At 39.1% G+C, this 288,358-nt stretch overlaps 3 protein-coding genes across 4 annotated transcripts; 1 reads left to right on the top strand and 2 right to left on the bottom strand.

Moving 5' to 3' along the window:
- Positions 1–550: 550 nt before the first annotated feature.
- On the bottom strand, positions 551–149,498 carry LOC139730528 (uncharacterized). 2 transcript variants are annotated; one of them, XM_071641379.1, is made up of 12 exons: positions 149,320–149,498; positions 113,631–114,113; positions 111,409–111,595; positions 77,649–77,873; positions 51,928–52,047; positions 40,021–40,167; positions 35,772–36,923; positions 34,738–35,076; positions 22,286–22,480; positions 14,772–14,887; positions 10,898–11,000; positions 551–9,426 (listed from the first exon to the last, which is right to left on the bottom strand). In XM_071641379.1, exons 2-12 carry the CDS (start codon positions 113,840–113,842, stop codon positions 9,277–9,279), a joined length of 2,946 nt encoding a protein of 981 aa, XP_071497480.1. In that variant the 5' UTR covers positions 113,843–114,113; positions 149,320–149,498; the 3' UTR covers positions 551–9,276. The 2 variants fall into 2 exon arrangements, with proteins under 2 accessions (XP_071497480.1, XP_071497481.1); XM_071641380.1 differs by lacking the exon at positions 22,286–22,480.
- LOC139730544 (uncharacterized) lies at positions 134,038–135,003 on the bottom strand. The gene has a single exon (XM_071641399.1). It carries the CDS (start codon positions 135,001–135,003, stop codon positions 134,038–134,040), a length of 966 nt encoding a protein of 321 aa, XP_071497500.1.
- A 69,446-nt stretch (positions 149,499–218,944) lies between the features above and the next one.
- LOC139730546 (xanthine dehydrogenase/oxidase-like) lies at positions 218,945–279,861 on the top strand. Its single transcript, XM_071641400.1, has 33 exons — positions 218,945–218,989; positions 219,868–219,878; positions 220,349–220,392; positions 221,819–221,915; positions 223,631–223,739; positions 225,843–226,031; positions 228,285–228,359; positions 232,852–232,993; positions 235,431–235,601; positions 237,766–237,842; positions 239,051–239,147; positions 240,207–240,310; positions 240,925–241,094; positions 241,389–241,540; positions 242,498–242,517; positions 243,742–243,840; positions 244,982–245,099; positions 255,490–255,541; positions 255,892–256,015; positions 256,828–256,950; positions 259,315–259,536; positions 259,874–260,004; positions 261,007–261,181; positions 264,783–264,974; positions 266,563–266,711; positions 269,201–269,285; positions 269,793–269,888; positions 273,936–274,064; positions 275,147–275,221; positions 277,404–277,456; positions 277,594–277,774; positions 279,183–279,374; positions 279,694–279,861. The coding sequence occupies exons 1-33, from the start codon at positions 218,945–218,947 to the stop codon at positions 279,859–279,861; spliced, it is 3,867 nt and encodes a 1,288-aa protein (XP_071497501.1).
- The last annotated feature ends 8,497 nt before the right edge of the window (positions 279,862–288,358 follow it).

A 288,358-nucleotide genomic window follows, 5' to 3' on the forward strand; every position in this document is an offset into this window, starting at 1 on the left:
TTCCTCAAGACATATTAATCAATTTTCTTGCAAAAAAATAGCACAATGAAAACTAATTTCTTTTGTTTTTTCACTGTTTTGTTAATTTCTTAGGTATTTTTTTTCAACCTTTTGTGTTTAATTTTTTTGGCCAAAATTTGTTGCAGACACTTTTTCAAGCTTATCTTCATTTGAATTAAACAATTTCAATGATTAAAAGTTGAAATATTCTAATTCATATCACTTTAACAAAAAACAAAACAAAACAAAACACAAATTGCATTGGATTTGCACACAATATCACAAATTTGAGCTATTTTCAGGCTGACATGCATATAATGCAAAACATTACTTAACTTCAGAATGGTGTACCTGAACATCGCAAATTTGGTCTCACAATATGCGGGAGATTTCAAAGAAAAAAGTCATGAAATGGCGCGGCAAAATCTTTGCGTGTAGCGGAATCATTGTGTGAAATGTCGGTGGGGGGGGTCGTCGATTTGACCCCCCAGTTAAGATAGGGTTAATTTGATCTTATTGAGATCAGTAATACAATATTTGGATTGGTATGTCAAACTACATGTGATGGAATGATTAAGAAACAGTTCTCCCACTTTAAATATATACAACTTACTGATAATTGGTGATGTAGGGATGCCATAAAGAATTATATCACTTGTACAGGTTAAAGGGTGTTTACAGTTCTGGTCGAGGTGAGGATTTAGCTTTTAACGTTTTGCGAGATACTCAGAAACCACTCCATGAGATGTCAAATAGCATGCAATTCTAAGGGGTATCAAAAGTTTATTTGATGAAAATCGGTTTTGAAATGGCCGAGATATCCAGGAACAAGGTAAAACGAAGAGATCCTAATAAAAGGCGTGGCCTGTCGCCTTCTATTATCATCACTTTTTGGGCTATCTCAGCCATTTGAAAACCAATTTTCATCAAATAAACGTTGAATCCTTCTTAAAATTACATGCTCTTTCATATTTCATAAGAGGTTTCTCATTATCTCACTTAGGAATGTTCAAAACATGAATCCCCACCTCAACCAGTACTGTATAGTCCCTTTAAGAAAAAGCAAGGAAATTTCCTATCAAAACTGTTACCATCATGATGCCAAGATTCTTTTCTTTCTTTTTAATATGAATCAAGGTCTTTCAACATAAACAGAATTACTGACCATTTGGTGTCAAGTGTCTTTGTCCAGGTCTAGTTCTGTGACGTATTTTGTAGATCCTTACAAATCTCAATATTTTACACTTAACATTTATTCATCATGCACCTTACTTAAAGAATGCATTTTTTTTCATGGTCTTCTTTTTCTACTGCAATGTATGCTTTTCATTTATTACTGAAACTCTTGTTTACAATCTATTATAATCATTAACATTTTTTCCCCCAGATCTTGCGATTGCTACGGACTGTTAAACAGGTTTGCACAGTAATTAGTAAAACTGGGCATTTCAGGATGATATGGTGTCCTCTAAAACAAAATTCCTATGATTACTGTCTCTAAATGTAAAGCAGACAATATTCACAATAAGTGTAGCAATTGCATACATTAATTAATGCGGAAAATAATGAAAGGAAAAACTAATAATTTTCAATTCGAAGTGATATTTCGTACAAAATAATTTTGGCAACTAAAGTGAAAAAATGCTCCGGACCACTTTTTACTTGCACTTGTGTCAATTTGTTTTGCCTACATATAGTGGTTCAATATTCTCTACAGTGTTGTGTTTAACATGGACTCTTTTGGTGGGGAAAATATCTCAATTTACAGCTTGAAAATGGACATGAATTCATAAACTTTATAATAAATTTTGTCTCTTTGTTCATTTTTACAATTTCATCCTAGACATAAATTTGTACATATTATATTTTCTCTCAAGGAAGTCATCAATTTTGATATTACATTTGAACATAGCACCTTAAAAAAAAAATCATTTTTGAGAATATACAGGGATTTTTACAACCTATACAGCCTTTGTAAAAAAAAAAATGTACACCACTTTGGTAAGACTCAAGATCACTTCCATGGCTAACGTCCAACAACATATCTTTGTTCCCTGTTTACACACCATACAGAGCACTGCTAGACGTTAATAATAAGGAGCTTTAGATTTGACGCAAAAGCATTAGATGACAATTGCATTGACCGTTCTTCTCACTCCCTGTGTCATGTTGCAAAGCAGCTTCAGATTATGCGAGGGCGCAGCTTATACAAAGTAAAATGGCACCCCCATATGATCATTGCATCAAGTAGCTCTATGAGTCGTGAATTGAGCAGATGCAAAAATGGCCCAAATCCGACTGTGCAAACCCAGACACGAGGTTGATTTTTATAAGCAAATGTGCAATGTGTAAAAACATTTTTTCCCTCTGAACATCTGTGTCGCGAAAATCTAAAGCTCCCTATTGCCATCTCCCATTTTCTTTGTCTGCTCACTTTATATAATACTTCTGGATTGTGCATCCTTCTTGCTTTACATATGGACAAATTTACACTCTCCTTTTCCATAACCCACACATTTCAAAGTCCCTACAGTATTTGTTCTGCTATTGCCACAAAAGATGGGAAAAATTATATATATTGCACAAAGGAAGTACATACAAACCTTTGCTGAATGGAAAAAAAACCCAATATATAAGTTGTCTATGACAACAAACACAAGCTTTTCTTGTATTATATTCACAATGAATGGAGATAACATCAAATTGAAATGATTTATTTCTCTACTTGGCATAATATTCATCTCAGAAAACCTGGCAGGAAAGGGCACACACACTTTTGTTTGATTAGTTTTAGGATTGAATATTTCAGTTTGTTGGTCATCACTTGTTAAAATAGTTTGAGAACACCAGATATTTCATATTCTTATAATTCAGATCCAAATCTCAAAAAGCACACTTCACTCCTCTCTCATGCAGCTAAACATCCGCAGATCTGAAGCTATATCAAACATTATGCTCACATCGACTACAACATGAGAATGGATAATATGAAAAACAAAAAACAAAAACAAAAACAGACACCTGCAATATATTGTCGCTGGGGCGACAAGATCTTTTATCTACAAAATGTCAAATGTTCAGGAGAGCAAAAAAACATGGCAGCCAAAGCACATCAAATAGGATAGACTTTCCTTTGACATGCCATGGTGGCTTCATTTTGGGGATAAGACAGCTAGGATTTGGACAGGACATCACCTAACTGATTATCTGACCATTAATCACAAAAAGTCATTTTCACCCAAATTTCAGACACAAGATCTTGTCACCCCAGCGACGATATGCAACTTGCATGTTCTTTGTTTGACATGTAAATACATGAGCTATTCATTACACACAGTTTTCGACTTTCTAAATGAAGTGTCTTTTGAAAATAAGTCCTTCCACAAACCATAAATTCAAACTGACACTATACAATATCGGGATCTAAAGGGTTGCAAAAAAAACCCAACAACACCAGTTTGCACTTTATAAGTTCCTGTAAAAGGAGGATTGCTTAGTGTATGTTCCTAAATAATCTTGGTTGTCAGAGGCTTGTAATTTGCCTTGCATCAGTGAATTTATATACTGAGTGATAAGGATAGTGGCTGCTACTTCGATATCTGTCATATTTTCATTATATAGTCAAACCTGCTTTCGCAATCACCTGTCCACAGCAGCCACATGCAGTATATGGCCACTAAAATCGCCTGAAAGTGCCTAGCAACCATCTGTTCAACACAGCCGGTGGCCACCAATTTTGTATTCCACTGTACAAAGCAGCAATGGACCCATACAGAGCTGCAGCACAGGCTGATAATTCAGCATGTTTTTCTTCTATGCAGCTGTGCTGGTCATGCATGGTGGACAGTTCAATGATCACCACTGCTGCACTCACCCACCATTCAGGCAAAGTAATGCACTTGCGAAAAGCTTGTTTTGCTGTATGCAGCTAATGTGCAAATCAATAAGATCATTTTTCAGTGTATGAAACATGTGCATGATTATACACATAGGTGTAAATATAAGTACAGATGTGCTCATACATCGAAACAATGATAATACATGAATGTATATGATGAATGTGATACACACAAATTATTGGGTACCTGTATATGACAGATACTCTTCATCTCCCTTGAGTGGCCACTAAAGACAGGTTTGACTGTAGTTATCTACACTTTTAGTCTGTAATTTCTACAACTATAGCAGGGGGGGATCCAGGAATTCCGTGAAGAGGGGGCGCGTTTACAAAATTAAAGGGGGGGCGCACGCACCCTCCCCCATTTTTTTCTTTTTATTTCTTTTGTTTCAACAAAAAATAAAGAGGGGGGGGGGGGCGTGCGCCGGTTGCAGTCCTCCCTGGATCCGCCACTGTATAGTGCATACTACCAAGCATTACAATGTAGCTTCTACACTCCATAGGAACACAACATTGTTCAACTAGTAAGGGATAGGTAGAGGTCTGCATGTCACTAACAGGAACATGTGTAGGAGTCTCCTCCGGAGGCAATACAAAACAACTGTACCATTATTCATGCAGCCTGCCAGTTTGTACTGGATTTTAAATTCTTTTCTTCTGCCACACTGATAATTCCTACTGAAGATATATGTATACTTTGTTTGTATGCTTTAGAGTAAACAATGGAGATAATTCTTGCAATACCCTAAATTGAAGTCATTAGAGATGCAAAACTAGACATAAATCACCATCAAGCATAATGCCTTCATTAGATTATTCAAATTTCAACCAGATTTTTTTTTTTTTTTGCATTTTAACACTAATGTATATGATACTTCAACTTACTGACCACAAATTCTGACATGACTTGTCACTCTATTATACAATGATTGAAAGACAGCAGTGCATATGAACTACATCCTACAATATTAGAACATTGTGACAGACATAAAGGCCACATTTCCACTCAAAATTGTATATATGTAGATTACACGTTCCTTCTAGCAGTTCTGAGGTGCAGGGAATACACCACCAAGACTGTTCTGAAAAACACATTGCACTCAACTCTATATGTTCTAGCCAATCAAATTTTCATTATTTACATTCTAATTTACAGTTTTCAATTACGTACAATATTTTGAAGTTGCTGAGTTGCTGACATACAACAGCTGGTGTGCACACTAAGTGCTGTTTATAAGGGTTCTGACACATATGAAAATAAGCAAGATGTGTGACTGTTAAGATAATGTTCACCTTAATTTAGACATCAAACATAAACTATGACAGCAGTAATGATGATAGAGATATGGCAAGAATTTTGAAAAAATGGTCACTTTCTTAGAAAAGTAGCATCAAAACTGTAGAAATATGGCAGCATAAGCCATATCAACTTAACAGGTTTGTGACATGCTACTGACAAGAAATATCAAAGGTACCTATGGTGTAGACCCCGAGAAATCCTCAAAGATCAATTTATAAATTATGATAATAGGACAGAAATTGAAAGACACTCAATGAATGTTCTGTACATGAATAAAGTCATTCTGTGCATGCATAACATAGTACGCACAGTGCGCGTATAGGTAGTGAACATATGCAGCTAATATAAAACTAGAGTAAGGGAACTGTCTCTAGTGTAATGTCAGTTTCAAGACTGGATATGGTGTCTTCCAGCAAAATTTCCACATGTCCAAATAGGGACAATGAAAAAAGCTTCAGGAAATTTTGTATACCTCTGTCTTGGAAGGTTGCCAGAGCCACTGATCTATGATACTTTGCTGACTTGTAGCAGGTGGATATGTATGCTCACAGGTATAAGGTTTCTTACCATATGCAATTTGCTCATTTCACAGTTTTCTTCGGACATATATTTGAATAATTGGTTCCTTTGTAATGACACTAACTGTAAGATAAGTCACTGCCATAAGATGTGTGAACTGTTCACAGTTTTGCTTACAAAAACTTGCGTGGTATATTGTGACATTACAGTCAGTGTCTATTCTCATGTTACAGACTTTTTTCATTGACACTTATATTTCAGATACCATACCCAGATTGAGTTACAGTGACTTATTGAAATAACTTTTACAGTAATTTTTACCTTCATTTACTGTATGTACTAGCTATTTAATCTGTCTTCTACTTGGGACTTTGTTATCAATGTTTTAGATCATCACATATGCGGCAAGGCAAGTACGAGTAAAGCAGTTGGAAAATTACAATGCAGATAATAGGTCTCTTAAAGTAAGCGCTATCATCTTCTTTTTTAATTCAGGAAGCCATGAAATCGTGATAAAGAGTAAAGTCAAATCCAATATATATTTGATTGTATACCAGTATCTACAGTTTTAAACTTCTCTATTTCAGTCAAATTTCAGTGGGAATATGAAACAGTCGTAGTGATTCTGTTAAGGTCAATAGTCAAGCATAAAATTGGTAAAGCCCTGTAACAGGCAAGCCCAATCAGTCATCAGTCATATGTCATCCTAGGTACAAGAGGAGTTTTGGTAGTCTGCAGAAGGTAGTAAGCAACAAGTTATGTGAGCACTTGATCAGTAAGATTTTGATTCAGTGGCATCATAGACCTTTGCCAGTAACTAAGGTTGAGAGCAAAATTTTCTTCTCTTTTAATGGCAATGAGTAATTGCCAACTGGCCTTTGACTGGTTTAAGAATTCCTTTAGCAGTATGGCTTCAGAAGGACTATAAACATCCCCCAAAAGCTGCTGTTCCCTTTATACACCAGGACTTTACAGGTTGGGAACATCAATTTCCGCACTGTCTTGTTTCCCAACTAGGATAACCAGGACAGCGCCAAGAGCTGCTGCTCTCTTTACACACTGGGACTATACAGGTCGGTAAAAACAGTTTCAGCACTTGTTTCTGGTCTAGGATGGGACAACCATGTGATCCCCGAGCTAACTCCTTGCACAGTAAACTATATTCTAAAAGCTCATTTGCAATATAATAAACATACAGTAACCATTCTTGATAACTCTAGTGTCCTATGATTGACTTGTAGAAATGTTCATTCTTTCAATGAGCCTATGGGCCTGGAATTATTTACTCTCCCAGACTGCAACTGCACTGACAACTGGTGAGTTTTAGTGGGCTGTTATGCCTCCATTAGTTTGATGCACATACCAGTAGGGTCTGGAGTACCATCATTCCAGAAGCCAATTTTTCACTCTTGTACCCACTTTTCAATGTATGATAAAAAGTCTGGCACCTCCTACTTACATACTCTTGGCAAATGACTTCACTGCAACAACCCTTCAAGTCTAGTTTACGCTAAAATCTGCTAGGGAGAAACCTTCATTAAGGTTCAAAGGTAATATGAATTTCACAATGCATCAGCTGCTAACAATCAAGAAGTAGCCATCCATTCACTATGCATCAGCTGCTAACAATCAAAAAGTACCCATCCATTCACTAAACTATGCAATAAAGATATTACCCCTGGGCACCATACTTGGATGAAATGAATTTACATAGAGCTATGATATGTTCGCTGTGGCTGCTCAGGGAGCAATATGCTTATAAGCATCCACAGGATCAACAGCTTTCAGACCCCTCTGAAAGACTGTGCAGTGAGGATACTGCGCCTTGTCTTCGGACAGAGCACTTGTGCAAGGGGAATTGAACCAGGAACCTAATGATTGATATTTGGTGGGCTTATCCTGAGAGCCACATCAGCTCTAGCTAATAATCTAGCTGAAAATAAAACAGAAGCTAATAGTCCTCAAAAAGTCAATTGCCATCATGGATGTAATAATCAAGCACTGGTCATTGACAGTCCTTGGAATCATCCCTGCAAAGCAAGCAAACAGATATACCACATATCAATGTCTGATAACTATATCTCTTGTAAACAGGGGAATACAGTTGGCAGTTGTCATTGGTTGCAGTTGTTCTTAGTCCCAAAGAAGTCAAATATCAAATTCTAAATGATTCATGACTGAGGCTAATACCCCATCTCACTAGATGACCATCTGCTATGATCCTAAAATAATTGACAAAGCATGATAAATCGTGCCTTCTCCATCATATTTTGAGCGTTTCTGAAGTGTCCAGGCTCGCCATCATCATCGTCACCAAAAAATTTTGAACATGTCCAAACGTCCATAGCAAGAGCACAGAGGTTTCAAAGCACATCACAATTGCCAACATCAAAAGCAGCAATTTTGTAGCCTCAATGTGGTAGCAATTCCTAAAGTGTGAATTGAGTGCATTGAAAGCAGCTCCCATTGCCTGTGTTTTTAGACCCGTTTTTGAGACGATACAACTACACTGCTTCAGCTTACAACACGATTGCCTTGCATTCAGCAAGCTTCAAACTGCTTCTGCCACAACACTACATTCTTAGGTTGTCATTGCACATGCTTCCATCCTGCTTCAGGCGTTCATGCTGAGCTAGTGCTGAGGTAGTGCTGATTTGATGTCGATTGTGCAATGATCATCTGTGATGCCATAAATGACCATGGCGACAGTGGAGATTTACCACGTGCTCAGCAGATTACAAGAAGCCAGCCTTGCTTTTCATTTCTGGGCTCCACTATTCTCAAAATCTCAACATTCCTGTTTCTATCCTCACCATCCCTTCCATGGTAGCTATGATCGCCTTCCTAGTGAGATGAGGGCCTTAAGGCAAATATGGACAGGAAATAGTTACCCATAACTTGTCAAACTTTTGCTGAAAGTATATTACAAAAAAAAGGCACTTTTTCTTTCAACACTGAACTGAATCTTTATGAAACATACAATCTGTTCTCTTTGCTCTTGGTATTGGAAAGAAGCAGAGTTGAAGAAAAAGAGGCAAAAGTAAAAATGGCAGGAATGATTTCGTGTTACCATGACATTCTTGGCTTTTTCTGGAATGAAATCACACACAAAATGATCTGCAGTATAATGATTTGCAATTAAGTCACATCTAGGCTGAAGAATATTTTGTCTGATTCACTGTCCAAACCTTATATTACAAGTAAGAATGTCACATAAAATTTCACGCACACATGGCTCAAATTATCACAAACTTTATTGCACAGATATTCATTTTTCTCTTGAAAACATGATTGAAGTGGGTAACACATTAAAACTACTAATTGTTTCATTTATGGTCACCTACAAAAAAAAAAAAAAGTACTGGTAAATTGTCTAAAGAAATTGCATTTTGTGTAATTGTGATTTGGGAAAGAAGGGCACCAATACGTTCATCAGCTGAGAATGCTTAAGACCACACATAGAAATAGCATGATTACACATCTTGGACTGTCTACTCAAGTTTTTAGGATAAATATGACGGGGAAAGTCTTGCTCTGAAGGTATCATTCAGCATCTCGATCAGTTCCATGGTCCAAAATGGTCCCCAGAGTGTGGCGGTAGGTTGCTGCTCCCAGATGCCACAGACTTGGAGGTACTCCCAGATGCCATATTGGATGTGGTGAAGGATAAGTCCTTAACACAACCCTCCTCTAGGTCCTGCATGGTGATCTATTTAGGATTTGGAAACATGATTATGGCTAATGACAAGAAATAAGAAATAATTACAATAAACATGTTATTTCAACTGAACAAACAAAGTCACCACTGCAGCATTCCAGATTCGTCTACTGATTTGATGTTATTGTTGTTGCTGTATTCAAGGGGTAAAATCAAGACCATCTGAAATTAGAATTCTACAACTCTATCTCATTTGTAAAAGGAAAATAAATACATTCTGTATGAGAATCAGAAGATGAACTCTGAAATTCCAATATGCCAGATGCAAAAGCAGAGAGTAAATGATACATTCAATAACATAGAACCATGTTTTCCAGTAAGTGATGACTGAAGTTAAAATAGATACAAAATCTAACATTCAGATTTAAGTATATTTTTGCTTGAGCGGCAGCAGCACAGAGGAAAGTTAGCTTCAAGGGTTTCCCCATTAACCTCCCACTGACAGTGAGGGAGATAGATCACAAAGTTCTGCTGGGAGTTACTCACTGCAGTGGCTTATGTGTGCATATGCTTTTCAATGCAGCACTGTAATGTACACTGCAGAGGTACAGGTGTGGGATCCATAGAGCTCTATGCATGGATACTATGATTGTGGGCCTGTGTATGTTGCATGTATGCACTGTGTGTTACTGGAATATAGTGCAGGGATCTTTTGTCAATTTGTCCTTTTTATGTTCTTCCCCAAGCAAAGAAAGTAGATGAATATATGTCAGAAAAAACTTAAGGTTTTGCATGTTATATTAACTGGAATTGTATTCATATTATTTAGACTGTTTGTAGTTGCCTGTCAAATTCTATCATTTGTTTTAAGTAGCATATAATACGACATTTATTTGTACTGCATGTTAATAAGTGAATAAAATTTCTTTGTGAAAACAAAAATATTAGCATTTTAACCTGACCTCTGACCTTTGACCCCATGACCCAATATTCCCGAGACTAACATTGTCAGGCAGTACATGCATATGTAGGTCCTACTATGTTTCATGAAGATACCCTGAGCCATTTCCAAGATATGGAGAAAAAAGTAAATTTTTCATCTGACTTTGAACCTTTGACCCTATGGCCCAAAGCTCTACCTAGAGAATTGTTATCTGGCAATGTGCCTGTATGCATCAACTTTAAAAAAAAAAAACCCAAACCTTCAGGCATTGCATGGATGTGGGGCATATAGTGAAACTTTGAGAATTTGACCTTGATCTTTAACCTTGAGTGTATGTGCACCCAAAAGTTGATAGGCACAACTTCATCCACTCATACATTATATATGCCAAGTTTCATTAGGATACCTCAAATGGTTTTTAAATTATGCTGTCCACAAATATGATTATGGATGGATGGAAGGTGGATGGACAATGGGGTTGGAGAGAGATTCTACTGTGCTTTACAAAATTTCAGATTGCCATTGGTTGTCCTAGAGAGATGTCCAGAGTACAAACAGTGTACCAAACAGTGTACCCACCTGCCCAGGTAGTGCAGCCTTCTTTTCACCCGACACACAAGTTTCTAGCATCTGGTGGTCTACCAGGTCAGTGTTCTGTCTGTCTCCCAGGCCAGTGTTCTGTCTGTACACAAACACATACCATAATAAGGTTTGGCAGGAAAAGATGTGACAAACTGTGAGAATTTGCAGTATCTACGACTGCACTACAGTACATATCATTAAGGTGAAGTTGGTGTTAATGAATAGAGTAAGATCAGAAGAACACAATGGTACAGGTTTCATTAAAATTGGACCCAAAGGAAAAAAAAGTTATGGAATTTTAAAATTTCCAATATTTTCTCAAATTGAATGGGGTAATTATCTCATTAATCCTGTCTTGGAATGCACACAAATCTTCATTAATTTCCCCTTTTGACATGAAATCTGTGAATATGAAACATTTCTTTCCTAGGAAAGTATTGTGAAAGGAAGAATATGGATGCCGTATTCACCACATAATTGGGCACATAATCGAGAACATCGGTCAAATGACATACGCCTCCTAGAAACATTTCCAGTGCACACTATTTTCACTGGATAATCGGGCACAGACCTTCCATAAGAAAACTGGACATATATATTTTTTAAAGTGATCTCATCTTTATTTTTTTCATATTTTACACAAAAAAAGCTACCAAAACCAACACAACTTTACAAAGATTACCTTTCAGTTGCTGTTTACATATTTATAAGTGTAGTTACAGAGCAAGTCTTTGACAAGTCAGTTCAGTGATACCCATCTTTGAATAGTAAAATCACTAACTCAAGCTATTTTATACTTTGTGATGCTTCACTGTGTGCACGGGGCAGGCTAGCTCGAATGTTTGATTAAACATTGACAACACAAGTAGTCCTACAGCTGCACTCAATCATACGCAAATGTACTAGTTGGCCAGAGCTCAGTAACATGTCATGAAAGCTACAATCAAATACAAGTCAGGAAAATCGAAAGCTGACCAGATTTCATTATGAATTGCATTAATTTCCCTTCGACATGAACGAATGTTCCTCTCATGTTCCCACAGTGATTTAGGGTAATCATTGCTCATGGACATGGATTTATATGGCACATTGTACATGCCCAAGAAAGAAATACGTTGGTAAGCCATGCAAGAAAAACTTAAGAAGGTCCCTTAAAAAGAAAAAAAAAATGAATTTTTCATTGCACGTCTTTTGCATTCAAATGAAAGTGACAGAGGAACACAGTTCCAATGATTGCTCTATGGTAATGTGAGATTGTAAGGGGAAGGAGTAATGTACAGTACAGTACTCTCCGCATAATCGGGTAGGCTCGAGCAGAGCGTTTCTTACCCGATTAAGCTGAGTACCCGATTAACAGAAGAACATGTCTCATTCACAATTGACACACACAATATGTTTGTATAATGTACACTGCACCAAACACCTACACTGTATTCTTAACACGCGTGCTTGCTCGGCACATTATATACATACATTGTACCTTATACTTGCTCAGTCACGAGCAATAATTTACACTCTTTTTATGGACAAATATGTCTTCAGAAAACTTTGTCGTTTGACTATGGACTCCACAAAGACTCCTCGCTAACACGCAGACGTTTTCCGAAACGAATACGAATACGTCTCTTTGCGTGCATTAGTCACATAGAACGTCGGGTTACCGGGTGACTGGGGAAAGGCAAAAGTATGGAGCTGGTGCATGGCCTGATTTTCGTTGCAAACTTCTCGTATTGTGAGTGTTGTTGCGGAGCAAGGGAGGAGCGCAGGTGTGTTCAACTCCTGTCTGTCTATATGCAATTGTGAGTGCCAGCTACATGTGTAATGTTCGTTTACATGTGGCAAATCGGTACTGGTACGTGTGTTTTCATGTTTAATCACTCCCCAAATGATCGGTCTTCTTTGCAAATTGAGCAGAGAATACACTAGCCGTGGAAATTTTTGACATTCATGATTTCTTAAAGTGTTATATCTGCGATAAAATGTGGGTAGAAATTAGATTAGAAGAAAATCATTTACCCATTTATGCGGAGAGGCAACCCGATTATCAGGTAATTTTAATGTGCATTGGAACTGATTTTGACATTACTACCCAATTAAAAGGAGTACCCGTTTAAGCGATACCCGATTAAGCGGAGAGTACTGTACTAGTGGGGGTAGTTCACATAATGTACATTCATGTATGAGCACTTGTGTAGTATGTACCGTATGTCCCCCCCCCAACAAAAAAAAAAAAAAAAAATACAACGGTACCTTCCACAATGATAAGTTTGAAAATAGTGAATCAATCCAAATACAATTTCACAGTATGAAACTGTAACTTATTACCCACATCTTACAGAAAACCCCATCCAATTGCTTCAGTGGTCAAAGAAAAATGGAGATCTTTGTAGAGCATGTCAGGAATGCCTTCCCTCCAAGTTCTGTCCATTGTGTTTACACATTAATATGCAGTTCCGAGAGCATCCAATTGCTAAACTTGGAAGAACAGACCCATGACACACTTTACAACAATACACATTTCTCTATGACTACTTAACCAAATTGAGTGGGGTTTTCTGCCAAATATAGTTAAGATGTTATGTTTCTAGACCTTGAAATAGCATTCAGACAGTTAAATCATAATGAAAGTTATCAATGGAAAAATCCGATCACATTTTTTTTTTTGGACGTACTGTATTATCATTGCATGAGTGTATGGTGCATGCACATTGTCAAATCGGGCACCTAACTTAAAAAAGAAACCATTTTTTTTTTTGTTAGGTAACTCCCAGCCTATCATGATTATGCTGTGAGTACTGTATAATGTACACCAATAAATTGAGATATTGGATGGATTTCCTGATATTTCGTCTGTACAAGTTGTAATATTATTGTATACTACTCTTATGAGATTTGTTATAATGATTCAGTGGCTTTATGGCCATTCTCTGCTGGTCAGGTTTAAAGGACAAGTTCACCTTCATAGACATGTGGGTTGAGTGAATGCAGCAATATTAGTAGAACACATCAGTGCAGATGAGAGTTTGAGCAAAATCGGACAATCCGTTCAAAAGTTATGAATTTTTGAAGTTTCTGCTCAGTCACAGCTAAATGAAAAGACTACTATAGCTTGTGATGTCACATGAGTACAACGATATAAAGAAAGAATAAAGAAAATTCAACATATTTCCATTTTTCTCACATAACAAAAGAACACTCGACTTCTCTCTTTCAGAAGGCAGGGGGAATAATATTACCCTTAACATATGTCAGTAGCAAGTCGAAGAAATGTGCACTTTATTCAAAAAGTCAAGTTTTGTGAAATTCTCTTTTTATTTTCCTTATATAGTTGTACGCATGTGACATCATACACTGTAGTAGTCTTCTCTTCCAGCAGTGACTGCGCAGATACTTAAAATATTCGCAACTTTTGAACGAATTGTCCAATTTTCCTCAAACTTTCACTGATGTGTTCCACTAATATTGCTGCATTCTCTCAATCCTTATGTATATGAAGGTGGACTTGTCCTTTCATGAGCACAGCTTCTGTGGAAGCATCACATTTGTGGAAACAGATCACCTTTGACATATACCAACAATGTGACTTTTTAAGACATGATCATATACCGTATATGCCATATATTTAGCGAGTTTAATTTTTCATTTGCGTCCGTGGGTACAGTACTGAATGAGGAAATATGTGTGCATGTCACATTTATGTAGGGATTCAAAGGAAATATTTTCATTTGTTTTTAAATTCAAGGATAGCGCCTGACTTGCAAAATTCACAAAAGTAAAAACCTCACGAAATATTGGGTGTTTACGTCACAGTATGAATGAACAGAAATGCCTATCCTGTCAATTTTTTATTTGTTTGCTTTGTTGTTTTTACCTTGAGTGGCCTGCATTTCCTTGCGAGGAAGGCTTGATTTTCCTTTCTTTTTTTCCTTTCCCTCCACCTTGGTCTTCCTCAATTTGCACCACAAAGTCACCAGAATAATAGCTTCCCTGCAATATAGAACACACATGATGGTAATGATGCTGCATAACCAGGGCACTTACAAGTACTACAAGACTGAGGATATGTTTACTACCCCAAAAATCAGCATGCTTGGCAGCCAGGCAGCAATTTTTACAGCAATTTTTAGGCAATTTCACCTGGGCATTGCTCGGATTGCTGCTGAAGTTTTACCAGCATGGGGTCAAAATTCTAGCAGTGCCTGCCCGCTTTTCATTCACCACGGAAGATAAACTTGATGCCCAGGTGGTGTCTGCCTGGGTACTGACCTAATCCAGCCATCTCAGTTGAGTGATTTAGGTAAAGAATCAAATCTGCTATTAATTGGCTGTTGAGTGGTTGCTGTCTGGGGGCTAGGCCAGGGGATTGGTCAATAACTGGTTGGGAGTTCAAAACAGACCATCATCTGGGTGGCATCTGCTTCACTTGAACTTCTACTTGAACTCAAGCTACTGTAAAAGTGGATATTTTCGCATTACTAATTTTTTGCGCTTGGCAGGGTAAGAAGAGTTTCGCGTGTTTTTAATTCCATGGAATCAAGACATCCCACACAGGAACATATGGCACGCAAAAATATTTGCGTGCTTCTATTTTCGCGCTAGCTTCTGGTTGCGTGAAATGCGTGAAAATTTCAACACCGCGAAAATTTCCACTTTTACAGTATGCCAGAGCCAGTGGTATAATGTATAACTGAAACCAATAGCAAGAACTTCAGCCCAAGGCTAAGCCTAAGGCCTAAAGTCTCTATGTGGCCACCTCAACAGCAAACTATTGGGATAGGCTTTCTTGAAAAGAGAGTGGAGTCAGATATGAGTAAAGACAGTGTGCTAAAATTGTTCTTCTTGAGACTATAAATTCATGCCACTTTTACACTACTTAGGGTGGGATTTCACGGAGCACGCGAACGATTTGCGAAGGACGCGAATGACAAAATCCAACATTCGGAAAAGTTTTTCTCCGAATGTTTTCCGACAATGAAGCCGAAAACTATTCTTGCGCAATTTGTGCGAAGTTCCCACGACGTATGTGCGACTGTCGTGTGTATCATTGCTAAAGTACAGCATGTTACGTACACGAAGAACACGCGACGGAAATGCGAACAACGAAACATTTTCAATAATCATGGGAGAAAATGTAGCAAGGAGAGGTGGAAGCAAGAAAAAAATCAACTCAAAAAGCTTTCTTGAGTTGATTTTTTTTTCCTGTATTTCTCCTTTCTTTTTCTCTCATCTCTCTATCGTGTGTTTGCCTACATTTTTTCCCCCTAGGACGTATCTCCACTAGTAAAGCATTTGTTCCTTTTTTTTTGCAGTTCCTCCAACACATAATCTCTATAGTTCAAATGAAATTTACATACTTAAAGGGAAGGTAAACCCAAAGAACAATGTGGAGTGAGTGAAAGCAGCAACATTAGTAGAACACATCAGTGAAAGTTTGAGGAAAATCGGACAATCGATGCAAAAGTTATGAATTTTTAAAGTTTTGGTGTTGGAACCGCTGGATGAGGAGACTACTAGAGGATATGACGTATGAGTGGACAACAATACAAAGAAAATATAAAGGAAATTCAACAAAAATTCACTTTTCTAGAATTATGAAAGAGCAATGGATCAACCGCTTTCAGAGAGCAGGAAGAATAATTGCTACCCTTAACATATGTCAATATCAAGTTGATGGAATTTGTAATTTTCATGAAAAATGGATTTTTGCAGAATTTTCTTTATATTTTCTTGGTATTGTTGTCCACTCATACGTGATAACCTCTAGTAGTCTCCTCATCCAGCAGTTCCAACATCAAAACTTTAAAAATTCATAACTTTTGCATCGATTGTCCGATTTTCCTCAAACTTTCACTGATGTGTTCTACTAATGCTGCTGCTTTCACTCAATCCACATTGCTCTTGGGGTTTACCTTCCCTTTAAGATTGATTTTAAGTGTATTCTGCGATTTTTTTTTGTATATCAAATATTCTTTCTCTTTGCTCGTCTTTAATTTCTTACGTTACTATAGTTGTTAATATTTAATTGTTTGATGTTTAGATGTATACTACGACTTTTATTTGTAGAAAACGTACAGGGCATACATCCCTCAAACGTGCGCTAAACGTTCGCGAGAATGTCTCAAAAGGTACGCGAACAGTTCGCGATTACGTCGTAAAATGATCGGAAAAACTTCGCAGATTTCGCGTAACATACGCGAGACATTCTCCGAAGTTTCGGAGTCTGTTTGGGGTTTCACGAACATTTTGCGAACATCGCGCGTGTCTTGCGAAGGTCTTGCGCATATGACGAAGCTTTAACGACACTTTCGAGAACAATTCACGAGCAAATCCCGACTAAGTGTGCGGAAAAGGTTCGCAAAAAATTTCAAACTTTTTTGAAATTATCGCCGAAGTAAAAACGACATTCGCGAACAATTGACGACGCTTCCGAACCCTCACGTTTGTTTGGCGATCTTTTGCAGACTAAAATGCGAATGCTGGATTTTGCCATTCGCGTCATTCGCAAATCGTTCGCGTGCTCCGTGAAATCCCACCCTAACTAGTGTTCTTTGTGCATGTTGTGTAATATGCCTGTATGACCCACAGCAATCATCAAGCTGGAAGGAGAAAAGGTTGATTTTTTTGCTTATTTTCTTTTTTAAATCAGAATTCATTCATTTAGAGTAATCAAATACTAATTTCTCCATGGGAGACTCCCCCAAATACCCCGTATTGGTCAAATTGTATAGCTTTGTTGACTTGTGGATTTCATTAATTGCTTGAATTATAGGAATGCAGGTTATGTGCAGTTTTCTCTAGTCTAGTACACTGTCGAGTTCAAAGTTGGTTGCGGCCAGATAGCAAGGCCACATGTGCCACTGCTTGTGCTGCAGCTGTGCTTTCCTAGCTGGATTGAATCACTAGCAGACGCTGAGCCTGACCTTGACTCTGTGTTTTCATGTCAGTACAAATTATATGTGAAAGTGCTGGAATAAAGGAAATTACATCTCAGCTGATTAACAAAATAGTACAAAAGTTAGAAAAGGTTGCATAAAAATGAAAATTGATCTGGAGTGAACACTTGAAGCAGATGATCAGGTATCAATTAAAAAACAACAACTCTGGATCCATTTCCATCCATTAGGTCTTTAATACTATTAAAGGGAACAACTGTGGAATAGCAATGCCAACTTTCATCTTTGACTTATAGAAGTATATAAACAATAGCATGAGTATCATGGCTTGCTACACAATCAGAGAGTGGAATTGATTTCCCTTTTTTGTTCCATCATAATAGCTTACAAAAGCTTAAGGCACATGAGACACAACAGAAGATATATAATGTACGGTACATTGTACCAAATTAAATCCCCAATGTATCAGTGTCAATGCACTGATGAATAGCATGTGGAGTTCTTAAGGCTGTCAGTGAATACAGATAACAATTTTGACACAATGGCAATACAGAAAATGTGAACACAAGATGCTCTGCAAAATGTGGTAAAATGAAAATGGATGATAAGCTAATGATCTGAAACATTGCATTTTGCCAGCAATGCTCGGCATGATACACAGTGGCATACAAGAAGAGACCATGTATTAAGTAATTGCATATTCTTCGATCACTGAATCACTTCAAATAATCTGCATTATGTTTAAGATAAATTTAGACATATGTAGCAAACATTATTAGAGGTGATTAGAAAATTAGAAAATATGATAGAAAATGATTAAAGCACAAAAACAACAGAGGCTAGAATAAAATGACAAAGTAGAAAGAAAAAAATTATAATGCCATTTTATGTATGTCCACTGCAAATCAATTCATATTATATTCTTAGGATAAATAAGCCTGCTTTCATTGTGTACATCTAGGATCTAAAAGCTGAATAACAATACAGGCAAGTGAACACAGCGGGCACAAACAGAGAATGCACACAACATTAGCTACAGCAACAATGATGATTATATGTACTACCATTCTATGTACATGTTTATTCCCTTATGCTGCGTTTACACCATGTTCCCGGCAACCACAGCAGTCACGTTTCCGGCCACCGTGGACAAAACTGGATGGACATGAAACACACGGTGAGATGGGATAGGCAAATGTGACAGGTCGTGATTGTTGTGGATGCCGTGCCAATTTTTTAAACTGTCAAAAAAATCTGACACTGCAGTCCCAGAGCTAATGAGGAATCTTGTATGCTGTGATAAAACGGGGTGAATGCAATGAAACACAACAGGACGTAATAGGCCGTAACAAAACTTCCAGGAGGTCCGTAGCGGGATGTGGTGGAAAATATTGATAGTCTTGCATTACCAGACACCTTGAGATCACAGCTTCTGATAGCTATATGTGACCCGCTACAACAAAAGGATCCTAAAGTCGCTGACGGCTGAGCCGAGAAAATCGAGATTGAAGTCACATCATCAAAATTGGTCAAAACAATCAGATTTCTATTTTTGGCATAATTTTGTAGACTAATGTTTTGTCTATCATCTGTCCAAATTTCAAAGCTAAATGATCAAAGGAAAGGCAAGAAATCAGCGTTTTTCTGGGCCATGATTTTCTGACTTTCAACGTAAGAGAGACGTGTCCGAAGATTTGGATTTAGCGCCGCAGCTAGACTCCGCCTCTAGCAACGAGGGAATGATCTTATTGGTCAGTGCGTGGCATCCTGATTACTGATTGGTCATGCGTAGACCGCTGGTGTTAAGCTTGAATGAACATCGCGGAGGTCTCTAGGAGCATGCCTTCGATTGTCAAGTGGTGAAAACTGTCTCGCCTCTACTTGATCATGATAGCGTCGGAAGGAAAACTTTGAAGGCGTTTTTTCTCGAAACTCTGATTTTCTCAACCACTTAACATGCGCTAATAAAATCATCGGTATCTCCGCAACCGAGTACTTTTATGAGTTGTGCTATATATGAAATTACAGTTAGAAGAGTAAGGGAATAATGTCATGTCATTTTCAGAAAATTGTCCTCCCCGACTTTCGGATCCTTTTGTTGTAGCGGGTCACATATGTTCACCAGGGCGAGGATTGGAATGAACAAGACTAGAATGCGAAGGAGGGAAAACAGGAGAATGTCTCATCTACCCACGGTGAACTACATTTTGGGCAAATGGGGCTGCCGTAGCCACCAGGAACATGGTGTAAACACAGGTTAGCATTTACATCAACTTGTGGAAGACTAGTCTTGAGTATACTCACGCAGGTGTCTATGGGAAATGCGTGCTGTAGCAAAATCAGCCCATTCTCAATGGGTTAAGAGTTTACGTTTCACTATGGAGAACACACAACTTGTACATTGATAAATTATTGGTACATTTGCCAAAGCATTTGTCACAACAGCTACTATAATATCCCATTGACATGCTTTACATTGTATTAATCTTGAAAATGATAAAAAAAAAACAACAACCCCACAAAACAAAACTTATTGGAGGTGTGATGCACTGCCCTCCTTTAGTATCAGAGTCCATAAATATCATTCTGACTGTCAGACAATATTTGCATAGACAAGATGAAATGTATTAATGTACACTGACCCCAAATATCCCTACAGTGCATTCCCATTATAACAAAGTCTTTGGGACCGGCACTTTTCTTTCGTTATATTGAAATTTCGTTAAAAACTGAATGAGTACAGAAATATGATGAAAATATGCAAACCATGTGTACATTCTATGTTGTTTATTGAATACTCATCATACGTTGAAAAGCAATATTATATGCAATGTAATCTCATTAGTTCTGTTTAAATCTTGTATCAAAGAAAGAGAATAAGTTGTTTGTATACATGTATATACTTTCATGCTTAGTTTGAAAACACATATGAAAAGTGATGGTTTAGGATTTGGCTACAGTTCGTTACTTTGAAGATTTGTTGCTATTCCTAAGATTCACTATTCCAAAGGTTTGTTAATCTGAAAAATGAAATAAGATTCATTCATCTGAAATTCAAATAAGGTTCATTATTCCATAAGTTTTGTTGATCCAAAAATAAAATAAGGTTTGTTATTATGAAGGTTCCATGATACAAATTTCATTATTCCAAAAATTCATAATTCAGAAAGTGATATAAGGTTTGTTCATCTGAAAATGAAATAAGGTTTGTTATTCTGAAGGTTTGTGAACCTGAAAATGAAAAAAGCTCATTATCCCAAAGATTTAATAAGGTTTGTAATTCTGAAGGTTTGTTAGTATATTCACTTTCTTAAGTTTTCACTTTTGGATTGACAGACCTATTTCATCTTAATATGATTAACAAACCTACGGAAAAGAATGATTCCTATCATTTCTGTAGATACCTTCCTAATAATGCACCTTATTTCAGTTTTGGATTGATGAACCTTAGGAATAGTGAACCTTCAGAATAACCTCTCAAATGTTCTTAATAACGAACCCTATTTCGGTTTTGGATTGATGAACCTTAGGAATAATTAACCTTCCAGAAACGGCTCAAATGTTTGTGAACCCTATTTTCAGTTTTGGATTATCGAACATCTAGGCATATGGAATTTGTGTGTTTCTGAATAACAAACATTCAGAATAACAATTAACTTTATTTCATTCTGGATTTACATATAATACTGTGACAGAGTTTCTTCTCGGAAACTGTGTGTGACAAAGGAAGTGAACGCCGAGCGATTTCTAATAAAAAAAAAATGTAAAATGTGAAATATTCGCCCAAGCAGAGATGCTCTGTACATGTTTACTATGCTTTGCAATTTTGAAAGTGATCCTCATTTTCTAATAACAGAGCACATTTCTTTTGTTTACATTTGTCAGCGGCACTCAGAAATGACTTCGTTATAATAAAAATTTGGCTAGAGCCAAGTTTGCTTTCTAAAAAAGGCAAATTTTCCAACATAGAATTCAATGATAATTTTGGGACTTAAGAATTTTTACTATGTTGCACATTTTGTTATAACTAGGTTTTTAATGTAATGGGAGTGAGGGTATAATGCTCAGCTGATGACATACATTACGCAAACTACAAAACATTGGAATGAAAATCAGAATTCCTTCGACAGATACACACAATATAAAGTAACACAACAGGGCACAGAGAGAGAATATGATAGAGTACACATTAACAGGATAGATAAAGCACATGCAGACATGACATCCATTTCCTTCTCGAAGCAAGTAGAGGCATTACACAAATAAGAACATGTAAACACGCGTACAAAGAAACAAACAACAAACATGGTGAACATAAAAATTCTGGCATTACTTAATGTAGGTTGACAGTGGATATATGTGTGAATGACTGGTTATTACTATTCAATCATGAAAACAAATCCAGTCAACCTTATCAGATACTGGAACTATTAATGTGCTGTTTTGGTGATAATTTGGATAGATGTATGCAAGGATTGATTGGCAATCTCACTTTCTTGCTCCGCTGAAGCCGGTCTATTTGCTGATCTTTCCTGAGCAGCACTTTGTCTAAACGGTCAATCTCTGCCTCTAACAGATCCACTTGCAGCCGTGTGTCACCAAGCTCCCTCTCTAGAGCTGCAGCATGACCCTCCAGCTGACCAATGCGTTCCAAGTCCTCCTGATGCGCTTTGCAGTCACTGGTCAGCTTGTTGAGGAAGGGAGTGGTTGTTTGTGGCAAGGTGTAAAGTGTTCGTAAAGAAGTACTATGCAAGCTTCTTAGCAGGCACTGGCTTTTTGAACTATTTTCTTTTCTACATCTCAGGAAATAGCCGCATAATGTTCTTTTATAGTATACATACAGAAAAGCATATTTTCAATTAAATATGGGGACATTTAATGTATTTCAGTACCCTCTCAAAAATACAAAATTGAGTGCTGAAACATATTCTGCATTACTGTAAAGCCTTCTTCTCAATGGAAGCCCTGTTCTAGATCATATTTTTCAGAGAACCAATCAAGATGATTGAGATACTTCCAGTCAGCATAGGGCCTACATATTGCAAAGCAGCAAAAAGCTAGTGATATGAAGTACGGAAATGAGCATCTGACAGTATTATTCCTGTGACAAAAGAACAGCATAGCTATGAATTTTGATATTTCCATAATAAATCCTTCAGACTTATACCACAGCCAAGAAATGGTCACAAGACCATGCAGTTCTTGCCTGTTACAAAGAGAGGTTACAAAGAAAGTTCGGTGGAAAGAGAAAGTCAAATAGTCTGAAAAAAAAAGAAAAAGAATGATGATTACACACTTTGTCTTGATCCTTCTGTAGTAACCAGTTTTCTACCTGGGGGAATAGTACTTTATATCATGACAGTAACTATCAGTGACAGTGGTATTTATCAAGTACTAAAGTCAGTGAGTAATGCATCTTGATAGCATAGGACTGCTGGCCTACATCTGTGTAAATAATCATTAAAAGAGAAAACTTGACAGAAGAATCTCCGGAATGAATTTGAAGAGGACTGCTACTTATCTACAAGCATCCTTGTCTTGTCATTAAGTTTAAATACAAGTACTCCAGATGTTAAAGCCCAGCACATGAGGGAAGTTGCATATTGCAGCTGCAAAAGCACACGTTGCTGGAAAATCTGTCATTCCACTTCAAACATGTGTCAAGCAGATCTAGCCAATATTATTGCCTAGGTAAAACCCCTCCACTGAACATATCATACAAATGTATATCTATGTAACAAAAACCTTCACTGTATATGCTCACTCGGAGAAACAAGCATAAGTATATACAAATGAACCAATCAAATACACAAATGAAAAACCAGAGTGCAACTTTTGGAATTATTCTTTGACTTTAACATACATGTGACTTGCTAACAAAATACTAAGCTAAAGTAAAACCATATACACTTGTGATAAATGTATGACACAGTGATTTGAGTTAAAATATGATAATTATGACTTCGTCATAAAACAAGTCACTATCTTTTTAAAAACATGAAAACATAGAGTAATAAAACTGAGGGTATTTTCAAGAAAGAAATACCTCATGTTAGCAACATGTCACTCCCTGGTTTTCAATTTTTATTGTAACAAACTTTCTCTGTTGTGTGTCTAATCTTTTAAATGCCTGGCCATATCTACACTTCAATGCCAATTTCTAAAAGCTGTTATTTATCTCGTTGCCAGCTTTCTGATTGTCTTCGTGACAGGATCTAATGAGTAAAATGAGATAAGTTATATTTGATACACTATTGAGAACTAGAAATGTCGCTATGGCAACTGGTATGCCTCCGTCATAATGCATGGCTCTCCCAATACATCTACAGCATGTCTTGACAATATGATATGAAAGTTTCACATAATTGGCAAAAAAAAAAAATCATAATGGCATGCTTGTCAGTTGTCACATATGTGTTCAGTTTTTACTTTCTTTGATCTAGATTTCATTTGGATGGATGGCTAAATTGTTTAAAGGTACTGTGTACCATTAGGAGCAGTGATTTTAAAAATGTTTGAGATATCACATTTGATGCATATGGATTGGGTAATTCCATTAAAAAGGGTCCCACTAGTTAAATGCCCTTCTATTTGCTTCATATTGTCATTGCTTAAAAATTACATACCCTAAATCAATTTCACTTCTGAATACTCTTATTCAGGTATCTTCCTTTTCAAAGTAAAATATAGAAATTGCTTCTTCAAAGTTCCACATGAATTTTGACAAAAAGTACAGAATCACAACGTTTTTGGGCAAAATTAAGTGACATTTTACTGTAACACCAGTTAGACAGATTTACAGCTTGTTTGTGGATTAAACTCTATTTTAAGGGGTCAAAAATGATAAAAGACGAGCAAATTTTGAACACTATAAATATATTTCATGCATCAATTGATACACATTTGCGCATGTAAATCCCAAGAAAGACGTTTCACGCTTAAGTTTTGGTGTCCCCATAATTGCTCACACGAGAAACCTTAATTCATGAGTGTGGAATCCATATCAAGGACCAGTGTTGAACTGTTTGTTGTTATTTTGGTAGCAATCACATAGTTTAAAAGATTTCAAGAGAAAATTGGGGTAAAATGAATGAATTTGAAAAAAAGACCAAATTATAATTTTCACACACGTGGCTTTGGTGTCCCCCTAAATATTACGTCGGGGCACTGTGATAGCTAATTTTTTGTGTCTTATCACGACAATAATTGCTCCTCGTTGGCATATTTTACAATGTAGCTGTGGTTTCTTTGTAACAGGTATAAAAAATTGACCACTCTATTAATTTGAAAAAAAAATGCAAAAATAATATTTGGTGTCCCCCTTACACGAGAAACATTGAAGAATCTTTTTCCGCGCCAAAAATAGGGGTTGTGTAATTTTTTCAATAGTATAGTTTATTTCTTACTTCAAAATAATCACTTCTATTGAAACAAACATAAAACTAGTTTGAAATATGTGGTAAGATGCCAAAATGGATGGTTCACCGTGTAAGGGGGACACTAATGGTGTCCCTTTTACATGGTGAACCAGTTTTTCCCCATACACTGCAATTTGGTATGCTGACTTCCTTCAATTTCAGTTTAGAATGTTAATTTTCAGTCAGTTTTCAAGGAACTTACTCAATATGAATGTTTTTTAAAGTTATGTTGAACAAAAATCTGATTTTCTGATTTTATTGGCAAAATAGGCATGTCACAAAGTGGGTCCCTATTTTATGGAATTACCCATATGTGTACGTCAGCTGTATCACAAAACATCCTACCATATAAAAAATTTTGTAATAAGGCCTAAAACATAAGGAGGTATCACCATTTTCCCTACTAAACCATAACTGAAGATGGTTTAGTCTAGAAACATTTTTATTATAACTATTGTTGACATTTTGTATATCAAACAATAACACTGATTATACTCATCTGATTCAAATTGTTACATTGGTTGTTTCTATCCCTAGCTCACATTTTAGAACTATTCTAAAGCACTAAAGCTTGATTTTTGTTACATCTGCAAAGGGTAAATAATGCCTTTAACAGAGCAGGTATTCAGGGATTTGAGCATTTGACCTTTGATCCTTGCCCTTTGACCATATGGCCTTCAATTCTTCAAATAATTATCAACTGGTAACTTCCATTTTCATAGCAATACTTTGAGCTTTAAAAAAAAAAAAATGGGAAAAATTGTGACATTTAAACATTTTCCCGTGACCTAAGACGCCATGGCCAAAATATTTCCCTACAGAATCATTGTGCAATAATGCATGTATATACCTAATTTACTATTTCTATGCATTGAGTAATCTCTGAGATACGGAGAAAAAGTACAAATTCAGCATTACATAGTAGAATTGTAGTATTTTAGCCTGACCTTTGAGCCTTGACCTTTGACCCAATGACCCCAAATTTCCTGAGAGAGTCACTGTCAGGCAGTATATGCATATGTACTTATTTCATGACAATATCTTGAGCCATTTCCAAGATATGGGCAAAAAAGGTGCAACTTTATCATTTTTCCTTGACCTTTGAACCCATGACCCAATAATGTCCAGGGAGAATCACTGTAAGGCAGTACATGCATATGTACTAAGTTCCATGAAAATAACTTGAGCAATTTTCAAGATAAAGAGAAAACAGAAGAATCAGTAGTGATTCTTGTATCTACGAGATACAACAGGCCGCCTGTCTCTCAAAAGTATGCTATTCTTCCGGCTACGCCGAGAAACCCGAGAGCATATAAGCACAGAGAAACCAAAACAAAAACAGTCACTTACCGCGCGCACCCTCCGTGCGCCCGCCGCGCACGCAGGTGGCGTGCGGGAGACCGCCATTGAATCATCCTCTTTAGTAGCGCAGAAGCGGGCCCTCCGACAGGAGCCACAGCCCGGTGCGAAGCGAGGCGAGGGGACGGTGGGCGGGCGCCTGAGACAGGCGGCCAGTTGTAACTCGTAGATAAGAGAATCACTACTGATTCTTCTGATCTACATTCAATACAACTGGCCGCTTGTCTCTCAAAAGTATGCTAGACCGGCACAGATGTGGGTGGCCGGCTGTCGAGGCCCGGAGGGAGGGTGTTTAGGTTTTTGGGGTCCCTGTGAAGGCTCCACGTTGAAAGGAGACTTCGGAGGCGGGTATGTCCTTCAGATAGAAAGAGGTGAAGGTGTTAGAGGAGGACCAGTATGCTGTAGACTGGATCTCAAGGGGGACGCCGTCGAAGAGCACCCAGGAGGCACTAATGCCGCGAGTGTCGTGGGCGCACGGCGAGGCATTTGAGATAAGAGCCGCCGGGCCTGTGGCTTTGAATGCCGCCACGATCCACGTGGAGATGGTATCACGTGAGGCGGGCGTGAAGGCTCTTTAGAAATTACGAAGAGCTGCTCGCCCTGCCGCTTAGGTTTCGTACGCGCTAGGTAGCATTTTAGCGCGCGAACTGGGCACCATACTTTGTCCTCGGGGACCGAAGGCAGGTCTGCGAGAGGACGAAGGAGGATCTCAACTGGCCCCGAAGAAGCTGATTGGTTTTTGGCTATGAAGTCGGCGCGTGGGATGAGGCGAACGGCACTCCTTTCCCAACAGATGTGGCCAGGCGCAGTGGAAAGGGCGTGGATCGTGGATCTTCTCTGTCCTGAGGCTATGGCTAACAGGACGACAGACTTAATGGTGAGGTCTCTGAGAGATGCCTCAGCGAAGGGCTTGAAGGGTCTTTTTGAGAGCGCTTTGAGAACCTTCGGCAGGCTCCGCGAGGAAGGAGTCTGTGCGAAGGGGGCCGTTGGAGGAAAATTGCCTTGGAGAGGCGCGTCAGCGAGGCAGAGTTAGTGACGGACGAGCCATCGGCAAAACCGGCATATATGGCCGCTATGGCCGTTCTATAACCTCTGATCGTGGCTAGCGCTAAGCCTTTATCAAAGAGATGGATCAGGAAGTCCGCGATTTTTTCTAAGGGGTGGAGCGGGGCTGGATCCTGCGCTCCTGACACCAATCAAAGAAACCTGCAAGACAGGAGTTGTAGGTTTGGGTGGTAGATTGTCTATGTGAAACTGCTACCAGGGAGGCGGCGCTCTCAGAGAGGCCGGCCGCCGTCCTGGCGTCCCTGAATAAGGGCCAAGCAGTCTGGCGCAGATGGTGGAGGCAGAGGTGTAGGGCTCCTGAGATGGGCTGGGAGAGGAAGTCTGGCCGGAGCAGTAGTGGGATCAGAAGTCCCACTACCAGGCTCCTCAGCTGTGGGTACCAAACCCTCTACGGCCACATCAGTGCGATGAGCACCAGTGTCGCCTGATCCTCCCGGATCTCCTGGAGGACGCGGGGTAGGAGAGGGATAGGGGGAACGCGTACATGCACAGGAGCCTCCAACTCAGCGAGACCGCATCGAGTGCCGTGGCTGCCGGGTCCTGCACTCATGAGCAGTACCGCGGGAGCCAGGTGTTGGGGGCTGACGTGGAAAGATCTATGTCGAACGGCCCTAGACTCTGACTGAGCGAGTGGGCTACATCTCTGTGGGGAGTCCACTCGGAGGGGCGATGTTGCCCCCGTGATAAGAAATCGGCAATGAGATTTTTGTCGCCGGGGCTGTATGAGGCAATCGGCGAGACTGCCTTGGCCCGGCGCCACGTCCAGAGCTGAGCAGCTAGGGTGTGCAGCTGCAAGGACGTGTGTTCTCCTGGCCTTTGAGGTACGCGGCAATAGTGATGTTGTCCATACGGATGAGGGGCGGAGCGCGAGTAGTACCGCCCGCCTTTCCAGCAGGTTGATATGTTGATGAGTGACATGGGGGGGGGGGGCCCACGTGCCATGGGCAGGCTGCCCATGGTGGTGAGCACCCCAGCCCTGCAGGGAGGCATCAGTCGTCACTGTGTAAGACGGGGAAGCCGTGCGGAAGGGCTTGCCCTGTGAGAGGGAGGCAGCCACACTCCACAATCAAAGCAGGGTACAGGCGTGTGGGGAGCCGGGGATGGGCTTGGGCAGGGGGTCGCGGTGCATAGTGTAAAGCTCCAACAGGTGGAACTGCAGGGGGCGCATGCGCAGGCTGCAGTCAGGTAGTAAGTCTATGAGGCTGGCTAGAAGCCCCAGAAAGCGAAGCCAAACCAGGCTGGGGCGCTGTTCCTGGTGCTGAGCAAGCGAGCGGTGCTCACGAAGGTGCCAATACGCTGAGGGGTCGGTCAGGGCAGACCCTGCGGGGTATCAATCACTGCGCCGAGGGAGTGGGGTGTTGCGTGGGAGTAAGTTTGGATTTCTCACGGTCACGAGCCAGCCAAGGCGCTGTACGATCTCACGAAGGAGCCACAGCTGATGATTGAGAAGCTGTGGTGACGCAGCCACTAGCAACAATCGTTGAGATAGTAATACACGTGAAGGCCGTGTTGACGAAGAAAGCCCACTATGGCGGTAGCTAAGCGCGTGAAGAGCTGCGGGGAGGACCTGAGCCCGAATGGGAGGGCTTCGTATCGATATGCATTGCCCTCTGTCTTGCGGCTGAGGGTACGTGGAGGTACGCGTCCTGCGAGTCGATCGATACCGACCAGTCTCGGGGGGAGAAGGGGTAGGAACGACACGATGGTTTCCATTCCAAAGGATGGAACGGACACGAAAGATTGATGCATTTGAGGTTGGGAATCATGCGAAAAACGCCCAAGCGCTTGAGCACAAGAAGGATGGGGAGGGGCGTGGGTGGTCTGGGATCTCCTCGACCGCCCCCTTCCCCCTTCGCAAGCAGGGATGCTATCTCACTGGCGAGGACCTGGCATTCTGCCAGCTTCGGCGGGGGGGGGGCAGAGGGCCCCTACAGGAAGATCATGTGTGAGGTCTACGGAGTAACCACTCCGTACAAGTGACAACACGCCAGGCGGGGGCGAAGGCTAGTAAGTTACTGCCCACGCGTCCCACCTGTCACAAACTCGGGCTTGGCTTTCCAAGAGCCGGACGCTGCTTGGCGGGGTTGCAGGAACCGGTGCGAGATGAGCCACGTCCGCGGCACCGCTGCCCGGTGGTCGCGTCAACCCTCGGGGCTGGGGCAGGGGCCACCGGCAGGGGGAGGGTGCTCGGGTGGGGCTGGGCACGAGAGGCGCCACGACCGCGGTGAGAGAAGCGGCGCAGGTGCGAGTTGAGCTCTCTCGCCTTTTGCCGGACAGCTTTTCCTCATGAAGCCGAGGCACGCATTGGCCGGAGAACAGGTGTGGCCCCTCGAAGGGGGCTCCCCATGTTAGCTGAGCGCTGAGGCGCTTGGAGAAGCCGAGCGCACGCAGTGTTAGGTCACGGCGACGGCACGGGGTGTACAGTGCCGCTCGCGTAGACTGCTGCCACAGAGGCTCAGAGAGGGGTGATAAGCAGGGAAGGCCAAGAGGGAGCGGTCCTCAGGTGGTGACCGCTAGCGGGACGGCCCGCACCGAGCGGTTGGCCAAGTCTCCCGTATAGGCTGCTAGGCGCATGATGGATCTGGTGAGGAGCGCCGTAGGGTGCCGATCCTACAGTGAAAAATGGCAAAAGGTCTCCTCTGTCGGCGATCATTATAGCCAGCCAGGCAGGGAAAGAGCACTGCCACATGACTTGCTCAGATGTGACAGCGGGAAGGGGGCATTCAGCCATCCTGATGGTCTGAGTCAGACGGTGAGCCAGTCTGAGTCAGAGGCGAGGCGGACGCGAGAACTGATGGTACAGGAGTGGGCTCCAGGTGAGCACACGCGAAGGCAACTGAGCCGGGAGGGTCCACGACTGCTGGCCTCAGCGGTACAACTCATGCGGCGAGCCCGGGCTCCGGGGAGTCCCGGGGGCCGCTGATCAACTCGTGTCTCACTGCGCGGAGTTGCGCGCGTGCATTGTTGCAGCGGCGCTGCGTTTTTCACTGTAAAGGAAAACGTGTGTAAATCAGTGAAATACTTACCACCGTGTAAGGGGGAAGGCAGGATCAACCATACTTACCACCTGTAAGTGGTGAAAGATAGCAGTACAAGTATAGGCATAAAGCATCAGCAATTAGGGAGAAACATTTAGTATGAATCCCTACTGTCTTTACTGTTATCTTTAATATTTCATGGCTTAAGTGGCTTGCCATAGCCGCCCAAGAAGGAGGGGCAGGGAGTGCAACGTGTGCGCTACCTAGCTCGCTGGGTGGGGGGCTCCGGCTCGGAGCCCTCCGTAGGTTCTGGTAGGGTAGATTCACCCGTGGGTGGATGTGACCAACCCAGCGGGGGACCCAAGCTTGAGCGGGAGCACTTGGGGGCTGGTGGGGCGGGGCAAGGAGCGCGGCGTCTGCGCTTCCTAGCCCACTGGAAGGGAAGCTCCAGTTCGGAGCCCTCTGTTGATTCTGGGAGGGTGGGTTCACCCGTGGGGGGATGCGGCCAACCCAGCGAGGGACCAGGGCCGACGGAGCGGCAGGCCCGTGCACCCAAGCGCTCGAAGACTGGGCGGCGCTGGCGAACGGGGAGGGGGCACCGCCGGTGTGCGGTCGGACACTGCACGGCGCGGCGCAGACGTGAAGTAGGAGGGGGAGTCCTACGTCTTGAGACGAATGTGTGGAGGGTAACCAGGTTCAAGACTCGTCGGGGTCGGTATCTGACGCCGAGAGCTGCTTGGGTGGGGCGGGAGGGGGGAGCGGGTTGGGTCGCGATGGGACCAGCGAGCCCGATGGCTCCACGGGGCTGGGAGGCGGCGGGGCTGATCATTTTTGGCAGGTAGCCAGGCCTCCCTATCCTCCTGCGCAGTAGGCGTCCACCTCCGCATGTTTCGCACGGCGCTGCGCGGTTGCAGGATCGCGCGCGCGAGTCGCCCTCGGAAAGAGGACGGCAATAGGTGTCGCTTAGCGAGGCATCATGGTAGTGACTGTAGGGGAGGACAACGGGAAGGAACGTGATAAAAAAGGTGAGTCAAGACAACAAATGCAGTATAGGTGTATGCATATAAATATATACATATATACTGTACTTAGGTAACGGAAGACCTGGTTTACAGATGGGATAGAGTTTCGTTCCCCGAAGGCCTACAACATTTGTTTAAACATTTTGAGATAAACAAGAGACATCGCAGAAAACTAGAAGAGTTTACTCCCCATAAAGTACAATCTTAAGCCATAAGTAAGGATGGGGCTCGGTACGGGGGGAACCCCAGGCCCCCCCAGCCTAGGGCAAGGTAAGGTTGGAGGGCCCTGTTACGGGAGGAAGAGTTCAAGGAGCCCGACAAGTGAGTTCAAGGATCCAAGAGACAAGAAAATAAATTTTTCTACGTCCAACCGAAGTAAAGACAAGCGGGAGGATGGTAGAATACGCCCACGCGGCGAGCAATACGGCTCGAATGGAAAAGTACCAAGGCCCATCCACGCTGTACCGTGGTACGGCATTGACACATGTACAAACAAAACGGCGGCAAGAAATTTAAGCAATTTTCGTAAGAAATAACAGCCGCCGGGAGGGCTGAGAGCGTGACTAAACCTTTACTTAAGATAAACGCTCGTAGCCTAAGGTGTCCTGCCCGGAGGAGAAGCCAGGGCGGAGGCCGTGGTCTCTCTGTACCAAATGGAAATTTACCGCCGTGATTTATATCTAAGCAGGTAAATTACGAGTCTGCTGAATAACCGTAGGTTATTTTGAGCTACCGAGAGGAAAAAAGGGTGGGTCTGACCTTAGTGTCGCAAGTCGAACCAACCGGTCGGGTGAGCTTGTCAGAACACACGAGGTAGCAAAGGAGGAGAGCGATGTAGCAGACGTGTGCACTCTGCGGGTCGCGAGCGGTAAAAAAAAGATGATTCAATGGCGGTCTCTCGCACACCGCCTCCGTGTGCGGCGGGCGCATGGAGGGTGCGCGCGGTGACTGTTTTTGTTTTGGTTTCTCTGTGCTTATATGCCCTCGGGTTTCTCGGCATAGCCGGAAGAATAGCATACTTTTGAGAGACAGGTGGCCAGTTGTATTGAATGTAGATAAGTGAAATTTTAGCCTTTTCACTTGACCTTTGACCTAATGGCCCAAAACTTTTCCTAGAGAACCTTTATTGGGTAATAGTGGTATACACTAACTTTTAAGAAAATACCTCCAGATATTGTACAGATATGAAGAAAATAATGAAATTTTGAGAATTTGACCTTGACCTTTGACGTTGAGCATGTGCACCCAAAAGTTGATATGCACAACTTCATCCACTCATTCATATTTATGCTAAGTTTCATTACGATACCTCAAACGGTTTTTAAGTTATGCTGTCCACAAAATCAGTTACAGATGGACGGAAGGATGGACGGACAGACAGACAACCTGAAAACCTAATGCCTCTGGTGACACTTCATGACGGAGGCATAATAAGGAATATTAAAAACTATCAAAACCAAGAGACACAACATTGGTGACTTCATCAGGCTTTCATGATGATGGATCACAGATGGTCGGCCTATGTTCCCCAAAATATTACAATCGGATTTCGCATTGATAACTTTCAAACAATTAAACAATCTTAATGCTATTTCAGGGTATGAAAGTATACCTACATCTTGCAGAAAACCCCATTCAATTTGGTTAACTGGTCACAGAGAAATGTGGATCATTGTAAAGAGTGTCACAGGTCCGTTTCTTCCAAGTTTAGCACTTGGATACTCTTGGCATCCATAACACAATGGACTAAACTTGGAGGGAAGGGATTCTTGACATGCTTGACAAGGATCCCCATTTCTCTGGGACCACTCAAACAAATTAGATGGGGTTTCTGTAAGATGTCAGTTATAAGTTATAGTTTCATACCTTGAAATCGCATTTTGATTGATTCACTATTTTTAAAGTTATCATTGCAGAAGTCCCATTGCATTTTTTTTTTTGACATATGGTATATGCATGGTCATTACATACTGGCCAAAATTAGTCAATACATTAGTTCACAGTTCTCCTTGAATTCATACTCTTTCATATTGTAAAGCTGTCAGAGAACACACATGAACTCTGTTTCGAATATTTAGCTCATTGCACAATGAAAGAGAATGACATTATATTCAGTATTAAAGGACAAGTCCACCTTCATATACATAAGGATTGAGAGAATGCAGCAATATTAATAGAACACATCAGTGAAAGTTTGAGGAAAATTGGACAATCCGTTCAAAAGTTATTAATATTTTAAGTAACTGCGCAGTCACTGCTGGAAGAGAAGACTACTACAGTGTATGATGTCACATGCGTACAACTATATAAAGAAAATAAAAAGAGAATTTCACAAAACTTTACTTTTTGAATAAGGTGCACGTTTCTTCGACTTGCTACAGACGTATGTTAAGGGTAATATTATTCCCCCTGCCTTCTGAAAGACAGAAGTCGAGAGTTCTTTTGTTAAGCGAGAGAAATGGAAATATGTTGAATTTTCTTTATTCTTTCTTTATATCGTTGTACTCATGTGACATCACAAGCTATAGTAGTCTTTTCATCCAGCCGTGACTGAGCAGAAACTTCAAAAATTCATAACTCTTTAACGGATTGTCCGATTTTGCTCAAACTCTCACTGATGTGTTCTACTAATATTGCTGCATTCACTCAACCCACATGTCTATGAAGGTGAACTTGTCCTTTAAGTCCAATTCCTACATGTTTGTGTGATTTTATACCTAAATTGATGTTTGTGCATATATTGCAGCATTCCATTCCTGGAATAAAGAAAGAAATAATAATAAAAAATCTAAACAAAACCATTGAAGAGCTATTAAATTCTGTTTGGTCTGCCTACCTGTAGCAGGTGATGGCTGACACAGGTCTAAAACCCACAAACATCAATAAAGAAAGGTATCATAACACTTAATGATATATCACAGTCAAATGAAATATATCTCAGGGCAAAACACAAACATCAGGTATCTGATTTTGGTGACCTCTGAGATTTTTTTTTTCAGAAACTATCGTGTTACAAACCATGTTTCATATTGTCAACTGGTTTGAGTAGGTGTTTGCGAGTTGCTGGAATACCTTTTATTAGCAAAATTGCATAGGGCTTACCATTAGGGGGGAACCATTCACCACAATGTTCAGCATGCTCCTCAGAATGCTCAACTGTGACTTGACCTTCTCCCCTATCATCTCTGGTCTCCTGCCATCATCACAGCTCCCTACCACAGAGTCATCATCATCATCGTCAACATCAATATTGATGCTGACAATGTTATCACTGTCAATCCCTTCTTGGATACCCAGGGGCTGGGTGGCATTAGAGAGGGAGTGTAGAACAGAAGAGGCCTGCATGATGCCCAGGTCAGTGAGTGGGAGCCGAACTAGGGAGTGCAGCTCAAGGATGATATGAGCCAGATCAACATGGACTCTGTGAAGCACATCCTCTATCTACATTAAAGAGAAAAGCAAAAAATAATGTGTTTCATGTTTAGGAGAAAATTATTCCCCCAAGGAGGATTATTGTCACTAAAGGCATTGAAATACAGCCCCCCCCCCCCCCCCCCCCCCAACAGAAAAAATGAACAAAAACAAATATATTATGAAATCTTTACAACTTTTTGAATGACAGAGAGTAATATCTGGTCATCAATAATCATCTTAAATGAGCCATATAGATCTTATTTTTTTCTGTATCATTTTAGCAGATTTCTAGAAGTCTTGGATGTCACAACCCCACCAATGCCCATATTATCTTTACGTTTGGGGAGTGAGCAGGCATGTACGTTTTTTGTTCTTTTGTTTCTTTGCGACAACATCAAAGGGATTTGACAATTACTAACTTATGTTATAGGCATATGTATAGGCATACATATCATTACATCTTTATACAAAAATGAGGAGAAATGTGACTATCACTTGCATATTCTTTTATATGGCTGGCAGCGAAAAGCATGATTCTTTTTTGATGGATTTAAGTCAAACCCTTTGATACTGAGGTTACTAGTATGTAATTGAACAAAAGGATCATTGCAGTACAACCAAAGTTCTACACTATAGTGGAGTAGTTTGATCCCATCAAAAACATCCAGAATCACATTTATATAATTCATCAGTTTACATGAGTGAGTGAAGAGTTGCCAAACCTGTCTGTGCTTCATTCTGAGTTCCATCATTTGGGGGCTTCTGTTTGGTGAGGCTGTCGGTGTCTCCTGATTGATGACATCCTCGTCATCTTCATCATTATGAATGTCTCTTCCTCCTTGACTTAATCTTCCTTTGTGCCTTCCAGCTCTCTTACTGCCAATATCAATAATGTCTTCACCATTTCCTCCATCATGTAACTGCTCCCAGTGTGTATTGGCAAGTTCATCTGCTAGGCTAAGTCCATGGGTGGGGGTAGAATTTGCCATTGTAATCCCACTCATCATCATGTCATCTTCCTCATCCTCTTTATCGGCAGCTGCCTGGATCTGTCCATCAAAATCTTGCTGATCTTCCATGAGGTCTGCTGGGGTCATGAAAACCAGAGTGTTTGATGAGTCCACTTTAATTGCTGGCACGGAGGCAGATGCCATGAACAATTCATCAGCAAGACTCATGACGTTAGGTTGTTTGAGTGGAGGAACACAATGTGCTTGAGGAAACTCTTCTGTCAAACTTGGGGGTTGACTTCGTTCAGCCTGAAACTCATCAGCAAGGCTAATGCTTTTCTGCTGAAGACCAGCAATTCCATCAGTCATTTCTGCTTGCTCACCTACTAAATTCTCATGAACTGGATGTTCTACCTCAAAACTAACCTCATTCTCCTGAACTCCAGAATGAGGGCTATCTGATGGCTCTCCACCAAGGTCCGCAAACTCCTCTGCTAGACTCCTTTGATGTTTGAACATGGAATGTATGTCACTGCCATGGCTCATCTGCTTCTGTTGCTGTGAAGCTTGCTCTCCACCTAGATCTGCAAACTTGTCAGCCAAGCTCAAGCTCTTACTAAGTCGAGGACTCTTTTCAGATGCTTCCATTGCTCCTAGAGACTCAGCAAGCTCATCTGCCAAGCTCATCTGTCTGTGAATGGTGTGGCTGCTGCCAGAGGGCTTAGTTACCCCTGTACTCAAGTTCCCCTGGCCTCCATCCAGGTCTTCATCAGAGCTCTCATAGCCAGTGAGATCAGCAGGCTCTAGCTCATCAAACAGGGAACTGGTGTGGGTGTTGGCCCTTGAGCGTGCCATGCCTAGTTCCTGCATAGTCTCCTCATGTAGGCGAGTCAGGTCCCTCAGTTCTGTCTCACGAAATTGCAACTGAATTAATAAAGCAATGCGAGTGGAAACAGTTGTTCATATACCATAGCTAGTCATTTTTATCACTAATTTACATTTCCAATACTGGTATTGACTTTTATTCATCACTGATCGAATCAATTGCTCAGGAATAGATAATCTGCATTCCTGTTTTTAACAACTAGAAAATTGGGTCATCATATAAAAATAGCTTGCCTTAAGTGGGTATATTCATTCATTCATTTATTCATTCATTCATTCATTCATTCATTCATTCATTCATTCATTCATTCATTCATTCATCTTTTCCATCTCCAACAAAACTTGCAAATACAATTTTTAAAAACATAAGATGTAAGTACATACATGTATATATGTCAACATTACATAAGGAATGATAAATGAAATTTTTGGATATACCATTGATAAGGAGAAAAAATATTGAAATAAGAGCATGGGTAACCAACATATTTCAGTGTTCCAGAAAATCAAGGTCTGTCATGGCATGATATGCAATCATGTGGGAAGGGATGAGACAAAACACGAAGAATCAGCAATGTGATGCATAGGGCCCTTTTGTACGACAGAGTTATATGTCTCAGGATTTTGTAAGCTGAATATTGACTGGAATAGAAAAATAAAACAAACTGTGACTTTGCTCTTATCTTCATAATATGCTCTTCATAAAATTTCATATATGGGTGATCTGTGAAAGCTCAAGGATCACGTTCTGTTTCTGTATGAATTCTTTATTTCTTTATTTCTTTATCTTTCTTTCTTTCTTTCTGTACAGATCTTGTGCAGAGCGTATCTCTAACAGCTCAAGCTTTTAGCTCTTGAAACTTGCAGCACTTAATATGTATCATGAGATCAAGAAACTGTTGATTTTTTTTTCTTAGTGAACGCTCAACTGTTACATCATTATGACAAATTTTCTAAAATCACATTATTGCCAGTAACTCTATTTCTAAACATTATTTTATTGCAAAAATTGGCAGATGCATATTTCATGATATGATTTATATTTTCAAATTAAAAAATAGAGCTGGCACGCACATATGTGTGTATATGCACATGCCAAATTTTCAAAATGCTCCAATCAAGCTAGAAATCATTTAAATTTGTATATGTTTCAGACCATTTTGAGCATCTTAAAATTTTGCACACATGCATCATTTGCGAGTATTTGCGCGTCCGTCAGGGAAAAATAATATATATATATATACATATATATATATATATTTTTTTTTTTGCATGGAATCTTTCTCTTGTTTCATGGATAGTATTTCCACCAAATTTCAAATCTATCTGACTTGATATGACATCATACGGGCCTGTTAAAGTTGAAATCTTGTTAGCGCATCAATGGTAATACATGTGTTAAAAAAGTGCATCTTCAATCCATCATAGCTGGTTAGGATGGACGATGACCCCTGCATATTTTGTACATATTCTGAAAGCTGATGAGGGCTAGATGTCAGCTTATGGGTCTTTGAGTCTTACAAACAAAAATAAAGTTACTAAAATTCCTGCATGAAATGAAAAATATGAAATTCCATAATGACGTCATCAGATTTCAAATTTATTTGATTGTTGATCTCGCTTATCCTTGATCAATTTGTACCAAAATTCAGTATTTTGTAGCTTATCAAATTCTCAATTGAAATTATTCTAGGGACTTACAATTATTCGATTTGATGAAGTCATCATGGTAAAAAAATTGGATTGAAGTTACCCTTGTAAAATTGTTGTTTTTTATCTTTATTGGAAATTTACATGACTTTATTCAATGAGCTCACTTATACTTGATTGAGTTTCTCCCCGATTTTGATATGTTGTAGCTGGCACTTTGGGCTACCATCACATGGCCATTGTTTGTTAATAGGGGGTTGCAATCATTTCTGAGAATGTGATTGAATTTGAAACTCAGGCTTCAAGCTACAGAGATTTTGTGCAATACTCATTCTATATGAGCACAACCTGAAGCTTATCATCCGCAAGATGCCAAGTTCGAATATCTGTTGTCTGATAAACATACAGAAACTGCATGGCCAATTGCCCCTGATCACAAATTAAACGGATCACCTAATTTGTCAGTTATGACAAATTTCTAAGTCTAGTTTGTTTTCACTGCAACCCATCCCCTCCTCATGTCAAGTTCATGCTGGCAATGGCATGTGGTGTCCATATGATTGTGCATCACAAAACCAACAAACAGTTGTGTGCCCTGATTTTGCGTCAGGACTCAAAATAGTTGAAATGGGTGAAAACCTAGTTAATCTTTAGTTTTCCATATTATTTGAAAGAGTTGTTTTTTTTTCTCTATAAAATTGTAATGTTTGGGTTTATTAATGAACGGGAAATGTATTTTTAGTAGTTTTTACTGATTTTTTTTTTAAAGACTAGTGTGACTAGGTGTGTTTTAGAGGCCCCTTTACATTTCATTAAATAATCCCTTACACATCATTCGCTTTCAACTTTGACAATTTTTGAAAGGATAGTCCTACTGCATTTACAGTTGGTATTTGTCATGAATAAAATGTGCTTAATGAATGTGTAAAATTTCAGGTTAACAGCATCTTCACTTCGTGAAAAGACAGGTTGGGTTTTCACATACAAATGAATGGGTATCGCGCACCAGCAGACCATGCATACACTTAGCGTGTACTGTTACTCTTGAAATAATTTGGGAGGGATATATTACATATACCAGACCATTATTTGAGGCATCGGATAAACTATGTGCCTTCGGTGACTTAAGTAGCACTATTTTCTTCGGGGCTGCATCCCTCAGAAAATAGTACTACTGAAGTCACCTCATGCATATAGTTTCAACCAGAACCTCTCAGGCCTGGTCAGGCCTTATATTTGTATACTATCTGTGCATCTGCTGATGGGACTTTCAATTGTAAGTACTACCCAGATTTTTCAGTAGACATGGTGTCTTAGATTTGTTTTAACCACAGAAAAAATTAATGTGGAATTACCAAAAAAAAAAAAAAGATTTGCCTTGAACCTGCATGAAGGTGCTGACTTCTGTCTAGAAAGAGGCACAAATGACACTGGCATTACAGATATCTTGGCCAGCATGCTAAAGTTCTCTGATTTAAAAACTCACCCTTTGTTCCAGTTCCATTACTTGCTTTTCCAGCATCATGTTTCTCTCCTTGGCTTCTTCAAGACTGCATACTGCTGTCTCTTGTTCATGCTCCAGGATAAAGAGTCTGCCTTCCAGCTTCTCCTTTTCAGCTCTTATGCTAACAACCTGCCAAGGAAGAGCAAGATTATTGGAGTAAATCTTACAGCCATTCTCCTTTCGAACTGAAGAAACCTAAAAATAAAATATAATCAAGGTTCATAACCAATCTGAGAACATACATTCAAACCTGCCTAAGTGGCCACCTGCCATATACAGCAACTGAAAATCCCTGAGAGAAAAGCCATAATCAAAAACCCTGAGCATAGTGGCCACCTATCTAACACAGCCAGGGGCCACCTTTTTTTATATCCTGCAGTGTATATGAAGCTGCATACAGCAGCCGCAAACCCATACGGAGTTGCAACTGCTTTGCAGCTGTGACAATCATGCATAGTAATTGCAAAATGAGTTCATAAGGATGGGCGATGAATAAAGATAAAGAGTTCTCTAAACACATCCAATTGTCTTTTACCTATGACAGTTTCGATGATGGGCTGTCATCTTTCTAAAACTAGAACTACCACTCACTGTGATTAATATACCCCCACCCACAACTAAGGGAATTAGCTCAAACAGGATTAATTTTTTTTTTACTTTTTAATGGAAAAAAAATTGTTACCATGGCAATGCACTGGTCAACAGTGAATAAATGTATTGCTAGCTGTTAGTCACATGTCCCACATCTCAAGTCAAATGCTCAAAAACTGAGTGAGCAAGATAAATAAACTGACGATTTCTATGATTTTCATTAAAAAAATTGTGTTACCATGGTAACACAATGTTGGACATTAAGAAAAAATGAAGTTTGCACAACTATATATCATAGCCGTCACATGTGCCAAATTTCAAGCCAAATGCTAAAAGGCTGATGGGCTTCGTTGAATTCACAATATTAGTGTATCATTTCCATTCAAAATATGTTACCATGGCAATACATTTTAACACTGACAAAAGATGATTTTTGCACATCTAGATAATGTAGAGGTAACATGTGCCAAATCTGAAGCCAAAATGCTCTAAAACTGAGAGTTAGGAGAATCAAAATGTTTGTATGATTTTCATTCAAAATACACTGTTACCGTGGCAACACATTGTTCAACAATGATGAAATATGAAGTTTGCATATCTCTGTACTATGGCGGTCACATGTGCCAAATTTCAAGCCGAATGCTTAAAGACTAAGGGAGTTACCTGAATCCACAATATTTGTATATAATTTTCATTCAAAATATGCTGTTACCATGGAAATGTATTAATCCACAATTTAACAAAAGATTAAGCTTGCACATCTACATACCAAAGTGGTGAGGTGTGCCAAATTTCAAGCTAAATGCTCAAAGACTGAGGGAGTTAGCTGAATCCACAATATTTTTGTATGCTTTTTAGTTAAAAAAAAACTGTTACCATGGCAACGCATTGTTCAACACTGACAAAAGATTAAGTTCGCACATCTATATGCTATGGTGGTCATATGTGCCAAATTTCAAGCTAAATGCTCAAAGACTGAGGGAGTTAACTGAATCCACAATATTTTTGTATGATTTTCATTCAAAATATGCTGTTACCATGGCAACACATTGATCAACAATGACGAAAGATTAAGCATGCACATCTACATACTATAGTGGTCACATGTGCCAAATTTCAGGCTAAATGCTCAACGACTGAGGGAGTTACCTGAATCCACAATATTTTTTTAATGCTTTTCAATGAAAAGATGTTGTTACCATGGCAACGCATTGTTCACCACTGACGAAAGATTAAGTTTGCACATCTATATACTATAGTGGTCACATGTGCAAAATTTCAAGCCAAATGCTCAAAGACTGAGGGAGTTAGCTGAATCCACAATATTTTTGTATACTTTTAAGTGAAAAAATGCTGTTACCATGGCAATGCATTGTTTGACACTGACAAAAGATTAAGTCTGCACATCTATACGCTATAGTGGTCACATGTGCCAAATTTCAAGCTAAATGCTCAAAGACTGAGGGAGTTAACTGAATCCACAATATTTTTGTATGATTTTCATTCAAAATATGCCATTACCATGGCAATGCATTGATCAACAATTAACGAAAGAGTAAGTATGCACATCTACGTACCACAGTGGTCATGTGTGCTAAATTTCACAGCTAAATCCTCAAAGACTGAGGGAGTTAGCTGAATCCACAATATTTTTGTATGCTTTTTAGTAAAAAAAAAAGCTGTTACCATGGCAATGCATTGTTCAACACTGACGAAAGATTAAGTCTGCACATCTTTATACTATAGTGGTCATGTGTGCCAAATTTCAAGCCAAATGCTCAAGACTGAGGGAGTTAACTGAATCCACAATATTTTGAATGATTTTCATTCAAAATATGTTGTTACCATGGCAACTCATTGATCAACAATAACGAAAGAGTAAGTATGCACATCTACGTACCATAGTGGTCACATGTGCCAATTTTCAAGCTAAATGCTTAAAAGCTGAAGGAGTTAGGTTAATCCACACATTTTTGTATGATTGGTTAAAAAAAAACTGCTGTTGCCATGGCAACAGATTTATTAACACACACATCAAGGTGTCTTGCACAACTACACATTACATTGATCGCATATCTCAAATTCAATCTGAATTGCTACAAAACTGAGAGAGTAGTTCGATTTTGTAAGATTTTTATGAAAATCTTCCGTTGCCATGGCAATGCATTATGAAATACTAATGAAAAAAGGTGTCTTGCACATCTGCCTGTGAGTGGTCACACATGCCAAATTTGGAGTTAATTGCTCAAAAAATGAGAAAGTAGTTTGATCCACAAGTTTTTACAAAAATTTGCCATTGCCATGGCAACGCATTATGCAATATTAACGAAAAAAGGGTCTTGCACATCTATCTTTGATAGCGGTCACACATGCCAAATCTGGGATCAATTGCTCAAAAAATGAGAGAGTAGTTCGATCCACAACATTTTGTAGGATTTTTACAAAATTTGCTGTTGCCATGGCAATGCATGAGATACTAACAAATGAGGTATCTTGCACATTTTCCTTTGACAGCAGTCACACATGCCAAATCTGGGGCTAATTGCTCAAAAAATGAGAGAGTAGTTCAATCCACAATTTTTATGAAAATCTGCCGTTGCCATGGCAACGCATTATTTGATACTGACGAAAAAGGTATCTTGCACATTTACCTTTGATAGCAGTCACACATGCCAAATTTGGGGTCAATTGCTCAAAAAATGAGAGAGTAGTTCGATCCACAAGATTTTTTGCAACGGACCGACCGTTGACCGCCCGACCGACCGCCCGGCCACCCGCCATCCCACCCGGCCACCCGCCATCCAAGTGATTCCTATATACCCCCTTACACACTATGTGTGGGTGGGGGTATAACAATGGCTAGTCAGTATACAAATGACGTACAGGTCTGAGTGCGTCAGTCAGAATTGTGTGCATAAGGTAACTATGGAAGGCTTAACCCACGAGGCAAAGCCGAGTGGGTTTAGGCTAAATCTGTACCATGATAGTTCATACCGCATGCACACTATATTCCGACTGACGCACGAAAAGACATGTGCGTCATCTGTTTTATAGAATGGGTAATTTTCTTGCCAAAAACCCATTTTTCTATCGTGTTACTCGATGACAAATTTACTGGATGCATTTCCTTTTGGCTCGTCATAGACGAGAGCCCGAAAACCATGCATCAGTTTTTACTGGACGCACGGTCTCTCTTCAGAACCATGCATCAGTAAAAACTGATACATGGTTGTTTTAGCCAATAGGCGTCTCGTACTGAGTGCGCGAACGCTTGCTTAATGCGCGAACCTTTGTTACAAGTGCGCGTACTCTTGCTACAAGTACGCGATAACATGTTTACCACTGTGACTCAGCGTGCGGCCAGTATAAATAAACACATAGTTCTCGACCAATGAGATCGCAGGATTCTCGCTACCCATTCTATAACAACTGATGTTTTGGGGCCAATTGGCAATCACAGCAATTGGCAAGTACAACAATTGGATGTGTTTAGAGAACTCTTTATCTACATATGCATAGTAATGGATTTGTGAATAGCTTGCTTGTTGTATGCATGCTTGTTAGCAATAATGTGATCAATAAGAGCATAGCACAAAGCTTGAACAAGTGCATTATACACACACACACAGACACACATGCTCATGTAAAGTACTTAAAGATGCATACAATGATAATCCATGAACATGTATATCATACACATGAAATGTTGGAAAACCGTCTACAGTAACCACTTCTATATGAAAGGCTTTCTTGAACCCACAAATGTGGAAATTTCCCACAAATGTAAAAAAAATTTCAACCACAAATGTAAAAACAAACAGCGGCCACTAATGTCAAAACATGCAATAAATGTACTAAGTAAACGCTAATTTAGTGTACACCAACCACAAATGTGGAAAAGTACATACAGTTGTAGACCCCACTCTATGTTGTTTATTGTGGCTTGGCCTACTTCCCATTCCGTGTAACACACAGTGTGTGAAACTCCTACTTATGGTGTAACTTTAAACAAGAGACCCGGGGGTCTCGCACTCACTGAGTATCGTAAGTTCACCTTCCATGCATTCTTGCAGACTCTTACCCGAGAACATTGGAAACTTGGGGTGGGGGGGGGGGGCTGTGGAGCCGGGAAATGTGCAAACGCCGGGAAATGTGCAAACGCCTGGAAATGTGCAAACGTCTCGCCGGGAAATGTGCAAACGCCGGGAAATGTGCAAACGTCTTGCCGGGAAATGTGCAAATCTCTAAATTTCATCAACGGGAAATGTGCAAACGTGACGCCGGGAAATGTGCAAATGTTCAATTTTGCCGGGAAATGTGCAAAACGTCGCCGGGAAATGTGCAAACCATTCATTTCACCTATATTATGTAGAGATGGAAGAGAAACTCTCAATCAAAGCTGCGCACGAACCATTATCATCTTTACCACCTGTCTTAGCGACCATCTGTCTTTTTATGCCTCCGCCACGAAGTGGTGCCGGAGGCATTACGTTTTCGGGTTGTCCGTCCGTCCGTACGTACGTCCGTCCACTTTCGTTTACGCGATAACTTGAGTAATATTGACTGGAATTTTACCAAACTTGGTCCAAGTATAAAGTATGATAGGGTAATTATTCGATAAGATTTTGGATGAAATCGGCCTAAGGTCAGAGGTCAAAGGTCAAGGTCAAATCATGAAATTGTATCCGTTTACGCGATAACTCAAGACTGGATCGAGCAAATTTCACCAAACTTTGTCGGAGGATGATGTATGATGGGGCAATTACTTGATAAGTTTTCTAGTGAAATCGGACAGAGGTCAAAGGTCAAAGATCAAGGTCAAATCCTAAAATGTATCTGTTTACGTGATAACTCAAAACTGGATGAAGCAGCTTTCACCAAACTTGGTCCAAGGATGATGTATGATGGGACAATTAGTTGAGTTGATTTTAGTGACATTGGCAAGAGGTCAAAGGTCAAAAGGTCAAGGTCAAATGATAAAAATGTTGCTATTTCCCCCATATCTATGCAATGCCCAAAGGTATTCAAATCTTTTCTTGAAACTTAGTGTAGACATGTACTACTGCGTAAAGATTCTCCAAAGAGAGTTTCAAGTCATAAGGTCAAAGGTCAAAAGGTCAAATGTTAGGTGAAAATGTTGCAATATCATTTTCTTCGCAAATGGTTCAATGTATCTTTATGGAACTTGGTGCATACGCATGTACTGACTGGCAGGGATTATCTAGGGAATTTAGGGGTCGTATGTCAATAGTCAGGGGGTCAAAGGTCAAGGCCAACTCTTCAAAATTTTACTATTTCCCTAATATACTAGTATATGCAATGCTTGCATTATTAGTTTTAAAACGTAAGTATACGTGCATTACCTAATGGAGATTCTCCAGGAAATTTCCAGCCAGAAGGTCAAAGGTCAAAGGTTAAGGGTCAAGGGCTAGGTTTCAATGCCTCCCCCCCCCAAAAAAAAAAGAAATATTTTGTACTGTAATTACATTCTTTTTTCATACCTTGGAAATTACTCAATGCATAAACTTATAAAAGGGTCCGTCAGAAGTCAAGTAAAAATTCTCAATTCCCTAAATATGTGTACCTGCACTCTTAGACAATTATAGCAAACCCAGTTCAAGGAAAGTGAACATTCAATATATTTCTGACAAACCTGTCATTTCATTATTTTGCCAGTTATGTGAAACTGTCATCACACATTGTGAAGACATTGTACTATACACCTATTGGGAGAATCATGCATTATGGCGGAGGCATCAGTCGCCATAGTGACATTTCTAGTTTTTTATTACATTTTCACCATATTTGGCAGATAACATCTTAATGGTGACATGATCGTAATTTGTCAAAATGAGCCCCCCCCCCCCCCCCCCCCACACACACATACCAGTCCTAAGGAGGGGGACGGGGGAGGAGTTGAAGCCTCAGAGTCACTATACCATGTATAAACGCTTGATTTTTTTCTTCATCTGTCGAACCGAAAAAGAACGAGCTAAGTTAGTGCTATGAAGACATTAATGACTAAAATTTCATGTTTGATTATGGCGGACCCAGGGGTGCCCTGATCGGGGGTGAGGGGGAGGAGGGGGATTTTCCACATTTTCAGCATTTCTCGAAAAATCTAGGACGGATTTTCACCCAACTTGTGAAATACAGTCATATTTATTGTAATATAATCTTGATTTGTTAAAATGCGCCCCCATCGCCGAAGGGGGGGGGGGGGGATTAAAGCTTCACTTTTAACATCCCAAAAATCTGGATTTTTTTTTTAAATCTTCTGCTGTCAAACCGAAAAAGATAAAGCTAAGTTAGTGCTATGAAGACATTAACGTGATTAATGAATGAAATTTCATGTTTGATTATGGCGGATCAAGGGGTGTCCAGATCGGGAGGGGGGGGGGGGGGGGTGATGGGTGGCGGGAGATATTCCAAATTTTTAGCATATTCTTGAAATATCTATGAGGGATTTTCCCCAAACTTGACAGATAGCAAGATTATGGTAATAATTATGATCTTAATTTGTTCAAATGTTCCCCCCCCCCACCACCGCCGAAGGGGGGGGGGGGGGGGGGACTGCGGGGGGTTGAAGCTTCAACGTCCCTAAACTCTGGAATTTAATCTTCTTCTGTCAAACCGATAAAGATAGAGCTAAGTTCGTGCTATGAAGACACAGCGTTAATGAATGAAATTTCATGTTTGGTTATGGCGCGGATCAAGGGGTCTCCAGATCGAGGGGGTGAGGGCAAAGAGAGGAACTTTTTCCACATTTTCAGCATCTTCTTGAAAAATCTACGACAGATTTTCACCAAAATTGGCAGATTGCCTCTTTACGGTGATATACACTTAATTTGTTAAAATGAACCCCCTCCCATACACACACACACACACACACACACACTGCTTAATTTTCTTCTTCTGTCAAACCGGAAAAGAGAGCTTATTAGTGCTATGAAGACATTAATGGCTGAAATTTTATTTCACGTTTGATTGTGGCGGATCGAGGGGTGTCTTTATCGGGGGGGGGGGGGGTTGAGGGGGAGGAGGGGGATTTTCGCATATTCTGCATCCTCTTGAGAAATCTTTGACGGATATCCACCGAACGTGGGAGGTAGCATCTCTAGGGTAATAGAATCCCACTTTGTTCGAAGGGGCAACAAGTCCAAGTTGTTCCCATTCCCCAAAGCTAGGGATAAGACCACGGTAGCCCCCACGTCATTTAGTAAGCAGAAGTGAAATTTCATCAAAGTATAGATCTACCTTCTAAAAATGTGATAAGATTGTGTTCTATTACTCTTGGTTGTATAGAAAATTTCTTTAAAAAGTATTTATTCCGGGTTTTTTTTTTCATATGTATAGGGTTTTCAATAAAATTCTGAATTCCACCCGAACGACCCCACCCCCCTCGTGTTGGTCCCTTTCAAGTTCAAGGGGCGGAGATGAGGTGGGGGGGGGGGGGCTCCATCTCCTCCCACTTTAGGGGTTGGGGCAGTGCTCATTTAGACAAATTGAGGTCATATCACCAGATAGATACGCTACGCTACGTTTCAAGCTGGCAAATATCTATTATATAAGGGTTTCAAGAAGAAGCTGAATATGTGACAAATCCGCCTCCGCCGCACTTAACATTAATATTCATGAATTCACTTACCATAACAGGCACCAGCACTCTATTAGCTCCATCATTTTTGTATAGGTTTTTTTTAAATTTTTTTAAAGCTGATATATGATTTTATTATCCGAGGGATGCGTCTTGAGTTTTCAGGAAAAAGACAAAAATTAAGCCTCCTTCCTACCCACTCACCTTTTTGGGCATCCCTTCATCTGTCATTGTAAACTTGAGCCTACATCATGCATTAACTGTTTACAGTACTATCACCATAAAGATGCTATGGCCAAGTTTGGTGAAAATTCGTCATAGATTTTTCAAGAAGATGGAGAAAATGTTGAAAATCTCCCTCCTCCCCCTCCCCCTCACCCTCACCTACCCCCGATCAGAGCACGCCTAGACCCGCCGTAATCAAACATGAGATTTCGGTCATTAATGTCTTTACAGCACTAACGGTTCGACAGAAGTAAAAAAAAAAAAAAATCAAGAGAATAGGGACTCTGAGGGTTCACCCCCCCTCCTCGTCGGCAGGGGGAGGGGGAGGGAGATTCAATTTAAAAAATTAAGATCGAATCACCATAAATATACTATCTGCCAAGTTTGGTAAAAATCCGTCATATATTTTACAAGACTATGCAGAAAATGTGGAAAATCCCCCTCACACCCCTTATCAGCGCACTCCTGGACCCGTCATAATCAAACCTGAAATTTTAGTAACTGTATATAGTGTCTTCATATAACGTAGTTCCATATTCTTCAGTTCAACAGAAGAAGATTACAGATTCCAGAGTTTAGGGACCTAAAACTTCAACTCCTCCTCCCCCCCCCCCCTTGGCGGTGGGAGGGGGTGGAGCTCATTTTACCATATAAGACCATATCATCGTAAAGATGGTATCTGCCAAGTTTGGTGAAAATCCTTCTTGGGATTTATCAAGAAGATGCAGTAAATGTGGACAATCCCCCTCCTCTCCGTCACTTCCCCTCCCCCACCCCCAATCAGGGCACCCCTGGATCTGCCATAATCAAACATGAAATTTCAGTCATACAAGGCACTAACTTAGCTATATCTTTTTTTTTTTTTGTTCGACAGAAAAAAATATTTTTTTTTTAAAAAATCCAGAGTTTAGGGACTCTGAGGCTTCAACTCCCCCCCCCCCTTTTCGGCCGGGGGTGGGGGAAGGGAGGATTGGGGGCTAATTTCAATTCATAAAGATCATATCACCGTAATGAGGCTATCTGACAAGTTTCGTGAAAATCTGTCCTAGACTTTTCAAGAAGATACTGACAATGTAGAAAATCCCTCTCCTCCCCTCACCCCCTCCCCCGCGATCCGGACACCCCTGGATCCGTCATAATCAAACATGCAATTTCAGTCATTAATGTCTTCATAGCACTGGTTGAGGGATCCCGAGGCTTCAATTTGAAGACTCCTCCCCACTTATGGCCCCGTGTCCTGCATCCCTGGATCTGCCATTAAACGTGAACTCCTGTCATCAATATCTTTAACCCTAAAAGGGCGGGGGGGGGGGGAATTCGCCCCCCCCCCTCGACTTTTCGCGCTATAAATCTGTAACGCGAAAAGGCCTCGTCGCGGGGCTTCTTGACTTTCTTCGTTCAAGTCTCGCGCAACCAAATTTGCAACGTCCGCGCATACTTTTGCGAAGCCACGCCCATTTTTGTAACGGAATGTCGCCCCAAAGCGGTACATTTCCTATGGAAAACAATGTTCTGTCATGAAAGTCATAAAAACCTGATTATTTTTACAATTAATCACTTTCATTTATTAATTTTGTGCTAATTATGGTAGAAGAGTGGTCAGTGACAATTTCCAATGAAAAAACAAAGAAAAAACAATAGTTTGAAAACAAAGAAATACATAAGAAATTCTGAAAACAATAAAATACATAAGAATTGAAATGAGTTTTGGAAGTTTTTGTGATGTACTATTGTTGAATATGCAAAAACAGATTTACAGATCAAAAATTAGACTCAATGCTTTTGATTAGGCTAAAATATCATCTTGAGCTTAATTTGCATAATTAATCAATCAAAAATAGAAATTGATTGTTTCAAAAAATCTTATGACACAATCTTGTAGATTATGACGTGGGTCTCACGCATGCGAAATTTCATCGCCATCGCACCACCAATGGCCGAGATGTCATGGGGGGGGGGGGGGGGCGCGGAATCCACCCCCCCCCCCCCCCCCCCCCCCCCCCCCCCCGGTCTGAGCATAGCCAAAAAAGCCCGGCCCCTTTAGGGTTAAAGAACCATCCTAGCTCATTCTTATTTGGTTTATTATAATACAAGAAGAATTTCGATAATACCGTAGTTCTGGGACTTAATTGAGCCCCCCTCCCCTTTTCCGGGGGTGGGGGGGGGGGGGGGGGTGTGGCTACTATACAAACAAATTGAGATCCCATTGCCAAAATCGTGCTACCTGCCATTTTTTTTTTGAAAATCTGTCTAGGATTTCATTAAGAAAATCTAAATGGTGGAAGTTCATGGGCAGTCTTGATATGGAGTTTATCTACTATCTTTATGAACAATATCGCTAAAGTAAATGATTTGCACATTTCCCGGCGACGTTTTGCACATTTCCCGGCAAAATTGAACTTTTGCACATTTCCCGGCGTCATGTTTGCACATTTCCCGTTGATGAAATTTGCACATTTCCCGGCGAGATGTTTGCACATTTCCCGGCGTTTGCACATTTCCTGGCAAGACGTTTGCACATTTCCCGGCGTTTGCACATTTCCCGGCGAGACGTTTGCACAATTCCCGGCGTTTGCACATTTCCCGGCGTTTGCACATTTCCCGGCTCCACAGGGGCACCTTTGAGAGCTGGGGGCATGGTGTCCATTTACATATTCCATCACACTGGTAAAAATACCTGCCAAGTACACTGTACTTAGAAAGTTGGACAATGCAGTTTGGAAAAAAAGAAAGACATAACGCTCTATCACTTCTGACTCTAGAGAAGAATATTATTGAATATTCCTTAATTTAGGAGGTGTGAGCCCCCTGGGGCCCCCAAGGGGAGGATGGTGCCATTCGAACACATTGAGATCCCATCCCCCTAGGAATGCTACTTTTATTCAAGAAAAAGATGAAAATGTACAATTTAAGCCCTCCCCCTCCCCCATTTGGATCCCAGAAACACATTCTGTCCATGATTAATGCTTGAAAGTGAAGAGGGTGTACAGGGTTTTTAAGAAATGAAAAGGGGACTCTACAAGACACACCTAATCACACTATTCTACAAAAAAGTGTTTGAGAAAAACTGCTAAAAACACAATTTCCTGTTTGTTTTATCATCCCAAACTTTAGCATAATGTAGAAGAAGACTTGCTCTTTCAGAAAATATGAAAAACTCAAGACTGGCTAGGTTGATCCATTTCACCTATTTTCAGTCCTCACACAAAATCAGGGAGTGTGACTTTTTGTTTGTTTCTTGATGCACAGTCACATATTCATTTCATTTTGATTGTGCACTATGAAAAGGATAAAAATGCATGCATACATCTGTAAATCCCTTCCTAAACTGTTCAAAACAAATGCCAGTATTTCATTCAAAATTTTACATTGAAATACAGCTTGTTATTTAATGAAATGTGAAACTTTTTCTTCACCTTTACCAACTGAGTTGCATAAACCAGTAAACTGGTCTATCATTCTATTTGTCAACCTACCTCTGCTCTGAGTTGCTCAGATTTGCCCAGGCTGGACTGGTGATGGAATAGTGACAAACTCTCATTCTGCTCCTCAATCAGCCGCAAACGATCATGAATTAAGTCTCGCTCTTGCCTTGCCTAAAAGAGTAAAATACAAGAAGAAGAAGAAAAAATGTAAGCACAAATAACACCAGCCTGAAGAATTTCACTCTTAATTCTTATCATCACTGAACAAATCATAACTGCTCTCAGTAAGGTCATTCAGTTCAAAAGTATTGAGGGGATTTCTTGACTAGGCTTTTCAGGATTATACAGAATTACCTACTGAAAATACACTGCTCAACAATTTGCCGCAATGGAAACCAGAACTATCCCTTAATGTGATTAATACCCCCACCTAAAATTGAAAAAGATAGCAAAACCAACAATAATTCTATATGTTTTTTATTGGAAAAATGTTGTTACCATGGCAATGCATTGTTCAACATTGAATAAAGATGTGTTTTGATCATTCAAGAATTATGGTAGTCACATGTGCCATATCTGAATTCAAATGCTCAAAAACTGAGTGAGTTAGATAGATAAACTGGTAATTTCTATGTTTTTCAATGATAAAATGCTGTTGCCATGGCAACATAATGTTAGACTTTAACAAAAGATGAGTTTGCACAATTACCTATTCTAGCAGTCACACGTGCCAAATTTCACACCAATTGCTCAAAATTGAGGGAGTTAGCTGAATCCACAATATTTTTGTAAGATTTTCATTCAAAATGCACTGTTACCATGGCAACACTTCTTCAACAATAAGGAGAGATAAAGTATGCACATCCGCATACTATTCTGGTCATATGCCCAAAATTTTAAGTGAAACAATTAAAAATTGAGGGAGTTAGCTGGATTCACAATATTTTTGTATGATTTTCATTCAAATATGCTGTTACCATGGAAAAACATATTGTTCAACAATGACAGAAGATGAATTCACACATCTACATAATATTAAAAGCGATCACATGTGTCAAATTTCAAGCTAAATGCTCAAAGACTGAGGGAGTTACTGTAAAATGAGGAATGTTCGCGTGCATTTTCATTTCACAAAGTTTGCGAGAGCCAAGATTCGTGAAATTAAAATGCACGCGAAAGTTCTTGTCTACCCTATCATGCATTGAATGTTTGAGGCAACTCGCGAAAATTTCATGCCACGAAAAAGGCCGTCGGCTCCAATTCAAGAAAATTTCACGCCGCGAAAACATCATGTTTTACAGCAGCTAAAGTCACAGTATTTTGTATGATTTTCATTCAAAATATGATGTTACCATGGCAATGCATTGTTCGACAAAGACAATGAAAGATGGAGTTTGCATATCTACATCCTAAAGCGGTCTCATGTACCAAATTACAAGCTAAATGCTCAAAGACTGAAGGAGTTAGCTGAATCCACAGTATTTTTGTATGATTTTCATTTAAAATATGCTGTAACCATGGGAACACATTGTTCAACAATGAAAAAAAGATGAAGTTTGCACATCTACATCCTTAAAGCCCCACTCACACCTTTGCGGTTTCAGCTGCGTATAGCTGCGTTAGGTGAATGCAGCCTTAAGCAGCCTAACACAGCACTCCGCAGCAAAATATTCTGTAGCAGTCACATTGTTGCGTTGTAGCTCGTATATATTCTTTTACAAAATGATTGCCTACGGTTGCCTTAGCTTGCTTTACACTTCGCTCCAGCTCGCTTTTGCTCGTAACAGTACGATTCGATACGAAGATTGCTCGCCTCGTTCGCCACTCGTTCATTGCTTGCTAGCATCTCGCACTAGCTCTCTAGCAGCTCGCATTAACTCGTTTCTCCTCGTTTCACTGCTCATCCACTCGCTTTAACTAGACTGTTGCTCGTTCCGGCTCGTTCCGCTGCGTATCAGTTCGCCCTGCTGCGTACAAGCTCATAGAGAGTTGCACTGGTATATAAGTTTTTGACATTTTACAGTTAGTGGGGGGCACAAAGGACTTTTTGGTCCAACTTCTTCCAAAAGCACCAAATTTGGTACACGTGTTGCCCAAACCATACTTTTTCGATTTTTGATGGGCGCCAAGAAGGGAGCCCTCAGGGACGGCCATATTGGCCAAATCCAATATGGCCGCCATCTGAAATTCAAAAATCACTTGCATTGTTTAACAAGGCAAACATTTCACAATCATTTTCAAAATCAGTATTAGAGGTTTTCTGGGTCAATGAAATCGATTCTGATGTTGTTTTCATGGTCTGAAGTCAACTTTTCCTAATAGGGTCACCCTAAATGTCGCTTGGGGTCAAGACATTATTTTCATAACAGGTTATTTCAAAATGGCTTGCCTATGGTCACTATAGCAGGAATGACAACCTTGCTAATATACCTGCAGTTGTTGACGACTGAACAGAGCATATTACTAGTTAAAAAAAAAAAATTACTTTTCTGTGATACATATGTGTGGTAATACAATTTGAGAAAAACAGGATTTTCCACAAAACCTACAATAACAGCGGGAAACTCAGTTAAACGTGCTTTTTTATATGTTTGGATCTGATGTTGCAGAAAGCACACAATCATTACAAAAGCTTCATGATTTGATAAGCATGTTGTGTTTCTTATGTCAACTAAGTGAATTTTAATTAAATCTAACTAGATTTTGTATTCACAGATATATACGCAGTCATAGCGAGCTAAAGCGAGCAGCATCGAACAGGAACGAGGAGGAACGAGAGGGAGCGAGTGACGGACGAGCTAGATTCGCAATGTAGTGAGCTACATCCACAATGTAGTGAGCTACATCCGCAACGGTACTTGCTAATGCGAGCAGAGTACTAGGAATAGCGTGTGGTGATGCGAGCTAAAGCGAGGTGATGCGAACTAAAGCGAGGTTATGCGAGGTGAAGCGAGCAGGTATCGCAACCATACGCAGTGAAACGCAGTTCAAAGTAAAGCTGCATTGGCCTGCGTTAAGCAGCTCATTGTCACTCTTCCTTGCTCGTCCTTGCTTGCATTAGCTGGTGGCACCTTGTCTTAGGTCGTATGGATTTTGATCTTGTGTTCAGTTGCGGATGTTTGAAAAAATTTCAATCTAGCGAGCTAGAACGCAAAGCCTCTGCGTTAGTCTGCGTATTGACCTCGTATTAGCTTGTTTCATTGCGTAGTACTACGTTAGGCTGCGTTAGGCTGCGTTAGACTGCGTTCGGGCATTGCTGAATGCAAGCTCGAAACGCAAAGGTGTGAGCTAGGCTTAAGCGATGACATGTGCCAAAATTACAAGCCAAATGCTCAAAGGCTGAGGGAATTAGCTGAATCAACAATATGTTTGCATGATTTTTGTTCAAATTGTGCTATTGGCATGGCAACACATTGTTCAACAATGACAATAGATGAAGTTGCACATCTACATACTGTACTGGTTACGTGAGCAAAATTTCAAGCCAAATGCTCAAAAGACTGAGGGAGTTAGCTGAATCCACGGTATTTTTGTATGATTTTTATTCAAAATATGCTGTTACCATGGCAATGCACTGTTCAACAATGACAAAAGATGAAGTTTGCACATCTATGTACTGTACTGGTTACATGTGCATTTGTATAAAAAACTGCTGTTGCCATGGCAACTGATTTCTTAACACTTGTGAAAAAAGGTGTCTTGCCTAACTACATATTACATTCATCTCTTGTGCCCAATTTCAGCCCAACTGCTTTAAAACTGAACTACTTTTACATTATAATCATCATGTATAGGCAGGGCTCGACACTAATGGTGGCCCGGTGGCCCGGGGCCACCAAAAACGCACGTCGGGCCACCAAAATATCAGAAATTAAGATTTGGGTGGCCCGATTGGGCCACCAAAAAAAGTCAGATGTTTGCCTTTAATTTTGGAAATGAAGGGCGGTAACAATTGGCTCCGTAAGATGCTAAGATAAATGTCAATGTTTGCTTTTTATTTTAGAAATGAATAACGGTAATATTCGACTCCGTATGATACTAAAATAAATGCCGGATGTTTGCTTTTACGTTCGAAAGTAAAAAGCAATAACATTCAGCTTCGGAAGAATAGGATGCTAAAATAAACGTCGAATGATCCCTTTGACGTTCGGAAATGAATAACAATAATATTCAACTCCGTACGATGATTAAATAAAATAATGTTGGATGTTTGCTCTTACTTTTGAAAGTAAATAGCAATAACACTCGGCTTCAGAAGATGGCAAAATAAATGTCAGATTGTTGCTTTTACGTTTGGAAGTGAATACCAGTAACACTCTGCTCCATATGATGCTAAAATAAATGTCGGATATTTGCTTTTACATTTCGAAATGAATAGCAGTAACATTCAGCTGCGTTTGATGGTAAAATAAATGTCTGATGTCTGCCTTGACGTTTAAAAATGAAAAACAGTAACATTCAGCTCCGTATGATGCTAGAATAATTGTCAGATGATTCATTTCACTTTCGGAAGTGGACAGCAGTAACATTCGGCTCTGTACAATGATAAAATAAATGCCGGATGTTTGCTTTTAAATTTGGAAATGAATAACAGATTGTTGCTTTTATATTTGGAAATTATTAACGGTTTCAATCGGTTCAGTTAGATGCTGAAATGAAAAGGGCATGTTTGCTTTCACTTTCGGAAATGAATAGGGATAACATTCAGCTCCGTAAGATGCTAAAATAATTGTCGGTTGTTTTCTTTTACATTTAAAAATGATTAATGGCAACAATCGGCTCCGTAAGGTGCTAAAATACTAGTAAGTGCTGGATGATTGCTTTTACAATCAGAAATGAATAACAGAAACTTTCGGCTCTTTACAATGCTAAAACATTTTTAATGTCCGATGTTTACAAATGTCTGTAAATGCTCCCACTTTCTCATTTCAAACGGAAGTTTTTGACCACGAAAATAGCATAAAATTTCAATATAATCTATAAGCCCATTTGCTAAATCTTAGAACTCAGAATAAGGGTAAGATGAATGAATTTTCTATTCACTAATGTTAAACATGGGTACCTGTATTACTTCAGTAATGCTTAATATTTATGTTTCTATGTTTAGTAGGACCGATTTAGTTTTTTCATGTTTTTCTTGATTTTTTTTTTGGGCCACCAGATATTACTTTCGGGCCACCAAAAAATACAAATTCATGATTTTGGTGGCCTGATTGGGTCACCAAAAATAAAAGTTAGTGTCGAGCCCTGATAGGGGATAGGAAGATGCCTGTTGATTAATTCAAATCATATTTGAGTGATAGACAACAAGTGACACAATTCAAAGGAGCCAAGTCCCATCCATCAACTATCAAATTGAATGTGCCACAAGGATCAATTCTTGGTCCCCTTTTATTTTCAATTTATGTTAACAGTCTACCTGAGTGTAATCAAGAAGGCATCATAGATATGTATGCCGACGATATGACCCTCACTGTCGGTGCTAATGATGCTACAATTTTTGATGAAAAATTAACAGTTGCATTAAACAATGTGTATTAAAGAAAGTTGTTTTGTCCTTAACACCGACAAAACTTGTGTCATGATTATCAGTTCCAGTGCTAATCTCAGGAAATATCAAAACTTTCAGGATCTCATTGAATGGTAGTTTGATTAACTTGTTCCTTCTGCAATTCTACGATAGTCTCTAATGCCCCCAAAATGAGATTGTTTTTGTAGGTTGACAGAGTAGGGACAGGTTGGTAATCCACCAGTGCGGAATCAGTAAAGCGGTACATGTACCCCTTTCCACGGTAAACTACATGTGCCATCAAACAATAGCAATATTGATCGGGCGCGAGGTATGAATGGAGCGTGTGCTGATGGGCTAGAAAACTCTTTTTTATACACAAAAGATGCACCTGAATGGGGTCAGTGAAAGCAAATTTCTATTGAGCTCAGCCTTGATTGCTATGCACATCTTCACACGAGTTTAATAGCAAAATAAGCACACACTACATTGAAATAAGGCAAATAGTAGTGTGATACACACAGTTTTCATACAGAAAGAAAGCCGACATTGATAGAAGAAACTCTAATCTTTCTAGCAAAGCCACTTTTCTGGGCAGCATAACACATATAAAAATAATTTTGGCCATGAATGCAGCCACTCTTGTCTACATTTTGGGAACCTTGTATACCAGGTTCCCATATAGATATCAGTTGATGCCATGGGAACCTGGTATACCAGGTTCTCGTAGGGAACAAGTTTATAAAAAAGTTCAGTTCATCAAATTTTGTTTTGATAGAGTTTTGATAGATGAAGGACTGAAATGGTCATAACAAATTGAAAATGTATGTAACCTTACCCAGAAAAGTGTTTGTGAAGTGTCTAGTCTAGTGTTACCACGATTTGAATACTGTTCTGTTGTCAAATAGATTTCAATCCCATACAACTTGGCTGTAAAAAATTTGAAAGAGGGCCACACGAATAATATTGAGCAAAATCTATGACACACCATCAGCTGATTTGTTCAAAAGTCTTTCATGGATCATGCTAAATAGTAGATCATCTCCCACTCTCATCTGCTCATAGATTTCTACAGAATCTACCTCCTTTTTGTGTTCTGTATAATCATAATGCAAGAAACTACAGTATAAATGACAGATATAATAAAGGATGTTCCCATGATTACAAAGTAAATAGTTATGGCTGTTGTGGGTATCATGTACATACATGCCATCATAGCAGCCAAGTGAAGTCCCTGATTAGGATAGAGAGCAATAAGCTTTCTAAAAGACACACTGTTCCTTTTAACACTTCAAAAATGGCATAACACTTGTTTTTGAGATTATTTTTTTACATTTTTAAAACTTTTTAGAGGTAACCATAAGAGTTATGACTGTATTTCAGTCCAGATAAAATATAGATTATACAGCTGTAGATTATTAGATGGATTCCATGGCAGGAATATGATTTCCGAAACATGGAACAGGTTCCAACATTTTGACTGATTTTCTGCAAGCTCTTGATGCCAGCCATTTTGTGCTGGTGGTTGTACAGGTACATTATACATTTTTTTTTCTGTAAAAGAAAATACATTCACACAATGATTTTACTCAATCAATACTTCATATGTAATTTCCAATCTGAAAGCTGTAAATATTTTTGGCATTTTTGTCTGAATCAAAAAGTGGTTCTACGGTTTTTGCCTGTTGTGACTCAGTGAATAACACGTTGGACTCTCCATCGTGAGGTCTCTGGTTAACTCTTAACGTGCCATGGTCGCCAAACGGCGACCTTAGTCCTGACATGCCATGGTCGCCGATCGGCGACTAAGAAGAGCAAGAAAAGCATTGATCATTTAAGTTCTTGTGGTACCGTAATGTGTTACACCAAGCAACTGCCAATGATATGTACTGGTAGCTGATTAGCATAGCCATCGTTTCCACTAAAAATATGAGCACGCTTACGTTGGAAAATTTTGAGTAAATACAGGATTTTTCAGCTAGATGTATTTTTTTCGCGTCGGGAAAATCCGCAGCGGGCGCACCCTCTGCGAGATGTGTATGGATCAAAAGTCTCATAAGTAAACCACGCGTGTGTATGCTATTGAATCTGCGTGTATTGTCTATGCGGTTCCACTTGCATTGTTCCACTTGGATACTGTCCTGCGGGAAGCTGCTTTGATTTTGTCCCTCAAAGAGAGTCAGCTTTCGTTCGTCGGTCAAGTCTTTCATCCTTTTGTTTTGGTGAACGTCACTAATTGTGCCCACGCTAGCATAGGAATTGCGTGTGGGCAAAGGCCTGCCGATTTCAATAGAGTACGCCCGCCCGCAGTCCGCTTAGACAAAAGGAGGATTAGCAGGTTCTTCCTTGTCAGGTGGACAAAAGACACTATTCCAGGGCCCGGGACAATTACTTTAGTTTCTAATACAGGATATGGGACTAAAGGAGTCAGATTTTGGAATGAATTACTGAGGCAGAAAGAGAAATTGCCAAGACAAAATAAACTGCTAGTATCTTTGGAATCATACAATTCTAGAAGGCAATTTTGTTATCATTTGAAAGAGGAGATGTTGCTCTAAAACTTTCTCACAGAGTCAAGGGAGCGTTCCATTGAAGAAAAAACACAACTCTTTTTTTCCATACTACACAAAAATTTCTAATAATTTTTTTGATGTATCAATTATTTCTGCAATATTTCAGGTTCAGATAGGTATTGTGGCAAACTGACTGCATGACACGAAAGAACAAACATTTCTTGATATATCTTGTGTAGAACTCAATTCAAAACAGTCAATAGTTTCAGAGATATGGCGGTTTTAAATTTCGTTGTCAGTCCAGTTTCGAAACGTTCTGGCATTAGGTAAAAACCTCTGGCACGTTAGGGGTTTTGGGTCTGGCACATTAAGAGTTAAAGGGGATGGCTAGTAACTGATCAGTGGGAATCAGTGGGAATGCTGGGGGATGATTGTTCCAATCCTTGTTGGATTCCTTTAAGGAGGTTCCTCAGTTGAATTCGTGCGCATCCTAGCTGCACAGGTTTCAGTGACGTAACAAAGAGCGTAGAAGCGCATACACGAGTAATGAGCTGAGCTAGCTGAGCTGAGCAGCTGCTAGTAGATCGAGCTAGAGTGTGGTACGTACGGATGATACCCGACAGCTCCCCACCGCGGCCGCACTGGGCGGCCTCGCTCGGCTCGCGTGCCGACTGTACGCGTTACAATCTGTACATACTATGCAAAGTTCAGCAGTCCGAGCCGCATATACATGGTCATGGTAGCACAACACTGATCGACGGAATCAGGAAGCTTGGAAGTGGAACTGAGCTGTTTCCATTTTCAATCCATAGATCTGTTTTGTGACATGCAGTTTATTATCTGTTCATTAACATGGTCAAATCGAGTGCTATGGTACCTAGGGCCTATAGGCCCTAGTCGGGGACTACTAGTCTACTAGACTAGGTGTTGAAAAAGAACAACAACAACAACAACAACAACAAAACAAACATATGACACATATTTCATCTTTAGGTCTAACAACTAAGACAATCTGAATATCTCTGTTAAAATCTAAATTAGATCTAAACTTGTCATTACTACTACAAAATATTGTTGTTTTTTTAATTTTTGGTTACAAAATACAAGGTCACGAAAGTATTACCAAATATGTATTTATCACTTTCACCATTCAGATATCAATTTTTGATTACCAAATCTGGTGTAACAAAAGGAGAATCAAAAAAAAGTTTTTTTTTCGGGAGGGGGGGGGGGGTACTCAAGGTACATATCCATAGTTCACAACACGCACTTTACCAACCACTGCAACAACCAACACATGCAATTTACAATCAACGTCATTATATTAAGATTTGTTTTTCCTTTGGAGGACCGTCAGACTAATGCCAAAACTCCCATTTCCTGATATTTATTCTTCTTCCTCCATTATAACTTTCTGCACATGGTTACAGCAAGTGGGTAAAACAAACAAACAAACAAGCATGTCAATGTGGAGTTTTCCACGCTTGCGTCCACATGATATAGGCCTATGGCTGTGTAAAGGAAATAACAACAAAAACGCACATGGACCTTCCTTTCTGAATATTTTTCCACCATATCACTGCAATTGTGACACATTTTTTATTTTTTGCTTTTGAAAAAAAAAGAAAGAAAAGAAAATGGGGTTTTGAGTGAACTGCATAAGATTCATGCATCCTAGCAAGGTACAAATGTATATCCCTGCATTCGTTCCTGACCAGATTTGGGGGTCCTACGATGATTTCTGTCGCAAGGAGGCTCTGCTAGCACAAAAGCGAGCACATGAACCCCCCATTTTTACAATTGTTCTGCATTAAGTAACCCTTCTTCTACAATTTGATAAAGTTTCGTAAAAATGACATGGGTTTTGAATGTACAGCATGACATTCATGAACCCCACCTATATAATCAGGGCACCCACATTAGGTTTATAACCAGATTTGGGGGTCCTAGGATGATTTCTATCATATGGGGGTGCTACCAGCACACAAATTAGCACATGAACCCCCACTTTTTATTGTTTTTCTGGAATAAGTAAGCCTTCTTCTACAATTTGGTCAAGTTTCGTGAAAATGACATGGGTTTTGAATGTACAGTGTGAGATTTATGAATGCACCCTGCCAGGGCATCCTTGCACAGGTTCCTGACCAGATTTTGGGGACTTACGATGATATATGTCGCATGGGGGTGCTGCTAGCACAAAAACTAGCACATGAACCCTCACTTTTTGTATTTCTGGAATTAGTAAGCCTTCTTCTACAATTTGGTCAAGTTTCGTGAAAATGACATGGGTTTTGAAAGAATTATGGGGATTTAAGTTTGTCATTGCAGATTTTGTTGCCAATCATGGTCTTGATCCTGTAACACTATCATTTTGGTACAGGACGGCAGATTAGTCATATTCTTCAAAGTCCCGTGGAAGAAAAACAAGCACATGAACCTATGGTTTTATTTACATATTTGGGCTTCGGATGGGTCAAAGTTACGGTATGGAAAGTTTGAAGAAAGTGACATGGACTTCACTTTAACTGAGGAACGTCCTTAAGAGTACATTATATATCTATTGTTGTGTGAAAATTGTTTGCTTCAGAACGGTCTCATATTCAAGTAATGTGCACTTTAATGCCCCGTCACTGTACAGGCATGCTAACCTGCTGGAAACATTAAACTACACATTACTTGAATATGAGACCATTCTGACGCAAATAATTTTCACACAACAATAGATATATAATGTACTCTTAAATGAATCCCACAAGGATTGGAACAATCATCCTCCAGCATATTCCCACTGATTCCCACTGATCAGTTAACAGCCATCCCCTTTAAGTCCAGTGGTGGCAGCTGGTGTGCTCCTCGCCAAGGCAATGTAATACAGTGCACTTCTGCTGTAACGAACATGGTTATAACAAAATTCCGGTTACAACGAAATAGAATTTCAGGCCGCAAGATTATTGGCTTTATGTTCTTTATTGTTTACTTGTTCGGTTACAACAAATTTCGATATAACAAAAGAAAACTGCCGGTCCCGAGGACTTCGTTATAAAGGGAATCCACTGTACCCTCATTGCCAAACCCTTTAGAAAGGACTTTGAGCTGTTGATCCCTGGTAGCCTGTTCATTTACCAGCATTTAAACATTTCTTAGTGGACAAGTAAAATAAGTCCAGGCACAAACACAAGTGAGTGTGATATCACAGGAGTAAACTCACTAACATTCTCACCCTTCAGTTGGGAGTATTGCATTTCTCTTTTCAAAGAGTTTAGTCTGAATATATTTCTGAGAGAAAATATGTTTAAAAAAGAGATATTTGCTGAAGATTCTTCCTTTTACGTGAGAATGGAACAGAAAAGCAGCCTACTGCAAGTCTGTTTTTCAATGACGGTTTGCCCATTTTCTCACGCAAATCATGCAACAAGGCTGCAGACATTCTAGCAAGGGTGAACTTTACTCATGCAGTAATAAATTCACTCATTTTCTATCTCTCCCGATATGACACACGCTCACACACACACACAACACATATACTCTTTCTCTCTTACTCTAGCTCAAATCCTCTCTCTGAAAGCTCAAATACTGATGAACTCAACTTTGCCCAGTCAAAACACACTATGTACACAAAACATTGGTTGAGAGTCTGCAGTGCATACAACATGCGGCTCAAGGACTCACTCTGCCAGTCAATTTAGTTGACACTGGCACTCACTCGACAGAGATCCTGTGTAATTTCGTATGCCAGATCTTCTGATACTAAACAAAGCAGTGGTACATACAGTAAAGGACTGTATGCTGGCTAACCATGCTTAAGCCCCTGTTCCACTATGCCGTTCTCGCTACGATTTGACAATTTTCTCTGATCGGGAAGGATCGCGTAAAACCTGAGCCGATCTGAACACAGTACGATGTTAGAACGCTCTAAGTACGCTGCACTTACGACTACCACAGGCTTGCTACATTCTTACTACGATGATCAGAAATGAGGCATTACAATCTCTGCCGCTGCAGCTACGCTTTAGAACGATGTAGCTACGCTGTCAGTGCGATGTTGCCGATGTTATCCGATCGATGCACGCTGTATCTACGCTCTGAACGATCTATACGATCTTATCACGCTGTCACCCCGTTCAGAGAGCTGAAAAGTGCCCGATGTACCCCGATGTATGCCGATTCGACTGTCGATCTGCAGTCAGTCAACTTATTAGCATGCAGAACCGAAGAAATATACTGTGGACCTCAAAGAGGCTCCTCAACTCACGGTTCTTTTGCAGCAATGCATTGTTATAAACAAAGACGTGCTGATTTTTCCAAGGCTTTTTCTTGATGTCCTTGCTTTTAGGCCTATAGTCCGTCTTCCTCCAGTAGTAGATGATTTCATATTCTTCAAAATTCTGCTATGTCCTCTTCCTCCTCTTTAAGCATCTCTCTTTCTTCGCCTTTAGGGTAGCTGCTTTGCTGCTTTCTTCTCTTCTTTTTCTTCATCTCTTCTCCTTCTTCGGAAATTTGAGCTCCTTCTTCTTCATGTTCTGCCCTGACAGGTGTAGCGACAATGCCCTCCTCCTCCCCACTAGTTCTGCCTCTCGATCTCCTTGATCATCTTCTGGCAGACATTTTTGTGTAAGTTTTCTTCCCGTTCTTGTGCCGATGTTACTATGCTCAGAAAGACCTTGTTACACTCATCCCGCTGTGTTTACGCTGTCACTACGCTCTCCCCGCTGCGTTTACGCTGTCACTACGCTCTCCCCGCTTGCCGTACGATCTAAAATAGGTCAATTCTGATCGGGGAGATCGGGAAGAAATTTTGAACAGGTTCAAAATTTCTGCCCAAGCGATCTGAAAAAATGCCCGCTCCAACCCCGACCTCCACACGCTGCTGCTACGATGCTTCCGATCCCCGTACGCTTTTGAAGCTCTCTCCCGATCTGCTAGATCGCGACAGATCGGGGTCCAGATCGTGATAGTGAAACAGGGGCTTTACAAAGAGCACTAGTGCAATTAGTTCCATGTTATACTCAATCTTTATATACATGTAGATCTACCTTTGCACAGGAATTCAAAACATATATATCACCAGGTGGCTAGATCTTAGTTGATTACGAGTGACAACAACATCACCAATAACATTTTGGGCTACAATCTTTATTAGTAAATAGCAGACACACTTCCATGAGGTTAGCTGAGTATAATCTTTGCATAAAAGAATGTTACATCCCACGTTCAGCCAGCAAACCTACAATTTTTGCAGGATATATTCATTAGGTATAACACCACATTGAGTACACATTACTATTGGGACAACAATGTAGAATTTGCAGTAGTGATAGACAGAAAAGTATCACAGACGTTCATCTATTTAGGACTTTGATATTTTGATTGTTCTCTGTAATTAGATATGTGTTCACAGACTTCTTATATTTTTATGGTACATACCCAAGACATGTCAGATTCAGAACACAACCAGATAATAGATGTCATGTACCTTTAAAAAGTCACATCATTGGTTTGAATAATATAAATCATTGTGAAAATATCATTTTTAACATATCATGACATTTTACGTCCTTGTCAGATACAAAATATCAATCAGAAGTATACCAACCCATACATTTCGTGAAAGGAAATTTAGCAGGCTATCATAAGCACCGAAAGAAAATGGTTTCTGAGATCATCCCGGAGCATTCCGAGGGAATGAGTGTCATAAGGTGTAAAAATTAACATTTGTACATCATTCAAAATTCTCATCCATATGTAATCCTTGGTACTGAGACATGGTGAAATGTATTATATGTGTACAGTACGGTACACAACATGAGTGCTGCATTCACATTTACAATTGAACGCTTTGATAATTTTGTGATTGCTGCAATGAGTGGATGCACACACAAAATGGGAGTTAACAGAATTCATTTGGGAATGAACTCCATAAGTGCCAGGTATACATTCAATTTCATTAAATTATGGAAGAAATTGATGAACGATGAAGAGCATACATGTGTACATGGAATATCTCCTAGATGCTCTTCTATGTCACAAAGTCAATTTTCAGTACAGGGCTCACCCGTTAATCGGGAACCGCTTTCACGGGAACCCCGCTTAAGTGCAACAAAACTTGATGTGACAAATTTTTCACTTGTTATTCTTAATCAGAACCATGAACCGCTTTATCGGGACAAATTTGGCTGAAACACTTCCATTGTTCATCATTAATGTCCAACTAGAAATGTCGCTATAGTGACTGGTATGCCTCCCCCATAATGCATGGTTCTCCACAATAGGTCTATAGTACAGTGGACTCCAGTTATAACAAAGTCCTCAGGACCAGCAGTTTCCTTTTGTCATATCAAAATTTTGTTGTAACCAAACAAATAAACAAGTATAATACATAGAGTGGATAATGTTGCAGCCTGAATTTTTACTTTGTTGTAACCGGAATATCATTACAACTGTGTTCGTTATGACGGGAGTGCACTGTACAATGTCTGGACAATGTGTGATAACAGTTTCACATAATTGGTAAAATATCAAAATGACAGGTTTGTCACAAATGTGTTAAATGTTCACTTTCCTTGAACTAGGTTTAATTGGATGAATGGCTACATTGTCTAAGAGTGCAGGTATTTGGGAATTTGAGGATTTTTGCTCGACTTTTGACCCTTTTATAAGTTTAAGGAAGAAGTGAAATTGAGCACTTTAACTAGACCTTTGACCTTTTGACCTTTTCGCAACAAACTTCCAAGAAAATCTGTATTGGGTAATACATGCATTTAATATACTAAGTTTCAAGAAAAATCCTGCAGACATGGCATAGATAAGAGGGAAATAGTGACATTTGAGGAGTTGTCCTTGACCTTGGACCCCTATATTTCCTAGATGATCACTGCCAGTCAGTACATGCATATGTACTAAGTTCCATGAAGATACCTTGAACCATTTGTGAGATATGGAGAAAAAAGTAAAATTTTAACATTTTCACTTGACCTTTGACCTTTGATCTCACGACCCAAAACTCTCTCTGGAGAATCTCTATTTGGTAGTTCATGTATACACTGAATTTCAAGAAAATACCTTTAGGCATTGCATAGATATAGGGGAAATAGTGAAACTTTGAGCATTTGACCTTGACTTTTTTGACCTTTGACCTTGAGCATGTGCACCCAAGAGTTGATAGGCACAACTTCGCCCACTCATACATATACATGCCAAGTTCCATAAGGATACCTCAAAGGTTTTTTCAGTTACGCTGTCCACAAAATTGATTACGGACGGAAGGACGGACGCATGGACAGACGGACAACCCGAAAACATAATGCCTCCGGTGACCTTCGTGGCGAAGGCATCAAAATAATAAGTAAATCCTAAGAAATAATTGCAGGGATTTCATTTCTTTACCAGAAGGATTATTTCCCAACCAGTTCCTGATAGATTGTGCTTACTGCAATCTAAACACTTGCAGTTAGGCAGTGAGGTGCACAGAGACTCCAACTCTCCCGTTTTCGACGGGGGATCTCCCGCCGAAAGCCCATTTTTGCAAAATCTCCCGTTCTCCCGCTTGAGATTTAATTTCTCCCGCCCTGGCTCTGTGTCTCCCGCTTGAAATGATTTCTTACTTAATATCATTGTATGTTGAAAAATAAGCCTTAGATAGCACGAGAGAGCATCTAGAACCCTAGAGCTTCCAGGGTCCTTTAAGCGGGCCCTGGACCCCGGCCGCAAGGAACTTCGCGCACATCAAATTGGAGTCTCCCGTTTGCTAGGGGTTTCAGGCGGGAGAATCTCCCAATCAGAAGGTGCTAGGGGTTGGAGTCTCTGGGTGCAGCGCAGAGGCGGTCATCTTATTGAGCGTCGTCAGCTCCTACTCATGCACTTACACTGTTCCACTCCCTTCTGTGCGAAACGGCGATTCACCTTCCCTGCGTGCAGCCCATATTCTCCCTGTTTGTGTGTAGTATGCATGCAGTGTGTGTATTGGTGTGTGGCAGCTTAACGAGGAGGCATGAATATGAGAAAAATGTGTTTGTACGATCATCGCAATTAGTATCATTGTGTGCATGTTGTTAACAAGTTGTAACAGCATGTGGAAGTTAGCATAGCTGCCTATTTCTATGCATTAATAGGGTAGGCATCGTGACTTTTTGTACCTTGATCTCTAAATCTATATCTCTAAATATTTTGTGGATCAAATAGTGAAGGTTTGTTTCAATGATGCATTTGCCAAAATTATGAGACTACTGTGTGTCTTCTTATCACCGTTTTGTGCCTGCAATGTGCGTGTCATAGCGTGCATGTAGCTTGTTGCTGTGGTTATTGTTATCGGTGGATTTGATAAGTGAAACTGTCCATGCTTTAGTTTAGGCCTAATGCCCACATGCTGGGCTTCATGTTGTGTGGTTTGCACGGGCTAATATCAGCCACCTCTTAAACGGGAGAAAAACTTGTCTCCCGACACCTCATGATTATACGGCAATGAACACATGGTAATCATATCTCTTTTTTTTTTCTCTATCTGTCACACACACAGAGAACAACATTCACATACATGCAGTGCAGAGGGAAAGATAGCACATAGTAAAGGTGACTCTCTTGATATGTTCAAACTGCACAACCAGCAGAATATATCTGGGATTATTTTGAAAATACAATGTGTAACTTTTTTGGTGAGGGGAATTATACTTCTGTGACTATTTCTCTGGATTGAGTGATCACTTTGCCACATTAATGGGAAACAAAGATAGTGTGTCTGCTAAACTATGTCTAAAAAAAGCAGGCTATGTTTCTGAGTAAGTGGCAAAAATATCAAATTATCTTTATTACACTGAATTCTGTTGCACTAAAGCTGTGCTCCTGCTAAAGTACTGTATACGCCATATATTTAGTGAGTCTAATTTTTCGCAAAACAGGATTTCCCGATGATTTCACGAGTGGTTTAATTCACGAATGTGGAGTACAGTACTAAACACAGAAATGTATGCGTGCTCGTCACATTCATGACAGGATCAGAGTCAATATCTTTGTGTGTCTGACCCACGAACTTTGCAAAAATAAAAACATAAACCTATGACCTCCCTATTGAATCATATGACAGAAAAAGAAGTGCTGTAAAGGAAAGAATGATGCAGTGAACAATTCAAGACATTTGCCACCTCATTTTCAGTGTGCAGGTCTGTTTGTTTTGTTGATATCCAAGCAATCAGTTTTCTTCATTTCAATCATTGTTGACCCTCACTAGGGCCATTTCATTTCATTTCATTTCTTTATTTGTCCAAATTATGTATAAAAACATGGCATGGAAAATTGGTTTTGTCACACATTCATAAACACATATTGACAACAAATAAACAACAAATTACATTACATATAAAACATCAAATGAATACTCAAAAAAATTGCAGGGAACTGAACATACATCAAAACACAAACTATCATCATGTGGTGAAAGAGGGGAGAAATAAATATAATATATACATACACAGAAAACTATGGAAGAGTCAACTGCTGCAAAAGGTATATATAACCACAAATTCTAAAACACCTCACTTTATACAGACTACCCAAACATCATAATCCATAAATTATAACACATATTGCACATAATTCCTTGTACATCCCCCCCTACACACAGCTAAAATCTGCTTCCTTTCACTGATGCCCTGACACACCTGATGAGCACAATCAAAACAACTATTGCACATTAACATACCCCCCCCAAAAAAAAAAAAAGAAGAAGAAAAAAACATCCGTACATACATTTACGTATATGAATTAAATGTCTCAAATGTGATCTGTGAAAGATCACGGGATATTTCCAATATAAAAAAAAGAAAGAAAGATAAATTTCTATTGATACTACATTTCAGATACCATAAAAACACATTTTTTTTTAAAGCTTAACCAGAGAGGTACAAAATAAACTCATCGGGTGATTTCATAACAAAATATATGTACGAAGCAAGAACTGAAAAACAAAACAAAATGATATTTGACAATATGACAATGATGATGCACAATGCAGCTCAAAACAAACAAATGGTGCAGAAATGAAGTGATAGTTGTGAAAAATCACATCAAAGTAATGACTCACACCAACTATTCATTAACCCATCAAAGACTACTCCCAAGTATGCTTGGGCAGGTGTCTATGGGAAATGTGTGTCACAGTAAAATGAGTTTGTCCTAAACAGGTCAAAAAGGAACTCCATTCATATCCGTGTGGACAACACCAGTCTATACACCAATACATTTTTCAATACTTTATTCCAAACCATGAACAAATGCAATTTTGCCCTCCCTCCCTGTAAAGATAAAGATGGGCTTACATATTTTTCACAGGAGATATCAAGAGGTATTTTGGAGCTCGCTTCTTTACTGCTACAATGATTTTATCACATCAGTAAGTATAATGCCCTGCCAAATTCAGTATTGTTTTTAGAATTCAACAACATTTAAAATAGCTGATGGAAATAATTCTGAAACACATAGAAATGTTTGACTTTGCAATTTATCAACTGCACGGATTGTGTGTAGTCTGTTCATATCTTATAAAGATAGCAATAGTACTGAACACATGAAGTTCCATATCTATATAGTGAACTTAGAATGACATGTCAACGTGACAAAATATACCACTATCTACCGCGTCAGGGCACATTACCACCAACGGCAATTACCACCACTGCCCCTCCCCTCTCCCCCCTTAAATACTGGTTACTGATAAGGTTAGAGTAAAGATTAAAGATTAGGGATAGGGTTAGGTTTAGGGTTAGAGTTTGGGTTAGGGTTAGGACTAGGATCAGGATTAGGGTTAGGGTCAGGAGAAGGGTCTGGGGTAATTGCCCAGGGGGTAATTGCCCTAGACCCCTCTATCTACAGCTGCCTACATCAGTGAAGCTTGTATTTAAAGATATGAAGACACCATGTAGCAATGGAAAAATTGTTGTTTTTGTTTGGTGCTTGTAGGCATCACAGACAGTTAGTTGCTGGCATTCCAGAATGCGTTCAGATTACCTTCTAATCTCAGTGGCAAGCATTTGAGAATGCGCGCATTGTTTCCCCATTGTGGCCGTTGTTTGGGAATGCTCAGCTTAACTGGTCCTAGAGATAAGACCAGTACTGTAAAAAGTGGAATTTTTGCGAGACTAATTTTTCGCGCTTGGCCGGGTAAGAAGAGTTTCGCATGTTTTTAATTCCGTGGAATCAAGACATCAACTACTGGAACATATGGCACGCAAAAATATTTGCATGCTTTTATTTTCGCGCTAGCTTCTGGTTGCGCGAAATGCGCGAAAATTTCCACTTTTACAGTATTCTGGAATGAATCTGAAAATGCTTCAACAATGCGGACAACCATGTCTAATCCCTCTATTGTCTGTCCAAACCTAACAGTATCAAAAAGGATTGATTTACCAGGGTTCACAACCTTTGTCTTCTAGAATGCTTCCCATCAGCCCCACGATTTCACCAAGGACGTACATGTGCTACTAACAGCTGGTCTTGTACCTCCTTTGCTCTCAAACTCCCTTAATAGAGGATTTTATAATCCCCATTCTCGGAATGCAACGGAATGCTTCCATTCACAAGACTGAGGAGATTAAAGGTAGGGTATTCTCAATGCAGGCAGAATGCGTGCTTCTGGGAATGAAGTAGAGAATGCATGCATGCAAGATGCATTCTGGATTGCCAGCGACTGTCTGTTGCGTCTTAGTATTCTTTTATCGCTGCTAAGAAAGTGGTAAGACTTCTTTTGTATGAATGAACTCATGGGTAAATTAATCAGTTGGTTTGCAACCTTGCATCACAAAACCAAAAAAAGTCACCAGACTTGGATTTTTAGTCAAGGGCAGACTCTGAAAGAGCAGACTCTAAGCTTTAAAACGATGTATAACTCAATTCAAATGGACTCACTTTAACCTTTCTAAATATTGGAAAGAAAGCACACACTCTGGAAAAGTGTAAACTGAGAAAAGAGGCTCTGAAGAACTGGGTCTATTCAAGTGCTTTTCTTTACCAAGCCGTGTGAGCTGTGTGATGAATGGGACAAAAAACAGAACATAAACCACTGGAGCAACAACAATGAAGGGATTATCAGATTAGGCTAAAATTATTCATGCTCTATCAACACATTCTGCCCATAATTAATGCCAACTTTCAAAGCAGAAGCATTATCTTTTCAAAAGTTATTAGAGTTGAAAATGAAGAGTGTGCAAAGGATCTTCAAGAAATTAAAAAGGAACTCTAAGACATCATATCACACCACTCTACAAAAAAGGGTTATAGAAAAACTGCTGAAAACACACTGTCGACAATTCATTTTATGATCCAAAACTTAGGATTGATGTCGAAGAAGAATAGCTCTTTCAGAAAATATGAAAAACTAAAGATTGATTTGGTTAACCCATTTCAACTTTTTTGAGTCCTCACATAAAACCAAGGCGTGCAACTTTTTGTTGGTTTTGTAATGCACGGTCACATATGATGACACTAGGCACTACGAAACATTACTGTGTAAATGCATGTGGGATTAAAAGCAGTAATTTTTTTTTCAAATTTCTTAGGTACTCATATATCTAATGTGTTGGTATCAGCAGGTGACTTCATAACTTTGTTAGTCAGTTCTGAGATCAACACTGCTTCAAAGGTCAGTGGTGAAAAGTGATGCTTCTTTATAATGTACTCCAATTTTTCATTTCATGTAATATAGTATAACCAGGTCACATCAACCAAAAACTAAATTAAAACATTTGACAGCTCAATGAAGCTTTTGTACTCTGAGTCTATAGCACAATAAATGAACCATAATTTGATGGAATATGGGCAGCAAGTTTTTTTTTTTTGTTTCAAGAATTGAGATCACATAGTCTGGGTGCAGCCTATAGATAACATGAGCCAAAATCTGACAGTCAGACTGCAGCCCATGCGATGAGGCAAATCTGATGGGTTTATTCAGAACCTCATTTGCACAATCGGTGCTATTGAGACTGACAGGATTTTGTGAGACTTTGTGAGAGTTTTTGTAGAGATCACATCAACAGCATTCGTAGCTTTCACAATGCATTGTGTGACTCAGGATGGCTGCCGAAGTGACAGAACTGACCGTGCTCATCGATTTGATACAAGTATCTTATTTCCCTACTTTCTCTGTCATTTTAGAAGAACATTTTAGTGTCAAAATATATGATTATAAAAGCAAGAGATAATTAAGCAGAGGGGGAAGATCTGGGGTATGAGTTTATTTCATTTCGTCTGCCCTCTGAATAAATGAAATTTGGAAGATCTCAACTGCGGAAAAGGGAACCAGTGAGGTTCAAACCTGTCATGTACTGCTTTCCAGGCAGTGACACTACCACCAGGGCTATCCCTGATTGCTGGCAGTGGCATGATGAATCTGGAACAAATACCCGTGCTTCGAAATTCTGACATTACAACAGGATTTTCGCATTGCTAACTTTAAAAATGATTGAATAATCTGAATGCTTTTTCAGGGTATGAACTATAACCTCTTAACTAAATCTTGCAGAAAATTCCATTCAATTTGGTAAAGTGGTCGCAGAGAAATGTGGATCGTTGTAAAGCATGTCATGGGTTTGTTCTCCCAAGTTTAGCACTTGGATGCTCATGGCAATTGGTAAGGTGTGAGCACAATGGACAAAACTAGGAGGGAAGGGATTCCTGACATGCTCTACACAGATCCAAATTTCTCTGTTACCAATGAAGCAAATTAGATGGGGTTTTCTGTTAGATGTGGGTGATAAGTTATAGTTTCACACCTTGAAATTGCATTTTTATCGATTCACCTATTTTAAAGGTATTATTCCAGAAAATCTTATTGTAATTTTTTTTTGGACATATGGTACAAGTAAGTTGACTTGTACTGCTGCTGCAACAGTTTGATGCATGATCAAACAGTATTAGTACACCATACTATTAATGTGAACATTATGCATACTTTAATAGTAGTGCACATTCAGTATTTTTGCCTCCACCAAGGAGGTTATGTTTTTGTTGGAATTTGTTTGTTTGTTTGTCTGTTTGCAAAATAACTCAAAAGGTGTTGAACGGATTCAGCTGAAACTTACAGGAAAGGTCCATAATCACACAAGGAACAGATAATTTAATTTTGGTAGGGATTTGGGACTTTTTAATGAATTTTGGAAGGATTTGATAATATTTTGGCAAATAGGGTCAATGAACTTGGGAGTTCAACCTGTGTGTACTTGAGGTTTGCATGCTCTGCTTGAGGTGCCGCGCAGCATGCAGGAAGCTGATGAGGTACTATTAAACACAAGGCTTCTTTTTAGACATTGTAAGTGGGATTCACACTTTATAAATCTTGATATTTAGATCGCAGTCATTACTATTTTGTATGTGTGAATGCGGCTATAAGAAATTGGGCAATTTTCAGCATGACTGCATGGGTGGAAATAGGCTGCTTGGCAGAGGTCTGTGCTCTCCGAGTGCTTTTCTAGCTGTTTATGTGTTGCTTGAAGGTATTGTTGTCTGTTTTGAATCAACCAGCACCATGTGTTAAACAATCCCTGCATTAATAGTACATTTAGTATACCAGGTACTCATAATCCTTCATGGGTGGCAATTTGCAAAAGTTTCATGTCTTGAAAAAGACAGACTGCTCCAGTTCCTGAAAGTTTCATGCAAGAATGCTTCTGGTTTTATAGTATCTCACTGAGAGTTCTGTGTGACCTGATTGATGTGACAACCTCTTGATATGGTTACCAGCTTTATGATTAATTGTCTCCTATGAAGTGCATAGCATAAACAACACAAAGACAGCACAATGAGATGGCAAGCAGACTCCTGTAACTCGTAACAGATCAGAGCAAACTGATCATGTACCAATTCACAAGAGAAATGAAAATGAGCGTCAAAATCCATGTAAAGTATGAAGACGTTGTATGCAAAAATTTTGAATTGAATAGCTGATCTCAGTATTAAGAGTAAATACTATTTCAGTCAATTTTGCAACCAACAATTCCCATTCAAATGAATGAAATTCTCATCTCACATTGTTTGTATAGATAGGCTTTCCAGGTCAAATATCCACATGTATAGTCCATGTCATGTATATCATTAATAACATAACTACTTCATCAGACACCATATTGGCTGCGTGAATTAGGGTCAAAAGCCATAAAACGTTAATCCAGTATCTTATACAAGCTTTATAGCTCCCATATTTTGCATGCATATAGACCATGTTGCAAGAATCATTTCATAAAATGATGGCTTTTGCTCAGATGCAATCTTGGCTGTGCAAAGTAGATCTAAAGGTCAAATATACTTCATTCTGTATCTTCATTAGTATATGCAAAGCCCCTTCTACAACAAACCCATAGAAACAGAACTCACTGAATTATTTACAAATGACCAAAATAGTTCACGAGGAAAATGGGTATGTGATTGTTTCATCAAACATTCAAACAGATGAAAATTCAGAAATAACTGCACTTCATGAATCACTACAGTGCTCACTGCTTAAATTGGGAAGGGTCGGGAGACAAGTTTTTCTCCTGTTTAAGCAGTGCTCCCGCATAAGCGGTGGCCGGTATTGGCCCGGGCAAACCAAACGACATGAAACCCAGTATGTGGGCATTAACCATGCACAGTCATCAAACCCGCCGATAACCACAGCAACAAATACATGCGCAGTACGACACGCAGACACAAAACGGCGATAAGAAAAGACACAGCAATGTTATCATTTTGGCAAATGCATCAATGGATTCTGTTTTCTTTGGTCTGTGTCCCTAGCCCTCCCCTGACTGTTCTTGTTGTGTGTAGTCCTTATATGTGATTGCTGTCCCTGCCTGTTTGTCATTTTGCCTCGGGCGAAGATTCTGCTTGGATCAAAAGCTCAAGCCCCTTTTGACTCCGATGCACATTACGACGACACTGATTGCGAAGATCATAGGAACACATTTTTCTCATATTAACCCGTTGAGGACGGTTTGATTTTGCTACAACACGCATTTCCCGTAGACAGCTGCCCGGGTATACTCGGGACTCGTCCTCAACGGGTTAATACCACCTGTTACACTGTCACACACAAACACACACACTATATGCATGCATACTAAGCTGTATGCATAAACAGGGAGAGTATGGGCCGCACGCAGGGAAGATGACTCTCAGTATCACACTGAAGGGGTGGTACAGTGTGAGTGCATGAGTAGAAGATGACAACGCAAGATAGAATGACGCTCAATAAGACCGCCTCTGTGCTACATCTCACTGTCTAATGGCAAATGTTTAGACCGCAGTTGGCATAGTTTATCGGGAACTGGTTGGAAAATAATCCTTCTGGTAAGGAAATGAAATCCCTGCAATTATTTCCAAGGATTGGTTTATCATTTTTAGACATTAATACACGAACAATGGAAGTATTTCAGCCAGATTTGTCCCGATAAAGCGGTTCACGGTTCCAATTAAGTGGTGGAAAAAGCATGTGAAGAATTTGTTACATCAAGTTTTGTTGCACTTAAGCGGGTTCCCGCAAAAGCAGTTCCCGATTAACTGGTGAGCACTGTATTATGCATGAAGTTGGCATAAGCTTCCACTCAGCTACAACACACGAACACTTCAGCCATGTACAAAACCTTTCCCCTCCTCCCTTTCCTCCAGCTGCACTTCATTACACATGAGGAACCACCATCTCATCTTGCTGCTTGAAATGCAACAGCTATTTGCTGCGGCAAGGTTACCAACTCATGCAGAGAATCACATCCCCTCCACAGAGTAAAGTCAAGGTTAACAAATCATGCACCAGAGAGTCCCATAGAAATGACTGTCACATCTACTTCCCTATTCGTCATTTGGATGGCCTTGTAATATGTCCTGGCCATGCAAGGATGAAAGGAAACACTATGTAAACAGGCTACCCTATTTCTCTGCATTTGCAATTTGCAATTTTTCCCACTCTCCTGTTTGTACTCTCTGGCATGATAAATGCTCTACACATATTTGCTCACCTACACATTTCAAAGCCTATGAATGATATTCTGAGTATGTATAACAAAGTTTCAAGAAAATGTAAGATATCTTTTTAATAGTAGGGTGTATACTTCTGCTAAGTAACTCATGTAATGTCATATCAATTCTAAATCATGCCAACTGTGAAACATTTGATAACCCTCTAAAGAATTTGACTATGTAAAAAACAATCAAATAAATATTTGAAACTGGTATTATAAATGGTTTCTTATGCTGTCTGAGCCTTGATATGACTGTAAAAAGAAAAATCAGTCTGCATGTCATGCCACTGTTTTTTTTTTCTCTCTTTTTTAATTTTCCATATAATTGTTACTTATCGCCTCTTTTTGTGAGACTGAGAAATACAAGTAAGGCTTTGCAACCATTCTCATGGTGTTTCCCTGTTACTGTATAGAGGTATGTGGAGTTCACATCATACCTTTGAGAAATATTGTTTGTAACATTGAGCCTTTTCTCATCCTGTAAACATTTCATTTTTTTTTTTTTTTTTTTTGGTCGGGGTAGGTTTTGTTGAGATGTAAGAATTAAATAAGTGTCTACATAATGTACAAAATACAGGGGAGGGAGAAGACAGTGAAAGAGAAAGAGGGCGTGAGAGAAATTAAAAGAAAAAGACAAAAATAGGAGTCTGTGTGGCCATGCACATTCATGAGACATACTGTACGTTGTATCTACAGGCAGATATATTGTCCTGAGAAATGGGGAGGGGGCACATGGATGTGCCTTATTTATTTAGAGTTGAAGATTTGTCATCTTACCTCAAGCAGCTGTGCAGTTAACCTCTGGTTTTGGTCCTTCTGCTCCATCAGCTCACCAATGATTCCCTGTTTGTTGCTTTTGGCAACTTTCAGGACAGTGTTTTGATTGGATAGCTCCTTCCTCAATGACTCCACCTCCATCTTGAGATCATAGGCAATATTTTCCTTTTCCACCTGGGCTGTCTCCAATTTCATACGCAGTTCATGTCGCTCCTGTTCAAGGGCCTGAGAAAACATTTAGCAAACAGCAGAGAGGAAAAGAAAAATCATTAATAACTCCAAAATAGAAGAAATAACAAGTGTAAATCATATGAAAGAAGAAAGCAATGTTGCATAAACCTTTATGCTACACATGGCAGACTACAAGATTGTACTTAATTTTACTCAATGTCTCTCTTGTATTTCATCATATTAACAACTACATTTTAAGTAGCCTTGTATAAGTTTGACTCAACTTCAAGTTCAGTTCATTTATTTCACATTTGATTAAAAAAAAAAAATATATATATATACATATATATACACAGAAAAAAAGGCACTGAAGATATCACTGACAAGATACAGAGGTAAAAGCTTAGACAGGCTAATACAAAATTTGAGAACAAAAACAAAAGCCAATGGCCTATCAATGGCTTACTGTATACGCTATATATTTCGCGGGGGTTTTATTTTCGCGAATTTCGCGAGTCGGGAGCTATTCGCGAAATTAACAACACGCGAAAATATTACCTTCCAAAATGAATCCCTTGCCTTGATGATACGAACATTTCAGTACTACAGCTGTAGTATACCATGTCACGGCTTACCGAACAGACCATACTGGCTACGCTTGTTTACGCACGTCCACGTCTACTTACGAATACTGTAGAGAGCCAATCCATTATCGCAAGGGGACCACTCGTCAGAAATCTAGGGGACCACTTGTCAGAAATCTAGCGCGATGGACTTAACCACTTCAAAAATGTTGAATTCTAACTTACTAGTTCACAGAGTTTGGCAAGTCTTTTTCATGCAGTGTATAACTAGTATCATTCTTATTTGCTAGTAAGTTAAAAATTCACACTTTCTTTGCCACTTCATATTTTCTCTGGTCCCCCAATCGCGAATTTAACCACTCGCGAAAATGTGTGACAGCGGCAATTCGCGAAAATTTATGTACGCGAAAATTATAGCGTATACAGTATCCCAAGAAATTTCACAAAATAGAGCAAATCTGCAGATAAATATGATAACAGAGGGTATGAATGAGTAAGTTTTACTTAAAATTTATCTTTAAATTGTGATAAAGAGGGGGCATTTTCTTAAGTCTTCCTTAAGACCATTCCATATACAATTTTGGACAAAAATATCTGATTGTGATACAAGAAAATTCATCATTAAAACTAGTGATATGAATGAAACTTAACTGCCTTGTGGAATAAGGAACAAAAGGTCTAACATTCACCAAGCAACTTTGGCAACAAATCATATATATATGAAAACATAAAATTTGCAGTTTGCAATTTGTGTATATCCTGAATTTTGAACTGGTTAACTTTCTGAAAGTATGGAGCTGTATGTGATATGGAGGTAATCCAGTTATACTGTGTATTACTTTTTTTGTATCAACACAAGCCTATTGAAATAGATTAAAGGGCTGATACTCCATATGATGTTACAATTACATTGTATGTGAAGTGAAGCAAGATCATAACTTGATATGATATGTAAAGAAACTTAAGTTGCTCAATGCTCAAGGTAAAACCTTTCTGAGTCTATTTATGGCTCCAATAACTTTTGAAACTTGTGTTTATTTAAGGACGTTCCTCAGTTGAGTTTGTGCGCATCCTAGCTGCGTAGGTTGGCAGTGATGTAACAAAGAGCGTAGAAGCTCACGCACGAGAGATGAGCTGAGCTAGCTGAGCTGAGCAGCTGCTAGCAGATCGAGCTAGAGTGTGGTACATGGTACGTACGGATACCCGACAGCTCCCCGCACTGGGCGGCCTCGCTCGGCTCGCGTGCCGACTGTACGCGTTACAATCTGTACGTACTACGCAAAGTTCAGCGGTACGAGCCGCATAATATAGGTTTACCTACATTGTCATGGTAGCACAACACTGATCGACAGAATCGGGAAGCTTGGAAGTGGAACTGAGCTGTTTCCATTTTCAATCCATCGATCTGTTTTGTGACGTGCAGTTCATCATCTGTTCATCAACATGGTCAAGTGGAGTGCTAAGGTATCTAGGGCCTCTACCTAGTCGGGGACTACTATACAAATAGTCTACTAGACTAGGTGTTCAAAACAACAACAACAACAACAACAAAACAAACATATACGACACACATTTCATCTTTAGGTCTAACAACTCAAACAACCTGAGTATCTCCGTTAAAATCTAAATTACAGGTACATCTAAACTTGTCATTACTAATACAAAATATTGGTTTTGGGGTTTTTTTGGTTACAAAATACAAGGTTACGAAAGTATTATCAAACAAACATTTATCACTTTCACCATTCAGATATTAATTTTTGATTACCAAATCTGGTGTAACAAAAGGGGAATCAAAGAATTTTTTTTTTTTTTTTTTTTTTGGGGGGGGGGTACTCAAGGTACATCTCCATAGTTTACAACACTCACTTTACCAACCACTGCAACAACCAACACATGCAATCTACAATCAACGTCATTATATTAAGATTTGTTTTTCCTTTGGAGGACCGTCAGACTAATGCTAAAACTCCCATTTCCTTATATTTATTCGCCTTCCTCCATTATTACTTTCTGCACATGGTTACAGCAAGTGGATAAAACAAACAAACAAACAAGCATGTCAACGTGGAGTTTTCCACACTTGCGTCCACATATTATTATGGCTGTGTAAGGGAAATAATAACAAAACGCACAAGGACATTCCTTTTTGAATATTTTTTCACCATATCACTGCAATTGTGACACGTTTTCTGTTTAAAAAAAGAAAGAAAAGAAAGTGGGGTTTTGACTGAACAGCATGTGGAGATTCATGCATTCTAGCAGGGTATATCCCTGCATTGGTTCCTGGCCAGACATAGGGATCTTACGATGATTTCTGTTGCAAGGAGGCTCTGCTAGCACTACAAACGAGCACATGAACCCCCCCCCCCCCATCTGTACAATTGTTCTGCATTAAGTAACCCTTCTTCTACATTTGATAAACTTTCGTAAAAATGACATGGGTTTTGAATGTACAGCATGACATTCATGAACCCCACCTAATCAGGGCACCCACAATAGGTTTATAACCAGATTTTGGGGTCCTAGGATGATTTCTATCATATGGGGGTGCTGCCAGCACAAAAACTAGCACGTGAACCCCTACTTTTTATTGTTTTTCTGGAATAAGTAAGCCTTCGTCTACAATTTGGTCAAGTTTCGTGAAAATGACATGGATTTTGAATGTACAGCATAAGTTTTATGAACCCAGCCTGGCACGACATCCCTGCATAGGTTCCTGACCAGATTTTGGGGACTTACGATGATATATGTCACATGGGGGCGCTGCTAGCACAAAAACGAGCACATGAACCCCCATTTGTTATTGTTTTTCTGGAATAAATAAGGCTTCTTCTACAATTTGGTCAAGTTTCGTAAAAATGACATGGGTTTTGAATATACAGCATAAGTTTTATGAACCCACCTTGTCAGGGCATCCCTGCATAGGTTCCTGACCAGATTTTGAGGAGTTACGATGATATATGTCACATGGGGGCGCTGCTGGCACAAAAACGAGCACATGAACCCCACTTTTTATTGTTTTTTCTGGAATTAGTAAGGCTTCTTCTACAATTTGGTCAAGTTTCGTGAAAATGACATGGGTTTTGAATATACAACATAAGTTTTATGAACTTTGTCCTTTATCTCACCCCTAACAGAAAACGTAAATGAGAAGAATTTGAGAGATTTTGGTGTTTTCTGCCGCGTGAGGGTGCTGTTTGCTAAAGAATGAGAGTGTAAACCCTAACTTTGAAACCCTTTCCTCGTTTTGGGTACCTTTTTCTGCAATTCTTGCAAATTTGGGGAAAATAACGTGGATTTTGAAAGAATTATGGGGATTTAAGTTTGTCATTGCAGATTTTGTTGCCAGTCATGGTCTTGATCCTGTAACGTTATATCATTTTGGTAAAGGACGGCAGATTAGTCATATTCTTCAAAGTCCCGTAGAAGAAAAACAAGCACATGAACCTATGGTTTTATTTACATATTTGGGCTTCGGATGGGTCAGAGTTACTGTATGGAAAGTTTGAAGAAAATGACATGGACTTCACTTTAACTGAGGAACGTCCTTAAGATATCACTTATATGATCTTTCCAATTCAGCTTGTCATCCAAAACAACTCCTATGGGAGTCCAAAGAGATAGAGAAAGAAAAGAATACAACCCCTTTTAGATAGAAATCTCAGGGTAAAAGTCAAATCACTAGAATCATATAATAAATACAGACTTCGTGATCAGATGCAATCTTGGCTATGTACATTGGGGTCAAAGGTACACACGCTTTATTTTTGTATGTTAAAATGTTCTTGTGAATGTCTCATAAAAATCCTTGTGCTGTCTCCTCCATATTTTGGACACATGTATATGTGGCCATATGATGTGAATCATTAGAAAACAAGAGACCCGGGGGTTCTCACGCTCACCTGAGCATCGCAAGTTCACCTTCCATGCATTCTTGCAGATTTTTACCTGAGAACATTGGAAACTTGGGGGGTGGGGCAGCTTTGAGAACTGGAGGCATGGTGTCCATTTGCATATCCCATCACACTGGTAAAAATATCTGCCAAGTATACTGTACTTTATGGAATGGTGGACAATGCAGTTTGAAAAAAACCCCCAGAGACTTAAAGCTCCATCACTTCTGATTCTAGAGAAGAATATTATTGATTATTATCCATACAGAGGATTTTTAGAGCCCAAATACAAGTGTTATTTTGTCGACGCACCTCATCACCTCCAGCCCACTTATAAAGTTTGTTGAACTCGACCAATATTTTTTGCCGAGGCGACCAATATTTAAAACATTGGACGGCAAGAGGGGGATTCCCCAAAGTTTTTATAAACTGCACCGTGATTGGCTGAGATAAATACGAGATGACCTGAAATATGAAGTAAAAATGTCTCTGATTGGTCAATCACGAATTAACTAAAATATCGTTTCTTCTAAAATTCTGTGTTTATACAAACAGATTTCATATATCAATTAGTTGAAATTGTTTTGCATACTATTTTTCAAAATATCACTTTCATACCAGGAAATTAAATTTAGGTTTAATGAAAACAAGTTGCATTTTTTTGTGAAGGCGACGATTGATCAATTCAGCGCTACTGCTAGATAGCCCACGCGCGATATACAAATACATGTAGCCGGCCGCCGCCGCCGCTATGCATTTGCATGCATGTTACGTTATGTGTTACTAAGTACAGTAGGACTGCAGTACTAGTAATTCGATCTTTCACGATCTACGGTAGATGTGACGTGAATTGTGTCTCAGATCTCGGATACAAGAAAATCTAATTCTGGTCTAAATTAGCTAGATCTTGGCCTAACAGTAACATGACGGCTACCATGGATACATAGATCACTGTTTTATCAGGGAATGAAGTAGATTAACTTGCACTGAAGAGTGTACCATAACCCATGTCAGGATCAAATACAGTAGGAGACCATACAGCACTCGGAGACAGAAAGGGTAAGTGAAAACATTCTTTGCTAAAATCCTCTGTAGGATAATAATGATAATATTGGATGTCCTATTTTCGATTAATACAAGCAAATATTGGACTCGTCTTCGACTCGTCCAATATTTGTGCGTAGCTCGTCCAATATTTCGACTCGTCCAATATTTGTGCGTAGCTCGTCCAATATTTCGACTCGTCCAATATTTGTGCGTAGCTCGTCCAATATTTCCTTGTATTAATCTCAAGGCCATCCAATATTATATAAACATTCCTTAATTTAGGAGGTTTGGGCCCCCTGGGGCCCTATTGGCCCAAAAAGAAAGCATGGTGCCCATTCAAACACTTTGAGATCCTATCCCCCTAGGAATGCTACTTGCCAAGTTTGGTGAAAATCAATTGTGTTGTTTTCAGCAAGAACATGAAAATGTACAATTTAGGTCTGCATTTGGATCCCCCCCCCCCTCCCTGACTCGGGGGGGGGGGGGGGGGAGCCCTGGATCTGCAATGAACAAACTTGGAACAACAGTCATCAATGTACAAACTCATAGTAACTTTGCTTTATCACTTCTGGTTCTAGAGAAGAAGAATTGTAAATACTCCTTAAAGTTGGGGGGGGGGGGGTGGAGGGGGGATTGGGCCCTCTTTAGGGGCCCCAAAGGGAAGCATGGTGCCCTGTTGAACAAATTGAGATCTTAACCCCCAGGCATGGTACCTGCCAAGTTTGGCGAATATTCATCAAGGGGTTTTCAAGAAGAAAATGAACATGTACAATTTAAGTCCCCATTGGGACCCACCCAACACCACTCCCCCTGGGTCCCAAGCGGTGAGGGGACACCCCCGATTCTGCCATGAACAAACTTGAAACTAAAGTCATCAATATACTGACTCACTGTATTAACTTAGCTCAATCACTTTTGGTTCTAGAGAAATTCTTTAAAGATTCCTTACCAGAGGGACTGGGTCCCCCTCGCCCCCCCCCCCCCCCCCCCCCCCCCCCCCCCCCGCCCATGTGGAGCATGGTGCCCATTTGATGAAACTGAAATTCTATCCCCCTAGGGATGCTACCTGTCGAGTTTGGTGAAAATTCATTATGGGGTTTTCAAGAAAAATGAAAATCTACAATTTAAGCCCCATTAGGACCCCTCCCTACCCCTTCGCCTGGGTCCCAACGGGGGCACCCTTGATTCATCATGGGGTTTTCAAGAAGATGAAAATTACAATTAAAGCTCCGATGAGGACCCCTCCCACTCCCTCCCCTGAGTCCCAATGGGGGCATCCCTGATTCCGCAATGAACAAACTTGAAACTACAGTCATCAATGTACTAACTCATAGTATTAATTTAGCTCTATCACTTCTGGTTCTAGAGAAGAAGATTTTTTAAGATTCCTTAATTTTGGGGGTTTGGGCCCCCGTGGGTCCTACTGGTGGGACATGGTGCCCATTTGAACAAATTGAGATCCTATCCCCCTTGGGATGCTACCTGCCAAGTTTGGTGAAAATCAGTCATGGGATTCTCAAGAAGAAGATGAAAATGTAAAAAGTTTACGCACGACGGACGACGCACGACAGATGAAAAGCCATCGCAATAGCTCACTTGAGCCTTTGGCTCAGGTGAGCTAAAAAACAATGTCGTCTTGATCACACACTATCTTGGCTGTGCAAATCGGAGTCAAATGTCATAAATACATTATTCTGTATTATGGTTAGTCCAAGCCCTATCAGCCCCATATTTTGCACACATATAGAGCATGTTGCATGAATTATTTCATTGCATAACAACTTCTTCTTTGGACACCATCTTGTGAGCATGAATTTGGATTCTAGATCAAAAATACTTTATTCTGTATCTTGGTTAATACAGACCCTTCGCTCCCAATATATTGCACACAGACCGAAAATGTTTCATTCTATGAGTTAATGACTTTTTGATCAGACGCTAGCTTGGATGTGCAGATTAGGTTCAAAGGTCAAATAAACTGCAACTTGATTACTACAAACCCCAATTTAATGTTGCACTCTATAGATTCTGTAATGTGGATTATTTTAATGAATAACAACTTCTTGATCAGACATCATCTTGGCTTTATACATAAATTAGGGTCAAATGTGAAAAATACTTTCTTTACCTTGGTTAATGCATTGTCTATTGCTCGCAATCCTTCAACTTTACTTGTGGTATATCACCTAATATCCCGTGATGAGATCAAATCTGGTTAAACTTGTATATACCACACAATCATTCTGTAGGGAAAGATTTGGGCCATGGGGTCGATAGTCAAAAGAAAATGCTAAAATTTCAGTATTCTGTTGATATTTTGAAAATGACTCAGTTTTGTCATGAAAATTGGTGTATGTAAACAGATATTACTTGCAAATCATATGAAACCATTGCCTTACACTGGTAAGATGTTCTGTTCACCTATTAGAACAGTGTAAAATAGCAGAGGCATAGCAGTCATCATAGCAATGTTTCTACCTTTTTTTTTGTTTTCTGAATGTATTAATTGGAAAACAGTTTTTCTCATCAAAGGGGAGATGCTACATGTATAACATTATTGTGTGACTAAGCAAAGCCTAATTTTTTTCTTTTTTCTCTCTCATTTGAATTAAATATTTGATACCAACAAATTGACAGCACAGCCGTAGGTAAGCTGTAGGCTAAGAAATAGACACACACACAAAGATATAAATCTTCACATGGAAATTAAGCAAGAACAATAGAAGAGTAGGCTTTACCTGGGAAAATTGGAGGGGATGATAGGGCCCTCATTCAAACTGAAATTTACCAGTGGGACATGGATTTACAGTGTATGTTTCAAATGCTCTGTGACAATCTCAAAGGACAAAACAATATTACGTGTACCTGCAAATGTTGACTTGGTAACAGAATTGTTAAATAATGTACAAATAATTTATGAAGGATGCCATTAGCTCTGGATATGTCCTTTGCTCATTTCTAGGTGTAAACAGCTCTAGGTTATTAGCTCTAGATATGTCCTTTGCTCATTTCTAGGTGTAAACAGCTCTAGGTTAAAGTACACCACAATGCTGATCTACACTCTGCATTCTGCAAATGTATGATGGTACAAAGTACAGTCTCAGTCTGCATGCATCCCCTAGGTAGATCATTCCTACAAATTGTTGACATAGGGCTTTCCCCACCTCTTCCTGATGCAAATCATTACAAGTGAAACATTGTGTTGACATTCAAATATTTTGTCAGGCAGATGTCCATCAGCACTCAGATGTAATCACTTCAATAACAATTGCATTCATGCACTCATGCATTATAATAAGGTATGAATGAGGTTTCAGTCATTATTCAAAATTTTTCAAATCACCTGCTGCTAATAAATCATTGCATGATTACACCCTCTAATTGGAAGAAGAGAAAATAACTTGAATCCCTCCTCTTATTCTACATAAAACCCTCTTTGCTACATTGCAAGTATCCAGAAAAACACATGCACACACATAATACAGTCAACCTTGCCTAAGTGGAATCTATCGGGACCGACAAAAACACTTCAACTTAAGCAAAATTTGACTTCTGCGGAAGTAAATTTTTTTTGACTTACATTTTCTGATGAATTTTCATCATGCAATGTCTTTTTATATTTACATTGACCATAATATAACAGCAAACGGTAGCAATATGTTGTTTATAGTGTTTTTGCTTTGCTCGAGTTTGTACAATAATCGTGAAGCTAACATATTGGACTGTGATAATGGAATGCATTGCATGTATTTTTTTTTTTTTTACACGGTCACAACCATCATGGTAAGAGTATTTATCTCCATTCTTCAGTCTTGACAACTCCTGATCATCATCATCAATAATACAAGTACGATTATCAAAAAGTGCAGAGGACACAAAAAGTAAACATGAATCTTGTGCTGGTTTTGAGTTGGTTTTATACACAGTAACTCATATTGACAGAGTCAAGATCTTGTGTTCATATCTTGTGGCTTCACCGCCTGATGAATCACTGAACACTGGCAGTAAACACACACCAATATCATATGCACTATCACATTATGTGTTCCCGCCTAAGGATACACAACTTATGCCTAGGTGTGGGTCTGGTCGCATACAATCCCCTGGTCTGATGCACAATAATTGCATAAAGAATAAAAGCCCAACCCATGTGTGTGACCATCAGCCAACCAAGCTAGAGTTCATGACGGCGTGGGCATGTTGGCAGAAAGCATGTGCTCACATTTTTTCACAGCAGATTTGTATTAGACCTGCTGGGAACGGGGTGAAGTGTAAAGTATATGTATACATGTTATGCACTCACAAACTGATCACTGTACAAGCTGTTATTTTTGTGAGGGTTTGATTTTTTGCGGATTTCGTAAATTACAGTTGGATCGCAAATTTAACAACATGGGAAAATGTTGCCATGCGCTAGGCTAATAGTGCATTTATGGTAGTGTCGGTGTCAATTTGCAAAAACAACATCTCGCGAAAATGTCTGTGACCTCCTCTTTCACGAAAATATCTGTACCGGTACGCGAAAATAAGAGGTTATACAGTAATTACAGGTTGCGTCAGTGCCATACTAGCCTTTTGCCAAGGCCTCGTGGCTGAGGAATGAGACTAACTCGCCATACCAAGCACTGCAAGAAATGGGTGAACGTGAGATCAAGTGGGGCAGCCACGAGGCCTTTTCAAACCTGGATTTTTTCTGCCGCTTTGCGACCATGAATTATTCATGCATTCATGAGTCTATCTGCAGTTGGTATGCTAATTGTCACAAATGTACATTCTGCTAGATATATGATGTACGTGGTTGTTAGTGGAGAAGTTTCTATAGCTATACAGTGCATGCATGTGAAAGGCAAGAGCTCACCCAATACAGAAAGTTCCAGGAAGTGCCTACATATTTGGCTGAGTGATGAAATACATACACTGTCCTTGTAGCCCAATCTAATTGGTAGCGGTAGTTATTTTCAGGTATGATGTTATGCACATAACTAGACAGGAAGTCAGGGTATCTGGAAGGCTCTTGAAGTCACAAGTATGTAGCCCCATGTTGGAGAGAACTACAGAACCTTCCAGAAAGGGTGAACGTGACTACAGTCAACCTCGCATACCTCGAATCAGTTGGGACTGAAGAAAGTGGTTTGACGTATGCGAACTTCGAGGTCCGCGTATGTCGAATTTTCTTCTAATTATCCGACGTTTATCGATGTTCAACATGGTATCTGTTATAGTGCCTACCGATTGTTTGCATGCTTGTCAATTGGAATTGAATCGACTTTAATTATTTATGAATGAATTGAATGAAAATCGATGTTCTTCTTTCAACACTGTTTTCTGGTGGACAATTAAATCACCTATCACCATAAAAACAAAAAGAAAATACCAGTACATAATCGAGTGCAGGACGGGGTTGCAGAACATGCGTGCTGAATGTACATTGCGTGTGGATGACTGTGGTGTGTCTACAGAATACTGTGTATGCATTTGCGTAATACTCGTACACGTCATGTAGACAAACCCGTCAAAACACAAACTAAATGTACCAAGCACACAGTTACACAAGAATCACATTCTTAGCTTTGCAAACTATTAATATTTCGCACAACTATGGGCGTACATGTAGCTCACCAAGAACATCTAGAGCTACAGGGAGCGACGGCAATGTCGCACCACTAGGCACCGGTCTTCCGTGTGTCTACCAGCAGCACTCTCAGTCAGCCGATTGATACCGTTAATCATTTCCAAATGTAAAAACAACAATCTGTTATTTATTTTAGCATCGTACGGAGCAGAATATTACTGTTATTCATTTCCAAATTTAAAAGCAAACATCCAACATTTATTTTACTATCATACGGAGCCGAATGTTACTGCTGTCCACTTCCAAAAGTGAAATGAATCATCTGACAATTATTTTAGCATCGTACGGAGCCGAATGTTACTGTTTTTCATTTTTGAACGTCAAGGCAGACATCAGACATTTATATTACCATTAAACGTAGCTGAATGTTACTGTTATTTACTTTCGAAATATAATAGCAAATATCCGACATTCATTTTGGCATCGTATGGAGCAGAATGTTACTACTATTCACTTCAAAACGTAAAAGCAATCATCTCACATTTATTATGGCATCTCCCAGAGCCGAATGTTATTACTATTTACTTTCGAAAGTAAAAGCAAACATCCGACATTTATTTAATCATCATACAGAGTTGAATATTATTGTTATTCACTTCCGAACGTCAAAGGGATCATTCGACATTTATTCTAGCATCTTCCAGAGCTGAATGTTATTGCTATTTACTTTCGAACGTAAAAGCAAACATTAGGCATTTATCTTATCATCGTACGGAGTTGAATATTATTGTTATTCATTTCCGAACATCAAAGCAAACATTCGACATATATTTTAGCATCTTCCGAAGCTGAATGTTATTGCTATTTACTTTACAACATAAAAGCAAACATCAGACATTTATTTTATCATCATACGGAGTTGAATATTATTGTTATTCATTTCCGAACGTCAAAGGGATCATTCGACATTTATTTTAGCATCTTCCTGAGCTGAATATTATTGCTATTTACTTTCGAACATAAAAGCAAACATCTGGCATTTATTTTTATCATCATATGGAGCTGAATATTATTGTTATTCATTTCCGAACGTCAAAGCAAACATTTGACATTTATTTTAGCATCTTCTGGAGCTGAATGTTATTGCTATATACTTTCGAACTTAAAAGCAAACATTAGACATTTATTTTATCATCTACGGAGTTGAATATTATTGTTATTCATTTCCGAACATCAAAGCAAACACCAAACATTAATCTTACCATGGAATGCAGCTGAATGTTACTGTTATTCATTTCGAAATTTAAAAGCAAACATCCGACAGTTATTTTAGCATCGTATGGAGCAGAATATTACTGCTATTCACTTCCGAACATAAAAGCAATCACCTGACATTTATTCTAGCATCTTCCGGAGCCGAATGTTATTGCTATTTACTTTCGAAAGTAAAAGTAAACATCCGACATTTATTTAATCATAGTACGGAGTTGAATATTATTGTTATTCATTTCCGAACATCAAAGGGATCATTCGACATTTACTTTAGCATCTTCCGCAGCTAAAAGTTATTGCTATTTACTTTCGAACGTACAAGCAAACATCCGGCATTTATTTAATCATCGTACGGAGTTGAATATCATTATTATTCATTTCCGAACGTCAAAGCAAACATTCGACATTTATTTCAGCATTTTCCGGAGCCGAATGTTATCCTTATTCATTTCCGAACGCAAAATCAAATATCTGACATTAATTTAAGCACCGTATGGAGCTGAATCTTACCGTTATTCATTTCCACAAGTATAAGCAAACATCCAACATTTATTTTAGTATCATACGGAGTCGAATATCACCGTTATTCATTTCCAAAATTAAAAGCAAACATCTGACATTTATTTTAGCATCTTACGGAGCCGATTGTTACCGCTGTTCATCTCCAAAAGTAAAGTCAAACATCCGACTTCTTTTGGTGGCCCGACGTGCGTTTTTGGTGGCCCCGGACCACCGGGCCACTGTTAGTGTCGAGCCCTGAATAAGTGCAGCACACGAAGGATGGGCTACTTGGTTGCCAAAAAACAGTAGTGAGTAATATTGCAAGATCAGATTCGGTTTACGGCTTCTGAGTATAGTGCTATAACTGTAATCATAAACATTTACCGAAGAGGATTGTTCGCATAAAAAAAAAGAGAAACAATCTTAGGGGGCCTATACGATTGTGCTAGAAAAGAAAAAAAAATTAAATTACCGAAAACTCAAATAAGATTCAAGTCAAGACAGGGGTAAAGTAAATGATGATTTTTTTTTGGTCTGAAAATCGTACAGCATATCATTCGATTTCATCTAAATTTGTCAGAATAAACTGTTGTTAAATCATATCTATACTATTCTTGATTATGCTAGGCCTATACTTCCAGATCATATACCACACTGTTTTCATAATCGCATTGCTGAAAAAAAAAAAAAGTATTCAGTGCTTGCATTCTTGGGGGGGGGGGAGAATAAATGAAACAAACTTCGTGAAAGGAAAAAAGTTTAAAAAGCACTACGCAGGAGATTGATGTTTGGACAGTGGACAGTGATTAATGCCAAAGATATAACTGTCAACACCTAAGCAGGTGTGCCACGACGGTTAAGAAATCTACGCGCACGGCATGACTATCACGATCGCCAATCAGAACACAGTGGTTAAGAAAAGAAGATGATGGGGCAGAGCGTAGTGCTATCGTAAGCACTCCCATGGCACGGGTGCTACTGTATGTGCATACCGTGTACATGTGTAGGTAGGTGTTTGGGATTTTTCTTGTCAGCTGTGTACCGGGTATTTCTTTGGGCGCACGATCGTTCTGGTCTCAGAATATTTACAATCGAGTGTGAAAAGATTTGTGACATGTCTTCGCTGTCCACACGCGCTTAATCGGAAATGCTGAGTGATGTTTGCAATTTCGATTTGAGTAACATGCTTGGAAAAACAAGTTAATTTAGATCGGGACATTAGATTTCCCTTCGAGGTAACCGAACTTCGAGTTAGTTTTTTCGAGCTAGGCGAGTTTTAATACACAGAAACTCCATAGGAACAATCGGGACTTTCATTGTGCCCTCGAGGTAAGCGAGGTTGACTGTATGTAAGTAATAGAAAGATAAGAAACTCATGTCAGGTTCCAAAAGGCCTCCTGGCTGCACCACTCGATCTTGCGTTTCACTAGTTCCCTCGCAGTTAGTCTCTTTCTCAAGCCTCAGCCAGGAGGCCTTGTCAAAAGGCTAGTGCCATACCTGATTGTGAGTTTTTTTGTTTTTTTGTTTTTTACCAACCCCCGCTGCACCCACAGGAAAAAAACAAACTCCAATTTGTGCCATGGAGATAACATGTATTCACACAAATCTGGGCTTGAAATTATCTTTAACATAGCCAAAATTTGACTTGTAAATTTTGACTTCTGAAAGATTATCTTAAGGAAATAAATAAAAAGAAAATTGGGACTTTCTAGGGCTTTGACTTAGCCGAGTTTTCGACTTGTTCCAGGTTGACATAAGCGAGGTTGACTGACATGCAACACCATCAAATTTAGACCTCATCTTCTATGAGCAATATTCTCGTTCTACTTTAATATTGAGGGTACTATCGTGGCCTTGCACAAGACTTTGTTCTTCATACTGTAGTCCTATCCAACTTCTGAAATGCAGACATTGTCATTATATAGATGAACCACCAGCACAACGCACTTGATCACTTGCCCAGAGCCAAATTCACTGTGCGCGGGTCCTTCAAATAACACTTTCGTATGCATTACAGTAATCGGTCATCTACTTTTTCACATTGTATGGAATAAGCAAATTCATCCTATTGATTGCGTGAAAAATATGATTATTTGTTCAATCATTTGGTATCATTTGTCATTTGTTACGTGAAAATGTTTTCCCATGGGAGAACATTACAAAAATGTTCTGCCCATCATCGAACATAACCAATGTGCCTCCATCACGTGACTGTGTTTAGCCAATCACTGACAGTATTTGACTAACCCATTTAATATAATACAATGTACATTGTATTTGTATTGCTTTTTTTAATGTGATGTGAAATGCAACTGATTAAACTATACTTGGGCACAATCATGCAAGACTAATGGAAATGAGGATACCGATTTATGCTAACATACATCTCTGACAGTGATTTAAGAAAAGAAATATATCTATACATGCATACACATGTATATGGTGTTTTGAGCGGGCATCCTTGTAGCACCCAAACTACCCTCTTTGGTAGGTATGGGGATGTATGTGGATGTCTGTGTCTACATACTACTGTAAACCAAAGATTATAGAAGTGCACACAGTGCTGTGAATGCTTGGCTTTTTTAATACATGTACAATGTGTATTATGCAAGTGGTGAGCCTTGTGCATCACATTGCAAACAGCCTGGCCATTACAGATAACTTTTTTTTTTTTTCAGTCTGTAGGCTCTACCCAGGTTCTAGAATGTAGTGTGTGAATTCTATCTCAGCTGTATAGCAGCCTGTAGCAGCCACTGAAATTATTGATCTGCAACGTATTGTTCAATCTGAAAGTGCAATATCATTTAGTTTTACTCAGTGTATGAAACATCGACTACAGGTAAACACACTTGCATGTTAGGCCTATACATGGCTTCCACAGTGTGAGAGGTGGCCATCACTCCCACTGCGTTATCCAAATCCCGTGATCTCTGTGCAAACATCCATGGCAGTGCCTGATCACAATGTGTGTTCTTGTTAGTGCGATGCTCTCAACCACATTGGATTTAATTCTGATATTGTTTAGTACATAAAACATATATAGACCGCTTTAATCCTGGGCATTGTTGATTATATTATTGTCTCTCAGGATCTCAGCTCTATACTATGACCCTTGGTGGTACAAGCTGCTTGGTCATAGCATGGAGTTAAGATCCCTCACAGAAATAATATCCACAATGAACAAGATGAAAGCAACCTGAATCTGTTTTAGCAAAAAAAAAAAATAATAATAAAAACAAAAACAAAAACAAAAAAAGAAAAGAAAAATAAACAAAAACACAAAAAAACAGTCAATATCTTTATGATATTGGTGGTATTCTATGTGTACCTTTCTTTTGTTAAACTTAGATATAAAAAGCATCAACAAACACAAAATTAATTGCAGATACTTTCAACCCACTACAATCTTTCCCTAATAGATCAGATTCAAGACTCTCCTTTAAGCCCCGGTCACACAGCACTCCATGTCTAAATCACGCACAAAAAGTTATGAAAATCTGGTGGACGTGGTCGTAAGTGGCAATTTTTTGGTCAATTTTGGTTTGGCAGTGCTTTGTACGGGGTATGACCGTTGGCGGCTGTTCCACTGCTGAAACACTGCCTGAGCACAGCTAACGACGTCCAGCGACGTGTATGTACGCCAAAAAATCCATTTGTCAGTGATAAGCCGCTAAACACACACTATTTCCTGTGATACCAACGCGTACCACGCGTCAGATGACTGTGCTCTGCCCGTGACAGACCGCTAAACTTTCACGTCTTACTGCGTCTCCCCAAGTTTTAATCACTGCCGGAACAAGGATTATCACGTGTGTTTCACGTGTGTTGCACGTCTTTACCACCGTGGTTGTCCGCGTAATAAAATTTTGAGCAGTTCAAAACTTTTTACCACATCTGACGCCATTCCGATTTTTCTCCACGTCCTGCCACGTCTATAAATCGACCGTAGCTCATCTTAAACTCGACATCAATGCGAACAACATCGTCTGCTTCACGGGAGACCACTTTTTGACGTGTTTTGGCCGTGATTAAGCCTTAAAGCGCTGTGTGACCGGGCTTTTAGTACATGTTGGTATTAACCTGCCTTGTGCAACATATTGGTGCAAAAAAAAAAATTATCAACAACATCCTTTACAAAAAAGATGGAGGCATTGAGCTTTATGTGTCTGATGCTTCACATCTGTTGTTTGAGGTAAGCTGGATATAATACTGCTATTAAAAATAAAGTCATTATATGTATGTGAATATCAGTTTCACCACAAAAACATGATTGCTGCCATAGTCTACTGACCTCGAAAATACTTCTCCTGAAGATTTTGAAGCTGTAGACTTGTAAGAAAGCCCTTTTTGTATTCCCTTTAGACTGGGAGACTTTAAATTGACCTACTATCAAAGACATGTTGATAATGACTCCATGAAGAAATTCTTGAGACAAGTTTATCAGTCTCTTTCTTTTCATTCATCTTTAAAGGTCTAGGGAAATCACACAATATAAAGGCCTTTGTAAACATTCAAATAACTAATATGTATGTAATCAACCCTAATATTCCTTTAGAAATCTCAGGTTTGAGCAGAAATGAAAAACACTATGCAGTTTTAAGAATTTTATGCTTGCAAAGCCCCGCCTCAAAGAAGGAGACTAAATTATGGGTGTGGCTTTTGACATATTGTGATGTCATGTCAGGAATTCTTAGCCATTCAGCTGTGCAGTAAAGTCCTAAATATCATTAAAAAATTATGATTTTTCACAACAGATGTTGAAATGACAATAATCGGCATTGGATGACTGATTTTGCATCAGCTTTCATGTGAATAAAAACAAAACTTTAAACTTCTTATTTTGGTTTGAGCAGATTACTAGTACATGATTTTGAGTGTTTCAGAGGGCATTTTTATTAGAAAAAGGAAGTCACAAGCACACAATTTGTGTAGTAGACTCAGCGCAGTCATTTCTTGAGTTTGGCAGGCAAGTCGGGCCAATCTCGCGATGCATTGTGAGCGAAGAGCAAAAAATCAAAACTGGTTTAAAAGTCCACGGTATTGCTTTATCTCCAACTACGTACCCAGGTATGAGGCCAGTTCACTGATGAATCACTAGCCACTCAAAGCTCACACACTCACTCACTACACTCTTATATGTACACTGTTGATCTAGCTATGAGCTGTATTTGCATGTGTGAGGATCATTAGTTTGTTCTTCGACCAGTGTTGTGTTTAGACTGCTGTGATTTCTAAATTGTAATATCATCACCTCTGAATTTCAGTTGTGAGTTCGTGCATATGAAGCCTTACTAATATCCCCTTTCATATCAGACGCTGAACAGTGGATGAAATCTGGAGGTCTTCCACTGTTCACCCTAGACCACTGTTGGTATGAAAGGTAGCCCAAAAAAGACACCAGGGTGAACGGTGGAGGAACAGTGGACGAACAGTGGATGCGATGCATGCTAGACCGTCTAGCACGAACAGTGGATGAACACTGGATGACATTCCGGTATGAAAGTTCTCCGCATGAACACTGGACATTGAGTGGAACCGAAAATCCTAAAATGTCAATTTTGCTGCTTTATTTGACCTTTTTTTTTTAAACAGCCGGCATAATTCCAAATCCTTATCTAATTCTATCAACAAAGTAATAATATTGATCAGTTTAAAATGATATCACATTTGAACCGGTTGAGGACGGGCTGATTTTGCTACAACACACATTTCCCATAGACACTCGCCCAAGTATACTCGCCGACTCGCCTCAACAGGTTTATAATCTTGGGTGATAACTGTCATTACCGAGGGTTTGTAGTAGTGATTACCAGTACACAAAATTCCTATACCAGAAATTTTGAAATCGTAACAAGATATGGGACAGACAGATAGATGTCGCTCTGTCTGGCTGTACATGTATGTCCATCCATCTGTGTCTCTGTCCATGGATAGAGACAAAGATGGATGGACGTACAGCCAGACAGAGGGACAACGTACCCCACTTTATGCCTCTGGCACGTCCAAGGTTGAAGTGTAAAGTCTCTCAATATGCATGTCAGCAGGCAAGCCAGGGTGCATGCGAGTGTTTTTCCTTTACTACTTGTAAAAGTGGAAATTTTTCGCACATTACGCACAACCAGAAACTAGCGCGAGAATAAACGTACGTGAATATTTTTGCTTTCCATGTTCCAGAAGTTGATGTCTTGATTACTGCAGAATTAAAAACACGCAAAACTCCTTTACCTGGCTGAGCACGAAAAATTAGTCTTGCCAAAATATCCACTTTCACAGTATTTATTTCAAATATTTTTTAATTACATTTTTTTTTTGGGTAATATAAAGAACAAACTGCATTGAATATTCTGAACTAAATGGCATTTGGAATGAACCAATATCATGTCCAGTCTTAATTCATACAAAATGTACATCATGGAGTTAAAGTTCACAACTTCATACTGTATATAAACTGTACTCATCTCCACCAAGCATCTTATTTTCACCCAATACTTAATTGTCATTATGAACTTTTCCTGCAAGTTTCAAACATCCAAATCCGTCCACAACTTTTTGAGTGATTTTGCACACAGACAAATAAATAAACGCCAATGAAAACATAACCTCCTTCCTTGGCGGAGGTAACTATAGTTCGTTTATTCACCTGCATTTACTTAAGTACAGCAGTGCATAACAACAGAACAACAGAAAAGGAGCATCTATACTGTCAGTTTATGTGACAATACATCTGTCAGTTCTGAATGTGATCATACCAATTTCAGAAAGTCCTGTTACTTTTCAGTGCCACATCTTAAATCTTGCTTAGATAATCTTAAAGAACACTTATAACAACCAAGTCTTTTTGGCTCCAGACATTTCAAGGAAAGGAACTTCGATTCTCATGACAAATGCCACCCTCAATTGCATATTAATTGACACAGCCTGTTCACAATTGTTTGTTGAAGGGTATAATGTGATGTCAAATTAGTGTTTTTCCTAAACATGTATTAAAACTGAATAAGATCCAAAAAAAAGGGGGGGGGGGCATTCTGAAATTGCAATACACAACACCCTACTGTGATGTCTGCCACTCCCACCATTAATCACCATTTATACACACTGCCTCGACAAAAGCATTTCCAGGGAGAACCTTGTGACAAATTGCACAACGCGCAGGTGTATATTGTATGTGTATGTGTATGTGTGTGTGTGTGTGTGTGTGTATGTGTGATGTGTGTATGCCAACACATGTATGCAGCCATGCCTTCCTGGGAACACAAGCGCTGTTGCAATGTAGTTGGCATTGGAGCATGGCTGCATACATAAAAAACTCACAATTCTGACAAGTTGATGAGCATATTTGTCTATCAATCATGCTGAACACTTTCAAAGAAAGATCTATTCATTATGTCTGACACAATGAGAAATTGTGTCGCAAGGTTATAGTTTCATATTGCTTCAGTATGTTTGCCAGTGACATGAAATATGTTAATCATCTGCAGATATTTGCCTGCATCTAACATTATGACCACTCATCTTAATAGGTAAGGAGACACAAGAAAAAGTCTATAGGAAGGTCCAGAAGAAAACAAACTTATATTCTATTTGAATGACAAATTGGTCTTTTTTTTTCTTTTTTTTTTTGCATAGTGACGAAGGTATATGCTGAAGAATGCTACAATGTATTTTAAGAAGACTAACTGATGTCTGATGCTCTGTAAAATGTCATATAAAACATTACTGGTATGCTACTTTATACCCCGGGAAGAACTGATGTGAAGAGTGATTACCTGAAGGAAAAATAACCTTAGAAAAATATTGCCCACTTTGTCTCTATTACATCTAGAGCTTGAAAGAAAACCAAAACCCAAATGTGGATTGAGTTATAGCAGCAATATTAGCTGAACACATCAGTGAAAATTTAAAGAAAATTGGACGATCTGTTCAAAAGTTATCAATTTTCAAAGTTTCGGTGATGTCATCACTGGAAAAGGAGAGTACTACACTTCATGATGCTGTTATTGACAACAACATCTATAAAGAAAGGAGAATTCTACAGAATTTCATTTTTCATAAAAAGTAAACAAAAAGTAAACATTCCATCGACTTGCTATTGACATATATGTTGAGGGTAATATCATTCCACCTGCTATAAAGTCTATAGTGCTCTTTTATTGTGCTAGAAAAGTGAAAATATGTTGAATTTTCTCTGCATTTTCTTTTTATCGTTGTCCACAACAACGTCATGAAGTCTATTACAGATACAAATGTCTACTAATATTGCTGCATTCACTCAATTACACTTTGATATATTTGGACTTTGGTTACCCTTAAATGATGTACATGCCAAGCGAACAGTTATTTCACAGTCACGCTATTATTGTCTTTGCAAATATCACAAGAGCTTTCAGAGACCCCGTTTACACCAACCGAAAGGCCGGCCTCGGGCCGGCCCGAGGCTGGCCTTTCGGTTGATGTAAACGCACAAAAGTCGAAATGCGGTACCAAATGGGGTACCAAATTGCGGTACCAAATCGCGGCCCGAGACTACCTCGAGGAGGTAGTCTCGGGCCGGCCTTGGGCCGGCCTTTATTTGGTGTAAACGCAAGCGGACCCTAATGCACGTCCTGTAGAAATCTTGCTGACGTCACGCACCGGTTTGGTTTCATCAAAGATCGTACACTATGTACGATCTTTGGTTTCATTTTGCGTTCACTTCCCTTGTGTCATTTTGTGCAGCTGGGACCGGTGACCTGCGTATAGAAAACCGGCTGCTGTCTCAATTTTTTTTTAATAGATGAAATATTTCCTTCTTGACAGGTCAGAATATATCTTTATATATGATTTGTTTACCCTTATTTTTACAATTAAAATTCTGCAATCAAACGTCGGAGTAATGTTGTCTATATTAACAGAATACAGTAACCCTTTCGTTTACAACGGTCACGTCCCAGTCCCTTAGAGCGCTACAAACGACGAAAAGGAAACATGCGGGAGGGGATTTCTCTCAGAGGCCGCTGCTCGACAAGGCACTGTAAATGCATGAAAATGGGAGTCCGAGGAGCCCGTCACTGTAAACGGGGTCAGAGTGACACAGGGACCACCATTCATTAAATTCACATTTCTCATGTGTGTGAATCTATCATGCACTTCAAACAGGACTGCCCTCACAACAGTACAGGCAAATCAGAAAATGTCATGAAAACTGAAAATGAAGAAGCATACAAAGTCCAAGACTATTCTCATGAAGACAAGCAGGTGCTTATGACAGAAGCAGCTCATGCAGCCGTGTTGGATAGTGCTTGCACAAAAACTGTCACAGGACGTGCATGGAAAGAGTCATACCTGGCTTCACTGTCCTCAGACGAGAAGATGCATGTGAAAATTCAAGCCAGCGATACTAAGTTCAAGTTTGGAGGAGAAAGTACAGTCAGATCAGATGAACGGATGGAGTGTCCATGGACCATGGCTGGTCAGAATACAACAATTGTGACTGATGTGATAGGAAGTGACATTCCACTGCTGCTCAGTAAGCCGGATATGAAACGGTTGGGATTCATTCTGAACATGGCTGATGACACCCTAGAAGTCAATGGAAAGAAGCTAGACCTTGATACCACTTCATCTGGCCACTACTACTTACCACTGAGAGATTGTGAGATGCACATTGAAAGGGTGAACATGGTTCTAGAAAAGACAACCCAGGAAGAAAAGAAAAAGATGATCACCAAACTTCACTGCCAGTTTGCTCACCCCACGGCAAAAAGCTTGAAAGCTATCATGAAGGATGCTCTAGATGATGACTATGCCACCCTCATTGAGGAGGTCAGCAACAAATGTGAGGTGTGTAAGAAGTACAAGAAAACACCACCTCGCCCTGCAGTGAGCCTGCCTCTGGCTAGACAGTTCAATGATGTGGTAGCCATGGATCTGAAGCAGTTTGGCGAAGTGTACTTCTTGCATTTCACTGACCTGTTCACTAGATTCAGTAAGAGCAAAGTGATCAGAAGAAAAACACCCAAGGTGATTGTAGAGAGCATCACAACTGAGTGGATTGCAGCCGGATTCGGGCCACCCAAGAAATTCCTGGTTGACAATGGAGGAGAGTTCAACAATGCCGAATACAGAGAGTTGGCAGAACAATTCAATATCGAAGTTTGCACCACAGCAGCATACTCGCCATGGTCAAATGGTATTTGTGAGAGAAACCACTATGTTGTGGATGTGTGTGTGCAGAAGATGATGGAAGATGACCCTCAGATGAACCTGGAAGTGGCCCTTGCATGGGCTGTCAATGCCAAAATCTGCATGCAAAATCAGAGTGGATTTAGCCCAATCCAGCTAGTTTTGGGAACAAATCCAAACCTTCCTTCAGTCTTGACCAGTTGCCCACCAGCACTAGAAGATGTTGAAGTCAGTGAAGCTGTGGCAAAACATCTGAATGCCCTCCATGCTGCCATTAGAGCGTACGCAAGGTCTGAAGCTTCGGAGCGGATTCGCAGAGCCCTACGTCACAACATCAGAGTTCCAGAAGTCCCGTTTCAACCTGGTGAACGTGTCTACTACAAACGCGATGATAGGAACAGGTGGCGAGGTCCGGGAAAAGTGATAGGACAGGATGGCAAGATTGTCTTCATCAGACATGGCAGTCAACTAGTCAGAGTGGCATCCTGTAAAGTGATCAAAAGCAATCACGACACTGCCTCTTCAGATGACATGATAGACAACAGAAGCAAAGATGACACTCAAATCAAACAAACTGGAAGTGGCAAACTGACTGTCCTGGCAGAAATGGATGATAGCGAATCTGTGGAAGAAAATCACAATAAAGATGATGTCAATGTGTTTGTGCCAAATGAAGGTAGCGACAATAATAGCGCCCAACAACAAGATGGAATTGAAGAACAGGTTGATCGAATGAGAAATGAGGAGAATACACAAGTGCTGATACCCAAAGTGAACGCAAACATAAAGTATCGCCATCCAGGCACAACAGAATGGACAGAGGCAAAAATCCTGAGTAGAGGAGGTAAAGCTACTGGAAGAAACAAATATTATGTCAACGTAGAGACCAATACAGATAAGCACAGATACGGCATTCACCTTGATAAGTTGAATTTGAAACGATGCCCGATGAAGAAGGAGAGCAACCAACAGACACTGATCAAAGAGGACAAGCTGAAGAGGCCAATGTCGTCTTCATACCTCCTAATCATCACAATGAACCTGAAGTCATAGAGGCCAAACAGAAGGAACTTCAAAATTGGAATGATTTTGAAGTGTACCATGAAGTTGAGGATCTTGGTCAGCAGACGTTGTCCACAAGATGGGTGATTTCTGAGAAAACAATGCCTGATGGAAAGAAAGGAGTAAAGGCTAGGTTGGTAGTCAGAGGATTTGAGGAACAAGACAAAGTCCCTTCTGACTCACCAACTGCTTCAAAATCCGCACTCAGACTAGCCATGGCAATAGCGGCAAGCAAAGGATGGAAGTGTGAGAGCATAGACATCAAGGCGGCCTTTCTACAAGGCAGAAGAATAGACAGAGATATCTATGTCACACCCCCCACAGAAGTACGTCAAGAAGGAGTCCTGTGGAAACTCAACAAGACAGCATATGGCTTGGAAGATGCATCTCGCAACTGGTATCTCAGTGTCAGAGAAGAATTAGTGAAGCTTGAATGCAAACAGTAAGAGCTGGATAAAGCTCTTTTCAGATGGTACAGTTCTGGGAAGATGGAAGGCATTTTCTTGATGCATGTAGATGACTTCCTATGTGCTGGAACTGATGACTTCAACAGGAGAGTCATCGATCCTCCTGTTCAGAAATACAAGGTTGGAAAGTGACAGATTGACAATTTCCAGTATGTTGGGCTGGAGATCTCTCAAGACGACAATGGCATCAGAGTACAGCAACAAGCATACGAGGCAGAAATGGAAGAGATACCCATCACGTTCAAGAGAAAAACTGAAAAAACCTCCACTCTGAACAAAAGTGAGATGCACAATTTGAGGACGACGGCAGGTCAGCTCAACTGGATGGCAACACAAACTAGACCAGACTTGAGCTTTGATGCTCTGGAACTAAATATGACTAGAAACCACTCGACTGTAGACCAGCTGCTGAGAGCAAATAAAGCTGTGCGACATGCCAAATGTCAGGGAGAAGGGATACTTTTCCCACCACTAGGTCCTTTTGGAGGATGGAAACTTGCTGTGTACTGTGATGCATCCTGGGGCAACCTTTGTGACGGAGTGTCAAGTGCTCAGGGTCATGTGATCTTCCTCCATGGACAAGATGAGAAAAGTTGTCCTGTGAGTTGGATGTCAACCAAAATAAAGAGGAAAGTGTCAAGCACTCTAGCAGCAGAAGCATTGTCCATGCAGCATGCCCTTGATGATGCAGTCTACCTTGGAAGTCTGATAACCGAGATCTACAATGACAGCTATGCAGAGAACGTGGTTCCCATCACTGTATATACGGACAATAAGTCTCTGCATCAAAACATACATTCCACGAAGCAAGTGTATGAGAAGCGTCTGAGAATCAACGTGGCTGAAATCCAGAGGATGTTGTTGTCTGGAGAAATCCGTGCCATCGAGTGGTTGCCGAGCAAGCTGCAGCTGGCGGACTGTCTGACCAAAAGGGGTGCCGATAACAGACTGCTTCTGGAGAGTTTCAAGAGTGGTGGACTGCCAATGGACCATTTTGACATTTGAGATTCCCAAGGAATTATAGGAAAAGGACATAAAATGTCTTGTACATGGTTTTGAATATGTGACATTAACAAGACTACATTTTGTAAAAGAAAACTGCCAGATGTCAATGACTGAGAACATTGGACAGTATTTAAAAGGACTCTACCTGGATTGTGCTGGACATGTGTTTTCAGGGTTACCTGAATAAATGACTGAGAACATTGGACAGTATTTGAAAGGACTCTACCTGGATTGTGATGCATGGACATGTGTTTTCAGGGTCACTTGAATAGACCTTTTTGTGTTATACTCTTTATTGTATTGTTGTAGTTTTGGATGTGAGTGTTCTTCTATTCATGTATGTTGTACCTCCCCAGACCTCGGTTTTAATCAAAAGAAGAAACAAGGGGGAGTGTGTTAGGATTAGCTTTATCAATAAGGTTCTTTGTTGTTATCTCCCTCTGCAGGTCTGGTGGGGCTTAATGTATGCCAGCTAGTAGTTAGAGATAGACAAGATAAGGAACTACCTATGCAAGTACTAGAAAGTCCCAAATAGCCATCTACTTTACACAATGTATATATTTTTATCTTTTCTTTCTTTTTTTTGAAGTGCCATGTGCACCAAATGGTGGACCTGTGCCCTATACAAATACACTGTAGCTAATATTATTATCCTTATCATTCTTACCACTAAACTATTAGAAGTAAAAGGGTAGAGTTTTGGCAAGAACAAGTATTCACATTCAAATTCAATGGCATTTCACCATGAGGGACTTTACCTAAAATCTAATCAGTCCATATACTCCACATGTAGCAAATCAGAGCTCAGTATTTAAATGCATCTGCTTGAGAAGCTTTCTGTACTATATCAGAAGATGTAGGGTAGACAGACGTATGGAGAACCCAATAATGTAATGCTTTCAGTTACCTGTTGGAACAGAGGTATTGTCTTCAATAAAACCACAGCTGCATTTTGACAGCTGAAACATACACAGAAGACAAAAATGAACCTGACACCCGTGCCATTGATTTTTGCCAAAGTACATGCATGCTAAAATGGTGAGTGTTGACATTCAACCTTCACCCCTCTAATAATCTCTTGCTTTCGTTTTATGCCCTGTCTGCCTTGGACTACTTAACCCGTTAAGGATGAGTCCCGAGTATACTCGGGCAGGTGTCTATGGGAAATGCGTGTTGTAGCAAAATTAAACTGTCCTCAACGGGTTAAAACCAAACTTATGACCGGCAACCAGGGATAGCCTGGTGGTAGTGTCCCTGCCCAGAAAGCAGTAGATGATAGGTTAAATTCCTGCTGGTTCCATTTTCCCAACATGTTTATGAAAAATAATAGATCAGCAGTTACAATCTTACAAATTTCACTTGTACAGAGGGAGACAAATGTGACCCACTACAACAAAAGGATCCTAAAGTCGCTGACGGCTGAGCCGAAAAAATGGGGTTTGAAGTCAGAGCATCAAATTCGGTGAAAACGATCGGATTTCTGTTTTTGGCATAATTTTGTAGTCTAATGTATCGTCTGTCATTTGCCAAAATTTCGAAGCTCAATGATCAAAGGAAAGGCAAGAAATTAGAGTTTTTCTGGGCAATGATTTTCCGACTTTCAACGGAACGGAAACGTGTCCAAAGGTTTGGATTTAGCGCCACAGCTAGACCCCTCCCCTAGCAACGAAGGAGTGATCTTATTGGTCAGTGCGTGGCATCCCGATTACCAATTGGTTGTGCGTAGACCGTTGGCGCTAAGCTTGAATGAGCATCGCGGAGGTTGCTAGGAGTGTACCTACTACTGTGCAGCGGTGAAAACTGACTGGTCTCCCCTTGATCATGATAGCGTCGGAAGGAAAACTTTTAAGGCGGTTTTCTTGAAACGCTGGTTTCCTAAAACCACTCGACATGCGGTAATAAAATCATCGGTATCTCCACAACCGAGTACTTTTATGTGCCGTGTTATATATGAAATTAAAGTGGAAAAGTAAGGGAATGATGTCATGTCATTTTCAGAAAATTGTCCTCCCCGACTTTCGGATCCTTATGTTGTAGCGAGTCACAAATTAACAACTAACTCATACCTCAAGCTCAATAACAGTTTGAAATGAAAACTTTGGAAGCACAAAACCACCATTCTATAAAACATGTTACCTATGCAATAACTAATCAAAGTCAAATCACAAACCCGAGGGGCATGAAAGAGGCAGAGGGTATTCAGGTGAGCAAAGGAAAGCTGTAAGAGTATTTCTATGACCCCGTTTACAGTGCGAGGCTCGGCCGCAGCCGAGCCCACCTTCATTTCAGTGTAAACGCGCAAAAGGCCAAATGCGAGGCCAAAATTGGCCTCGCATTTGGCCACGCTCTGGAGGTGGTCTCGGCCGCGGCTGGGCCGCCCTTTTCTCAGTGTAAACGTAAACTGGGCCAAATGTGCGGCCAATTTTAGTCTGGCTTCCAAACCCTCTGCCTGTACTATTTCGCTGTTCAGGATATTAACCCCCTCAACGTCGAAAACTAGTATAGTTTAAGTTGGTTTTGTCCTGCAAAGGATTTTTTCCTTCGGCAAAGGCCTTGCCCGAACGGCGACTTCGTCGCCACGGAATTTATTTGGCAAAGGGTCTGAAAACCAGACAATACCAAATTGCATTTGTTTACAAGCAGAGCGCCACTACGACAAAATATTGAAAGGTTTGAATCAAAAGCGCAGCCGAGCCCGGCAGTGTAAACGGACAAAATTGCGGGGCCCGGCCTCGCAATTGAGGCTGGGCTCGGCCGCGGCTCGGCCCAGCCCCACACTGTAAACGGGGTCTATGCATCACTGCTGCTACACAGGCAATTTGTTGAGTGAGTTAAAATATTAAAGGACAAGTCCACCTTCATATACTTGTGGATTGAGTGAATGCAACAATATTAGTAGAACACATCAGTGAAAGTTTGGGGAAAATCGGACAATCCATTCAAAAGTTATATGAATTTTTAAAGTATCTGCGCAGTCACTGCTGGATGAGAAGACTACTACAGTGTATGGTGTCACATGCGTACAACGATATAAAGAAAATATACAGAGAATTTCACAAAACTTTACTTTTTGAAAAGAGTGCACATTTCTTCAACTTGTTACTGATGCATGTTAAGGGCAATGTTATTCGCCCTTCCTTCAGAAAGAGAGAAGTCGAGTGTTTTTTTGTTCCGCGAGAAAAATATGTTGAATTTTCTTTATACTTTCTTTATACTTTGGATACTTTCGTTGTATGCATGTTGCTGCATTCACTTAACCCACATGTCTATGAAGGTGAACTTGTCCTTTAAGCAACTTTGATATCATTATGAATCATAACCTGAAAGAGATCAATAAAAGGTCTGGAATTACCTTGGAAACAATAACTTAATAAATATAACAAAAACAATAAAAGGTAATGTTATAGAATATCAAAACTGGTAATGTCCAACAGACAGAATCATTATTTACCATAATGTTGAATACATTGAATGAATTGATTTTCCATCAAATTGTAATAAGTATTATTCAAATTCATGAAATTCTTCCGTCGAGATTGATTGAGAATTGATTACTTAAGTCGATGTAGGGCAATTTGTCAATCAGTTGCAATTGTAATAACTGTGTTCTTCAAAACATTATAGTAGTGATACATCAAGACTTCCCTGCAATTTACATGTAGCAATAAAATTGAAATTGACTCAACAATGATTATCTGACATTGACTGGACTTGCAACTGGCAATGGTGTCCGATGGTGAACCAAGCCAGCCCCGGTGATACAGTGCAATTAACTCACTGATAAGAGGCCAAAGCTTTTGAATTCGCAACAGTCATCGAAGCACTGTGCGGAGGGAAGGACAAAAAAATCTCGAAAGTTCACCTCCTCGTATCTCCCTTATTTCAGCACCAAATCCCTTAAAACTTGACACATATATATCTAATATATCATCCTTCATATGATTTTTGGGCAAAAATGCTGATGTATCTTTCGAGATACATATGTGTGTTTTTCTGTTTGAGTCCACCGTGGGAAAGGGTTACAATCTTTTCTGGACATAAGTCTGCGTCTGCATGATGCATTTGATTATTAACATATTGCTAGTCTGTATACACCAGACTCACTAACTGCGAAGTTTCGTGTTTGCGCAATTAGTAGTTAGGTGAAAATGAGAGCAAAAAGATAACCCAATTTAAGAGAAAATACTGGACATGTACAACTAGACCATCCTCCTTTCACGCATTCTCTACTGGTTAGTGTACGCTTAGCCAATCAGCGGTGTCAGGTTCGGCGCAATGCTGCAGGGTTCGGTTTTCGGTCCACAGGGTGGTGAGTGGGCAAGAGAGGAACCCTGCAATATGCCTCAACTGTTTCAGGCAGCACGAGAACCGATACATCGGACTGCATACCACTTACGCTATGGATTTTACGTGGGTTACAAGTGACAGTGATCTCAATTTTTTTCTGGACATATCCGTGCGCCAAATGATACAGTAAAGATATTTGGAACACAGTATGGATATACTACCATAAGTCATATACCGAAGTTTTATTTTTGGGCAATGAAGGAAAATGTGAAAAAATAACACTTGTTTTGAGACCAAATTTTCTGTTTTGGAAGCTAAGTTTCGACTTCATTTTCACAGTTTTATCCTCAATAAAACCCAAAATAACTAACATGGCGAGTTAGAGAATAGTTTCTTCTTCAATTTGCTGTATAGATTTAACCATTTGATGGCTTCTGAGGTGAGATATTGCGATTGTTCCGGGACATGTTAGATTTAGTCACCCATATACACTGTATAAAAATGTCTTATATTGCCTTTGCTTCCATGGTTTAAATGTCACATGAGTGTGTCAGCATGCATTGATTATTGGATGTCTTTTGGCCTACGGGGTCAGTGATATAAAAATTTCCCTATAAAGACTGAACTTGCATACTGTATACGCCATATATTTCACGAGTCTTAATTTTCGCAAATCGGAAATTCCCGACAATTTTGCGAGTGGTTAAATTCGCGGTCGTGGAGTATTATACTGAATGGAGAAAGGTACACGCATACGTCACATCCACATTGGGATCAGAGTCAATATTTTCGCGTGTCTTTTAATTTCGCAAACAGCACCTGACTCGTGAAATTCGTGAAAATAAAAACCTCACGAAATATTCGGCATATACAGTAATCGAAAGACTAAATCGAAAGTACCTTTGTGAATTCTGGCCCATTATGTGTGCACACAACTTAGTAAAATCAATGGTCACTTTTTATCTGTTGTCATGTTAAAGGTGCATGGTCCCGGTGTTTTAGTCAAATGTGTACGCAGGCGCACGGTGCAAGTTTCCTGTAGAGACCTACCCTATCGACTCCTCTTTAGCGCTTACGCTGTGGCCCACTTGCCCGAGTCCGAAGAAGTCCGATTCACTGTAGTCAGTGGTCCGATCACAGTTCGGCTCATGATTCGGCTGAGGGGGATGACAGCTCTAGCAAACTTCTTTTGTGATGTCATAATAACAAGCACATATGCACGCACCGTGACAGTACTACAGACTGCGCGATGCGCAGAGAAGACAACGAAGGCAACGTTACTTAGCAACACCTACGCACTTTACTCTTGATGACAGCTCAACTTCGGTAATCTTCGTATCAATGCTAACGGTGATCGGCAGTATCATCAACAGCGCCCTCTACACTACAGGGACTATGCACCTTTAATACTCAATTCCTGGTACACAAGATCCCAGAGTACAAAATGTACAGACCAAGTGTGCAACATTAAGGAACAGAACCATGCATGTACAGCACCACCTGTAATTCAATTCATACACAATATTGGTAGTCTCAAGTGGCTCATAACCCTCATAACTGACTTGTAAAATTGAATAAAATTTTCAAAGATACATTCACCTATAGCCCCACATCTCCTTATGAATGATAATCACTACAAGGATTTTTAATAAGATAAGAAAAGATAATGCACATGATAGGACCAAGCATTTCCTGGTATTCCATCCAATGCTATTAAATATAGAATAGATACATGTACATTGTATTTCCCTGACTCTCCTGTCAATCCATAACACCTCTTTTTTATCTACATGTACGTATATCATATAACTTTTGTACTTAAATAAGATTACCTGTGATCTCTGCACTTACATTCTCTATCTCTGTATTTCTCTCTGGCTTTCGTATCTATACCACTATCAGTTTCAAGACATGCATCAAAACATGTGTATCTAGAGCTTGGAACCATCATGCACAAAATACATACATACATATGTATATTATACATGCACAACTCCATCTAGATCAATTTCCAAAGTGATTGAAATACAGACACAACGGAGCTGACATATTTGATCTGAAAAGTGGGTGTCAGTATTCGTGTCTGTAATGATTTATTTAAGTAAAAAAAAAAAAGGAAAAAGCTAGCTTTGCAAGATGTATACACTGTATGAAGCGTCCTCTGCCCTCCCCTCCCCCCCCCCCATGCAAGTAAGAGATTGATATATTTTTCACAATGTACAATAACAAAATATGAATTCAGTTCTCTCTAATTAACCAATAAAATGAACCTAAAACTCAATGTAATTGATTATCTTAAATGCCCAAATATTCACTAAATGCACCATTTTCCATTTGCCAATACTTATCCTTATCAAATGCATTACACAGTGCATGCATAGACACTATTTCATCATCAGCTCAAACATGCCTCAGATGTATAAGTAGGTTAATGTAGTCCAGGTGTGAAAATGGACAATTTGAGTCAAGTCCTGCTCTTCTAAAGTATGTCACAATGCCACATAGATCTACAAGCCAGAACTGGATCAATTGAGGTTCAGAAATTTTCACAGTAGATGTAGACTGCATGCATACCAGGAACCAATAAATGCAGGTTAATTTCATGCTCTGGTGGAAATATTGAGTCTCAAGGTCTACATATTCAGAGTAGACAATACTAGGTAATTGATTTTGATTTTCTGGTCATGCTACATGTATTTACACAATATGTCCATGAAAACATCTCCATTGCTTGAACTGACTCTTTTACTTACGTGTAAAACATCTTTCTTTATCCATCACTTCCATATCTTAAGCCCCATTTCAATGGATCCTTTCAAACTAGAATTACCATGACAACATCCGCGTAACGACAGGGTACTCTTTTTTCAAAATGCCTATTAAAACGGTTCCCGCAAAATGTTGCTCGGACGTTGCTGCGGTAACTTTTGCCAAATTCTACCCTAGCCAGCAAGGGTATAATTGCCACAACATTACCCTGATGTTACAGTGACACTACCCTGGCAACACTCCTATTAAAACACAACTGTGGTAACATTCCTTTGATACACTAAACATGCAAGCATGCGCAAGATTGCAGACAGAATGATCGACATCAACGGCGTAAATCCGTACCGAGGAGTGAGGGGGATGATCAGCGATAGTTACCATCACCCCGATTACAAGCCCATAACTGGACTGGCGCAGCCTGTGGGGGGAAGCTTGGTGGGGGGCTGCCCCCGCTTTATTGACTTAAATCAAGAAAATTGAAAAATACAATAGCTATAGGGAAATGCGATGATGATGGGTGGGGGAGGGACTTGGAGTTGGAATATCTGTGCGAGGGAGCGGAGCAACCGAGCGGGGGGAGGGTGTGGGAGGGGGGTATCACACATCACCACACCCACAAGCTCACTCGGGAATTTCAGAAATTTTGGGTTGAATATGCGATGATTTTGGGGGTTTTAGAAACAAACCAAACTGCTTTCAAAAGTGCTTTCTGAGTCCATCTGTTTGATTATCTTATTATATGCCTCCACCAATTTTTCTAAAAATTTCCTGGAATTTACAGTCTGAGGAAGATAATGGTTTTACACCACATATTCACTAAAAGTCATGACATTCAGGCATGACAAGCAATTCTCACTACACTGTATTTCATACCTCCTGGTGAATATATGGTGTACACCCATCATCTTTCTCTGACTGTGCAAAGGATGACTGTACCAATATGATTCTAATTCTCAACTCTCTCACCTCTATCTTGCCTCCGAGGTCCTGCTGGAGTTGTTGATGCATGGATCGCAACTCCTGGTTTTCCTCTAGTAGGGCATTGCCAAATTCTCCGGCCATCTTCAGCTTTTCCTCCATCTCAGACAACTGGCTGTACAGCTCCCCATTGTCCATGATGAGGGTGTCGTCACCGTCAGGGTCCTCAAGGAACCTGAGGGATTTACAGGTCAATGAGAGTGTTCATTATCATGTGATGACTCTACAAGTACCCTCAAAGTACGATGAATTTCTCATGTTTTTAATTCTGTGGAATCAAGACTATAACAAGTAGCCTATAACAAGCTAATATATTCACATGCTTTAATTTTGTGCTAGTTTCTGGTTACACAAAATGCAATTTAAAAATTTCCATACTGCAACAATTTCCACTTTTACAGTATATCACCTCTTATTCAAACATTCAAACATTCAAAAGTTCATCTTCCAGATCTTTATAGAGTCATCAAAAGAATAATGCAAAATCAAAAATAAACCATGTTCAGTTATTGGCATTGTAACAGCATGAAACTCATTTCTAGGCTCCTGCCCCCCCCCCCCCATTTTCAAAATATATGGGAAAATTGTGACATAGGAACATTCTCGCTTGACCTTTGACCCCATGGCCAAAATCTTTCCTTACAGAATCATTGTGCAGTATCTGTGCATATCTACAGCCTGTAGTTTTATTAAGTTTATGCATTGAGTAATCTCCAAGGTTTAGAGAAACAGTGTAATTTCAGCTTTAAATAGTACATACAGCATTTTTACTTGACCATGGCCCAGACCCTTGACCTTCAACACCATGGCCTAGAAATTCTCAAGAGAATAACTGTCAGGTAGTATACACATGCGTTTGTATTAAGTTTCATGATGATATCTTTAACCATTTTTGAGATATTTTTGTGAAATTTTAGTATTTTCACTTGACTTTTGACCTTTGATCTCATGGCCCAAAACTTTCCCAGAGAATTTTTATCTGGTAATACATATGTAAACACCAAGTTTTCAAGAAAATGTACCTTAAAGCATTGCATAGATATGGAGGAAATTGTGAAATTTTGATAATTTGACCCTGACCTTCGACTTTGAGAATGTGGTCCCAAAAGCTGATCGGCACAACTTCATCCACTCATATGCTAACTTCCATAAGGATACCTCAAACAATATTTTTTTTTGGAAGTTATGGTATCCACAAAATTGATTATGGATGGTTAAACAGATGGACAGACAGACGGAAGGATGGACGAACATCCCGCATACATAATGCCTCCAGCGACACTTCGTGATGGAGGCATCAAAATGCTAGATTTTCTCTTGGGTTTACTGGGATCTTATCTGTATGAGAACATGCACCTTGTACAATTCCTGTGCTGGAATAAAGATCCAATTGCAATGCATACATCACCACCTCTATTCATCATGTACAATGTACATATATATACAAACAAAACTGGTACCTTTCTAGATCAATTTATAAAGGTCAATTATCATTTGATACATTTTTGTTAACCATAGCATTAGAATACTCGATGAAAATTGGTTTTGAAGAGGCCAAGATGTCAAAAAAAGTAAAACAAAGTGGTCCTTAATAAAAGGTGGATCCTGCTTTTTATAAGGACCATTTTGTTTTTGGATATCTCAGCCAATTCAAAACCAATTTTCATCAAATAAACTTTGAATTCCTCTTAGAATTGTATGCTCATTCATATTTCATAAGAGGTTTCTCATCATCTCACAAAAAAAGCTGGAAACCTGAAGCCCCCTCTAAACCAAAACTACACCATGCCTTTAAAGTTTCGGCTTGAAGACCTTTCCCATTCTGTTTAGAAATTTACACAAGTACATGCTGTCAATGATTCTTCTCATTTCACTTATGAAGAAGATGTGTGTTAACATGTAGTCCCTCAGTGAAATCAAGTAACATGACTGAAGTAGCTACTAGTGAGAAAGTATAGGGTCCAACATTGGATTCCTCAACACACATCTTGTTAAAGCCCAATTTCTTGGTATCAAATTGTTAAATTACACCATTACTAAACATTGTTATATCAATTAAGTGGTTTCAAAGTTCTACAGGACACCTCTTTTATCAAATAGTTCTTCTGTGACAAAACTGGCAGGTCAGAACTTGTCCATCATTATATATCTGGCTCTCACTTCAATGACAGGTTAATCTAAATGCAAAGGAGAATATGAAAAGTGCAAACCTGAGACCAGTGGGCACCTCCTCCTCCTCATGAATGGCCAATGAAGTAGCTGCTCTGCTTGACCCACTGAGGATGTTCTCATCAGGTGTTCCGTCCCAAGACAGGTCACTCATGACTGACTCATTGTCCCCACCATCTGCAGATGAGCCCTGATATGACTGGACGGAGTGTGGCATGCTGAAAGGTGGGCTGGGTTCACGGGAGTCGGCCATCTTGAATAAGGTTATTGCAGCAGTAGTCTGAAACTTTCATCTTGGCACTCTATTCTTGTGCTATTCAATTGATATGAGCTGTTTGGATATCCTGTTTTTGTTTTTGTTTTTTTATTCAGCGGGTCCAACAGATGGAAATCCAACCAGTATTTAGTATCACCAATATTCACCTATCAATGCAACTAACTATCTGTACAGTCAAATCACAGGATCCTATAATGCATGATGATACAGCACTCCTCTTCCTCCCCCTGTCAATGACCTCAATGACCTGAAAAGTTCCAAAATCAGAAAAATTAGAATAAGATTGGAGTATATCCAAGAAATGCACAAGTCACTTGCAAATCATTTGCTGTCAGGATATAATCTGGGTGTATAAAGCCGTCTCACACAATATTCCACAGACCTATCAGGTCTCATGCCTCCCAGAAAGAAAGAAACAAAGAAAGAAAGAAAAAAAAAAGAAACATGGATTGGATAAGAAGCCCAAGTATGCTGAGCTGAGCATTAAAAAGGATATAACTTTTTCTTTTTTCTCTTGACTAGGGAATACCTAGATGGCAGTATCCTGCAACTACAGTTGAACTCGCATAAGTCGATCTTCTCGGGACTGAGCAAAACACATCGACTTAGGCGATTTTCGACTTGTGCGTAAGTCGAAAAAAATCGACTTACAGTTACACCACACGTACATTATGTATAAATGTACATGTATGTTGTCTACTCTGGAGCCGAGTCGAGCTGGAGAGGTGTGCCGCAGCACGGGTCGCCCGGCAGGGCCGCGGCTAACTTTGCATGGACAGTGCATTAGTATTGGCACAGGTCCGATTACTTTACACCCTTGTTAAACCTTGGGGAAGTGAATATGAACGATATTTGAGCAGTGATTGATTCCAGTTTACCATACCGTGGCTTGAAATGCGTGTAGAGGTGTAATTCTGATTTACCCGTGGCCGTAACTTTCCCCCTACTTTCCGCTTTGAAAACTCAGCAGCTTCATCCATACCACTCCACTGCACAGTGCAGACTGCAAACATACACAGCCCAGTCGCTGTACGCACAACCAGGGAGGTGGGAAGAGATCTCTTCCCACCTCCCTGGCACAACTATACACAGCCCAGTCGCTGTACGTACGTGGCGCGACAGGGCTGTACCAGCGGACCTCCAAATACGAAGAGAGTTCAACAATCGCATGTGATCGCTTTGAATTTTGATACTTTAGACAGGGCTCGACACTAACTTTTTTGTTTGGTGGCCCGATGGGGCCACCAAAATCCTCAATTTCAAATTTTTGGTGGCCCGAGAGAAAAATTTGGTGGCCCCGAAAAAAAACAATAAAAAACATTAAAAGTCCTGTTTTTTTTTAATGAGTCAAATATCTAAGTTTTATCCAGTCATAGCAAGAATTGGAAGTTGGACATACATCTACTCATAAATAAACCTAAACAAACTCGCAACACTCACTCTCAGGCACTCATTCAGTCCTTTTCATCCATCCTTTAAACAAATATAACTGCTAATTTCCGGCGCAAAAAGTTACGAATTAATTGACGTACTTTTCAAAAAAATTTGGTGGCCCGACTTTCAATTTTGGTGGCCCCGGGCCACCGGGCCACCGTTAGTGTCGAGCCCTGCTTTAGATCATTTTTTTTGTTACCTGTCTGGTCGGGCTAGGTCTTATGTAAACAAAAACTGGCGTCTCGTGCTTTTGACAGTCATTTACTGCACAATAAAATCTTATTCGACTTAGGCACAGTGAATTTAATGGTTTTTCCGTGAAAGTGTTGTTGGAATTTCATCGACATAGGCGAGTATTCGACTTACAAAATTCGACTTGTGAGTGAATTAATACACGTAAGTCAATGGGGAAAAATCGGGACTTTTTAAAATCATCGACTTGCGCGATTATTCGACATATGCGATGTCGACTTAGGCGAGTTTAACTGTATTTTTCCTTCGAGATAAATAATTCAAAGAGGTACTCCAAATATTCTGTCATCTTCTAAGTTATAATCATAATGATAATGTCTTCTTTATCCAGGGTAGCCTCTTCAGTGTTGCCACTCCTCTACCAGAGGGCCCTGCCATTATTATTACCCTAGCATTCTATACGTACCCATTTACACACCTGGGTCGGGAGGGACATGGCGGGTAAAAACATGTTGTCCAAGGACATAAGCACTGGGCAGGAATCAAACTCGCATCCTCCGATTGGGAGTCGGGAGTCTTATCCACTATGCCACAGTGCCCCCCCCCCCCCATTCTAAACTCATTTACCCTTGACCAAAATTTTGTCAAAAATTGCTCAAAATGATGTCTTGCAGGACCATCTTTCCATAATGAGAAGTATACATGCAAGTAAGATCCTATCATAAGTGTGCACCAAATTACACAATCTCTTATGCCAACATGAGAAAGTTCAATGGGGGGGGGGGGGGGGGGGGGGGGATAAAGCATGTCACGAGACCAACACCCACGAGTCATAGAGCCCGTCACGAATTATACAGCCCACTAGTTATACACCATGTGAACAAGGCCCACAAGTTCGACATCAAGTAAAATAGACCCAATAGATCCACGAGTCATACAGCCCGTGAGTTTGACACTATGCAAAAGAGGCTCACGAGACCGACACTAGGAAAACAAAACCCACAGGTTTGACACAATGCAATTAAGAGGTTTATGAGACTGACACAAGGGAAAGAAGGCCCACAAGTTTGGCAAGATGAATAGTGCCATCTTTTATTCACCAATTAAGAGTCTGTATACAATTGTACAGGGTGTGCAGATAATGGCATAAGGACAAAAGAAGTGATGGGAAAGGAGAGTTGCTTTACTGTAACGGGTGCTAGAGTGTTACCCTGTCAGTTGCACTCTCTCACCCCCCCCCCCCCGAATTTTCAAGACTTTTGTGTTTGAGTGTGTGTGTGTGTGTGTGTGTGTGTGCGCAAAAAATTAACAAAATTTACTAAAAGCGTGCACCAGATCTTTCCACTTAAATACATGCAAAAGCACCCTCGTTTGCATGTTATCTCTTCGACCTTTTTAGTTATTCTTGCTTTCCTCCTCCAGGAAAAAAAAAAAATCTGGGTAATCTGTGCATTTGTGAAATGAAGCTCACAAGGAAATATTTCCCAAAATGGTCAATATTGCGGTGGACACCTGCTGTACATGATGTGGAGGGGGTGTAGTCATTAGTGAAAGTGTGGATTTAGTATGAATTCACAGCAAATAACGTAATCATCACGGTATTTGAGCTATTTATTCCTCCAAAAAAATTACTGTTTTGAGAAAAATAATTACAAACACAAGCCACAACTCAAGGATGCATCTCTGCCATATAAAAAGTTTTCATCAACTGAATTTTGTACATTATAGTTACAGAGATGATTACAAATTGGTTCTGTAATACTTCATAACAGTTGGTATATACTTACCTGTGAAGCGAGAGAGAAAAGGGGAAAAATCTGACGCCCTGCCCATCTATCTTCTAGCTAGAAATGGGGCAAGCCTATTAAAATTAGCATGATGTCATTAGCAAAGACCTAAACTTGAAGCCATTATATATCTTCCATGTCAATCTTTTTTTTTTTTTTGGGAGGGGGGGGGGGTCCATGAAGAGTACAATGTTATCATGAAAAAATAGGATGACAATGCACCTACCAGTATTTTATTTCCCCTTTTATGTCATTATCCCATTGAGGATGGACTGATTTTACTACAACACACATTTCCCATAGACACGTGCATGAGTATACTCGCGACTAGTCTTCAATGTGTTAATGCAACACCCTGTTCTGATGCGTGATTTGTAGTTGGCATATTGATGGTGCTGTTCATCCTGTCAAACTCAGGGGCCTTCTTTCTATAGTGTCAGTCTCATGAGCCTCTTTTGCTTAACCGTGGTGTCAAACTCATGGGATTTGTTTGCCTATTGTCAACATTACAAAAAGTGCGGTGACATCCTCCATAGGAAACGAGCGTTTTTAAATGCACCGCGCAGAGCGCACAATCAGGTATAGGACATTTACATGGACTCTCGACTTTACGAACTCATACCTCCCAGAATATGTCTTTTTGCTAAAATGCATCTGGTTTTAATGAAAATCTAAATTTCAAGCTTGCTCTACATACCTCATTTGTAGAGTTTTGTGAAAATTTTACATCGGTACCGTTCAAGTTGAAAATTAGGTGTCATTTCTCACTCAAACGCAATCAGCTCTACGACAACACGCAATTTTACATTGATGGCGCGGTGTGCCAACTGTGAGCCTGAAGGCCATTTGGAAGGGCTATTTTACTGCCATACCTGTTGGTTTTTGTACAATGCACCTGCCTAGTGAGTTGCAGCAAATACTCACATGTATTTATACTGAGTTTGGAGGAATTTCGGGAAACTTCGCCATCGGTACCTTTTCGATATTCATAAACCACGTCAGTTTAGCCCCGAGTGAATAACCCACCAATATGTTCATACACTAAAGCAATTGCGCGTCCCTGCGTGCTTCACACTTGAATACGCTACGCTATTGGCTAAATGTCATTGGCCTTACGAGGTCGCATCGGGTCAACGCGTGATCGTGACGTAGCGCGTATGCAAATTCGTGACGTGACAATAGGTGCGCGCATCTTTATTACTATTTAGATTTCATTAATACATTAGCTCAATGCAGCATTTGCGGCGCATGATTGCATCATGAATATGTATTATTCTTTAACGCTCAACGCACTGTGATTGGTGGTATGCAAATGACGGATCTACGTCATAGCTCATTACGTGTTTGTCATCGTTCGCGTGTAGACTTTTTGTAATGAACTAATGGGCTTTATTTTCCTAGTGTCAAACTCCTGGGCTGTATGACTCGTGGGTGTTAGTTTCATGGGATGACCCTGAGAAGACACCAGCTTCAACCCCCCCCCCCTTTCCACTGCTTTGCTAAATCTGTTTCTCACCCCAGCCAATTGAGAAACTTGGCATCTATGTATTCCATCTTATCATGGAATGATTAGTACCATACTGCTGAGCAATGTGAGGAAGAGTAATCTTGACTGTTCCATGCCTCGCTATGGCAGTAAAAAATATATGTTGCCTGAAAGAAAAACCACATCATTATGCCTATCTGAAACATATGTAGTGTGCCGATGAAAGGCAACTGTGTTGCACTGAAAATCTAGTAAACCTACATCATCTATAACGTGCATACATGTACATACAATGTGTATTTACTGGTACGTACACCATGTTACCTTGAGAAATCTGTTCTGCATTAATATGTGTAGGGCATGCACGTCACTGCTGTACAAACACGACATATATTGATCAATTGTTTCATGGTCAATATAATCTAGCAGATGTCTGCAACGTACAGCAGCACCAGCGTAAATCCATACAGAGGAGATGGGGGGGGGGATTATCAGTGATTAGTATTCAAGGAAACGGGCAGGGGAGGATATCACTCCCACAAGTGGGAAATTTTTGCATTTTCAGACTTTAAATTCAGAGATCTGATGCACCCTGTTAGTGAAATATAAAATTTGATTTTTGTTTCTATCAAAAGTAACAAAAAGATATATACAGTATTCAGGGTAGTGTGTAGGGGAGGGTGTTGGAGGGGGTGCCCCCTCCTACATGAGGGAGATTTTTGCATTTTCAGACTTGAAATTCAGAGATTATGTGCACCCCTTTGGTGAAATATTCGATTTTTGTTTCTAGTATAAAAGTAAGACAACTGCCAGTATATATTCAGGGAGATGTGTGGGGGAGGGCATTAGAGGGGGATACCCCCCATACACAAAGGAGATTTTTAAATTTTCAGACTTGAAACTTCGAGGTTTGATGCACCATATTGCTGAAATATCAAATTGTTATATACTCAGGGAACTGTGCAGGGGAGGGTGAGGGATGGGAGATATCACCTCCCACATGAGGGAAAATTTTGCATTTTCAAGCTTGAAATTAAGAGATCTGGTGCGCCATTATAGAGAAATATTCAATTTTTGTTTCTATAAAAACAAATATATATAAATATATAGGGCAAATATATCTTAAGGGGAATTTGCTCAAAAATGGGGAATGTTTGATTCCCCTCAAGGTTTTGACAATTGATGTTTTTCAATGCCTTATCAGTGATCTGGGGCCTAAGGACTACTCCACAGTAGGACACAGATGGTGTAGTGTGTGTAGATTGAGGACTGAACCATCAATACAATTTAAGGGAGATTGTCAGCAATGAAAAAAAAAAAGGCTGTATATATTGGATGTGCATAGAAAACGGGTCATTGGGGGAATGTAGCTATATCTGCTTTTACTAAAAAAAAGTCGTATTTTCTCATTAACATACAGAATTTAGTGGTATAAGATACCTTTTGTGCTCTTGTCAAGTCAATGCTTCATTGAGCCCATATTAACGCATAATTTTTCAAAAAAAGGCAATATTTGCATTTTTTCTGAATACTATTATGCTTTTATCAAATTCTCCCAAACTATCATTTATCCCGCATTTCCCCTTATGGCTTGAAATAGCATTTTATATATAGCGGGGGGACGGTATGGGACGGGGTGCCCCCTCCTGCATGAACACAATTGTATGCAGTACTTTCCAGGGCTGAGTTCTAGCATTCTGTTTAGTGTATATATTATTCAGTTACTTAACATGCATGGTGAATATCACTTGGCATTATTTGTGTTACTCAAGAATGAAATATGAATACATTTCAGGCTTTGACAGTAAAACCCTCATTCATAATTAGCCAATTTATTCCAAAAGTTATCATCTAGAAGATACTTTTGGGAAGCTTTTAAGGGGATATGATATCTTATTCTATAGAGTATCAAAACCTTCCTGAAATTTTCATGAGAGAAATAAAACCACAGATCTTCCATCTATATGAGGGCCTATTTTACATGGAAAAAGTAGAATGATGGCCATGGTTCGATAAATTTCAGACCTGCAAGTATCATGCATCAGACATGATGATCTAGACTCACACCTCAGGGGTCATTCTCACGTCCACATACTTCAAAACAAACGATAAAAAACATGATTTCGAACCATTGAAAAGGTCAAATTTCGGACAATCTTTTCTCTACGAAAACAAGTCTTATATTCAGTATGCAGTCCAGATGTCATGATTTACAGTTTGATGTAAACTGTGCAAGCTCCTTTCTGTGCATTTACATCCTTCCCTACTTCCCCACGCTCCCCCTCCCCCTTGATTGCTTCGCTCCCTCAAAGGAAGGCAGTCCTGAGAATTTTCACTGCACTGATAATTGTGTACAAACCACTCTCGCGCGCATTGTTATCATACTCCGTCGTTACTGAGTTTGGCGTTCAAACCGAAGATTACCTGGGCATAAGAGACTCAAATTCTTCAAAGAAAATATTGTTTCTATCTCAATATTTCTTTAAGTACTCAGATATCAAACGAATATGACTTCTACCGGGCAGGGTAAAAACAGGGGGCCGCAGGAATATGATTTTGCTCCACTTTGCCGTGCAGGTCCAGTCGTCACTGGCAGTAGCACTGTACTGCAGTCCAACCCCGGCTGCAGCCCCACCGTATGAAACATAGCTAATGGGTTAGCCACTTTCCTTACCTCTCTACGGCTACGCTTCCTTTCCTCGGTTATCTTCGAAGTCGATGCTCGAGGTGTTTCTGTTTTATAACTCATATAAGCAAATATGGTCAGGATTGCATTTGGCTTCAGGAGTTTCTCGGTTTATAACCGAGGGCCACAGCCTGCTTGTCCACGTCAAAACATGCTTCTCAAATGGTCCTCGCATAGGCCTACAACACGATATCGAGAATGCTTTAAGTTTTTATGTTCGGCTTCGTTGTACTGAGATTTCTCAGCCATACAGCGCACCTTTCACGATCCTTTTGTGGGTCTGGGATGGAAAAAACGATTTCCTGGGCAATTTTCTCTAAGATTCGAGCAAAATACTGCTTGACACATCGGCATGATGAAAGATAGCCCGACCAGACGACGCCGAATGCGGTCGCCCCTCTAGTGTAAATAAATGCACCGTTTCTACGTACCTACTAGTACATAAATGGCTAACTGCATGCGCGGCGACAGGGCCGCAGCTGCGCTGTGATAGACTGGAAACGCGCGAAGGGCAAATCGGGGTATCTACCGTAGATCTAGTAGTACCGTCCACACGTGTACTGTGCGAATAGATAATACACACACACACACACACACACACAGAGTACGTAAAAACAATGTCAAATACAGCTGTACTAGTAGCCATCGCCTTCCTCATGCATCCGGGTAACTAGGGAGTCATACGCATAACGAGCAGAACACGGCTGGGAAGAGTTGTGCCTCGGTGACGTCTGACTCTCCGCCAAGACTTGCTCATTAGCATATTCACCATGCAGATTCACACTTTTTCAACCAAAATTTACGAGCTTAATTGGTGATTTGAAAGTTTGTTTTTGGTGAAAGTAGTTCATTGGAGGTACCAACAATCAACATATTTTTTTCAAATTCGTGAGGACTGCCTCACTTTAATTAAATCTAATGCCTAGCTGCTCTCTGACCTTGGTATATCTCTCCTATCACTTCTCTCATGGCTTATTCATTGTACAGGAATTTTTGTTTTTAATTACAACGAGCTAATTTCTATTTCGGAATTATTTCCTAACTTACATTTCTGTAATTCATTTATCTAAAAGATTACATTACTATCAACTATCCTGGAATTATACACCACTATATGGAAATAGGAATGTCGCTATGGTGACTGGTGTACATGCCTCTGCCTTATTGCATGGTTCTCCAAATAGGTTTAGAGTACGTCTTGACAATATGAGACGACAGTTTTACATAATTAGCAAAAACTTGAAATGACATGCTAGTCACAAATTATGTGTTGAGTTTTTACTTTTCTTGAACTAGGTTTTACACAGATGGATGACTAAATTGTTCATGAGAGCAAGTATTGAGCATTTATACTTGACCTTCGGCCCTTGCCCTTTGACCCCAAGGTCCACAATTCGTCACAGAATCACTAACTGGTAACATCTATTTCATAACAATACTTTGAGCTATTTTCAAAATATGGGAAAAAGTAGTGATATCTTAAACATTTTTACTAGACCTTTGACCCCATGGCAAAAATCCTTCCCTCCTGAATCATTGTGCAGTAATGCATGATACACAGTATTCTTCCATTAATTGGGTATTGTTGGACACAGCATTGCTTACCCGATTAAGCGGAGTACCTGATTTGCCGGAGAGTATGCTTCATTCACATCACAGCTACCACATACAAAATCATGCATCCATATGCACCACATTATAGCACGGATGTATGTCACAGCCACAGCTCCTGCACAGATCATTCAATTAAAGGACAAGTTCACCTTCATAGACATGTGGGTTGATTGAATGCAGCGATATTAGTAGAGCACATCATTGAGAGTTTGAGGAAAATCGGACAATCCGTTCAAAAGTTATGAATTTTTGAAGTTTCTGCTCACTCAAGGCTGGATGAGAAGACTACTATAGCTTGTGATGTCACATGAGTACAACGATATAAAGAAAGAATAAAGAAAATTCAACGTATTCTCACTTTTCTCGCATAACAAAAGAACACTTGACTTCTCTCTTTCAGAAGGCAGGGGGAATAATATTACCCTTAACATATGTCAGTAACAAGTCGAAGAAATGTGCACTTAATTCAAAAAGTAAAATTTTGTAAAATTGTCTTTTTATTTTCTTTATATGGTTGTACGCATATGACATCATACACTATAGTAGTCTTCTCATCCAGCAGTGACGAAGCAGATACTTTAAAAATTCATAACTTTTGAACGGATTATCCGATTTTCCCCAAACTCTCACTGATGTGTTCTAATATAGCTGCATTCACTCAACCCACATGTTTATGAAGGTGAACTTGTCCTTTAAGTTTCATACAGTGTAATAGCCTTCACTGAATCCCCAATTTTTCTCGTAATGGTTTCAAGGAAACAGCACGCTACAAATCTTAAGAAATATGGAAACTTATCCTATTTTATACTGTACTACCTTGTTGATGACTGACTGGAAACGATACTAATAATCAGTAATCCATGCCGAGGCACTGCTTGCACGAGTGCATTCGCCGTTTATGAAAGTACATGGTACTACAGTCAACTTCGGATACCTCGACGTCGGATAAGCCGAATATCACTTACCTCGGGGGCAAAATGAAAGTCCCGATTGTTCCTATGGAGTTTCCGTGTATTAAAATTCGCGTAGCTCGAAGAAAATAACTCGAAGTTCGGTTACCTCGAAGTGAAATCTACTGTCCCGATCTTAATTAACTTATTGTTTTTCCCGGCATGTAGCTCGAATCGAAATTGCAACATCACTCAGCATCTCCGATAAAGCGCGCGTGGACAGCGAAGAAGACATGTCACAAATCTTTTCACACTCGACTGTAAATATTCCCGACCAGAACAATCGCGCGCCCAAAGAAATGCCCGGTACACAACTGACAAGAAAAATCCCAACACCTACCTACATACGTACACGGTATGCACATAGCACCCTTGCCAAGCAACGGAGTGCTTACGACAGCACTACGCTCTGCCCCATCATCTTCTTTTCTTTAACCACTGTGTTTTAATTCTTGATCATGATAGTCATACCGTGCGCGTAGATTTCTTAACCGTCGTGGCGCACCTGCGTAGGTGTTGACAGTTATATCTTTGGCATTAATCACGGTCCACTGTCCAAACATCAATCTCCTGCGTAGTGCCTTTTTTAACTTTTTTTTTTTTACCTTTCACGAAGTATGTTTCATTTATTCTTCCCCGAGAACGCAAGCACTGATTTTTTTTTTCAGCAATGCGATTATGAAAATATTGTGGAATATGATGTGGAAGTATAGGCCGAGCATAATAAAGAATAGAATAGACAGGGCTCCACACTATTAACTTTTATCGGGCCACCAGTATCACTGATTTTTATTTTTTGGTGGTCGAATCTACTCGAAATTAAAATCTGGCGACACAAAAAAAAATGGAGAAAAACATTAGAAAAACTAAATCGGTCCTACAAAACATAGAAAAATGAATATTAAGCATTATTAAAGTGAAACAGATGCCCATGTCTAAAACAAATGAATAGAAAATCCAATCATCTGGACTCTGTGTTTTAAGATTTAGCAAATAGGCGTATAGATTATTATAAAAGTTGATGCCTATATATTTAGGAGGTCAAAACTTAGGATTGAAATGAAAAAGTGGGAGCATTTGCCGACATTTGTTAGCATCCGACATTTGTTTTAGCATTATAAAGAGCCGAAAGTTACCGTTATCCATTTCATCCATTTCTTATTGTAAAAGCAATCATCCAACATTTATTAGTTTGTTAGCACCTTACGGAGCTGAATATTACCGTTAATCATTTTTAAATGTAAAAGCAAACAACCGACATTCATTGTAGCATCTTATGGAGCTGAATGCTATCCTTACCCATTTCCAAACGTGAAAGCAAACATCCGCTATTTGTTTCAGCATCTAGACCTCACTGAGCGGATTAATACCGTTAATCATTTCCAAATGTAAAAGCAACAATCTGTCATTTATTTTTGCATCGTACGAAGCAGAATCGTACCGTTATTCATTTCAAACATACGATATTTATTTTATCATCGTACGGAGCCGAATGTTACTGCTGTCCTCTTCCGAAAGTGAAATGAATCATCTGACAATTATTTTATCATCTTACGGAGCCGAATGTTACTGTTTTTCATTTTCGAACGTCGAAGCTGACATCAGACGTTTATTTTACAATCAAACGTAGCTGAATGTCACTGTTATTCATTTCGAAATGTAATAGCACATATCCAATTTTTTTTTTTGCATCATATGGGGCAGAATGTTACTGCTATTCACTTCCAAACATGCCAAACGTAAAAGCAATCATTCGAGATGTATTTTAGCATCTTCCGGAGCTGAATGTTACTGCCAGTTATTTTCGAACGTAAAAGCAAACATCCAGCATTTATTTTATCATCGTCAGGAGTTGAATGTTAAATATTTTACTCATTTCCGAACGTCAAAGCAAACATCAAACATTAATTTTACCATTGAACGCAGCTGAATGTTACTGTTATTCATTTCGAAATTTAAAAAGCAAACATCAGTTATTTTAGCATCGTATGGAACAGAATATTACTGGAACTTCCGAACATAAAAGCGATCATCTAACATTCATTTTAGCATCTTCCGAAGCCGAATGTTATTGCTATTTCCTTTTGAAAGTAAGGAAACATCCGACACTTATCTAAACCATCGTACGGAGTTGAATATTGTTTTTCATTTCCGAACGTCAAAGCAAATATTCGACATTTATTTCAGCGTCTTCCGCAGCCGAATATTATCCTTATTCATTTCCGAACGCAAAATGAAATATCTGACATTAGTTTTAGCACCATACGGAGCTGAGTCTTATCGTTTTTCATTTCCAAAAGTATGAACAAACATCCGACATTTATTTTAGTATCTTACGGAGCCGATTGTTACCGCTGTTCATTTTCAAAAGTAAAGGCAAACACCCGACTTTTTTTTTTGGTGGCGCGATAGGGCCACCAAAATCTTCATTTCTGAAATTTTGATTTCAATTCCGATTTTCATTCAATTCAGTCATATAAAAGTCGATTCAATTCCAATTGACAAGCATGCAAACAATCGGTAGGCACTATAACAGATACCATGTTGAACATCGATAAACATCGGATAGGTCGAAGAAAATTCGACGTACGTACGCGTACCTCGAATTTCGCGTACCTCGAATTTCGCGTACCTCGAACCATTTTCTTCAGTCCCGACGACTTCGAGGTATCCGAAGTTGACTGTAGTTATGTAAATTGAACAAGTCGTATCAACATGACATTGTAGTACTGTAGTATGCAACTTGACATTGTAAATATATGCAGTCACAAATTCTGCTGTCCCATTAATGGGGATTGTAAGTTTACTTTTTCATGAACACTTCAAAGAAAGCTCACTCAGTATTTATCTAGCAAAGCTGGCTAGACACTTGCAGTGATAAGTGTGTCACTGTGTATAGGGCAGTGTGTCTGTGGTGCTCATGCAAGGGTTGGTATTTGGCATACTACTGTACAAATCTACTTCCAGTGATGTGGTGGATTTATCATTCACTGCACATTAACATGATAACATATAAACCATAGGCCTTTATCGCCTCTCAGCTCTTCACAATTTCTTCAGAATTTATTTACACATATTTTTTTTTTTTTTTGCGAAGAATAGATGAAACTCGACTACCCATTTAACTGAAATATTAACCCCATTATTCAATGAATATAACACGCATCAGAACTGCTTTTACTTCGTATGTTAATGCAGCAGAGAAGGCCTACCCAAAAGTGGTACTGGATTATGTGGAGACTACTGTACGTAGTTTGATTAAGTTTATGCATGAGTAATCTCCAAGGTATGGAGAAAAAGTGTAATTCCACAGCCTTTGTTAGTGTAGATCTATTTATATACAGCCCCGAGTCCTTACCATAGCAGTATATATTTACTGCCCAACCCACAGATCAATCTCCCAGACTTTTTTTTTTTCATTACCGTATTGAGGGACATAATTCATTGGGTCAAATGCAGCAAATATGTTACATAGACTGAGAAAGTAGAAAGAAAAGTATGCCTTTTGATGATACTCATATTTTGCTTTGTTTCACTCTGTTTTTAGAAAGACCTGTGCCGTTTCCTCACTTGGATCTACGCAGAAGATATCATTACGTAGTTGAGAAAATAAACCTCTGTGACGCCAAAGTGTTACTACGATCATCATCAGTGCAATGCATCATAATTGCAAAATGTTAAGCATGGCCTACTCAATGCACATAGCGTAGACCAAAACTTTCGCTTGCATAAATTTCAATTTTGCAATATCTTAGCTCTTGCAACATTCGCAAAATTAAAGTGGATGTAAACGTTTCTGGTTTTACAGTACTTGATAATAAGAAGTGTCGGTGGTGATACTGCACAGTATACACTACAAAATAATAGTTACAATAATGATAAATAACACTTATATAGCACTTAAAACTGACGTTTCTAAGCACATTAATACAGAAAAAATATTAAATCAATATACAGCAATATGTACATATAATATAACAACAACAACAAAAATTAGGATTGAGTAAATAGATAAGTTTTCAGCAATGATTTAAACATATCAACACTTGTATACATGTAGGATTATGTATTTATAGTAGAACATGTTAATATGAGCCAGTGCTGACACTGACCACATGAACAACAGTGTCTTGTAGAATAGTGTTTTAAAGGACAAGTCCACCTTTATATACATGTGGATTGAGTGAATGCAGCAATATTAGTAGAACACATCTGTGAAAGTTTGGGGAAAAATCGGACAATCCGTTCAAAAGTTATGAATTTTTAAAGTATCTGCGTAGTCACTGCTGGATGAGAAGACTACTACAGTGTATGATGTCATATGCGTACAACCATATAAAGAAAATAAAAAGACAATTTTACAAAATTTTACTTTTTCAATAAAGTGCACATTTCTTCGGCTTGTTACTGACAAAGGTTAAGTGTAATATCATTCCCCCTGCCTTCTGAAAGAGAGAAGTCAAGTGTTCTTTTGTTATGCGAGAAAAGTGAGAATATGTTGAATTTTCTTTATTCTTTCTTTATATCGTTGTACTCATGTGACATCACAAGCTATAGTAGTCTTCTCATCCAGCCTTGAGTGAGCAGAAACTTCAAAAATTCATAACTTTTGAACGGATTGTCCGATTTTCCTCAAACTCTCAATGATGTGCTCTACTAATATTGCTGCATTCACTGAACCCACATGTCTATGAAGGTGAACTTGTCCTTTAAGAACTTGGTTACGCAATGATTCTGTTTTCAAGAAAAAGGATTTTCTTCTTCTGTCTCACAAAGAGACTGTTGGAAGGTAGGCCTCGGGCGTGTTAATGTGGCAAGATATTATTTTTGTTGTGTAACAAACTACACACCAAACACACTCTCATCATACAGCCATATTCCAACGTCTTGAGTTGTGATTCGACTCGATTTACTAATTGTAATAACGGGCGTTGACAACAGAATATTTAAGTTTCAATACTATACACGCTTTATTGTCGTGTACATCATTATATCACACGCAGGTGATAATTATAGGGTATTTCCCCCAGAATATGAATCAATCAGGGTATTGGTTATTTACGACTCTCCATGAGCAATCACACCAAATTATATTTGGTCAAAACGTTTAAAAGGAGGTCTTAAAATTGAGGGGACATACATGTGATTATAATTATTAGGAGCGGTAATACATATAAAAGGGTGCATAAGTTACGAACCACCGCGACAGTCCGAACAGAGTCCCTAGTCAGCTAGTCGCTTCCAGGGTGAAATAGCGGCCACGTCACTCTCCAAGGGGACCTCGATCGCGATCGCGAACTGCAGTGCGCACTGCCACGATGAGCTCCGGGTCGAGATGCTGACGTGTACACGCACTGTCTGGAACGGGACCGGTGTTCGCCGCCTCGTCGTCGCCCGGCACTCACATCAATAGCGTTGACATCGATTGTTACGGATGCGATCCCACTTGGAGATTCACAATAAATTTACGCTAATTCGTCGAGAGCTGGACATGGATGAAGTTCATCCTTAGTCGTTGACGACGGGGTTGACGATGGGAGGAGATGCGAGATGATGAGCTTTGATGCAAGCCTCATGCAGCGTCCGCAAACAATATGATAGGAAGGCAACTCCTCTTCATAACAATTGTTCCACAACTATTTAGAATTAATGTTGCTTGAAACAAGCACCTCACCGATGTGGTGTATTGTATGAACTCCAAGAATTATAGTACAATGTAAAACTGACTCAACACGGGATGGACTTGACTCTGGAAAGTATAATATTACATCTCCCCTTTGTATCGGACGCAGGAGAGCGATGGTATAATATGTCCATCTCCTTTGGAGGTTGAGGAGCCAGAGTGAGAGAAAAAGCTATGTCCACGGTTAATGTTAGGGAAAAGGGGGCTACGTGGCAAGTATGATGGGCTAAGCCTACGTGTACCTTTTTACATAACCGTGGTCAAAGGACTGGTCAGCAAAAATTAGCTCTTTTGTTTCTTTTTGCCATCGGGGAGCGTCCGGAGAGAGTGACATGATTATATAATACCGATTGAAATAGCTCCCTCTCTCGGCCGGTGACTTATAGTCAGACTAACGGGGTACGTGCTGCTACAAGGAATCCCCCCCTAGTACGTAAGTCCTGACCAGCACTGACGTACGACAAAAGGAAAAAATAACTGTATGTACACCGTTTTACTACCTGCCAAAAACACAATATCAATACAATGGTCGTGTATATACCCTTGAGGACTGCATGCAGGTTGTTAGAAAGCAAACAAAACTTATTGTAAAATACTGTAGGGCCTACATAATAATATGCTATGAGGTCGATCTGACTGAACCGTGTGTTGGTTCAACGTCCTCAAGCACGGACCATGTATTATAGCACGGACTCGATAATAATACACACAGATAAAAATTTGTAACGGAAAGTACAAACAAAGCATATCGGCCAAGTATGACACAAAAAAGTGTATGTCATGTTGCTCGTGTCGTTCTGCGATGGCAGCCCCTAAGCGTTATACAATGTACTACATTTAGAGTATCGCAGAAAGCACACAAAGTAATATACATGTACAATAAAAATACGGAAACTTAATGTATCTGGTTGCAGTGAATCCGCCCGTGGTAAGTTTTCCTTCTACGGGGGTAACTCTGAGATCACGCAAAAGAAACTAAGATGATAACAAATTATCACCAAAAAAAAAAATCCTGTACAAACTGTATACGGCCAAGGCGTACACATATAACATACATACTAATTACCTATGACAGTCACATAGTATTCACATTAATTAATTAAATCTGCCTTAAAACCTCGACATCATCAAGAGTGATGGCAGACGCCTCGTAACTAAATGAAATAACGTTATCCTAACGATACCACATAACGCGCCGGCCATCTGACATGGCGCCCCGATCTCGTTTGTCGGACCGGTGGATCCGACTTCGCAGCGGGCGTATCCGACGCCGTCGACGTCGCTGGGGAAGATTCGAGTGGGGAACGCGTTGTGTCGCGAGGCACTACTACATCGTCCGGCGCGCTGCTGCTCTCGACATGCGCGACTTTTAAGCGATCGACGCTCACCTGCTCTTTCTTGCCATTGATTTCGAGTGTGTAATGCCTAACGTTGCGTCGTAACACTTTGTAAGGCCCATCGTAGGGCTGTTGCAAGGGCTTACGAACTCGATCAACACGGACAAAAACATAAGAACAAGTGTGCAGGTCTGTCGGCACGTGAGTAGTCGTGTGTTGGGAGCGAGGCGGAGTAGGTGTGAATTGAGACATGTGGTTACGTAATCGAGAAACATAGTCGCTCGGGTCGACAGTGGTCTGCTGAGGAGCAACAAACTGAGCGGGCAAGCGCAGTGTCGTGCCGTAGACAAGTTCGGCTGGGGAGCACTTGAGGTCATCTTTTACAGTAGAGCGAATGCCCAATAAGATGATCGGGATATGCTCAGTCCAGTGAGAGGGGTCGTTCTTTGCTTTTAGTGCAGCTTTCATCTGGCGGTGAAATCTCTCTATCATCCCGTTTGCTGCCGGATGATAGGCGGTAGTGCGAATCCTAGTTGTGCCTAACAACCGCGTTAATTGCTCAAATAGGCGTGATTCGAATTGAACTCCACGGTCTGTGGTGACCGTTTCCGGCGCGCCGTGCACTGCTACCCATCGTTCGACAAACACTTTAGCTACTGTCTCGGCTGTTATGTCGGGTATGGGCGCTGCCTCGGGCCACCTCGTATACCGATCTATACAAGTGAAAACGTATGCATTGCCCTGTGAAGTAGGCAGTGGTCCTACTAAATCGATATGAACATGCGCAAATCGTGCGTCAGGTGTACTGAATGTGCCGAGAGGAGCTTTGACGTGTCTATGAACTTTAGACTTCTGGCAAGGAATGCACTCGCGTGCCCACTTTCGAACATCTTTGTTGATGTTTGGCCACACGAACCGAGAAGTGATAGCTAGTTGGCTGGCTTTAACACCAGGATGAGATAAGCCATGGACTGAGTCAAATATCGCGCGCCTGTGGGATTGAGGAACGTACGGACGTGGCTTTTGGGTTGACATATCACAAATAATCTCACCACCAGTAGAAATGAGAGGCAAACGTTCGAGTTTAAGGCTAGTACGTGGGTTTCGCAGCTCTGCTTGCAACTCGTCATCGCATTGCTGTGCTTGTGCCATCGATTCATAGTCTACTGTTTCAGTCGTGTGGAGCGCGTTTACCGCAGGGCGGGAGAGCATGTCGGCTACTACATTTTCTGCCCCTTTTACGTGCCGAATATCGGTAGTAAACTGGGATATGTAGTCAAGTTGCCGTACTTCGCGCGGGCTGTGACGGTCTGGCTTAGCATTGAACGCGTAAGTCAGGGGTTTGTGGTCTGTATATACACAGAAGTCACGGGCATCAAGCATGTAACGAAAATGCTTGATAGTCAAGTAGATAGCAAGTAACTCTCGTCCGAAAGTACTGTACCTCGTCTCCGCTGCGTTCAACTTGCGAGAGAAAAAGGCGATTGGCTGCCAGGCCCCGTCAGTCAGTTGCTGTACCACGCCCCCGACTGCTCTGTCGGACGCGTCGACCATGATACTCAACGCTGATTGGGTAGAAGGGTAAGCCAATAGTGTGGCCTGTGCAACTTTCTCTTTGATTTCGGCAAATGCCACGTCGCATGCTGGTGTCCAGTGCAGTGGTTTTCGTGAGCGTGTTGCACGATTCCGGAGGAGGTCCGTGAGTGGTGTCAATGTTTCTGCGCAGTTTGGGATAAATCTACGGTAGAAATTGACCAGGCCTAAGAATGCACGCAGCTGCTTGACCGAAGTGGGCGTGGCGCATTGACGTATGGCTTCAACCTTTTCGGGCAGTGGGCTCACACCTTCGCTATTGATGCGGTGGCCCAAGAAATCGAGCGAGTCTCTCCCGAATTCACATTTGCTTGGGTTTACTACTACGCCGTACTCTTGCAGTCTTGCGAAAAGCAAACGCAGATGGCGCTCGTGTTCTTCGTGATTCGCGCTTGCCACGAGGAGGTCGTCTATATACGCATAAACGAACGTGAGGCCACGAAGAACTTGGTCAATAAACCGCTGAAATGTCTGAGCTGCGTTGCGTAGCCCGAATGGCATACGCAAAAACTCGAATAGGCCAAATGGTGTGCTAATCGCAGTCTTGCAAATGTCATCAGTCTCTACGGGGATCTGATGATACGCCCTTACCAAGTCTATTTTCGAGAAAACGCGCTTGCCGTGCAAATTCGAGGCGAAGTCCTGAATGTGAGGGACGGGGTAACGGTCGGGGATAGTTGCCTTATTCAAGGCGCGATAGTCTCCGCACGGCCGCCAATCCCCTTCAGTGCGTTTGGGCACCATGTGTAAAGGTGATGACCACGGGCTGTTGGACGGCCGCACAATGCCGAGCTCGAGCATGTGTTCGAACTCGCGTTTGGCTACGGCTAGTCTGTCAGCTGTCAGTCGTCGTGGTTGTGCACTAACGGGTGGTCCCTTTGTCTCGATATGGTGTGTGATGCTATGTCGAACGTCGCTCTCTTTGTATACCGGTTTGGTTATGTCACTGAAGTCGGTCGTAAGCATGCATCGGTATGGGTCGTTGTCATCGTCGGCTGTCATATGTAAGCCGACGGGGTTGAGTCCGACGTTAACCGCAGTCTGTCCTGTGACATGCAAGTTTGTTACTGTGTCTATCAGTCGTCGTTGTTGGACATCGACCAAAAAGTGGAAGTGATGCAAGAAATCGGCACCGAGTATCGGTGTAGCCACATCGGCAATTATGAAAACCCATCTAAAATTACGGCGCAAACCCAAATCTAATGTTAATGAACGTTGGCCATATGTGGCTATTTGGGAGCTGTTTGCTGCTCGCAAGTGATAAGAGGATGGATACTTTCGCTCATGTTTGCCGGGTGGGAACACCGACACTGCGGCACCAGTGTCAATCAAAAATTGCTGTTGCGTATTGTTGTCAGTGACGTAGAAGAGGCGACTGTTGCTAAGGGAACCAGTCGGGGTCGTCGCGCCTACCCGCTGGTCGCTTCGTTTCCCTTGTACGAGCAAGGTTGAGTGCATCGATGGGCGTTTGCACCAAATCGGTAGTGGTAAAAGCATAGCTGCTGTGTATTAGCTCCGGGCTGATCACTTGACGCTGCCGCCGCAGCGTTCGCTCCTTGGCTTTGCTGGCCGTGCTGGCCGTTGTGTTGCGAGGGGGTCTTAGCGCCCCTGCCTGCCGTGCTACGGCTGCGACTACGTCCCCGCTGCTGCATCTTTTTGACGCTAAACGTCAGATCAATCAACGCACGCTTTACTTCGGCAAGCTCGCTCGTTAGCTGTGACAACGTCGCTGGAGGCGTAACCCCTCTCGAATTTCCCCCACTACTGCTAACTGGTGCTATTATCGGAGGGCTAGCCGTCATTGTATTGACGCCCGGTACGTGGGCATCAACGATCCGATCCGCGAGCTCGGCCAACTCCTGCAAAGTTAGGGCGTCAGAGGTTGATGCTAAAATTAGCCTGACGTTTTGGGGGAGTCTTTGCAGAAACAGCTGCTTCAGAATACCCTTTTCTAGCGTTTGATCGCCTACCAGCTGCTCCATTCTCCGCAGAAGCTGAGAAGGTTTACGATCGCCGAGTTCCTCCTCAGTTAGGAGTCGCTTAACGCGGCGCTGTTCAGATTCGGACATTCGTGCTATGAGAGTTTGTTTCAGGTTGGTATATTGGTTGGCAGACGGTGGGTTAACAATTAAGTCACGCACATCCTGCGCCACTTCGGGTGACAATGCGGCGATAACATAGGCGTATTTTGTCTCCTCTTTAGAAATGCCGCGCGTGCTAAACTGTGCCTCCGCTTGTGCGAACCAAATTTGGGGGTCGTTTGCCCAAAATGGGGGCAATTTGATAGAAACTGTGCCTATGAGTGAGCGTTCCTCGGGCTCTTTTGCAGGCAAGGCCGCTGGGGATAGAGTTTGCTCCGCACTTTCGGTAGCCATGGTTACAATCTCTTCACGCAAGAATAAAATCGCCTAACGAGGGCGCAAGGTCCTGACCGGAGTGTTATGTGGTATCGGTCACTGCCGCAGCAATTTGCTACTGAATACGAACTATTAGGCCCACAAACAATCGAGAATAATTTGCAAACTTAACAGACAGCAACATACATATTACGTAAGCATAACACAAAATTGCCAACCTATGTGGTATGAGCCTATATAGTAGCAAGAATATGCTCAGATAGTATGGTTCACACTAAGTGCGTGTGTGGTTGTCAACTACAACATGGTTATTATAAAGTCGTATTATCAAATGGAGTGGAATCACACCTCTTTAAGATCACGTCGGGGTCACCACTTTGTTGGAAGGTAGGCCTCGGGCGTGTTAATGTGGCAAGATATTATTTTTGTTGTGTAACAAACTACACACCAAACACACTCTCATCATACAGCCATATTCCAACGTCTTGAGTTGTGATTCGACTCGATTTACTAATTGTAATAACGGGCGTTGACAACAGAATATTTAAGTTTCAATACTATACACGCTTTATTGTCGTGTACATCATTATATCACACGCAGGTGATAATTATAGGGTATTTCCCCCAGAATATGAATCAATCAGGGTATTGGTTATTTACGACTCTCCATGAGCAATCACACCAAATTATATTTGGTCAAAACGTTTAAAAGGAGGTCTTAAAATTGAGGGGACATACATGTGATTATAATTATTAGGAGCGGTAATACATATAAAAGGGTGCATAAGTTACGAACCACCGCGACAGTCCGAACAGAGTCCCTAGTCAGCTAGTCGCTTCCAGGGTGAAATAGCGGCCACGTCACTCTCCAAGGGGACCTCGATCGCGATCGCGAACTGCAGTGCGCACTGCCACGATGAGCTCCGGGTCGAGATGCTGACGTGTACACGCACTGTCTGGAACGGGACCGGTGTTCGCCGCCTCGTCGTCGCCCGGCACTCACATCAATAGCGTTGACATCGATTGTTACGGATGCGATCCCACTTGGAGATTCACAATAAATTTACGCTAATTCGTCGAGAGCTGGACATGGATGAAGTTCATCCTTAGTCGTTGACGACGGGGTTGACGATGGGAGGAGATGCGAGATGATGAGCTTTGATGCAAGCCTCATGCAGCGTCCGCAAACAATATGATAGGAAGGCAACTCCTCTTCATAACAATTGTTCCACAACTATTTAGAATTAATGTTGCTTGAAACAAGCACCTCACCGATGTGGTGTATTGTATGAACTCCAAGAATTATAGTACAATGTAAAACTGACTCAACACGGGATGGACTTGACTCTGGAAAGTATAATATTACATCTCCCCTTTGTATCGGACGCAGGAGAGCGATGGTATAATATGTCCATCTCCTTTGGAGGTTGAGGAGCCAGAGTGAGAGAAAAAGCTATGTCCACGGTTAATGTTAGGGAAAAGGGGGCTACGTGGCAAGTATGATGGGCTAAGCCTACGTGTACCTTTTTACATAACCGTGGTCAAAGGACTGGTCAGCAAAAATTAGCTCTTTTGTTTCTTTTTGCCATCGGGGAGCGTCCGGAGAGAGTGACATGATTATATAATACCGATTGAAATAGCTCCCTCTCTCGGCCGGTGACTTATAGTCAGACTAACGGGGTACGTGCTGCTACAAGACAGTATGTGACCTTTCTTTCTCAACTTGTCACTCTAATTTGCTGTGTGTTATTAAACACAAAAGCAAGAAGGAGCAGTACCGGTACCAGCGTACCCAAAGTTGCACTTCCAAAACACCTCTAGAGGTTGTTAACAGAGCCAGCACATCACCTGTGCTTTTGATTATTAGATTCTGTTTTGAAATATTCTGGGCACTGAACTCTGTTTACACAGAATTGTCAGATTTGAATGCACATTATATTCCACTTTATTTTACTCAGTGTAAACACGGCTTTTAAAAGGTATTGCATGATGACCACATGTACAGACCAACAACTAGGTTTTGTTGAAGGCATACCGGGTGGTACATGTACTGATATGTTGATTAGCAAAGTGCTGGAGTAGACTGCATTTGCCATCAGTGGCCTTCCCTGCAGTTCCTCACATAATGGGTGCGAAGATGAACTATGTTGATAGTGCTATATATCCTGTGCGTGTACAGATGTTGCCTTGTAGCTCAAACTCCTCCACAACCTGAGGCAGGGTACAATGGACATACATAGCGTGCGAATAACAGCTGAACGTCCATGAGCTGCATCTACACAAGGTCAATAGTAATATATCGAAGAGTGCCTGCCATTCATTGTCTCTCCACCATGCATTAAAATTAATTGCTCTCTGCCTGAGTGTTACATGAACCTGCAGTACGTGTATACGCCCTGAGAGACAAATTTTCATCTAGCACTGTCCTAGTCACGTTCATTAGCCACCCAGAAATGTCTAAATAGTAAAAGCTGTTTTGTGCTTTATCTGGCATTTTGCTGACGTATCATAAATAAACATAAGTTTTTGGCATAAGATGAACAGTAAAGATATGACACAATTTTTCTTTTTCTTGTAGCCATTTGTTTGTCTTCTTTCTTTTCCCCCCATTGTTGGCCTTATTGGCAATGCTGTAGAATGACAGCTGCAAGCATTTCAATATTCCAGTAAAAACTTGCAATGAAGTTCCCATTCTTAAAAAGCACTGTCATTCCCTGTCTATATAAAATTTGCAATTGGGTTAACGAAACTTGTTTCTTGAAACATTAATTTCGCATATCTAAGTTTCATTCCATCATTATTACTGCACTGACATGCATCGATGATAGATTTTGGTAATTGAAGGACTATGTTCAATTAACAAATATTTCTTTTCCATACTTGAGATGCTTACAGAAATCGTTTTTCACACAAGATGGATGAACAGAAAATCTTACTCTTGGGTTTGTTTGTTGTTGTTGTTGTTGTTGTTGTTTTTTGGTGTGCGTGTGTGTGTGTGTGTATGTGTGTGTGCAAACCAATTGTCTTGGGAGGGACCCCTTGTCAATGTCAAACAACAACAACCAGATTTAAATTACTGTCTTTAATCACGTTTGACCTTGAATCACAGAATGAATGAAAAGTCACAAAGATATATGAAATAAAGGTTGCCTTCTGAAAGAGATTTAAACAAACAAACAAACAAATAAATTTGATGCCTTAAGCCAACCATACAAACTCTAAAAGGAAGGAATGCTTCACACTTCAGGAAAGGAGCTTTGAAGGGTCCATATTAGAGTACTGAGGATTGTAGGTTTTGTGACCTTCAGTCAAATACAGCAACAGATTACTTTATGAATCATTGTCATCATCATGTGCACACTAGCATCATCACTTGCCATCACTATCTTTTATTATGAAACTAACTACCAGTACCATTTGTGAGGCTGCAGTGAGTGTATCATTAAAGGACAAGTTCACCTGCATAGACACGTGGGTTGAGTGAATGCAGCAATATTAGTAGAACACATCAGTGAAAGTTTGGGGAAAATCCGAAAATCTGTTCAGAAGTTATGAATTTTTGAAGTTTCTGCTCGGTTACGGCTGGATTAGAAGACTACTATAGCTTGTGATGTCATATGAGTACAATAAAGAAAGTATAAAGAAAATTCAAGATATTCTCACTTTTATCACATGACAAAAGAACTCTCGACTTCTCTCTTTCAGAAGTCAGGGGGAATAATATTACCCCTAACATAAGTCAGTAACAAGTCGAGAAAATGTGCACTTTATTCAAAAAGTCAATTTTTGTGAAATTCTCTTTTTATTTTCCTTATCGTTGTACGCATGTGACATCATACACTGTAGTAGTCTTCTCCTCCAGCAGTGATTGTACAGATATTTTAAAAATTCATAACTTTTGAACGGATTGTCGGATTTTCCCCAAACTTTCACTGATGTGTTCTACTAACATTGTTGCCTTCACTCAATTCACATGTGTATGAAGGTGAACTTGTCCTTTAATTATATTTTGGATCAAAAATAAACCCTATAGTGATTGGCTGAAAGACCTACATGTGATTGATACATGTATGTATCTCAACAATTTAGAAATGTGGGCCTTTTTGACACTTCATTGTATACTATTTGGAAAGTCATGTCACTGGATGAAGACATTTTCCAAATGGTGCACTATTTGTGAAATGATGGCATTTTAAGCCATTGTGGTGTCACATAGCAACTCTGACATCCACTAGCTGCTTCTTCAAATATCGCTCTGTGAAATGTAACAATTTCTAACATACCAATTGTGACATCACAAAGCAATTCTGACATTGCACGCTCTTTCATCAGTCACTTTGTAAATTAGAATAATTCAGAACAATATTGTGATATGGTGTTCTGCTTCATACAGTCATTGTAAGATCCCTCTACAACATTGCATCCACCACGCAACTGGTAAAGTCCAAGATAACCGCGCGCATTACATATGGGACATTCAGAGACTTTTATGACCTGAAAAAATAGTGTTAATGGCCTTTGATCATATTGAACTTTATCATGGTGATTGAAGAATAATCATGTAAAAAATGGAGAAAAATGACCATGACAATTATATTCCAGAAGAGAAAATATGTGCTGTTACGTATGGGACCAGAAAAATTTTGTTTTTTTGAACATTTTTTCCAACCTCGAAACTCTCTAAAAATATTTCATTCTACAACTTGTAACTCAGTGTGATGAAAGTCAAAACACTCAAGATTATCAGAGGTAAGTTTCATGTCATGAGGCAAAAAGCTGTAATTACAGGTTCTAAATAAAGAGACAGACATGATGTGTTACCTGTGGGACAGTTACGTATGGGACACTTTGTCCGCATTCGTTTAGTGTGTGGAGAACCATGTGTATGGGTATTTTGCATAATTATTGAAGTAAAATCAGTTGAAATGACTCAAATACTGATCCAGATTGTCAAGGGAACCAAATATTTCCCATCACAATCATATTCAGTCATATTCTATATTTTTATGACCATCCCTTTAATGCTGATTTGCATTGTGTATTTTGCCATCTCCCCCTCCCCCTTTCTGAAAATTGTTCAGTACTGTTTCAAGTGTCTATAACTCAAAAGTAGCTGCAAAGTTGGGATGCTTTCTGCAGGATGATTGACCATTTGTGCACTGAGAGACCTTCCCAGCTAGCTACATGCATTCACATGCAATATAAATTTATATGTATGATGATGTCCCATGTAACACATTTGTCCCATATGTAACATTATTTAATTGCCTAATAAAAAATATTTCTTTCACTATTTTTTCTTCTTTCATATGGTATTTAACTTCTTTAAAAATAAATTAGAACTTCCCAGAAGGGCACTCCAATAACCTTAGAAATTTCAGAAAAAAACCTTAAAAAATGACCTCAATTTGTTACGTATAGGACATGTCATGATAAAACATTGAGTTAACATGGTACCAACTGTATGGACTGTAAAAGTGAATATTTTCGCACGACTAATTTTTCGCGCTCTGTGGGGTAAGAAGAGTTTCGCGTGTTTTTACTTCCGCGGAATCAAGACATCAACTACTGAAACATACGGCAAGCAAAAATATTTGCGTGCTTTTATATTCGCGCTAGTTTCGGGTTGCGCGAAATGCGCGAAAATTTCAACACCGCGAAAATTTCCACTTTTACAGTAATCATTTGCATAATCTCTAAATTTTCATACCAAGTAAACTATTTGATGAACTTCTTATGTCCACATATATTAATCAAATATCACTTGCTTTGCTATTTTGTCCTATACGTAAAGCTGTATTTCACATTTATGCAAATAAAGCCCTTGAAATTTGCATAAATGTACATAATATCATTTCTTCCTCCATTGGAATCAAAACTTCAACTCATAAGCTTCAAAATGATACCAAACATGTCAATATTGAGCAAAGATGAAATTTTGCCTCCTGATGAGGGGACCTTATCTTGGACTTGCCCAACTTCTTACCTCACATTTGCCCCTTTTTTGTTTAACAAAGTATATGAAATTGTTTTACAAAAATGTTTATTAACAAATTCAATATACTATGCCTTATTTCAAGTTTCTGGTTAAAATTTCGGTGTCTCCAAAAATTGTACAAGTTGTACTATTCACTTCAAAGCTGCATCCCTCAGTGAAAAGTACTATTTTGGAGTCACCTCTGCCCATATTTTTAATTAGAAATTCCCAATTGTATCTCATAGATTTGTATTATGATTAAGGATTTAACAGCTACGGGTACTGTATACAAAATACACAGTCTCATTCTTTGATTTATCACAGACAACAAAGACAGCTACAAGCAGTATTATGTTTTGAATTTACAAGCTTACAAAATGATGGTAATTTATCTGATAATCACCTGAATATACATGGCAAGCTCACCTTCCACGCACTACGCATTCTTGCAGACTATTAGAGGGGTGCGTTCGAGCGCTCTCCTAAAGTGAACTGTACCGTACCGTACCGCGCTACAGGAGCGTTCGAACGCTCCTAAAGTGTACCGTACCGTACTGTACCGAGCCAAAAGTGGATCACTTCCCGATGTGCTCCAAAAGCGTACCAAAGCGTACCAAAAGTTCGTTGTAAACCATGCGCGTATCATGCGCATACGTCACAATGCAAAAACATCATTCTCTTTGTTCGGGACAGCTGTAAGTAGGTCAAGCGCAAGGTGAATGACCTTCTTGATACAAACAAGCGTGAACTTTTCTAAAAATAACTCGAGAGGTACGCTTTCTCCACAGAGCATTCGAACGCTCCCAAACTGGCACAGTACGGTACGGTACGCTTTAGTTCAGTTCGCTTTGGTTCGCTTTAGAGCGCTCGAACGCACCCTAAGTATATCACATATATATACACTACATTTCACAAATCTAAATTTTCACGAATAGGGAATTCCTGACGATTTCGCGAGTGGTTAAATTCGTGATCGTAGAGTCCTGTACTGAATGGAGGAAATGTACATGCGTACGTCACATTCACAAATATGTTGGGATCAGAGTCAATATTTTTGCGTGTCTTTAATTTCACGAGTAGCACCCGATTTGTGAAATTCACGAAAATAAAAACCCTACGAAATATTCCACGTATACAGTATCTTATCACTTCTGGTTCTAGAATTTAAAAGATTTGTGAAATTCCTTAATTTTGGTGCTGACAAACTTGAGGCTACAGTCATCATTCAACTTACTCATACCACCAACTATTTACATTGTATAGTTTACTTAAATGGTTTGAGAGAAGATTTGTAAAGATATTATAAACTATCTTGATTTGGGGGTTTTGTTCCCCCCCTCCTCCCAATAAATGGCAGGGCTCTTGAAGACACCGTGTAGGAAAAGTTGCTGAATTGCAAAAATATGTATTCTATGACTCTAGCAATGACACCTGCCAAGTTCGGTGAAAATTTGAAAATGCATTTAAAAGAAAATGAAATATATGTGAAATTTGGGCCCCAATTTGCCCTCCCCCAACCCAAGGGGGTACCCCCATATCTGCAATGAACAAACTTGAAACTACATTCATCAAATGCACTTACTCATCTACAGCATTAACTTAGGTCAATCTCTTTTGGTTAGAACTAGAGTTCCCAAGAACTTGAAGACTTTCTTTGCTCTATACAGTAACAAGGTACATGTAATACAAACGTCTCGCCTGCATATATATCACAATTTGTATGGTTTTGGTAAATAGACAAGCAGGGGAATGTTATAACTAGTGTGAAGGTGAAAACTGTGTGAAGGTTTAATGTCAGGATGGGCAAAGGTCACCGATGATCAATTAAAGAAATTCCCAATCACAATTAAGAGGCGGGTTCCAAAGTGCACACTAGCTGCACTATGACAGTTCCTGATGAGAAATTAATTGCGTGATGTTCGAGCCATTTCAAGATTTGCGTGTACATGCTGTTTTTTTACATAGGTAGTAGAAAGGAGGAATTTTAATACAAATCATACATACCCAGCATTATTATCTACGTATGCATTAAGCAGTTACTGTACAGTGGTATGGCTTAGTGTAATTCGTACATTGCAGGCCTATCTATTGAGCACCATTGTTTGCCTTCAACTAAATCAGTTTAAGTGAAATTTTTTTTGAAAGATTACACAACAACGATTTCGAAAAAGTCCAACTGAGAAGAAATCAAAGCATGAATATGTGGTATAATGTGAATCGAACATGAATATTGAGATCGTACTACCGGAAATGATAAGTGAAATTCCGCAATCTATATCCATCATCTCCAGACTAGTTATATTGAGTGTTCAAGTCCGTCAAACTGCCACATGGTGTCAGGAACGGGATTCTTTGGAGACTAAATTTGGGAGAGGACAAGTATTGAGTTAAATAACAGCTGACACAAAGTGAAATTTGAAGTAAAAAAAAAGACAGTCACCAAACGGTACAACGTGTACAGCGTCACTACAGTCCCACCCATACGTTCTAGTGTGATGGAAAAACAGTCAAAGTCGGATTGTGTTACAGTCATGACAGTGTAATGACTTGTTGATCTCGAAGTGAATTCAGCAAAATGGCGACTACAGAAGTGAAACCAAGTTACCAGATAACTCCTCCAGAGCCATTTGACTTTCGTGCACCAAAAGAGTGGCGGAAATGGATCCATAGATTTGAACGTTTCAGACAAGCTTCACAACTTGCAAAGTCTGACCAAGAATCACAGGTTAGTACATTGATTTATTCAATGGGTGATCAGGCTGATGATATCTTGATGTCGTTCAAACTCAGCAGTGAAGAAATGAAAAACTATGACAAAATTGTGAAAAGTTTGATCACCATTTTGTCCCTCAACATAATGTCATCTTCGAACGTGTAAAGTTCAATCAAAGGAATCAAAGAACTGGTGAAACAGTTGACCCGTTTATCACAGATTTGTATTGCCTTAGTGAACATGGCAAGTATGGTTCTCTTAAAGACGAAATGATCCGTGATCGCATTGTAGTGGGACTTCTTGACAGAAAGCTGTCAGAAAAGCTGCAACTAGATTAAAAACTCACCCTACAGAAAGCTGTAGAGCAGTGTAGACAGTCTAAGACCATCAAAAATCAACAAACTGAGTTGTTCAGCGAGGATCATGCGAATGTTGATGCTGTGAAACAAAAGCCAAAAAAAAATAAAAGTACATTTCACAAGCAGAGACTGCAAAATCATGGTTCTAAACCAAAACGGTCGGATGGAAAACAACGTTGTGGTCGTTGTGGGCGATTCCCTATGCACAAAAAGGAAGAATGCCCAGGAAAAGATGTGAAGAGCTTCAACTGTCAAAAAGTGGGATATTTCGCGTCGTTTTGCAGATCAAAAAGAATCGCAGAAGTAAAAGAGTCTGAATCACAACCAGAAAGAGCATTCCTGGGAGAAGTCAAAAGTTCATGTAATCCGAGCCCTTGGGAGGTCACTGTAGAAATGAATGGTGTACCCATGACAATGAAAGTTGATACAGGAGCTGATGTCACTGTGATCAGCCATGAAACATTCACCAAGTCTTTCAGTGTGCCTCTTCAAAAATCATCCACAGTCTTGTTTGGGCCAGGAAAATCTGCGCTGGAAATGTGTAGAAAATTTCAAGCAAATCTTGTTTCGAATGACCGATCCAGTCAGGAGGAAATCTATGTTGTGAAAGGCCTATAGAGAGAGCACTCCTAGGCAGACCCACAATTGAATCGCTGTGTGTCATCAAAAGAGTGACTGAAATCAGTGCCCTTCAGAAAGAGTACCCTAATTTCTTCAAAGGACTTGGAGCAATGAAGGAGCCATACACCATCGAGCTAGAAAAAGATGCAAAGCCATTTGCAATATACAGCCCCAGGAGAGTACCACTCCCGCTCATGAACAAAGTCAAAGATGAGCTGGAAAGGATGGAACAAGTGGGAGTGATTTCAAAAATCATTGAGCCAATGGAATGGTGTGCAGGTATGGTAGCCGTGCCAAAACCAAACGGACAAGTTCGCATATGTGTAGACCTGACGCAGCTGAACAAAAGTGTGAAAAGGGAGACACACTCATTGCCACCAGTAGACCATACATTAGCACAGCTTGCAGGGTCAAAAGTCTTCTCAAAGCTTGATGCCAACTCTGGATTTTGGCAAATTCCGTTATCGCCAGAATCAGCAAAGCTGACGACCTTCCTTACACCGCTTGGGAGGTATCATTTCAACCGTCTTCCTTTCGGTATTTCTTCCGCGCCAGAGCACCTCCAGCGAAGGATGTCACAAATCCTCGATGGACTTGATGGAGTTGAGTGCCTGATGGATGATGTCCTGATCCATGGCCAACTACTGCCATCCACGATGAGCGGCTACATGCAGTGATGGAACGCATGGAAGCAGCAGGGGTGACCCTCAATTTGGACAAGTGTGAACTCTCCAAGCCAAGCATGAAATTCCTAGGTCATATCATAGATGACAATGGAATTCATGCCGACCCAGAAAAGGTCAAAGCAGTCACTGACCTTGAGCCACCCAAAAATGTGAGCAAAGTACGCAGAATCCTTGGCATGGTGAACCAGTTAGGGAAATTCATTCCCGATCTGGCAGAAAAGACTCAACCAATGCGTGAACTGTTGAGCAAGAAAAATGCATGGCACTGGGACCAAAACCAGCAAAAAGCATTTGATGAGATAAAGCAAAATCTCATCAACAGCCCGGTGTTAGCTCACTATGATGTCGCAGCCCCAAAGAAAGTGTCTGCAGATGCGTCGTCATTCGGACTGGGAGCAGTCCTCATACAGAGAGACAATGTGAGCAGTAAACCTGTGTGGAAACCAGTGGTAGCATATACACATCCCGTGCGATGACTAGTGCCGAACAAAGATATGCCCAAATCGAAAAGGAGAGTCTTGCTGCTACATGGGCTTGTAAAAAGTTCTCGCACTACTTGATTGGTACCATACTGATTTTGCTATTGAGACAGATCACAAGCCATTGGTGCCCTTGCAAGGAAGCAAGGACATTGCAGAATTGCCAGCGAGAATTCAACGCTTCAGAATGCGCCTGATGAAGTTCAGCTACAGTGTAGTGCATGTCCCCGGAAAAGATTTGCACACAGCAGACACTCTCTCACGTGCTCCAGTTGGAGACTTTGAAAAGAGTGACCAGCAATTGGAGGAAGACACCCAAGTGTTTGTAGACATGGTCATGAGTGATATTCCTGCAACAGAGAAAAGACTGCAAGAAATAAGGCAGGTACAAAATGCAGACCCCGACTGTGTCAAATTGAAAGAGTACTGTGAGAAGGGCTGGCCAAACACAAAATCGCTAAGCCCAGCAATGACTGAGTACCATAAATCAGCAGGAGAAATCACAGCACAACAAGGTCTGCTGATGAAGGGGTCGCAAATCATCATTCCTCCAGCAATGCGAAAAGGCATGCTCGCAAAAATCCATGAAGGTCACCAAGGACTGAACAAGTGTCGAACGAATGAAGCGCAGCACGCGTCCTCATCATTCACGAAATTCGCGGAAAAGTACGGATTTGAACGCATCACAAGCAGCCCTCGCTTTCCACAAAGCAATGGGGAAGCGGAAAGAGCCGTACAAACAATCAAAGGACTGCTGAGCAAAGCCAAAGACCCATACCTTGCTTTCCTTGTGTATCGATCGTCACCACTAGCGACTGGCCAAACTCCAGCACAGCTACTGATGGGGCGACAACTGCGAACAACATTGCCTTCGCACCCATCACAACTTGACCAGGGATGCCAAGTTCCAAAAAATTCTATGAGTGAGATTTTCATGACTCGGCATCTCAGCGCGCGAATGTGCGCACGAGCGAGGGTGTGGGAGGGGTTTTCCCCCCTCCCACGGCCCGATAGGGAACTTTTTCAATTTTTAGCTATTAATGGTGCGATCAGGTGCATACTTAGGGCCATAAGTGACTATATTTTTCACTTATTTTGAAAGACAAAAGGGAAAATACCTTCAATTGCAACTATCACTTTAATCCTTTGAGCTATGCTCATTATTATAGGCCCAAGTTGCAGACATCGCCCGATGCGTGAGAATAATGGGCGCCATGCCTGAGATCGTGAGACGGACCCTAAATGCTTGAGTCTCACGCAGAATGCGTGAGACTTGGTACTGGTAGCTTTGCTTGACCCCAAATGGCCAGACATAGAACAGTTTCGTGCTCAGGACAAACGATACAGAGCACAACAGAGCGAGAGCTACAACAAACGCCATAGGGTCGCACCTCTTCCTGAGCTCAAACCAGGGGAGAGAGTATGGCATAGAGAGCTCAACCAGCCTGCAACCATCATCGGGGAAGCAGGAACGCCTCGATCGTACATCGTCTCAACATCTCATGGTACGCTAAGACGAAACTGGCGTGCGCTTGTTCCTCGACATCGAGCGTGGGAGCACCCGACAGCGAGCCGCCAGAGTTTCCGGCCCGAGAGCAGGAAGTCGAGCAACCACCTGAGCCAGAGAGATCCCCGCCACGTGCCGCTCCGAGACAGTTCTACAGTATGACAGCCCGTGGGAGAATCTCAAAGCCACCCGATAGATTAAATCTTTAAATTAAATAAAACAGTAAACCAAAGAAGATTTGAATTGGGATTATTTTGGACATAGTTTACACACACACACACACACAAAAATAGTATTTGGACTTTGAAATAAAAGAAACAGGTTCCGGTTTGAAGTAAACTCAAGTTTTGGTAAGCTTTTATTTAAACACACAAATAACACAGTTACGCGTTTTGAGAAGTTACATTGCCTTTTATTATATTGCTTATTTGGACTGCGACTCTAAAGCGAAACTTCCGATGCCGGACTCAGAAATATGTGGAGAACCTCGATGTGAGATTAAGAAATATGTGGACTTTGAATGGACTTTAAATATCATTCAAAGAATTACGCACGTTTGGACAATAATTGTTTGGAAATGTTTTTGGACATTCGATTGTGGACATTATCTTGAACTGGGCATTATTTGTAATGTTTATATCCATTGTCTCCACTCTAGTTTATTGAGTGTTCAAGTCCGTCAAACCGCCACAGAATAAGCATTTCAGCTGCAGATTTACACAAAAAATTTCCTTATGAAACTTATTACGTAATTGCACTAACGTTCCACTGAATTTGAGTTCTTCTTCTTCTTCTTAAGTCTGCCTCCTTCAATAGGCTGTTTAAAGATTCTTGCAGACTGTGCTATTTACATTATATCATACAGTTTATTTACAGATATTTACAAGTACGTAACAAATTTGAAGAAAATAACTAGCCACTAGCAGGTGATGATTAACCATTAGTAGGTTACAGAATGATCCTACAGATGGCGCTGAAACAATTTCTGACGACAGGGAATTCCAGCTCCTTACAGTTCTTGGAAAGAACGAATGACCATGCGATTCAGTTCTCTAGTTCAGTTTATAGAGCTATATGACTTCAAAATGACATTTCCTAATCAAACATAAGTTTGACACCTAAAATTACGGGCTATTTTTGATGGCGTTATACAAGTGCTACCAATGTATGTGGACATGACATGATTGATAATTGCATGACTGTATTTTTGCTTTGAACCCAATAACAAAAACTCAGATATATCATCATTCATTTATTAGATGTAGTAAGCCAGACTTTTAGGTCTTGCAAACATGCTTCAAGTCTTGCAATGGCAGATGACAATGAAGACACATTTTTTTATATTTTATATTATTACTATGTTAAAAAGACAGATGAAGTTGCATATCATCCGTATAACTATGATAACCAAACCAATATGCTTGTGAAATACTTCACCGATTGGTTACATATACAGAGAAAAAGCAGCGTGTTCAGAAAATTAGATGGCAGGAACATCACTGCTCTAAGCAGTTCTTTACCAATGAAAAATGTAAAGATGGGGAAATCACACCGCGGAGATCATGCGTCGGAGTCAAAATCGCTCCCGACAGGTCGGCGCGACTACGCTACGCTGTAATGAGTTGATCATGGTCCGCAACCGTACTACTCAACTACATTGTATAGAGTACAATGTAGTACGACCAACGTTGTGGGACCGGACACGTACATGGAGTCACTTTGAAGGGGAAATCCAACGATTTAGCAGGTTAATTCTCACGCCGTTTTCAGAGTATGTTGTCTAGTATATGAGGAGTCTATATCAAGTCTTTGAGGTAAAGGGTGCATATTCTATGTAAAATAGGTAAGTTTTCACGCGCGAACTTAAAGTGTCCAGAAACACAACCCCCATACATAGTACACGGTATGGTATCGACATCGTAACACTACTTGCAATACTAGTTGCATTGACATTGACATTGACATGAAAATCAAATGGGGATGTGGACTCACCTACGACAAAAGGTGTCAAACAGATTGCTAGGCGTCTTGAAATCCAGTTTATTCATCCAAAAGGTAGTATGCACTGTGTAAGACACGGAACTCAAAACAAAGGTTCAAAGCAAAATGTTAAGAAGAGAGAAAGAGAGAGATAATAAGCATTCTACAAGCAATGTGCAGCTCCACTAATCAACGACGTTAAATGATTGACGCAGATCTATACATTATTATTGCTTTGTACAATGTATTCATACTGTAGCAGACTATGCATCATGAAGATGCAGGATGACCATAAAGAACAATAAACGAAATCTGTCAAAAGATGGCGCTGACACAGTTAGTGCAGAGCTCTGAGTTAGTGCAGAGCGTTGTATTAGACAATAGAAGGCTCTGAGTTAGTGAAGATTTCCTCCTCAGCAACATTGGAACTCGATAAAGCGTTGATTGAATAGTAGGTAGATGGTTAAGTAACAGCATGGAGGTGGACGTTCTTTCGTTCACCTCCCTGGTTACATCATGGGGCTGACGTCACGGTTTGACAGTCTAACAAAATCAAATTCTGGTGGTTACAGACGCACACGAACGTACCCGTTACTCGATCATTTCTCTCTAACAAAATACATAGGCCTACACAAAAATAAAAATGTTTCTAGTTTGAAAATATAATTATAACGGTGTTTCAATATGCAGTCTTCTTCAAAAAGTTATTTACAGTTGAAGTTCAGACCATGATGAATATTACTTGATGGATGGTGTTTCCGAATGATTAGTCGCTGGTTACTGTTAGTATATCTCGATCGTGGTCTTATAGTGGCATATGAGTGTCTGTCTGTGTGTGTGGTTTTTTTTTTATATGACATTTTCCATTTTTATTTCCTTACTCTTGCCATACATTCACAATACACAAAATTGATAATTTGTAGGCCTATAATTTGTATAAACCAAAAACAAGATCATCAATGCCAAAATAATATCCTGGAAACACGTCTTTTTTTTCACTGAATTCATTTTTTTTTTGACTCATTAAGTCAAAGAAAAAGTAAACACCTCAGAAAATACATTCATAAATCACATCACTCAATGACCATATAATAATTCAAACTTATATATACATAATCATTTCCTTTTTACCAATCAAATAGCTATAATCGAAATCGAGGAAGGTGCAATGTGAAATCATATTTCCCCACCCCACACCTAACCTATAGGGAGGTATGGCCTACAACTTCTTTTTCCACTCACATCACAAGCACCAAGTTTCATCAACTCTCCAAACAAACTCATGGACCTCAACCTCCTACACCCACAGACAAAAAGCAAAACAAAACAAAACAAAAATACACACACTCACACACACACACACACACACACTTTTTTTTTTGGTTTTATAATATTCTTTATTTGAGTTTCATTCAATGTCAAATCCATATTGACAATAAAATCAATACGTCCACCAACTAAAAAAAAGCAGCTGTATTCTTCTTTTTTGTGCTGCTAAATCATTTTTCAAACATACAGTACGATAAGAGAAATGACATGAAATCTTCATAATTCTCAGAAAAAAACTATCAGCCTAATCAAGCCAATCCGAATGTGCCTTATCACTCACACACCGAATAAGACTACTCAATCAGTTTTTAACTTAACTTCCTTTTTTTTTTGCAGAGCACACGCTATATACATAAATATATCAGATAAAGTATAACTCTTAAAAGGGAAAAAAAAATTCTTGATCAACTTGATCAGATTGCTCAATATCCGCTTCATAACATAAATTCTCTTACACTCTCTTGAGAATACAGCATTTCCTGAAACATATTATAAAAAAGCATTCTTTACTTAACCGAACAAAACTCATCATTTTTTTTTAATCTAACCTATCAACCTACCCCTCCCCCTGTATAAAACAAAATAACCATATGTGTATATCATCAAAACAAACCATATTCCTGCCTAACGCCTTAACCATTATTCTACTATTGCCTAACTATACATCTACCTAACCCTAACCATCCCCACCTATTTCCCCACTAACCTAAGTACATCTACCTATAACCCTAACCATCCCCACCTATTTCCCCACTAACATACCCCCCCCCCGTAGCCTTCCCTCAACACACACACACACACACACACACATACACCCATATATGCACTAGACATCAACCAAAGCAACAATAACAACATACCCACCTGTGCGCACTCACAAACACCAATATTTGCACGCCAAATCACACTACATACTTGTGGTATCTTGGTTACCTGTTTCCTTGACAGTTAGACACACACCAAATTAAAACCGAAGCTAATTAAACATTTTGCATGGGGAGAAAAAAAAAGTGACCACCATAATGCTGATACATATACCGATTCCTAAACATTAATACGGTTAAAACCTAAACTAACCATACATCTGACTCTATGAGAGTTTCAACTGCTCCCATTTTTGCAAATGAAAACCAAGCTTACCTGCTTTAACCGCAACGTTCTTTTCCTCCTCTATAAAATCCAAAACAAATTTCTTTATCTTTTCCCTCTTGGGTAACTTATTTTGTTCTCTTGACCGAAATATTACAATTTTCATCAAAATTATCAAGGCATTCACGCATTTGATTCGATTTCCACTACCTCGTAAACCCAAGAAGATATCTCTCCATTCTAATTCTTCTAACTCAACTAAATCATAATACTCAATAAGAAACTGCCATATCGGCTTTACTTTCACACAATCAAAAAATATATGTGAATAAGTTTCCCTTTCCAATTGACAAAAAGAACAAAGATTATCATTCACAAAACCAAACCTGAAACAAATGTTCCCTTGTATATACCACCCCGTGTAACAACTTAAACTGAAATTCCTTATGTTTACTAAGTAAAGTCGTGCTTCTAGGTCTAATAAATAAATTTCTAATTTCCTTATCACTGAAATCATACTTCACTTCACCATATCTTATTTCCAGGGTATACAATTCTTGTAAAACTGTAACAAAATACTCATACACTATTTTTGACTTAATATTTTGAAATTCTAATATTTTACCAAAAATCTTCACCTGTATATCATAATTTAATACATCAATTTGCTGAAACCTTACACTCCCTGTGGACTCTTTCCACTTTTCTGGAAAAACATTATAAATATCATTTATCTTAAATATACCATTTTCCATAATACCTAAATATTGGAAATACCCAACGGGTTTGATAAAACCTCCTTGTAAAATACGATGTACATTATAAACACCCTTTTCATATAAATCACAATCAAAAATACTCTTCCCTTTTATACATATTTTTCTATTATTAAATATATCTGGATTCATCACTTCATCTTCAAAATTCCTACATTTATCCATTTCCTGCCACACCTTAACCATTTCTGTATAAAAAGGTGGAACTGGGTATGTCAATGGCAATCTAGACCATTCATAATCACATAAAAATAAGAACCTTCCTCCTACTGATCGAAAACTAAAATCAAAATACATTTTCCACCCAGATTTCTTCTCACCATACAATAAACGTTTCAACCACATAATACGTTGCGTTTTAACAAACAGCTTAAAATTTATCATTCGCAGTCCCCCATTAACATAATCTTGATACATAGTATTCCTTTTTACCCGGTCTTTCCCATTCCACAAAAATTCAAAAATCATCTTATCCAATTCAGGGAATATCCATTGAGGAACAACTTTGAGTGATGAAACATAATTTAACCTTGTTAATGCATAAGTTTTCAACAAATGAATTTTTCCCATGAGTGTTAAATCACGCTGTTTCCACCATCCTAACAACTTTTTTATTCTACTTGATATTTCTTTAAAATTGATCTCATTCTTCCCCTTCACATCTCTTCCAAAATTAACCCCCAAAATTTTAATTGCATCAACATATTTTCCAGATACAGATAATACAGGTTTCTCTGTATCCTTACCCATCCACAAAAAATTAAATTTTTCTTTATTTACAATTAAACCACTTATTTTCCCGAATTCATCAAAAATATACTGTAACCTATTTAAAGATTTTATGTCCTTTATAAACAACGAAATATCATCCGCATATGGAATTTGCTTTATTTCATTTCCCCCAAAACATATTCCTTTTACAGTATTATCTTCCTTACTACTTGTGCCAATGTTTCAATTACTAATAAAAACAAATACGGAGACAGGGGATCACCTTGCCTAACCCCTCTCTTGATTTTAAAATAACCAGTAGAGTGCCCTCCATTCATAACACAACTGCTAATATCCTTATAAAGCACCTTAACCCAGTAACAAGACGATTCACCGAAACCAAACCTATGTAAGACCCGAAATAAAAATTCATGTGCAACTGAATCAAACGCTTTTTCGAAATCCACTGTGACCAAAAACCCATTTGTATAATGCAAAGAATGAAATAACATATCATCTACTAATCTTACCGCTTCTCCTATATTCCTATTCTTAATGTACCCAACTTGATCAAAATGAATAATCTCTCCCAAAACTTCTTTAATTCTATTTGATAACACCTTAGATAATATCTTATAATCTACATTCAAAAGTGTAATTGGTCTATAATTTTTGATGTATAGTACATCCCTATTTTCTTTTTCTAATAAAGTAATAACACCTTGCTTTTCTGATATTGATAAATCCCCTTCATCATATGCCTCATTCAGAGCATCTACAACCATTTGCCCCAGAACCGACCAGAAAGTAAGATAAAACTCCACTGTGAAACCATCGTTTCCAGGAGCTTTATTACCTTTCATTTCTTTTAAAACCATAAAACATTCCTTTATATTAACTTTCCCTTCACAACTGTCTCTACTCTCCTCACTTAATTTCGGAATATCGTAAAAGAATACACAATTTCTATCATAAATATTTTCATCGTTATTAGAATACAACTTTTCATAAAATAACCTAATTACTTTCATTATTCCATTTACATCCTTTATCAACTGTTCTTTAGTATCATATATTTCCTTAATGACACTTTTCTTTTTATTAGATTTTAACAATTGTTCAAAATATTGTGTTTTTGTTTCTCCTTCTTCAAACCATTCAGCCCTAGAACGAACTCTCAGACCTTGTCGAAAATACTCATATATTTTTCGTAACTCCAATTTCTTCTCCTCTATTTCATCTACTACCGCATTGCTGGATAAAACTAATATCTGATTCTCTAATTCCTCAGTATCTCTGTCTAACTCCTCTATTCTACTTCTTCTCAATTTTGCTTTATCTTTAGAATAACTTATAATATATCCCCTCATTTTCATTTTCATAAAATCCCATAACAATCGTTTATCCTGAATACTCAAACTCAATTCTTCCCTTAATCTAATTATTTCATTACTAAATTTTTCAACAAATTCTCTATCCATACATAAACTGTTATTAAATTTCCAATATGACTTACCATAACAAAATATATCTACCCAACTGTTCAACCTGTAACAAAACACCAGAGTGATCAGGCGTTATTGACGTTATTATTTCACACTTTTTCACAGAGTGTTGTAAACTAGAAGAACAAAACCAGTAATCTAAACGGCTTTGAATAACAGGCCATTTTTGTCTGAACGTAAATTGTTGTTTGTTCAGATTTCTCTTTCTCCATATATCTATCAAATTATATTTATTCAAAAAATCTTCAAAAATTTCATTAAAAACAGTTTTCAACACCTTCCTTGGTCCCATATAATCTAAACTTCCGTTCATTATCAAATTAAAATCCCCTCCTATAAAAAAAAAACAATTGATTAGGAATATAAAACCTAGATACACTAACATCTAATTTCTGCAAAAACTCAACTTGCATTCTCTCTTTATCTCTTGTAGGGAAATAACAATTTCCCATTACCAAAGTAACCCCTTGTATATCACCTTTGAAAATAACATATCTTCCATCATCATCTGTTACCACTTTTTCAATCTCTAATTTTAAATGTGAAGATATCAACGTTAATACACCCTTACTATGATTTGATCCATGACTGAAAAACATAGGTCCATCCCAATCTAACTTCCATATATCTTCCACCTCCCGTGTACTATATGTTTCTTGTAATAAAATTATATCACTCCCTTTACTTTTAAGCTTATCTCTTATTCCTCTTACATTTAAAGACATAAATGTACAAGAAGACAGACTATTCATATACTACATCACATATCCCAAAAATTCTAACAACCTTATTCCCAACATATTGTTCAATCACACCCCAAACATACCCACAAAGAACTTTCTTTCCCATGACATTTCTTCCCAACTGATAACACAGACAGGAAATCGCAAAGTGCGAATTTGCGCTGACTGAAAATAACTCCTCAAAATGGAAACAGGCAACCCTACCACGACTTGACATCCCATAACATTCACGCTCACAACACCTCAAGCACACAACACTCACCTCACACCCTTCACTCCTAGCATTAATCCCCTCTCCCTCCCTCCTATTACAGCCTAACTTATCCCAATATCTAATTCGGTGACAAAAACCTGATACCCATGTGCTACATATACCTACCCTGTACATAACTTCAAACACTACAAAAATAAACCTCCATACCAAAACAACTAACCCACTTTCCATAACATAAGGAGATGATTGAAAGCGGCCCTCCACCAAAGCCATACAAAAAAAAAAGAGTTTTTGCAAAGTCTGCGTACTTTACACACATAACTTAACAGTACTTCATTTGCTTACCCGACATACATAAACTGATTTGAACCGGGTGGATAATAATAACTTCTTTTATATTAGATACCAAAAAAAAAAAAAAAAAGTTATTCAAATTATACATAAAGAATGTGAAGCATACCGAACCAAGAATTCGTACATTCTGGGTGTGGTGCGACAAGCACCAAAACCCATATCGATGCGTCTGTTTTTATGTTATTTTTTCCTTCTACTTGCTTGCTATAAAGTGGACATGTTTCGTTACGTTCTGGCTTGTATCATGATCTTTTTTTTAAATACTATAATAGGTACCCTCTATACATGAGTGCAAATGGTGAAGACATTGAACGATACTCACTTAAATGAATCTTTCATTATCTTGTTTTTCATAAATTTAAGTGCCCAACAGTGTTGTCATGCTAACAATGCGAATTTCGTTGAGATGATATTCAATGAATGTACTAGAATAGTGTACCTTATAAAAACAACGTATATTTATACAGGAGCAAAAGCCAAGGTTGGTCAGTTTTGTGTGTTTGTTTTATACAACTGAGGGGTTGAAATATATATAGGGATGGTATGGTGACATCTCCAGTTTATTGCTTATGTCCTGCCTGGTTTTCTCATCACAGACGCTACTAGCCATGGCCATGTGCCTCCACCGATAAACATTGTTGACGGTGTCTTATCTGTGTCCATGATGTTATCTCCCGTGTTTTGTGACTGTCTCAAATTGTGTGCATGCATTTCTCTTTCTTTCTTTCTCTCAGCTCTGTGTGTTCCCACGAACTTGCTGCTTCGGGTGCACGTCACGAGTAGTCCAATAGCATTAGGTAAAAAAAGGCTTAAACCTGGACATTTTTGGTAACAAGCTGATTTTTTTTTCAGGATAGGTCCAGAAAAATGTCTAGAATAACATACTAAAAGTCCTCATAATTCCTCTTTGAGCATTTTCCGCAATCCAACATGGCGTCCAAAATGGCCGCCATTTCCAGAAATTCTTATAACTTTTCAACTAGAGAACCCAAATACAAAATTTGAATGTCTAAATATATGTTTTGAAGCATGAAGAACTAAATGAAATACATATCAAGAGATGTTGATGTACGCAAGTGCCGAAATCTAAGATGGCGTCCCAAATGGCCGCCATTTTCTGAAATTCTTATAGCTTTTCAGCCAGGTAACCCAAATACAAAATTCCATTGTCCAAATATATGTTTTGAAGCATGAAGAACTCAATAAAACACATATCAAGAGATGTTGATGCACGCAAGTACCGAAATCCAAGATGGCGTCCGAAATGGCAGCCATTTTCTGACATTCTTATAGCTTTTCAGCCAGGTACCCCAAATACAAAATCTAAATGTCTAAATATATGTTTTGAAGCATGAAGAACTCAATAAAACACATATCAAGATGTGTTGACGCACGCAAGTACCCAAATCCAAGATGGCATCCAAAATAGCCACCATTTCCTGAAATCTTTATAACCTTTCAACTAGGAAACCCAATACACAATTTAAGTGTCTTATATGTTTCGAAACATGTAGAACTCAATGAAATACATATTAAGAGATTTTGACGCACGCATGTACTAATTTAACCGCTCGAGCTCTTCCTAATATGCAAAATGGCGTTCAAAATGGCCGGCAGTCACAATTTTATCTCACAATTATGTAAATAAATATCAGTATAGTTTATAGGAAACTTTTTTATTTAAAAAATAGTTCTTATGTGTAAAGACGAGTATACAAATAAAAGCATTTAGATGTTAAACTCAAGGAGTGTGTCCTTGTTATGAGAGAAATATTTCACCATCAGATTTGTTACCAAACAGAAAGCCTACTAGAAGGCAATGTCTTTTTACCACATGGTCTATTTTCGTCACCTCTAGCACATGAGATGAAAATGTAGTGCTAGCCCCTTTTTATTACTAACGCATTTGATGTCTGCCATGAGGTGAGTTCCAGTTGAAACTGTCAGTTATCACTTGAGAAGTAAAAACGATTCTTTGAGAAATAAAAACAATTCTTTCTGATATCTGTGCTACATAAATGTAGACACTAATAATAAATTAGTGTCTACATACAAAATAATGTGTAATTCATCACATGACAGTGAATTTCTTTTGTGCAGTATATTGCTTACCTAAACATATAGTGTCTAAATCATCTTATTCATTTTGTGTAGATTAGGTAAAATTATATAATAAATAGAAATCAGAGAATATGGCACTCATAGTTATTGGTACATGGAGGAGGGATACTCCTCTCCCACACGAGGGACCTCTTCTTTCTTTTTTTTTTTGCTCGAAAGTGAAACATATAGTGCAAACGTTTGGTAAGATATTGAATTATTTCCATCAAAGAGTAGGAAACATATAAAGTAGTATTCAGGGAAATGGGCAATGGGAGAGTGACTATGGAAGGGGGATCCCCTCCCCCTCCCCCCAAGATGAGGGAGATTTTGCATTTTCAGACCTGATATTCAGACATCTGATGCACCCTATTGGTGAAATATTAGATTTCTGTTTCCATCAAAAAAAGGAACAAAAAGATAATCATGGCAGTGCGCGGTTATAGGGTTGCCCGCTCCGACACGAGGGAAAATTTCGTATTTCCAGACCTGAAATTCACAGAGCTGATGCACCCATTTGGTGAAATATCCGATATTTGAAAACGTTAGGAAAAAATATATATTCAGGAAAGTGTCGGGGGTGGGGGGGGGGGGGAGTGTGGGAGGAGAATGCTGTTGGGACCTACACTCAACAAGCTTTACTTTTTAGTAGGTTCCATCGTATTTCTCTTTGCATCCTTTACTTTGATTGAAAATGACACATCGACCGTTATGTATCATTTTTGTATTCCTATTTCTTCATGTATATATCCAAGCTGGACTTTCTGTATTATTATATCTTGTTATATACCAGATATTTTCCATCGAGAAATACGAAAATAAAATTGAAATTGAAAATACTCCTTCCCATACGATGGAGATTTTGGCATTTTCCAATTTGAAATTCAGAGATTTAGCGCACTATTGTGGTGAAATATCTGAGACTTGCTTTCGTCCTAAAAGTACGAAAATATATATTTATGGAAATATGCGGGGGAGGTGTATGAGGTGATGCACCCTCCCACAAAATGGAGATTTTTTTTCAGGTTACGGGTTTTATGGTGCGCTCTGTTGATGAAATACTAGATTTTTGTTTCTATTAAAAAGTGTAGTAGAATAAAGACTAGTATATTCAAGGCAATGAGCTAGTAGAGGATGGGGGGGGGGGGTCACTTTCGACTGGAGGGAGTTTTGCATTTCTATGATCGTCATTAAACGGCCTAATGCACCCTTGGTGTTAAATTGAGAAAATTGTCCATTCTCAAAGATTAGATAATTCATAGTCTCAGTATCCCCATCCCCTCCAACACGAGGGAGCTTTTACACTTGAATTGAAATGAAAATAATTACATCATTTATTCACATTTGATGGAATACTTGGGAATTGTTAAACAAAGGGGTATTTAATTTATATTGGGGGAAGTGAGCGGTGGAAGGGTTAGGAAGGGCAAATTACCCTCCAATATGAGTGAACGAACTTTTGCATTTTGTAAGTGAAAGATCTAGTGCATACTTTTTGATGACATTTTCAGAAATTTGTTAATCTCAAAAGTGTACAAAGTCTATGGAAAGGGGCCGAGCGAGGGACGTTTAGCATTTTTATGATTGCAAAAATGTGCAATTCAATGACAAAGTGCAAACACTTCAGGTTGAATATGTGGAAAATAATGATTGTACAGGCCACCCCCTTCCTCAAGGGGGGGGGGGGGGGTGCATCCAACCCAACCTAGATACCCGTGTTGTGCACATCTAAGGGAAAGATTCCACTGGACCTTCTGAGTTGTTGAATTTCGAACATTATGTTGAATTTCTTTGCCTCTTGAAACAGGCTAAAAACAACAATTTTTGATAAACAAACGGCGGCCATTTTGGGCAACATTTGGTTTTCACGAAGAACTCACGGGGTTTAATTTTTTCTTACGTGTTTCATGATCTCTGAATAAGTATTTCGTTGGGTTCCTTATGTCTCAAAATATGTATTTATACATTTAAGTGCGTATCGCGGTTATCTAGTTGCAGAGTTATGAGAAAAACAGGAAATGGCAGCCATTTTGGACACCATTTTGGATTTCTGAAAGTGCTTAAGTACTTTATTTGTGTTTCAAAATCTCTGAATAAGTATTTCATTTGGTTCCTTGTGACTCCAAACGTATATTCCGACATTCCAAGTGTGTACATTTGAAATCTACTTGCAAAATTATGAGAAAAAAAAATCAGGAAATGGCGGCCATTTTGGACGCCATCTTAAATTACGGTGCTTGCGTGCTTCAACAACTCTTAATATGCATTTTATTGAGTTCTTCACCCTTCAAAACATATGTTTAGACATTTAAATTTTGTATTTAGGCTACCTGGCTGAAAAGTAATAAGAATTTCAGAAATTGGCGGCCATTTTGGACGCCATCTTGGATTACGGTACATGCGTGCATCAACATCTCTTTATAGTATGTATCTTATTGAGTTCTTCATGCTTCAAAACATATATTTAGACACTTAAATTTTATATTTTGGGTTCTCAGGTTGAAAAGTTACAGGAATTTCTGGAAATGGCGGCCATTTTGGACGCCATCTTGGATTGCGGAAAACGCTCAAAGAGGATTTATGAGGACTTTTAGTATGTTATTCTAGACATTTTTCTGGACTTATCCTGAAAAAATCAGCTTGTTACCAAAAATGTCCAGGTTAAAACTAATACTCTTGGACTAGAGACCGATACCCGTGAGTCATACATCCCACAAGTCATACAGCCCACACAGCCCTCAAGTTCACACTATGCATGTGAACAAAGCCCATGCACGAGTTCGACATAGAGTAAAATAGGCTCACGAGTTATACAACCCATGAGTTCGACACTAGTTATAGGCAAATAAAGCCCATACGTATGAGTTCGACACTAAGCAAAAAAAAGAAAAATAATAATAAAAATAAAAAATGAAACAAAATAAAAAAGGCTCACGAGACCGACACTACGAAAAAAAAAAGCCCACGAGACCGACACTAGCCCCCCCCCCCCCCACCGAAAAAAAAAAAAGGTTCACGAGACTGATAGGATGAACAGCGCCATTTACACCAATGAAGAGTGCGCAGTTGTATAGGGTGTCCTAATAGTGGCATAAGGAAAAAATGAGTGATGGGAAAGGAGAGTTGCTAAGGTGTTAGCAACGTCAGTTGCCCTCACTCGCCCCCTGCAATTTTCAAGATCTTTATTTTGTGCGTGCGTGTGTGAGTGTTTGTGCAAAAATTGATAAAATTCATTGAAAGTGTGCACCAGATCTTTTTACTTCAATTCCTAAAATGCAAAACCACCGTCGTTTGCGTGTTAACTCTTCGACATTTTGTAGGCGTTCTTGGTCCCCTTCACTTAAATGAATAAATAAGTAAATAAATAAAAATCTGTGCATGGCCATGGTTATTGCAGTCTAGTGAGTCTTCAAAGAAAATTTGACTGCTGTTATTTCTAATGTCAAATTTTTTTAATGATAGGACCTATTGCCTCATTACAATAATGGTATAAATTGTGATAGTTCATAACAGCTCTTTATGAAATAAAAATTGTAATTCGCCGTCCATTTTTGTTCCTTTTTAGGAGTAGTGAAATTTATCCCCGAACCCGTTCTGTCCCCTCCTAAATACACTCACTCAGGGAAATATATATACATTTATTTTATAATTGAAAGATATTGGACTGAGGCGGGACGTTGCTCTCGATCTTAGTCTCCCTTTTATTTGTCAAACTTTCGGCCCGTCATTGGACCTTCGTCAGGACCTACCAACAGAACGATTATTATATGAATAACCTGATGTGTCATATAATATATAATGCAATTTCACATATTGCCAATTATTTCCTTTATATACACAATCAATCATTCAATTCAATACAAATATCCAATCTAACCTCAAATCATCATCAGAATAACATCATATGTCCAAAAAAAAAATAAATTCTTATATCATAATACTGCCATATAACAATCATATTGTCCTATGATTCTTTGCATAATGATCACAAACAGAATCATTATACATATATATCATATTCAGCGTATATGTATACATCCACATATAAATAAATTATTATATCATAATGCTGTCATATGATAATCATATTACCTTATAATTCCTAGCATAATGATCACAAACAGAATCATTATACATATATATCATATTCATATGTCTATTTGTATGCGTATATGTATACATCCACATACGCACACACACACCCACATACATACGCACATATATACATATTCACATACACACACAAGCAAACACTTTTTTTTTTGTTTTATAATATTCTTTATTTGAGTTTCATTCAATGTCAAATCCATATTGACAATAAAATTAATACGTCCACCAACAAAAAAGAAGCAGCTGTATTCTTCTTTCTTGTGCTGCTAAATCATTTTTCAAACATACAGTACGATAAGAGAAATGACATGAAATCTGCATAATTCTCAGAAAAAGCTATCAGCCTAATCAAGCCAATCCGAATGTGCCTATCACTCACACACCGAATAAGAAATGTGTGCTACTCAATCAGTTCTTAACTTAACTTCCTTTTTTTTCAGCAGAACACACGTTAAATACATAAATATATCAGATAAAGTATAACTCTTAAAAGGGAAAAAAAATTCTTGATCAACTTGATCAGATTGCTCAATATCTGCTTCATAACATAAATTCTCTTACACTCTCTTGAGAATACAGCATTTCCTGAAACATATCATAAAAAAAGCATTCTTTACTTAACCGAACAAAACTCCTCATTTTTTTTTTATTTAACCTATCAACCTATACCCCTCCCCCCGTATAAAACAAAATAACCATATGCGTATATCATCAAAACAAACCATATTCCTGCCTAGCCCCTTAACCATTATTCTACTATTGCCTAACTATACATCTACCTAACCCTAACCATCCCCACCTATTTCCCCACTAACCATTACTCTAACCTAACTACATCTACCTATAACCCTAACCATCCCCACCTATTTCCCCACTAACATACCCCCCCCCCGTAGCCTTCCCTCAACACACACACACACACACACACACACACACCCATATATGCACTAGACATCAACCAAAACAACAACAACATATCCACCTGTGCGCACTCACAAACACCAACATTTGCACGCCAAATCACACTACATACTTGTGGTATCTTGGTTACCTGTTTCCTTGACAGTTAGACGACACACACCAAATTAAAACCGAAGCTAACTAAACATTTTGCATGGGGAGAAAAGAAAAAAAAAGTGACCACCATAATGCTGATACATATACCGATTCCTAAACATTAATACGGCTAAAACCTAAACTAACCATACATCTGACTCTATGAAAGTTTCAACTGCTCCCATTTTTGCAAATGAAAACCAAGCTTACCTGCTTTAACCGCAACGTTCTTTTCCTCCTCTATAAGATCCAAAACAAATTTCTTTATCTTTTCCCTCTTGGGTAACTTATTTTGTTCTCTTAACCGAAATATTACAATTTTCATCAAAATTATCAAGGCATTCACGCATTTGATTCGATTTCCACTACCTCGTAAACCCAAGAAGATATCTCTCCATTCTAATTCTTCTAACTCAACTAAATCATAATACTCAATAAGAAACTGCCATATCGGCTTTACTTTCACACAATCAAAAAATATATGTGAATAAGTTTCCCTTTCCAATTGACTAAAAGAACAAAGATTATCATTCATAAAAACCAAACCTAAACAAATGTTCCCTTGTATATATCACCCCGTGTAACAACTTAAACTGAAATTCCCTATGTTTACTAAGTAAAGTCGTGCTTCTAGGTCTAATAAATAAATTTCTAATTTCCTTATCACTGAAATCGTACTTCACTTCACCATATCTTATTTCCAGGGTATACAATTCTTGTAAAACTGTAACAAAATACTCATACACTATTTTTGACTTAATATTTTGAAAATCTAATATTTTACCAAAAATCTTCACCTGTATATCATAATTTAATACATCAATTTGCTGAAACCTTACACTCCCTGTGGACTCTTTCCACTTTTCTGGAAAAACATTATAAATATCATTTATCTTAAATATACCATTTCCCATAATACCTAAATTTTGAAAATACCCAACGGGTTTAATAAAACCACACACACACACACACACACACACACACACACACACACACCCATATATGCACTAGACATCAACCAAAACAACAACAACATACCCACCTGTGCGCACTCACAAACACTAACATTTGCACGCCAAATCACACTACATACTTGTGGTATCTTGGTTACCTGTTTCCTTGACAGTTAGACGACACACACCAAATTAAAACCGAAGCTAACTAAACATTTTGCATGGGGAGAAAAGAAAAAAAAAGTGACCACTAAATGCTGATACATAAACCGATTCCTAAACATTAATACGGCTAAAACCTAAACTAACCATACATCTGACTCTATGAAAGTTTCAACTGCTCCCATTTTTGCAAATGAAAACCAAGCTTACCTGTTTTAACCGCAACGTTCTTTTCCTCCTCTATAAAATCCAAAACAAATTTCTTTATCATTTCCCTCTTGGGTAACTTATTTTGTTCTCTTGACCGAAATATTACAATTTTCATCAAAATTATCAAGGCATTCACGCATTTGATTCGATTTCCACTACCTCGTAAACCCAAGAAGATATCTCTCCATTCTAATTCTTCTAACTCAACTAAATCATAATACTCAATAAGAAACTGCCATATCGGCTTTGCTTTCACACAATCAAAAAATATATGTGAATAAGTTTCCCTTTCCAATTGACAAAAAGAACAAAGATTATCATTCACAAAACCAAACCTAAACAAATGTTCCCTTGTATATATCACCCCGTGTAACAACTTAAACTGAAATTCCCTATGTTTACTAAGTAAAGTCGTGCTTCTAGGTCTAATAAATAAATTTCTAATTTCCTTATCACTGAAATCGTACTTCACTTCACCATATCTTATTTCCAGGGTATACAATTCTTGTAAAACTGTAACAAAATACTCATACACTATTTTTGACTTAATATTTTGAAATTCTAATATTTTACCAAAAATCCTCACCTGTATATCATAATTTAATACATCAATTTGCTGAAACCTTACACTCCCTGTGGACTCTTTCCACTTTTCTGGAAAAACATTATAAATATCATTTATCTTAAATATACCATTTCCCATAATACCTAAATTTCGAAAATACCCAACGGGTTTAATAAAACCTCCTTGTAAAATATGATGTACATTATAAACACCCTTTTCATATAAATCACAATCAAAAATACTCTTCCCTTTTATACATATTTTTCTATTATTAAATATATCTGGATTCATCACTTCATCTTCAAAATTCCTACATTTATCCATTTCCTGCCATACCTTAACCATTTCTGTATAAAAAGATGGAACTGGGTTTGTCAATGTCAATCTAGGCCTTTCATAATCACATAAAAATAAGAACCTTCCTCCTACTGATCGAAAACTAAAATCAAAATACATTTTCCACCCAGATTTCTTCTCACTATACAATAAACGTTTCAACCACATAATACGTTGCGTTTTAACAAACAGCTTAAAATTTATCATTCGCAGTCCCCCATTATCATAATCTTGATACATAATATTCCTTTTTACCCGGTCTTTCCCATTCCACAAAAATTCAAAAATCATCTTATCCAATTCAGGGAATATCCATTGAGGAACAACTATGAGTGATGAAACATAATTTAACCTTGATAATGCATAAGTTTTCAACAAATGAATTTTTCCCATGAGTGTTAAATCACGCTGTTTCCACCATCCTAACAACTTTTTTATTCTACTTAATATTTCTTTAAAATTGATCTCATTCTTCCCCCTCACATCTCTTCCAAAATTAACCCCCAAAATTTTAACTGCATCAACATATTTTCCAGATACAGATAATACAGGTTTCTCTGTATCCTTACCCATCCACAAAAAATTAAATTTTTCTTTGTTTACAATTAAACTACTTATTTTCCCGAATTCATCAAAAATATACTGTAACCTATTTAAAGATTTTATGTCCTTTATAAACAACGAAATATCATCCGCAAATAAAATTTGCTTTATTTCATTTCCCCCAAAACATATTCCTTTTACAGTATTATCTTTCCTTACTACTTGTGGCAGTGTTTCAATTACTAATAAAAACAAATACGGAGACAGGGGATCACCTTGCCTAACCCCTCTCTTGATTTTAAAATAACCAGTAGAGTGCCCTCCATTCATAACACAACTGCTAATATCCTTATAAAGCATCTTAACCCAGGAACAAAACGATTCACCGAAACCAAACCTATGTAAGACCCGAAATAAAAATTCATGTGCAACTGAATCAAACGCTTTTTCGAAATCCACTGTGACCAAAAACCCACTTGTGTAATGCAAAGAATGAAATAACATATCATCTACTAATCTTACCGCTTCTCCTATATTCCTATTCTTAATGTACCCAATTTGATCAAAATGAATAATCTCCCCCAAAACTTCTTTAATTCTATTTGATAACACCTTAGATAATATCTTATAATCTACATTCAAAAGTGTAATTGGTCTATAATTTTTGATGTATAGTACATCCCTATTTTCTTTTTCTAATAAAGTAATAACACCTTGCTTTTCTGATATTGATAAATCCCCTTCATCATATGCCTCATTCAGAGCATCTACAACCATTTGCCCCAGAACCGACCAGAAAGTAAGATAAAACTCCACTGTGAAACCATCGTTTCCAGGAGCTTTATTACCTTTCATTTCTTTTAAAACCATAAAACATTCCTTTATATTAACTTTCCCTTCATAACTGTCTCTACTCTCCTCACTTAATTTCAGAATATCATCAAAAAATACACAATTTCTATCATAAATATTTTCATCATTATTAGAATACAACTTTTCATAAAATAACCTAATTACTTTCATTATTCCATTTACATCCTTTATCAACTGTTCTTTAGTATCATATATTTCCTTTATAACACTTTTCTTTTTATTAGATTTTAACAATTGTTAAAAATATTGTGTTTTTGTTTCTCCTTCTTCAAACCATTCAGCCCTAGAACGAACTCTCAGACCTTGTCGAAAATACTCATATATTTACTCATATATATACTCATACTCATATATATTACACACACACACACACACACACACATATATACGCACACACACACAACTCCGGTTGATATAATACTATCTAAATCAACATATCCTATGTATTTCTTATATTACCGAAATATAATAACATTAACCCTGCCAAAAATATATCAACTCTTAAATCAAATGTATAAACAACAACAATTTCTGTAAATTACCTGCGTGGGACTCGTATGGTTATCGTGCATCCCAGCACCGTGTGCTCATCTTCTGTTCAAAAATACAATAATTACCATTCAACTGTTCATAATACCTCTTATTTTGCAGATATAATCAAACGTAATCATATTAAAACAAGATCATATTCACATTTATTTTATTTATACATTTATTTTATATATATATATATGTATATATATATATATATATATATATACATTCACAACAGTAGTTCAATATAAAAACTCCGTGAGAGACGTAGTTTTGACGTAGTTTTGACGTAGTTTTAGGACTCCGAGCAGAAACTAATTGCAGTTATTCATATATATATATACACACACACATATATATATATATATATATATGATGTGCATATTCAGGTCAGCTTACTAGAAAAACGTCCAGTTGGCGGGAGATCAAGTTTACAAGGAAAATTAATATTTCACAAAAATTAATGATCACTGTCATAGCGCACACCTGCTTTAGTGTGTCTGAAGGGCGCGTAGTGATCAGCAAAGGTGTGGATTTAGTATGAATTCACAGAAGATAACGTTATTGTCTATCAAGGTTTTTGTTATGATTCAGGAAAAAGATCCATCCATGAAAACAGCTATTTTTCCGAATTAACCGTTTTTGAGAAGAATGATTATATTACAAGCACAAACCATCAAATCGAGGATCCATCGCTGCGATATAAAAAGCTTCCATCACTTGAATTTCATACAGTAGAGTTACACAGAGACAAATTAGTTCTCTAAGACTTTATAGCAGTCGGGACGGACATCTAATACTTAACTAGCAGAGCGATGAAAAAAGGGGGAAAATCTTTCATCCTGCCCATATATCTTCCAGCTAGAAATGGTTAAAACCTATTAAAATTAGCACGATGACGTTATGAAAGACCTAATTTGAAGTCATAAATCGTTCTTGCTTTTCCCCTTTTCCCCTTTTATGAAATTAATGTAACACCCTGTATACAGATACACACTTGTAGTTGACATATAGATGGCGCTGTTCATCCTGTCGGTCCAGTGCCGCATGCGGCACTGTGCCGGTCTCGCGACCCTTAATTTCTCCCCTAATGTCGGTCTCGTGAGCCTTTCTCTTTCGTACGCAGAGTCGGTCTCGTGAGCCTATTTTGCGTAGTGTTGGTCTCGTGAGCCTTTTTTTTTTGTCTGGTGTCGCACTCATGGGCTGTATGACTCATGGACCTATTTTCAAAGTAGGTCTCGTGGGCCGTATGACTAGTGGTTGTCGGTCTTATGGGATGACCCCACTGTTTCTAGGTCTACGTGGAAGATCCGTCAATATGAGAACTATAGTATATTTCTTTTCTGTACCCATGGCTAATAAAACAAATCTTCCTTTTGATTCCTTGAACAGCGATGAATTTTCATGATACAGTTAGATCTTTGAGTCTGGAGTCTGATCAGGTAAATAGAAATTTCAGTTCTTATGAAGAATACATATCGAATAAACATAATACACACAAGAATTTGAATGTGATTTTGATTTGAGTGAACCTCTATAGAACTCATCATGTGTCTTATTTAAAGGGGCATTCCAGACGATTTTAATAATTTCACATCATGTAGTACATAAATTGACAGCTCCATGTATAGACTTGTGGAATTTATTGTGGCCCTTGAGCAGAGAAACCAATGCTCTGAAAAATCTTTAACAAATTACACTGAACAGTGTTGATGACATAGGAGCCACACATATTTCAGAAATGTAGCAGAGTATAATTCCATTACAATATCATTTGCTTAACAAGTTCACCTGTGTAGAATCTATGTATGCCTTCTTCTTTCGTTCTGCTTCCTTGAGCCCCAACTCATGCATACTTATGGTGAGGCTGCCATGTCATCATCCTTGTTCATTGCAATTTGATATAAATTTTGAAAACATTATTATTCCTCATCCCAGTAACTATAAATTCTGAAACTCTGTACTAAGTATAACGTATTGATAGTTGTTCAAAAAATAATGTAAAAGTCTGAAGATCTTCCGGAGGTCCCTTTTTCACTATAAACCAGTATTAACGTCATGTTGTGAATTCTGTTGATGATTTTTTTTAGTCCGTTTGAATATACGTATAGTATTAACGAAAAAAAAATGGTGAATTGCGTTTATTCTTAGAAAACCCTGATAAGTTGTCATCCCTTCCAATTGTCTGATTGTAAATTTCACGTAAGAATACATCTCATTAGCATCTGGTAACCTACACCCTTTTCAAGCAATGCTTCTATATAGATTCCTAATACTTCACATGTTCAATTGTCTTAATTGCTGTATTCGACAATTCCCCCATGCAATTTTCTGTTATGTTTATGGTTTATTTGTTGAAACGTGGTATTATATGGAACAATAAAAACAAACAAACAATTTAGCTCTGTAATAGGGCTGATAGAAGCATGATTGAAATCTGATATCAGTCACTCATTTTCCTTACCCAGTTTTTAATTTGTGTACAGAAACAGCAATGAGTAAGTGGCTGATGGAGTAGGTCTGTATATCTCGAACAAGTTTGAATATTTAATGCATGAAGAGTTGAATGTTATGACAGACGTAGTTGAATTCCTTTTTATTAAACTGATAAGTCATCCCATCCTCAACAATAAAGATGTATATTTGCTAGCCGATTATAATTCTCAAATATCTAACAAGAATGCAGAGAATCATGAATGCCTTTTACCATTGATTTCTAAGCCTACCCGTGTTGCTGATCAGTTACTCAGATAAACATTTTTTAGATATATTTTTTCCTCTTCCCGAGTCTGGAATCGTTCTTTCAGACCTATCTGACCACTATCTTATATCTAAAAAGGTTTCAACCATTCAATGACTAAGCAAATGATTATCAGAAACGACGTTAGATTACAGCAGAAAATCTCATTAACTTCAGTTCAATAGCTTTTTCTTTCCATAAAAAACTGAAAAGCACAGTTCATTGAACACAATATTAAAATATATACCCGAATGGTATTATAAAAAAAAAAGGGGGGGGGGACAATGCACACTTTGTCATGGTAACAAAAAAGAAAAAATAATCATAACGATGGAAAGAGTGTTCCAGTAAAAAGCCAAGCTTGTAGGACGTGGAACACTGGAATGAATACGACAGCAACACCAATATACCAATAAAATGCATTCATATTAAATTCATCTATGTGCCATCGTGCATTTAATCATTGATTTATATAATGCTAATAACATAAGCGTACTATCAACAATACTTGATTTAGAATGCAAATAAAATGTATTGTAACATAGCAATACTATGGCACAGAAAATATTTGCAGCTATGGCCGTGTATACCATGAAAATGTGACCATCTTGCAACATAGTTTAGGAGAAATCGATTAGTCCTTTGTGTAACATAGCACTACCGATATTAATTCCTTTTATGATTATTTTGTAAATACTGTTATTTCAGAAATTGATGATCATACTCCACTGTGTAACAGAAAAAAGTAACTATAAAGGTATTCCAAGATTTCCATGGATAATCCAATCTACTATACGATCTATCAACAGAAAAAAAAAATTGATTGACAAATTGCCCTACATCGACGTAAATAGGCGATTTGTCAATCAGTTGCGATGAAAACATCTCGACTGAAGAATTTCATGAATTTGAAGAAAAAAAATTGTTTTGTAAGTATAAATGTAACCCACTGAGATTCGAGAAAGCAAAGCAAAAATACGTGTCTTATAAAAATAGCCTGAACTATACATGTAAATGATTGCGTACCATTTTTTTTGTTAATCAAATTAGTTAATATAAAAATGACATTGAAATACTTGAAAAACAATACAAAATGCTGTGAATACATCAACTAATACTTCTCATACTTCAGGAATATGATGGGGAATAGCTCCATTAATGCACCTGCTGGTCCGTATGGCTGAAATATTCAATTTTTTTTTTCCTCGACTGGAAAAATATTGTCACAAAATATCCCTCTATCTAGTAAACACTTCAGCGATTTTTGGATACATCTAATGCCAGGACTCTTTTTACATTACTAGTAGTATAATGCTGAAAGAATAATATATCTGAACTGTGAAATTTAAACGTCACTGATTTCTTCTCACAGGTTATACAATTTGGATTTAGAGAAAAGCACACCACAACGCACGCGCTATATACTTACCTTTGTTGAGAAAGTTACGTTCTGCATGCATTTGATACATATTCACACACAATAGGCATCTTCCTGAACTTCTCCGAGGCTTTTGAGACGATTAACCACGATATACTTCTGTCCCATGACGGCATACATGTACGTGGAAAAGCCTTGTGTGGTTCACGATTTACCTATTATGTATTAAACTTTAATGTGTACATGTTATTAGTTCTGACTTCGAAACAATATATTGAATGTGGTGTTCCACACGGAAGTTTGCTCGGCCCATTGTTATTTGTAATTTACATCAGTGATTTTCATCGATCATAAGACAAACTCTCATTTATATTATTTACGGATGACTCTAACTTTTTTTACCCTCACCTGGCCCAAATATTTTGATGCGAACAGTAAATGGTGAATTGAGAAAATACAGTGGACCATGCTATCATTGAATATTGGGAAGACGGAATATATGGTGTGTGGTTTTTTTTTAGTAATTCTTTATGTAGACAGCTTCCCAATACTGCATCCGACACGACTCCCCTGAAAGAAGTTTTCATCAGTTTTTTAGGTGTTGTCTTGATAATATGCATTCATGGAAGTGTCGATCATATCAATGATATTAGTGGAAAATAATCTAATGTAATATTGGCATAATAAACACGTTAAGATATTTTCTTCCTTCATTTGCATAATTTGTTCTTTTATTTTAATTATGGAATTCTTGCTTAAGGGGCAGCACGTATCAATAATCTTCTTTTATTACAAGAGAAGGCGCCCAGAATTGTTTATAATGCTCATACCAAGGCACATATACTGATGCTTTCTTTTTTGTCATGAAATTTTGAAAATAAAAACATATATTCATTTTAACTGAATAGATTTTGTTTGATTACAATTGTAATCAATTACCTAAAACATTTCACCATTTATTCCACTAAACTATTCACGTACGCAATCCCACGTGTCAATCTAGTGAATTTCATCTCCCCTAATCAGAACTACACACTCTAAAAATACGTTTGTTTATACAGGACCAAGAATTTGGAATAAATTTTATAAGAGTTTGCAAGATATTACTAATTTCATTAAATTCAAATATAAACTGAGAAAGCATTTATTGTCGACATACAATACGATATTATTGCTCATGTAATGATTTTTGAACCTTCTCCTGACCTGACGATGGATCTTCTCTATTCCTTCTCCTATCTGCTGCCTGTCCTTTCTTGTATTTAAATGTCGTTTGTGTCTTTCGTTCTTGCCATAGTATTGTATATTTCGTTTGCTTAAATGTGCAATCTCGTTTTGTTTTGTTTTATTTTTCTCCGTTACCAACTCTGTGTGTATAATGTGTGTGTATTGTTTCTTGTGAAACGTATTTACTTGGTACACACAGCTAAATGGATATCGTCTGGATATTGCCTCAATATTGATATTGATATACGTATTTTGGGGGTTACTATTTAAGTACTATTGACAATATGCTTTTATCATAACAGGGGATGGGGAAGGGGATAAGGGGAAGAGGGAAGAGGAAAAGAGAGAGAGAAGGAGGGAGAGAGAAAGATATTTATAGTTAAGACAAGGGAAGCGAATTAATGTTTGCAGAACCTAATGAGAGTATAGTTACTCCTATCATCCCTCTTAATTTGGACGGGTGCAAGTCACAAGCTCGACACCCACAAGTCATACAGCCCATGAGTCGACACTAAAATAAGGTCAAGGAGCTTGACATGATGAACAGCGCCATCTATAAGCCGATGCTAAGTGTATTTTGTTACATTGTCCGACAGTTAATAAGTAAGAAATGAATAATGGTAAAAATCTGAAATTATATGCACATTCAGATTAGCCTACTGGAAATACGTCCAAAATTGTGAAATGAAGTTTTCAAGGAAAGGGGGTATCTCACTGAGTGGCGAATACTTGCAAACATAGCGAGTTTGCGATTTCGACAGGGTTCGCAAAAGGTTGTAAAGGATTCGTTAAAAGTTGCACAAAAACTTCGCAAACAGTTTTTCTTGTCGCAAATAAGTTTTGAGCATGTTCAAAATTTCTTTGCGAATTTATTTTTTTTCGCAAACAATTGCAAGCGTTTGCAAAACGCTCGTAAGTGCGTGCAAACTGTTGTAAGACGGTATCGCTGAAGTTCTTTCGACTTCGCCAATGCTTCCGACACGTGACCATAATGATTACCGTGTAAAATCGACTCATTAGGAGAAATTTGCCATATAGGTCGCCATGCCGAAGAAACAAGATACTAAAAGAAGCTTTTCATTTCAACCGAAGTCTGTTCTCTGCAGCAATTGAACCAACAGTATAACTACACCTTTAGTACAGCTGTCGCTCTCATCTGGTATGTTTCCGAACGCATGTAAAATATAAAAGTTATTCCAATAATCAACATACAAAAAAGATGACTCCTCTCTTGTATCCAATTACCGTCCTATCTCTATTCTTCCTAGTCTTTCTAAGGTAATAGAGAGGCTTGTTTATAACAGACTGTATGATTTTTTTTTCATAGAAAATGATATACGTAACCAAGACCAATATGGTTTCAGGAAATTTCATTCGACAGATATGGCACTAGCCCAATTGTACGATAGAGTGTCGACTGCCTTAACTGAACAAAACATGTCATCGGTGTTTTCATAGACAAAAGCAAGGCATTCGACGCTCTTGACCACACTATCCTTATACGCAAATTGCAGTGGTATGGAGTTTGTGGCATTCCACTAGAATGGCTTAAAGATTACTTATCGAATAGCAAGCAATATGTGTACTATGAATCTGTTAACTCTGAAGTATTACCTATACAATATGGCGTCCCACAAGGATCCATATTGGAACCATTACTATTTCTAGTGTATAAATTATAGTCACTGGAATATATTATGTTTGCCGATGGCATTAAAATGTATTCTGTTCCAATTCTGATTTTAATTCACTCCTAAGAACTCTTAATACTGAATTACCGAAATTATCTACAAGGTTTAAGAGTAAAAGATTATCACTTAATTTGAAAAAGACAAATCTTATGTATGTTCATAATAAGAAGCATAAAATGAAATGCAACATTTAAGTATTATGGTGGATGGTATATTATTGGAACAAAAAGACAGTATCAAATTTCTCGGAATATATATAAAAGAAAAAATGAAATGGAACACTCATGTGCAATATATCTCCGATAAATTGTCTCGTAACGTTGGTATACTCCATAAGCTAAAATATTATGTCCCTAAGAACATTTTATTATGCCATATAACTCCTTGATATTACATTTCATATTGGAACATTGTATGGGCAACTTGAAAAAGTCAGATTGATGGTATAATAATTTACAAAAGAAAGCTATACGTATATCCACCAACTCGGGTTATCGAGACCATTCCGATCCTTTATTCGCAGAATTAAAAACAGTCAAATTAAATTACATTATTATTATTTTTTTGTTGTTGCAAATCTCACTCTTTATGTTTCGTTTACATAATGGTAAGTTGCCATCTTCTTTTTTCCTCATTATTTCAATTAAACAAGGACATACATTCTCATCCCACAAGACAATCTGGTAATTTTCACTTATATAATCCTTAAACGGTGATGGCTCTGGAATCTATCAGACACACCGGACCCGATGTTTGGAACTCTCTTCCTTCTGAAATTCAAAGTTTATAGTCAATATACTCTTTTACGAAAGCTGTAAAAAAAAATGTTTGCCCTCTGGATATCAGTAATTTCATTGTCAGCGTTTGTGTATTATACACGAAATTCTTTCTTAGAAAAATCGCCCCATTCAATATATTACGTAATCATGTAACCGACAATGAATTGCATTTACTGTTCACCTGTACCTCGGTGAGAAAATATTTTGTCATGCGTTGCTGATTAGTGATCCAGGTGAACTTACTTTGTGTAAACCTTTGGTGAAAGCAGACAGACCACTCCTTTCCCTTTCTCCCTTCTACTATCCTATCTCTACCAAGTCATCCCCCCCCCCCCATCTTCTTTCCGATGTGTATTATGTACGGGGGCTGCACGCAAATTAAGCCACGCTTACGCTGTAGCCCCACTGTATCATTCATTGTTGTATTGCTGATACGTTTTGCTGTACATTGTGTAAAGGCAATGTAGAAACAATATTTCGTTAACAACTTATGTTTATGATTATATATGGCACGAACAAGGTATGTATATATACATGTGAATGTACAATGATAATACAGGAACCAATAAATCAGATCAAATAAAAAATCAAATCAATCTCTGACCCAAACATTCTTTCTTTTCTTCGTCCTTTCTTCTTTTTCTTCATCTTCTTTCTTTCTTTTAATTTGCACGATGGTTATAACAACAGCAGACAGGAAAAGCAGTTCTAGGGCCTCTTCCTGGAAGGAATTCATCTCCATATTCTGGAAATCCATCTCAAAATATTCTTCGATTGCATTCAAAAGAAATCGGAATGCTGCTCACTCTTTTCATATAGGTTTGGGTACAAAGATTTGCATGCTACTTTCCCAGGAGTTAAAAAAAAGTTCCCAAACATTCACAAATAGTGGTAAAGGATTGGCAAATAGTTGCTTATCTGCGCAAAAATTGTCGCAGACATTTGGTTATATACGGTTGCTAATAGTCGCCAACTGCCTTTCGCAAACGCTTTCGCAAAACATTAGTTCAAATGCTACTAGTTATTGCTAAACATCGCTACAAGGGGTATCTCACTGAGCGGCGAACGTTTGCGAACGTAGCGAATTTGGGATTTCGCCAGGGTTCGTAAGGGTTGCAAAAGGTTCGTTTTAAGTCGCTAAATGTCGCTAATGGCAGAGGCGAACCCTGATTTTCACCATCATTAGTCAGAAAAGTTGGCGAATCCAAATTTGCAACGTAAGCATTCGTCGCTCAGTGAGATACCTCCTTTAAAATAATTCTTGACAGTCTGCTAGGATAATTTGCAAAATACAATAGTAAACTAGTGATGCCATAAAGAAAAAAAAAAAGAAATTTGACGCCCGGCCAATTTATGTTGTATAGGTGGAAGGTGTCAAGCCTAAATATCCCTATGTAGTCACACATAGTTTGTTGTTGTTGTTGTTGTTGTTTTTTTCTTTTTTGGGGGGGGGGGTGTCCGTGGAAAGCACGATGTACACTGTACTGTATAGTAATCGGAAAATAAGACTGTTAATTGCTAACAATCTTGCGTCCGATAGCGTGACGAAGTTATACCCCTCCAATTAGTTACTGAACAAAAATGTACATGTACTTATTGTTAGTATGTAGATAGCCACAGCCTTATTTGCCAGAGTGTCGAGCTGGTGAGTCTTTTTTTTCCTTGTGTCAAACTGATGAGACTTTTTTTTTTTCTTTTGGCCTGAAGCAACGGCGTAAATCCGTACTGAGGAGTGGGGGGGATGATTGGCGATAGTCACCATCACCACGATTTCAAGCCCATAACCGGACCGGCGCAGCCCTGGGGGGGGGGGGGGGGGGGGGGGCACACACACACACACACACACTTTGCAGGGATCAAATGTCCCATTCTTTTCCATGCAAAGTGGGAGGGAAGTGGCAGCAAAAATATGACGACTTTTTGTTCTTGTTTTTGTTTGCTTGTTTGTTTTTTCTTGTCAGCCGACTTTCCGCGGAAAATCAGACCTTAAAAGTATGAAGACTTTTTTGCTGTTGTTTCTCTTGTCTTTTGATGTTCTTTCTTCTTGACTGACAGGCGATTTTGCCCCCCCCCCCCTTTCAAACAAGTAGCGCAGCCCTGAATAATGCCCAAATGAATTCAATAAAATGCTAATTAGGATATCCATTTCTTGAATAACGTATAGTAGATATTTTCCTGTAGCTATTAATTGTATTCTTCGATTTTCTTGCTTTAAGTCAGTAAAGCAATCATCACAGGGGCATCGTTCCGTTTTAATGATGGGGGGTAAGGAGGGACTTTGAGTTCGAATATCTGTGCGAGGGAGCGGAGCGGCCTAGCGGGGGGGGGGGGGAGGGTGTGGGAGGGGGTATCCCCCTCCCACACGAGAGAATTTGGCATTTTCAGACCTCAAATTCAGCGATCTGGTGCACACTTTTGGTGAAATTTGGGATTTTTTTTCCTATAAAAAACAAGTAAGAAAAAGAAATATTAATAGATAATTGAATGACTACATCGTGGTATTTCAGCTCTTGCTCCGCCTGTGCGACATCACTGTGAAGGCTTACTAAATAGTGGGGCCTATCACCGGCGTAGCCAGGATTTGATCTTCGGGGGGAGCGGTTAGATGCGAGAGAGTGATGCGACCGAGGGGGGAGGGTGTGGGAGGGGGGTTTCCCCCTCCCACAGTGAGAACTTTTTGCATATTGATGTTGTAAATGGCGCAATTTGATTCATTTTTTTTGCGTGTTCTATCGACTTGAAACAGTCCAACATGTTTAAGGTAGCAGTACATTTTATGTAGATTATTATTGAACAATTTTGCCTATAAAAATTATGGTATCATTTAGAGAAATTTTTTGTCTTAATTCTTACACTGAAGATCATGAACGCGATCATAAATTTTGACATTGTACAGTCCAAAAGCGGCCAATTGTAGCTATATATATATTTTTTCGCTTTGGAAATTAAGGGGGGCGCACCGGGCGCATTTGCTGGCAATTTTATACTGGCAGCAACATCAGGAGAATGACCTAACGATTAATGCAAGCGAGCGAAGCGAGCGAGCTTGAAAATTTTGACATTTTACAGTCCCAAAACTGCCGTTTGTAGCTACATTTTTTCGCTTTGAAAATTAAGGGGGGGGGGGGGCACCGGGCGCAACTGCTGGCAATTACCCGGCAGCAACATCAGGAGAATAGCATAGCGATTAAATGCGAGCGAGCGAAGCAAGCGAGCTTGAAAATTTTGACATTGTACAGCCCCAAAACGGCAGTTTGTAGCTATATTTTTTCGCTTAGGAAATTAAGGGGGGTGGGGGCGCACCGGGCGCAACTGCTGACAATTACTGGCAACATCAGGAGAATGACCTAACGATTAAATGCGAGCGAGCTTGAAAATTTGGACATTTCACAGTCCCAAAACTGCCGTTTGTAGCTATATCTTTTTGGCTTTGAAAAAATAAGGGGGGGGGGGGCGCGCACCGGGTGCAACTGCTGGTAATTACCCGGCAGCAACATCAGGAGAATGGCATGACGATTAAATGCGAGCGAGCGAAGCGAGCGAGCTTGAAAATTTTGACATTTTACAGTCCAAAAACTGCCGTTTGTATAGTTGTACTTTTTTCGCTTAGGAAATTAAGGGGGTGGGGGCGCACCGGGCGCAACTGCTGGCAATGACTGGCAGCAACATCAGGAGAATGACATAACGATTAAATGCGAGCAGGGAGGTCTTTCTCTTCCCACCTCCCTGATGCGAGCGAGCTTGAAAATTTTGACATCTTACAGTCCCAAAACTGCCGTTTGTAGCTATATTTTTTTCGCTTTGAAAAATAAGGGGGAGGGGGGCGCACCGGGCGCAACTGCTGGCAATTACCCGGCAGCAACATCAGGAGAATGGCATGACGATTCAATGCGAGCGAGCGAAGCGAGCGAGCTTGAAAAATTTGACATTTTACAGTCCAAAAACTGCCGTTTGTAGCTGTACTTTTTTCGCTTTGGAAATTAATGGATGGGGCGCACCGGGCGCAACTGCCGGCAATTACTGGCAGCAACAAATATCTCGTAAACACATTTATGATGTAGTCTGGGGAAATTTCAATCCCAGAAGTGTATACTATTTTTTTAGGGGGGGGGATCCTCCGTTAATTGAAAGTATCTAGATATCTCCTCCCACCCAAGGAACATTTGCATTTCTTTAAACTGAAGTAACAGGCCTGGTGCACACTTTGGATGAAACATTTTGAAATCTGTCAATCTAAAGTGTATTAAGTAGAAATGATTGAACGTGGAGGGTATGGGAGGGGTTAGGCCTATCCCCCTCTTACGCGAGGGAGATTTTGTATTTTCAGAATTGAAATCTAGCCATCTTTGGGTGAAATATTTAGACAGTCTTCTATCAAAAAAAGTAAGAACATTTCCACATCTCGGGAGTTACGAGGAGGAGCAAAATGATCTGTTTGTCCCCAATACTTTTATGGGGGAACCATCCCCCTCCCCCTCCATCGACGCCTCTGCATATTATGAGGGAGCTTTTGTAAGTGAAAGATCTGCTGCACACTCTTTGATAAATATAAGGAAATAAAACGTCGATCTCAAAAGTGTACAAAGTCTATCGAAAGGGACCCAGTAGCTTTTGCATATTTATGATTGCAATTCAGCGATCCGGTGCATAATTCTGGCGGTAGTTGTCCAACTTTCCATAAGCACTTCTGAAGCCCAGGTCTATCAGATGTTTACATACTGTAGCCTTTGAAAGTTCAAACATAATTGAGCATATGATGCCGACAATTTGAATAAATTCCTGAGATCTTTTCTTAAAGATTCTTTTGTATATTTTATTACCATTTAAACACCATTCATATTTACAGAAATCAAAATGAGTTCTGCCCTTCCTTTTCGTAGAGATAATTCTATTTATTTTGCTCACCTTTTTTCCATCTTTGTCAAGTTAATGGCTTCATATCTGGCCCCTACTAAGCACAATGACATGATAAGCAACGTTATTTTTGAACAACATTACAGGCTCATAAATACAGTTGTAAAATTCATTAAGGATCACGGCACTTCAGGTTTTATACATTCTTACCAACGTGTGAAAATGATTTGGTAAGGTACAATATCCGCTTCAGTACTCAATTCCAAGTAGGTCCTATTCACTGGAAAAAAAAGTGAAAATCTTTTCGTACTATTCTGGCAAATTGTTAGAATGTCTTGCCTTTTCTGTGGGATTGTTTAATTAGGGATTAAAGAATCCATTTTTCTGTTCGTGAGATGAATGTTGCATATCAATAAGATTGGCTGCGAATAAACTTGTCTTATTAATCTATTGATGTATGTTTGTTAACAGGTGAACTTTCTTGTGTTTTTTGCACATCTCCCATGAAAACAAAAAAGAAATCTGGTTAATAGGTCTGAACCATTAATCTAAAGCAATGTTCATTAGATTAAAGGAGGTACTTGCATATGGCAAAATATGGTAATCGACACCCGTTCCTTTTGTTTTTTCTGGAGGCAAACGAATTATACTAACTGAGCAAAATCACTGCCAATATGGAGAGGGTAAATGTGTTGCAATTCCTACGACTGAAACTCGTACAAGGCTGTTAACGAACTCGTTTGTTATCTAGATCTTTGGATAACTCATGCGGAGCTCGACGTGAGTCGTATCGCGCTCGGCATGGTGCACTCGTTCACGCCTACCAGAAGCGGATCTAGAGGGGGGGTTGCAACCCCCCCCCCCCCAAAAAAAAAAAAAAAAAAAAAAAAAAATCCGGGGACCATTTTTTAAAAATCTTATCTTTTTTTTAAACTTGTAATTTTATTTTTTTCTATTTATGTATTTATTTTATTTATTATTATTATTATTATTAGTGGTGTTTTAGCAAGAAAATGCCATTTTCACACACAGATTTTCAAAAATTCTCCCCCCCCCCCTCGCTCGCTACGCTCCCTCCCATACTGCCCACCCCCCCCCTTTATAAAAAGCTAGATCCGCCCCTGCCTACGTCCATGGCCCTACAGACAGTGTTGCATCAAGGAGGTGGGAAGAGCACCTCCCTGGTTGCATGCAGCTGCATGGTTGCCATCTGGTTGTGTGGCTACAATAGTAGTTCAACATCCGAAGCATGCATTACGGTCGATATTGCTCTACATGCATTGGCGTGCGAGAGAAGTACGCGAGCGCTGCTAGCACAGCAGTATGCTCTCGTCACGAGGCGGGCGTGCGAACGTCATGGCTCATGCATTACAGTTTGTAGCCTATAACCTAGGTGGGGATGCAGCTGGTCTGATGCGACGAGACTACGAACAGTGGATGCGCGCGAATACAGTGCCTATGATCCAGTTGTTTGTCGTTGTTGTTTTTTTAATCGGTGGCAGTCTTCTCGGAAAAAAAAAACTGCCACCGATCGTGGCGCCTAGCGGACGCGGTAGATGCGTCCACTGTTCGTAGTCTCGCCGCATCAGATGTATCGCTTGGCAAAGACAATCATCTCGCTGCATCATACGTTTAGCTTAACAGCAAATTACAAAGACAATAACTGCATTCTCCGCCTAGATTATAGGCTATGCAATAATCCATCATGCTGAAATCAATATCACCACATCCCTTTTTGTTTGTTTTTTGTTCCTACGTCTTCTTCTTGGGAGAATTTCAGGGGGGGATATTTGTACAGGCCATCCCCCCCTCCTTCAAAAGTGGGGGGGGGGGGGGATATATCCCCCCATCCCCCCCGGGATTTACGCCCATGGCCTGAAGTGTTGACCTGGAGGGCCTTTTTTTGCGTAGTGTCGAGCTTGTCGAGCTTTTTGATTCGTGGGTGTCGAGCTTGTGGGATGACCTCCTTGGGACTTAAGGGTGTCCTACTGGCGTCCTGCGTGTACCTCTGCGGGCGAACCCCTAGCCTTTAAACAAGGCGACTCGCTCTGCGTGCCCCCGTATAGCGCGTTTACCCCACAAACCTGTTGGCCGGCGAGTGGAGCGAGCCGCCTTTATCCACTCGTTCAGGGATGTGTATTTTTGTCGTTGTTGTTGCTTTATATTCTTTGACAAATTTGCGTACAAATTTGACGCAGAAAATACACACGGCACCAAGGCAAGCCTCGTTAATATTAAGTAGAATAAGAATAGTTACTTAATATTAACGAGTAGAATAAGAATAGTTACTTAATATTAACGAGGCTTTAATATTAACGAGGCTTGCCTTGGTGCCGTGTGTATTTTCTGCGTCAAATTTGTACGCAAATTTGTCAAAGAATATAAAGCAACAACAACGACAAAAGTACACATCCCTGAACGAGTGGATAAAGGCGGCTCGCTCCACTCGCCGGCCAACAGGTTTGTGGGGTAAACGCGCTATACGGGGGCACGCAGAGCGAGTCGCCTTGTTTAAAGGCTAGCGAACCCCGCGACTAACTTGGAACAAGATTTGGGGTCCAACGAGACCGACACCCAGGAGTCATACGGCTCACGAGTTCGACACTGAAAACAGGTCAATGAGTTACACAGCATCATGAGCTCGATACTAGGCATATAAGTTCCATGAGTTCGATAAGCAAAGCCTATGAGTCCGACGCTAGGGAAATAAGGCTGACGAGTTCGACACAACGCAAAAAAAGGCCCATGAGACCGATATCAAGTCCACAAGTTCGACACTAGGTACTTAAAGTCCACGAGTTCGGACAGGATGAACAGCGTCATTTATATGCCAACTACAAGTATGTATTTCAACAGGCTGTTGCATTAAAGGAAACCAAAATCCCAAAAGAAATGTGGATTGAGTGAAAGCAGCAACATTAGTAGAACACATCAGTGAAAGTTTGAGGAATACCGGACAATCAATGCAAAAGTTATGAAATTTTCAAGTTTTGGTATTGGAACCGTTGGATGGGGAGACTAGACTAGAGGTTATGACGTCATTTGTGGACAACAATATAAAAGAAAATATAAAGGGAATTCCACAAAAAAATCACTTTTCTAACATGATGAAAGAGCACTTGACTAACCGTTTTCAGAAAGCGGGGGAATTGCTACCCTTAACATTATGTCAGTGTCAAGTTGATGGAATGTGTAATTTTCATGAAAAATGAATTTTTGTGGAATTCCCTTCACATTTTCTTCATATTACTTGAAAACTTGGACTTGTGTGCGCACCTCCAGCCAACTACGGGCGAGATATACGCGCTACTGTCAGGTAGTTATGGCATTTTAGAGAATTTCTGGACCATCTGTGAAAAAAATTGCTTACCAATAGCTTTCTTCATCAATGTGTTCACTAAGGTGTCTACTAACACGTCTCAATTAGTTCCGACTCAAATCCTTGTGGAAAATTCTGGGGAGCCAATCAAAATCGAGCACCCGGAGGGGGGCGGGGCAAAAATGGAAAAATATATATTTTTTCCAATATAAGCGTGTGAGATGTCTAATTAGGGGTTTCTGGGGGTGCAGAATCGATTCCCACAATTAGTTTTGAGTATAAACAACTCTCTGACCGTGAAATAGGCCACGCCTCCTTTTTGCCCCCGCCGAAATACGTAAATATTGGTATTTTTATAGTAGCAAGCGTTTGCGCATTCAGCAAGCGCTCACGCAATAAACGAGACAGAATTGAATATCGTGTGATCTTGAACGGCAAGTAACAACGGTAGCCTATGGGGAATTAATACGTTGGTCTATGCGATTCGTTCAATAAGCTCTGATATTGAACGGTAAAAATTGAGCGGACTACAATACGCGTTTTTAATGCGCCACTAAAACGTCCTATATAGATGATAATATACAAATATCGACTGCTGCAGAGGGAGATGGTAAAACTATTTGCACCGAGGTGATGTCTCAACAGTGCTATGTCCCGAGACGAAGTCGAGGGACATGGCACTGTTGAGACATCACCGAGGTCAAATAGTTTTACCATGGCCCGAAAGAAAGCAGTCGATATTTGTTTTATATCCCTCTCGAGCATTTTACTAGAGTAATGACGGTTCCCTTTTGGAAAAGTGTGCAGGTTTCGTGAACGATAAATCTAACGTTAGGCTGTAGCAGTGCAGCAGCAGTGCGTGCAGCGCGTAGCGAACGACACCGCTGCGCTGTTGTTGATTCCTACACACGAGCTACACTACAGCGTGCAAAACTCCGAAAGATCGAGGTCCAGGACTACGTTAGAAGTAGGCCTAAAGCGGCTTCGTTACCCAGATCATCTTCAAAATCGGTTTTAGTTTATTCCTAATTCGTACCTGATATGGTGTCCTCCTGCGATCATTCTTCCGTTACTGGAAGCAGTCACTTTGTCAATTGAGCTGAATGCATTGATCACGTATCACACGTCCACACGTTACACACCGACCGGCCACGCCATCGCACCACACAGATTTCTGTAATGCTGTCGCACATCACACCGCGCGCTCTCTTAGCGCTAGCTAGCTAGCTACAAGCCACAGGACTGTCGCTCAAAAGTATCGCTACTACGCGCACTGCGTACATTCTTAAGTGAGAAATGTAGATATCGATCACACGATCACGATGGGTGCAAATCGTGGATTCCCAAAAGTACTATATCACGCTGGCTAGTAACCAATTGCACCGCATCCAGCTGCTCGTAGCTAGCTAGTAAAACTACACCATGTTCGTGCTCTGTACAATCCTATGGCAAGAAGCTTTACATGAGGGATATAATACTACTTATTTATCCCTATTCACTTTCAAACGCAAATTAAAACAGCTATTACTAACTTAGTGGATACACTCTACCAGGCTCTTAGCAACTTTTTTTTTTAATATACTCCCAGTCTTTTGTCTTTTATTTATTTATTCATTTATTTCTAATCTTTTGTCAGGGTAGCCCATTCACCAATAAATAGTGGTCTTCCATGGAGCCCTGAATAATATTGATGAACATATGTACATTAAATAGCAAAACGTATAAAGAAGATGACATATACAGTGTAGATACATACCAGCATACTGTACATTGCAAGGTAACATAAAAAGTACATGCCACAGCAAGAGTTCACCAGAATGCCGAAATAACAATTAAAACGCTATTATACAGGAATGATAAGCTAGCCCAGAATAAATTTGGTGTGTTACTTACAAATAACAACTTTGCTTAAACAATCTCTTAAATGAATATATGGAAGAAGCTGATCTAATTGAATGATCTAGCCTGTTCCATTCAAGTACAGAGGATACGATTGAGCTGCACTTGTGACAATCAGAGCGAAATCTTGGCACAAGTAGATTTCCACTGTCTATTAGCCTTGTATGATGTTCATGTACATCACTAGGCTTAACTAAGTGCACCTGAAGGTACGAAGGTGCTAAGTTATGGATGCATTTATATATCATCATAACGCGACTGAAATCAAAACGTTTGTCTGGTGTCATCCATTTAAGACTTTTGAATAAATCAGCCGACGGTGTGTCATATGTTTTGTCCAAAATTATTCGTGCTGCCCTCTTTTGAATTTTTCTAGCTTAGTTGTATGGGATTGAAATCTGTTTGACCAAACAACACAACAGTAATCAAATTGTGGTAACACTAGACTATTGTAAAGTAATTTTAGGGATTGTTGAGGCAAAAAGGCCTTCGCTCTCTTTATCATGCAGACACTTTTTTGGGTACGTTTACATACATTTTCGATTTGTTTAGACCATTTCAGTTCTTCATCTATTAAAACACCTAAACATTTAGTGAACTGAACTCTTTTAATCAGACTACCATCTAATGAAATACTGAAATTTTCAATTTTCCCGAGATTAGCACGGGAGCCAATAATCATGACAGAAGTTTTGTCAGTGTTAAGGACGAGACGATTTTTCTTAATCCACCCTATTACTTTGTTTAGTGCAACAGTTATCTTTTCTTCTAAAACTGCTGCGTCATTAGCACTGACAGTGAGGGTCGTATCGTCAGCGCACATATCTATAACCCCTTCTGAAGTACACCCGGATAGACTGTTGACATAAATTGAAAATAAAAGGGGACCAGAATTGACCCTTGAGGTACACCTAATTTAATAGTTGAAGGGTGGGACTTGGCTCCTTTGAATTGCGTCACTTGCTGTCTGTCACTTAAATAGGATTTGAACCAATCTACAGTCATCTTGCTACACCCTATACACTTTAATTTATGTAAAAGTAGGTCATGATCTACAGTGCCAAATGCTTGCCGAAGATCTATGAAGGCAACTCCAGAAATTTGACTATTATCTATATTCAAAGACCACTGATTCACAAGTTTTGCAAGAGCAGTTGATGTGGAATGAAATGGTCTAAAACCAGATTGATTAGGGTGTAGTAAACCATTCGCATTCATGAATTCGCTCAGTTGTTGATGTACGGTCCTTTCGATAATTTTACTCACGGTTGGTAAGATTGAGATGGGGCGGTAGTTATTCAACGAAGAAATATCTCCTGCTTTAAATATTGGTACTACCCGAGCCTTTTTCCATTCACGTGGAACAACTCCCGTAGACAGGGATTTGTTAATAATATCGCAAAGAGATTCTGCAATAACATTCTTTGTCATCTTTAAAAGTTTGCAGCCGATATGATCTTCTCCGGTTGCTTTATCTATGCCAAGAAGCTCGATCTGTCTCAATACAAAATCTCTCGTTATCATACTTAAGTTAAATTGAGAATGAGATGGAACAAAGCCTTTGTCCTCATCTAATATCATTTGATAAGTATTCCTCTGCAGATCTTTTGTAATTTTAGTAACATTAGATATGAAAAAATTGTTGAATGCTTCAGCAATACTTGCGTTGTCCGATACTTCTGCATCATCAACCTTTAATAGTACCGGTATATTAAACATATAGCATTCCTTTTCAAACACGGCGAGATCCGTACAGTCTGGTTTGAGCGATATTCATGTGGTTCATTAGTTCATTCTTTATATTGATTTTGTACTGGTATGATTTTAGTTGGTCAAGATAAACATATATTCGTTCTCCGTATGCCTATGAAGTTGGGAACCTGCAGCTTTACAAGCGTTATAGCTTTTATGTAGGCCCCGTCATATTTCTGATATTTACTTGTGACATCCTCAGATGATTATGACCATATACATTTGTGTCAAGTATGTTTTGTTTTGTTTTTCTTCTTCAATCAAAAGACATGATTGTATATATTTTATATTCTTGTTTTACTGTCAATCATTTAGTAATCTCATCATTTAGAAAGACAAGTGTTAATATGAAATAAATTTGAACTTGAACTTGAACTTGAACTGTTCACCAGATGACATGTCTGCAAACCGTCTTTAGGCGAATTTTGAATGGTATTTTGTTGCACATATTCATCACGGAGTATTGATTATTATGCAATCATACCGCCGTCTGGACTCAGGATGTTATACTAGTCAAGGCGCTAATTCCTGTAAGGGGCTTAAAAGGAGTTCGTTCAACCCACCCCGCAGAAAAGGTTTGACCACACAGGGTGGTAGATGGGACCTCCATGAACACCACCAGGTAGTATGTGATTCCAAATTGTGGTATCAATAAAATTTTACAGGCCACTTTTCATCATTATTTGTCGGAAAAAACGTAAAAAAGTCTGTGCACGCCAAGACTACTACACGCACCACTGGCACTTGCAGGAAGGCTCTATGGGACGTACAGTGCCAGTGGCGCGTGTAGTAGTCTTGACGCAGACTTTTTTCGACCAAAAAAGGGTTTGTGCCTGCAAACTAACGGAGCTGTCACACCTTTCCGGGTAAGCTACGCCGGCTTGTAACGAGTAGGGATTTTCCAGCACGCAGGAGAATTTTCTGCGGGCGGACAAGGATGTTGGCGTGTTCCGTACTTGCGTCTTACCTGCTAGACGCGAGCTACTTACCTGTTACTTGCGTGTATTCCGTGTGACCTGCGTGAAAGCTTACGAAACCGACCCGTTTTCAGTTACGAGCGACATACGGGGACTGCGAAGTAGCTGCGTGGGAGTCGCCTGCGAGGTCTGCCACTAAGGGCCTCTTACTTGTGTTCTGCGTGTACCTCTGCGGGCAAACCCCCGCGACTCACCCGGAACAAGTTTTGAGCATGCTCAAGGCCTTGTGAAACCGTGCCTGGGGAAGCCTTGCGGGTTGATTTGCGGGGGAAAAAATAGCTACCCGGAGCTCCCCGCAGTTGGCCCGCACCCGGCAGTACTTATCTGGTATCTCGCCCGTAGTTGCCCGGAGGTGCGGACGCTAGTCCGATACATTTACCCGCAGCCAAGTTTTGAGCATGACCAAAACATTTTCCGAGTGAGTCGCGGAAATTGCCTGCAGAGGTCAACGCAGAACACCAGTAGGAGGCCTGTAGCTGCCGCAAGTCGCAAGCAGTTGACACGCTTGAAGTACGTAAGTTGACGTGGATCTATGCAAATCGAATTTCTTCACCAAGTTGTCAGCCCTCATTCGCCACCCAGGCATGCGCCTGACACGCAGGTCACATGGAATGCACTTAAGACGAACGTAAGTAGCATACGGGTCCAGCATGTAGGACGCACCTGAAACTCGCCCAAAGACTTGTCCGCCCGCAAAAAAAAAACCAAAAAAAAAAAACCAAAAAAAAAAAAAAAACACGTAACAAGCCCGCGTAGCTTGCTCGGAAAGGTGTGACAGGGCCTAAACTTGACTGCGGGTAAATAGGATTTGCGTGCGCAACTCCGGGTAACTACGGGCGAGATTCATACCAGGTACTGTCATGTGCGGGTTATCTGCGGAGACCTCCGTGTAGCAAAAATAAAACCTTATTGTTTTTCGCAAGTCGCACGCAAGGCTTGCCCGGAAATGTGTGATATTACGGCCTTTCCTTTTCATGCCAAGTGGTAGGTGACGCTGGTCGCTATCATTAAGAAGCAGATGCGGGAAGATTGAACAGAAAGTATCTTTTAAAAAGAGATGAAAGCTTGAAATTTGGCATCCATAATTTTCCAATGTGTCATTGTTTAAGACAAAAATAACATCCGCACAAAAATTCAAGATAGTAGCCATTTATCAAAGTTGTCGTTAATGTGTTACGTAAAAGTTATTTCTCAACCTATAATTTGATAACACTGCCATTTAAAAAAATAGTTTTGCTGTCTATTCATTTGTGTTCATACGCATTCGAACAATAATATACTAATGAAAATCATGTTGAGGGTCCCCTTCCCTTTTTGTTTTTCTTGAATGTTACTCTATTGGTGTACAAGCATAAATGATGATGTTACTTTTACAATAATTTTGGGGTCAGACAACTTTCTATTTTACAATAGTCGTTTATAATTTTGCCACAGCAAAGTAGGATAAAATGAAAAAAATATCTGGAATCTAGAAAGGTTTGTTTATTTGTTTGTTTTTTGCCTTTCGTGCGCATCACCCATTGTAGATCGGATCTTAAACTACCTACCTCAACACTATAAAATTAGCCTGGATAAAAGGAAAAGGACGCCCAAGATTTGTCCCTCATTCTCTCCTTAGCATTAATTAATTACTGCACATTTTGATACAAATTTACATATCATGATTTTTCTTATTCTATTATTTTTTTTTTACAATAGCTTACGAACACAAAAGTACGCTTTTATCTTTGATGGATAATACAGCGTACGTGTATATTCCTTCTTTAGAAAGGAATTTATCTGCATTCTTGAATTAACGTCCTTTAAGAACATGAACAATCAATTGCTTTTCTCTGCTCTTTTCCAAGGCTGTTTCGAATAACCATCGCTCTGTAAATACTCAAAAGAGCTAACATTAGAATATCATTGGCTTTGCTCTTTGTATTCACATATATTTGTGTCCATACATTGCTAAAAACTACATTTGCCTGTACTTTGAAGTTAAATTTGTGTTGAAAGTACGACGGATGCAACTTTTTCATGCATTTTACTATTCGAAAATGATATCTTCCTTTCAATGGCCGTTTTCTCAAAATGTTTTTTTATATGCCTTTGTTTACAAATTTTGCTGTAGCTTGAGAATGCTTCAATATTTTCTTCCCAGTGGTACACTTATGGAGAAGGACATGCTTAATAAGCTTTTTTTTTTTTTTGCAATTATGGGCTTTAGTTTTTAAGTTATTGACAGCTGAATCCTGACTGGATAATACTGGTTGCCATGGCAACAGGAGAAAACTTTTGTCACGATAATCAATAAAAATGTTTTCTTTTAATCGCATCTATCTACAAAAAATGAAAAAAATACCAAAGTTTGCAGTAAGTAGGAGGCATTTTGGGGGTTACCAATCACCTGTAGGCATCTGGTTACCATGGTAACCATGCACAATATTATACCTTACCATGTATCCCATTGTATTGCTGACATCTCTAGCAACATGTACATATATGGTTTTAATGAGTTTTGATGAATTCTTCATGAAATAAATGCAAAAACTGTGATTATTTTATCATTTTCAGTGCCCCAATAGCGACAAGCGTGACCGACCCTAGTCTAATTTCTAGCCGTTTTTATTTCGTCTTTATTTCTCCGAGTTGCAGCTTGTGTATGTAAAAAAGCCCGCTGTATTGCGCTAAGCCGAGTGAGGGCGCATACCCAGTGCTTGCGACAAAAAAAAAAAACAAACAAACAAAAAAACGGTTTGGGCGTTGCAATCACTGGGTATGCGCTCTCACTCGGCTTGCTGCAACTTGGAGAAATAAAGACAAAATAAAAACGGCTAGAAACTATACTACGCCGACCCCAGCTTGGCATGAAAAGTTAGTTTGCATGCAAAAACCCTTGTTTGTCGAAGAAAAAGTCTGCGTGCGCTAAGACTACTACACGCACCACTGGCAATGGCGCCTGTAGCAGTGCTAGTGGTGCGTGTAGTAGTCTTGGCGAGTGCAGACTCTTTTTCGAACAATAAGGTCTTGTCGCAACTAAAGTGGCCTGTAAAATTTTATTGATACCACAATTTCGAACCACATACTACCTAGGGGTGTTCCAGAGGGTCCAACCGACCACCCCATGCAGTCAAACCTTTTCTGCGGGGTGGGTTGAACGAAGTCATTTTTTCTGGGTCCCTGCGCCTTGACTATACACGTTTGAGTTGTCTGTAGATGTAAACAATGATACTCTCTAAATGTACCTTTTTTATTATTCATTTTCATTTTCATTTCATTTCATTTCAGTCATTTATTGTCCATATCATGGATATTTCAAGATTGAAGATTGAAGATTCAAGATTCAGGATTCAAGATTCAAATTTATTTTCAGCCATCAAATGAACAGAGAAATTATATACAATGTATAAGCAGAAGCATAATTGCAAAACACGTGATTTAACAAAGTACATGTGAAAATGAGTAACAGATGAAGATAACTCAAGTGCATTTTTTTAAAAGATTTAGTGTTTATACATATGCATATAGTACAAGTTACTTAAGGATGGGGATGGAAATGGTGGGTCCCACCAAGAAGCAAAACTTGTACGATACGGGACCCTCAGAAAATACATAAGACATCGAATAAAACGATGTAAAACAAAATTAAACGAACCAATCTCAACTGACATGAAATCAAATTGGGAAGGAAAAAAGAAGAAAAAAAAAGAAAAAAGAAACTACACATTTGTTTTGGTGCTTTTCACAAAACTGAAAAAATACAATACAATTACATAAACAGCATTCAAATGACATATAAGACATGAGAGAGACATCTTTTTGCCAACATTATAAAACAGGAAAAAAATATCGTATAACATATCTTCATCAGTTTTCAAACATTCAACCTATTAATATATCTTTATATAATTAATATAAACTGTAAAAACAACAAAATTATGATGTAATATTTGTTTGTAACATGATTCAAACAGGTTATTTTCAGAGAGAGGAAGGAGAGAGTGAGAGAGAGAGAGAGAGAGAGAGAGAAGTATTTCCCAAATTAAACGGCTATGCAATCAACAGTTTGGCACAGTGTGTTGGACCCCGTTTACAGTGAGTGAAAGGGCCGGGCTCGGCCTTCATTTCACTGTAAACGCGCAAAAGGCCAAATGCGGCACAAAAATCGGCCGCGCATTTGGCAAAGCTCTGGAGGTTGTCTCAGCCGCGGCTCGGCTCGGCCCGGGCACGGCCCGGCCTTTTCTTACTGTAAACGCAAACTGGGCCAAATGCGGTACCAAATTGCGACCGTCGCGCTCCCAGTAATGATAGTTTGTTTCATACGGCACTGCTTTGTTTACAAGCAGAGCGCCGCAACGACAAAATATTGAAAGGTTTGAATTAAAAGCTCTCCACTGTAAACGGACAGAATTGCGGGGCCGAGTACCGCAATTGAGGCCGGACTCAGCCTGGGCTCAGCCCGGGCTCGGCCCAGCCCTGCACTGTAAACGGGGTCTAAGTGAAGTGAAAATTTCAGGTTATTATATCACACAAAAAACAAACCGGAAATGTACAGTGCATAACAAAAGAAATTTGATTTATTCTGGGACATTGCCTTATTTGTCATGCCCTTATTTTGTCATGCTTGACGAGTTTCATGACTTCAGTCAACATAGTGAAAGGTTAAATGTAAAGATGAGTCAGGAATGAATGTATAACAGTGTGTTGGTTGGTGGGCCAAGACACACAAATTGGAATGGTTTGTGCACGTAGTAAGTTTCTGGGTGTTGAACATACTGATAAGTAAATTAGTATGTGTGGTTTTGTGGCACAACCTCTCAGTGACATATATTGTGACAAAATGTGTTGGCAATGACTATACGGTGCTCCAAGGAAAGAACAGGATAGTGAGTTGGTCAGTCGGTAGCGCGTCTGCCTCCGACCCAAGTGACCCGGGTTCGAACCCGAGTCTGGACTGAACAAAGTTGTGTGTAATCTTATCGTCCCCTTAAGCAAGAGGCAAAACACTCTGTCCCTCGGATAGGACATAATGTAGGTCCCGTGTGTGAGGGAGTCACAACTCATGCACGTAAAAGATTCCGCTTCATTCACTCATCGCAAAGAGCAGGGTGTTTAACCCGGTGAAGTGGTCCCGCCTCAGATCCAACTGGACCCCATGGAAGACCTGCTTAGCATAGCCGAATATGGGCTATCCAACCATCTTCTCAGATGGAAAATAAACAAACAAACAAATTGTAAGCTCATATATTTATCTAAGTTGAAATTACACACAGCCTTATTTCAAATCATGTGGAGGTTTGAAAGTCACTCTTTCAGGTAAATTTAGGTGAACATTCACCAACAGGAATCATTTGTGCTGGAAATTACCTGGACGTTTGGCAAATTACAATAGTTGTCTGCATACGAGAATTGGATGGAGATTTTCATAGTGTTAAATATACGCATGCAGGGAATGTTTCTATGCAAAGTGTGATATGCAGTCAGATTGAAACTAATACCGGTTCTTACTATTTTTTAATGCCTTGGAAGTAAAATTACTACACCTTACGGTATTTCTTTAGTCAGTTTGCTGGAGGTGCAGCAACAAAGGCCAGTAATTCTTTGTGGTTCAAAGAGAATCTACCAGGGTAATTTGTCTTAAAAATGGGGGGGGGGGGGTTGTCATAAAAGAATAACGATTTGTGTTGCGCATGCTCCTTGGATTGAGGTATCTGCAAGCTTGCGCCCTGACTGAGGTAAAATGTCATGCCACGTGCATGTATCGTGTGAAGAAGAGGAATAATGCAGTGACCTAAAACCGGTGAGTTCAGTATGTCCCCCAAAAAATTACAATCGGATTTTTGTATTGATAACTCCCAATATGATTAAACTGTTTAAATGCTACTTCCATGGTCTTAGGATGCTAACATCTTAGCTCTATTTTGCAGAAAACCTCATTCAATTTGGTTAAGCGGTCAGAAAGAAATGTAGATTGCTGTAAAGCATGTAATGAGTCTGATTCTTCCAAGTTTAGCACTTGGATGTTCATGGAACTGCATATTAATGTGTGAACACAATGGACAGAACTTGGAGGGAAGAGATTCCTGACATGCTCTACAAAATTCCTCACTTCTCTTTGGCAATTGAAGCAAATTGAATGGGGTTTTCTGTAAGATGTGGGCAATGAGTTATAGTTTCATATCCTGAAATTGTATGTGGATTGATTCACTATTTCTAAAGTCATCATTGACGAGGGTCCCGTTGCATTTTTTTTTTTTGGGGGGGGGGGGGGGATATACGTACGGTATATTGTCTCATTTCAGTGACAGACTTCATCCTCCCTAGATTTTCGTTCTTTAAGCAGAGCCATAATATACTATAAAATATTACTATATACTAATACTAGCTACATAATATACATGGTCGACTTGTATACGCTTACATTCGATCCTTAGTATTTTATGAATACGGATAAAATGTTTTATCAAGATTCCATTACGTCAGGGCACAGAAAACTAAGTTGCAGCTTTTCAGTCAGTCGTCACGCCGTATGCAAATTAGGCATAATGAGGTTCCGTGTGCCAGTGTTTACTCGATGCACATGACCGTCTCGCGAATTTGAGGTTTCACGGGATTTTGCGAGACTCTGTACAAGCTCCAATACAGTTGCCATGCAGTTAGCGCTAGTGTATACGATTTCGACATGGTGGGTTGAGTCCAATTACCCGTTTCGTACTCTTCATTTTAATATAAGATTTGTCCATACTTCAAAAATATTTTCAATGTTTAATCCCTCGTTAAATTTACCTTATATTTTGCTCGTAGTTTTGATGTATTCGAAACATAAACCTCTATTTTGCTGGATCCTGGCTGGTATAAAACTTTTCATACTCTAATTTTTTTAATTCGGCAGAAGAAGGATGTACCGATACTTGCTTTAAAAATCGAAAAGATGCAATATCTGTAAGTTACTTAAAAATTCGTTCAAAAACTGACTAAAAAGAGACTTGCACCGGAAGTTGCGATCGCCGAAGTCAAGATTTTTCCTACATATGGCGCGAAGCTTGGCGTGTCCTTGAAAGTATTTCATGAATCCAGGCCTTCAAGCTCTAGAATAATGATGATAATAATAATAATGATAATAATAATAATAATAATAATGATATAATAACAATAATAAAAACATGTGGCATGATTAGTAGTTCATCAGATTATTTAAGATTAACATTCATGCAAATCACCAGTATAATAGTCCCCAGCTGCAGCTTCCAAGTTCCAGTTAAAAAAAACCAATTAAAATAAAAAAATAAATGGATAAATCATAATCTAGCGGACATATCATCAAAACCAGAAACCTAATTTGAAGGAGTGAGAATGTCCAAGGAAAAAAACAGACACAAGGTTATTTTATTTATTAAACCGTAACTTGCAAGACAACTTGATGTAAAACTAAACATGAAAAGAAAATCACAATGGAACATTTCAGAAAAGAAAAGGCATGAGAAACATAGTAACACAAATATTAGTATACGGGACTAAACCCAAGTGTTTTTTTTTTCTTTTACAACGTGTGAAATTGCTGACGTGCTCGTATTTGCAAGTAGTCAAACAAACGACAAATCCATACGAACACAAAGTGGCGATAACGAATCCTTAGATAATTATCTATGAAATTTTGACAGAACATGACAGAATAAACCTATTATATACACGTTTAGGCCGAGTTTCAGTCTTCGAGACCCGACACAGGAAGTAAAAAAACCACAGTAGCAGACGATGTGATGACATCATGCGACCGTCGTTTCTGACCAATCACGATCCAGCATTGTACGAATGCGCTAATGGACGATTTCGAACAAAGAGCGATGTAACATACTGTTGTAATTTGCTGGATCCCATGAGGTATAAAAGATAGAGTGACTTGATTTTTCCATATTTTGAAAATAAGATAATCAAGTATCCTACTTATTTAGTTTGAAAGAGATGCAAGGTGGTTAAGAACGTATTTGACCCACTTCTTTCGGGTTTAAATGTTATATTTTCAACGCGTGAAATTACTCGTATTTTTACCCTAATTCCCTTTCCAGTATTATCAAATCATTGTCATTAGATTAGACCTTGAGCTTTCTTCTTTCATTTAATTTAAAAATGAGCTACTCAGTATATGTTATGCTGGGGCTGCACAACGATAGTTTAAAAAGAACACTGCACAGCTAATTATGTATTCATGACCGCTCCGAGCGTGCATACGTCCTCCGCGCTCTGTGCGAGATTCGCAAGCCGTGACAACTGACTGTTTTTAAAGATGAAAAATGATTTCATTCATCAGTGATATATCAAATAACAGGCCCCTACGACGAAACATAAAAATTGATGACATTCTTTGCCCTCATATGATTGTTTCAGTCAACATAAATCAAGGGTCATGAACGTTGTTTTCCTTTCAATTTGTTCTTTCAAGTGAAAAGCTATGCTGGTATGCCACAATACTGTCTGACAAATAAAGAGGGAGAGAGATGAGAGGGAGAGAGGAAAGGGTTGGGGCACCCAAAATGAGCACAATTCAGGAGAGAAAAACACACGCACGCACAGACCCAAACAAAAGGTAGAAAGAACATTCTTTATATTCAACTTCGTGCAACTGAATGCCGCATATACATATACTTACTGCAGTGCAGGTTACGACACTTTGTATAATACAAGCCGTTTTATATGCATAGGGGTAACCTACGATTCCCTTTAGTGCGCGGACTCAGCCTGTAGCTCTTAAGTTGAAGTCAGAGGATCTTGGCAGTGTTTCATCCTTAACATGTGAGAGCAAGATACACTTTTTTTCTGTTTTGTTAGCCAACGGACTATATACAAGTTATTCTCATCGGGTAAATACAAACGACGTCCATTGGCGTCATATCTATAAACCTCTTGTCACCACATAAAGCTATAGACATCATCCCCGCTATTATAAGTGTGAGCTCCCTGCTGTTATATATATATTATATGTGCATGTGCGTGTATTGGATTGATCTTGCGTCATTTTAAACCAAACACAGCTGTTCAAAGAATTACGAAAAGTTCTTTTTATGCATTTTCATATATTTACTTGCAAGTCGAAGGGTCTGAGGTTGTTACCATTTCAGTTGTAGAGATTCATTTAAGGAATTTGCGTACTAAAGCGACTTTGTTTGCAATATCCAGCGAGTCTAAGGGTTAGATGCAAACTTGTTTAATCTGGAATCCCCTGAATTCTGACGCAAAGCGCAGTATCTGTCTTCGTACTCGCTCCAAACAAGCATTTAAACAAAATCGTCATTCATCTCTTATCCGCTATATCGTTTGAGGTAGGTAAACATTTGAACAAAATGCGTCTCTTCTACGTCCCTCTTTGCTTTTGCTTGTCTCTGAGACTCGGAAGTTCTTACAAACTTGTCCCTATAACCATGGTAACCTTGGTGGTGTCAATCATAAAAGGCAGCTTCTCCTTTTGAGAATTTGCCCTATCCTATGCAGACTTTTATGACATTGTTTGTACGATCTACACATTCCACGCCGTCTCTCTATCTTTATCTAGAAGTGTCAATCAAGCGTCCATGAGCATACGTTATAGAGAGACAGTTCTTATTCTCTTTCTATCATGTTCTCCTTATTCTTGTCGTCATCAGAGTAATCAAAATCCACTGTTTAGAATCGTCTTACAAACGAAGTGACTGACAGTCACCGTGTGATGAGGTCGCGATGTCATTCAATTTTGACTGACATTCCCAAAGGACTTGTACTATGAGTGGATCATACACTTGCAGTAACGTGAGTTAACTTTGCCTGTAACATATAAAATTCTGAATGCCTCCGTGAATGGGTGGCAATTACGCAATCTGATTATTTAAGTTAATGTTCGTGGTATTTCCCTCGAGAAGTATGCGATATTGAAGACTAGACAGAATATGGATCTATCGGCGACGTTTGAGCATGAATAATATGTTTTTGTTCTTCTACGCTAGTACTGTCTGGTGCTTGAATCTTCGAAGAGTTTCTGGCTGTTAAGGTAATGATGCCTTATATGCTCCAGCCACATGTTATTTACTAACATTATTTCCCCTTAATTGAGTTTACTGATACATTTGAACAGTCTGCTCGGATATCGAAACCTCAAGCTTCTTTACTTTTCCCCAAGAAAGTGTGGCAGGGGGTCAAGGGATTGTTTATATCAAATGCAATCCTTTCTCAAATGCCTTATTGGTAATTCTTAAAAGCATCAGAATAGGGACTAACTCTTCTGAAATGCTATTCCACAGACAATAATATCAGCAGAGAATAACTCGGAACAAGTAGTTTAGAAAACAATTTCCCCAGCCTTGAACAGCAACTACGTGTTCTCACTTTCCTTCTGTGGCAAAACGCGTCATTGTTATGACAGCCATGCAAGGATTTTTTTTTTTTTTTAGTGCTATCCCTTTGCAGCCTGTGACACAGAGGCAGTAAAGATGCACGTCGCAAACGATCAGAATTATCCAACAGCAGGCTTCTCCGTACATTTGCAACTATCCTTTGTTCACCTAATTACAACTGTATGGTGACCATGCAGCCTTGATATGATACTCTAAAATGATATAATCATTTCACAAAGTGAGTAAACCCAAGTACAATAACGTTATTTCTCCCATTATTGTATTTCGGCTTTTAGCCAGTTAGGAGTTCCACTTTGCGTACGAGCAGAAAAAAAAGTAATTCGTACCAACAGGCATGTTGGTTTTCAGATTCACTGAAATAGGCAGTTGTGACGAAAATGGTGCTTGCAGCACATTCACCTGACTGTATAAAGCCTAGTATTTGGCAATATAAACGTAATCATTATTCATGTAATGTTTGTAAATGATGCTTGCCAGCACATTCACCTGACAGTAAGTCTATTTAGCAATATAAATGTAATGATTATTCATGGAATTCCTGTGAATGATGCTTGCCAGTACATTCGCCTGACAGTAAGCCTGGTATTTGGCAATAAGACTCAAGAAATGTCGTTAGGGCAACTGGTATGACTCTGCCATATTGCAGGATTCTCCCAATCGGTCTAGAGTACGCTTTGATTATGTACGAAAACAGTTCCACATAATTGGCAAAAAAAGATAGAAGAAAATGAATTGACATGTTTTGTTGCCACGAATGTGTTGGATATATACTTTCCTTGAACTATAGTTCCATTTGGATTGATGGCTAATACAATGTATTGTTAAAGAGAGCAAGTATCATGGCATTTGATCATTTTCACTAGAGCTTTGACCCTTGGCTCATGAACCCATTGCCCACAATATTTCCAAAATAATCACTGAATGGTAACATCCATTTTCATGACAATACTTTAAGCTATTTTCAAAATATGTGAAAATTGTGACATTTCAACATTTTCACTTGACCATTGGCCCATGGCAAGTATTAAATGCATATATATATATATATATATATGTATATATATATTATATGATAGTGTATGTGTAAACATTGGGTAATCTCCAAGGTATGAAAAAAAAATGTTATTTCAGCATTGAATAATATAATTTTAGCACTCTAACCTGACCTCTGACCTATGACCCAAAATTTCCGAGAGAATCATTGTCAGGCATTACATGCATATGAACTAATTTTCATGAAGATTATACCTTGCGTCATTTTCAAAATATAAAGGAAAACAGTGAAAATATAGAATACATTGACCTGGCCGCAAAACTTTCCTCGGGAATCTTTATCAAGGCTTACATGTATGTTTCAAGAAAGAAAGAAAAAACCTTTAGGCATTGCGTATATCTATGGGGAAATCGTGAAATTGTTCAGGTTCAGGTTCAGGTTCAATGACATTTATTTCCAACAAATATGAATATAACAGCTTGACCTTGTAATGATTTGACCTTGACTTTTTTGCACCCAAAAATTGATAGGCACAACTTCGTCCGCTCATACATGCATCAAAAAGATACGCCAAGTTTCATTAAGATATACCTCAAACGGTTTGTAACTGGCGCTGTCCACAATATTGATTACGAACGGATGGTAGGGCGTACGGACAATCCAAAAAAACATAATGCCTCCGGCCACACTTCGTAGCAGAGACAGAAAAATAAAGAGTTTGTTCATGCATTCAACGTAAAATAATGGTGGGAGCTTGCCCAAGTGTCAATTGAGGGATCGTTCTGGTCACCCGGGACTACGCAAGTTCATTCTTTGTCTTGACATGAATCACTGTGAATTCCGTAAGTTGCCATCTCGGACAAACATAGGGAATGATAATTTGCAATTATCAAACTACATATGTTGGAGTCTTACAGGGTACATCATTACTGGCATATCTGTATCCCATCATCTCCAATATGTCTGCTGGAGTTGGTTACCCAAGAGTTAAAATAATTGAATTTTGGATTAAAGACCTTCGATAGTTTGTCAGAAGAATAGAGTGATAGGTTTGGATTTTGCGGCTTTTCAAAGAGAAAACAAAATCCGCTCAAAGGTGTTATCATTTTGATCATGCCAAAGAGGCCTACAAAATAGCTGTAAAGATTGGATTGATTAACAACACTATGAGCAAACAGTGCAGATCATTGTATACAAGAAGAAACCTGATGTGTTACGACAATACTTGACAATACCTGATAATACCTGCCAATACCTGCCAATGCAGTAACTGATTTTCATCCGTAGAGGAAGTGACAAAATAAAAAGGAATATTTTATATTCAGATTATGATAGGGAGAGATAAAAACTCATGGAGTTTCTAGTGTTTGTCAAAGCACAGAAACTTATGTGCAGATGACGCGTTTGATATTAGGGGATCATAACGTGAAGCGTGAAGATATTTTCACTAAATATGTGAGAGGTATGTTGATTTCTTTGTAAGTTACTGAACTATACCAATATTTCATCATATATCGGAAATAATTGATGTAAGAAATTGATTCTAAAGGACTGATGGTAACACAGTATGTTGATATATATCATTTCTTAGGCTGCATATAAAATACATAAGTTGGTTAATGCTAATAGTGATTTAAGTTCAATTCTAATAGAGTATACGAGAATGGGATTTACTGAAGGAACAATTCGAAAAATGTATGAAATATTTTCAGCTTTACGATTATCATAGAAGGGGACAGTAAAAAGAGAACTGAATATGGATTTTACCCAATTAAATTAATTATATTTGCAGAGTAGAACATTTAATGCGATAAAGGGCATAACGTAAAAACTTAAATATGAAATATTGATAAAGGAAGAAATTGAGACATCAACATTATATTTAGTAAGTTTATGTAATTTTGAGGAAATAGATATCAAATATATCTTACATAGGCCTCGGAGGTATACTCCGGATTATAAGTTACGTGTATTTCAACATTTTTTAAAGGACACGATCGATGCATGTTTTGCCCACTCTGAGGATGAGATCTGGACATCTGTGTTTTGATTGTGGAAGTCAATCATCTTTGGACATTGTGCAGTCAAGGTTTTGTTTTACCCCAGATACAAAATTTGGTAATCCGTTTATGCGAGTATAAAAATACAGGACAAACAGACATTAAAGGTCCCGTTTACCTTTGGGAGCAGGGGTTTAATTTTTTTTTTCAAGACATCACATTCAATGCATATGTGTAGGTCTGTTGTATCACAAAACATCCTACCATATACAATTTTTGCAATAAAGCCTAAAATATAAGGAGATATCAGTATTTTTCTCATTAGACCATATACTGTAGACGGTTTAGTCTGGAAACATTTTTATTATAACTATTGTTCACATTTTGTGTATTTAACAATACTTAACATCGATTATACGGATTCAAATTTTTACAGAGGTTGTTTCTATCTCTAACTCACATTTTAGAAATATTTCAAGCACCATTGCTGGGTTTTTGTTTCTTCTGCAAATGGTAAATTATGCCTTTAAGGAAGTAAAGTAAGCATCTTTAGTTGGGGTATTAATTATTGATAAGCACCATACTTGGAAATGACGCATTTAAATAAATGTATTCGTAAAAAAGTTGGCCTCCTGTTTAAATTACGACAATTTTTCCTCGGCATGTTTTATTTTTATTGGACCAACCCCACATAATGTATGGGATAGAAGTATGGGGAAATACTACTTACTCTTCGTGCAGTTAGTGTACATGTATCCCAATGACAAGTAGCTCAAAACCATTGTGTGAAAGTTTAAAGACACAGACTATCTTTCAGATGCATACATGTTCAATAAAAATGTACTAATGTATGACTTGATTAAAGAGAATTTACCTCATAGTGAATATTGTGAGATTTCGCAACACAATCATTCAACAAGAGGAAAAGAACAGGTGCCTATTCAATTCAACGGCGTAAATCCGTACTGGGGAGTGGGGGGATGATCGGCGATAGTCACCATCACCACGATTACAAGCCCATAACCGGACCGGCGCAGCCCTTGTGGGTGTGGGGGGGGGGGGGGGGGGGGAGAGAAGCTTGGTTCCCCCCCCCCCCCCCACACACACACACACACTTTATGGGGATCGAATGTCGGCGGAAATCAGACCTTAAAAGTATGAAGCGTTTTTGTTGTTTTTTCTCTTGTCTTTTGATGTTCATTCTTCTTGACTGACAGGTGATTTTGACATCCCCCCCTTTCAATTTCGCAACACAGCCCTGAATAATGCCCAAATGAATTCAATAAAATGGTAATATGGATATCCATTTCTTTGTATGTGATAATAACTTAGTAGATATTTTCCTGCAGCTATTAATTGTATTCTTCAATTTTCTTGATTTAAGTCTATAAAGCAATCATCCCAGGGGCATCGTTCCGTTTTAATGATGGTGGGTGAGGGAGGGACTTGGAGTTGGAATATCTGTGCGAGGGAGCGGAGCGACCGCTAGCGGGGCCCCCCTCCCACATGAGGAAGATTTTGCATTTTCAGACCCGAAATTCAGCGATCTGGTGCACACTTTTGGTGAAATTGGGGATTTTTTTTCTCATCAAAAAACAAGTAAGAAAAAGAAATATTCATAGATAATTGAATGACTACATCGTGGTAATTCAGCTCTTGCTCCCCCTGTGCGACATCACTGTGAAGGCCTATCAAATAGTGGGGCCTATCACCGGCATAGCCAGGATTTGATCTTAGGGGGAGCGGTTAGATGCGAGCGAGCGAAGCGAGCAAGGGGGGAGAGTGTGGGACGGGGGTTTCCCCCTCCGAACTTTTTGCATATTGATGTTGTAAATGGTGCAACTTGATGCATTTTTTGCGTGTTTTATCGACTTGAAACAGTCCCACATGTTTAAGGTGGCAGTACATTTTATGTAGATTATTATTGAACAATTTTGTCTATAAAATGGTATCATTTAAATAAACTTCTTGCATTAATTCATACACTGAAGACCATGAACGCGACCGAGCCCGAGCGAGCGGAGCGAGCGAGGGGGGGGGGGGGGGGATGGGAGGAGGGTGTCCCCCTCCCACGGTGAGAACTTTTTGCATTTTGATGTTGTACGTTGTGCAATTTGATGCATTTTTTGCGCGTTTTGTCGACTTGAAACAGTTTCACTTGTTTAAGGTAGCAATATATTTTAATGTCAATTATTTAAAACAATCTGGCTATAAAATGGTGTCATTTAAATTAACTTCTTGTATTAATTCTTACACTATCATGAACGGGACCGAACCCGAGCGAGCGGAGCGAGCGAGGTGGGGGGGGGGGGGGAGGAGGGTGAGGGTGTGGGATTGAGATGTTCCCCCTCCCACGGTGAGAACTTTTTGCATTTTGATGTTGTAAATGGTGCAATTTGATGTATCTATGTTTTTACGTGTTTTATCGACTTGAAACAGTCCCACTTGTTCATGGTAACAGAATATTTTGATGTCGATTATTATTGAACAACTTGCCTTAAATGGTAACATTTAAATAAAATTCTTGTATCAATTCTTCCACTGATTGTCATGAACGCGACCGAGCTCAAGCGAGCGGAGCGAGCGGCGGGAGGAGGGTGTGGGAGGGGAGTGTCCCCCCTCCCACGGTGAGAACTTTTTGCATTTTGATGTTGTAAATGGTGCAATTTTATGCATGTTTTGGTGTTTTATCGACTTTAAACAGTCCCACTTGTTTAAGGTAGCGAGTATATTTTGATGTACATTACAATGAACAATTTGGCTATAAAATGGTATTATTTGAATAAACTCATTGTATTAATTTTTACGATGAATAATTATCATGAACGCTGTCTGTTAAGCAATTCAAACAGAAAAAGCAAGCACACGAGGGTGTAGATAGGGGGCATTTCTCCTCCCCACATGAAGGTGATTTTGCATTTTCAGACCTGAAATTCAGCGATCTGGTGCAAACTTTTGGTGCAATACTTGGAATTTTTCCAGCGCCCCCCCCCCCCCATAAATAGGGCTTTATCACTTAAGTGTTAAAATCATGTAATTTAGCTCTTATTCCGAGTGTGCGCCATCTTTGTGTTGTACAAAGTCTAGTGAGGTAGAGCTTAGGGGGAGGGTGTGGGAGGGGGAACACAAGACGGAGCTTTTGCGTTATTAGAATTGAAATAAAGCGATCTAAGGCACACTTTTTTGTGGAAAATTCGGAGATTGTCATTCCCCTAGGTATACTAAGTCTATAGAGGGGACCAAGCAATGGGAGGGTGGCAAGATACGTCTCCCATATTCGAGGGAGCTTTTTTTCAGTTTTAGAACTGAAATTCCACAATCTAGTGCACACTTTTGTTGGAATATCTGGAAATTTGTCAATCAGAGAAGGTGGGAGGGGATAAGCCCTTTTCCCTATTTCCCCTTCCTACACGAGGGAGATTCTGTATTTTTTATTGCATTTAAACGTTTTGGTGCACACATTTTGTGGCATATTTGGAAAACTGTCTATGTTCAAAGTGTAACCACAGTCTACTTGTATGCATATAGGGGAGGGGGAAGGGGACGGGCGAGCAGGGAGAAGGCGTGGGCGAGTGCTAACACCACCCTTCCAGTTTTCTATCAAAAAAACGCAAGCAAATTTTCCTCATTTTGGGAATCATTGGGGATCATAATGATATGTATGTATGATACGAGGGTGCTTTTTCATTTTTAGAATTCATATGTAAATATCTCGTAAACACATTTATGATGTAATCTGGGAAAATTTCAATCCCAGAAGTGTATACTATTTTTATTTATTTATTTATTTATTTATTTATTTATTTATTTATTTATTTATTTATATATTTCATTTTATTTATTTATTTTTCTATTTTTTTTAATTTATTTATTTATTTTTTTTTTTTTGGGGGGGGGGGTTAATCCTCCGTTTATTAAAGTATCTAGATATCTCCTCCCACCCACGGAACATGGTGCACACTTTAAATGAAACATTTTAAAATCTGTCAATCTAAAGTGTATTAAGTAGAAAGGACTGAAAGGGGAGGGTATGGAAGGGGTTAGGCCTATCCCCCTCTTACCCGAGGGAGATTTTACATTTTCAGAACTGAAATTCAGCCATCTTTGGGTGAAATATTTAGACAGTTTTCTATCAAAAAAGAAAAAAAAAACATTTCCACATCTCGGGAGTTACGAGGAGGAGCACTATGTTTGTCCCCAATACTTTTATGGGGGAACCATCCCCCTCCTCCTCCATCGACGCCTCTGCATATAAGGGAGCTTTTGTAAGTGAAAGATCTGCTGCACACTCTTTGATAAAATATATAGGAAATACGTCAATCTCAAGTGTACAAAGTCTGTAGAAAGGGACCCAGTAGCGGAGCGTTTGCATATTTGTGATTGCAATTCAACGATCCGGTGCATAGTTCTGGCGGTAGTTGGACAATTTTCCATAAAGAAAGTTCGAGATTTGTCCTCGTCTCGGGAATTGCTTGGGGACAAATGATTTGTCTGCCCCCAACATTTCCGTAGGTATATAAGGTAGGTAGGTAGGTAGGTAGGTTCCGTAGGTTCCCCCGAGATAGATTTGACGCCCCTGATCATCCCTGGGTATGCCCATAGATGTATCAGAGTCTTCATCGTTTCAGGAATGATTCAAGAAATGTAGGGGGGGGGGGGTTCAATTATGGCGGTATAGTTTTTGTTATTGTTTGTTTGTTTTCGTACATAATTTGCAGATGGTCCCGAGTTGCTCGCGCCATAGCATGTTTACATGTAAGCCTATATGCTATTTGACGTTGTTAACGTCTGGACCATACCTTATGTCGATATTACTTTTTACTAGCGAGCGCTTGAGAAAATTATGAACACATTATCCTACAAGAGAGAATACTGTTCAGCTCTCTTACCTGTCTGAAGGCGGGCGTACGAACGTCATGCAATATGCCAAGATTGATACAATCACATTTCTGCTTCCTCCATTTTTTTCTCAAATTTAAGGGGGGGGGGGGAATGATTGTATAGGCCATCCCCCCTCCTCCATTTCAGGGGGGATATATCCCCCCACCCCCACCCCCGCCGCGGGATTTACGCCCATGATTCAATTACCAAAATGCAAAACTTTTAGACAATTTGCATTTTCTTTATAGGTGCAAAATTGTGGAATTCATTGCCTAAACATTTACAGATCATTAAAAATGGAAAGTAATTTCGAAAATAGTTTATGGATTATTTTGTTTGAAATATAAATTACACTGTGTAAGAAGTATGTATGGTTGTAAGACGATACAAGTATAGTATGTGATACAGACAATAAGTACAAGGGATCAGTCCTTACTAGCATTTGTGCTATCTTTGATCCTTTTGACAACTACATCCTGTAATATACATTGTATTATTTTTTATTCTCTTCTCTTTTCTTCTTCTTTTCTTTTTCTTATTTTTTGTATTTTATATTTGTGTTCTATACATGTAATATGTTCTTGCAAATGAAAACCACTTTAGTTCTAATGTTTACGCATGTGTATTTGTCTAGCTGCGGTAATGTATTGAACTTTTGTATCCATTCATGTATTCATGTATTCATGTACTCATTTACTCATTTACATGTTGTTGTTGTTTATAAACTTGAAACTTCAAAAGGGGCACTCATAATCTATCGATATTATTGATGAAATGGATTATATTTGGACTCTTGAGAAATTGGAATGTCTGACATTTGTGGAGAGCACGGAGACCTCTCTCCACGCGCGATCTGCAGATGGCAGATCCAGGTACTGTAATGCCCCAGTCACATAGACATCCCGGATCACCCGGACCACCCCGGATCTGACCCGGGATTATCCGGGGAGAGATCTGTGTTGACGCCCTGGACATCCTTGGACATCCGTGTATGTCTGTGTAGATACGGGGACATCCTGGAGACCAACGCGGCAACTTTTGGAGGTCAAAAACATCCGGCGTCATCCGGGATTGCCGTGTTGGCAGAGCAATCCGGGATGGTCCGTGTGGCTGCCGTGTAGGTGCCGTGTTGATCCGTATAGATGCCGTGTTGATCCGTATAGATGCCGTATTTGTCCGTGTAGACGCCGCGCTCTTCCGGCCTTATCCGTGTAGCTGCCGTGTTGAGACCGTGTGTATAGTCATATTATGCCCCTGTCACATAGACATCCCGGACCACCCCGGATCTGATGCGGGGTGATCCGGGGAGAGATCCGTGTTGACGCCGGAAGGCCAACACGGCAACTTTTGGAGGTCAAAAACATCCGACCTCATCCGGGGACTGCCGTGTTGGCAGAACATTCCGGGAAGGTCCGTGTGGCTGCCGTGTAGCTGCCATGTTGATCCGTGTAGATGCCGTGTTGGTCCGTGTACGGACGCCGCGCTCTTCCGGCCTTATCCGTTTAGCTGCCGTGCTGATGCCGTGTGTACAGTCATATCAACGCTCGTCGACGCTACATCGACGTCGAAACTATCCCGGAACTCCCCGGATCATCATGCAGATCCTTGAGGATCCGTGTTTCTATGTGACAGGGGCTTTGCCATCGCTCGTCGACACTCCATCGAGGTCGAAACTGTTCTGGACCTCCCCGGATCTCCCCGTACCTCCCCGGATCTCCCCAGATCTCCCCGGATCACCGTGCAGATCCTTGAGGATCTGTGTTTATATGTGACCTGTTATATGTGAACCATTTTCCTCATTTCGTTTTATTTCGCTGACGTGCCTTTTCAGACTTAATTGCCTTTGTAAAATCGACAATGACGGGGAGCAGCAAACCTCAAATCAAGACAAATTTCATGTCACAAAATTGGTAATTACTGAAGTGGACGCTTGTGGACGCGCATATAACGTTGCTTAATGGTAAGACATACATGTCATTTACCTTTACTGTCCATGTTTACTCTGAAACAATGTGCGAAAAATGGGGAAAATTGGATTACAAATTACAACCAACCTGCCGAAATATTTGCTGGTGCATTTCGCAAATGAAATTAACTGAGCTATGATTTCCCAATTTATACTACAACTGCACGTGCATTTTTCTTGATTTAAGAGAGTTATTATCTTCTGCGCATGTAGTTTTTAGATTTCTCAAAGCGCTACGTGAGGGGCGAGCACCTCTCCCTCCCACCGGTTCCGCCGGCCATGGTAAAAGCTTTTTCTCCCAAGCAACGGATTCTAGCAAAAGGCTATATAGCACAAGCAATTGCTAGTTTTTATGCATACGGCCCATTGCTATTAGAAACGAACGATGAACAATACCCAAGTTGAAATTGTTACACACACACACACACACACACACACACATACACATATACACACAAAATCAATCTAAATTGTTGACTGGAATTAATGGTAAGTTTGAATTGCAATTTTGATTGTTGTCGTGTTTTTTTTTTTTCATAACACTCATGATTCATCCTTTTCTATTATAGGTCTTAGTGAAACGTGAGTTACCCAGCGTTCTATATCTACATACTCACTCCCAGGATATGATTTTTTAGATAACAGTAGAGATAACAGAATGGGAGTTGCTTTATACGTCAAGCAAACCTTGATTACGTTATTCATACTAGTGGATTAAATTGTATGAATGGAGTTGTTGAATCACTTTTGATAGAAACTAAGGCCCCCATTATAAAATTATAATTGTGTTGATAAGGTATAGACCTCCTAATTCAAATACCCAAGATTTTTTTTTGATTACTTACAATCTTTGCTACTTAATCCAATAAATGTAAGGATTGCTATATAATAGGAGATGTTAATGTTGACTTACCTACGTTTCAAAACACAAATACTGCTCAGCATAGGCGTACCCAGGATTTTTTAGAGGGGGGTGTTCAGTGGCGTACCGTGGGTCAAGACATTGGGGGGGGGGCGCACCTCATGGAAGCAACATCAGAATTGCATAACTGTACAATTAAATGCGAGCGAGTGGAGCGAGCGAGCTTGAAAATTTTGACATTTTACAGTCCCTAAACTGCCGTTTGTAGCTATATAATAATATATGTATATATATATATATATATATATATATATATATATATATATTTGCTTTGGAAATTAAAGGGGAAGGCTAGTAACTGATCAGTGGGAATGAATATGAGACCATTCTGAAGCAAATCATTTTCACACAACAATAGATATACAATGAACTCTTGAATGAATCCCATAAGGATTGGAACAATCATCTCCCAGCATTTCCACTGATTCCCACTGATCAGTTACTAGCCTTCCCCTTTAAGGGGGTTGCACCGGGTTCAACTGCTGGCAGTTGCTGGCAGTAACATCAGGAGAATGGCATAACGATTAAAATAATGCGAGCGAGCGAAGCGAGCGAGCTTGAAAATTTTGACATTTTAAGTCCCCAAAATGCCGTTGGCAGCTATATTTTTTCGCTTTAGAAATTAAGGGGAGGGGGCGCACCGGGCGCAACTGCTGGTAATTACTGACAGCAACATCAGGAGAATGGCATAACGATTAAATGCGAGCGAGCGAAGCGAGCGAGCTTGAAAATTTTGACATTTTACAGTCACCAAACTGCCGTTTGTAGCTATATTTTTTTCGCCTTAGAAATTAAAGGGAGGGGGCGCACCGGGCGCAACTGCTGGCAATTACTGACAGCAACATCAGGAGAAGTGCATAACGATAAAATGCGAGCGAGCGAAGCGAACGAGCTTGAAAATTTTGACATTTTACAGTCCCCAAACTGCCGTTTGTAGCTATATTTTTTCGCTTTAGAAATTAAGGGGAGGGGGCGCACCGGGCGCAACTGCTGGCATTTACTGACAGCAACATCAGGATAATTGCATAACGATTAAATGCGAGCGAGCGAAGCGAGCGAGCTTGAAAATTTTGACATTTTACAGTCACCAAACTGCCGTTTGTAGCTATATTTTTTCGCTTTAGAAATTATGGGGAGGGGGCGCACCGGGCGCAACTGCCGGCAATTACTGACAGCAACATCAGGAGAAGTGCATAACGATTGAATGCGAGCGAGCGAAGCGAGCGAGCTTGAAAATTTTGACATTTTACAGTCCCCAAACTGCCGTTTGAAGCTATATTTTTTTCGCTTTAGAAATTCGGGGGGGGGGGGGGCGCACCGGGCGCAACTGCTGGCAATTACTGGCAGTAACATCAGGAGAATGGCATATAACGGTTAAATGCGAGCGAGCGAAGCGAGCGAGCTTGAAAATTTTGACATTTTACCGTCCAAAAACTGTCGTTTGTAGCTATATTTTTTCGCTTTAGAAATTAAGGGGAGGGGGCGCACCGGGCGCAAGTGCTGGCATTTACTGACAGCAACATCACGATAATTGCATAACGATTAAATGCGAGCGAGCGAAGCGAGCGAGCTTGAAATTTTTGACATTTTACAGTCCTCAAACTGCCGTTTGTAGCTATATTTTTTCGCTTTAGAAATTATGGGGAGGGGGCGCACCGGGCGCAACTGCTGGCAATTACTGACAGCAACATCAGGAGAAGTGCATAACGATTGAATGCGAGCGAGCGAAGCGAGCGAGCTTGAAAATTTTGACATTTTACAGTCCCCAAACTGCCGTTTGAAGCTATATTTTTTTCGCTTTAGAAATTCGGGGGGGGGGGGGCGCACCGGGCGCAACTGCTGGCAATTACTGGCAGTAACATCAGGAGAATGGCATATAACGGTTAAATGCGAGCGAGCGAAGCGAGCGAGCTTGAAAATTTTGACATTTTACCGTCCAAAAACTGTCGTTTGTAGCTACATGTATATTTTTTCGCATTGGAGGGAGGGGGCGCCCGGTGCGCCCCCTGGATCCGCCACTGGTAGTCAAGGGTGTCGGTTTATGTTTATGATTGGGGGAGGTATGACCAGCGACGGGGCGTCGAAGTGACCAAGCGGGAGAAGGATGTCCAAAATCTGCACTTTATATAGAGCATCCCCTAATTTGTTTGTGTTTGTGAGTGTGTGTGTTTCATACAGATGGAAAAGTTAGGAAATAGCCAAGGTCAAGTCTTATTATTGGCAATGCAAGGCATTTTAATATAGACTAGTATGTAAAGCAACACTGCAAAATCAATGATCAAGCTTTTTGCCATTCCGATATTCTGAGTACGCTGCGCACATCCTGCTTGTATTCAAAATGCCAACCAGGAATCACGCTGAATCACAATCTTTTGTCGTCTCCGGGCTTTTTAAACAATGTTATACAGTGTACCTCTTTAATTATATGGTTAAAAGAAATCTTATAGAAAAATATCTTTTTTTCTTGATCATCCTTTCATGTCGATTTCAAAAGCAGTTTACTAACCCTTGAATTACCATTTCCTTTTTTTTCTTTCTTTTTTCTTTTTTTTTTCTTTTTTTTTAACGAGCGGATGGGGGGGGGGGCACGTGCCCCCCCCCCCCCATGCCCCCGTAGTTACGCCACTGTTCCTAGACCTAGATATCTAATGAATTTTAGGCGCAATAAAGTCATCCAACCACAATTTGTAGACTCACACTCAGTTATCTTTCAGTTTTAACTATCAGTCATTGAAAAAATTCATATCTACTATTACTAAAGATTACCAAGTCCATGACCTATTACTAATTACATTGAGTAGCAAGTAACTTGCTACTCCCAGAGCTTCCAGAGCTTGCTGCTTCCAGTAGGCTACTATACTGACTGTACTTGGTAGTCAGTGGCGTATCTAGGGAAAACGGCGCCCGTGGCAAGCGCGAAAATTGCGCCCCTAATTTCTGAAAAAGTGTTCAACCCCAACCCCATCCCGGTAGGGACTTAAAAAAAGTCCTCATGATATGCTTTTTGAAGCACTTAAGAGGGGTCTTTTGAGGGTGATTTAAATGTAATAGGCAACCCTAAATTTTGATATATTTTGGCGAGTGAGCGCAGCAAGCGAGCCGAAAATTTTTATATTTCAGCTTTATACATAACACGGAATTCTTGTTATTTTTGGTTATTAAATCTTCGAATTACAATTCTAATCATAGTGACGGCCTTATAGATAACGATTTGTACCAACAGTGTCCAACCCCATCCCGGTAGGGACTTAAAAAGTCCACATGATGTGCTTTTTCAAGCACTTATAGAAGGGGTCTTTTGAGGGTGTTTTAAATGTAATAGATATTGAAGAATTTTGGCGAGCGAGTGCAGCGAGCGAGTCGAAAATTTTTGTATTTCAGCTTACAAAACATGGAATTCTTGTCATTTTTGGTTATTAAATCTTCGAATGACAATTCTAATCAAGATATAGTGACGGTCTTATAGTTAACGATTTATACCAACAGTGTTCAATCCCAATCCCATCCCGGTAGGGACTTTAAAAAAGTCCACTTGATATGCTTTTTCGAGCACTTAAAAGGGTTTTTTTTTGAGGGTGATATAAAATCTGATAAATTTTGATAAATTTTGGCGAGCGAGCCGACAATTTTTGTATTTCACCTTACAAAACATGGAATTCTTGTCACTTTTTGGTTATTAAATCTTACAATTCTAATCAAGATATAGTGACGGCTTCATAGATAACGATTTATGCCAACAAACTAAGGACTTGGAAAAATACTCTAACTTTCTACGAGTGAGTGAGCCGAAATTGTTATATTTCCACGTCATCATTACGTTTTGTTCTTCTTATTTTTTTTTTTTGATAAATTTTGGCGAGCGGGCGCAGCGAGCGAGCCGAAAATTTTTCTATTTCAGCGTTACAAAACATGGAATTCATGGAATTCATGTTTTGTTTTTATCTTGTTTGATTTGGTTTTCTGCCCCCCCCCCCCCCCCATTCTCCTTCCCCCGTCCGGGCGAGTTTTTTTTTTTTTTTTTTTCTTCTTCTTCTTCTTCTTCTTCTTTTTTCTCTTTTTTTTCACGTGCCCCCTTGCCCCCCCCAGATACGCCACTGTTGGTAGTGATACTACTGACTTAGCATGCAATGTGCCTATAATAGGCTGCAGCGCAGCATGCATTGTACACACATCATACACAATTTACGGTACCGCGTACGGTATAATACCGGTAAACGGTGAACATTATGCGCAATGTATCTTCGCGATTCGGTCAGAAAGCAAAGCAGGGATCGGGCATGTCTACTGTTTGCGCGTCAACTTCGCGCGCGGTGCAGTAACGTAGTATGAACACGTACTGTACACGAGTTCTTTAGTGCGTATGATATTATGTAACTCCATAATGTATCATCATCCACACAAACATTCAAGGAAGAGAAAGAGAGAGAGAGAATGAACGCAAAAGAAAGGAAAGGCGGAATTAAAAACGGAAATAAAAGCGGTAAAGACAGCTTTTGTTTCATTTGTCAACATCTAAGCATTGCTGAAGAGGGGTGTTGAATAGCTCAAACACCTCCCTTTTGCCCAAGGGGGGTGTTTGAACACCTTAAACACCCCCCTTTTGGCAAAGGGGGGTGTTTGAACACCCAAAACACCCCCCCTCGGTACGCCCTTGCTGCTCAGTCTTTTCTTGTTATGATGTCTACATCTTTTTTACACGTAATAACCAAACCTACGCGAGTAAGCAGTCATTCAGCAACTGTCATTGATAATATATTTTGCAATGTTAATCATTTCACGTTTCTGGTATTATGTTATCAGATTTGTCAGATCAGTATCCCATTTTCATTTACATTTCTCTTAACCATGGAAGATCGATGGCCGGTGTTATGCTATTCCGTTTTGATTTGTCGTTTATTGATAATCGATTGTAAAAACACGGTCGGATGTATACTCAGAGTGCAATACTGTCGGAGTACCTTTTGGCTAACACTTGGCATTTTCGGTGTTATCCAAGTGAATTCATATTATAACAGCGCTATTTCACACTTTTCTCATACAAAGATGTTTATTCTACAACAAAGGACACCAAAGCCCAAATAGAAATGATTATGAATTGAGTGAAAGCTACAAGTTTACAAAGAAAGCTACAAAGTTCGAGGAAAATCGGGCAATCGATTCAAAAGTTATTCAAAAGGGATAAGGAGACCAGTACGCTTTATGACGTCAATTATGGACAACAATATAAAGAAAATAAATGGACAATTCCAAGAAATGTAACTTTTCATGAAAAGTACACATTCCATCGACTTGTTACTGACAATGCAGGGTAATATTATTCCCTCTGCTTTCCGAAAGAGGCAACTCAATGCTCTTTCATAACGTTAGAAAAGTGAAAATATGTTGAATTTTATATATATATATATATATATATATATCAGGGCTCGACACTAACAGTGGCCCGGTGGCCCGGGGCCACCAAAAACGCAAGTCGGGCCACCAAAATTTCAGAAATGAAGATTTTGGTGGCCCCATCGGGCCACCAAAAAAATGGATGTTTGCCTTTACTTTTAGAAATGGACAGCGGCCACCATTGGCTCCGTACGATGATAAAATAAAATGTTTGATGTTTTCTTTTATGTTCGAATGTAAATAACAACAACATTTAGCTCCGGAAGATGCTATAGAATAATATTAATGTCAGATATTTGCTTTGACGTTCGGAAATGAATAACAATAATATTCAACTCCGTACGATTGTTAAATAAATGTCGGATGTTTGCTTTTACTTTCGAAAGATAATAGCAATAACAATCGGCTCCGAAAGATGCTAAAATAAATGTCAGATGATTGTTTTTACGTATGGAAGTGAATAGCAGTAATATTTTGCTCATACGATGCTAAAATGAATGTCAGATATTTGCTATTACATTTGGAAATGAATAACAGTAACATTCAGCTGCGTTTGATGATAACGGGCCGAAATCGAAATGGGGTTGTACAAAGAGAAGTATGACGAGACCTACATGAAAGCATGCTTGTTTGGCTGTCAGCCCCGAGTAATTAATGTTTTTTTGAAAAAGAAACGAAGAACGGATAGAAGTTTAGACCCGAGGCGATTTGATAGTACCAAATAATAGCGGGATATAGAAGCGGGGTATGCCTATTATGTAATCAAAATCTATCACAAGGTTATATTCAGCAAAACACAACAAGTGACATGTAGGCCTACAGCTATGATTGTATCGAGCCATTTGGTGCCAGGCGGCAACTCTGTGTAGAAAATGAGAGAGAGAGAGAGAGAGAGAGAGAGAGAGAGAGGGGGGGGGGGGGGGGGGAAGAGACGAGGTACATGGAGAGTACGGAACTGGTGACCCTAACGGCAAGGTCGAGATTGCGCAATCTGCAGCAGCGCGTTGAAAAGAATGTTTGAGCGGACAATAACATACCACAATATCACATAGTAAGACATTTCAAATTTATTCAGCATGATGATAAAATAAATGTCGGATGTTTGCTTTTTTTAGGTTCGAAAGTAAATAGTTTTTAACATTCAGCTCCGGAAGATGCTAAAGTAAATGTCGAATGATCCCTTTGACGTTTGGAAATGAATAAAAGTAATATTCAGATCCGTACGATGATAAAATAAATGTCTGATGTTTTCTTTTATGTTCGAATGTAAATAACCACAACATTCAGCTCCGGAAGATGCTAGATTAAATGTCGGATATTTGCTTTGACGTTCTGAAATGAATAACAAAAATATTCAACTCCGTACGATGATAAAATAAATGTCGGATGTCTGCTTTCACGTTCGAAAGTAAATAGCAATAACATTCAGCTCCGGAAGATGCTAAAATGATTTTCGAATGATCCCTTTGATGTTCGGAAATGAATACGAATAATATTCAACTCCGTACGATGATAAAATAAATGCCGGATGTTTGCTTTCACGTTCGAAAGTTAATAGCAATAACATTCAGCTCCGGTAGATGCTATCAAAATGATTTTCGTAATGATCCCTTTGATGTTCTGAAATGAATACGAATAATATACAACTCCGTACGATGATTAAATAAATGTCGGATGTTTGCTTTTACTTTCGAAAGAAAATATAGCAATAACATTCAGCTCCGGCAGATGCTAAAATAAATGTCGGATATTTGCTATTACATTTCGAAATGAATAACAGCAACATTCAGCTGCGTTTGATGGTAAAGTAATGTCGGATGTCTGCCTTGACGTTCAAAAATGAAAAACAGTAACATTCGGCTCCGTACGATGCTGAAATAAATAACAGATTGTTGCTTTTACATTTGGAAGTGATTAACGGTATCAATCCGGTCAGTTAGATGCTAGAATAAATAGCAGATGTTTGCTTTCACGTTCGGAAATGAAAACGGATAACATTCAGCACCGTAAGATGCTAAAATGAATGTCAGTTGTTTGCTTTACATTTGAAAATGATTAACAGTAACATTAGGCTCCGTAAGGTGTTAAAATGCTAGTAAGTGTTGGAAGATTGCTTTTACAATCAGAAATGAATAACGGTAACTTTCAGATCTTTATAATGCCAAAACATTTGTCGGATGTTTACAAATGTCCACAAATTAATGCTCCCACTTTATCATTTCAAACATAAGTTTTTGACCGCCTAAATAGGCATCAACTTTTATAATAATCTATAAGCCTATATTTGCTAAATCTTAGAACTCAGAATAATGGTAATATGATTGAATTTTCTATTAATTCATTTTAGACATGGTACCTGTATCACTGCAGCAATACTTAATATTTATTTTCTACGTTTAGTAGGACCGTTAAGTTTTTCTTATGTTTTTCTTGATTTTTTTCTTCGGGCCACCAGATTTTACTCTCGGGCCACCAAAAAATAAAAATCAATGATTTTGGTGGCCCGATCGGGCCACCAAAAATAAAAGTAAGTGTGGAGCCCTGTATATATATATATCCGACACGAAGTCTACGTTCATCATCAGATGCATTGTTACTCCAAACGCAGAGTAAAACATGGATGGGGTGATCGTGCTTTCTCCGTTATGGGACCAAAATTGTGGAATCAGTTACCTATTCAGTTAAGGGAACTGTCATTTACAGAGACATACAAATCCAAACTTAAAACTTATCTGTTCCTCTCATACTGAGGACTGTAATTGCTGTATGTCATTAATGTTCGGAACAATATTGTATTTTTAATTGGTATATGTTGTATTCTTTATTTGGTATATATTTGTTTTTTGTTTGCCATTTTCTTCTTTGTTGACATGGTTGAACATGTACTATGCATGTATATATATCTTTTCATTTTTGAAGCGCCATGAGCACTGAAAAGTGGACCTGGGCGCTATACAAGTAGCCACTACTATTATTATCATTATTAATATTATTATGATTATTATGATTATGATTATTATTATTATTATTATTATTATTATTATTATTATTGATATTATTATATATTGTTGCCCGTAATGACGTCATGAAGTGTAGTACTGCAGTCTCCTTATTCAACGATGACGGCACCGAAACTTCATAACTTTTAAAGTTCATAACTTTTAAACCGAATGTTTTTTCTCAAACATTCCCTCATTGTGTTCTATCTTTTATTGCTGCTTTCACCCATTCCACATTATATTTGCGCTTTGGTTTTCTTTAAAATAAGGCCTATACCTGCGCGAGGAATAAAAAAAAATGTTTGTATCCTTAATGATCTTTTCATCAATTTGCACATGGAATGTTACAATCTTCTTAGTAATTTATCTTAGCTTTTCAAAAATTGGAACATAGCTTACGAATCGGCTTTAAAAATTGATGAAATTGCTATACCCATCATGAATATTGTAGAATGCGGCAGAAAGTTGAAACTGAAGTTGGCGAGACATTCCTTGTTTTGTTTTATTTTTTATCTGTAGGACTATATTTCGACAAATTTCAAGGGGCATATAACATAAATGTATTAATGTGAGATCAAATTTTTGCTAATGCCAGTTATCATATAACCGGAATTAAATGGAACTGCACAACATCACAAAAATGCAAACGGATGCTAGCTAGACCAACGTTATCAACAACACTCATCATAATGCTAGCCAGCTCCAGGGCATACCCAGTTACGAAAACATCTCGGTATATCACGCAAAGTTGACGGATACATGTATATTCGGACAAATCTGCAATTCAATTTTATATAACATAATTCTGCTTTATATGCGATTGCACAAATGTAATTTCCCGATTTTGGGAGATCGTTATTCCGCTTTCCCCATCAGGTCAGGTCACGTCATTATGAAGTGTAAATAATGCTAGTAACTAGAGCGAGGCTCGGGGTTCGATATTGCCCAAGGCCCCCAAGTACATCGCTAATCCGATATCGCCAATTTTCGTTTTCAAGCAAATTGCAGAAGTCCTGAGAACGGCGTAGAAAAACAGTTGTTTATCGCGTTTCATCGACATGTAGATGATAGACATATACAACAAAGACGGATTGCTTTGACTGATAATTTCGCCATGTGTGTATCTGGATAATGTTTATTTTGCTGTAAAATCAATTTGAGTATCAAATAAACGCATATACGGCCCACTACAAACTGCGCTTATAGCACACATAATTCTGATCTTCATTTATGCTATCCATGCGCCAGGTCCCGACTTTACTAGCCACTAGAGAAATCATCTGCTTCCTCAATATTCACTGCTGATCTATTTCAAGCTGTGGTCTACTGCAGACTGTCATCATGGCAAGCTCCGGCTCCTTGGTATTTTTCTGCAACGGTATAAAGGTAAGCTTCTGTATTATTCATTGTTGTATTGCTGATACGTTTTGCTGTACATTGTGTAAAGGCAAAGTAGAAAAAAAAATACTTTAGCAACTTAATATGTTTATGTATATGTATGGCACGAACAACGTATGCATATATGCATGTACATGTATATACAATGATAATCAAGAAACCAATAACCTCTACACTATGTTGTAGAGGGTCTTTTTTTGGGGGGGGGGGGGGGTTGTTGCAGGTTTATAGGTCGGGTAGGGAGTTCCTGGAGTGCGGGCAAAAATAGCTACAAACTCCTTGCCCAACAGTCGAACTGGTTATATATATTATATAATATATATATATATATATATATATATATATATATATATATATATATATTTCATTTCTTGGGGGGGGGGGGGGGGATGATGGGGGTTGTTACCATAGTTTTTGGTAGACCAAAGCATAAAGATTGCCCGATTTGTGAATACCCGGATTTATATCTCCATTATTTGAGGGTCACCCAGCGTTACACGATGCGCTGATTTGTCTCCTTTGAATGAATTTTCGGTGTGGTAGGTATGCTATTATATAGGACCGAAATGCAGCGGCGTTGAGAGGGAAATGGTGTATAGAAATATTGGGAGTACCGAGTTACGATTACTGTAGGTCAGGTCATATAAGTAGCCTACACATATAAAGTCACATAATAGACATCACACGTAGACGTGTGTTGTCAGGAGGGGAACATTTTTCGTATTGGGTGTCCACCAGTGCTGATGATAGTAGTGCATTCGTGCAAACCGGACTGTACCATGCTGTTATCGAAGGAACAAGTTTTTCACCTTTTTTCCGTTATTTTAGATTAATTAAACTCACGCTTTGTGGAAGATTGAGTATAGGTGGAGGAGAAGTTGGGTAAAACGAGCCCTCTAACTTTTAGAATAAAAAGAAATTCGCTGCTGAGGCTTCCTCCCCCGCCCCCCCCCCCCCGAAAAAAAAAGATAAGATTTGGCTAAAAATGCGAATACCTTTCTCTACAAATCATAATCTATTAAACCTAAAAGATATGCTAACTAAATTCATATTTCTGTCATTCAGCAAGTAAGTACTACATATTTTTTTATTACTTGATTTTAGGTAAAGATATAGTGGTATAGTCAAAGTACGATCGGAGACACATTATATCAACGATATTCTTGATAAAACTGGAAAGAAGTAATATTAGGAAATCCTGTATCTCATAATTATTCAATAGATATCATTAATGGTGGCAGTACCGACTTGTGCTCATTATGTACAAAAGAAATAAATACTTTATATGTATAAATCATTATCATTCATATAAATATTCTTGTGCACCTTCAGATTACTCGAGGAAAGCGTCGACCCGGAAATGTCATTGCTGACGTATCTTCGAACAAAACGTATCCTTTTGAATTCTTGAGTAAATACGTGCACTGTGCATTTCATATAGCCACAGTTTTCCTCTACTCGGTCCTCTATTTCCCTCTACGACTCTCCAATACTCTGCCCGTAAAATTGCTTATATGTCATCAGTAAGCGCACAATAGACGCAATTGTCAATTAACCTAATTGTTACTTTGAACTTTGCAATCTTTATTTCGATCGTCCACGCAATCTAATTTGATATGAATATGATTATGATACAACATGACATGACAACATATAAATACACATGATCCCGCACTGTCATTTTATTGAGCCAACTTACTTTCGCCTGAAAGAGAAATCTAGTTATTGGTTTAAGATAACATCAAGAGAGATCTTGACAACGTCGCTCCCATGCTGTGAATGTGCTACTGTTAAAGTTCGGGTCAGTGCTGTTTGTGGTATAAAAATGTCATGGGTATAAATGCCATGGGTAAAAAGGTCAAGGATGGAACTGTCAGGGGTTATATCAGGGGAAATGTCAAGTGTACAAAATGTGGCCGGTAGAAAGTTCAAAGGTAAAAATATCGGGGAAAATGTCACAGGTTAAAATGACAGCGGATAAAGTGTAAAGGGGAAAATGTCACACACAAATAATATCAAAGGTAAAATTGTCAGGGGTACAAATGTCATGGTAAAAAGTCAGGGTGAAAATGCTGAGGATCATGCATCAAGGGAGAACACGTAGCACATTAAATAGAACGATCGAGATCATTGAAATTTTACGCTTATACCTTGATATACCGGAAATATCACTTCTCCGACGATAGTGTGCTATCACATTTTTAATGTTTATTCTACAGCTTCATCATTTTTTTTTTGTTCAAATAATGACTTGCTGCCCGATCTCATCATCTCAAAAGACCATTGGTTTCGTGAGGCTTGCAATCAAACAAGCTTGCTTTTATCTTAATGTATGTAAGCCTATATGTATATCGGATATCTTATCTATGTGGGGCCACTAAACGTTGATCACGGGCCACTAAACTTCCTCAGATGTGCATATCGTATTTGCTATCTTGATAATTATATCTTCATTCAAGAAATAGGAAAATAAAATGAAACGAAAAAGAAAATGACCCACAGTGCGTTCAGTCATTCAAAATAGCAAATTTGTAGAAGTCATTCTTGGAAGCAATTAAACAATGATGACATCAAAAATAGCCTTTTCATTTAGTTTGTTTATTTTGCATTGATCGTCCTGTTTTGCAATAACTATCCCAAAAGTCCATTATGTTTGCAGTCCTGGGCTAAGTAAGATGTTGTGCCGTTAGGAATTTGCACAACATGCAAGAAAAGCCACTTGATACACTTAAGGTCTATATCATCTTCTTTGAATAAAAACAAGGAAACATAAAGAATTTCCATAACAACGGCGACTGCACCGGGCTTTCTTAACAGTACGACTAACGGGATCCCACGCCGGGTGCGGAGAGGGCGGCTGCGGTGCATGCACAGTGATGGTGTCTTCTGTTCATCCCAAGACAAAAGTCATTAAGTAAGCAAACTGATGATCAAAACAGAACAAATCAACACAGTATATGTTTTCCTTGATAGATGGTTGCATTTGGCATCTACGCACAAGGTTTCCGCATGCGATGGCCTAGCGAGTTTCCGCAACGTTGTTTATGTTTATTCTACAACATTATTGTTTAAATGTTGAAGCCCTATCTGTCAGAGTGTCAAATGCATTCTGGTATCGGGAGATAGATTGCCCAGTTTTCTCTTGGATTGTTTCATTCTTTCTTCACTTTAAAGTAGGAGATTATAGTATTAAAAAAATCACTGAACGAAGAAAGGAATTTCATTTAGGTTTTTTGGTTCAAACGAATGGGAGAGTGCGATGCATCACGTCATCTCACTTGCATAATGTTTTTGTGGTAGCGACAGCTTTCCGTGTTGCCCGAAAACCTTTCAATCTTAGTTCTCCATGAATTTTCTTCCATTGTCAGATTGAACATACCTTTCGAGCGGCGTTTAATTCATGTAAATGGTATGCAATGTACGTACTAATCGGGTGTGAGGATGGTGATTTTGCATTATGTATTGTGATGGTTTATATAAGGTGTTTTTCTTGTGGAGTTGTTGTTTGATATATTTTTCTATTTGTTTACTATTCTTGTGATTTACTTTTTGCAATCAGAAATATAGAAACGAACAGTCCAATAAGGCGATTTATTAACACATCGATAATTGTAACGTGCAAGTATGCTAAAGTGAGTCATATGCAAGTTGTTACAAGAACTGACAATACTATACAGCTGCAGAGACTGCCGTAAGCCTCTCTAAAATTGAGATTTTTCCACCTGACCCATGTTTCAAACTGAAAATGTACAAAATGATACATGACTGTGCGCGGCGCTTGTTACGAATGCGTGATTCAGTATATAGGGTACCCCATGTTACGTCATTCTGCAATGAGAAGTGAGTCCACTGTCTTCCTATCTGATCCAGTATGGCACATGCAAATGTTTGTGAGTGGTAGCATCAAATATGGGATCAGAGGCAATAAGACTGTTGTGACTATATCTAATGAACCTCCATGTGTACCAATAAGGTACAAGAACTGGAGTAATTTAAACAGCTGTTAATTTTCTGTGGATCCACAAATGCATGCAACGGGTGCATTATTGCCTCTGATAATCGGGTTTGGCCATCATTCTGAACAAATTCATTTAAACGCTAACATCGGGTGCATTTTGCTTGTTTTTATTCATTAGATTAGATGAAACTTCACTTAATCATAATGCATTTACAACAAAAGTCTATCCCGTTCAAAAAAAATAATATGTGCAAAAGAGTAAATCTATAAGCACATAAGTATAACCAGACATGTCAAAGTCAAGTACTTTTGCATCTTTCGTAAGTAGGGATGATGAAAATAGTTACCATCATAAAACAAAACACCCTTTGAAAGTGGCTGGTTATTATGCAATCTATTGTCTTCCTACCTGTGAGGCAGATCCAGTTTGGCACGTAATGCATATATATATTAATAATATATATTTAGTGGCTGCATCGAATATGGTATCAAAGGGAATAAGACTATAATATGCGACTCCTATCTCTTGAACCTCCTTGGCTAGACGTAGCTCTATATTCTGGAATGGCACTCTTATTTACGTACAGAATATAGAGTAGGCGCTGATCACTTGTTCGTTTGTTTGTTTTTTCTAATCCCAATAAATATTGTACTTTGATTCCGTTCCATAGTCACCTAGCCGTTATGGCGTGTTTGTTTCCCCTCTGCCGGATCGATGGGAAGGCAGTGACAACCATCGAGGGAATCGGAAATGTGCGATCTAGGTTACACGTCTTGCAGGTGAGCAGTATGAAAACGTATATGGAAATATACGACCCCGTTATTATAAGTTAATCACACATGCTCTATGATTTATGTAGCCTACTAGTTTTTCTCTCTCCATTCCTTAAGACCATTTTATATCTTGCCTCTACTCACACATTACAGGGTGCGATAGGCACTGCATCTTTTGTTTGCGTTTATTTCTAATCGGGAAAAGATTTCGTTGATACTTTGAAGAGGTATGCTACCTGAAGCGAAGATGCACTGAATAGAGTAATATCCCTGTCTATGAACTCTCGCTGTGCAGTTATACGATATACTCTATTACTTTCAAATGTAAGCTTGGCCAGTCATGAAACATCAACTGCAGCTGAAACGTTAAAAGAAGGATCAATCCAAATGTATGAGCGAATATTCGATACAGGGGCAGCCAAATGATTTTGTTTATGCAGTTAATTAGGCAGGAACTGGAATGCGATGTTCAGATAAAAATGTTTCTATCGTACATTATACAACACCTCAGAATGATGTCGAATTGTGATTGGCCAAGAACATGTCACATGACATTCAATAGAAAATACCTATCAAACTCATTGAGAGTGACAGCCATACAATAGGCCCCTGGCATGGGCCTATAGCACGGCTCGAAGGTACTATAGCACGGCTTCGCGGGGGGCTACTAATGCATGGCCGCTCACAGAGTTCTGTGGCTCACACCCGTAGCAAAGCGCCAGCAAACTACATTGTACAGTGTACGTGCTGGCCGGCTGCGCTGCGCTGCCCGGCTGCGCTGCGCTGCCGGTAAGTCTCACAGACCAGGCGCGGCGGAGTACTGCAACGTTAACGTGTACGCGCAGTTACTTTACCTAGCTAGTTGCATGTATCGCGGCCTGTATACACCTAGCGGTACTGCTGTGTTTTTACTTTTGACTCTGATCTGCTACGTGGACCACAGTGATCCCAACATCAAGACTTCATTTCAAGTTGAGAAACCGTAATTTGATTATTTTTCTGTGTTTTTATACAAAATCATTTTCGGAAATAGACAAAGTCTAGACCTACTACTAGATCTACCGACATCTCATTCTCAGATCGACCTAACAGTCAGGCCTAACTCGATCTAAGGTCACTAATTTTGTATTGTGATTGTGGACAAGGTGTTGTATAAAACGAATAATTTATGATTTTGTTCGTGCATTGGGGCACGTAATACCGCACTCGGCGCGAGATTCGCCACTGGTCTATTCAACGCGGCGCTACGCGCCTTGTTGAATAGACCAGTGGCTCATCTCGCGCCTCGTGCGATATTCGTGCCCTATGCACTCACAACTCATAAATTATTCGTATACTAATTGCTGCTCTCGAATACCTTGCAAAGAAGAGATGGATGACATCATCATTTAAGATGTGGGGAGAAGGTTGGATTACCATAGAGTGTCAGGGGCTGCACATTATATCATACAGAAAGCTGGCGATCGCTTTCGCGCTCAGCTACCTTGAAAATCTGCAATCAAACAGGCTAAAATTCAAATGTAACATAATTCACAAGAGTTTTTGACGAAGATTTGAATATGACAATAATTATACATAAAAATCGCCAATAAATCTGAAATTTAGCTTTGAAAACTGACTACCCGAACAGTTCTGAGAAAAAAAAAAAACGAATCGGAGTAATCGTTGCGCAAGGAGGTGTAGAGTCAAATTATTAATAATAGGCATACGAACGAACGCAGCTGTCTAACAGCCTATAGACTATTTAACTCTACAGGCACTCAGTATTCCATAAATGTTTTTTATTAGGATCAAGCATTACTGAGATTCCTTGACGCTCTTTGAATGCAATACAAATGCTACAAGTTGCTTTATTTTATATTACCTTTTTCACCATTATATATCAAAGTTCATTCATGAGGTATAATCATTTGTGTGCACACGAAACCCTTCGGAAGAGGCGCACGTCTTCTTTGGGTCGGTTGCCTATCTCAGTGGGTCCACTCTTTATAATTCAAGTATATCCGTATGATCTAAAAAAAGATCAACGCTTTTTGGTTTGTGCATAAATATTTGTTCGTAACTTTCGATAACGTTTGGTATGCATATATGTTCTGCTTAATGCAACAGGAATCTCTTGCTAAGAACCATGGTACCCAGTGCGGCTTTTGCAGTCCTGGTATGGTTATGTCAATGTATTCTCTTCTCCGAACCAATCCCAAGCCGTGCATAGATGAGGTTCTTAAGGCGCTGGAGGGAAATCTCTGCCGCTGCACGGGCTACAGACCTATTCTGGACTCGTTTAAGATTTTCTGTGAGGTGAGTGTATCACACACACACGCACACACATGTACACACTTACTCACCTTGGAAAGTGGGCGTCATCGCATATGGCAACATGCCTGTTGAAATACAAGGGAAAAAAAGGTTCTGCGGATTACACTTAGCTGCGCAGTTGACCACTTTCAAGTTCATACACCTCCCTTGCGGTCCAATTAAAACTTTTTTTTTTTTTTCAGGGAACGTCTCACAATGCTCACGGCACACGACTCATTAAAAAGCAACTATACATGATCACCTGTCACTAATGTACATACGTAAACATACACGTGCTAAGAGAAGGTGACTTGCTGAAACTCACATAGGACCGTGTTCTTGACGATACGGAGAGAACATGACTAATTTTGATATTTGAAAAGTTGTCAAGTTTAGACAAGTTTCAACAAGTCACCTTCTCGTGGCACACAAAGCTTCTTCCATTACAACTGTGTAGGTCATGTTACTCTCTATGTACTTGTTGTCCTTGTTAATTAACGCAACGCTTCAAGTATCCGCTTCAAGTATCTACCAAACCTAAATTTCATGCCCTCTTGTGTGTCAATGCCAAGCAATGATCAAGTCAAAATGAGGATATCCTGTCAATTCATTCGGAGAGCCAAGTAAACTGAAAACGCGAAAGGATAAACTTGTCACGAAGATTCTTCTGACTAGTGCTCCTTCAACATCATCTTGAAGTTCTCAGAGATTTTGTATAATGCACCAAAATCTTTATCTGCAGCATCCCTCACTCATTGCAAGAAGAAGAAAATGCGGAATGCGTGATCCCAACCTGAGAGGAAAGTCTTTAGGCGTTTTCAGATCAGCCCGATAAAAATCCAAGCTCGAGATATTTTTTAATTTCCCAAGTCAGGAAATAGCGCGCTATTTCGAAACATCGGGCTGATGTGAAAACGCCTAGTGAGACCAAGGAGGTTCAAGAGAATGGAGTCACAACTGTCTTATTTCCTTTGCTAGATGTTCGATGCCGCCGCTCAAAAATATTTGAAGCATGTGCCAAACAGGATCTGCCACGCAGATAGGAAGACAATATGACTCGTGTCTCAATGCATAATCACCAGACACTTTCTAAGGAAGATATGTCTTTGTGATGGTAATTACTTTCCGCTATCCCTTCTTATAAAAGATAGGTGGTACAGACACGAGGATGTGCCAATAGAAATTGCCCCAAAAATGCTGAAATAAAGATGAAAATTACTCGACTGGGCATACCCGGGCACCAATCTGATACATCTATCAATAAAGAATTATATTTGAAGATTATTCCATGTTAGTTTTATTTGCCGGAATTAAGCGGAAAAATGATAAAACCGGCTTTCCAGGATGGTACAGTTTTAAGCATTTTCACATGATACGGCTCTGATTTACACTTTTGCACAAATTTCTGCACGGGATTGACTTTTGTTTTACATGCTTTATCATTTAGTGAAATTTCATTTCATAAATGAATATATAAGCAAAATATGGCCAATATTATGTTAACGTTCAAAATGGATCTTCAGATTGCTCAGCAAGACGGCGGCTTCGAACATCGATCATCAAAGGCACAAATGCACCTGTGAAATTCTTTTGTACATCAATAGAAATCTGACAACTGTTTATATAATTACAGCCAGTTGGAACTCCAACTCTTAAACCTCCTTGGTGAGACCAACAAACAGACAGATCATGAATGCCTGTCAACACAAAAACTTCACGGCATAAAACACAACAATGTTCTCTTGTGAGCAAATACTGAGACTCCACTTCCATGTAATGAGCGAAGTCATCGAAACAAAGGTAACAGTACAGCGATGGAATGAAATAATGTGTTGCTATTTTATCATATTTATTCTATTATAGGCATTTTCTATCAGACAATAATTGTTTGCTATTTGCAGGAAAACTGCTGCTGTGCAGGACAAGCCAGAGGGTCATGCAGCAATTCTAAAACCATTCAGCAGGTATGAGAAGAATACATCCTCTTTCTATTTCATCTTTATTTTTGTAAGCAGTGATAGGCACGTTCTCATCTTCATGGCGTTATGATTCTTCCGTCGAGTACATGTTCCTGCGAACACTGTCCTCTGTAAAAACTTCCTCGATTACTTTAAGGAAAAAAACAATATTCACTTTCGCTAACTCATGGAACAAAAGGAAAACTTTATAATTTGAAGTAACACCTTATTCAAGCATGACCAGTAAGATATAACTTTGAGTTCTAGTGTTTTCCCTTCTCGAATTATATTTTTGCAGAATACATTGCATGACAGTCCAAACCATATTCTGTACGACCAGACACAGGAACCCATCTTTCCTCCAGAGTTGCTGGTACGTCACTCATTTTTGTGTACGCTTGAAAGCGTTGATCTTGCGTCATAAGGTAAAAACAAGCAAACAAAGATACACTCTTATGGTGTGTATAAATGTTTAAGCTTCTTTCACAATTGGCGTATAACCATTTGCGAACATTTGGTCGCACAACAGCTTGCAACAGACTTCCATCGCTATCTGTCTTATCACGTCGCAAAAAACAGGCTTTCACAAATGCAACAATCAACAAAAGTGACTAGGAGAGACCGTTGCACGAGTAAGTATAACATTTGCTAGCATATGCGCGTGCAAATGGTCGTGCATTCACATTCGAGTGGTGAACGAGTGATTGCGAATGGCTTGACACCTATGAGACAATGCGATCACTCGTGCGATTGAATGAAACCGGTGCGAGTGGTCGTGCGAGTAGCGTGGAGGTATAAAAAGGAGGTGTTTATATAGAGTTGATAAAGTGGCCACTCTTCGGAATCCATTCAAACACACGACTGGTTTCTGAAGCATTACAATAAAGTAGATGTCTAACATACCTTTACTCTTTGAAATCATAAATCATTAAATTGCAAGCTGTATTTCAACGTAATTTTCTGAATGAAATGCTATGATTTGCTCAGAACAGTTTAGGAAAGAACTCAAAATGATACACACAATTTGTATTGCTTTTCTCCTCTTAATAGCTGAATGAAACTTAGGTCCTGTCAAAATCCTAATATCTTTTTTTTTTCATGATTAGCAACAGCATCCATCTCTCTTCCTGCAAGGCTGAGAACGTTCTGAAGCTCATCTCCATAATCCCCTTAGACCACCCACAAGGAATATAGTCACCTATACAGTCAAACAGTCGTTCACGATGTGTTGCAATCGGTCGTGCAATAGTCTCATGGTTTAGGAACAATCTCATTCACTCGTAAGACTGGTCAATATAAGCCCGCACCACACTACACGATTTTGCCCCAATTCACCGGTCTTAAGCCCGCCGCACACTACACGATTTTGCCCCGATTCACCGGTCTTAAGACCTTAAGACTAGAAGTGTGACGTCACAGTCTTGCCATTTTCTAGTCGTACGACTGGGTCTTACCGCCAGTCGTAGAGATTTGACATGTTGAATTTCTACGACTGGTCGTAGGCTTACAGCCATTCACAATGCAGTAAAATGCAAGCGCACGCAGTGCGCACTGCGCGCGCTTTACAGTCGGGTCGTATAGTGTGCGGTGTCCGGTCGTACGACTGGTCTTAAGACCCAGCTTGGCTTAAGACTTTAAGACCAGTCTGATCGTGTAGTGTGCGGTGGCCGTTATAAGACCTTAAAACTAGAAGTGTGACGTCACAGACTTGCCAGTTTCCAGTCTTACGACTGGGTCTTGGCGCCAGTCGTAGAGATTTGACATATTGAATTTCTACGACCGGTCGTAGGCTTTCAGCCATTCACAATGCAGTAAAATGCATGCGCACGCAGTGCGCACTGCGCGCGCTTTACAGTCGTCAGCCTACTCGTAAGGTTTGGTCGTATAGTGTGCGGTGTCCCGTCGTACGACTGGTCTTAAAGGCCACCGCACACTACACGATCAGACTGGTCTTAAAGTCTTAAGCCAGTCTGGGTCTTTTAGACCAGTCGTACGACCGGACACCGCACACTATACGACCGAGTAAGCTTACGACTGTAAAGCGCGCGCAGTGCGCTTTACAGTGTAGTGTGCAGCGGGCTTAAGACCCATCTTGGCTTAAAGCCCGCCGCACACTACACGATTTTGCCCCGATTCACCGGTCTTAAGACCTTAAGACCAGACGTGTGACGTCACAGTCTTGCCATTTTCTAGTCGTACGACTGGGTCTTAGCGCCAGTCGTAGAGATTTGACATGTTGAATTTCTACGACCAATCGTGAGCTTTCAGCCATTCACAATGCAACAAAATGCTAGCGCACGCAGTGCGCACTGCGCGCGCTTTACAGTCGTAAGCCTACTCGTAAGGTTTGGTCGTATAGTGTGCGGTGTCCGGTCGTACGACTGGTCTTAAGACTCAGCTTGGCTTAAGACTTTAAGACCAGTCGGATCTTGTAGTGTGCGGTGGCCTTAAGACTTTGAGACCAGTCTGATCGTGTAGTGTGCGGTGCCTTACTCTCCTCCCTATCCTCCGCCAAAACTTTCCACCAATTTCGTCGAAGTCACTGGGCCTCGTCTTCACTCCCTTCGCTGGTGGCCTTTAGGCCACCAGCGCTCATACGAGTGTTGCACGACCTCCAGCCGACCAAATGCGACCAGTGAGTGGTGCGAACTCTCGCATGAAGTCATGAAACGTTGTGCAACGCTCGTAAGACAATCGCACGACTGGACATACGACTGAATGCAAGTGAATCAATAGCATCTGGTCGCCTCCGGGTTTTGAGCACGTGCAGATTTCAGATGCAAGCAGTCACGACTGCCTCAGGCTCGTGCGACCTCCTGCGACGAATACGAGTACTCGCATGACCCCAAGCAATTGGTCGTGCAACACCCCGAAAAACTGTTGCAGGCAGTCGCAAACTGGTAAGAGACCAATTGTAAAATGGGCTTTAAACACTGTCTAATTAGCCATTTCGTAGTTCGGCTTTGCGCATGAGCAGAAAAAAAAAGGGTAATTTACCATAACAGGCATGTTGGTTTATATCAGTTGAGATAAGAATCTGTGGTGTAATAGTCATGTGATCCTTTAATAATCGTGCTTGTCAGCACATCCGCCTGACAATAACAAAGTGTTCATTAAGCCTTGTACTTAGCAATGATAATTAGAAATACATGTAGTTTGTTATTGTATACAATGCCTAATTATGAAATGGTGCTTCCCCCATTGTTGATTGGAGAGGCTTTTCTGGTCACCTGGTCTACGTAAATTCATTCTTCGTTTGAACATTAATTCCGTAAATTGTTACGTCGGACAACCTTTTTCATTATGTCTTTTTTTAAACGAGTAAAGTGCCTAACCAACTGAGAAAAAAGAAAAGTCATTTTCCGAAATATGCGCAAGCTAATTACGAAATGGCTTACCCAGTATACCATGGAGCTACAAACGATGTACATGTACCTCTATGCTTACCACGTATACATTGCAATTACAGCTGATACACAATTTTTTCTTGCTTAATGTTGATCAGCTATTCGTCAAGTGCTCCATCAAAATTGGGATCATTTAAGACGCCGATCGTAGTCTGTCGTTATTATAATTATGCTTAGTTGTTTTTGTCCGTATAAATCGTACAATCATGTATTTCTATCATGAACACTTGTGTAATTGCAATCTTGTGTTAAGATAAACCGGAAATTGTTTGGTAGTATGTATTCGTGTATTTCATAGCTATTATCACATTTTTTCTCTATATAGCTGGAGAGTCATAGTTATGCATAATGGATCGATGGATAAATTTTATTTTCAGTCACTCTATAATAAAGTAATTATAATCCTGCTTGTGTTGTGTAACATATGCACTTTGTATCACTGTCAAATATCTATTGCAGATTCTTGAAACAAAGTGCGAGGAACAGTATGTGGATCTAAAATCTCGTCAGTCTCTAGTTTTATCTAAAGTGTCATCTCCTGGAACCAGTCTCATATACACTCCAATTTGTGAAATTATGACTTTGCCACAGAGACTAGATGTATAAATCAAAACTTTCGAGATTACAAGAAACAATCAACTTCTTAAAATCAGACTCAACCTTTAGACTTGACATGCAAACTGCGTATCAACACGATCAATGAATGGACTCCATTAATAAGATTCGTTGATTCGAAAATGAAAAGGATGTGCGTAGTACGAACCTTCTGAATTACGAACCCATTTCGTTTTCGGATTAACGATCCTTCGAAATGCGAGTATAACGAACCTTTTTTTTTCCAATTTTCGGATTAACGAACCTTTGGAATAACGAATCTTAATTCATTTTGGGGTAAACGAACCTTCGGAATAACAAACCTTCGAAATCACGAACTGTAACCCAAAATAAGCCCTTCATGGGGGATGGAAAGAGTTGATAATGTAGGGGAAAAGGAATCCTTTCAGATTGGCAACATAACTCTTTTATGACGCGTTTGTAAGAACCACGTTTCATGTCCAACGCATATTTTCAAATTGCGATTGGTCAGGCTTGGTGCTGAAGACGTTTTTACATCAGGTTTGCTCGATTCTGAATGAATTTGTATTCTTAGTGGTCTGACCCTTACAATACGATATTGAGGAGGTGGGGCTTGTTCAGCCAAGGTTTATGCAAATCCGTAAGTATCCATATTAATTTTGCTCGTTAGATTGACAAGACCATGACATGTAGTTATGGGATATGTGTTTTGAGGAAAGTCACTCATTTAGAATGGGTAGAAACGCATATTACTGACGTGATTACAAAAGAATTTTCATGTTAGTTTGAAACCGTGAAATTTTCTATCATGGAATGTTATGCAGTTTCGTTACAAAAAGTGTGGATTACATTACTTACCAAACGTTGCCGCGCACGTTTCAGATGCAGAACAGCGAGCGTACAAGGGCAATGAGATTTGGAAAGGGTCGTGTCAGATGGGTCGTCACCTCTTCGCTGCAGGAACTTCTTCAGCACAAGGAACAGTTCCCATCTGCCCAAATCATATTTGGTAACACTTTACGAGGTGAGTGTCCTGTCATATTTCTTCTGCAAGTCAAAATAATATATACATGTATATATATATATATATATATATATATATATAAATAAATATATATATATATATATATATATATATATATATATACATGTATATATATATATATATATATATATATATACGTGTGTATATATTGACAGCAAATCTTGCACATATAGACGTGGCCGGTGTTGGGTAGCACCCCTTTAATCATCAAGCTTTCGGGCGAAGTGCCCTTCTTCAGGATCTACACAGTCAATGACAACAACGTATAGGCAAAATCAACCTAGGTGTAAAATCATATTAAACTTAACTAACCTTATATATCATACATTTCAAATTATACTCAACATAAAACATACCTCAATTCAGCGCATTTTATAACAAAAAAAAACCAACATACTGTTACTGAATACAATCTCAAAACAAAAATTACTGTGTTGGTGCTGAATGTGGTCTTGTAATGTTGTCTGTGTGAAAGTTATGATCGGGTGTATCTTATATGTGTTTGTGTATATGAGGGGGGGGGGGAGGCGTTTCTGTACTGAGGCTCGTTCTCATTTAATCAATCATAAACTACCAATACTCAATTTTTTCACCATCCAACAATATAAACAAACTTCCAAATCACAATTACAATTTCTACATAGTTAATACACTTCTTATAATACATACAATTATACACATCCGCATACATAAGTAATTCATACACATAACTCTATTTATCCAAATACTTACATACCTACGCCCACATTTCTTTAACAACATTTCACCCTTTCCAAAAATACATATATCATTATTACATTACCCCCCCCATATACACAAACACATATAAGATACACCCGACCATAACTTTCACACAGACAACATTACAAGACTACACTCAGATTACTTTATATGTATGCGGATGTGTGTGTTCGTATGTATTATAAGAAGTGCATTAATATGTAGAAATTGTAATTGTAATTTGGAAGTTTTTTTTTTTATATTGTTGGATGGTGAAAAAATTGAGTATTGGTAGTTTATGATCGATTAAATGAGAACGAGCCTCAGTAGAAACGCCCCCCCCCCCATATACACAAACACATATAAGATACACCCGATCATAACTTTCACACAGACAACATTACAAGACCACACTCAGCACCAACACAGTAAGTTTTGTTTTGAGATTGTATTAAGTAACAGTATGTTTGTTTGTTTTTTGTTATAAAATGCGCTGAATTAAGGTTTGTTTTATGTTGAGTATAATTTGAAATGTATGATATATAAGGTTAGTTAAGTTTAGTATGATTTTACACCTAGGTTGATTTTGCCTATACGTTGTTGTCATTGACTGTGTAGATCCTGAAGAAGGGCACTTCGCCCGAAAGCTTGATGACTAAAGGGGTGCTACCCAACACCAGCCACGTCTATATGTGCAAGATTTGCTGTCAATAGATTTACTGTCCTTGCACCGCCCCGCCATGTTGTGGTTAAGTCCTTTGATGTCAGTATATATATATATATATATATATATATATATACATCCTTCCTTTCTCATATCTCATTATATATATATATATATAAATACATGTATATATATGAGATATGAGAAAGGAAGGAGAAATCGGTGCGTAGCTTTGACATCATTATTCCTCTTACTGTTCCTCCTTTTCGGGAAAGCGCAAGAGTTGAAAAATTGGTTTCCGCCGGGAATCGAACCCCGGTCTTTGGCATGGAACGCCAACGCCTTAACCGCTCGGCTACGGAGACGTCATAGCGGTTCAGGCAGACCCAAGCTCGAATACCCGACGGACCAACCTTTCAACTCTTTATGCGCATTTTTGGGGCAGAGAGTTAAGAATAACAACCAGTCGCGTGCCTCAGCTGGATCTTCTAATGAGATTCACGTAGCGGTGAATTGGGATAATGTTTTGCGAAAGAAGTCACTGCTACAGCAGCTTTTTGGCTTCTCCTGAATAATTTTGCATTTTTATTATAGAAGATGACGAAGTAGAGTGGTAATGCATTTTGACACTCCAACAGTGCTATTTATTCAGACCAAATTTTCGACGAATACATTCGTCTTCCTCAGGGTGGACAATGACAATTCTGACATTTCTGACAATTCATCATTATATATATATATATATATACACACACCTGTATATATATATATATATATATATATATATATACATAATTATGTATCCAATAGTCTATATACATAATCGTTTGTGGCGCCGTTCTCGTTTAGTTTTTAACCCTTTGCATGCTCTGAAGCTTAAATGAGCGTAAAACCCTCTTGTGTGCTTGTAATACCCTCTGCACTACATATCGTGCCTTTTTTCATAGGTTTGCAGGTTTTACGGACTGCGTCATTCACATGTATTCTGCAACAATTTAAAGTGAAATCTGAAGTAATGATCAAATTCTTTAGGTATCCAGAGAAGCAGAGACGACACTAAGGACTCGATAATGCTGTCACTCGGCCCGTTAGTCACTGAGCTTACTCACGTAACGTCTTCAGAAACGGGAGTCACATTTGGAAGTGGGGTGACAATGACACAATTGGAAAGCGAGCTCGACAGGCTGATCGAGGAGCTACCAGGTATTGGACTGACAATAGTTTTATAATGATGATTATTATTATTACCATTACTGAAACTGCACTGGTCTTGTGATCAATGATTATAATTATTATGGACCCAAGAAAGAGAAAGATACGAGAATTTCAAAACCATCAATAGCAACAGATGTGGCCGAATGCTATTTTACTCATGATAGAGAAAATTATCAAAGCGATCGATGCCAAGTGTCACACAGTAGGTATCTTTCTTGACTACTCCAAGGCCTTTGACACAATCAACCATGAAATATTATTATACAAATTACAACACTATGGGATTCGTGGGAGGGCCTTGGAGTGGTTTAGAAGTTACCTTACTGGAAGAACTCAATTTGTTAGTTTGAATGGCCATGTGTCAAGCTCACAGCCTATAACTTGTGGGGTACCGCAAGGATCCCTTTTAGGTCCTTTATTGTTTATTCTTTATATGAATGACTTTCGCAGTTCGTCCTCTCTGCTCTATTTTCTACTTTTTGCCGATGACACCAGTATTTTTTATTCAAATCGAAACCCTCATGTTTTACTGAATACCATAAATACTGAATTAAAATCAGTATCTAAGTGGATTCAGGCTAATAAATTGTCATTGAATTTGACCAAGACAAAATTTATGGTTTTTAGCAATATAATCAATATCTTACCGGGTAAGTTGGTTGTAAACGACGTAGAATTGAACCAGGTGGAATATATAAAATTCCTTGGTCTTTATATTGATTGTAAGTTGACATGGAAAGTTCATGTTGATTCTTTGCGTAAATTATTATCAAAAAATGTAGGTGTTATGTATAAGTTAAAACAGTTTTTTCCTAAACATGTTCTGCATTCATTGTATTCTACTCTATTTTTGCCTTATATAGGTTATGGAATCCTGGCATGGGGAAACTGCTGTACAACTAGACTTAATTCTTTATTATTGATACAGAAAAGAGCTATACGGATAATTAACTTCGCCACATTTTTCGAACACACTAATGTCTTATTCTTTTCCAGTAGAACACTTAAGATCCAGGATTTATATCATTTTAATATCGGGTCATTTATGTATCAATTAAATTCAGGTGGTCTCCCTGATGTGTTTTCCTCGATGTTTGTCAAAAATACTGAAGTTCATTCTTACCCTACTAGACAAAAAGATTCTTTTCATCTTTCTCCTGTACGAACCGTATCTGCTTTAAAAACAATAACCACTACAGGACCTAAATTTTGGAATGAGTTGGATAGAGAAATAATCCAATCTCAGTCTCTTTATTCATTTCAGCATAAACTTAAACTAGTTTTTCTGAATTCATATCTATAGCTATTCTTCAATCCTTCTCGATATTCTCTGTTCATACTTCACATTACTGACATTATCGATTATGTAACATGTGCCTCGCTCGTGATTTCTGTATTATCTCCTGAACTTCCTTTGTACACATTTGGTATCTCTGCTATTGTACACTGCATCTGACTTGTACCTCGCTCGGGTGATCACGCAACTCTCAAGAAGTCTGTGCCGCGGACATTGTTTTCTTTGTTTTTTCTTTTTCTTTTTTACTTTTTGGCGTTTATATTTCTCCAATTCACAAATTGTCATTCCTTTAATTACATAACCAAGTAAGAAATAATCTCACATCCGTATCTGGGAATCTACACCCTACAAGCAATGCTTCTATGTAGATTCCTCATATTTCACATGTTTTATTGTCTTATAAGCTGTACTTGACAATTCATCCAGGCTTTTGTATTGTGATGTTTATGTTTTATGTATTTGTTGAAATGTGGAATATGGAACAATAAAAAACAAACAAATGTGTATTGTCAAAAGTTGATGCACAAAGCTGACAACAAAAGCATACTTTGAAAGATCATCAGTGTCAACAGATATGTAACGTGATAAGTTCAAATTATTTTGTAGAATGTATACAAGGATAATCACAAGTTAGATATACCTTACTTTTGTACACTTTTTACCGTCGTTTGATATTAGCAGCATTATGGTGAAGCTGAAATCAATTTCTTCTTAATTGAATATGCGGAAGTGATGTCACTTGCCCAAATTTTGAATTGATGCACTCCATCAATATTTCAAGATAGATATTAAAGAGTAACTACAAAATACAAAAGAAAATGTTATATTAAGAATGTAATGTTTATTGCATTTAAGAGCACCAAACAAGGACATTATCGGCACTGAAGAAAATGTCGCAACAACATTCGAATCAACAAATCAGAAATGTGGCGGTGAGTAAAAATAAAGTTTTGTCTTTATTCGCTTATAATACATTATATCCACCCGGAAAAGGGAACGAGACTGAAGGTACAAAACTTTGGAAAGGTACTTGCAAACATTAAATTAATCAACATGTTTCGTGAATATGAGAGCGATTCATTCACACACACACACACACAGACACACACACACACACACACACACACACACACACACACACACAAAGGCCACCATTGTAAACCGAGTGTAGAGGCACGAGAAGCAATACAAATATGTATATATCATGGCTATGCGATGCATTTGTGACCCTGCACACAAAACCACCAAAACGTCGCCCGACATGGGTTTTTAGTATTTTAGTTAAGGCCATATTCTGAAAGAGTAGTTTTATAATGATGTATACAGTAACTCAGTACAAATGGACTTTCCAAACCTATCTCAACAACAGAAAGAAAGCACACTCTGAAAGATTGTTTACTGGGAAAAGAGGCTTTGAAGGTAAGGGTCTATTCAAGCGAGTTACAAAGCTGTTTTATGTACAATGAATCAAGGGGACCACCCCCCAAAAAAAACAACAACAACAAACAAACAAACATACACGAGGTAAAAGTCCACAGCAAACACAATGATGGATTATCAGATTAAGCTGAAATTTTGCATACTTAATACATATAAACATATTAATGACTTATACTAAATTTAAAACAGCAGCACCCTCCTATCAAAGTTATTACAGTTGAAGGGGTCCTGTGAGACACAGCTAAAATGTTCTACCAAAAAACAAAAAAAAAATGTGTTGTAGAAAAACTGCAAAAACACAGTTGCCATTCTATGACCCTACATTTTTAGGCATTATGTAGAAGAAGAATTACTCTTTCAGAAGTTATAAACAAGTAAAGATTGGTTTGACTGATCCATTTCACCTGATAAAAACGGGGCGAGCGACTTTTTGTTGATTTTGTGATGCGCGGTCACGTATAAATTATACTAAACGTCATAGGATACACTGTCTGATTTGTAAAAAAACATTGAGAGGAAATAGAAATGTAGTTTAACATGAAATCTGCATTAAACTGGTATTTTATCGTGCCGCACGACATCAGTGGATATACCGTCCTGTTTCATACATTCACTGTTCTATTTTTTTTTCAACAAAAAATGTTTTTGCTCTTGTACTCTCGGGATTTTGTTTTTGTTTTTGTTTGATCTAATCTTTCAGACGCTAGGCGGAACGATTGCCGGCTTCTCCAAATGTGCAGATCATGTGCCTGTACTAAGGCTTTGTGGAACGACAGTGACGCTAGCAGAAGTAGGAGGTAATATATTCTGAAGATGAACTAGTGACTGAATATCAGAGTGCTTCAGCTTGTTTATTTGTATGTACTGAGCATCTCATTTGTGCTGTGATGGCTCTCTAAAAGATTTCAAGCAAGCAAGCATAAAAGAAAACACACACACGCGCGCGCGCACACACACACACACACACACACAATGAGATTCGCTGGAAAACGTTGCCACATGACTTTGGCCAACCCATTTCTCTAGAATATTTTGCCGCGATGCTGCTACCTCGGTGTTTCAGAACTATATATATTTTTTCTCACCAAGACAAAGGTGGAAAGATGTGTCGGTTGCCTACCTTCTCTCCGAGCACCATTTTATTAATTGTTGTGCAACATGTCCTTGAAATAGAAATTTCAGCCCAGTTATAAGTTATTCTGATATGAAAAAGTAAATCTTATTAGCACAACAGTGAAAATTTGATCAAAATCGGATAAATGATAGGAAAGTTATGAAATTGTGAAGTTTCACTAATTTCTGCGGAACAGTTCTTGTACAGTTAATATAGATATGCACATGTGAGCTGATGATGTCATCACCTCACAATTACCGTGTAAAAAACCCAACAAAATGGCGAAAATTCAGTGTTTATGTTATTGAAGTGTTAAGACAATGTTATTCCTTGTTGAATAACTTCAGAATAACTTCAGCTACATGTGTCATCATTTCATATTGGGGTGTAATTGTGTTTCAATAAAAAGCAGCAAATGTAACAATTTTATGTACAAACTGTATGGCGAGTTGTGAGGGGATGACATCAACACTGCACTATTTGCATAGTCATGATGACTGTTCAATAACTGTTACCTGAAAAATTAGCAAAAACTTCAAAATGTCCTGGCTTCCTTATTTTTCATCCAATTTTGATCAAATTGTCATTGTTGTGCTAAGAAAATTTCACTCCTTCTTTTAGATTAACTTTGAAATGCACTAGAATTCCTCCAAGACTGGCATAACAAGTATGTCGTTAAGCACAATTAACGATGAACTGCGGAGAAAATAATGTCTTTCATTTTTCTTTTACGTGTTTGCAGGTGAAAGGATACTACAGCTTGACGAGATGTGCAAAACTGAAACGGGGATCATTATGAAGGACACGGAAATGATCAAGGAAATTTTTGTTCCCTTTACCAAGGAGGTTCGTTATTGTCCAAAAAAAGAAGAAAAAGATGAAAATTATGCTTCGTTTTTGATAATGTACAAATAAAGTGTTCAGAAAAACGTGAATAATTTATTTGAAGGCCAGTAGAAATTATTTCGTGCATATTCTTCTATGGGGTAGAAACACATGACCTTATAGCCAAAAGGCCGAGAAGTGATCAGGGTAGCGTAGTTTGGAGATGTTGTAGAAGATAGATAACGAAGCTTGAGAAAAAGGAAAATTAGTAGGGTACATTTTTTCTAACGAGTTGACCATAGAAAGCCATAATCAGTTGCATTTTTTTCTTCAATATAGTGTCTTCACAACGCAAAAGTTTTTACCTTCAAAATGAGAAAGTTTTTTTCGTTGCTGTTGTTTTTTCCACAATGAGGAGTATGCATGTTGTCGAATCGAGAGATTACTTAATGCAGACAGCTGACGGGTGACGTGTTGCGAAGCTGTCTGCAGTGGACTCATCGAATGAACGGAAATAGGGCCTCAGAGGTAATAAACTTTCCTGTACTATATACGTCATTCATCTTGTAATCCAAAACTACTGATATGATAACGTGATGATACAATATTTGATTTTTCGGGTCTTTCGGATGCAGAACGAATTTTGCTATGCACACAAAATCAGTCAGAGACGAAGACATTGCTTGGCAACCGTCAACTCTGGATGCTTCGTTGTCATGGATACCGCAGACAACACCAAAATCAGGAAAATTACCGTACTTTTCGGAGGGGAAAACTCACTCGGTCCACTAGAATTCAAAGAAAGGTACAGCCTGACAATACATTTTTAAAACAATTTTTTTTTGGCCACTTATTTTCATAAAAGAAGACAAAATGTATAATTGGTTATTCCTTCCATTTATTATTTTGTCCGCATATTATTGACCTAATTTTTTCCTGCCTTCCTTCCTCAGCTATCTTGCGTATCAGCTTTTAACCTCGAATGTTATTACTTATGTGATACTTGTCATAAAATGTTGATTCTAACACTGTCATGGTATCCACGCACTACACAGTGAGACCTGACACTTGTTGCACTAAACTGTGCTTTTGCTTACAGGTCTCTTGATCAAAACTTCCTTGGCGAGGCGTTGGCTACACTGTCAAGCAGAGTGACACAAGAAGTACATCCTCCTGATAGTGACCTGAACAGCGTTGAATTCAAGAGTTCACTTATGAGCACGTGTCTCTTCAGAAGTCTTGTGACTCTGTGTAAAAACACACACAAACATCAAGGTACACACAAAAATGAACAAGTCCAAGTTGATAATTTAAAAAAAAAATCTTATTCATTGTTACCGTTCAGTAATGTGACATCACGCACATGATTTGAACCACTTTCTATTAATGCGCAATTCATATACTCCGATTTTTAGCTCACTGAGGTGAGCTATTGCGTTTATTTATCGTACCGGCGTTCTTCGTGCGTCATGCCTTGTGCGTCATGTGTAAACTGTTTATATTTTCAGCTTCTATAACAAACAGACGAATTTTCATAAAACTGGCAGGTAGCATTCTTAGGGTGATATAGGATCTCAATTAGTTCAAATGGGCACCCCAAGCCCCCAAATTAATGAATCTTTGAAAATATTCTTCTTATGAACCAGAAGGGGATAGAGCTTAGTTAGTGCTATAAGTTAAGTACATTGGTGACTGTATTTTCAAGTTTGTTTCTGGCGGATCTGGGGTGCTCTCCTCAGGACTCGGAAAGGAGGAAGGGGGGGGGGGGTTGTTTCCCAATTTTCATATTTCATCTTCTTTAAAGTGCATGGTGAAATTTTCATTCAGTGTGGACAGGTATTTTCACTAGAATGATAAAATACATATTTTTTACCAAATAATAAATAATTTTACCTCCCAGCAGTCCCAGAACCCATGAACTAGAGAAATTCTAAAACAAAAATCTGTCAAAAAACCTTAAATACTCTGAGTAAATGCAATGTTATTACTGAGTTTTAAGCTTCTTTGAGGCAGATGTAGCATTGCTGGACCAATTCGTGGCCATTTTCACATTTCAGTCTTCTTTTTGAAAAGGCATGCTCAAATTTCCAACAAACTTGACAGGTATCATTGCAATTGTGATAGAATAGAGTGTACAAAATGGATACCATGCCCTCGTGGAGGTCCCCATAGCTTTACAAGTTTGCTTTGTTCTTCTTGGGTAAATAGACTGCAAGAACGTGTGGACGGTAAACTTGCAGTTGTCAAGTCAGTGCGAGACCCCCAGGTCTATTGTCATCTAAGCAATCTCATCAAGTCTACTTTTGGCTATTATAAGCTTATGAGAATAAGGGGAAAAGTCCTACTCACTGGCGAATGATGAAAAACCGTAGCTGTAATATAGTACTGATAAAGTGAAAGAATCGAAACCATCGCACAATGAGAGTTGATAACAATGAATTCACAGGACAATACATACAATAAATTAAGGTACGAGAAGGGCATCAATAAAGTAGGAAGGACTGAAATGATACTCGAACATAGGCGAGGTGAAAGGATTTGAATCATTGTACACTAAGATACGAGCAAAGCCTGACGTATCGATGGACATACAATGTAAAGCAAACAGGTTGAATTGGCTGTCGGACGTTCGAATTTTAAATGAACAAAAGCTAATATACACTTTCTTGATATTCATTTTGGGAGGTAAAAATACGATGTCGTGGGATATACAGATATGCCGTCTAGAATATCGCGCAATTCGAGTGTACCCTTCTATATGGGTGCGCACTATTCAAATCTCGCCAATAATTGTAAACCATCTTCTCGACGCCGATATGACCTCTTTGACTACTCAAAGCCAGATTCCCTCCTCATGAAACGAGAGGAAGAAAAGAAATTTAATTTGATCTTCATTCTTGCCTCTTTACATGACTACAGATGACATCATTTTGACTAACGAGTGCGGTGACTGGCTGGTTTTGGAACTATTTGCGATCCTTACATGAACTTAAGTGTTTAGATTTGAATTCCGATTTGTTACGTTAAAAATTTCTGATCTCCCTAGGAATCGTCACACCTGCTGTAGCTTTTTCTCATCTCCTTAATAACAGAATTTTAAAATTAATAAAGTTTGAATCTTTATCATGATGGTAACAAGTGTGTCTTCTGTCCATTTAGAAGACAATATTCTCTTTGAAGTTGGTGTTAGAGACGAAACGTGGTGTATCAGTAATAAAGTCGGATGCTTGGAGGTTGTTGGGGACTGACACAGTGTGTCTAAGGTAAATGATCATTGGCACATTTGATTATCTCTCTACGCCACTAATTTAGCAAGCAACATAGATCATTGCAACTTTTCACTGTGTTCATACAACGATCTGGAATAAACACTGTCCATCTTACTTAATAACGGTTTGTTTCTTTGTTTGTTTTCTCAATCTACTCCCTACTTGCCACTCTGTTTTACACAGGGAATCCCAACCGATGCTCCCTTTGGCTCTTACCTCAGTGACGACAGCTTAACTTCAGATTTGACGAAGTCCACGCTTTCAAGTACGCAGTTATTTCAGGTGAAACGAAACATTCTTGAACAACATGAAGTAGTTTTCTGAACCACCAGCGGTATGTGTGTATGTGTGTGTGTGTGTGTGTGTGTGTGTGAGTGTTCGTGTCTGTGTCTGTACATTTATCTTATTGTTAGACGTGGCACTTAACCCAAAATGGACAATGACATTGGAGACATGCAAGGTTCATGAATTTTGTCAACAACATTGTGTGTTTTTTATGGAGTATTGCGTCTTTTCTTTTTCCTTTGGCATAGCGTAACAACACACGAAACGACAATCATCAAGCTTTTACTTTTATTTGGAAAATATACCATAGTTATGTTTATCGAGAAACGGGCTTTGCTTTAAACAGAATCTCGTGAAATGAAGCGATCACATTCGGAGTAAAAATATCATTATCAATCTTCTGTTGTAACCATAGCAGTAAAACAAAAACTACAGCTTATTTTTGATACTGAGTAAGCACGCTGGTAAACAATATTGATTACAATGGTGCCCTTATGAATAGTCAAAACTAATACGAGAAGGTATAATTTATTTCTTTACCTTACTTTTAAGACCCCGGAACATTTCACACATTGATACATGGAATCTTCAACCAATGCTCTGATTTTCAGAGCACGCAGTCAGATGTAGCACGACGGGATGTATCTGTTTTTAGTTTGCTTTGTTGCTATATTTCCTTCTCTGTATTCATTCATTCATTCCTTATGGTGACCGGGGGTAATAATAGTATGTATGACCCTTGAACACTCTACAGAGTAGATTTGGCGCAATATTCCATGTTAGTCATAGTTATTGTTATTATTATTGTTATTATTATTATTATTATTATTATTATTATTATCATTATTATTATCATCATTATTACAATTATTATCATTCACATTTCCTTTCCAAACAATCAACATGTATATCACAAACGTCAAAATAAACATGTATAACATAGAAACGCATCTTGTTTCTCTAACGATGGTAATGAAAATTAAGGGACTGCTAAAAAGTGTACTTGTATAATGCTGTCCTCTCACTTAAGGTACATTACTACACATGTACAATACATTTATACAAAACAAAATGAGTAAACATAAAGCAAATTAACCAGTGCAAAAATACACTTGTCATTATATCACTTTGTCTGCAGCCAGCTCCTCTAGATCAACCGGACATGAACCCTGTGGGACGCCCCTTATTGCATATGTCCGCTTTCGAACAGTGTACTGGAGAAGCTATGTATGTTGACGATATTCCTCCGGTCGATGGTAAGGGTGGTGTAAGGGCTTGTTTGTTTGTGTATGTGTTTTTTCAGCCTAGTATAGACACGACACTGACTGGATACAAATAATAACTGCATCGTCTGATGCAAAAACAAAAACAAAAAATAACAACAGAAAAGGAGGGGAAAGATAATACTACATAAAAAATGCTCGAAATATTTGCAAAACCCATACACGAAATGCAATTGCTATACTCTCGCCGACTACGGCACCTCGTTGTCTCACACCATGTGGGACCCTGCCCCGCCTCTGTGCAAGGCGCGACTAGTATTCCAATCAACAATTTCGGCATCCCAATGATTTTGAAGACGACCTGCACCGCGGGCTCCTATCCTCAACCTAGTCCGGCTGAACACCCGATGCCTCGCTGTTCACGACCCCCTTTTACGACTCATCACTTACTACACTAAAATGACAACCGTAAAATGCACAACTCATGTCGCAATAGGTAGCAACCGCACTTATACATTGGCGCTAAAACACTGACTGATTTTGAGGAAATTTGAATTACAACTGGCTCACAATACAACTTAAAGCTCGTGGCAAGAAACACATCACCGCGTGAAGATCAGTTTGCTTCTCGTTTTAATACCCTGCGTCGTCGTCCTTGGGAAAGGTGGGGTCACGTGTTCACCGTCGTGGTTCGACTAGACGCCAATGGGTTGGAGCCGTGTCCTGCCCCGGCTTACGAGCCAGCTGTAACTAAACAAGGCACAGCCCACTGCGTGACGCTCATCAACTGTTATTATATGCCAAACACTTATTGAAATTAAACATGCTTATTTATTTTTTCATTTTTTTTTGCGTCCGTCTCGCGTACCCCCTTTGCGTCGCTTGGCGTATTGTTACGTCGGCTAGCGTAGTCCCAGCGTAGGTCATGCATAGGCTGGCGTATGATGGCGTACGGTAACGTAGTGTTGCGTACGACCGGCGTAAAACCTGCCTACTTTCTGCGTTAAAGTGCTCTACACCGAAAGTAATAATAACAATAATAATAGTGGCTACTTGTATAGCGCACAGGTCCACTTTTCAGTGCTCATGGCGCTTCAAAAATGAAAAGATATCATACATTTACATGTATATACATATTCAAACATTTCAACAAAGAAGAAAATGGTAAACAAAAACAAATATATACCAAATAAAGAATACAACATATACCAATTAAAAATACAATATTGATCCAATATTAATGACGTCAGCAATTACAGTCCTCAGTATGAAAGGAACAGATAAGTTTTAAGTTTGGATTTGAATGACTCTGTAGATGACAGTTCCCTTAACTGAAGAGGTAACTGATTCCACAACTTTGGTCCCATAACGGAAAAAGCACGATCACCATACCCATGTTTTACTCTGGGTGTTTGAAGTAAGAATGCATCTGATGATGAACGTAGCCTTCGTGTCGGATTGAATTTTTGAACAGAATTACTTATGTATATGGGGGAAAAAGAATGAACTGAATGATGTACTAATAACAGAATCTTGAAAATAATCCTTTTTTTTTCTACAGGTAACCAATGTAAGGAACGGAGAACTGGTGACATGGAATCAAACTTATTAGTAAAAGTTAACAATCGGGCAGCAGAATTTTGCAACCGTTGAAGTTTTGTGACATCTTTTTTTTGGAAGATTACACAACAATGAATTCGAAAAATCCAACCGAGAAGAAATCAAAGCATGAATAAGTATCTCAGCTGCAGATTTAGACAAATATTCCCTTATGAAACTTAAATTACGCAACTGATATCGAACATTCCGCTGAATATGATTTACATGACTTCGAAATGACATTTCCTTATCAAATATGACACCTAAATTACGGGCTGTTTTCGACGGAGTATTGCAAGTGCTACCGATGTTGACATGACATGACTGATAATCAACTTTGCTTAACATATGCTTTGATCCCAATAGCAGAAAACTCAGGTTTATCATCATTTTTAGTTTAAGGCCATTGGATGTAAGAAAGATTTTCAGGTCTTGCAAACATGCTTCGAGTTTTGCAATGGCGGGATGACAATGAAGACACAGTGGGTTTAAAAAGACAAATAAAGTTGTATATCATCCGCATAACACTGATAACTAATACAATGCTTGCGAAAATACTTCACTAATTGGTTGCATATGCAGAGAAAAAAGCAGCGGGCCTCCAACAGAACCTTGAGGTACACCAAACTTTGTCATAGTTTTTACAAGAGGCAGAATCACCAATTCTGACATAATGAGATCGATCACGTAAGCAGGATATAAACCAATCAAGAACAGTTCCTTTGATGCCCGAATATCTCAATCGTTTGAATCAGAATAGCATGATCGACTGTGTCAAAAGCTGAGCTCATATCAAGCATGATAAGAGCAGTGATGTTACCACTATCTAATTCTCTGAACACAATATCTGATAAGTTGACTAACAGTGTTTCTACACTATGACCAGGCTTGTACGCAGATTGAAATGAATCAAACAATTCATTATCTTGCAGATACATTGTCAGTTTGTGAGAAAACAACCTTCTCAAGCAATTTACTTAAATATGTTAAATTTAAAATTGGGCGGTAATTTTTTAGACACTCCTGATCTAAGCCTGCTTTTTTCAAAGTTGGATGAATAACTGCTTTTTTACACACCTGTGGAACTACACCTAATCTCAGGCTAGCATTTATGATTCTTGTGTGCTAAAACTCTGCCACACTTCTTAACCAAATCTGTTGGGATCGGATCAAGTTCACATGATTTGTTAGGTGAGTTCTTAATAAGCTTTTCTATCTCATTAACAGTGACAGACTGAAACTCATTCAATTCTGACTTGACTTCACATACAATGTCATTTGGCTGTTCACAACGAGTTGGGAAACTCCGTTGGATTGCCACAATTTTATCAATGAAATATTGATTAAAACAATTGGCTAAATCAACTTGATCACCATGAGTGAGATGTTCTGGTAAAGGAGATCGCTGTTTTCGGTAGAGTAAAGCATTAGCAACTTTGTACAACTTCTTTGTGTCTTTCCCACAATCCGTAACCTTTTTTTGAATGATATTGTAACTTAGCATCTTTAATCAAGGCATTTTACACATCGCCTTTGTGCATGATACATCTGCTTGTAAATCTCCAGTTTTTGTGGACCTTGACTTCCTTTCTAACTGTCTACGAAGCTGTTTTGCTTGAGCTATTTCTGGGGTATACCATTCCGTATTGGGGTGTATTGTGACCTTGATTCGTTTCTCAGGTGCCAACTTATCAAGGGTGGCAGTGAGTAAGGTGTTATACAAATTCACTTCATCATCAACATTATTAACTTGAGATTCAGCTGATAAAAGAGACTTGACATGAGTATCAGCAACAAACTCTTGTGGGTTTACAGATTTCAAATTCCGTGTAACAACAATTTTTTTTTTGATACAACGTTTAGGAGGGTTCAATTCACACATTATTGCTGAATGATCTGATATACCTTCAACAACACCGGTATTACAAAGTTGTACAGTGTTACGTTTATGAGTTACAAGCAGATCTAATACATGGCCTCGATTATGAGTTGGCTCATTAATATGTTGAATCATATCAAAAGCTGACAATAATTCAGAGAACAACTTCGAATTCGAAGTTCATGAGTCCATAGGTATATTGAAATCACCTGCAATCTAAAAGTCAGACGAGCAGAGAAGCTGTTTGTCGAGAACATTAGAAAACTCATCCAAGAAAATCTGAAACTGTACTGAACTAGGTGGACGGTATACATTGATGAAATGCAACGATTTCTGCATATAATTCAGAGTCATCTGGATCATTTCAAATGATGTAACATTTGGGGAATCTACAATTCTGACATCTAATTGACTTTTAAACAACACAGCTCTTCCTCCTCCTCGTTTGCTAACTCTGGGAATGTGTTTAAATGTGAAGCCATGAGGTGTCAATTGACCAATCGGAGCAGCATCGATAGGCGTAAGCCATGTTTCACAAATGGCAACAATGTCTAATTCATGATCAAGAATATAATCTACAAATTCAGCGGTTTTGTTCTTCCGCGATCTTGCATTTAACATAACAAATTTCAAATTCATACATGAAATATCAGAATTCACAAATTTTCTTTCGTGTAACAACTTCACAGTTTGATCCCTATTTTGTCTTACTACTCTTTTTACCTGTGTGAGTCTTTTTCACTCTGTTAATCTGTAGTGCTGTTATTCGTTGCCATGTCACTTCATTAATCCTAAGGCACTTACAAGAAGGTTTAGTTGAGTAAACATTGTAAGGGTTCAGCTGTAAAAGGTCCGAAATACTATATGTACGTCTTGTATCGTTATCAATAGCATGATCTTTGCGAAAAGAGTATGCGAAAAGTATGCGAAAAGAGTAAACATACTAATACATTTGTTTTATTGCGCCTATCTCGGGTACCCTTTTTAGTCCCTCCCCGTATTGCCACGTATAGGCCAGCGTAGGCACAGGGTCTGGCAATCCATGCTCGACGTAGCATAGGGAAAGCATCGATACGCAACTCTACGTTCACTCGGGTTTGAAAAAGTTTTTCACGCCATTTTTTTTGAGAGCGCTTCATGAGCGCTCTAAAATACAGTTACTGTTACAGAATTTGTGGTTTGTAGACATATCCAAACCAGGCAAAAGTCAACTTTCGATTGCATCCAATAGGGATTTGTATCTCATTGAAAGTGGAATGAACATTGACAATTAACACAATCATTCATAAAAGCTAAGTCCACATAATTTCAATAACAGAATCAAACGTGCTAGCAGGTAGTATAATAGCTTCCGACTAGGCTTGGCGTCCACTAGAGCGCCGACAAGAGTAGGAAAGGTTGCAGGTGTGAATCATGCCACTTCGACATTCATTCCATTGTATTAGAAAAGAAAGAGAATTTGAAACAGTTCTCATACTCTTGGTGGTGTTCATGGCCTCGCAATAATCATTTTAGATAAATATAGAAGTAACTATGACATATTGGATGAAAACAAATTCAGATTCAGTTTTTATGGATAAAAACTTGTTTTACCTGGTTTTTTCAGCTCTAATAGGGGCAGTTTATATTCCGTATGAAGGTTCAAAATATTTTGAAAGCGATGTATTTGATACTATTATAAATGACTGCATCAATATCCAAGCCAAGTATGATATTCCTTTGCTGTTGGTTGGTGACTTTAATTCTAGGACGGCTTGTCTCCAAGATTTTGTTACTATTGAGGATCAAATCCAAAATGAAACCGGTTTGCATTTTTATGAATGATTCGATTTTCAATGCAAGAAATGAGCTTGAATCTCTTGGTATTTGCACCGACAGATACAATATGGATCACATAACCAATATCAATGGGTTTTAAATTGATAGAACTGTGTAAATGTTTAGATCTATATATATTGTCAACGGTAGAGTTGGTGATGATAAAGGTAAAGGTAGCGATACACGTGCAGATGTTAGCACCATTGACTACGCAATAGCCTCATCTGACCTGTTTATGAAACTTCAGTAACTTTTATGTGGATATGTTTGATGAACTCTTGTCTGACAAACATTGCCCGATCGTCTTAAGTATCCATGTAAAATCGTCATCAAACTGTTCCTTTTTTGAAAAGTATTGACAATAGTTCCGAGAAGGATGATAACAATAATAACACTTTGAACGCTTTTGCTATATCCGAATTAGATTCCTTTATCGAGTCCATGAATGTTGATGATGTTGGTCAAGAGGACATCGACAGAGCGACCAATCTATTGCAAGATGTATATGTTAATGCGGCTTCTTCATCTGGAAAGCTGCACGAAATGAAGAGTAAATCGCACATTAGTAAAATGACTCTTTCTAGATCACAGCCATGGTTTGATAAAGAGTGCAAAGAATATAGGGAAAAAATCATGCAAATGAAAGACAAATGTCGAGAAAATAGATCAGATTATATGGATGAGAAGAGAGCAATCGGCAAGAGTTATAAAAACTTTGTACGACAGTGTACGATCAAAGAGAAGAAAGTACTTTGCTGACTTACATACTAACATAAGGAGTTTGAAAGACTACTGGAATATTATAAGTAGAAACAAAAAAGGAACTACAGAGTCTTCAAATATTTCAATAGAAGATTTCTTTGATCACTTTAAAAGCTTAAACAATCAAGCTTCGAATACTGATGTCCTAGACCTTGATTATGGCATCGGTATGAATTATGAATTGAATGAATCGAAGAATTGATGAGTCCGAAGTGATGTAGCAACTTAATCGTCTTAAAAATAACAAGGCTCCTGGGGATGATATCATTTTAAAACGAACTGTTAAAGAATAGTTCTAGATCTCTTTTGAAACTTGTTACCAAACTGTTTAATGTAAGTGCTTGATACAGGCATTATACCCTCAAGCTGGGTGTTAGGCTTGATTAAACCTTTGTTCAAAGGTAAAGGCTCACCTGATGCTGCTGATAACTGCAGGGGTATCACCCTCTTAAGTCGCGTTGGTAAATTATTCACTGCTATTCTAAATGAACGCATTAATTCGTTCATTGACTCTTACGATCTGCTTGGTGAAGTTCAAGCCGGTTTCCGGTCAGGTTATTCTACGATGGATCATATTTTTTCATTGCACGCAATTGTTGATTGGCATTTACAAAAAAAGAAAAAAATTGTATCGTGCTTTTGTGGATTGTAAAAAAGGCTTTTGATTTAGTTGATCGAAGTTCGCTTTGGATTGAATTACTGAAGGACGGAATTGATGGAAAATTGTTGCGTGTAATAGTCAAAATTTATGACAACGCTAAATCTTGCATTTCATACGGTGGTAAGAAATCAGATTTTTTTTTTCAAAGTAACGTAGGAGTAAGGCAAGGTGAAAATTTGTCTCCAATCTTATTTGCACTGTACCTGACTGATTGTGAATCTTTTTTTACAAGAGAGATACAATGGTCTGAGCTCTCTGTCTACATCAATTCACGATTGCTTTTATGAGAAAGAAATTGATGTTTATGTAAATCTATTCACTCTTTTGTACGCTGACGATACTATCGTACTTGCTGAAAGTGCGAATGATTTACAAGATGCTCTTAACGCTCTTCTGATTATTGCCAATTGTGGCATCTTAATGTTGATACCACGAAGACGAAGGTTGTTATTTTTTCTGGAGGAAAAGTGAGAAATATTCCGAAGTTTTATTTTGCCAATGAACCTTTAAGTGTAATTGATGAGTACGTGTATTTAGGAACAACTTTCAACTACAACAATAGCTTCAAAAGAGCTACAAATAAACAAGTAACTCAAGCACAAAGAGCTATGTACTCCATGAAGAGCAAAATTGCATCTCTTTGTCTACCTGTCGATATTCAACTTGAGCTATTTAATCAATTGATATTGCCAATACTGTCATATGGGTGTGAGGTTTGCGGTTTTGAAAACGTGATTCAAATTGAAACGTTTAATTTGAAGTTCTGTAAAGAATTGCTTGGTCTGAACAAGAGAACTCCCAATCGTATGACTCACGATGTACTTGGGCGCTACAAACTAGAAAAAAAAAAAAACTGTCGCTAGTCGAATGCTAATGTTCTGGTATTGTCTCGTAAATGGGAAATCAGCTAAATTATCAAGCATCATTTATAGCTTTGAATTTTTTCTCCTTTTTGAAAGGGAAAAATCAGATGGGTTGGATTCTCAAAGTGAAGAATATTATCGATAGAATATTCTCGAAAGAATATTCTCGATAGCTTAGGCCTTTCTGATGTGTGGAAGAGTCAAGCAAGTAACCTGTCTTTATCTACATTCAAAAGAATAGTAGATACAAAAAATTAAAGATATGAGTCAGCAGGAGTGGCACAGTGATGTTGAGCTAAACAATCAATACACCGTTTATAGAACTTTTAAGCAGCGGTTATGCTTTGAAAAGTACCTGACTCGTCTTAATGAAAATAATAGGAAATCTCTAACACGTTTTCGTTGCCTCAATCATAAGCTTCCAATAGTGCCTGGGCGTTACAAAGACATTCCAAGAACTGAACGTCTGTGTACTCATTGTTCTAAAAAACGATATTGGTGATGAATTCCATTATTTTGTTTGTATGTCCCTTCTTTAAGACGGAACGTAAAAACATTTCTCGAGAAGTATTATAGGAAAATATCCTACCACATTTGAATATGATCAATTGTTCAATTCCACTAAGAAAAAGACTTTGTCAAATATCTCAAGGTTTTGTAAAGTAATGCTGTCCTTTTTTTTTCCGTTAGTTACTGTACTTTATTATTTCGTTTTATTTAGTTTTATTCTATGTATCCTTTGTGTGATTATTTGCATCAGGCAGTGCCTGCATTGTTCGTAATATATGTGATAGATTTACATTTGTACAATTATTTATAACATACTTTTATGCAAATTGTATTTGATAATTATGATGAAATCTTGTATATATTTACATTATGCATGTATATATGTTAAATCTTATTTGAAATTTTTCTATTTTGTGTATTTTCAATTGACATTGTACTCCCATACCCCATGAGGGTCGTTGAGTAAATAAATCAAATCAAAATCAAATCAAATCAATTCTGCGTCAGACGCGGAAAAGGTGTGTGAACAATCGTTTCCTGGGACATTACCCCGATTATGTACGTATTGACTACAGATATACCTGGGAGTGTCCTAGGAATCAAAAGGGAAGGACGCGAAATGTTGATCGTAGTAGGACAGTGCATCGCGGGTCACACAAGGAAAGGTAAAGTCGTGGACTAGGACAATCAGGTTGACTTTCCAGCAACCATTTGGATAAGCGAACAACATTGAGCTTTGTCATATGCCTGCTAGTCGTCACTTCTGGGTTTTCTATACCTCCTCCTCCTCCTCTTCCTCCTCGTGAGCACTTGCCAAACTCGGGCGAATCTTACATAGAGGCCTCCGTCACATCCACGGAATTGCCTCTTCCGGAGTCAATTTTGCTGGTTTCTGCCCCTCAGTAGGGAATGCAAATGTAGATTGCAAGGATGATTTTTTTACAAAATATGTAACAATGAAACAAATTGTATCGAGCAGATAAAAAAGAAAAGAAAAAAAAAAAAGATAGGGCCTGGATAAGACGTGGAACGCAAATTAAGTGGATCCGCATTCATTCTTTTTTGGAAGATTTCCGTTCACTGTCTTTATCATTCCTAAACCCTTTCACGCTTCCGCAACTTCGGGAGTGGGCAAAATTTCTTTCCCCGTCCTGAAAGCCTCCGCGGTGTGGGCAGCTTCAGACATGCGGTATTCATCCGGAATGTTTCAGGAAATTGCAGACCTGATGCGGATCTGTATAAGCGAGTGCGCAAAGTCGCTGCGAACATTCGCGGTAGAGACAGGGAGAGTTAAAGGTTGCAACGCGTCGGGGTTTATCCTCATTTTTTTTTTTTTATTCAGACGTCGGAAAAGAGAGTCAAGGATTCCATCCGACAGCTATCTTCTTTTTGTAATGAAGTGGTGAATGTAAACATACCCAAGGGCCCAAGGCCAATATCGCAGACGCCCCGATGCCTGATTCATCCGAGGGTGGTAGCAGTGCCGAGGAGGAGGAAGAGGATGAAGAGGAGCCTGATATGACGGCAAGCAGGCACTATTATTCTTATGAGAAAAAAAAGTTTGCGCGGCTTTATAACTTTGCATTTTTCCTCGTTGTCCGCGTATGTAAATAATTGTCGGAAAGTCATTCTAGTCCATGATATTCCCATTCCTGGCGTTACCTTGTTAGTGCGTTATTTCGCATCTTTCCCTATTGATTCCTGCTACACCCTCAGGTATGCCTGCATTCAGTAAGCACAGATTCATAGTAACGTCCCAGGAAACTATGATTCACATAGTTTTTTTTTTTCTCATCTGATTCGGAAAGAATGCCGACATGACATAATTTGCTTCAGCAAACTCTCCTCATCTTGCCGGGGCTCTAGTGGACGCCAGCCCTAAACAACCGCGGCATAGATCCCTTTTAAAAGGGGGTACATGTATCTGCTTAAACCAATATTGCACATGTTTCCCATACCCGTGAGAGATAGCAAACACTTCTCAGACGGTATACTTCACACAGGAATAACATATTTTGCGATTTCCCTTATTCATGTCATAATCAACCCCTACATTTCTCCATATCTATTGAGCTGGCTTACAGCCCAAAACTACTTTTTCATCCCACATTTTTATTTACTGAAGCATGAAAATATTCACTGATGCAGTCTCATCACACATACACGGTTAGCAGCCTAAAAAGGAGAAAAAATGATTAAGACGAGAATTGCTTTGCTTAATTGATTGATCGAATTTTCACCATCTTGCTTTAAAAGCCCTCGTGATAATAATGAACTTATATACAGTATTGATGTAGTCAGCCACTGTTCACTTTTACAATATTCTTTCAGGCGAACTATCTGCTGCCCCCGTGCTCAGCATCAGACCACATGCCAAACTTGTGTAAGTATTGAGTGTAAATATAGACTATTTTAAAGAAAGATTTGTCCTGCAACAGAAATGTAACCGCCTCTGGTAACAAATGGGTTATTAGTAATGATGTCATACAGGAAGTTTTCACAGAAAAAGCAGGAGAATCAGAACAATTACTATGGCCGAACACTATAATGGCAATATTGATGGTGCCCGAGTGATCTAGGTGTGTGCAGCGTTATAGCCCTGGATGTTGGGCTTATGTTTTCCCCTTGTTAATGATTTGTTTAGCAGTGGTGGCTGTATGTTTTCTGTTGCCCTTTGATATTTGTCTTCATTGTACTTCTTTATGAACCTGATTTGTTTTGCTTGACCGCTAGGTCTGTGGACCCCGCTCATGCTTTGGCTCTTCCTGGAGTGATAGACTTCATATCTCACAAAGACGTGCCAGCCTCTAATTGTCAGATCCTAGATCCTCTGGAAGAATGTTTCGTGTCTTCAGAGGTATGCATCTACAGGTTTTGGGGAGAGAGGTTTTCGTTTTTATGAAAATGTTTAATGAAGACCATGTACTTTTTAATCGCGTTAGGGTTGAAATATGCATCAACATAATTTATGTGGTACTAAAAAAGATTGACGAATATTAGAAATGCATATGCAAACAAACAAAAATATGCAAATAATACATGCATTTTAATTATCGATTATTGCGCATGTCGTAGTAATGCTGGAAAACGAAAAATTTACGAAACTAAAATGTAGTTTTATCCCTCAATATAAAACCATTACAGTGACAAATACTGTTTAAATGTTTCCAGGTAAGAAAGAAGTACCGGTAAAATGTTTGTGGATGTAATAGAATGCACTGAGCCTTGCTTTTCCACGGTTGTAAGATAATACGGCAGTGAAGACATGCAGATATTGGTGGTTGCATTTCGTTACATTTTAGCTGATTGCTAATGTTTAATTTAAATTTAAATTTAATCTTTGACATATATCTTTCCCTCTGGCATTACTCCTGACAAGTTTACTTTGGACGTTTAACGTATTGCATTTTACCCGACTTTGATGTATGCCACCCGGTTTCATATTTCTTTGATAACAATATGCTTGCCAAAGAGACTTAAGAAATAAGAAACTTTGATAACTTGAAAAAAAAAAATTACGTAAAGAACACTGAATGTTGAACGGGTGTCTCGAGTAAAGACGAAGGGGTCGGAAGTATTTTACCTCAGTGTCATGCATTGATTCCTGGAGACATTTCACCGCTTTATTGCAGGAGTCTTATAGTATTGTTTATTTGTTGTCATTTGCAGGTCCATGCAGTAGGGCAAACTATAGGGCTAGTGATAGCTCGGGATCGTCACACCGCCCTGAGGGCAGCTACCTTAGTACAAGTCGAATACCAAGAGCTGGATCAAGTTATTACGACCCTTGAGGTGACATTTGTGTGTCTCTTTGTTCATAGAAATCACTTCATTTTAAAGAAAATGCGAATTGAGAGCCCTTAGATATAGCTATACACCTCGGTAATAATCTTTCACACTAAACGCACTCTTGTCCAATAATGCACTAAACTTCATCTCACGAAGTGGTACAATATGAGTGACAATAACAAATACCATAAAGAGAATTAAAACAACCCAGCTTGAATCAATTTCTCACTGTGTCACTGTGTTCTGGGGTATTTCGACCTATACATCGGATTTTAGCTGGTAGACATAACCAAACACGTTCGTAAAAGTCATCAACGTGTATGTAAACGCTCCATTCCACTGGCCATCGGAGGCTCATCTGATCCCCGAAATACCAAAAACTTCGGCGTTCCGATGAGTTCCGATGAAATCTGAGCCGACAAGCGGAATTTGGGGGTCCTGATTTCTAGCTAATCCAACAAAGATCTGACGTTGATCGGAATAATCGGATCGAAGCCTGGTAGCCGCCGGAAATCTGTCATCTGTTCATCTGATTGTGATTATAGGGTGATCTGGCACTGGCCCAACACTTCCGACGATCGCAGGACACCAGTCCGACTAGTCAGTCAGTAATCGCATAGTAATCAGACTCAGACCAGACATTGGGCTGATTTGCGCCAAACTCGGAAGCAGGCGGTCAAACGGACTCTTTCAAACAGTACGCCTCCTGATGATAGTTTTAAGTTAATGTATCCCTGAAGTCTTTAGATAAGAAGGAAGCTAAAACAATTCAAAACAACAATGCTCGTACCATAAACAGATACTTATTTCATTACTTCTTATTTTACTTCCGTAAACTCAACTGTACTTTCTAATTATGAGGGAGCCCTGGGTCTCAACAGTATCCTCTGTCGTTGAATCCTCGGGAACCGTACATAGGCGTAAATTTGCATAAGTACGATAGTCCACTGACATTTTAGGTTTATAGGAGCACATTAGGGTCTGCTGGCCCTTGAAGAAGAATACATTGAAATGTACACATGGATTAAGTACTAGTACATGCAGTAACGTTAGTAGAACACGTTAGTGACCTAATTTTGAGGGGAAAAAAACCGGTCAATCCGTTGAAAAGTTATGAATCATACAGTTTCGGTGGTGCCATCGCAGGATGAGAAGTCTCCAAATGGAAAAGGACGTCAGGAAAATATAAGAAAAAATATAACATATAGTTGTTTCACTTTTCTGTCATCTAACAATAAGACTTTATTTACCTCACCCAGAAAGGGCGGGGATTTTCTCTTATCATCAGTGCCAAGTCGAGGGAATGTGAACTTTTCACAGAAAAAAAAGTTCAATTTTGTGGAATTCGTTTTCGTTTTCAAAACGTGACTTTACAAATGCTGTAGTCCTCTTATCCAGCATTCACACAATCCACATTTCCACTTTAATACGCAAAAGGGTACTTGGTCATCGACTCCCAATCTTCACAATCAGGATGTAGCAAAGGGTTATTGTCTGTCAAGGAGTCGGTGATGGCTGACCGTCGGATCACCCTCCGTTTATAGACCGTTGGCCAGCGGGTATCACTAGGTCTATACGATGAGTGTACGATGAGTGTCAGGTGACTGTTGAGTTGATGAGCTATTTACCCATAGATCTCTTGACGGATAGTAAACGGACGGTGCAGAATATCGTCTACCCTCCAATAAGTGTTACATTAATTTTGTGCTGGACGGCTCTCGAACACGTCGGGTAGAAAGCAGATTTGAATCAGATGAGTGTCCGATTGTTGCCGGACGTCGGCCAGACACGCTCAATAACTGAGCAATACAAAACTGACACACAACAGACTGACTCGACACTCATCCGACATTAATTCGACTTTCGATCAGGAAAGGCATCCGATGACGAACTAAGCTTTGAGCTTAGTTCCTTCATCGAACGATTTCGTCTCAACTGATATGTTTAATATTCTCAACGGAAATGTATAATATGTGTTTGTTTTGCTGTTGTTAATATTGTGCATGAATATGTTTGATATCCTTTTTTCTCTCTCTCTCATCTTATGTATTTATACTGCACAATCTTGTACATATTTTATAACAATCGTGCTTATTTCTGTATAATGTCTGCAATTCAGCCTGCGGACTACAGTGGATATCAATCAATCAAATACCCTTTCAATTCAAGTCTGACACTAACCTGATAGTCGCCCAACACAAGTCGGATTCATCGGGCTGTTATCCGATACATTTCGGTCAGTGGCCGGAAGCAACAAACCTTGCTTCCGATGAGTGACCGATGAGGAAAAAGTCTCTGTGGAATGGGGGTATTACGGGATGTGAACAATGAAATACTGCTGGTAACTAGGTTCTTTCATTATTTCAGGACGCCATCAAATTCAAATCGTACCTGACTGCAGAACCCAGGGTATTAACGAGGGGAGACCTCGACGCCGGAATGCAAAACGCCTCTAGTATACTCGAAGGTGAGTTCCATATCGGAGGCCAGGACCACGTTTATATGGAGCCCCGAGTGTGCATCGCAAAGCCTTTGGAGCGCGATGGAATGGATATCACGGTCACATCACAGAATTTGCACCACGTGCAGGTATGTTTACCTTATACGGTAAATATAATCGGAACCACATGCTTGCTGCTTGTCGAAGTTCTCAATACGCGATACCTCTGTTACTGACTGGATTACTATCGAATTAAAGGTCTACAATTTCTCATTAACGTTCTACAGGCGTTTTTTTCCCAATAAATCCGAAAAGTCAACATCAATTTTCAAACGGGAGTTGATTCGATTTCTTCATTTTGTGACATGAATATTTTTTTCGGACCATCTATTATCAACATTCTAACCTTTCATTTGCAGCTTACTTCTAAATTGATTATGAAGTTCATACCACGAATGTCCACAAATTCCTTCATGTTGTTTGCAGATGAATGTAGCCCATTGTCTTGGGGTACCAGCAAGTCGAGTCGTATGTCGCACCCCCAGACTTGGTGGAGGATTTGGAGGGAAGGACCACAGAATACAGTATGCCCTCGTGACTGCAGTTGCTGCGCAGAAGTACATAATTTGCTTATATTATGATTAGAGCATTTTCCAACTAAATCGTAAATGTTTCATCGATGGCTTAGCTATTGATCGAGTATACTTGTATTCTTTCGTGATTTATGTCAAAGATTTTCCAAACATGGACCAACATAGTTCATAATCTCTGTGTCGGTTTTCATCGAAGAAAAGAAGGTGCGATGTATCTATAGTCAAAAGCCAGGGCATGTAAGTGACAACCTGCTGATAGCGCTTATTTGGCGCGTTTGTTTTTTTGTTTTTTGTTTTTGTCGTGGAAATGGGATACAACGCATCCCACTGGCAGTTATTTTCATTTTTGGATTTCCTCAACGTTTACACTGTCATTGATCAGGGTCGTCAATCTGATTGGCAACCACTGCTGATATTTTCCCTTACTGTAAATACGTAGTGTCAAGGTTTTGAGTGTAGATAGAGCGTTAAGTGGCAATGATATTAGTTGAGATTTGTATAAATGATGTGTTGAGAACATTGCACAGAGAGCTACTCATAGTTGATATCTACCAAATCCGGGATCTTTGGGGCGCCGTCTATACATGGTCATGTGATTCCAATGTTGGCACTGTAGTCAGCCGATGTTTAATGGAACCAAATGCTCGAGACTTGTCGCGTCCTTGTTTTGAAAGGACGTGTCCGTAGATGGCATTCGGTATCAAAACCCGAACTGCCTTAAAAAAAACTATATCTCTCTTTTGTCTCTGCCGGTATGGTATGTCAACAGACCCTATCGCGTCCAAATACACGATACATGATGCTTAACGTTATGATTATTAATTAAACAGTTAAATTTAAAAAATTCATTAATCTTTAGTAAATCGTGCTATATTTTGGCATCTCTTCAATGTCTTATTGATCATTAATTGAATGACAACTTGAACAAGAGGCAATGCCGTGAGCTCTGAAGAGTTTGTACGTTAAGGCCCCACCCTTACATATAATACATTCTTCTTTGCTTTCTTTTAATTCATTGGGTACAAGAACTGGCAAACCGGTGAGGCTGTGTCTGGAGCGTAAAGACGACACGCTGATGAAAGGATTCCGAACTCCGTTTCTGGCTAAATATCGATCTGGATTCACCACAAATGGTCGCATCACTGCGCTGGACCTCGAACTATTTGCTGACTGTGGGTGGAGCTTGGATCTGTCAGACTGTGTAATGTTATTAAATCATCGTCTTTTGTTTGCGTATATAGGACAGACGGATGATATGAGAGGACTGTGACGTGGTGACGTGATATTGCAAGCCCGTGCAATCATCGGGTCTCTTACATTGTCCCCTGAAGTAATTAAAACATGCAATGAAACAAAAGTTCTCAATTTAGGGCGCAAGAGAATGAGTAGGTGAAACCAAACGTGTTAAGACTGTCAGTAGGCTCTGTTGTGCCTTAGCCTAAATAATAGACTTGATGACTAAAATAAAGGCTGTATAAGAGATCAGAGACTGGCATTTTGTGCTTTTAAAATGAATAATTATTAGCGTTAGGCAGTAACTTCACATCTTATTTTGATACGCTGACACACTTCCCGAGAACTAATAGAATGCATTCTTTACATATCATTCAGAGGAGAATCGGCACATTGAGGCCCACGACAGAGGAAGCCGCCAATCATTTCTGCCTCCGAAAAGACGTCTAAATTGAAGACATGAAAATTGTCAAGGGTTAATTTCTGTTTTGGATGTGACATGAGAATTTCTTGACCGATTGCTTCAAATGATCTTATGAAGCTATCCCGTATTAGGTATTTGATTTAGCCTAGGTACACGTGGTTTCCGTGATAGTCATGTTCTTTTGTGTGTGTAATGTAATCACTTAAGTCTGTATAATAATGACCAAACGAAGAATAATACGTCGGACAATGATTTTGTTATGTTGGTCTTAAGCCCCAGTCACATAATGCTCTGCGTCCGGCGTTACGTCCAAAAAAGTCATTTTTCTGCGGACTCCCGCGGATCCTTTGCCGTCACTAGAAAATTTATTCAAAACATATACCGGGAAAAATGCGGGCGATACGGACAAATACGACCAGATGCGAATACTTGCGTCCACTTGCGGATATTCTTACGAATTGGCACATAATAGTTCTGAACACTTGCGGAGAGTTGCGGATATTTTCGGATGGTTACGGATAGTTACAGATTGCTATAAATAATTATGGACAGTATTGTTTTCTGTGACGATCCCTGCTAAGTCAGTGTATTATGACAGCAAGGTTATCACATATTAGACTGTCTTACATTGTACACTGGCATGACTGGGGAAAACTGAAAGTGAATTATGTACAAGTTGTGAAAAAAATCGTAATATGTGCTTTACAGGGATAAAAGATATATTAAGTTTTGAACTTGGTTTAAATTTTATTTGTGCAACTCAAATATGAATAAACTTCATAAATGTAAAGAATGCATAACATAATTATACCACAAATATAATACAATATAGATCGATAAGTTAAACATTAGAATAAGAAAATTATTACTCACAGTCATGGAATAGACAAACTGTGGTTACGTTGTCGTTGTGCAGCGATATTCATGACTTATTGGGTTATGTTAAGAAGATTTTTATAACAAAACAATGATTATCAAATTTCCAGAGAAAAAAAGACATCAAAACTTTCAAACACCCCTCCCACACCCAAGTACAATATATATACAAAAAAATGTAATACACATTCCATGGAGCGTAAAGTGGGTAAGACTATAGAGAAATACTAAATTCGTTCTCAGTTTTCAAGTTGATTTATTTCACTTCCAACAAACAAAATAATTAGAAATACAATGAAACACTTGCTACACAGATGTTAAGAAATCAGTAGCACAATGCGATGAACAGAATAACATTGTAAAAAAGATACAGGTAAATTATCAACAGAGATACAAATATCTACTGTTACGTCACTGTGGTGAATACATAAACAATATTGCTGGAAATGGAGGGGACTGCTAAAAAGCAGGGCTTGTAGAATGCAGTCCCCTCATACAGAAAAAATATATATAATTGCAAAAAACAACAACAAGAATTTCCCTAAACGGTAGTAAAAAAAAAGACAGCCAGAGTAATACACACATATATGCACACATACCAACGCACATTAACAAACACAAAGCGGCTCTCTCATGAGGAAAGATTGATGAGAGGATAGAAAGATAGTAAGGAAGGTAGGAAGTCCGAGGTGGAAAGGGGGGGGGGGGGGGGGGAGAGGAGAGGGAAACGGTGGGTCATAACCAGGGCACTGGAGGCACAGAATCACGGGCTCGCTGATAAACAAAGAGTAGTGAGGTTACCGACGCAACAACGATTTTGGAAATCAAAAGTTTAAAAAAAAAGAATAACTTTGCTGCATACGAAGTTTTTAAATAATTCTTTAACTTTAAAGAAAATGTATTAAAACTTAAAGCTTCTTTTATATCATTGTCAAGATTTAACTTCGTTTAGAATACCTACATTCCTTGAAATAACACGACATACAGAATCAATATGCAAACCTCAGGTAAGTTCATTATTATCCAGAATAAACCTAGAAATTTGATGGAAGAGACTTCTTCTATGACCGTGTCTTCCAGGAATACATTTCTCGGTAAATTTTCCAGGGAATTACTGAACAGCATGCATTTTTTTTTTGCAGTTTTTTGCAAATTTATTGACAGTTTGTTTGCTCTTATCCAATGAAGTAACTTCGTTAATTCACCGTTTAAAGTATCAATGATCGATCAGAATCAGAATCAGATAAAACACATTATCATCCGCAAGTAATAAGAAAGAGAGGATGTTTAAAGAATTTGACATATCATTGACGTAGAGAATTTTGACATATCATTGACATAGAGAAATTTGACATATCATTGACATAGAGAATTTTATATAGTTATTGCTGTCACACACCTTTCCCGGCCAGAAAAGTGAATGAAATGCTGTCACCCCATCCCCTACCTAAAATATTGCCTTTTCGAAAAAGAATATAAATTCAAAGAGTGCAAGAAAAAAAGTTCAGCACCAAGGGTCAACTGATGTCATGAGTATATGGGTGCCACCTAAAATGACCATTTTGTGGGACATATGTCATAATTTGACCATGCGGTTCTGCCTCTCCACTTGTCCGACTGTGTTGTAGCATTCCCTCAGGTAAATGCGCTGCAGCTTCGCAACACGACTTGTGTGGCTTCCCACGAGTCTCTGTGTTCCCATGCGAGTGGAAAACGGAAAACGTTGAAGGACGTAATCGTCCGCAGCATCCGTAACTGTCCGCAAATATCCGTAAGCGGACCAAAGTGTTGAGATACGTTAACTTGCGGTTACTTTCGGATACTTACGGTGGACGTAAACGAACGCAAACGGACGGGATGTAAAATTTCTTGCGGATGGTCTGCGTCCAGGCTACGGATAGTTACGTTCAGATACGGATAATTACGTTTGGTTACGGTTACTTGCGTAAGTCTGCATCCGTAGAATCCCTCTGCGAAATTTTGAACATTTCAAAATTTCGCAGGCTTGGCGCCGTCATTTTGCGTTTCTTTACGGATGAGTTACGGACAGTTTCGTCTACATACGTCCCTGCGGATGCCTGCGTCCACGCTGCGTCCCCCTGCGTTCACTCATCCGCATCTATCCGCGGCGGACGTAACCCATCGCAAAGCACTGTGTGACTGGGGCATTAATTCCGTACGACGGGAGTCTATCCTTCTCTCTCTCTCTCTCTCTCTCTTCCTGTCTGTAAAAGAAGTAAAAGCTACTTTTTCTTGCACCCTTCTATAGATTCTAATGAACGCACTTGTACAGTTGGACAGTGTCTATTCCTTGGAAAATTTCCGTGTAACGGGGCGCCTATGCAAGACCAACAAACCATCCTCTACCGCGATGCGAGGTTTCGGTTTGCCGCAAGGACAGGCCTGTGTTGAACATGTCATTTCGGATATTGCGCTTGCGTGTGACATTTCTCCAAGAGAGGTAACCTTTATAGAGAGCGATCAGATTAGCTATCTTTTTAAAATTCTTAAAAGACAGTAATTCCAGCTGGCGAATAATGTAAAATACTCAACTTACAAAATGTGCCGAGGCCAAGTGAGCTATTGCGATTATTCATCGCTCGTCGCGTGTAAACTTTGTACATTTTTTTTCAGCCTCTTCTTGAAAACCTCAAGACGTATTTTCACCAAACATAGTAGGTACATTCCTAAGGTAATTTGATCTCAGTTTCTCTAAATGGGCACCATGTCCCCCTGGGAGGCCTCCAGAGCCCCCAAATTACGGAATCTTTTAAATTCTTCGTTTTCCATGGAGACCCAGGAATGACAGAGCTTTGTTAATGTTAGTGCTATGAGTATTAAAGTACATTGGTGATAGACGTTCTAAGTTTGTTCATGGCGGCTCAGGGGGTGCCCCTTCTGGCCCAGAGGGAAGAAAACCAAATTGGGATCAATTTTCTTATTTTCATCATCTTTTTGAAAACGTCAGTCCAACTCTTTATCAAATTTAGCAAGTATCACAGTTAGGATTATAGAACATTTGCACAAAATGGATACCATGCTCCAATTGGGGGCCCCAAGGAGCCCCAAAACTCCCACGCAAATCAAAAAAAAAAAAGGAAAAAAAAAAACTTCTATGAAACCGAAAATTCCGATTCTCTGTGAACAGAGTGAGTGTACTTTCAAGTGTGTTTGTGACGGAAACAGGGATGGCCCCTTTGAGCCCAAGACTAAATAGGAGACAAGTTTCACATTTTGATCTTCTTTTTTAAAACGCAAGGTCAAATTTTCCATAAAGTTAACCGGTATTATCGCCCTTGTGAGATAATGGACACCATGTCCCCACCCCCTTAGTTTGCTAAGTTCTTCTTAGTTCTTAGACAATATAGCCTGCAAGAATACGTGTAATTTAGGATTTGTGATAATCGGATGAGCGCTATAGAACCGCAGGATCTCTTCAATTGTTTCCTTTCATGTAAATGTGTATAAACTTACTTAAGAAATAGAACCCTTCGATTGCAACTTCAGTATTTAAGACTTAACTTTGAGGTAAGTAGATATGTTACAATGCCATGCAACAGGGTTGTTTTTATAGTACAAATACTTCATCACCCATTTTTGGAAACGTTTAATAGTTGTATTGTTATCTCTATATGGCTTTTCTAATCCTGATACACACAGTACATAGCTTGTATTAACATCAGATCAAGACATATACGTTATATTACACCTTACTATTTCTTCGTTGCCAGCAACGCATATAGCGGATTCAGCCGTCTTTTGTCATTTTAATTACGTTCTAACCTCATTCTGTGATAGAATTAATATAGACTATGACGATGCTTCTACAGCCATGAGTTTAGAGCTCTTGTTAGAATATCAGGGAGTTCCACTTTGCAAGAATTACAAAGTGTCATATGGATTGTGAAAATAAACAGACCCGCTAACTGTTAGAATTCGCTTTTTTTAGATCATGTATATTACAGTATGTTTGTTGAATTGTGACTCCTAAATCACAATGGGTGATCTATTCATGAGGTCAGTTACCATATTTCTTTTCTCACTGAAAGGCTCGTGAAATCAACTTCAAATGTGACGGAGAGGCTATGTACCCGGGAGAGAAAGGAGCAAACATGACCATCGTGAGGAAATGCTGGGACATGTGTTTACAAAACAGTAACTTTGTAAAGAAGGAAGAAGAAATACTCGCTTTCAACAGGTAACATGACATGTCTGTAAATAGCCAAAGCAGAATATCAGTACAATAAAGAAACCCCGCGAAAGCCGTTTACGATTGACTGTGCAATGTGCAATGGACTGCACATGCATAAAGTGCAATGCAATTAATACGCATTTAAATTGACATACATAAAACGATTGAAATCAATCCGTCATATTGGATGAAGTTTCAATTATTACCATCAATTATGAAGTAAGAAAGTTATATATGTTCTCATGTAACAGTCATAATGGTCACAACCACGTCAGCAAGTTATAGAGAGAAAGAGATGATGCCATTACCTTAGGATCTTTCAGATAACTTCTTCACAAATCTTCATTAAATTTCATGCTTTGAAATGGAATCAGGGAAAATAATTACAACGTATCCTTAGTATAAAAAATTTGCAATGTTGTAATCAATCGGAGACTTCTTGGAAATGTCATTTTTCTCATGAAATTGGAAAAAAATCTGAAACTTTAAAATCTCATAGCTTTCTTTTTTTCTAGTGAAAAGTCGACCATTCTCTTTGTCTGATGTCACCCCATTTTAAAAAAAAAGTCAACTTGAAGACAAAGCGGAATTTCATTCTAAGTTTCTGACCGATGGAACTGTAAATGTACATCATTGTCACTGCTTTACTGCAGGGTTACTTGCACTGAAAATTGTGCAATATCTAAGACTATAGGAGGAGACATACTAAGCAAGGAAGGTTAAAGTTTCTATAGAAGAAGATCCTTGGTATACTGAAGTCGTTTCACGTGTTCAAACGCCGCAAAACTACAGATGATTTATATTCCGATAGCAAGATATGACTATTTTCAGTTTCAGTTTCAGTTTCAGTAGTTTATTTATTTCCATCATCACAAAGAAAAGAAAAGAAAAAGTTGACATAATCCAAAGTGATACAATTTTTTCTCATTTCTCTTACACTCGTCTGATGAAGGATTTTTTCAATGCAATATAAAGTATATTATACACGAATGATGTCGTAAAAAAGAAACGATGCACTTTGCCATGGCAACAAAAATAGTAAATAATCACAATGATGGAAAACAGTGTTCCACTAAAAAAGCCAAGCTTGTAAGACGTGGAACACTGGAACAAAACAACAACAGCACCAATTTGTTATACCAATAAGACATATTCATTTTAAATTCTTCTATATACTATGGTACATTTTACTCATTGATATATGATGCTGATACTATAAACAATACTTACTAGGATTTTAGAATGCAAACGTATCAACTATGTAACATATCACATTTGTGGCACAGACACTATGGGGCCAGGTGTGCCAGGAAAACTGAACGGAAAGGAAGATATGCAATCGGCCACAAAAAACATAACGACGACAACAACAACAATAACACAATACACAGAAATAACAGAATTTGAGGAAATGCACTCAGACAGATACTGGACAAGAAAGAGCGAGGAAAAAGGAGCAGGGAAGAATAGAGAAGGAAACGGAGAGGGATGGAAAAGGTCTGTGGACACACTACAAAATCTCAAGGAAAAGCGAAACATGACGGGTTTTTTTCATTGAACAGAATTAACTGGTATATTTAGAAAACAAATATTTTTTGAGTTTATACTTAAATGTAATTAACTTCACAGATTCTTTTAGATCATTATCTAAGCTATTCCAAAATCTGGGTCCGGTATAAACAAATGTATTTTGAGTGTGTACAGTTCTCACTAAGGGAAGATGAAATTCTTTAGATTGTCTCGTGGGATAATTATGATAATTATGTACGTGGCTGTTACAGTGAAATAAAGAATAAAATATTTTGGGTAGATGGTTGCAGTTGTAATTAAACATAAATTGACCAAGTTGAAACAAATACAACTCTTTTATTTTCAGAATTTCGTGTTCAAGGAAAAGCTTGTCAGTATGTGCTCGGATATGAAGTTTAAAAACGATTCTGAGCGCCATCTTTTGCAGAAGAAAAAGTTTATCTAACAATGTCGAATATGTATTCCCCCAAGCAAGAATTCCGTAATTCAAGTACGGCAATACCAAACTTGAATAAAGCGTAATCAAAGCCGAAGAAGGAAGATAATATTTCAATCTATTCATTATGCCTATGTTACGTGCAATTACATTACAAATATTGTTTATGTGACACTTCCATGATAACTTATTATCAACACACGGAAGAGATTTTCAAAAGAGTCCTAACTTAGCGAGACATAAGAGATAAGAATAAACTTCCATTACTGTCATCATTCATTTTGTAGTCACCAGACAATGTAATGTACCATTATATATCTCATAGTGACAGACATATTTGTGTCTTCTGTTTACATTATTATAGTAAAGAACTATTTTTTTATATTGTACCAATTATAATGAATTATGTAACATTGTTTATCATTTCTTTATGGGCAATCCACCGTGATTTGAAAAGAGCAGCTTGAACCTGTACACACGTATTTGCATTTCGTATATTTGCTGACATGGCGTGTGCTTTCTTCCATAGAGAGAATCGTTGGAAGAAGCGAGGGATAGCAGTAGTTCCGACAAGGCAAGGCATCGGTTATTCGGAGTACATACCACTCAACCAAGTTAGTCTTTAACTATTCTGATCTTTTTCTGTGCATACAGCTTCCAATAATATTTTGCGTAAAAAGAGAACCTGATTAGTTTTATCTTGATTAGATCTGATACTCGCCATAACTATCTTTTAGTTTTTTGGGGCCTGTCGTTTGATAGACCAGGGGGTTTCATAAGTAAAGTGAATACTTGGCAAATCTTCGAAAACACCTCGTAATATTACATCAGGTGTAGGCCTATATGCTTCATCATTTCCGAGTATGATAAAAAACACCCTTTAACAGGTTTATAAGGCACCAAAAAGTGGAATTTTCCCAGATTATTCAGTTCTAACATTCTTCGACTCATTAAAACGGGCGCATTTGCTGTTTCTCTCTTAACATTAATTAAAAGCTGTTCTGGTACTTCAAGGAGAGCGCCGAGTATTTCCTGAAACTTATGCCTAATGCAAAAGATAAGTACCATCTGTCGTATATGAAATATTTATTTATGTCCATCATCCTTTCCCCTAATCACAGGGAGCTGCATTGGTGCATATCTATACGGACGGTTCAGTCCTTGTCAACCACGGTGGAGTTGAAATGGGCCAAGGACTCAACACAAAATGTCTCCAGGTCAATACATAATGATTATTTGAATGGTGGCTGATAGGAATATTGATGTTGATTGTCTTGTCGTTAGTACAGAGTGATGAAGTTCTTTAAGCCCCCGTCACACTGGAGCGGATCGAGCCAACGAATGCCCAGCGGATCCGAAAATTTGGAGATACGCTCACATCCGTTCGTGACCCATCTGACGTTCGCTGTATCCGCTAGCTGTTCGCAGAGATTCGCAGACATCCGCGAGAGCCAAATTTTGATTCTGAGCGGATGACGAACGGAATGACAATCCGCTTTGTGTTCGTTTAGCATCCGGTGATCGCAAGTTTTGGTCGCTCTGCGTTCGTTTCTTATTCGCCCGCCGTTCGTCCAAATTCGCCCAGCAAATCTGCACAGCAACACACGTTCATTAAACGTAGTAGAATAAAAAACAGAATAATTCATAGCACACATAATAATAATGATAATAATGATAATAATAAGAAGAAGAATGATAAGAAAAAAAAAAGGTCTTATTTACCCAGGGTAGCCTCTTCAGTGTTGTCACTGCTCTACCAGAGGACCCTGCCATTATTGTTACCGTAGCGTTGCCAGGTACCCATTTTATACAACTGGGTCGAGAAGGACATCGTGGGTAAAAAAATCTTGTCCAAGGATGTAAGCACTGGGCGGGATTCGAACCCGGGTCCTTGGTACGGGAGTCGGGAGTCGTATCCACTATGCCACAGCCCCCCCCCCCCCCCCCCCACATGACATTTCATTATACGTATTCTGGCATTAAGTAATACTAATGGTAGATAATAACCGCACTTGCAGTGCCTGTATCGAGAACATTATTCTAAACCGCTGCTATAAAAGTCAACCTGTAGTAAATGGGAATCTCTGCAAGGAAATTGGAAATCGTGAAAGTTCGACTCCAGTTGGAGGCACCAGACGCAATGGAGGATGTTGGACTACCAACATCATCGTCAACGTGATCATCACAAGGAAGTGCACTTTTAGGGGAATCTCGAGGACTGTCGAAGGTAGTGACATCAGGAATACTTGGTGGTGACTTCTGCTTCCTTCTTTTTGGGGCCATTTTCACAGTCACAACATTACTTGACACTGTCGCTGCTCAAAAAGACTTGGTGAAGTGTGCGTCAGCCGAGATCCCTCCAGTGATTGCCGCAGTATCGCTTTGCATATGTTGGGCATTCGCTGCTCATTCGCTTTGTCCGCTCAGCATCCGTTGGATGGACTTTTATTCTTTACTTAATCCGCTCGTAAAGCCCCCGTCACACTAGAGCAGATCGAGCCAACGAATGCCCAGCGGATCTGAAAATTTGGAGATACGCTCACATCCGTTGCTCGTCGTTCGTGACCCGCTTGACGTTCGTTGTATCCGCCAGCTGTTCGCAGATATTCGCAGAGATCCGCCGGAGCCAAATTTTGATTTTGGACATGTCCAAAATCTTGAGCGGATGACGAACGGAATGACAATCTGCTCTGTGTTCGCTTAGCATCCGCTGATCGAAAGTTTTGGTCGCTCTGCGTTCGTTTCTTATTCGTCCGCCGTTCGTCCAAATTCGCCCAGCAAATCTGCACAGCAACACACGTTAATCAAACGTAGTAGAAAAAAAAAAAGATATTCACAGCGCACATAAAAATAATAATGATAATAATAATAATAATAATAATGATAATAATAATGATAATAATTATAATAATAAAAGTCTTATTTACCCAGGATAGCTTCGTCAGTGTTGCCACTGCTCTACCAGAGGGCCCTGTCATTATTATTACCCTAGCGTTGCCAGGTACCCATTTATACACCTGGGTCGAGAAGGACACCGTGGGTAAAAAATGAAGAGTTTGTTCGCGAAAACCGATAAGTCCTTTTTTGAAGATTTTGAAGAACCGTCTCTGTCATACAGTACAAAATCATATACCTTTTAAATGATATATTAGTCACTACATATAAAGGTACATTTTTGAAGTTATGGTCAAAAGGAGCAAAAGATCTTATTATTCTCTTTATTTTTCTTGACCTTTAATCGCAAATATCTCCATTTGGCAAATATGGACTTATCGGTTTTTGCGAACAAACTCTTCAAATCTTGCCCATCAAGCATGTAAGCACTGGGCGGGATTCGAACCCGGGTCCTCGGTTCGGGAGTCGGGAGTCTTATCCACTATGCCACGGCCCCCAAATAACCTGTTCATTATACGTATTCTGGCATTAAGTAATAAAATAATGGTAGATAATAACCGCACTTGCAGTGCTTGTATCAAGAACATTATTCTAAACCGCTGCTATAAAAGTCAACCTGTAGTAAATGGGAATCTCTGCATGGAAATTGGGAATTGTGAAAGTTCGACTCCAGTTGGAGGCACCAGACGCAATGGAGAATGTTGGACTACCAACATTATTGTCAACGTGATCATCAGAAAGTGCACTTTAGGGGAATCTTGAGAACTGTCGAGGGTAGTGACATCAGGAGTACTTGGTGGTGACTATTGCTTCCTTCTTTTGGGGGCCATCCATACAGTCACAACATTACTTGACACTGTCACTGCTCAAAATGATTTGGTGAAGTGTGCGTCAGCCGAGATCCGTCACGTGATTGCCGCAGTATCACTCTGCATATGTTGGGCATTCGCTGCTCATTCGCTTTGTCCGCTCAGCATCCGTTGGATGGACTGTACGCGTTCGCTTTCATTCGTTACTTTATCCGCTCGTAACACGGTTAGCATATGCTCATCATTCGTTCGGCGAACGTTCGAAAACCACATTTTGCTTACGAATTCGACCGGATTCGAGCGTATCTTGAGTTTGCCAAATTTTGCCCAACCGCTAGGCATTCGCTGATTTATACGGTGTAGTGTGACGGGGCCTTAACACGGTTAGCATATGCTCATCATTCGTTAGGCGAACGTTCGAAAACCACATTTTGCTTGAGAATTCGAGCGGATTCGAGCGTATCTGGACTTTGCCAAATTTTGCCCATCCGCTAGGCATTCGCTGATTAAGTATACGCTATAGTGTGACGGGGCCTTTAGAACCGATTAAAAAGACAAAACTCGAATGAGGACCTGGAAATAACTGTGAAGACCACAACATACCTGTCGGCCGCAGGTGGCCGCAACATCGATTGCATTTCAATTAGTCAATTGTTGTGAAATCGAAAATCAAATTAAAGCCGAAATTCCTCGAATTTTCATGAAGCTATCGACTTTCTCTAACGTGAAGAATATGCGTTGAACACATGGCGTAATCCGAGTGTATATATTGATTAAGATCTTTATACAGTTTGAAAATAATAACATTTTATTCACAAATTTAAAAAAAAAATGAATAAAGGGCACGCAACTACGTACTCATGAAACATATTCTCTCATTATTGTTCCTTTCCGCTCAAACATTTATGTTTTTTCATTGCGTTCATGAAATGAAAAGAAAAAGGACTTTGGAGAAGTCCTCAAAGCGACACTCCATTTTATAAATTGATTATTGAGAGAGAAAAATCAAACAGAACAATGAGCTTCCTCAAGATTTTTTTTTCAAACAGAGATGTTGTTACCCGTCACATTGGCAAATAACACCAAGTAATGATGTCATCTCGTCACTCATCACCAGTCTAAATTTCACTAAATGCAAGGGTAGATATTGAGGGGAGGTTATTGTTGCTACATTATCAACCATGCCAAACTCGTGATGAACTCTGTTTTGCGTTACTAAGCTATGGAAGAGGATTCGTGAGGTTGTGACCGATGTCATTGTTTCTGAAAGAAAATAATGTGGAACTATCGCGTTTAATAACTTGCTCTTTTGTTTTAACCCGACTTTAGTAACACAACTATCCCGCCTATTTCATTCGACGCTTTTTGTCAAGGTTAACGTAAATATAGAATGGAGACGTGAGGAGGCATAAATATGATGAGAACAAAAAATTGATCTGTAAGTGAAGATACAATTATGCTCTCATTATTTCTTTATTTTCATCTTCTTATCAATCGATTTAATGAATTGTCATCTCTTTGTGTGATCTCTTTATTTGAATTTTGGCTGATAACTCACAGATCGCCAGTGGGACATTAGGCATACCGGCCAGCAAGATAAACATTATCGATGCATCAACTGACCGTACACCAAATACTACCCCCACCTCAGCAAGTACCGGGACGCAGTTATTCGGAAGCGCTGTTAAGGTCGTACATCGTTATTCAATTCAATTCAATTCAATTTATTTCACATCTTTCAAAAAAAACCCCACAATGATAGACATACATGTATGTATAAAATGTACAGAACAGAACACAGAAATATACACAAAACAAGGCATAAACAGTACAAGGACAGTTACAGTGAACAGTGAAGTATAAACACAGTAAAAACAGTAAGAACTGCAGCAGATGTGTGGGAATGACAAAAGGCCATTGGCCTGTCAAAGGTCAAACCCTTGATGGACTGCATCTTATAAGTTTGCATTTTAAAAATTGTGTTTAAATCACAGAACATATAGGAGACAAAAAGAAAGACAGTAGAGAACATGGCAAGAATAAGATAGAAAGAAGTAATGACAAGATTTACATGTACTAAACTAAAAAGACAAATACAAACAAGCTAATGAGCTCCAACAACAATAACAAACAATACATGAGCAAACAACAGGCAATCAATAAAACTTAAAGATACATCATAACATATTGCATATTATTTTTTCTGTAATAAATGAAATTTATACTTCCTTTTAAAATCACTTAAAGTGGAACACTGTTTGAACTTATCTAACATATTATTCCAAAGTACAGGACCTTTATATGAAATCACTGTTCTGGAGAATCTATATCTGTAAAAAGGAATATACATTTTACGGGAATTTCTAGTAACATACATATTCACATCAAAATTATAAATAAAATAATCATTAAAAGCATAAGGTAATAACTCTTTGGTGAAGGAATACATAAAAGAAGCAATCTGAAATTCATTAATACTATAAATATCCAATAATTTCAACTTTATATAATATACAGTCTTCCGCCCCCCTTTTTTTGGGGGGAGGGGGGGGGGGCTTAAGAAACGTAATGTTAGGCCAACAAGACCATGGTTCGTATAACTACTTTACATAATCATTATGACACATAATGGATTGAATCGATTAGGCCAAGTGCAAACATATTGGATGTAACACTACACACACATTATGTAGGCCTGTATGCATGTATCAAGGACGTACAAATAAAGGTGAAAGAGGAAAACAGTTATTTGTTGTTCACTTCGTTTTCAGATCGCATGTGATAAGTTACTGATGAGACTGCAGCCGTTCAAAGAGATCAATGCTGATGGAACTTGGGAAGAATGGGTAAGCTACGCAGACCTCTATCTTCTTTAATGTGAACTCTACCGTGATTTTATATATTTTTACCTATAACTATCTGTAAGCGTAATCGGGGTCTTGGCAGAAATGAGATCATTGTGGCTTTGCATGGCAACTGATGGTATGTAATGGGTTTTGTATTGGCTAATACGAATTTTCATCGCAATTTCAGTTGTTTGTATAAGTCCGCTATCCGAAAGAACACAAGAGAAATCTATGGGGTCTTTCCTGTAGCAACTCATTGCTTCTTTTATTTGCGATCTAATGTACATGTTAATAGTGTACCTGGATATAGTTACTAGTCATTCTGATGTCAACAATAAAAACGAATCAAATGTCCAGTGGATACCTGAGCTGATCTCAGACCACGAATTTATTCCATAAACAGCCACAGAAACTCCTTATGTGCAAGATATATTACGCACGCACGCACACGCACACGCACACAAACACAAACACACACACACATATAATATGTGTATAAAACTTTGAGTGGTTCATTGTTGTTATGCGTTGGTATCAAGGCTATTATTACGCAATATTTGAAGCTGATGATTTGACTTAGGTGCTACACACCTTATTCTGACAAAGATGCACTAGGAAGTAAGGGGTCCAGTATTGCGTACATATTTCTTTTTTTCTATCATGGGTGAACATGACTTGTCTTCAGGTTCATTTTGAGCACACATATAATCCGACATCACAAAATCTAATTGGCATACTATCTGTATTTAAAAATACTATTTCAAAGCTGGAGTCAAATTGTATTACCCAAAATAGTCTAAATCTGCTTGTTGTGATGACGTATCATATTGTAATGCTTAATTTAGCTAGAAATTCTGTGGAATAATGAAAGATTTTTCAATAATTTTGATCGTGCACAAAATCAGCTATATTGTATTCATGCTTGGGCTAGTGCAAAATGCATCGTAAAAACTCCCAGCCATCCTATTTAGCAGCGTTTTATCATGATTTGTGTAAAATATCAACTCAATCTTACAAAGCGCTATTCATAGCTCAATCAAGTAAACCCATAACCTAATTATCTCAAACACAAAATTTTGAGAAAACACAGCAAATAAAAACATTTCACAACTCGGGCCCACTTGGGCCCACTGCACACAGAGTATAGAGAAAATATGTGTTTGGGGAACTTCAGACAGGTTAGAAGCTGTGCATTGTCTTACCCCTATAGATGGCAGCAGATCAAGAGTGAGTTAGTCTGATAGCTCAGATCCTGCTTTGCGATTTGATACCTTATGTAAGGGAGTTGAATGAATGATAATTATTTTAGAGCTTTTTGAATTCCTTGTTATTTTTCTTGTTCCAAGCTGATTTTGGAATCGAGAAACAATAAGAAATACAAGTTTTTGATTAACTTTTGTATCACATGTACTTGGAATTTTGAAATGTTTTTTTTTTTTTACAGATCTATTAATTTATAGTTGATGAATTGATTTCTAGTAAAATCTCGAATTTTATATTTTGATATATCTGTAGCACCAAACTTAGTCACCTTAACATTCCTTTGAGGTTGATTTTGATGAAACCTCTGGATATATTTTATTTGATTTCACTTTATTCATTGTTGTGGTAACACTCAGACTAAAAATACGGTGCTCGAATAGACTTCATTGTCGCTTTGTCAGCAAGTAAAAGCATTGCGAATTTTCCTCAAACTACGTCATTATGAGTATTCAGACGTAATACGACCACTGACCCAGTGGCGTACAGCAGGTCCTTGTTCGTGGAGCGGGGTTGAGGAGGCAGACGGTTGAATGGTATGCAGCAATATTTGATACAGTTCTTGTTTTTCTTGAGATGCCCTATCCCATTTTTTTTTTCAAATCCAATGTTGCACATTTCAGTATCCATTACTACGTGGTGCCCCATGTATGGAGATGATATCGAATCTATGTGACTTCAGGCAAAATATTTACGTATACCCTATGCCTTTTCTTGTGGCACTCGTCGACTCAATTACAATACAAAGCTCAACCATTTTATGAATGTGTCTTTCATCTACAAGAATGTTCAATAACAATACTCATTATACAGTATATTATATTGAATACGAAATAAACGTACATAACATTATACAAATATTATATATCTATATATCAATATGATATACATCAATATATAACCAATTGTTATCTAATTACAGGTGTTTGCTGCCTACTCTGCGAGAGTCAACCTATCAGCCACAGGATTTTACAAGTAGGTCACTTTTTCAGCGTTTTTGACAGTATTATGATGTACTTCTTATTTTGATATGTTCATTTCATACTTTATTACAAGAGAATGCTGCTGCTGCCAATCAATCCTTACTGCCGGATACTTCATTTTCCCATCAGAGAGCCGGACATAACGTGGAGCTGGGACACGAAGTCAGGAAACCCATTCAACCATTACACCTATGGAGCAGCTGTCTCCGAAGTTGAGGTGGATGTCCTTACTGGAGAGCATTGTGTCCTCCGCACTGACATTGTCATGGAGATTGGAAGAAGCATCAATCCAGCCTTGGACGTAGGACAGGTCGGTGACGATGATTTTGGTCTATCAAAGAATTCATCTTAGCATGTCAACTTATTTTCCGTGTAATAAGCTTGACTTGCTCTTCCAGAAGTCTTCATGTGCTATTTGTGTAGCCCTGAAAGTTATCATCTACCTGCCGAAATCAAATAACTTGAAAGTTTAGTGCGTAATGTTAAATTAGGCACAATTAAAGTTGCTTTCATGTCACAACCACGAAAATCAAAGATGAAAGTCAGAAAGGTTTGTCATGAATATGCATAAATTTATGCAAATTACGTAGGGCCAATGCACGCGGAGCCCATGCCGTAGTGGAAACTTCGAGAGTTTCGAGAGACGCACATGGCGCTCGGGGAAATAAAGTCGAGTTGACGATTCCTCATAAACCCCACCGTCATGACCGTGATGCAGCCTTCTTTTGTCCGAGTTTTGTCCGAAATGAGAGATTTATATAGTCATGGGGACTCCCTTCTCCTCCTAGAGGTTATGACAGGGTGTTACCAATATCCAGATAGATATTTGTCTTGAATTAGTAAATTTGGCAGAAGCTGGAAAACTGCGGATTCTCATCTGCTGATTTTTCCTACAAATAGCAAATAATACAACAGCTAAGTTACGTTAAGATGGAACAGGCATGTGGTACGTTGATGCGGTATTGCTTAACTGCTTTTCAGTAAAGGGCATGCAACTTTTTCATAACACTTAGGCCTACTTCTTTTACATGTCAAGCGTGCATGCAACAATATTTTATTCTTGCACACGCAGATATTCTGTCTTTTGAGTATATAATGTCAGACATGCACACGTGTGGTCCTTGTTTATGAGAAATTGAACCTCCTTAATGGTAGTGCTGCATAGCATAGCCTTCAAGCAACGACTGGTCAGATGTAAGTGTGCATGTGCCTGCGTCAGTTCTATCACATGACCATACTTTTATGTCAGCTTTTCGTCAACTTTCGTCAGTTTAACAAAACATTGTTTCTCTTTCAAAGAATTTGCCAGACGGATATTTGGAGCTTGAAGATTTTTTTTTTCATCTTAAGTTCATAACGCCACAGACAGCAATTATTGTATCATATTTTTATATATATCATTATTACATATTTATGTATGCATGTGTATGTGTGTAGTCGTAGTATATCTCGATTAAAGACCTGGCGCAAGTCTCGACAGCATTGAAATGCATACAATCTTTGCCTGGCACAATGAGTTTAATAAAAGAAAAATGAGCGAGAGCGGGGGTGGGGACATTCATTCAATTAAAGAAATATTTAATCTCACTATGATAACTGACGATTCGAGGGTCTGCTCAGATTCCTGAAAAGGGAATAGCGGTTGCCGTTGAACTCCATCAGGAGTACTTATGGTGGATTTTTTTTTTCTCTCTCTCTCGTCCTGACATGATTTATAGATCGAAGGGGCATTCGTTCAAGGATATGGCTACTTCGTCATGGAACGTCTGAAGTTTTCTCCCGAAGGCGCCCTACTATCTCCTGCTCCAAATGCGTACAAGATCCCTCTGGCGTCAGACATTCCCGCCAAATTCAACGTGACCCTTCTGCGAGATACTGAAGAAAGGATCAACACCATCTACTCTAGTAAAGTAAGGGCAAATCCTACCATTCACCAGCCAGGCAATTATGTGTACCAGTTTGAAAATGTCACCACAAAATTTCTGTTGAATATGTATTTTTGGCCAGTTTTTCGTTATCCTCAATTATCTTCCACCGACAGGTTGACTTGTGCCCCATATAAGTAGCCACTATTTTGATTAATGTTATTTTCGTCATTATGGGGATATCCAGTCGGGAAAGATTCTTTATATAAACGGTGTTCTCCGTTATAATATGAAAATTGCTTTCTTGTTGTATATTGCTTCATGGTAGTTGCATTTATTGAAATTTCTTTTGCTGATCCATCAGGCGATCGGGGAACCCCCACTCTTCCTAGCGATATCTGTCTTCTTCGCTATCAAGGAAGCCATACTCTCTGCCCGTTCCCACTTGGGTCTATCAGGACCATTTCGCTTCGATATACCAGCTGATGTCCAAGCAATCCGAACGGCGTGCGGATTTGCTTTCATGCAGTAAAATGCTAATACAGTACTCTCCGCATAATCGGGTAGGGTCGGGCAGAGCGTTTCTTACCCGATTAAGCGGAGTACCCGATTAACAGAAGAACATGTCTCATTCACATTTGACACACACAATGTGTATGTACTATGCATTGTACACTGTACCAAACATCTACACTGTATGCTTAACATGGGTGCTTGCACGGCATACCTTACACCTGCTCAGTCACGAGAAATAATTTACACTCTTTTAATGGACAAAGTTATGTTTTCAGAAAACTTTGTCGTTTGACTATAGACTCCTCGCTAACAGGCAGGCGTTTTCAGAAATGAACACGTATATTCCCTTGCACTAGTCACGTAGAACGTCGGTTTAGGCCCTACTAACTTTTCGAGAAGTGACTGGGGAAAAGCAAAATTATGGAACTGGTGCATGGCCTCATTTTCGTTGCAAACTTCTCGTATTGTGAATGATGTTGCGGAGCAAGGGAGGAGCGCAATTGTGTTCAACTCCTGTCTGTCTATGCAATTGTGAGTGCGTGTGGCAAATGTTGCGTGTGGCAAATTGGTACTGGTACATGTGTTTTCATGTTTAATCACTCCCCAAATGATCGGTCTTCTTTCCAAATTAAGCAGAGAATGCCATTAGCCTTGGAAAATTTGACATTCATGATTTCTTAAAGTATTATATCTGCGATAAAATGTGTGTAGAAACTAGATATGAAAAAAATTATTTACCCATTTATGCGGAGAGGCAACCCGATAATCGGGTAATTTTAATGTGCATTGGAACTGATTTCGACATTACTACCCAATTAAACGGAGTACCCGTTTAAGCGATACCCGATTACGCGGAGAGTACTGTACAGCGATGACAGTTACAGAGTGATAAGGGTTTCTGGGACGTGAGTGATGCCAAAAAACAACAATACGGAAGTTTTTGATCCAAAAATGTTTGCGGAATAATTGTGCAAGAGGAATACTCTTCTAAACGGCTTTGTGTGTACAAGGCTGAATTCTTACCAGATGGTACTCGGTATTGAATGCCTGGCGTATAAGATTTCAAAAGTACACCCAACATATTCTTTTGATTGTGAGAAATGAAATAAGAGGACAAGGAGGATAAGAGGACCTCTTATCGGATCCTGATTTGAATGTCTTCATGTCATAGCATCTCGTCTTGTGAGCCTCCATAGACTGTATTACGTATTTTGCACATATTTGCTGTACTCTATTAACAAAATATAAGCAAGAATTACATAGTATTGTAGTTTTCAGCTAAAATGATCATAGCTATTGAAATGTTAAGCAGGCATTTCCACCATTATCATGTTGCTCAGAACACTAATCGTTTTACGTATCGTATCGTGAGATATAACAAATCAAGTGATTATGGATGACTTCATTTTAAATAGTGTGTTGGACTTGTGTGTTGATATTGCACATCGTATGTATTGTTGGTGAAGATGACTCTTTGGGGTATACCATTTCTTGAATTTCTTCTGGTGGGCAATAACGTAGTGTTCACAATGGGATTGAATAGTTCTTGTACATATATATATATATCAAGAGGGTGGTGGAGCTCCTTTGTAATTTGGGGCCACGAATGTTTATAACATAGGCTGGGCATTGTGCTGTTTTGAATTGAATGACCACTGTGAATGTAATCTGTTTAACATAGTGGGGGTTAACTATTGTTTGAAGAATCTTTTGTTTCAAGTTGTGGAGAGTTCGCTTTGTTATTGATGTCAATAATACATTGTATCATGACAATCACATGTCGATGATAGATCGCTGACTGCTTATACTTGTGTACTTGTGTACTTGTTGTTACTCGACATGCCAATGAGAATTGAGTCTTTGCAAATAAGATATCAGAATAGTGGAATAACAAAATCTGAAATGTTTGGAAAGACCAAGTCAATAGTGAAAGATCAAAGGTATGATTTGAATCATTCTGTGTAAAACTGAATGTCGATCATTGCTTCCTGACAATTAACAGGTGATCAGTGTTTAACGGACTCTCAATTATGAGGTGTGATTGGTCAGGAATTCAAGCTTCTGACTGTCTTTTTTATGAAGTTTTGTCTGTAGGCGATTTGTTGACAGGGATAGGATTTCTCTAGCGCGTGGTGTGCTGAGGAGGATCTGTTCATTATGATTACTGTTAATCCGTGCTGACAGATTTTACAAGTATTAAATGACAAAGTAATTTAAAAAGATTAAATAATTTCTGATATGAATTGTTGGTGCTTGGTAATTTGGTTAATGTATGCAGTAACAACTGACTTAACATCTTGTCATGCTTGTGGTATCTATAACGTTGCAGTTGTCGATTGTTGAAATCCTAAATTTCGTTGTTTTTTATGGCAATGAAGAGGATAAATCTTTGTTGACCATGTGTTACTTCAGATTGGTTATGTAGGGATGGTATTGAGTGACAGTATTGATCTAATGTATGTTGATAGATACATGTATATCATTCGAATATCATTTGTGTAAGTGAGATTCATTGGGATAAAACATATAAATCTGTTTTGTTGAGTGAGTTCTGCTCTTTGAAGTATTCGTAGCATCATTAACTTCTTCTGTTGCTTGATGGATAAATTGCTATATTAGTTCTCATTTACAAAAATGCTTGTATTGACATTAAAAGAGGGGAACAGGTGTCAATCACAATTTTGTGGGAGACGGCTGGACATTAAAAGTTGTCAACTGTATTCTTAATTGACTAGGTAAACTTCCTACAGGAAGTTAAGATATTGAAGTTTTAGTGCAAGTAGGAAAGTTGACTCTGGGTGCACACCATTTCCTGGATTTGTTCTGGTTGTTCACAGAGGGATTGAATAGATGTTGTACACACACGCACACACACGCATTTATACGTATATATATATATATATATATATATATATATATATATATATACATACTGTATAGGTTTTCCCGTTCGTTTTCAAACATTTTTCATTAAAATCAACGGATTTTTAGTTCAATTTCCTCTCGAGAAATCTGGAAAATGCCAATCCTAGTTTCAAAATCGTCTTTTGTCGATCATTTTCGAACAAAGTCTATTCAACTTAGTCATTTGCCACACGTTCTTGTCAGTTACATTTCAAATTCATCCGTTACACTCACTCGCTGCACACATAGCAGTAAAAGCAATTTCGTCTTGTAGTGATAATTTTCGTCAAATTTTCCTTCCAATTAATCTCATATCTTTTCTGTAGTGATTTCTTGGTCATTTCATTTTTTATTAACCGTTGACTTTTTCCATACACATTTAGGAGTAACATACACCTATGCACATGTTATCTTTCTTTGAAGAAGGGGTAGTCTGAAATTGGAGTTCAAGGAGTGCAGACATTGGATAGGTAACTCTCATTCTATTTATACATTATATTGGTGAATGGAAGTGATATACATATACACAAGAAAAAATCTTCAGAATGTTTTGATGCCTGTGAGGACACTATGACCAGCTTAAAGGAAAAACGCCACGCGGTATATCAATACAGGTATGATTTATATAGAAGTTAGTAACTACTGCATCATTACAGTGAGGATGTAATGTGCAGATAGGACGATAGACTCGTATATAATGTTTTTCACCATTTGCGACAGTGAAGCTATAGTCCTATATCAATGAGACTAGATGGAATTTCTACACTCTATAAGTCACATTACTTGCAAAGACTAATGATATTGTAACCATTTAACAAGCCATTTTTTCTCTTTCTCATATCTGTTTGACTTTTCCGTGTATGTATTCACAGTAATTGTTTTTTCATCGTCCTCCATCAAAATCAATTGTCAAGTTGATATAGTTATCATATGAAATCGTTCCCATCTGACATCTATCGACCTCGGATATTGAACAATGAAACAACTATGGATTTTGATACAATATTGACAATATATAAAAGCATTAGACATGAGACTCGCGCCTCGGGGGTCTTTCTCAAGCTTCCACATTTCATTTCATTTCATTTATTTTCATATTTCTTAATTAATAATAACAAATTCATCAAATGTAACAAAATTGAATAATACATGATGTCCAACTAGGAGACACACATAGAATACTGTAAACATAATTATAACACATAGTGGTCGATCGAAAAAAGTTGGAATATGGGAATGAATGCTAAAGAAATATGAAGGAACCTACTAAAAAGCAAGCTTGTGGAGCGTAGGTCCCAATTAAATTCGAGCTACAAATTGATATGAGGAGCACGGGTACAACAGATGACCGAAACATAGAGAAAAAAACACACAAATGTGCAGGGATATTGCAAATTCATCTCTCATACAGGTCTGGGGGTCGGATAAGCCACATGTTGTAAGCGGATGAGCCGTTATCATTTTGGCAGTAATAACAAATGTGGATCAATGTATAATGACAATGGTACACGGTTTAAAAAGTTTTAGAAAATCATGCATTTTGTGTCTTCAGAAGAGACGGGGAAGTATATAGAGAAGAGAACACATGCACCTGCAAATCCAGACAAACAAAAAAAAAAGAAAAAAAAAGAACAAGACATCCAACAACCAGTTGTAGTGCAGTGAAAATAAAAATACCAGCTGTTACTGCGCCCCATTAGGCGTTTTCACATCAGCCCGATGTTTCGAAATAGCGCGCTATTTTCTGACTTGGGAAGTTAAAAAATATCTCGAGCTTGGACTTTTTCGGGCTGATGTGAAAACGTCAAATAAAGAATTCTGAAGAAGGAAGAATTCTGAACACTAGGCGTTTTCACATCAGCCCGATGTTTGGAAATAGCGCGCTATTTTCTGACTTGGGAAATTTTCCCGATAGCGAAATAGCGCGCTATTTGATAATAGGCGTTTTCACATCAGCCCGATAAAAATCCGAGCTCGAGATATTTTTCGCAGAAAATAGTCAGCAAAATAGCGCGCTATTTCGAAATATCGGGCTGATGTGAAAACGCCTAAATACAAATTAACGCGCTAATTGTATCGCTCTGATCGAGAAACTCGGGAAATTTCTGAAATAGCGGGATAGTAGCGCGTATCAGGCGTTTTCACATCAGCCCGATGTTTCGAAATAGCGCGCTATTTTCTGACTAGGGAAGTTAGAAAATATCTCGAGCTTGGATTTTTTCGGGCTGATGTGAAAACGCAACGACTCGAGAAATTAGCGCGATGCATCGCATTATGCCTAGCGTGTGTGATCCGATCGATCGAGGCAAACTGCACACAAATCACGAGGAATTTTTGAGAGGGCACACACATTACTTATGCTGTTTGCATATACTCAGCTGTCGAATTAGCTCGACAAAAATTCGAGCTGATTCTCTTCGGGCTGATGTGAATAAGAAATGAAATAGCGCGCTAACTCGCAATCGCGGAAAATTTCTCGAGCTTGGATTTTTATCGGGCTGATGTGAAAACGCCTATGTGTCTACCCGTGAGTTGATCGAGTATCAACGTTACGTAACAATTAGCTGGAACAGCAGGTACATGGATTTTTCTAGACGTTGCATAAATGAATAAATATATGAAGCTTATCACTAGGTGTTTTCACATCAGCCCGATGTTTGGAAATAGCGCGCTATTTTCTGACTTGCTAAGTTAAAAAATATCTCGAGCTTCGATTTTTATCGGGCTGATGTGAAAATGCCTAAGAGATATTTTCCTATTTCCCAAGTCAGAAAATAGCGCGCTATTTCGAAACATCGGGTTGATGTGAAAACGCCTCTAAACACAGTATCAAGTTTGTAGATTCTTAATGGCAGACTATACCAGAAGGTGTTATCGAATAGCTTACAGGTCAAAGCTACTTGCATTTTGTTGCATGCATTTACAGATACGTTGCTTTTTTGTAATGGCGAGCAGGAACGATTGTCACACAAAGTAATAAGACGGTAGTTGTTGGTTTGTATACAGGAAATGCATTGAGAAGTGAGAATTAATCGAAACACATTCAGGAAGGAAAGTATATCCAAATTAATGCAGAAAAACAAGATTTGTTCTGTCTTCGAGCATATTAAAGCACATAATGAAGGCAATCCAAAACAGACTCCCAACAGACATAATATGGACGGGCTCCCGAGGTATCTACGGTCACACGCCCTACCCCCCGGCGCAGTCAGATAGCCTAGTCAAAATTTTGTCCAAGTTGAAACTTGATTGAGTTAAAGCGGAATAGGACCAGTTTGTGTTTCAAAACCTTGATAAAAGCTGATTTTGTCCCGTATATCAAAACTGGAGACAAAACAAGGTATCAGAGTCTGTGTGAGTGTAAAATGCAAGTAAATCTAAAGGCATATAGAGGAACATACTCGGCAGAATAGGTGAGACCGAGACCGAGACCGTTACCATTTTGGATAGTGGGAGAGCGAATACATGTAACCTGGTTCGATCGTGGCCAATGTTTCGACAGGAATCATTTGCGACTGCTTAACAGACAATATTGATAAAATAACAATTTCATGATACCTGACTGGCAGCCGAGAACGACACATGCACTATAGATATCACCAATGCAATGTATTTGGTATACATTTGACAAGCTAACAGAACGAACAAGATAAAGAACTTCCCCAAGAAAGAAAGAAACCACCAAAAGGGGTGACATTTCGGGATTTTGTTTTTTTCTTCACAATACTAGTAAGTCAAAATATGTTCAGCATGCGCCAAAGCGTGAGAAGATTTACAGCTTTATAACGCTAAAGTTCTTTACCGTGGGAGGGGGATACCCTTTCCCGAAATCTCCCCCCCCCCCCTTGCCCTATGGACGGTGTCAAGTATAAAGTACATATCGTGAAGAATTCAAAATCTGGCATGTGATATGTATACAGTAAAAATATACTTTGCCTCAGAGTTTCTGGTTTCTGGGAGGTGACTCCAAAATGATACTGTTCTCTTAAAGGACAAGTTCACCTTCATAGACATGTGGGTTTAGTGAATGCAGCAATATTAGTAGAACACATCAGTGAGTTTGAGGAAAATCGGACAATCCGTTCAAAAGTTATGAATTCTTGAAGTTTCTGCTGAGTCACGATTGGATGAGAAGACTAGTATGGCTTGTGATGTCACACGAGTACAACGATATAAAGAAAGAATAAAGAAAATTCAACATATTTCCATTTTTCTTGCATAACAAAAGAACACTTGACTTCTCTCTTTCAGAAGGCACGGGGAATAATATTACCCTTAACATACGTCAGTAACAAGATGAAGAAATGTGAACTTTAGTCAAAAAGTAAAGTTTTGTGAAATTCTCTTTTTATTTTCCTTATATCGTTGTACGCATGTGACATCATACACTGTAGTAGTCTTCTCATCCAGCAGTAATTGCGCAGATAATTCAAAAATTCATAACTTTTGAACGGATTGTCCCATTTTCCTCAAACTTTCACTGATGTGTGTGTGTGTTTTTTTTTAATGAAGACTTTATTTTATGCAAATCAATATATACATAAATTGCATAATCATGAACATGGGAAACATACAAAGTATATTTGAAACAGAGTCGTTTGACTTGCATAAACAACGATATAAAAGGAAATTAATGATATTACAGTATGCATGTCTATGCAGCTGGGATTACAATAACAATATCACATTTAAGAGGCGATAATGCAGAGGGCCGCCATTGTAAGCATTGCTTGAAAAGATGGCCGGCCCGAGGAAAAGGTAGGTAGGTAAATTAGTAACAATACAAATTCTGCTACGAAGATAGCAGGGGAAAATAAACTCTGATGTGTGATGGTGGTGAATGTGCGTGCAAGTGCTTGAAAGTGCACAGGGGCAGATAGGCTGGGATTTAGAATAATAAAATTGGTTTGCTGGAAGAGGGAATGACTTACGATGTTGCTATTATCGGAGACAAACATGAGTCATATAAATTATTCGTGCTTAATTCGTATTCGAAGTATACTGTAGTAAAATATGCTTCTTTAAGTTTGCTTTGAACTGTGATGTCTAATCGACTTTTGAGTAAGTAAAAGCTTTGGATTACTTAAATGAAAATCATGGGAACGACGGGTAGCGTATGGATGAATATAGTCATTAGTTACTAGAACATTATGGAAAAATGGTAATAAATTTCGAATGTGTTTATACATAAATATAGCAGTTAGGTATGAATGTATATCATGGGCCTTTAGAGTCTTTAGGCGATAAAATATGGGATCAGTGTGAGCCAAAAAATTTGAATGTGTGCATATACGAAGAGCCTTTTTCTGAAGAAGAAAAATTGTGTTCAATTTGGTTTTGCTACAGTTGCCCCATACAATATTACAGTACATTATTATATGGTAAAAATAAGATGTTGTATAACATTATTAAAATTTGATCATTAATTAAGTATTTTATTCTCCTTAAAACACCAGTAGCTTTAGATATTGCTGTTATAATATTCTGGACATGAGTATTCCAAGTTAGATTGCTATCTAGGGTCACTCCTAGGAACTTGGTTGAATGTTTCTCAGCAATGTTTATATCATCAATAGAAATACTTTGAGGAAGGGTGGGTTGGGATTGAA

Source organism: Diadema antillarum, unplaced genomic scaffold (assembly GCF_040938485.1).
Source record: "Diadema antillarum isolate AM-2024a unplaced genomic scaffold, OU_Dant_1.0 seq00000320_RagTag, whole genome shotgun sequence".
In the NCBI taxonomy this organism is placed as follows: domain Eukaryota; kingdom Metazoa; phylum Echinodermata; class Echinoidea; order Diadematoida; family Diadematidae; genus Diadema; species Diadema antillarum.

What these genes read in the sequence shown, in the direction of transcription:
- LOC139730544 (XM_071641399.1), bottom strand. Translation starts at nt 135,003, where the DNA reads ATGGCTACCGAAAGTGCGGAGCAAACTCTATCCCCAGCGGCCTTGCCT.
- LOC139730546 (XM_071641400.1), top strand. Translation starts at nt 218,945, where the DNA reads ATGGCAAGCTCCGGCTCCTTGGTATTTTTCTGCAACGGTATAAAG. An exon ending in CCCAAGACAAAAGTCATTAA is followed by an intron (nt 221,916 to 223,630) that starts GTAAGCAAACTG and finishes TCCGTTCCATAG; the next exon opens with TCACCTAGCCGTTATGGCGT. An exon ending in ATGGAACTTGGGAAGAATGG is followed by an intron (nt 275,222 to 277,403) that starts GTAAGCTACGCA and finishes ATCTAATTACAG; the next exon opens with GTGTTTGCTGCCTACTCTGC.
- LOC139730528 (XM_071641379.1), bottom strand. Translation starts at nt 113,842, where the DNA reads ATGGCCGACTCCCGTGAACCCAGCCCACCTTTCAGCATGCCACACTCC. An exon ending in GAGGTGCCCACTGGTCTCAG is followed by an intron (nt 111,596 to 113,630) that starts GTTTGCACTTTT and finishes TAAATCCCTCAG; the next exon opens with GTTCCTTGAGGACCCTGACG. An exon ending in TAACTGCACAGCTGCTTGAG is followed by an intron (nt 52,048 to 77,648) that starts GTAAGATGACAA and finishes TTACTCTTTTAG; the next exon opens with GCAAGGCAAGAGCGAGACTT.